This window comes from Scatophagus argus, chromosome 17 (genome assembly GCF_020382885.2).
Source record: "Scatophagus argus isolate fScaArg1 chromosome 17, fScaArg1.pri, whole genome shotgun sequence".
NCBI classification, from domain to species: domain Eukaryota; kingdom Metazoa; phylum Chordata; class Actinopteri; family Scatophagidae; genus Scatophagus; species Scatophagus argus.
Window position 1 is genome coordinate 19,655,504 of NC_058509.1, and position 285,022 is coordinate 19,940,525.

General features: G+C 39.6%; 6 protein-coding genes and 1 non-coding gene across 11 annotated transcripts; 4 read left to right on the plus strand and 3 right to left on the minus strand.

Moving 5' to 3' along the window:
- Window positions 1-18,978: 18,978 nt before the first annotated feature.
- On the minus strand, window positions 18,979-19,050 carry trnap-ugg. The gene has a single exon. It is a non-coding gene; the product is annotated as a tRNA-Pro (tRNA).
- A 49,068-nt stretch (window positions 19,051-68,118) lies between these two features.
- LOC124074780 (retinoic acid receptor beta-like) lies at window positions 68,119-141,171 on the plus strand. Its single transcript, XM_046418043.1, has 8 exons — window positions 68,119-69,129; window positions 83,159-83,307; window positions 102,509-102,650; window positions 117,218-117,378; window positions 127,903-128,079; window positions 132,998-133,202; window positions 137,480-137,638; window positions 139,051-141,171. Exons 1-8 carry the CDS (start codon window positions 68,973-68,975, stop codon window positions 139,293-139,295), a joined length of 1,395 nt encoding a protein of 464 aa, XP_046273999.1. The 5' UTR covers window positions 68,119-68,972; the 3' UTR covers window positions 139,296-141,171.
- A 5,847-nt stretch (window positions 141,172-147,018) lies between these two features.
- On the minus strand, window positions 147,019-172,456 carry top2b (DNA topoisomerase II beta). 4 transcript variants are annotated; one of them, XM_046417056.1, is made up of 36 exons: window positions 171,863-172,456; window positions 170,220-170,384; window positions 167,389-167,479; window positions 166,240-166,303; window positions 164,885-165,030; window positions 164,694-164,791; window positions 163,804-164,016; window positions 163,122-163,295; window positions 162,938-163,039; window positions 162,705-162,842; window positions 162,460-162,598; window positions 161,468-161,625; window positions 160,002-160,127; window positions 159,814-159,924; window positions 159,482-159,587; window positions 159,254-159,363; window positions 158,609-158,701; window positions 158,404-158,518; window positions 157,586-157,707; window positions 157,069-157,217; window positions 156,733-156,964; window positions 155,702-155,836; window positions 155,320-155,520; window positions 155,028-155,223; window positions 154,848-154,939; window positions 154,422-154,577; window positions 154,233-154,316; window positions 153,307-153,501; window positions 153,103-153,229; window positions 152,618-152,776; window positions 150,849-151,065; window positions 150,657-150,739; window positions 150,229-150,324; window positions 148,527-148,658; window positions 148,358-148,443; window positions 147,019-147,496 (listed from the first exon to the last, which is right to left on the minus strand). In XM_046417056.1, exons 1-36 carry the CDS (start codon window positions 171,902-171,904, stop codon window positions 147,332-147,334), a joined length of 4,818 nt encoding a protein of 1,605 aa, XP_046273012.1. In that variant the 5' UTR covers window positions 171,905-172,456; the 3' UTR covers window positions 147,019-147,331. The 4 variants fall into 4 exon arrangements, with proteins under 4 accessions (XP_046273012.1, XP_046273013.1, XP_046273011.1 ...); XM_046417057.1 differs by having other exon boundaries at window positions 148,527-148,655; window positions 154,422-154,580; XM_046417055.1 differs by having other exon boundaries at window positions 154,422-154,580.
- Window positions 172,457-172,597: 141 nt separating this feature from the next.
- Window positions 172,598-184,269, minus strand: ngly1 (N-glycanase 1). The gene is made up of 12 exons (XM_046417059.1): window positions 184,062-184,269; window positions 183,301-183,415; window positions 182,980-183,195; window positions 179,655-179,817; window positions 179,361-179,580; window positions 179,069-179,190; window positions 177,049-177,194; window positions 175,454-175,564; window positions 175,180-175,365; window positions 174,329-174,514; window positions 173,443-173,620; window positions 172,598-173,355 (listed from the first exon to the last, which is right to left on the minus strand). The coding sequence occupies exons 1-12, from the start codon at window positions 184,160-184,162 to the stop codon at window positions 173,180-173,182; spliced, it is 1,920 nt and encodes a 639-aa protein (XP_046273015.1). The 5' UTR covers window positions 184,163-184,269; the 3' UTR covers window positions 172,598-173,179.
- Window positions 184,270-184,446: 177 nt separating this feature from the next.
- On the plus strand, window positions 184,447-186,794 carry oxsm (3-oxoacyl-ACP synthase, mitochondrial). The gene is made up of 2 exons (XM_046418436.1): window positions 184,447-185,651; window positions 185,956-186,794. The coding sequence occupies exons 1-2, from the start codon at window positions 184,672-184,674 to the stop codon at window positions 186,356-186,358; spliced, it is 1,383 nt and encodes a 460-aa protein (XP_046274392.1). The 5' UTR covers window positions 184,447-184,671; the 3' UTR covers window positions 186,359-186,794.
- Window positions 186,795-211,112: 24,318 nt separating this feature from the next.
- Window positions 211,113-222,829, plus strand: lrrc3b (leucine rich repeat containing 3B). The gene is made up of 2 exons (XM_046418365.1): window positions 211,113-211,422; window positions 220,196-222,829. Exon 2 carries the CDS (start codon window positions 220,339-220,341, stop codon window positions 221,119-221,121), a length of 783 nt encoding a protein of 260 aa, XP_046274321.1. The 5' UTR covers window positions 211,113-211,422; window positions 220,196-220,338; the 3' UTR covers window positions 221,122-222,829.
- A 22,202-nt stretch (window positions 222,830-245,031) lies between these two features.
- Window positions 245,032-278,781, plus strand: LOC124074471 (septin-7). 2 transcript variants are annotated; one of them, XM_046417441.1, is made up of 15 exons: window positions 245,032-245,188; window positions 246,598-246,599; window positions 252,064-252,166; window positions 258,271-258,377; window positions 267,724-267,824; window positions 267,918-268,052; window positions 270,563-270,680; window positions 271,128-271,220; window positions 271,385-271,481; window positions 273,938-273,989; window positions 274,296-274,421; window positions 274,966-274,986; window positions 276,192-276,327; window positions 276,426-276,571; window positions 277,603-278,781. In XM_046417441.1, exons 1-15 carry the CDS (start codon window positions 245,134-245,136, stop codon window positions 277,637-277,639), a joined length of 1,329 nt encoding a protein of 442 aa, XP_046273397.1. In that variant the 5' UTR covers window positions 245,032-245,133; the 3' UTR covers window positions 277,640-278,781. The 2 variants fall into 2 exon arrangements, with proteins under 2 accessions (XP_046273397.1, XP_046273398.1); XM_046417442.1 differs by lacking the exon at window positions 274,966-274,986.
- Window positions 278,782-285,022: the final 6,241 nt, after the last annotated feature.

The following is a 285,022-nucleotide window of genomic DNA, read 5'->3' on the forward strand; positions in this document are numbered from 1 at the left end:
TAACAGCTGATTTCTCTGGTGCCAGAACACAGTCACGTTGCAGAGGTGTGCCGAAACTTAGCTGAGTTTTACAGAAACCCGTATATGAACAGCAGTTTCTTGAAAGAGCACTTAATCTAAAAATTTCTATTCACTCCTAGGTTGGTGGAATGTTGGGTGGTGTTCCTTTGTCCAGGAAAACAATTCCAGAGCTTCACAACAAAACATCATAACATCAATGGTTGTCCACTGGACAAGCAGTGATTAATTAATTCTCTAGAAGCCCCCATGATTGATTTGAAAATATGTTATTTACACTCTCACAGTGTTGCAGCGTGCACCAGTGTGAAGTAGGTTTGGTTTTTTTTGTTTGGTTTGTTGTTGTTGGATAAATATGTAATTAATTTATATGTGCACCTTGATTTTATTTTATTTAAACACAACTTAAAAAGAAATTGATGCTTTGTTACAGTCCCATCATTTGATCAATGTTGCATTGGCTACCCATCAGAAGCCAAACAGTGTATTATCATTAAAAGGTGACCTTTAACAGATATTTTTGTTGGCATTTTCTTCTCCAATTTAGTTGCAGTAGTGACAAAAACAAATAATCTGACCCATTTCACATTGATTTGATTGCATTTTTACTTGTTGTATTAGTATTTGGTGAGATGTTTTCATATTATTGCAAATTACAGCTGCAGATTTTGCTTCTGCCAGACGTCACTGCATATTAGACCCCCCCCCACCACCTCCATCATCTCTCCCATGTTGCCACACCTACTCAAAGTGCATCACGTCTGTTGAATGATTGCACCCTTCTGTCCATGCTCGCCTACAACACTCCGTTAATGTGTTGACTCCATGACACCTTAAATCTGACACTAATGACTAACACTTTCATCAGCAACCCGGTTAATGACTCCAGTCATCAGAGCCGTGGATTAAGCCACACTGCCATATCCCGAATGAGTTGTACATTTTGTGTATAAATATGCGCTGTGAGGAATATTAGCTGCTCTCAGGCCTGTCGTTCTGATTTCATAAAAAGGTAATGAATTGTTAATGGCATGATTACTCTGAAAATAGAATAACTGTGGAAAATAGTCAGGCATTATGGTTCCCATTGCTTTCCCTCCCTTCATGAAATGAAAGGTTATTCATTATATGTCAGTACTTCCACAGTCCATTTGTCTAGCTGTGATCGAATGAAGAATCTCATTACCAAATATGAGGGCCAATTATTCTGTCTTTGTGAGCCTCTCAGGTCAGTTATCATTGTTAACAAGTGTTTTTGCTCCCCCTTTGTCACAGATGGGTTTTACTTTGAACGTCTCAGCACAATGTTTCGCCCACAGGGTGAAATAGAATATTGACTTTTATTCACTGCTTTTTTAATCAAGGCCTTACAGTTGAAAGGTTGCTTGTTTGATGCTATGTACTAAGCTGTGCTTTGCCTCTCAGCATGGCTCTCTAACTACCAGGCATATGTTTGTATAACTGCTCTGCTAGAGGTTGAATGTAGCCGTCCTGTCACAAGAATAAAAATCTGTTGACAAACACTTGCTAGTAGATAATGCTTTTATTGCTCTTTTTTTATCTTATTTCCAGAAAATCCCCAAAAGACCAGAACCAAGGTTGAGCCAAGCGCACTGGTTCCTACTGAAGACAGAAACTTTTAAAAATGACTGACAAATTTATCATATTCGTATGCTTCATTTTTGTAAGGCTCAATAAAATAGAACAGTGGTTTCTAAGCTTTTTCACATTAAGGACCCCTTAACTGATTTAAATTAGACCACCTCTAAGAGTTTATCCCAGTCTCCCCCATCTAACACAAATTTATCCTTTTGATGATTTCTTATAAAATGTGTATGAAACCCATGGACAAAATAGCCACACATTATGTCACTGTTAATCGTGAATAGAATGAAAATAAAAAATGTCCATTTTTGCTGGGGACCCCCTGGAGCCCCCTCAGGACCCTTGGGGGTCCTCAGACACCACTTTGAAACACTGCTCTTGGTGTATGTTAAATTCACTCAGTACAAAAGAGCTGCTCTGAGAGTCACAAAAAAATTGAAAACTTGTGTGCGTGTACAAGAATGTTATACATTACATTTTGTCAGTACTTTGTGAACTGTTGTGATACTGTGTTGGAAATACACTGCAGTGCCAGTGCTCACTGTGATGAAGCAGCAGAGAGTTGTAGCCCACTGCCTTGCTTGCCTCTGTTTCACCTGCTTTTGTATTACAGTTCACTCTGAGAGACAAAGGCTTCCCTTCACCTGCTCCTTGTTGTTTATTTACTACAGCAGTTGAAATTACAACTCAGACCATTTGTGATTTTAACAATGCTTAATAGATTAGCATTCAGCAAAACAGTTCTCTGTTTCTGGAAAGGCATGCTATAGAGCAAAGTTAAGTTCCAAGTCTCGGATTCTAATAATATGTTATCATAAGCTGCTATTGTTTTGGAACAGATGTTTGTGGATAGCAGCGATGACTATGGTGAAGAGGAATAAGCTTTATTATGCTATAGACAGACAGACTGACCGGTTGTCTATACATTTTAGTTCATTGTTGGTTTTGGTCTTTTTGTAAGATTCACTGACAGTAAGAAAAATATAAAATATTTCCAGCCTTAGTCTTCAAAAGACGCATATTATGCTATAGATTTGGCATGAAAAGTTTAAAGATATCTCGGTGGCTACTCATGCCAAAATATCAGTGTGACTCTTTAAACCCTTCACTGGTTGAACCCAATTGAGAACCCTCTAGCCTCTCTCCACCGGTAAGCCGTCTCAATGAAGCGTAATGGAAGCGAAGCTGAGAGGCTGAGAGCAGAATACTCACCTGAGCCTCCATTTGTCAGCGGCGTCTTAATATTTCAGAGGCTTCCTCAAACAGCCATCTCCAGCAGTTTCTGCGGGTTTCTCACTCCAGGCAGATCCAGCAGGGGCTTACTTGGCTTTAATTAGAGGAGGGCCCTTATCACAGGAGCAGCCACCGCAGCAGCACTTGGTGCCAGGATCCTGCTCTGAATGTTTTATCAGACTCTGGGCTGCACTAGTGGCACTAGACTAGAGGTGTCAAACAGAATGTGGAACAGTCCTGAGGCCTTTTGTATATCAACACTGGGCGATGTTTGTACCAGGGATTTTATTTGAGAGGTGGTGGTGGTCTCGGTGGTGGGAGAGGGCGTGGTTGGAGGTCTGGTTTGGGCTGGCTCCAATTGCACAGCTGCATTATGTACATCTGGGCACAAATGTCTGTGCATGTCTCAGTAAAGACGTCTGTACAAACCCTGCTGCATTTTCAATTTGGAGCCCGGCACTTCTCAAATCTTTCAAAATAGAAATGGAAACTTATTTGGCTGGCTGCTTTAATGGAAGGAGGAGTGCTGCTCCTTAAATATGAGCAAAAATTGGTTTATAAAATAGAATGTTTTTTTTTTTTTTGCATGTCTCAGGAGTTTGTGACTGGATTGAAACAACAGCTATTACATATTTATCCATTTTAATTTATAATGGTGCAAGCTATGAGTCTATCACTGGCTGGTATTTTATGGGAAAGATTACAGGCAAAGGAGGGTTGAATCAATTATTTAGGCTAAAATGAAAAGTACAAAGGAGCCATATCGCTGCCTGGAGCGAGCTTGGGAAATTAGGTCAGTTTCATAATATTCTAGTGGGATGTAAGCTCTGCAGCTGCTGCACTGAAGGAGAGCCTGGAAACAGAGATGCCTTCCATGGTTAGGGCTGATGAAAATCCACTGCTCGGCTGTGAAAATCATTTAGATTGATAAGATATGTGCCCAGCCACAGACATGCTAGGGTATTCTAGCTGTCTTGTTTGGTTCATTATTAGTTTTCTGCAGGCATACATGGTTTCTTATGCAGAAATACAGTAAAAAATAACTGATGATCGGTATAGCAGGTCATCCCAGCTGAATGTAATTTGATTTATTGTGATCAGACTACTGATTGTAGTGCAGTGGTTCCCAAAACATTTCAAATCAAGGACCCCTAAACTGACACAAATTAGACCACAGACTCCATTGAATTAAGATTTTGTCCTACGCCCCCCCCATCCAATAAGAATTTTGCATTCAGTTGTTTTTTTTCAGAACTATCATGCATTCTCTCATTGTGTTACTTATGAATGGAGTCAAAATAAATGATTGTCCTTTTTGCTGGGAATCCCTTCAAGGGCCTTCAAGGACCCCTGGGGATGAACCCCTCTGTGAGAACCGCTGTTACAGTGAATTATGGAAACACAAAACACATGGAAACACAAAAATTGAAAGGAGAATCGTGTCACTTTGATTCAAAATTCAAACACTGGGATTCAAAGTTCAGTAGGAATGAAATGTAAAAAGTAATTTATTCAATTACTGTGCTTAAGTACAATTTTTATATAATTGTATTGCGATTACAATATATGCAAATTCATACTCCTAGTCCGTGACAGTGCAGAGGGAGATATCTTTTCCTGTACTACATTTATTTAAAAGCTGCAGTTTGTAGTTGTACTAAGATTTTAAATACAAAGATCACATTAATGTCAGTGGAAACATAATATACATTATATAGCACTCAGTTGTGGGCTGCAAGCAATTTGTTTTTCTAGGTTTTTTCTAGCATGAATAGGCCTGTACCTTTTCAGGAATATATATATATACATATATACATACACACACATATATCGTCTAAATTATTATTATTATTATTCTTAATTTATAATGTAAGTCAGGACTACAGACTGTTTGAAAGTTGCTACAGTCAGTCACACACTGAGGGAGGCCTGTTTGGCAGCAGGGGGCTTGGAGTTGGATGTCTGGCTCTGAAATAGACAATGGACAGTCCAGACAGACACTGTTCTGACAGAAAATCTTTGGGACCATAAGTTACCACTTATAGAAGCTGTGATGCATAACAAGAACTTTTACTTTTGATACTTTCATTCCAGTTACACTTTCATTTTAGAAGAATTTTCAGCGCAGGACTTGACGGGCCTGCTGCAGGCAACACTACCTCACTGATCTGAGAAGTAATACAAGCAAGCACTTTGGATTCAACATCCACTGCCTCACAAGTAATGCTAGTCAGTAATGCTAGGAGGAAACGGGGCACCACAAATGGAGGGAATGTCAATTTTACAGTGTCATTAAGGATCAGATCAGTTAGTTTAATCTGTTCAAACGTTATTTTTTGAAAAAGAAACTGCTAAATGTGTTACTTGAATAATTTATCAGACTCGGTATCAGACAGTTTTTTCAATAATTATTTGAGATGCTGCCTCATTGAAGGCATCCAAAAACGTACTGAGGGTGATCAAGGCAAGTTGAAGGTAATTCAGCATCACAAAGCTGTACTAAAAAAAGTTTTAATCTCTGCTAGTTTCCCACCATGGATTGTTCCTGTGCACTGCAGCTGGACTTTCAGAAGGACATGATGTGCTAGGGCCTGTCTGGACTGGTTTTAATAAGTGCTCCCGGACTGGATCAAGGCCCTGCAGGGCTCTATCAAAGAGAAGAGGGATTGGAGACTGATTATCCCGCCATCAAGAGTTGGATCTGAACTTGACTTCAGTGTAGTACTCTGCTGCAGTACTTGCAAACTGCTGCTCATTTTATCAGAAAATTCTCAGTGTCTAACCATTTTATTTTTATTGCAACCATGCAAGCAGATTTTTTTTTTTTTTTTGCTGAATTCTGTTGTCAGGTATGGTCACTGAAAATAAAGAAATGACAAACTGAGACTAAATAACGAATTTCTTTACTTAAAAAGCAATGATTTAGCTTTCTGTAACAGCAATTTATATTTTACATTATGCAAAAGCAATAAATGACAAAAACATTCAATCAAATCATGTTATCATGTTATAAATGTTCACTAGAATGGCCAGTTCTATAAACAGTGTACATGAGTTTGATGTACTGTACTATGAACATTTTAATGTACTATTTTAGAATTGTTTTGCCAATTTATTTCTAGCACTCTCCTCTACACTCTACTTTACATACATACATTATTATTGCTTATTTTTTGCTTTATTTATTTATTTATTTATTTTTTAAATTATGACATTTTTTGATTGCAATACCATCTAGGCAGCAACTGGTACACCGTAATTTTAATACTGCATGAAAGTTACCTTACAGACATTTAGCTTCAAGTCTGCAGTTACTTTTGTTAAAGGGGAATTTCAGTATTTTCAAACCTCAACCTATTTTGGCTTGTAAATAATTCAAAGCACTTTTTTTCCATTCAAGGCTGAAGTTGTTGCTACACATCACAGAAAGGATCCCGCCGGAGATAGAATTTTTTGTTAAAGTCAAATCCTCTCATTCAGAGCGAAGTCTCGCTGTGAAATCTCGCGAGAGGTGAGTTGTTGCAGTTGTTTTCGCATCTAGACTGATGAAACCAGCGAAATATTGAGTGATGACTTAGAAATAAATTCTTGCTGGCAGCTCCTCTCAGTAAACTCCAAAACTCCTCTCTCGAACTCTGACTCACATTTCCGCTGTCTTCTTTATACAACTTCTACAATCTATGAGTACTCCAAGTGTACTGATGTGTATCTGCTGGCACCCTCACTGTACCCAGCTGGAACACTAAGATGAGCAACCGGAGCTGCAGACTCACAGTTTCTTCTGTGACTCTTGGCTTTTGTCAGTTTGATTACATTTATTTTGTACTGCTGAAGTACACTATCAACTCATTTATTAATAAGTAACTATTAATTTATTATGTAATTTTGTGGCATTGTCTTGTGGATTGGTTCAGTGATCTTCGCAATAACTTAAATAAAATTGAATAAGTTTATAATTTTTGATTGATGAATTCATCCCTGTATTTTGGGGGGATTCAAATTAATTTAACTAATTGTATCATAGGTACTTATTATTACTTATTACTTATTATACTTCTGAGAAATGTATCTTTTTACCGTGTGTTTTTGTATGACAAGACAAAACACATGTATGTACCTCCATGTACAAAGAATAAAGTCCAGCATGATATTTTCTCACTATGTGCCACATCATGTTAAGATAAGACTGCATCCTTTAAACCTGATTAGGAGAAAGTGTATATAATATAGATGAATGAATGGATTCATAAGGGTAAGTGTTGTCTCAGCATACTAACAGTATTAGAGTTTTAGTGCAGTCTGGACCTGCCACAGCTGACCTGGAAACAGTGACTTAGTGTTCAAGGCCACAAGATCCCATGACTTAGCAGATGGCAGTTGTGGCTGAGGAAGTTCACATCTTTGTTTTTTGTTTGCCTTTCCATTCGGTCCCCACAAATCAGTCATGTGCTCCGAGAAGTGCTTTAAAAACATCAACGCTACGTACACAGTCGTCTCCCTCCACCCTGCAGGACAATGCCTGGCATTGTTTGGATGTTATTCCAGAAAGACCTTGGTAGACAAAGACACATCCATTTACAGGAGGGGAAATCATTAACAGATAACTCTTGTTATTGCTTTTTAATGAAGGATTACACAATAGAACACCATCAGTGTTTGTCCTTATTTAAAATAGCTCGCCTAAATTACACCGGGCAGCTACTGCATGTCTGCTGCTGATTATGCAGAGTACTCTGTGTATGGACACATTAACAACATCCCAACTGCCAGGCTGGTATACATGTATTGTACAGTAGCTCTAACATTTTATTTTTTCCAGCAGTCATGTTCAGCATTTTTCTTCTTGCACCAATTTATGTGTGTATTGATTTCTGTTGGAGCCTTGACACAGCTCATAATGAGTATCAGTGCCCGGTCTGATTCACATTATGTTAAATGGTGCTGCTATACTATACTATTGATGATGTCTCAACAAACTCACTGGCCTTTCGTGAGTTTCCTTTCTTGGCATTTTATGGTCCACTAAAAGCAGTCAGCACTTTTGAAATGTAATGTGTTTGTTGCTGCACTGCTACCCGCTGCAAAGAGATGCCATCACATTTGTTTTCGAAGCTTTTGAAGCAGTGAAGCTGCCTTCAGGGCTGTAACCAAGATGCTAAATACAGAGCTTACGCTTCCCCCCATGGATTTCTAATATGTAAAATGTGAATTCAATTAACTATTCAATTAAATAGGTTTAACAAGTTTAACTTATTAAATTTAGTTTTGAATCTACAACATGTGGTTTCTGTCCTGTAAGTAGCATGGAATCATGGAAGTTGTTGTCTTCGTCTATTTGATGTCACTCACAATGAAATGTTCATAGAAGAGGTAATGTTTTAAAGTTTTATCCACACAACATAAAGTCATGTTCACCAACTTCCTTCCTCACTCTCTGATTCTCTCATGGAGGTTAGAGTGGCAAGTGACCAAATGAAATGCAATATTCAATATGTTAATGTTATTGTTAATGTTATATACTTGAGCTAATTTTATTTTTTAGGGGGTGACTGGCAGTCACAATTAACCAAATATCTGTATTTTCACTGTGTACATTTGTTTAACACAACACATAAATCAGCAGGGGGACGATGCTGAACTTATTAAAAACACATCCAATAGTTAGATGTAATTCAGTAAATGTACTCAGGCGCTGTACTTAAGTACAGTTTCAGGTACTTCACTTTAGTATATCCATATGCTACTTTATATTTTATACTACTCTAATACAATTATTGATTACCTAATACTACAAATGAAAATACAAACTAGCCTACATTTATTTGATAAGTTACTATTTGCACTTAATAATTAAAATATATTAATAATACAAAATATAATCAACAAATGACTGATAACAATAAATAATGAAATATCTAAGTAGGTTGATTCTAGGGAAGAAATTCATTATCTTCCCAGCAGTGTTTTAAAAATTACCTCCACATTAAGTAAAATGTAGGATTTGATTGTGGGACTCGTACTTCTTATAAAGAAGTATTTCTACACTGCGGCATTGCTGCTTTTGTATAGTTAGAAGATCTGAACACTTCCTCCACCACTAAAGACGTGTGCTTGTATGTGAACTGATCAAATAGGAAATTACGTGTGAAGCTGATGTTTTCACAATGTAGTGTGTTAGATTTCGCATGTGGAATATGTGAAAAAATGTCAAACGCTGTTCATCTATTACATGCATGTAAAATGGTGGTCCAGGTGTAAATCAGATCCTGAATTACCCAACTTATAAACATTTTTCATTGTAGAATGTAACTCTATCCACATTGGTAAAGTCACAAATCCACCCCCCCAAAAAAATACCTTGGACCCAACTTGGACTTCAGCCATGGGTGCAGTAAAACCACCAATTAGATCTTTTTATTAAGGGATACATTTGCTATCATTGAACACAGCACAATAAATAATTTACTGTTAGAACAGGATTTTCTGAGGCATTGTGTTTGAGTTGTCATCCCGTTTTGACATCCATCCTCCACCAAATTTGCCACCTTCCCCCTTCACACCTGACACAGATGTCTCTTCACATGTCAGGTTGATGTCTTATGCGTCTCCTGCGAAGAACAGAACCGCATCAGATCTACAGTGTGGATGGGGAAAGAAAAGGAGACAGAGCTTTCTTTATTTAACATTCTTTCTCTCATGTCCCTTCATTGCTTCCAACTCCCTGCTGCTTTCTGTGAAAATGGGCAAAATCAATTGTTTCCAGTCAAGTTGGTTAAACGGGGTGTATCGTGCTAGAACAGAGTTTTGGCAGATGACACAAATTTAGCCTTGGCGCCCCTGCATCATTTCCTCTCCCCTCTGTCCTGACACTGCAGCTGAATGACAATAGGATTGGAGGCGTCTCTGTGCTCATTTTTGCCATGCCTGAATAACGACAGAGAGGAAGATGGAACGTCTCTCTGGACGTCTTGATGCGTTTTCATCCCGGTGTCCCCCAAATACAATCAGCAAGGGCGTAGAGCGCTGAGGTTCTGCTCCCCCCAATGGGTTGCATGGAGATAATGTCGATCAAAACAGTCTTCCCTTCATTTTCTCGACATGTCAATCTCACAACAGTTGGAAAGACTAGTGTGGATTTTAGCTTCTAGAGTAATATTTGTGAAACGCCTTAAAGAGATTGGAGAGGGCTTATAATGTTTCTGTGATGTCTCATCGCATGAGGTCAGGAGCTGAAAAACACTTTGACGAAAAACATTTAGTTTTGAAACTTGTGATCCTCTTATCTTCATTATTGAATGTTATGTTGTTATTGGTTGACTGTGATGTTATCCATGATCCGACTGATGGCTATAATCAATATTTTTTATAGTAACAATGTATCAAACGACATTGTGAAAGCAATGTGACAATGTGGAAAAGAGTCACTTGTAGAGATGGACTTATGAAGAATTATCACCTGAATCTGCAGCTCGCCTTTTAAGAGACTTACAATGAGTCTCATTTAAGTTCTGTTTCAGAAGTTTAGCTTCCTTGCCGTATTGATGTTGATACAACTACATGTGACGGAACACACATTGTATATACATATAATACACAAATCCACAGATTGGCTCCTTGCAACACAAACTGAAATCACCTGACTAAAAGGTGGCTATATCTAAGCATAGATGCTTCTATAGTCCAAGTAGGATGTCCTTATAAAACAACTCTTAAGGAACAAGAATTTTCAATATCCAGTCCATGAATATGGCTGCAGTAGATCAAGTACATAACTCAAAGTGATACCTTGATGTATAGAAAAAGACTATAATGTTTATCACATTGAGCAGATCAGCCAACTACAGGACAGCATCAAAATCAATCAGCATCACCATAATGATATAATAAAAGTCCATGGTGTCCAATATCATGATAATGATTTATTATAGACCATATAGTCTCTTATCTCTCTCATCATCTCAAGGTTAGCCAGTGTATATATCCAAAATAGTTCTATCCTCAGGAGCAAAGAGTCACTGTCACCCCCTCTACAAGGACATTTTAATGGCCTCAGTGCTGATGTATCTGAGAGTGGATGTGTTGTGCTGGGCCTCAGTAAAGTGGGTAACTACTGGACTACACGTCATGATTATGAATAGCACTCCTTTGTTCAGTGATCCTGGTTTTAAGGGCTCTTGTTATTTTCTTGATATTTGGAGACGATGAGGGCATTTCAGCATTTTCCTGAGTAAGGATGATTAAACGTGTGTGTTTTGTGTGTGAAGTGGCATTGTTGGCAGTACCTGACTGAGAAAATGTGCAGAGGTGTTGGAAAGCAGGTCTGCTCTCACTGGGATGTTGTGAAAACTGGATGGTCTCTTATCCACAACATGGGACATCTAATGAAACATCCATTCAGTGACCGGTCTGTTTCTAAACTGTAACAATGTTTTCTTATTTCTCTCTCTCTCTATTTTCTCTCTCTTCCAACTGGTGAGTCAGTCACATCTGCTGGACTTATTACAAAACTTTTGGTAAATAATGACTTGTTCTCATAACTTCTAAAAAAAAAATAAATAAATAAAAAAAAAAAAAAATGGGCAGCCGTGAGGTAGAGGTTGGAGAAGCGGCTTGTGATCGGAGGGTCACCGGTTCGATTCCCCCACCGGACGGGCAGGAAAAATTTGGGTGTGGTGGAGTGATTAATGCGAAAAATGCCTCCCCCCCCTCCATTAGCCGGGTGATGTGCCCTTGAGCAAGGCACTCAACCCCCCAATATGCTCCCTGGGTGCTTGATGCTGCCCACTGCTGCTGTGTGTGTTTCACTGCATGTAATTTGCCAGGTGTTGCATATGTGTGTTCAACTAAGGATGGGTCAAATGCAGAAGACAAATTCAGTGTGTGTATGTAAAAATATATATACTGTCAATAAAATTTGATTCTTCTAAAAGTTGATTCTTCTAACAAAATATGCAATTTTACAACCCACAACTCTGATTTAATGTGGTATTTATTATTTTTCCTGCAAAACCTTGACAGAAACACATTAGGGAATATTTATGTAGGCCCTACATGTGTGGAGTAGATCTTTATTCTTTTAAAGATAAAAAAAAGTAAAAGTAAAGTAAGGTAAATTTTCTTTTCTTTGACATAAGTATACGTGTTTAAATCAAAAAAATCAATATGAATATAAAAACAAACTGGTAGCAGCTGGCATGTCCTGGATCTATGCATATCGTATCCAGATTAGCTGTTGTCTTTATTTTTATTTTTATCCCTTCTAATTATACTTAAATCTAAAACTTAATATTCAGAGTGTAGATCAGTGTGTTAAAATGCTGCATCTGTCATGTTAAGCTCAGTTTTGTTTCATTAACTCATTCAGAAAGTTAAAATATTTCCAACATCCCCCTGCAGATTCTTAGTCTTTTAGCACACTTTCACATTCTGGCAGACATGAGGCGAGCTGAGATCAGCTGATAAAATATCTAAATTTGGACTTCCACTGCCAGCACTCTCCCTCTCACTGCTGCCCTAATAAATCAGTCATCCACTGATATGCATCTCCACTCAGACCAGTCCAATCAGCCCACAGGAGCGAGGAGAGGAAAAGGAGAGAGTGTCGGAGTCAGTCAGGTGGATACAGTGGAGCCTGTAGGGCTTGCAGGAATCTGTATGCCGCGTGTCAGTATGAAATTTTAATGATGGCGGGTGGTTGGGCATGAGTGCTGAAACGTCTGTATTAGGAGCTGCGGCGCTTGGCAGGCTGGGAGTCCTTGGAGAGACAGATGAGGAGCTCATCCAGGGGAGGAGAGCTTTGATCAGCTCCTCTTATTTCCATATCGCAATAAGCCAACTGCTCTTCCCACTAAATGAAAGACGACGTGGATTCTGAGTCACTGGGCTCAAGCGGCAGAGCTGTTTCTGGAGAATGATGATCCATTATGCTGTTTAGTTCATCCTGTGCCAGTGCAGCAACATTTGCATGCTTCACCTGCTCGATGTTCATCCATCGGATGCTGCACAGCCAACTTGTGAAGTTGGGCCTTGAGGAAGTAATTTTATGAAAGCTGATGAGCAGCTGATATCTGTGCTCTCTACAGTGATTTTCAAATTCTGGAAAAGAGAGGCAACTAAATGTATACTTGTTCCCTGTGGCAATGCACCACTGACATTAAAGGGCCAGTTAAAATTGTAAATAAATAAATACAAATATCCTGAATTCCTGCAGAACATTAAGTAGCTAACATACATTCTTATGATTAAAAAATTAATGTAGATTAAATCATTTTTTTGAGAAGGAATAGGAAGGGAGGGACCGCAGAGCTCCCAAACTGAGCTTCAGATCAATGTTTCTGATCAAAGATTAAGAAACTATTTGCAGAAAAAGTATTTTATGAACTCAGATGAATAAACCTCAGTCAGCTATATGAGGAACAGCTAACTTAACCCTGACTTCTCATCTTCACGGATGCTACAGGGTTCACACACCCCCCAGCTCTAAATCTAAAGGACTAAATCTGCTGATTCCTGAAGACTACCAGTGACTAAATTTAGAAAGCCACTAAGAGTGTACATAGTGTAAACAAGACAGCTTCATCCATCCATCCATCCATTTTCTATACCGCTTATCCGTCAGGGTCGCGGGGGAGCTGGAGCCTATCCCAGCTGACTACGGGCGAGAGGCGAGGTACACCCTGGACTGGTCGCCAGTCAATCTCAGGGCTACAAGACAGCTTCAGAGTTAAGGAAAAGCATATTCCTCCCCTTTTGGTGGAACCCAGCTGCCTTCCCACACCTCCAGCCCCTGCGCTACACTAGCATGACCCATATCAAACTGTCCACTCAACAATGAGGCGAAATCGATATGAATACGCCCAACCAGCTCCCCGACTCCAAACAAGCAGATCCCCAAGATGTTAAAGAATTGGCTCATTTAGTTCTTTCACTACTCTCACTGAAAAAAGTATTATAACACTATTAAGTAATGTGCTAGAGACTGACAGTGTCATTCAAATCCCAACATAGTATATCATAGCTAACTCTTTTAGTTAAAAATCTAACTTATCTTACAAATTGCTGTTTGTCTAAAGTTAATATATCTTAAGCAAGGGTCCCCACACTGTTGGATTTATCATGAGAAACTCCTAAGAAATAAAGCTCAGATACCATTTAACACCATCTCCTGATTTGTTTCCTGAACAGTCGAGTGTTTATACGTTATGCAGGGTGCACTCCTGTTGTACTGTGCGCTTGTCTGCTCTTTTAGTGCAGCAAACTCTGTATGTTTGATGAATGGAGCTCTTTTCTCTCCGCTGTGTTATATGTTAATCTCCTTCCCACTGCCTGCTTGTTGTTTTGTTGTCTTTTTCGCTTTGGCGCTGAGCTGATGCACTATTCCTCAGGGCTCCTGCATGCATTGTGTGCTTCTGGCATCGGAGGATGGGGAGAAATAAAAAAAAACAAAAAAACACACACATAAAAGACGGAGAGCAGTGGGGAGACAGAGAGGGAGCCGTGACAGCTGTACGACCCCAAGCTTTTTGCAGGAGCCACAGTTAAGTGGAGATGTTTCCAAAGGCCCCATTTCTCCATCTTTGATCATGGTTATTACTCCTGCATGCTCGATGTTAATCTGCATCACTTAATGTTCCTTTTGTTTTCTAATAGAATCGGATGGGATGGAGTCGTCTTCAATTCTAATTTGTCCACGCTCTGACACCTTCAAAGGATTTCTTTTCCTTCCCAGTCTTGCCGCATCACAGCATCTCTCACCACCCACACCACCACCCCACAACCACACGCCCCACTTGGCCCAGTTTCCTCTGCATATCTAATCCATTACACTGTGGCGTTTGTTTGTTTGGCCTATAATGATGGCCAAGATGATCACCAAATGAAGTGTGTTGTCGAGTCAGTGTGAGTCACTCACTGACAGAATGAAGGGATTCATGGGGGCTTTGCTGGCTGTTTTCAAATCATAAATGAAGCATGAAAATGAGTCAACAAACTGAAAAAAAGATATGGGATTATCATAAAATAACAAAAATATTCTAATGAGTTCTCTTGACACTGGATATCCTGCAGATATTTACTTTAAATGTGTGACATCCGTGTAAATGTGAGCAGGGTGTATTCATGTACTCATGCAGATTATTTGGAGGCTTTTCATTTCACTTGACTAATGCTGTTGCCACATGCTGAGCAGCACGTACTATACATGATTGCTACTACTAAAGCCATTAATGTGTGATGTTGAGATCAGTAATCTTAAGGCCTCTGACGTAAATTCAACCTTTTGCAACAATTTTCGTTACATGATCTGTTTTATGGTTGGTGTTAAGCTTTAATTTGAGCTTTTCTTCTCTTGTTCCTCTGAGATCTCCTTCCACACGAGTCTTTTTGCTCCAGTCCTCAAATATCTGTCCACTACTGTGGTTTTGAAGTTGACCTTGACTTCATTTAGATGTATAAATAACCTTTAAAGGTAACAGTCTGATAGCCCGTAGTCTCAGCTGGAGGAGGATCTGAAGGCCTCTTAGCAGTTAATTTGAAGAGTAAACAAAGCAAACTTGTAAAATGTCAATAAAGTAAGTATTCTTACACATATTTCCCTTACTTAACAGAAAAGACCATACACTGGATTCAGTTTTTTCCCTTTAAAAGTCTCTTTTAAGTTTGCTTTGTCCCGAATAAAGCAAGCTTAACTGCCTTAACCCATCATAAAATACACTTCATTCAAGACATAAATGACAAACAAAACAAAACTCACCAAAAACCATCTAGGTTTGTCTTTCCCTAATCACCTCTGGTTTTGTCTAACTGAATCCTGTTTCCTGTTCTTGTCTTCTCATCCCTGGAGACACAGTCCTCAACTAAGTAACTGTAAATCACCTCTGTACTGTAGGAGGCTGTGTCCGGTTGTTGACTGGGGCCCTGTTGCCTGTGATGAGTCCCTTGTGATCTGAGGTCACTGTCCAAGCTCAATCCAGTCATTTGGCCCCTGTATATTTGATGCTACCTTCAAATTCTGGTTACTCAAACTGTAGCCTATCATCTGTACTTTACACGTAAATGAAAAATGAACAAATCCTGTAGTTACACTTTTAAACAACACACAAACTGCACTGTTCAACAGGATTGGTCCATTTTTCTATAAACAAAAACATATGACATCAGAATAAAGATGCTACAGTAACAGGACAAATGTATGGTTAGAAAAATGAGTACTGCCATCAATCTTTAATACTGCAAGCTGTCAACTCTCTGCTCAAAGACTGACTTGGTCCTACATCTTGGTCCAAACAAAGCTGACGTTCACAAAGGCTGATGAAATGCTGTGTGATAGAAGGAAGTTTTCTCTGAGAACATATGATACTAAATTATAGAAGAAAAAATACCTCCCCACAGACATAGTATAGTTCAAAGTAATCTTGAAACGTTTCTGTTAGTTCGCAGCCTGAATAATTGTGACCCAACATGCACTGTTGAAGCTGAGACCGTCACTTGTTCTTATCGTTTGATACTGACTTGGATGAAAAAAAAAAAAGCTACTTATCTCCATCCTCTTCCACCCATCACAGGACCAACTCTTCCTGCTGGTGGCGTGTTTTTGCTTTGGCAAATAAATTGCTGTAACTGAAAATGAAGCTGGAAAAAATAACTGCTACAGATCTACAAACAAGTGGGATACTAAATGTGACTGTTGGTTACACTATGTAAGTAGCAGTCACCTGATGTACACACAACAAGTAGAGATGGGTAACTTTATTAATCCATGTTTGGTTACCCATGCACGATCACAAAAGGTACACACGACTGCACACCAACATATTGCTCCAACCTGTTCATTAAGTTTGCGGACGACACGACTGTGGTGGGTCTCATCAACAACGATGATGAGACAATACTGGAGTGAGGTGAGCCGCATGGCCGTATGCTGCGAGGACAAAAATCTCTGCCTGAATGTGCAGAAGACGAAGAAGATGGTTGTGGACTTCAGGAGAGTGCACACCCAGCATGCTCCTCTGACCATCAATGGAAAAAAGTTCCTGGGTGTACACATCTCTGAAGACCTGTCTTGGAGCAACAGCACCCCATCACAGGCCAAAAAAACCCAACAGCACCTGTACTTCCTCCGCAAACTGAAAAGAGCAAGAGCTCCTGTCCCCTTCATGCACACCATCTACAGAGGCACCATCGAGAGCATCCTGACCAGCTGCATCACCGTGTCCTGCCGCAAGACTCGCAGCGCGTGGTGAGAGCAGCTGAGAGGATCATTGGTATCTCTCTCCCTTCCCTTCTGGACATCTACAACACCCGACTCACCCACAAAGCCATCAGGATTGCAGGTGACCCCACCCACCCACCGCACAGCCTCTTCGGCCTCCTGCTGTTGGGGAGGAGACTGTGGAGTCTCCAGGTCAACCCCGTGGGTACAGGAAACCCTCTCATAATTGATCTGTGGGGCATCACCCAGTAAAATCAAAGTGACTCACTGTGATGTTTGTGGATGTCAGTTTCATTTTGCCCCCTTTTCTCTGCTGTAAAAAGACCCTGCTGAGGGGTTTTTCTACTGGCAGTTTGCCCATGGCGACTCAAAACATGCTGCACTGATTTGCATTTCGATTAACAGGTCAGCTGGTCTGAGTTATGTTGCGTTGCGCCAGAGTAGGGCCGAAGTGCACGCAGCACACCTCCAAGCAAGTTGCAGTGATATTTTGTATTTTGCTGACTGTGGCCAACCCTCGACGACCACATCCTCCCCCAACAAACAACTTGTGTTGCAAAACTCAACTCATGTACAGGAGACTGAGAGAAATGTATGAGATGTATGTAGAGGTTCCTGTGTGTTCAGCTCTCAGTATTTTTGTAGTTTTTTGAAAGAATCTCTGTTGTTTTCAGTTTCCTGTTTGCACCTCCACATAACAGTTTTTTTTTTGTTGTTGTTTGTTTTTTATTGTTTCATGTTCACTTTGTAGGGTGGCACGTTGGTGTGCTGATTAGCATTGTTGCCTCACAGCAAGAGGGTTCCATTTTCGAATCTCGGTCTGGGCCCTTGTGTGAGTTTGCGTGTTCTCCCTGTGCCTGCGTGGGTTTTCTCTGGGTGTTCCAGCTTCCTCCCACAATACCAAAAACATGCACATTAGGTTAATTGGCTACTCTACATTGCCCCTAGGTGTGAGTGTGTGGTTGTCTGTCTTTGTGTGTCAAGACAAGGTTGACAGTTGACACTGCCGACCAGGGTGTATCCCACCTCTCGCCCGTTGCTGGCTGGGATAGACTCCAGTCCTCCTGCAACACTTAGGGACAAGCAGTATACAAAATGGATGGATGGATGTTTGCGGATTAAGTTGCTGTCAGGATAAGATCCCACAGCGGGAAAATTCACATGTTGTGGGAACTCACAAGAACAGAAAAGAGTGCAAAATGCAAAAAGTGTGCAAAACAGTTTCAAAAAATATAAAGAGCTAATAAAATAACAGCTGTGAAATATACAGCTATATACAAGTCCTCATAAGGGAGGAAAAGAGGACTAGACCATTGAATTATGTAGTCTAACAGCAGTGGGAATGAAGGACCTGCTGTAGCTCCTTCCTACACTGAGGGTGTAGCAGTCTGCTGCTGAAGGAGCTGCTCAGAGCCTCCACTGTCTGATGCAGAGGGTGAGAGGTGTTGTCCATGATGGATGTCAGCTTGGCTAACATCCTCCTCTCACCCACCTCCTCCATGGAGTCCAGTGGGCAGCCCAGGACAGAGCTGGCCCTCCTGACCAGTTTATTTAGTCTCTTCCTGTCCCGGTCCTCAACAGACCACAGCGTAGTGAATATCAGAGGCTACCACAGAGCCATAAAAAACCGTTAGAAGGGGCCTGCACACTCCAAAGGACCTCAGTGTCCTCAGGAGGTGGAGGCGACTTTGGCCTTTCTTGTACAGTGCATCGGTGTTACGTGACCAGTCCAGTTTATGGTTGAGGTGAATACCCAGATACTTAAAACTGTCCACCATCTCAATGTCCGAGCCCTGGATGTTCACCGGTGTATGTGGTAACATCCTTCTCTGGAAGTCAATCACCATCTCCCTTGTTTTATTGGTGTTTACGAACAGGTGGTTGTGCTCACACCAGTCTACAAAGTAAAGACTGGGCTCGTCCGGGATTTGAACCCGGGACCTCTCGCACCCAAAGCGAGAATCCTACCCCTAGACCAACGAGCCAGCAAGTACAACAGAAATTAAATATGTTTAACACTGAACTATCTGCGTTTTGTTTGCAGCTTCATCAATAATACCTAAGAAAGGAAGCTAAGGATTTTAGGGAGTTGAAGCACCCTGTCAGTTAAAGTCACACCTTTACGTGGATAGCCCTGTTGCAACGGAAAATCCCCACCCTGCCTGACTAATGTCAAACCAGCATATGTGCATGGAAAAGAGTTGTAAGATGCCCACATGGCAACTGTTGTCTAACACTTAACCTCGTAGCACAGTCTGTTCTGCCACTGGTGCACCATCTCCTCTGTGGCTGTGCATGACCTGTCTGCATCAGTTACTCAGATGAGCCTCATTCACATCCGTGCAGCTGTAACCATTGCTCTCCGACACTGTAGTGATCACTGTGAACAGATACAGCAATACACAGGAAAGCCACTGGAGAAGAACAAAACACCAAAAATATATATTTACCAATGTGTCTTTATGTCCACATCAGTTTCTTTAGAAGACAAAAGACATAACATGGTTTATCAGTGTACCAAACTCCAATAAAGGAATTGGTGCTAAAATTGTAAGCTAAAATTTTTCCAGACATACAAAACCACTCCTCTCCTCTACTTCCACTTCCAGTTGCTCAGCGATGGACCATTTTAGATGGTAAGGCAAAAGAGCCTTACTCCTGAGCAAAGCACTGTTATTATTCCATGAAACATTTTATTACTATTTGTTTGTGTTGGATCTCTTCTCCACTCCGTCTCCTGAGTGCTGTTGTCATGTCGAGGCTTTTGTTAAATCTGGAAAAAAATTTCCCTCACCTTAAACATGTAGTTTTAATTAGTTTTGTAGTCCTTTCATATGGGAACAGGACAGCCATATGACAACCATTATGCTTTTTACAACATTTATTATTAGAAGTTAGGTTAACACAATTTATGTAGACTAGTATTAATGTTAGACTAGTATTACCAAGAATTAATGTTAAAACTTTGTCTGCTCTCTGTGATCTTCATTCTAAAAGCAGGTATTTTATGCTTGCGTTGTATTTTTTCATAGCAAATGCACTAATTACACCAAGACTTTTCTGAGTTGCTTTGATTTACAGGGTCAGTCAGTACACGTCATTAACTGTAACAACCTGTGATAAACATATTTACTGGCCAGGTCCCATAGTTTATCATGTTAATACTCCATGAGGATGGCCTGATGTCACAGGGACTGAGCAGGCTACAAAGGGGGGAGAATCAAAAAAGTGTATATGTATGCAGTGTTTTAAAAGGTGGAGTTGACTTTTGTTAATGTACGTCTTTATTTATAAAATTTATTTAGAAAAAAATTGGGGTTCCCAGCCTTTAATCCTGAGTGAGGCTATTTAAAACTCAGTTGCATATAGCTTATCTTAAAACACTGCGCTTGTTTCACTGTCACTCTGTGACCATGGATTTGAGTGACTTTGAAGGCAACATATTTTGCTTGGCTTCTTCTCTTATTTTCCTGCTGCCTGATGTCTGAGCGATGCTCCATAATGAGCACCATTATGTCACAAAAAATGATGTGACTGACTTGAGGAATCCAAACTAGCTCCCTCACTGTCAGAAATACATTCATGTCAAGAGGCAGTTTATGTTTTTACAGCCATATTTCACACAGTGCAGAGAGATGAACAAAGAAATCCACTTAATAAATAGCAACATTACAGGGAGCTTTTGCAGAGTTGTGTCCAAAGACACTCTATAGCTGCTGTAAACAGCCATTAAACTATTCATCACACTGAATTTGCCAAACATTATATATATCATTATGTTTGACAAATGTGTCTCCATTCCAAGTCAACATTATGTTATACATGTCTATACCTGAAGAAAGTGTACAAACCTGTGCATTTTTCCTAAAATTTAATCTAAATATGCAGTTTCCATTCCATTAAGCATTTCTTATTAAAGTTATTATCTTTTTGCATTAATAAATATATGAATAGGAACCTTGCTTGTGTCAACCAGCCACTGGGACTGTCTGAGTGTCTGAATCAGGAGCAAACAAAAGAACACACAGACAGAAATCATCCAAAAGAATAATACATAAGGAAAGTGAAAGCAAACTTGGAATAGACAAGGATGTTTGTGTATTTATGTGTGGATCCTGCAGGGGATTAAGGGAAGAAAAACACTGTAGCTTAGGTTTATATTTATGATTTCTATGGTCTTTATAGGACCACAAATATTAGCAGTTCAAAATGGATGTTTCTCAGCTCAAATGGTGATAATTTAGTAATAATAATAATAATAAAGATCCAACTAGTGAAAACCATAGATCAGTCTGTCTCTTAAATGCACACAATAAAACCTTTGCTAAATTCCACTTATGACTACTTATGTAGTCATACAAACAACAAGCCAAACCCAATAAAATCCTGCATAGTTTCAGATAATATATGCAGAGCTTAGTATACATACATACAGTGCCTATAAAAAGTATTCATCCCCTTGAATGTTTTCCCCGTTTATTGCTTTTAGAAATGAAATCAGAGTCAATATAATTTGGTTTCGTTGAAAAAAAAAGTTACATAAAACTCTTTAATGTCCAAACCAATTTCTCCAAAATAATGTCAGTTAATTATAAATATACCATGTAAAATAGGTGACTGCATAAATATTCACCCTGTTAGTAGAAGCACCGTTGGACACAGTCACAGCACTGAGTCTGTGTGGATTGGTCTCAGTCACACTGGCACATCTGGACACTGCAATTTTACTTCATTCTGCTTTGCACAACTGCTCAAGCTCTGTCAGGTTGCACAGGGGTCGGGTGTGAACAGCCCTTTTCAAGTCCAGCCACAAATTCTCTGCTGGATTGAGGTCTGGGCTTTGACTCGGGCACTCCAGAACATTCACCCTGTTGTCTTTAAAACATTTCTGTGTAGCTTTGGCTGTATGCTTCCGGTCATTGTCTTGCTGGAAAATAAATCCTCTCCCAAGTTGTAGTTCTCTTGCAGACTGAATCAAATTGTCCTCCAGGATTTCCCTCTATTTTCCTGAATTCTTTTTACCCTTTATCTTTACAATCCTTCCAGGACCTGCTACTGAGAAGCATCACCACAGCAGGATGCTGACACCACCATGCATGCTTGTGGTGATGTGTCTAGTCTGATGGCTAAAAAGCTCAGTTTTGGTCTCATCAGACCAAAGAACCCTCTTCCAATTGATCTTGGAGTCTCCCACATGCCTTTGACTGAACTCTAGTTGAGATTTAATATGAACTGATGGCTTTAATATGAACAATGGCTTTCTCCAATAAAGCTTTGACTGGTGAAGAGCCTGGGCAACAGTTGTTGCATACAGTCTCACTCATCTCAGCTGATGAAGCTTTTAGCTCCTCCTTAGTAGCCATAGGTGTGTTGGTGGCCTCCCTCACTCGTCTCCTTCTTGCACGGTCACTCAGTTTGTGACTTTTGGCAGATCTCCACATGTGCCATATTCTTCCATTTCTTAATAATAAATTGAACTGGAATCCAGGGGATGTTCGGTTGGAAATTTTTTGTATCCATCCCCTCACTTACCTTTTAATAACCTTGTCTTGGAATTGCTTGGATGATTCTTTTGTTTGCATGGTTTTATTGTATCCAAGAATACCAGTTAACTAGTGACTGGACCTTTGAGACAGGTGTCTTTATAATTAAATTTTCAGTTCAATTCAATTTATTTATATAGCGCCAAATCACAACAAAGGTTTTCTCATGACACTTTCCAATTAGATCAGGTCTAGACCAAACTCTTTAATTTGATTTTTAGTACAGAGAGACCCAACAAAACCCTTCATGAGCAAGCACTTGGTGACAGTGGTGAGGAAAAACTCCCTTTTAGAAGGCAGAAACCTCGGAGCAGACTCCGGCTCAAGATGGGCAGCTTTCTGCCTTGACCAGTTGGGTTGTTAGTGAGAGAGAGAGAGAGAGAGAGAGAGAGAGAGAGAGAAAGCAAGGCCGAGGGTGGTGGTGGTACATAGACAGAGATGCATAGCAACAGCAATAACAACACAGTATTAGAATGACAATAACAGTATTAACAATAATAATGATGATAACAGTAGTAGTACTAATATTATAATAATAATGAAATATAGAAATAGAAGAAATAGAACAAGAAGAAATATAACAGGTGGTGATAACAGTCATCAGTGTCAAGCAGGACCGCAGCAGGAGGTCCAGACATGTTCTATGGGAACCTGAGAGACAAGAAAGCACAAAGACTCCAGGGAAGAAGTCAAGTTAGAGACATGCATTGATGGGACATGAATATGAAGGAGAGTTAGAGGAGGAGAGAGAGAGAGAGAGAGAGAGAGAGAGAGAGAGAGAGAGAGAAAGAGAGAGAGAGAGTGCATCATGGGAGGTCCCCCGGCTGTCTAAGCCTATAGCAGCATAACTATAAGCTTTATCAAAAAGGAAAGTTTTAAGTCTCCTCTTAAATGTACAGAGGGTGTCTGCCTCCTGGACCAAAGCTGGAAGATGATTCCATAGGAAGGAAGTTTGATAACTAAAGGCTCTGGTTCCCGTTCTACTGTTGGTGACTCTAGATAGATAGATAGATAGATAGATATACTTTATTGATCCCAGGCTGGGAAATTGCAGAGATTAGGAACCACAAGTAAACCTGGGTTACCACTAATATACTACATATATACTAATATACTACAATCACTTGCGAGACATTCACTGCACTCAGGTGATCTCCATTTTGCTAACTGTAAAGGAGGCAAATATTTAGTCACTTATTTTGCATTACATACTTTTAATAAACTGACATTACTTTGGAGAAATCTGTTTTCATTTTGACATAAAAGAGTTTTGTTTTTTTTTTGTTTTTTTGGTTAAAAAAAGCCAAATTGTATTGACCATGATTCCATTTTTAAAAGCAATAAAATGGGCAATGGGTTTCAGAGTCAGCTTCATGACTTGTCATCAGAGCTATAGTCAGTTTCAGGGTCCTTAGATGTTTCCCTGTGTTTCCCTGGGAAAATGTACAGAACATCTCCTACAGAGGTGGCACAGCCTTGTCAGTCTACGTACTATTGAGACTGTCAGAGTGTGTGTCTGTGTGTGGGAATAAAGACACTTAGAAAAAGAAAGCCTTTCACTCACTTTACAATTGAATAACTTCCTGAGCTGATGAGTTTACATCTTGCAAGTGTGTGAACACTTTATGAAATCTTAACTGCATGAAACCCCACTATGCAGTCCTTGGTATATGAAATAATCTTGCATTGTGCATCTGCCCCAGACATCAAAGGATATCTTTGCATGTGGATGAGATACTGAAGGACATGCCAAAAAGGCTGTATTTGACACTGTGGGGATGAGAATGGGCTTATACAATTATTTGAGCTCACTTTGGATATGGCTGCTCATAAGAATTGTTGTTCACTTGTGATACATTTGACAGGTGCGAACAAACAATGTGGTCTTGCTGATACCGGTACCACATCAGAAAATGCTTATATTTGCCTTTTTTTGGACTATATTTATATTTTACGATACAAAGAATTGACCAACAGGTTTATCACCGCATCAGCTGTGTCTATAATCTGTTTATAATTAGAGGTGCGCTGCAATTTTGCAATATTGCAATTTTCTTGGCTGATTCCAATTTCTGAAAGTGTGACCTTCCAATACCAATTTTTGATGATTCAGATTTTCTAAGAACTATAATTGACAGCATACAAACAAAAATCAAGTTTTCTTCAATGCAAAATTTTACTTTCATAATAAAGCAACTGGAAAGAGCTATTGTTTTGCTTTACTTAACAAAAGCAGGTGCGACAGATTTATAAAACAAATCAAACTTAGGAGCCATGATACTCTGGTAACACTCTATTCTCAACTATGGGGGATGGCTGATCAAACAGGGTCAAATGAATTTCATAATTTTGTAATTGGTTTGGTCTTTTCACTGCTCTTAGCAAGATAAGAGAGGCTGCTGCCTTGTGTCTGGTGCTGAGGTCTAGCTAGCTTTAGCTTTAGCCGCTTGACAGACCAGTTAACAGACCAGCTTGGAAATGGAGATGTGGGAGACTGACTGGCTGGTTTCTGCTCCGGGCCGAGAACACAATAAAACTGTCTGATTCCGGTCCCTGGCCGGTTGATCGGTGCATCTACATTTGTAATGCATCACTATGCTCCTCGGAACAGTTTCTCAGACTTGAGAATATTTAGCAGGAGCTCATGAACAAGCAGAGCTAATTGGATGGATAGAGCTTAATCAGAACAACAGCACTATTGAGGACAAGGCTATTCCATCCAAAGCAGACAACAGGATGCTGAGGGGGAGCAGGAAACAAAAGACAGAGCCTGGTGACTGTTGCCAGCACAGCTCGTACAAACAAGGTGATGAGCTGAGCTGCTTGACTGCCTCAGGGTGTGAACATGGCCCTCTAACTTGAGCATACGCACTCAGTGATGACAGAAAACAGGCACCCAAAGCCTGATATGGATGTGAAGTAAGTTTTTTGCTGTTAGTTCTGCATAAAGCTGAGATAAAGAGCTGAGTTTGTAGATCAGTGAGTGTGAGGCAGGAGGAGAAAAGGCCTCTTTCCTCTGGAGCCTCGGTGAGAAATGAAACAATATTGTGCCTGGCTTGGCTCCAGGCTCAGCAAGGGGACAGACAGCTCAGGGTGGCTGTGAGTTTATGAAAACAGCAGAGGATGTAGCTGTGATGGCTGGTCTTTAAGTGTTTCTCTCCCCATCTGAAAGGGGGCTTATGTCCCTCAGAACTGGTGTTAACATGCTACGGCTCCCCTCTTTATTGGCATCTTATCAGGCACTGTGCTTTCCTGAGCCTGTTTTTACACTAAACCCCACTAATTACACCATTATGTAATGACCCCGTCCTTTGGCCCTGATAAAATGAGAAATATAATGCTCAGCATATTAGATGTCAGGGTCCTGATGGAAGCACTGTTTGTCTGTCAGCTGCTTGTCGCTGGAGAAAGAGAGCATATTTTTCTAGTTATATTGACACTGATGATAAAATCACATATTACATCAAGCATGTTTTCTTTTGAGCTAAAGCTGGAAAATATATGTCATGATTAGCACTTAGTGTATCTTCTGGAATACGGCTTCCATTCTGTGTCAAAGCCAAGCAGTGATAAGGCTGACAGGCCGCATGGAAGGGGATTGCTAAAAGCTGTCATCCACATTTGAAGCAGTTAAGAAGTTTAAGACTGGAGTGAGCTCTTCTTTCTTCAGATTTAAACTTTGTACATACTGTAATATGGACTGTAGTGTATTTTATGCTTAGCCACGTAGACCAAAGTAGTTAATATTGTAATATAAACTATAAAAAGTTTTTCATGCTATTAAGTAATTGTAATCCTTACAAGTACTTTATAAGTACCACATTAAGTATTTCAATTTATGGGTAAAACTGTAATTTCACTACTAATGCTAAATTAACTATAATGACAGAGATTTCCAATGATGATGAGACATCATCTCGTTTGCTCAGAATTCAGAGGGTGTGTTAAAGCCAAATGCAAAACAATCATGAAAGATGATACAAATTCACCCTGGGTTTGCCCAGTTTTGTTGGTCAGTTCATCTGGTTGCCTTTTCATTGTCCTTTAAGTGCATTTTTTCTTGTTTTTTTATGTGTTGACAAACTCTCTCTCCAGTTAAAGATATTCAAATTCAAATATAGATATTTACCATTATCATGAATTCTTTTGGCCACTGTAATCATGTAGCAAAAATCTGTTCAAATCTGTTAAATCATTTAGTGAAGTTTGAGGCTGTGCTTGAGGCTGGAACAATCTGACACCAGTCTTTTTGAAAAATGTCCTAGAAGTTCTTTTGCCTCAAATCTGCTTGTGCTCCTCCATAATACTGTTTACATCAATCACAGAAACCATGTTCAGTGTACAGTGTTTGCTTGCTGTAGCCCCTGTATGCAGCACACATACAGCACCTGCTGGAGTAGACAGGTCCACACATCACACCAGTGACAGAGGACCAAATGGCTGCTTGTAACGGAATATCCTTCAGAAGTTATCATCACAGCCATACGTCTGTACTCGTGTGTCCTGAAGAGACAGTGGCTATGGTTGGTTAGTCACACTTAGCATGATTATGAGGAGCTTTCAGACATTTTCCCAGAGTGCCTCTGTGAGGAGATAATAACACCCAGAGGAACAGTGTCAGTTTGGGCACCTCTCTGAGCCTGTCAGACAGGTATCTGTATTTGTGGATGTGAGCTTGCTGCAAAACATCTGGCTCTTCAGCATTTAACTCAAAGAGGCTGGCAAGCATGGGATGCATATACCATCATTTATTAGAATCAGACCATTTATATCATATATAATTTTTATTGTCTGTAAAATATTAAAAGTGTGCAGAAAATGGAACAAATGCCAAAGAGATTGCTGCAGATTGAGAGAAAGTCTGCATTACAAAGTTAAGTTTGAAATATGACATTTTCCAGACAGAAAAGAAAAGATATATTTGGTTGTATTATGGACTACTATATATGCACTATTATTTTCATAATCTGGAATAATGGTAATTCAATACTGAATCACTGGAGTATTCATTTAAAGGTATTTCATAAAATACTAATTTGTTCTTTTCTCTTTCTGTGTCTGTTGTTGACTGTTGTACCAACTTGGTTTGTCTTTAGTTTTGTTAAAAGAAAATAGAAAGTTACATTAGAGTACTGTATAATGAGTATGTTCAACATATTTTCTGCAGTGTGGGCATGTGTGTTTGTGTGAACTGTTTCATGTATGCATGTATGTCTTTGTGCTTGTGCCTGTGTGTGACCATGAGTGCATGTGAATTAATGAAGAGAGTTGTACTGTAGCTTCTTAGCTTCTTCGTAGCACCTGATACTCAGAATGGGTCCCCAGACTCCCAGCTGGAGCAGCTCCACGCTCAGCATGAAACAGCCAGCTCCCCCGCATGTCTACCACATTGACGAAGGTCCCTTTATGCAGCATGATGAATAATGCACATGGAGGACGAAAGCAAAAGCCCTCATAGCTCCTGTATGTATAATGATGGTAATGTGTTTGTGCAGTTTGTCTGATTAGGTGAGAGCCTAATCAGAAAAACTCATATATCTTGGACCTTAAGGGTGCAGAGGCTGCTCACTTTGATTGTCCTGCACCTGAAAATGATGCAGAAATGATTTTGCAATCGATTCCGAAGTGACTGATGTACAATCAATTGTTGTCATGCCGTCGTCGAACCCCTCCAGCCTCTGATGGATGACCCTGTCGATACCTGTAGTGCCATTCAGGTCTATTGACCTTTCTCTTGAGGCATGTTAGAGCCACTTGGCCTGGTCATTATGGCTGTGATCCAGAAGCCAGGGGTCGGCATCAGTGAGAACCTCCATCTATCACACGTAACCACAGGGACAGCTGCTAAACTGAGCGCGAAGAGGGATACAAGAGGAATGTATAGATGCAGATGTGCAGCAGAAAATGTCTGACATACTTCATGATTTAAAAAATTGTGCCTGACTTAAAAAAGGACACAGAACTACCTTACCAGATCCTCAGGAGGACATCTTGCATTAAAAAAGAAAAGAAAAGAAAAGACACTACGGTATCTGGACGAGAGCCTGCATAGAGCCTGAGGAAACAAGACCCAGCTGAGCATTTGATGCCAGGTTTGGTCTATTTCCTCATCCCACATTGAACCAGCTAGGAAAACCTCTGACTAAATACAAGTTGGTTCTTAACTGGTACAGTCGGACCAGCCACGGTCCATTTCACTTCAGCATTATAGGACATTCTTCTAACAGGAGTTACATTAAAGAGTAAAATAAATAAATAAATAAATCACTACACCTACAATCACATCCATGCACTTCTACTTAATGTCTTCCATACAGTTACATTGCTAAAGCATGGGTTGATCGGTCCCTGCACAGGCAGGATAAGATGAGATAACATAATCCTTTATTAGTCCTGAAGTGGAGAAATTCACGTTGTCACAGCAGCACAAGGATAGCAGATAAAGGTGCCAATAGGTCATATAAAAATGGCCAAAGTAAATAAGGGAATATTTAAACTGAATGTTATTCTTTGTTAAAAATAAACTATATAAAAACAGACATGATATTGACAGTATTTCACAATTACTAGGGGCTGGGGGGATTGTTGCACAGTGATTTATTGAAGTTCAGTTTGTGATGGAGTGCACAGGGGTCTTCCAAGAGCTCTGCTGGTTGTACAGTCTTCCGGCAGCAGGAAGGAAGGACCTGTGGTAACACTCCTTCACACACTTGGGGTGAAGAAGCCAACTACTGATGGAGCTGTCCAGTGCTGTCAGAGTCTCATGCAGGGGGTGAGAGTTGTTCTCCAGCAAAGAAGTAGCTTGGATATCATCCTTGTGGCTCCCACTCCCTGCACCGGATTGAGGGGACTCCCCAGGACGCAGCTGGCCTTCCTAATGATTTTATCCAGTCTCTTTCATTTGCAGTAGAGATGCTACTGCCCCAGCAGACCACTTCATAGAAAAGAACTGATGCCACCACAGAGTTGAAAAAACTTCTGGGGAGTGCCCTCCACACTCCAAAGTCTACTCAGTAGATACAGTCCTGTTTGTCCAGTTTGCTGTTGAGATGAACAACCAGGTACTTATAAGAGTCCACTATCTCAATATCCATTCCCTGGATGTTCAAAGGTGTTGGGGGTTTGTTTCCCCAACGTTGATCTGCATCAGTTTTCTGTAGTCTGTGTTGTTCTCCTCAGTTATGAGGCCAACAATCGCAGAGTCATCAGAGAACTTCGGCAGGTGACTGTTGGTTGAGTTTTATCTGAAGTCTGAAGGGTATGGGTGAAAAGGAACGGAGTCAGAACTGTTCCCTGTGGTGCCCCTGTGCTGCAGAGGGTTGGGTCATTTCTTCAGAGGGTTGGATCTGCTTGAAGACTTTTACCTTATGATTAAGCTTTTTGTTCAGGTGGAATCAGTATTGGGTGGTGAATAGCACCATTGACTCACAGCAAGAGGGTTCTGGGTTCGAGCTAGAGTCTGGGCCCTTCTGTGCAGAGTTTACGTGTTCTTCCTGTGCCTGCATGAGTTTTCTCTGGGCAATCCAGTTTCCTCCCACAGTCTGGTTACTCTACATTGCCCCTAGGTGTGAGTGTGAGTGATTGTCTGTCTTTGTGTGTTGGCCCTTCAGCTGACTGCCGACCAGTCCAGGGTGTATTCCACCTCTCACCTGGTGTTAGCTTGGATAGACTCCAGCCCTCCTGCGACCCTGCACAAAGAAAAGCAGGTATAGAAGATGGATGGATGGACGGATGGATGGAATCAGCATTAAGTTCATGGGACTTGCACATAGTATGTGAATACAAAACATGCATTGGTGTAAATATCCTTATTGAAAATGAAAATTTGACCCATGTTTGATCTCTGATTGATGAAATAAATTTTCAACAAAAATTTAAAAACAGAGCTTTCATAAGTAAGGCAATTTTTTAAAAGAAAACTGAAAATATCAATGACAATAATACTCATAATACCACATGGAGTACATATGCAAATGTAAAGGATAAAAAAATACAATTTTCTGCCAAAATTATGATATTCCTAACAAATTATGTGTACACGGTCTATATTCCACACGAGGGAACAGTATTTGGAGATCAGCAATGCTATGTGCAATCAGTATTGAAATCAGTGACCATAGATTTAGATTTAATTCCTGCATTTTTGTATGTTATCGCATTAAATTGCCTTGGTTAAATCCATATAGTTTAATTACTTTGCATAGAAAACATGTAACTTCATCACACTGATCAGATCTTTGTGCTCCATAGACCATACAGTATGTAACGGTAACACTCAAGGCTGAGGCAGGAGGCAAAAAAGTACTGAGAACTCAAACCTTACTGCAGCAACACGCATGAGTGGCTCCATCAAATTATAATTTCTATATGCACTAACTTGTTGTTTTTAATGTCTTCTATTTTTATTCAGCTCATGCTCAGTATCTGCACTGCTATCAGGTTTCTATCCGTTGCGGCAGCACGAACTACATTTCTAAATTAAGCCTCATGAATTATTCTTGTACTGCATTGCTTCTTGTTGCTCACTACAATGAAGGAAGTTTTCTTAAAGGAGATTGTTTAGAAGTCATGAGACCAAAGATGCATCAGCAGAAGACACAGTAACTACTGTGTGAACAGCATCAGACTGTAGAAAGTTAACTTGCACACAGTATTCCCAAAAGAACCCGTCTTCCTCCTCTGTATGAAGTCCTCCTTCAGCACACTTTCCACCTCCATTCTCTTCAACATGTAAAACCATTAGAATGAATTATTTCTTGATGTGGGTATCTTAACCATTACTGAAACATGTTAGCAGGACTTTGATAATTTCACTGACTGCCTGTTAATTGGTTAATTTAGTAAATAACTGAATCTATCGGTGCAATTATACTCTTAAAAAACTGATTAGCATGAACAGGAAGCCAGTGTCTAAGTGGATCTTTTCTACAAAAAGGCCCTCACTACTTTCTGTAGTAATTATGTGTTCGCAGACTTGATGGGCTATTTACCTATTGAGGGCTGAAGAGCATTGCCATGACTGCACTACAAGTACGTAAGATACGCAATATAAACTGACTGTGAGTGGTTTTATTTTATAGAATCTATTGACTGATGCTTTTAACCAGAACATCTTAGAAAGCTTTTCATGGAACTGTCTATTTACTTTTTCCTTCCATTTGATTACCTGAGTTTATTTTATCTGCCCAGTCTAGGGATGCATGATACATATTTGACTGCTCCAGATTTTTTAAAAAAAGAAAGAATTTTACTGGCTATTAATCTATAATTTAATTCTAACCGATCAGGTCAGGTTGCAAGCACAGCATGTAGGTACCACTCAGTACGTGACAGTATGCACCTTTAATGTTGGTTTGGCCGCCATCAATACACAGAGAAGAAGAAGGAATACGCAGCATACATTTCTCAAAGCTACAGATTATAAACTTTTTAAAATGCAAAAATGTATTTCATCAGTATTGGCTAAAAGAAGCATGCAGGTAATATTTAAAAACAAACATGCATAATGTAATTATTGTTAAAAATTTAGGTAAGTTTTGCTTTACAAGATGAAGGAACAAGCTTACAAAATTGTTTGCACACAGCTCTTTATATTACCAAATTATTACATTTCTGGAATTTTATTGCTGGGTCTGGGGGAATGCTCAGATTTGATTGGCTTCAAGGTGTCCCCTATCCTGGTGTGGACACCTGGTAATAGGAAACTAGTTATATATAACTATAAATAGTTCCAGTGAAACGTTCGCTCTTTGCCAACTGTACACGCAATTACTGACTTTGGATGTTGTTGGCATAACATAACTTTGCAGCCCATAGCTGAAGCAAAGGTGAGCTGACTAGAAATATCTTGAATTGCTAAGTTGTTTTTGGGTGAATTTGACACCCAGCAAAATAACACAATATCATCCACAAAAACATTTATCCTGACTTTTCTTCTGCTGCAAAGCAGTGTGATGTTGTTCAGCAACTCCCTGACTTCTGACAGACCTTTAAAACTCATCCAATAGAAAATAAATGGTGTTCCTAAGTTTAGTTTAGGTGGCTTTGAAGTTTGAGTTTAAAGACTATTCTGTATCCTTATTTTTCTGTACTGTATAAAGTGGCAATGTGGTAATATAAGGTGAAACTCGTTCACGAAAGGAAAGAAGATAGAAGATTGTCTTTTTTTGCTTTCATTTCTATCACACTGAACTGTGCAGCTTTTATTGAAAGCAGAAGTTTCAAGACTGAGGTTTCCAGCAATTGAGAGAAGAACTTGCTGAATGTGTGTGCTTCCTCTGTCCCTCTTGATTAAACTATAGTTACAGTAATGTGTTTATGACAGGAGCCAAATAAGCAGCAGCTCTCCTCCTACTGGAAGCTGCAGCATCTACAATCTCCCATTGCTTCAACCAGTTACTGAGACCCCAGACAGTCCACAAAACCTAATCCGGGATGGCTCCTTACACACAGGGAACAGTGAAAATGAAATTCAACCAACTGTAATATGACTGTAAGGGTACATGTGGCAACAAACAGAAAACTCCTTTAGTGCTAGCAATACACCGATCAGCCATGACATTGTGAAGACTCGTCTAATATTGACTAGGTCCCACTTTTGCCACCAAAACAGCCCTGACTCGTCAACACATGGATTCCACTAGACCTCTGAAGGTATGCCAGTATCTGGCACCATGCTGTCACTAGGAGATCCTTTAAGTAATCTAAGTTCCTACACATCCCACAGATGCTTGACTGGATTAAGATCTGGAGATTTTGGAGGCCAAGTCGAGACCTCAAACTCACAACCAATGTGGTAACCAAGCCAAGTAGTTTTGGTGTGTAAACCCAACCAAACCGTGACTGCAAACAGGAAGAAAAAATATAACTAAATAATAATAATAAAAATAATAATAATAATAATCATCATCATTGTCATCATTATAACAATCATAATAACAACAGTAACAATATTAATAAATCATCTAAATTATACATGAATGCCAGTCTGCCAGTCAAACAGCAAATATCTACACTTGTGTTAACAGCTAGGATCACAACCAAGCATTGAGGTAGCTAATACTAGCCAATAACAGCACAGTGGGATGAACAAACTTGCAGGAAAAAACAAAAATAAAAACATCCAACATATTTTGTGAAGCCAATGGGTGGGATAAGGGATCTGGGTGTAAATACCTGAATAACTCCTATTTAACACTACGTTTGTGGTTTTAATAAGCAATGTCATATTGTGACTTTTTATCTTTTTTTATCTTATCTTTTTTTTTTTGGTTTGTTTGCACATAGCAGTAAGATCTGAATCTTCAGAGTGGGCAAGCATCCCATTCCATTACAGCCCATACAGAACATATTTTGATACCATGTCCCTGTGCTTCTTTCTACTCTCACCTCTCCTCCGTCTCTATCTTCCTTAATAGCATGCAGCACCCCAGCAACACGCAATCTTGTGGTCATTAATTAAAAATGTTGTTACAGATCACTTTAATGGCCCTCTGACTGCAGATTAGAGCATTATGAGCACCATTATACTGTCACACTTTATAACCTTGTTAAACAAAATTCAGCAATGAGGACATGTCAGACCCACCCCGCTCATCTTCATCCCGGGTCAGACACTGCAGCTGATTTATGAGGATGCATTCTCTGGAAAACCTTGGAATCTTGGAAATGATCAATTCCCTACCCTTTCGACAAGGAGTATTTCATTGCAGTATTTTTGGTACTTAGTATTCACAACTAACCAGACAATCCAAAGGCGCTTAAAGGAAACTGATCATTTAAACTAAAAGCCACTATTTAGTTTGATTTTTTTCCTTTCTTAAATTATTTTACAAGGAATGACCTGCTTTCAGCTGGCCTCAAGGAAGTTCTGGCTTCTTGTTAGATAAAACTGTTCGATAATAACCTGCATAACTGAATACAAACAAACTTGAGCTGTAGTTACAGAACTTACAGACAAAATGCCACTAAGCTGCTACTAGAAATTTAAAATAAAATCCTCCATGTGGTTTATCAATGAAACTTTCTTCCAATATGAAAAGAATGTACTCTTTGAGTTAGTGCTTCTTTATAAACTACTTGACTACAAGATACAAGATAGGTTTATTTGTCACACACACAATCATACACGGTACAATGTGCAGTGAAATTCTTTGTGTCCCTGCTACCAAAAAATAGGTGAATAAAAAATGTAAATTTAAAGAAAAATAATAAAATTAAAATTAAATTTAAAAAAAGTGAAAATGTGCAGTATTTACATGAGTGGTATTTACATCTAGTGCATGTAGTGCAGGTGGGAGTGGGATTGTCCAGATTAACGCTCACTGTTGAGCAGACGGATGGCCTGGGGGAAGAAGCTTCTCCTCATCCTCTCAGTGTTGGTTCTCAGGCAGCGGAACCGACAGCCTGGTGGCAACAGGGAGAAGAGTGAGTGTCCGGGGTGATGGGGCTGTCTGAGGATCTTCTCGGTTCTCGACCTGCATCGTTTGATGTAAATGTCCTGCAGGTCGGGTAGATTTGTTCTGATCGTCCGTTCAGCTGAGTGGACTACCCTCCTAAGGGCCGAGAGGTCCTGCTTTATACAGCTGCCCATCCATGTGGTGATGCTCCCACTCAAGATGCTCTCAGTGGTGCAGGTGTAAAAGTTCCTGAGCACCGTGAGGGGGAGCCTGAAGTCTCTGAGGCGTCTGAGGTGGAAGAGACGCTACCTGGCCTTCTTAACAGTCCTGTGAATGTGCAGTGACCAGGACAGGTCCCGTGTGATGGTCACACTGAGGTATTTAAAACTGTCCAGGCTCTTCACCTCAGACCCGCCGATGCAGAGTGGACGGATGTCCTTCTGCTGCTTCTTCCTGTAGTCCACAATCAGCTCCTTAGTTTTGCTGACGTTCAGCAGGAGGTTATTCTCCTGGCACCAGCTCTCCAGGTGGGTGACCTCCTTCCTGTAGGCCTCCTCCTTGTTGTGGGAGATTAACCCCACGATGGCTGTGTCGTCAGCAAACTTTATGATGGTATTACTGTCTGATGTGGACACACAGTCATGTGTATACAGGGAGTACAGCAGGGGACTCAGCATGCAGCCTTGGGGGGATCCAGTGTTGAGGGTGAGGGGGGATGAGCTATGGGTGCCCACGCGTACCACCTGTTGTCTGCCAGTAAGCACTACAGGCTCTAGTTTGGTTGAAATAGGAAAGTCAAGCCTTTTGTTTGCTGTTGATCTGGTTTCCTTTTCACCACTCATCTGAAATTTCATGGGACTATTTTTACTACTATTTTTGAATTTTACAACTAAAGTGGTGGACCAACTGATCTAGCAAATAACACTGTCATCCATAGAGCCCTGTCACCATCAAGAAATATGAAATACATTAAAATTGTATGGAGCAACAAGTTGTAACAAAGTAGGCACTTTTTTAATTAACTTTTTATAATAATCTATCTGTCCAAGGACATATAAGTTCAAGGACAATGACTGAACTGCCACATTTCAAATAAGCCAATGAGAAGCTGAGATGCAAATGGACATATGCTAAAAGTCCCCTTAGTAAACTTTGAGACAGATAATGTACAGACAAATAGAAATGGACAGTTCTTCTCTTCCTTGTGCTTGTTATACCAAACTATTTCTCCTGATAGTGACTGGGAATGTATTCCTTTTTAAGACTACAGAGCATACAGTTTCATTCATGTACTGTTGGAACTTACTAACTCATTGTTAATACATGTCTGTGTTACAGGGATAGCGAAACGAGCCTCTGAGTCGAGCTGGGTGACATTAAACTGCACCACCATGCATCTCTGGAGTGCTGAGGTGGTACCACACCTGCTCCAGATGCACTAACTGCAACCAGGGTTCACCTGATGGCCTCCCAGCTTTGCAAAGCCTTCGGTTGCTCAATGCTCAGTGCACCCTTGGCCCATAGCTGTGATGAAGACCGCCAGCCGTGCCCAGTCCCGGAGCAGTCCCCCACTTGTCCAAATGAGGCACTACACACCCGGGGTGTATCCTTTTCTGTTCCCGTCAATCATCAGCTCCCTGCCACAGCTACCGCCACCGTCACCGCAAAGGCTGCAGATGCAGCAGCCATCCAGCAGTGGCAGCACACCGTCACCTGTGGGTGAGTACTGCTGATACATCTCAACTGATACTGGCTGTACATGCGTGTTCCAAAGACACATTCATGGAACCTGTCAAAACAACATTATGATAATCAAAACTGACAATGAATTCAGTTGAAGATGGAATTAAACTAACTAATTAAACTAACTCAGGTTTTCAGTATCAAAGAAGGAAGTGTTACTTGTTACATGTTACACCACATCCCTAGGGACACTCTCAAACACTTGCTGTTGCTGGGTCAGCGGTCCGGTTTGCCCTGCCTGCTGCTTCCTACCTCCACTGGGGGATTCACAAAGGGATCTGAGCTCTACTGCAAACATCACATTTCCGTTCTGTCTAATATCAGCAGTCTCTATTGGTGTCTTTTAATCATGAAGACATTGGTTCCCTTAGCCTTAATCATGACCACTATCATTTCTTCATTCACTTTCATTCAGAATTTTTGGAGTGATTTTCTGTGGCCTAGAGGTTTGAAAAGCGGATTGTGACGGGAGGGTCGCCTCCAGCAAGTCCTCGGACGCCTGACATGGCAGCCCACTGCTCCTGTGTGTTTCACTGCTTGTTGCACATGTGTGTTCAATCAGTGATAGGCTAAATGCTTCAGTGTATATAAAAAATATACAGACAAAAATAAAGTTTGAAGTTCAATGTTATGTTGTGGGCAGCACAGTGGTGCAGTGGTCAGTACTGTCACCACACGGCAAGAGGGTTCTGGGTTCAGGTGCAGGTCTGGGCCTTTCCTTTGCATGCGTTTGCATGTTCTCCCTATACCTGTGTGGGTTTTCTCCAGGTACTCCAGCTTCAAATACACACACATTAAGTTAACTGGCTACTCTACATTGCCCCTGGGTATGAGTGTGTGAGTATGAGTGATTGTTTGTCTTTGTGTGTCTGCCCTGTGATTGACTGGCTACCAGTTGGAAGGACCAGGTAAAACTAAGCAGGTAGTGAGGGTGATCTGGCAATGCTTGGCAGGGGCCCCTGTTCCTTGAGTTTGTAATTCCCAATTCCAGAAAAAAATGTTACACTTCAGGGAGGATAAGATAAGATAAGATAAGATAAGATAAGATAAGATAAGATAAGATAAGATAAGATAAGATAAGATAATCCTTTATTAGTCCCATAACTGGGAAATTACAGTTCAGGCTAGGGACATAGAGTCTGGTTGGGCCATGTTCAAAGCCCCCACTGTAGTGGTTGCTGCTCAGAACTTTGGTCAGAAGATCATTGGTAGAAGCAACTTAAAAACCAGCTGGTGAAAAAGGAAGCCTTTCAGGTTTGGCTGACTCAGGGGTCTCCTTAAGTAGCAGACGGAAGGGGTCTCAGGAGGTTATGGAGAAAAACTTTCAGCTGGCCTCAAGGAAGTTCTGGTAAATTGTTAGATAACTCAGCAAGGGAAAGAAGAACTTGGTCCAGGCAGTGCTCAGCCAGGCATCTCTCCTTTTTGCAGATGACGTGGTTCTGTCTGTCAGTATGTGAACGGTACTGGAGCAGTTTGTAGTTAAATGTTAAGCAGGTGGGATGAAAGTCAGCACCTCAAAGTCTGAGACCATTGTTCTCTACCAGAAATTAGTGGATTGTATCAGCAGAGAGCGTTGGGGCAGCTGAGAAGGATGCCTATTGGGTGCCTCACTTTGGAGGTCTTCTTTACTCATACTATCTCATACTAGCCCTCTGCTGCATCAGTTTTTAAGGTTTTTTTCCCCCTTTTTTAAAAAGCTCTGTCTCCCACCAGTTCTTCAGTTTTTTTAAAAGAAAATCCTAATAGTATGATAGATTTCTTTACTCAATATTGAAAATTAACGTCTGTGCAACACAAACGCTTCTTCCACAGCACTAGTCTCCATTCTGAAACACCCTCAAGGTGTTTGGATAGATAGAACATGCATGACGATAACAATCTCTGCCAACAGTGAAGAATCTGGATAGATGGTTCCTGGACTATATTCACACTCTGGTGTCTCCTACTAGTGTTGCAGCACTTTGACACACTGATTTGTGTTGCTTGAGCTTGAACTCTGGTGTTTCAGCTTTCAACCAAACGTATTTACTCCCTTTCACTTCATTTCTCCCTCTCACCTCCCCCTTACCACCTAAAAAAATCTGTTTTGACAAGAAAACCAGCAGACAGGTTCACCCAGGGGATATTCTCCTCCCAGTGAGAAGCTCAGGTGTACAGCTTTTTGTGCTGCTGAACTCTGAAGTGTAAATAGATTACAACACAGAGACTGAAGCAATTTCAATATTGTTTTTTGTCAAGCAAAGTTTTTATTTCTGTTAAGAAATTGCTTCTTCTTCATTTGGGAAACAAGCTACAAGCCACATTTAAAATGATGAATTTCCAAATCAAATCTCCATGTCATTTCTCATCCATCACATCAAGAGCTTTTGGCTGACAAGTCCTAAAATTGTTTGAAACTCAAGATCAATGAGTACCCGATTTTGTGCCTCAGTCTAGACAACAGCCTGTATTAAGTTTTAAAATGTGTAATGTAAAACTTCCTGCACAGATATATTTCACATTAAAGGTCCTTGTTGTACTTGTCATCAATGAACTGTATAAAAAGGACAAAAATCTGCAAAATAATAAAAAAAATCTCAAAATTGTTATATCAAAATATTTAATTCTACACTTAAAAAAAGCCTTATTTTTCTTGTTATGTTTAGCACCATGATAGCACAAGCCATTCTGATACTAGCCATGTCTACAATGGCAGATAGATGACCTATGTGTGAGTGGACAGGGTAGAGAAGAGTCCAAACATCTGAACACATCACACACAGAGAACACACATTTTTTACTGTATTGTTTTATTCTGTTTAAATGACTGAATGAATGAACCGCCTGTATTTTAAAGGGTCAATTTGTAAAATATGGCCACATTTCAAATGTGGCTCCAAAATTCAGGGGCAGCTTGTCACCTAATAGCTGCCAACTACAACTCACTCTACTCTTTGCTGTAGTTATCTATAGCTCCCTTTAGCTCAGTCAGCCATGGAGCTATAGTGACCCAAAAGCTGACTGCATTGTGCCTGGAGCATGAGCTCAGATCACAGGGGAGTGTACAACAAACTGGGACCGGACACAGCCTCTGTCACTGGCAAACCATATTGTGTTTGATGACAGGGGATGCAGTATAGAGATGATTCACAGCAGTTGCGATGAAGACTATGACTATGGGGACAAGAAAACATGGCAGAACAGAACAGAACAGGAGAGAGATGAAGCAACAGAGAGGCGAGTTGGGCATAAGCAACAAGTGGAAACTCCATAGAATGTTTATATCAGGAAATGGACAGATGGTTGGACCATACACACATACCTTTGATTTAACATCAGTACTGTCGATGTACAGTATCTGGTTACACTAATAGTTCCAACTGAGTAAGACCATGTCACTTCAGTCAAAGGGACACATGATTGCACCTTCATATTGTAATTATACCTGTAGTAAAACCATATCAAAATTGTACAATGGTATTTGAAAATACCATTGTACAACATTAGTTACTGCAGTTGAAAGGAAGATGAAGAGAATGTCAGTGTATTAATATGATCTCACCTTTCTGACTGGGGCAGGGCAGAGTGCAGACATGAAATATGTGCTAGCATCCATACACAAAATAAAAATAATAACAGAGAACTAGATGAAAAGAGTACAGATGCTGTCCTCTCCTTGATCACCCTTTGCAGTGTGAAATAGGAAACTGCATTATTCACAACATTAGAGACAAAAGAATAAATGCAAAGCTGTCTGATCCAGATATGTCTGAACGCATATGAACCTTTGGCATGATATAAAACACAAATGAAACAAACAATGAGGTAATGAGCACTGCTGGTGAGTATGATTTGTGGATTCACACAAATGATCCAGGCTGCCACAGTGTCCCTAGGGACACTCTCAAACACTTGCTGTTGCTGGGTCAGCGGTCCGGTTCGCCCTGCCTGCTGCTTCCTACCTCCACTGGGGGATTCACAAAGGGATCTGAGCTCTACTGCAAACATCACATACCTCCTGGGAACACCAGTGGCCCAGTCAACATCACTGGGGAGAGTATGTGTGTGTATGTATAAGAGAGATGAACAGACATAAAGACAAAGGAAATATTGTAATCAAGTGCACACATTAATACATTAATTCTGAATTTCACATTCACGCTGCAACTATTTCCATAATACACAGCAAGATTTCAACGCATATGATTACTTAAAGCTGCCGTCGGTTTGGTTTGTTTGTTTTTTGGGAGGGATTGAAATTACATCTAACACTGTCGCCTCAAAGCAATCCCAAAAACATGCATATTAGGTTAATTGGCTACTCTAAATTGCCCCTAGGTGTGAGTGTGAGAGTGTGTGGTTGTTTGTCTTTGTGTGTTGGCCCTGCGATTGACTGGCGATCAGTCCAGGGTGTACCCTGCCTCTCGCCCGTAGTCAGCTGGGATAGGTTACCCACGCGACCCTGACGGATAAGCGGTATAGAAGTTGGATGGATGGGTGAAATGACATCTCTGAACAATATTATTTAGAACACTCTCTTTCCAAAAACTGGAAAAATAATAAGAATTTACGTCATAAATTCTGAGATTCTGTGGGTTTTTTAAAGACATAACCCCTAAATGTCTTTTTATGAACTCAATTTCCTGCAAATCATGTGCACGTACATGCTGTGCTTGACAAAAAATTATTTTCTACGTTCAGACAGCCATTTGTTTTCTCTAATTCTTCTGAATTAATGGACAACAGACTTTTCACCTCAATCTGTTCTTTGGTACTGTGATGAATAAACAACTCAAGCTAGTTGCAAGAGTCTGCACATTTACTTCAGTGAGGAAAATGAATGGAAACTAATGGCTGTCTGGAACAGTCTAACTCTAAGCCTGTATGGCATACATTTAAAAATTATCAGCAAAAATGCAAAGTAGACATGGTTTATTTTCTGTTAGGCACATAATTGCACACTTGTGTGTACCAATAAGCAGCTTTAAACTAAGAAAAATATTTTCCATACCACAATATGTTATCCATGTGTCCACTTTCACTCTTCACTGAAGGTTTATGACACTTTTGAATGATATGAAAAAAAGTAGAAATAGAAAATAGATATATATAGCTAAAAATAAATAAAATATTACTATATTAAATTATTTATTTGCAAAAATATAAATATAAATCTTCCCTTCTGTCTGAAGAATATGATTTCTAAGCGGGGGCATGTCAGTAACACCACAATGCCTCATTTGATATCTTGTGACACATTTTACTTTTATCAAAATAACTGCAGATCTTGTGATTTTGGTAATTGCACTTGGCCATATTGTGATTTTGACAATATTTCAGTATTTTTTCACATTTCATTTCACTTCAAGAATCGTGATTCTTGTGTGTGTCTTTGCTGTTCTGACAGAATTAATCATTCAAATGGGAATAAGTGAGCAAACGTTTAGACACTCGAAGGCTTTTGTGTTATTCAACTCAACTGCATAGACAACAAATGACAGTATTTTTTAGAAGATTAAGAATGCAGCATTACAACAGTAGGGTACAAGAACAGCACTGGAATAGCAGTTACGTAATGGAAAATATAAGAAATAGAAAAATAAACATAAAATAGCACCTACCTATCTGAAACTCAACTACAAAGTTCTGCATAAATAATAATGTCATGTTATGTACAGTGAGTGACTAACAGTAAGTGACTAAAAGTATTGCACATGGTGACTGCAGATGGACGACAGAGCTAACAATGTTCACTGTAGAGCCTCACAGCAGCAGGAAGGAAAGACCTGCGGAATCTCTCCTTCACACAGCGAGGGTGAATCAGTCTGTCACTGAAGCTGTTCTCCAGAGCGGACAGGGTGTCCTGCAGGGGGTGAGACTCATGGTCCAGCATAGATGTTCGTTTAGCCAGGACCCTTTTGTCCCCCACCTCCTGCACTGAGTCTAGAGGACAGCCCAGGACCGAGCTGGACTTCTTGATGATCATGTCCAGCTTCTTCCTTTCCCTCTCTGTGATGCTGCTGCTCCAGCAGACCACACTGTACATGATGGCAGAGTCATAGACCGAGTCATAGAAGGTCTTCCGGAGTGGCCACCTCACTCCAAAAGACTGCAGTCTCCTCAGGGGATAGAGCCTGCATTGGTCCTTCCTGCACAGTGCATCCATGTTGTGAGTCCGGTCCAGTTTATGATTAAGGTGAACACCCAGGTACTTATAAGAGTCCACTTGCTCGATGTCCATTCCCTGAATGTTCACAGGGGCAGAGGCGGTAGGCTGGCATCTGTGGAAGTCCAGCACCATCTCCTTGGTCTTCCCCACGTTGATGAGGAGGTGGTTCTGCTGACACCAGTCCACAAAGTCCTGCGTCGGTCCCCTGTACTCTGGGTCATCGTCATCGCTGATGAGGCTGATAAGCACAGAGTCATTTGAGAACTTCTGCAGGGCACAGCTATCCGTGGTGTGTGTGAGGTCTGCAGTGTAGAGGGTGAAGAGGAAGGCAGCCAGGACTGTGTCCTGGGGAGCCCCCACGCTGCAGGTACAGAGGCCAGACACACAGTCCCGTGCTCTCACAAACTGGAGCCAGTTTGTAAGGTAGTCCAGGATCCACTCCACCAGGTCAGAGTCCACCCCTGCCATCTCCAGCTTCCCCTCAGGAGCACCAGCTGTATGGCGTTGAATGCACTGGAGAAGTAAAAGTATAAGATTCTCACAGAGCTGCCGGGCTTTTCCAAATGAGAGAAACTGCGGTGAACCAGATAGGTGATCTTGTCCTCCACTCCAATACCAGCGCGGCAGGCAAATCGCAGCGGGTCCATCGCTGAGCCCACCATGGAGCAGAGATGGACCAGGACCAGTATCTCCAGTGTCTTCATCAGATGGGATGTGAGAGGCACAGGCCTTAAGCTGTTGAGTTCTTTAGCGTGCGGTGTCTTGGGCACTGGTGCCACACAGGAGGTCTTCCAGAGCTGTGGTACCACCCTCAGTTTAGAGCTCAGGTTGAAGACATGCTCCATTATTCCACACAGTTCATCTACGCAGGACTTAAGGAGCCTGGAACTGATGCCGTCTGGTCCAGATAATTGAAAAATAAAAATGAAAGTGATTGTGAAATTAAAGTTCAAACCATGCCTATTTACACCTATCTCCAGACACCTGGCCAGTTATTTCATAGTGCATGCTTGCTGGTGAGCTGTAAGTTACAAAAATGTATCAAAAAAGGCTGACACCATCTAGTTTGTAAGAATTTTTCCATTAAGGGAAAGTAAAACAAGTTTTAACAAAAATTTTGGTCAGCAAAACAACGTCAAACTCTTACCCAGTATAGGCATCATTACCAGATTCTAAAACAATACAAAAATGCATCACACAAGCCTGTCAGCAAGCTGGTTAATAGATCCTGTCATTCACACACTTTCACCCTTTCCCCATCTGTCGTATTCCCTCCCCATACTCTCCTCCCGTCTGGCCTTGGGGGTGGGGGGCAGGGGAGGGAATACCTGTATTTCCAAACTGTCAGTGTCCTACCTGCTCACGACCCCGACAGATTATCAAAGCCTTCATCTGACAGGGAAATGTCGACACACACTCCTTGTCTTATACAGAGATGCTTACGGAAACATTCCTGCCTCATCACCCAGGAAATGTCTCTTTGTCTCTCCTCTCTGAAATCCACATGGCACCGTCACGCCCTGAGCAGGGAGAGTGTCCTGTCAGCTATGATAAACAGGCTCGTATCTGAAGGTAGTGCATGAATGTTTTCAGGTAAATAGGCAGTAGTGGTACATCATAGAAAGATGTTACCAGTTATCTTAATGTAAGAGGAAAAAAAATGATTTTAAAAGGTCAGTTAATTTAAATTACAAAGGGTAAAAAAACCTACCTTGAGTGGTATCTGGCCATGCAAAGTATTTTGGTTTACAGTGATTTAAACAGTGTTCCTGAAGTTGCTCTGGATAATCCACAGACCTCATTGTGGACAGTTTTCATTTGTACCCCTGAAAATTAATTTTAAAAATATTAGCTTTTCAATGCTGTGAGCACCAATAAATTACATTTACTTCTACCTTGGTAAATATTACTAAAGACATGGTGTTTAGTGGCAAGGTAAAAAAAAACCCCAAAAAACATGTGCTTTGTGCTCTAGGTGAAACAGCCCTTTAGTTGAATTACTTCTTTTAAAAATAAATTTGGAGACCAATTGAACATGACCACTGACTGAAGATCATAAAGGATCTATTTGTTGCCACAACATCTTTCTCAATGTTGTGAATTATCAAATAATAGGTGGTATTCAAATAAATCTGACAAGTTCTACTTGAGAAAAGCTTGTTCGTCAATACGCTTGGGGTGAATTCAAGTCAACTTAATTTATATACTGCCTATTACAGCAAATGATATGTCATGAATTTAATTTAATGTATTGTAATATAATGGTGCACATGTTCAGTATAATGCATATTTCCACAGTAATAATTACATTTGCAGCTCGAACAAAGTACTATTGTTATTTGTGAATTAATTTCAGTTTATACTGGGCAGTGTTTTCATTCACTTTCAATCAATGAACGTCCACGGTTCAAGCAGATGTTTCACATTAAAAGTGGACTGGAAATGGGGGCTTTGAGCAGCTGGAAGTCTTTAATGTTAAATATCTGTGCAGGAAGTGTTGAGTTTCATTGTCAGTAGCTTATACAACAAAGTGTACAAAGCAACTTTTTTTTTTTTTTTTTTTTTTTAGGGTCCCAGTAACTTTTTAGTTGGCTTTTAATGTGAAACATCTTCAGGCTGTAGACTGTATAATAAATAATGCAGAGAGCCACAGTGATTTCACCTATTGGTTTGTGGACTACAGTTTTGAAGCCTCAAGCTTGGTCAGGGCCATCGCCATCTTGTTTTTTGAGCTAGAAGTGAACATATTTTGACTAGATGTGGGGAGGATATGCATTGCTAAGCCTCTGTCCCAATTGGATCTGACTGAGGTAGCAGATTGTCAATCACAAGATAGCCATCCCCTAAAGTGTACCCTGCTTTATGGTCTATTTTACTCTAAATGAGACCATAATGTTATTTTGAAGAAGACTTGGAACTCAGACCATCATCTGATTAGGAAACTGTTTACCGAAGTAATCAAATCAAGTGAGAAGTTGGGTGTTTTTCTCATAAGCTTATATACAATCTGACTTCTTTTTGAAACCAGTAGAGTTGCCCCCTACTGGTCATGAGAAAGCATGCAGGTATATATATATATATTCTCTACTGTTGAGAGAATGTAAGATAAATCGGCTGTGAATTCCATTATGCCTTCATTGCTTCTTGAACATATAATCTTTTTCTTACTGTGAACATTGTTTTCTGTAAGATGATCAATGACTGGAGGTCACCTTTTAATCTGCCATCACATTTTACATAGTATGTTAAAAATTGCAGTGTGTCACCTTTAAAGTAGCAGACACACTTTAAAGTTTGATGCATGAGCTGAGGGAATGGTGTCAGACAGAATTAATAATGCAATTAGAGAATGAGGAAGCTTCCTCTAATAAAATCCATCTGTGCAGGCGCCAGGCCTGAGAGATGCTACATGATGTAAATGCTTGGACATTCTACACATTTCTTGCTTTAATGCTGTCTTTGTGCCACTCTAATAACAGACTGATACAACAGACTCAGTTGTCAGTTTGCTCTCAAACTAGGCAAATGCACACTCACACACCTACACATTCATCTTTATTTATTTATTTATTTTCTTACCCCAGATTTATCCCCTCCCCTTTCCCTACCCCTTCCTTTGTCTACCTCGTTCGTTTCAAGTCACTGTCTGCCTGACTGTCTGTCAGTGTTTCCCTGTTATTTTAGAATCTATTGCAGGGTATTTAGGTCACATGTGGTTTCTAGCCCTGGCAAACTATGAATAATGCAGACTTCTCTCATTACACCATGTGCTAACCCTCTGGATTGAAAATCAATGTGCACTCAAGTGGCTGGCAAATGAATGGAGCTAACTCGCCAGCCGCTCCACCAAGAGAAGTGAGGAGAGTGAGGGCTAGATCTCACAGTGTACCCTGAAGGTTTAACAGCATTTCTATTTTAACAGGTTCCAAGTCTTTACCAAATACAATATGTGTTTCATCTGCTGTCTGCAAGAGGCAGCATGTCTTTATTCACTGAGGGCTGAATGTGATGAGGCTTTTGGAACAAAAAAAGTAAGGAAAAGATTATTGGTCATTGACAGTGCGTAGAGGAATGTCTGAAAATGAGACCATTGTTGGAGCCGTATGACTGATTGAATAAGGGGCTGGAGGTTTTTTTACCCCCACTGTTTCCAACCTTTCAGTGCACTCCCTCCTACAGTTCAACCATAGTTCACATTGCCAGGAGCCTCCTCACCACCCGCCCCCACCTTCCCCATGTAGCACTTGGAGAATCCTATACATACATGCTGCTGCACATTCCGCACACGGGCTGAAACAGTGTTTGCGAGGCGAACTACAGTTTGTCTGAGGTTTGGAAAGGTGCCCGAGTTGCCACAAGCAACACTGGTTACGCACTGTGATCATATTGACTATGGGGTTTTTTTTATAGTGAGGGTTTTTTTTTTTATGAGAGAGACCCCCAGACATCTGGTACACATCTGGAGCTGTTTAATGAGAGGCCCGGTCTGCCTGACTTGTTACGTGGAGCCCGCCATCAATCCACTTCATTCTCAAGTTGTCAAGAGGCTCGTCTCCTCTCTGGCAAAAGTGAGCTGATGCAGATGCATGAATGATAACAGTCTGTAAGAACCTGCAAGGGGAACACTTAAAAAAATGAGCAAAATTAATTGAGTATGGCTTGAAATTGGAAATGCATCTTATGGTATTTACTTCCCAAAGCAATAAGCAACCTGCGAGCTGAGCAGTGTTGATTACAGAGCTTACTGTAGTTTATTGATATGATTTCTTTGTCTTGCACCTGTGGGCAGGCTGAGGGCTTTTCTGCACCATGTTTGTGTCTCAGAACCACAAGAATCTGCTTGATAACAGGAACGAGACAATCACTGGTAAATCCAAGCTCATTTTAGATTTTGACAATAAACTGATGTCTATTACAACAAACGAACTGGTGCAATTCTAAAGGCCATACTTTGTCAAAAGTAAATATCCAAATGCACATCTTAACGTATGGCCTCCCCTGCCTATGGTCACAGTGCATTCTCCATGGTAGCCTCCCATAATTCAAGAAAATGGCTCCTTTTGTATGTTCATTAATAGGCACAACATGTGTCCATAGAAAACCCCAACTATTCTTTGAATGGACTTTGATTGAAAGCCGGCCTTTTTAACAGCGGCATTCTTATTCTTGCCCTGTAGCAGCTTGTCTAGCTGTCCAGGCTCTTATTTATTACCCCTTGAAGATGAGACAATGAAAAAGCAGTTCTCAGAGCTCTGTTTGCATTGAGAGGCCCGCAGCACAAAGCAGCCAGAGAGCATCTCATTGTTTGACAGGGCCAGCAGAAATGCGGCTCGCTTCAAAGATTGCTTCTTTTTTGGTGGAGGTGGGTGGTAAGGCAGTGGAGGATGGGCTCCAAAACTAACCGTGTGGGGTAGATTTCATCACAGGAAGGGATGAGGGGGCAGGGAGAGAGGGGTGGAGCTTGAGATCCAGGAGTCAAACACAGGCCAACGTGAACTTTCTAGTGCTAAATTTGGCTCCCATCTATAGGAAGCTTTGCTGCACTCAGGTTAGTGCCCTGAAGAGGATGCGATCACTTTGAAATATGGTCAAGGCTTGAGATTTAGATAAATGATCACAGGATGTATATTGTGCAGTTGCAACTGAGGTTTTTATAACATTCTTAAATGGCAATGCAAAGAGAGGTCTGGTAGTTGCAGCAAAATAGGGTGCAGAGTCCAGTTTTCACAGTGTGTTTCTCTTCATTTGATCTGTACTCAAAATTGAAAAAAGAGGGTGAGAAATGGGTGGTATTCTTAAGCTGCCTGCAAAGAAGCTATTTAATGTGTCTGTGAGTTGTGTGTATGAACCTGCAATTATAAGGCAGAGAGCCCAAGTCTGCACTCAGAGATAAGTTGGACGGATGTTCACTCCCATTCACAGTGAGCCAATGTGCTTTACTCTACTAAATGAGCTAAAGATACTCCGCAATGTGCACCCTTACCCTGAAGTACACACAGAGATGGAAAAACATGGTAGTATCAACAGAAAGGCACGGACAAACTCAAGAGTTTATTTAAGCACACACTCATATACTTATTTTTAATTTGTAATTTATTACGATTCATTCATGGTTTTGCATATCACTCCAAAAAATAATTGGTTAAGGTAAGGGAAATACTGAAGTAAAGCTAAAATGCTGACAAGGTTCAAGGTTAGGTTAAGTTCAAGGTTTATTTGTCATTCTACAGTACAGGGTCGCACCTCAAAATTCAAGTCATAATCTCTTCATGCTACCCAAGGAAAATTATTTTTATGGCAGGGCGTAGTGGATAAATTTAGGAGTCGCAGAGCCTAAGGAAAGAAGCTGGTCTGTATTCTAGGGGTACAGGAGCAGATACTTCTGTATCACTTGCCAGATGGCAGCAGGGTAAACATGCTATTGTTGTGGTGACTGCTGTGGTGATATTGTCTTTGAGTATCCTTTGGATTCTGCATAGACACTGCACCTCATTGATTGCTGATTCTTGGTAGATGGGTACCAGTGATAGTACAGTGCAGAATAACAGCAGTTTATGAAATGGTGACAAAATAAAGGATTTGGGTACATGGGCACACATGCAATTGGGCAATTATACAGTTGTCCTTCTTTGTGACTGTATGGGTTAAGTATGGAAAATCTGTGTTCATGTACAGAAGTCCTAAAGATTAAACATCATCAGCATTTCGCAAGTGGATTTTTATTAACATAAAAGCAAAATCAGGATCTTCTATAAACTTAATCAAAAGGATTTTGTTGCATAGGCCTAACCACAATGTGATTTGAACCCTGGATTCTTGTGTGACTGTCCTGGATTTGTACATCTACCATCTAGCCCGACTGCTCCCTTGCACTCCAGTATGGCTTATAAATATATTTTTTCATTCAGAGAAGTGAGCAGGATGCAGACGAAAAAGGTAGCTGTGATGAGGGACATGAAGAAATTGTGCATCAGTCCATGGTCATAAATCTTACAGATTATATTTCATGAATATTTATAAGAATGATTGGTAGATGATTGTCATGATATTATTGGTTGAAACTGGCTGGTTCAAGCTTACCTAAGAACACATCATGTGTTGTTTTACTGCAAGAACACATAATTGACAATTGATTTTGACATAAAAATATAAAGAAATGTATTTTTTGTAATTTATTTGGCATATACTGTTAAAAAGGACTGTGGATATGATCTAAGATTGTTTAAAAGACATCTTTCTTTTCAACTTAACTTTAATTTTGATCTATGTGCATTCTTCTTAAAAAAAAAACAAGTAAACATAGAGATTGTGTAGCCAGGTCACATTTCTAAGTGTGAGAAGTGCCACTTCCCACACACACACACACACACACACACACACACACACACACATAGAGCCCTGCTGTCTCTGTAATCTGTCATGCTGCAGGCTGAGCGATTGTGTTTGCAGTTTGCCTGCCTCTGTTGAGCCCTTTGCATTGCCACAGTGCTATATTTAGTCTCTGGACACAACTTAGCTACTAGCTCATCAATTACATTAGGGTGACCATACTCAGTAAGCATGCATCAACTGGACAGATGCTTGTTGGTATAGCAGCAGGCTGAAGAGACAGCATTACCCGACTGGAGGGCCATCACATAGAAGCTGCTTTCTTCAGTCTCTCCATTTGCTATTTGGCTTCAGGTTTCTGGCCTCCAGCAGCATGCACAGCCCCTGAACAGATCCCTCTAAGCGAGTGAGTTTGTCTTGGGGGATGGCCAGCAGACTGTGGAGCCTTTCTTTTTTTGGTTTAGAACGCGAACAAAAGGTTGTTTATGTGTGGAAGCTGTTCTCTCATAGAGCGAGAGTTGGGTTAGCTGTGTCTGTTTGTGCCGATGTAGGCAGGCAGGCTTTGAAAGGCGCTAAGCCACATACTCCTGGGTTCTGCAGAACAGTGGTAGCAGCACTGTAGAGCTCCAGTGACTGATTAGCAACCACTGGATGTATAGAGCTGAGGCAAAAAACAGTAGGGAGAGACAAAAGGCAAACAGAGAACAAATAGTTCAGTGACAGACTGATGATTTCATTTGCAACAACACTGTAGACAACTGGTTCAACATCATTTAAGACTGATGATAAATGATTTCAATGAGTTATGGCAGACAAATAAACAAAATACCAATTAAATTATTTAATTTATTGAGATTGATTCTGCATGGCTTAGAACTCATGCAAATTTTATATGTCAGGACAATCTCAAAGAAGAAAAGCCTTTTTTAGGCCAGTTAATTTATTTTGTATCTGGGAGATTCCTGAGTCCCCGTTTTCCTCCCTCCTACTCTCCCTCTGAAGGTCACTAGATGTCTTAAGCAAAAAGCTTGACCTGGTACCCTGAACTGGCTCATGAATGGGAAACCTCAGACAGAAAATCTATAAGGCTGTCTATTTACTCTACAGTAGTTTTAGCATGAGCTGGAACCACCGTCAGTTTCCAAAAATAGTGGTATAATTTGCCCTACACAAATTGGACCCAAGGCATATGTTAAAAGTGGGTGCTCAATGGACCATCAAACTGAATGGAAACCCTCTCTTCCCAAATCTTTGTGATACTGGACTTGAGAGAGGGTGTCTGTCAATTCCAGCAACTCTAAACAGACAATCAAACATGCGCACAACGTCCCACAGTGTTTGGCAGGGTTTAGGCAGTTGTAAAAGCAGGCAAAGTTTGAACTTTTCTCTCAATCATTTTCATTCTTCACAAAACTAACTTCCATCAGTTTTTGTGTGCAACCCCAGTGAATTCTGTTCAAGGTCGTGCAAATGTGTGCAATGTCATCGATCAATTACATCTCAGCTCTTTCTATGAGAGCAATTTTCTTTCTGCACATTGAGTGTGACTTCATATATATATAAACACTTTTGTCCTCATGTGCAGGAATGACATGAATGACATGTGGGCTATAATCATGCTTTTCATACTTGTAGACAAATCTGCACCTCTAAATTAAAATGATCAAATTTGCCAAGGGACAAATTTGCCAGTATTACTAAAGGACAAAATTTCAAGTAGTGGTCGCATAAAGCGCTTCTGAAACGTTTTGACTTATGGCCGTTTAAAATAAGGGAATGTCTGTTGGTGACGATTCAACATAGGTTATGTTTTCAATGCGAAATAACATGTGTTTGAAGGATTTCCAAAATGTTATAGTGACACAACATAAAGACAAATTGAACAGTGAGCCCCCCCTCAAAAAAATGACAGGGGAAAATGGAGAGTTGTAGGAAAGCAGGAAATCTGGAAGATAGGCAGTCAGAGAGGTGGGACTGAGGGGATGTTAGTCATCCTTTGGGTAGGGCTCTAGTTTGGGTCACTGTTGGCCCTCAGGAAGGCCCTTCTGCATTCCTGTCCTCTGGGTGACCCCTCCTCTATGGCTGCAAGACTTATTGCAGTAATCAACCCCTGTCAGCACCTTGGTTATGCTGCATGGATTCAATCCAATAAATGTGAATGGGACGTGTAATAGCACCTGATGAAAAGTAAGTTTGTTTGCACTGAAAGGAGTCTCTTTGAGTTTTTCCTTTTTGTCCACTTTTTTTTTATCGTTCTGTGTTTTACTTTCTCCCCAGAGTCCCATGTTTGTGTTTGGAATGGGAAACTACTGCACACGCAAGGGAGACAGTGGAAGAAAACTCAAACTCGTTTTTATTGCAAAACCTTTTCAGGAGGTTATAAATCCTTAGGGTTTGAAATTTAAAGAATAATGTATAGTAATACATTTCAGATAGATGTAAAATTGTGCAAAGAATAGTGTTAAAGGTGGGAAAAAAAGTCATGTATCTTATTTTTTGCGCCTGGAATGCTGATAAAAATACTGCCGCAAGTGGGTAGTCATGACTATGTTGGAAAGACATTGTACAAAGTATTTTTCTCCAGGGCCATAAAACAAGCAGTTCCATGACAACAACAACAACAACAATTACAAAATATCAATGATAATCCGGTGCAAAGAGGTGAAATTTAAGGACATGTTCATACTTGCCAGAGGATTAAACCAATTCCATGTCACATACTCAATAAACTTTCCTCTTGCTTCTCCCTCATGACAAAATGTTACCTTTGTACAAAAGAATTTTAAATCTTACAGACAAATTACCATATAATTTTGATTTTAGTGATAACACGATCTTTGGTGCCAACTTACAGCCGAATTTTCTATCACATCTCAGTCTTCAACTGATATCACAACACGCCAAGAAACTCCAATTCTGAATTTTCAGTTTGAATAGTTTTTTATTCAGTTTCTTCTTTTCCTTCTCATGTTGACTGAAAAATTCAGGACCTAAGCATGTTTTCTGTCATTTTGAAACCTTGTAAACCTGTGCATACTCATATTGTGAAAATGTTGCTGTGTATACAATCATTCAACATTCCTTGGCTTTTTCATGTAATCGTGTTACTGATAATCTTCATACAGTCATACTGTGGATCTGATTAAATGGATACCCTTTGGGTAGCAATTACATCTTTTCCCTATGAGCTGTGAAGTAAGCTTTACTGGATCTGTAGAAGAATGTTGGTGACACTTTGTATGAAAACCACATTTATAGTGCATTATAGGAGTATTGAGGAGGAGTGTATTATAATGCATTAATAATGTTTTATACACTCATAAACATATGCTTACTGATGCACCTCACCAATAGTGAATAATAATAATAATAGTGAATATCTCCATAACACACAATAGATGTGGTCTTCAAAAAAAGTGTTACAAAGTGTTTCTTTTACTGTATTGAGTGTGACACAATCTATTTGCTAATGATTCTATTGCTGATTTTAACAAGCCAACCAAGTGAGTTAAGTTCTACTTTACTACTGTGTGAGAAACCTAATCATCTCTATTTAACTGCTTGGGCAATAGCAAGAGGGTCTAACACGTGAGGGTTAACAAAGCTTGTTATTGTGCTACTGTACTGTGATGTTGGGAGTGCTTTTCGTCAGACCCATGGGGAGAAAACAGCAGAAAAAGAGCATGGCTGAAAAGTATTGATTTTCTGGCACCGCCCTGCTTAGATTAAGAAATGCCAATACGAGGATTCCACCCCGACTCTCTGGTTCATGTTGAGTTCACTTGTCATTTTCTATAATTCTGACAAAATCAAGATGCTTAGCCGTGATGTAGTTAGCCATGCTGGGCCGCCCTAGGGCTTTCTGATTGAATTAGATGTCTGTGTTCTGCCATTTGGTACCAGCCTGAAGTATTCCCAACACTTAATGGGGGCAGAAGTTATTTACTGTTTTCAAAGAGGGAAATTGAAAAAATGAACAATACTGCTGTTCATAAATTCTGCAATTATCAGTCTTTGGGCTTTCTTGCAGCTAATGTAACTGTTTACCTTTTCCTAACAAGACATGCAGTGACTGCCTATACACATAATACATCAGAAGATTTCATACGGGATTTAGATTCTTGGGCAATTGAATGCCTGTTTGGTTATAGCTGCAGTACAGCATACAATGCCTAACAGTTCAGACTGGATTTCTCAAAACTTCCTTTTCAATTATAGATGTTTTTAAGGGACCATTTGTTCCGTTTATGTGGGAAACAATCATAACTAATAATAAACTAATAAATTACATTTATATTACCTCTGTTATTTAGTCTGCACAGACATTTCAGTAAAAGTAAGCATAAAAGCATAAAAATATATTTTAGGAACCACTCGTGCTTATGTGAAAATCACATAAATTTAAATACAGCTGTTAGCCTAAAGACTAGAAGCAGAGTTAACAGCTACCTTGGCTCAGTCCACATTTAAAAATACTACATAAAACTAGTTAAAAATACTAAAAATGCAACTAGTAATATAGCTAAACTGGGTGTTTGTAAAAGAAAACACAATGTGTTTGTAAAAAAAAAACCCACAATATATGCAGCACCTGGCGCTACAATTATTTCTTGATGGCAAACAACACACAGTGTGTCACTAGCAAGTTTTAGACATGTTTTTTTCCGTTTCAAATAGAACGAAACTAATTACTTTTCCGTTTATTTCCAGTCTTTATGCTAGGCCAGTCTAACCGCTCCCTGACTCTAGGTTTGCCCATAACCCACAGACATAGGTTGACAGTGATCTTTTTATCTCATGCTAGGAAAGAATGTTAGACTATTTCTATTTAATGTTTCGTGCAACTGACTGCAGAAAACTGAATTCAGCTTGATTTACTGGACACTTTCTCATATAAATAGGGAATTATTTTTCTGCACAGTTTGTCATTTTATTTTCTTGTCTTTACATTACACCATGTTTCTGTTTAAGTGTGTGTGTGAGTCCCATTGTGTATGCACTCATGTTTGAGATGGCCATCAATAGAAAGAGAGTGGAGGGAGAGATTAGGCAACTTTGTGTGCTAATCCCTGTGAAATCACGGGCCCCAGGGGTGAGGTGGGGGGATTGACGAGTGCCTCTCTGATCAGACGGGCTGTGGCTCACTGTGTGAAGCCGCCTGAATGCTCAGTAATCCCTCCCAGAGCCACAGAGAAGCCCGTCTGACTGATGGGCAGCTCACCTCACTGCAAACACCAGGCTTCAGCCTCTAAAACAGTTCATCACGGTCTGGACAGGGAAGACTACAGGCGGGTTAAGGAGGTGAGGACTGAGGTGATGATTTAGTAGGGAGAACTGAGGAGAAAGTTGATTTTGCTGTCAAATAACCAATGCGATTACAGCGGTGTTACTTTACTTTTGTCCAGCACGACTGCTTCCTTCCTAAATAGATTTAAACTGAAACCTGTCTCATTTTCATGAAAATAAAGATTAGTTACACTGATTGCATCATCATCTATACCTCCATCTGTCGATTTATTTTCATCAACTGAAAACTGTAAAAATTTCATGACACTTTACAATCTTTGCTATCACAATTGACAGTAATATAGCCAATGTAACATATTACATTTCCACTTTTTTTAAATAACTTTTAAAGCACTAGGGCCAACCACACAAAGAACCGTAGTACACCATAATACGAGACATTGTAGTAGCCGAATAGTAATGTCAGTTTGTAAAGTTTGTTAGTTATTTTGTGGTTGGAAGCATTATGATTTCGGGTTAGCTGCCTGTCCCATTCTTCTGAACTTGATAACTCAAAAACGGCCTTGAGGGAATTACTTAAATTTTGGCTCAAATATTCACTTAGTCTCAAAAATGAACTGATTAGATTTTGATGGTCAAAGGTCACTGTGACCTCACAAGACAGGTCAAAAGTCAACTTTAATGTGACACCGTAATGTTTTCTGTTCATTACACAATAACTTGGGTGTCCAACTTGAAACTGTGCTGATTGTATCGATCCTCTGTGCTGCTGGGTACCAAGATGTGTGAGAAGCATCCATGATTAATATATGTAATAATTAATGTTCTGCACAGCACTCTACTCATTTGTAGACAAAAGGTGATGGACATAGTAGCATCTGGTATCTCTAATGAGGGCCCATCATGATAACTTCTGACATTTCTAATCAAACCAAAATTAGATGGAACCCTATTGTGAAACTTTTAAAAGATTTTCCACACAATGCATTTTGTGTTTTGGTTTTTTTTTGTTTTTTTTGCTTCTTATCTGGTTCTTGGTCATGGTAGCAGTAAACTTATCAAAGTAGCCCAGACATCCTTCTTCTCAGCACCATCTTCAGCACCTTTGTACCCCTCCTCCACTGTGTTCTGAGTCTGTCCCAGTATGTCTTCCACAGGGAGTCAACATCCATGTGATTAGGATGTGTGAACTTCAGCTGGCTCCTTCCTATAGCAGGAACAGGGGTTCCATTCTAAGCTCATTCCAGATGTTTGATCTCCTCACACCGTTCCTTATCCATCATGATTTTGTTTGCTGAGTTACATGAGCCTGAGTACTTATTCGCACCACAAACATCGTGAAATTCATTTCCTCATGAAATAGGTTGTGGTAGAAGCTTGCAACATAGTGACTTTTAGCTCTCTGTTGCTAGCCAGACAGTACATTAATGCATTTAATTTGAGGGAGACCTGAGTCAAATAACACTGGGCTGGACCAATAACCAAGTGTGCTGAGAAGTCTGTCTTTCATGTGATGTTGAGGTCAGATTTGGGAACATCAGACATGCCCCCCATTAACATCCCAATGCTGGTCATGATGTTAATGAGTGTAACAAGTAAAAACTTATGGGTGCTTAGCAGTACAGATGGAGACAAATTACTTATATCAAAAAACAGATTACTACATTGACAAATGTCCAACCAACAAAGTGTGTGAAGCTGACAATAACATTATCTTTGGTACAATATGAAGAAAAAATGCACCCATACACTCATGCACATGCATGTGGTGACACGCAGATATACACGTACACTCACAGATTTGATTGGAAATGAAAATGATCCATTAGCCAGTGTTTTGCAGGAGACAGAAAAGTAAACAATGGAGGCAGTCTCATTAAGACACTTAGACAGAACTGTAATTACTGCTTCTCCATTGACGCAAATTTCCAGCAGGGGACCCATTGCTGAGGGTACTTAGGCTGTTAGGAGTAAATGAGCTCACTTTATTGCCTTCTAGTTTGTAATGGGTCTCTCTTCCATACCTCTGGCCAGCGGTACACGTCTTTAACCAATCACAGTCAGCCCGCACAGTCAATGTTTATTAGCTATTGTCTTGTACAGAGCAGACAATAATGTGCACTTGACTTGAAATGCCCTGTCATGAGCATGGGAGGCTTGTGCTTAGAACTTTGACTTTGCACAGTGCAATCTCCAGCTGTGCACCTCTGTGCAGAGAGGTGGAGGTGAGTTATTACATCAGTTGATCAATGTCTTACTTTTTTTTTCAATAAAGAATGTTCCAAATCAAAGTTACAAAGTGATTTTCAATAAACAAAATAGGATAAACAAACAAGACATTTTAATTTCAACCAGTCACCATTCTAAGTAACAGAGGCTACATAGAGTAGGGTCAAGCAGTAGGTCAACTAATTATCCAAGGACACTTGTTAATCTAAATTATATTTTGGTGTCAAGGCTCTGTTTTCTGTCAACTCCTGTGAAGCTTAAAGCCAGAAAAAGTGAAGGTGGGGCGAGATCAATACCACCCTGCCACAGAGGAAACACAGTTAGGGAAACTTGACGATGGACATGAAAACAACATATTGACTGAAACATCCAATGGCAATGTGCAGTTTTAGCTGCTCCATCAGCTGCCTAAGAACACACCAACACTGGAGATATCTAAAGTAATAGGTCTATGTGAAGTGCAGTCTGCAGACAGAAAAGTGGATCAAAAAATGTGAGAAGAAACAAGTGCATGCAAGAGAGGTTGAAGGTTTTTATTATTGTGCATGAGAAGGATCAAGTATGATGCATCTAATGTGAATGCACCTGTCATGTTATACCAGGCAGAACAGACCTGTAAACAAATACAATAAAAGAAAGGAGCTGCCATTTTTCTGCATAGAAACTGATGTAATATTTAGAATCCTCAGCTGATTGCTTATTATCTTTAAGGGTTTATGATCTACATTTTGTCTCTTGTTACTTAATATCTTAAGTTAAGCTATAATGATGTCAGTTCTGATGAGTGTGTATCAGTATTAGGCTCACGCGGAACCTCAGTGGAAAATAATAATAAGTCTCATGAGAAACTATAGAGGCTCACATTTGTCAAGCATGGATTTGACTTATTCTCCTTGGTGGTTTCCTTGATTTGACTTCTTATTTTCCTCTATATAATCTAACGGTTATGAAATGTATGCTTTCAACATGAAGACCAGAGGAGCCGAGGATCCAGCCGCCAACTTTCTGACAAGTGGACGATCCGCTCTACCTCCTGAGTAACAGCCACTCTAAAAGCATTAACTCCCTATTGAACCACTAATTGTTGTTTATTTATTTCTGCTTGCATACAGGTCAAGCAATCCAAATGTTGCAACCAGCACGCTAATTGGCAAACCATAGCTTGGGTGTATATTTTTTACTTTAGACAGAGACAGGCCAGCTATCATCCTGCTTCTATTTGCAGAGCTAACATATAACAGTTAATCCTCTGTACTTAACACACATGAGACTCATACCAATATTATAAGTTTCATTTAACAGAAGTTTACAAGGGAGTTCGTCTAGGTGATCTGTGTGGTATAGTTTGGAATACTTTAAGCTTCCAGATGGAGCAAACACTCTCTTTTTCTATAGAAAAGCTTAGTTTAATAATGCATAAATGTCCTACTTCTCCCTGTATGAATACTACCAAGCTCAGACCGTCCCACACGTCCTGCATTGAGTCTCATGAATTGCTCCTTTTTGTGAGTGCCTCTGGTCTCCTGCTCATTAAGATCATTTGCATTTGAATTTTGAAATTCACAGAAGTGGCAGCAGTTTGACCTGCTGGAAACAGCTGAGGAGAGGAAAGCATCTTAATATAATTCAGGAAAGCAGCTCAAAAGGCAGCAGTGACAGCAACATAAATCATGAAATTCAAATGGTCATATGATTAACAAGCAAACACATTCTTGGAGGTTAAATGGTCTTGTTGGCCCATAGCTCCTCAACATCTTTATAAAGTTACGGTTGTGTAGCTGCATTTGTTTCTTACCTTCTATTATTCTTCTAACACACATTTCACCAACATCTAATTGTTGTCATGCTACAATATGTGATACAGCCACTACTTAATTTTTTATGTCGTTCAGATGAAAGAAGGGGTGGATGAGAGAATGAACTATAATTTGTAGCCACTGTATTAAATTTAGTACAGCACGTTATAATCCATTTAGACGGACACACAAAGTTTTCTAAGGATTAATCATGAGACAAGTAAAACTAGACTGAATTTCTTGTTGCTGATTATAGCACTGCACATTTCTGCAAACCACAGATATGCTAGTTCAGTGTGTTTTCTGCTTATCACATTAATATTCGGATGATATATATCCATTGGGACATTTTATAGCCTAACCCTAATTTACTAAACCTGACCAAGTGTTTTTGTGTGTCTACACCAAAACACACAGCATTGTCACAACATAAAATTGAAAAAGTGTCAACATCAAATAAGTATTAAAATAGTCTTTGGTTTGCAGATACATACAGTGTCAACATTTATTCTGGCAGCTCGGTTGGGATATTGCTTATGTTCAAGTGGAAATTTTGACCTGGATGAAAGATCAAGGGCTCACCAGAGCATTAAGATTCATCCTCTGGGGACCATTGGTATCCATAATTCCATGACAATCTGATCATTGTATGTTAATATATCTCACTTAAGACTAAACTATTGGACAAGGACAACCATAAAACTGGATGAAACTCAGCTGTTGAGTGATTTTACACCCTCTCAGTGACAGAACTTTTTGATTTATGAGGTATTTTGGGGAGGGATTGGTGAAATACTTTGCCAAAGTGAAGTCTCTGCCAGTTGTGTGACAATCTGATAGAGATGACAAAAATCCAGGAGGTCTCTGTCCTCACCCCTTAAGTCCCTGCGGAACCGCAACATGTGTTTTACTTTCGAGATCAATAGAAAATGTATATTAGAAAATGTCGAACTATTCCTTTGAAGGAAAGGAGCGCTGCAGAGTCCAAAAGGAAGAAGCTCTCATATTAGCTGTATTTCAACTGTATTAATGTGCTATCTGGTTAGCAGCTGAGAATGCAAGCAGTCACAATGTCATCAAAACTCCGGGACCACATTCTTCTTGAGGATGGAAGCATAAGTTTCACTGCGACGCTTTCTTGTTTGACTGGACATGCAGACAGAGAAAAATATACACCACTCAGATGTGCCCAGTATGATCTCATGGGATGCTGCAATATTATATTATTTAACACTATCTGCATTTTATGAGTTTTTGATGTGCAGAAAAGAAATCTGTTGGGTGGATTTGGTCATGTGACCTTTGTTGTCTTGCAGTTTGGTTGGATTTAGGCATAAATACCACTTGGTTAGGTTTAGGATTGGTTCAAATAAGGATGCATGGTACAAACAGACAAACCAAAGTCAGCAGAAGTCAACGTAAGTTGAAAGGCCTTAATTTGTTTGACTCATCCATCACCCCAGCGTCCTCCGGGTTCAGACTTTTTTCGCTTTTATTTGTAACATTAGCTCATTTTTTTCCTCTTTGACACTCACACTTAAAATGATACAAGAAAATTTTTAAGCAAACATTGTAATAACACCCAAAATGACTTAAGATGGCCCATTATTCATACGCCCTTTGACGAGATTGAGTTACTTTATCAAGACACACACCCTGAGGCACCAATGCCAAGACTAACAAAGACTGCCATTACAGCATCTCTTCAGAATCACACAACATTTTTGCTCTGAATTATATTACCCTCTTTTGTTGTATTAATCACCTTAGAAATAATTCAAGATCACAAGATTTGATGTGTGTATCAAAATAATATTCTGATTATATCCATCATGAACTGAGTGTGTGTAGGTAACAATTCTTTTTATGGCTCCATACGCTATGAAAAGCATTTCATGTAAGTGCTGCCAAAGAGGTTTATAAGGTTACCTTTCATGCCAAAGGAGCTTGAATATGCTTTGCTAAATCACAGTTTGCCCCATTTTATAACAGTATAGCAGTTTAGGAGGGGGGAAATAGCTGTCCATAAGAGATCAACTGAAAGCATTGAGTCTGTGTTTTTATTACTGTTGAAATGTATTATTGTCTCTGAGTCCTTTGCTGAGTGAGAAGGAAGGGGACACAGAGAGCTTCCGTCAGGGTCAGGGGGTCAAAGGGAGCTTGTGGATTGCAGGACTGGAACTGACTTCCTGTGCTGTTATCAGACGGTGACTGAACTAAACACAGAAACACAATCAGTGGAGAGAGTTCACAGTACAGTCTCCTGACACTTATTGAAGTGGATTTTAATTTCAGTTACACTCTAAAGTAGTACTTTATTACTCCCAGTTAGTGGGAGTTGAAGGTGAATCCTCTCATTCAGACACCCCAGCTGACCTCCCTATTCTCACTTCTCTCAGTTTCTCAATGTCAAACTGCTTCCTGTTTTTGTGTATCCTTCACATTATTTTACTGTGATGGGAAAATTGACTTTCACTTTCACTTTTTGTGCAGGCAACAAATATTAAGAAAAACCTGATACAGTATATTTTGTGAGAAAAAAAAGTAGTAAAGGTATGATGAATATTCTTTCAGTCCTTTGCGCTTATTTAGTTTGTCATTCCTGTGTTTTCTGTGCCTTATTCTGGCTCACAGGTCTGTACAGTCTACCTGCAGAGGAGGAAAAGCTCTTTGAGTGAGGGAGCCAGGCCAGAATAAAGCAGCACTTTAGAAAAATATTTTTCTTACTTGAGTATTTTTCTTGACAGTATTGGGCAGTAATATAGCACACATACTTGACACATATTGATATTTTTTACAGGATCAATTCTGGCTGATGCAAAAAGAGTGATACACTGATAGACGGGTCAGCTTTAACTCCAATATAAATCAAAGCTTTAAATCTAACCTGATAGGAATTAGTTGTCCCCCTGCTCATGCCCATATGTGTGCCACACAAATACGATATAAACATCTTTAAACCTTGCATGTCTATGCACTTCATTTTTAATAAGATGAGCAATTTCTGAAATAGGAAGGTATTTAAATCTGTAAGTGGGCCTTTCTGTTTGAATATGAAGAATTTATGCTAATGATGTGGCTCAAAATTAATCCTAATCTTCAGTTTCACTTTGTGTATCATGTTGCTACACAAAGGCATAATTCCGATGAATGCTTTGGCATGATACACAACCCGAGTGGAAAATATATTTGCTTCTGCCATGCAGCTTCAATTAAATTACCAACAGGCTAAGTGCAAGTGTAACTAAATATAGCTATTTGAACGGGGTTTGACCCACCAATGAATTGTGAGTGCTGAATTCAGATCTGCTCATAAATATGGTAGAATATAAGGGTTTCGTTTGGAGAAGAAATGGGAATTAAAAGGGTACATGGAGCTATCCACTTAATGATTGTGTTGAAGCTTAGCGCAGAGAGAAAATAGCAGCCGCTGCATGTGTGTCGTTGTCAAAGCTGTCAGGCTTTACCCGGCCTTATTAAATGATCAGCTACGCTGTGTATTGTCACAGCCTGGTGAGTTTTGGCAGGGGTGCTCATGAGCTGCAGAGCGCTGATGCCAAAAAGCGGCTTATCTTGATGGATGGGTTCATTATCACCTTCTAATTACAGGTGGATTTTCAGGTGTATTCATTACCTGCACAGACCAGGGTTGTGTGTGTGTGTGTATTTGGGTGAGTCCGGGGGTTACTGTTACACCGGCTGAACTGCGGGGGGTCAGCTGGTGTGTGTCGGGGGGTCCAGGGGTTCCTGTTTCAGCTCTGCTGTAGGCTTTCTGCAATATTCATGAGCTGTTTGGGGATCAGTGTGCTATGCAGCACTCAGACTCTGCCTCTCCCTCTCAAACTGCCTTCTTTACTCCATCAAACACTATCATAAGTGTTAGTGTACATTTGGATTTCAGCAATCCGACAGCTGTGAGTACTCCATATGCACCATATATTTGGTGTATATGAGACTGTAATGCTCTCAGTGTGTATCAGTTGTTCTCCATATACAGTATGAATATTTGGCAGGTTTCTGATGTGAATTTTGAAGGAAATGGTGATATTTCTGGACTGAAGCTGTGAATATCGGGACCCGTTTAAAAGAGATAAACCCCAGTTCCAAAAACATAAATTCAATGGAAAACAGCACAAAGACAATTTATTTATATCATTATATATTTATTTTTCAAGCAGAATAAAGTTTTTATTTATTTATTTTTGTCCTTGCAACAACTGAAGATGAAAATATAAACCACATAGATGAAATTAAGATTCAAAATGACTGCATATTTTACGTTTAAAAAGGGAGCACATCATCATTTAATGACTTTATTTCAACATAAGGAAATTTAAACATAGTCAGTGAAAAACACACTATTCCAAAACCCATTTTGAACTATTTTTCCACCCAGCTTTACAATAGTAATGTACTGTAAATGTTTCAGTGTAGGGGAGCTTGTGGACAACCTGGCAGTTGATTAAAGGCTCTTACACACAATCAGTGGTAAAAATGCTCTGTGCAAGCGGTACCATTACTTTTGCTGTTTTCTAGAACAGTGGCCACCCTCAGCATGGTGCACTACTTGAAACTGCCACTGAGCACTGCGCTCAAAGTTCAGATTATTTCATCTTCGACCTCGAAACAAGAGCTGTGTGTGACATAGCCCAAACTGACACATTCAGGCTAGAGAGTGAGAGATTGATGAGAAAACAAAGCTCAGGGAATTTCAAAATCGGTAACAGGACTTTGATTGTATTATATCACAGGCCTAGCTATACAAACAGCTGGTAACCAGAGAACGTCATTTTAGCAAGATGTAAATTCTGATGTGATATTGCAGAAGAATATAGGAAATGAAATGATGATGTCTGCTCTCTGCACCCTACCTCACAATGTGCTAAGAGCAAATTTCTTATCATATAAAGGCAACTTTAATGTCCACAGACTCACGGTGATATGAAGGACAATGCAGCATATAGATTTTATTCTAATCGATTGGCTTATTGTTGGCTTAGTGGTGTCTTGTTTTCTCTTTCTTGTTTTCTTTCAGGAGTGGCATTACACACCTGGATGGTGTCTAACAAATGTCAGGTTAAGGAGGAGCCATTAATTGATCAACACATCAGACTGTGCTTCAGTCCCAATTATTTAAATATACTTTAAACCACTCAAACACCCACCAATGAAGGGGGTTTCTTGCTTTTCATTTCCATTTCCAATAAGAATTCTTTTGGCTGTAGAATACTGGACAACACATCTGCTTTAAATTGACCACTGTATGTAAGCCTATCCCTTAGAATAATTAGCCATAGTGTAAAGAGCCTCATATCAAGTCACAAGGGAAAACATTGTTACAACAAGTGACAAAAGTTCACAGAAAAATTGTTGGCTAGCTTTAAAGTTCTCAAACTCGCCACACAAGCAGTGTGTGTGTGTGTGTGTGTGTGTGTGTGTGTGTGTGTGTGTGTGTGCCATAGTCAAATCTTGACTATGTGATCTGAAGTCTTTTTCTTGTGATAAATTATCTTGAGAAATTGTCTTTTTGTTTTAAGATAACAAGGTGAATTAACCCATTATCATGGAAAGAAACAAGCTTTGTTGTCTTGAGAGAATTAAATAATTAATTTGTGCTCTTGAGATAATACCATTAAAATATACAAAAATATAATTGCAAGCATGGTTGTTCTTATATATCCTATTGTTTGCACAATGCAATGGCATGACATAGCTGAAACACTGCTGTGCCCAAGCACAGTCTTTGCTGTAATCTGTTTGCATCAGTCTCTCACATTCAGTAGCCATGAATGCAGGAATTAAACTTTAATACTGCACTCATTTTGTGGAGAATGGAGGGTCTGAAACTGGTGCAGTTTCAGTAAGTTAATCTGTGTGACATTTAACTAAAACAACAACGCTGAAATATGCTTAAAAATCTCACATACTGGTGGCATAACAAAAGCAACGCATATAGCACAGCAAAATATATAACTTCCACCAAGTGAACATAACAAGCTCTGATCGAAGAAAAGCCACTGAATGAACTAAGCTGATTCTGCTTTAGGCAATTCACTTGTATGTGCAGGGTGTCCCAAACACACTTTTAACCAGTATATTTTGGACCTGAAATACGCTGCACTGAGGAGTTTGAAAAATTTTTAAAAATGATTTTATAGTGTTTTGACATTGTTCAGTTGTGTCCCATGTTGACAAATGGAAATGGTTACTTCTGTAACAAATTTCTCTGTGAAGCAGTACAGAAAAAAACCCACTTTCTCTGCTTTAGACCACAGGGGGATGGTAGTGGATCATTGAGGATTAGTCCAGCCTTGGCTGTGGCCTTGACAGGGACAGGGAACTTTTATCTGCACCTGTAATTTCAACCAGTTATTTTAAATACATGTATCCTTGTGTGTGGCCCTTGGGACACTAATGTCACAGTATAAAAGTCACAGTAATAAAAGGGTCAGAGGTGGCTTAACAGGTCTGACAGCAGCTATTACACACCTCTGTCACAGTGAATGCTGATGGGAAACACCAACCAGCTAATATTTGATATTTCACTTAAAAACTTAAATTCCTTGGAATGTACACGGTATGAGCTCAGGATAAAAAGTTGTGTTCAGCAAAAATGGAAGCATACATCTTACTTGTATCATTGTTTGATGAAGTCTATCAGATGTTCATGGACTGGATAAATAGGCTATGTTATACTGTCATTTCATTACTTATCATGACCTTGCCTTCAGTGAACACAAGCATTTTTACATTTGCAAATTGTTCATTACATTTACAAAAGGTCAATGTAATCAATACAAAATGTATGGCTGCATGGTATTCCGTACATCAGGTGGTGGACACAGGATATAAGCATGAAGTGCATAGTTTTGAGGATGGTGAATGGGACAGGAGAAAATCTTACTTGGTCAGCTATGTTTGAAGTGATCTACTGAAATGATAGCTGCATCACAGTATACCAGCGTGTTGACTTCAGCCCTGAAAACACTGTGCCTGTAAATAATGAGATGAATTAGAGGTTAATGTGTGAAATCCAATATACATGGCAAAAATGATAAAACTCAAAAGAAAACTCAAGGCAAGGCAACAACCTTTAAGTGTTACTTCTGCTTATTAACTCAAACCTGTGCCTACATTGTCTCATGTCATGTGTGGAAATGGTTCTGGATCATTTTAATCCAAATAAAATACAATATGTACGAGTGTGCTAATAAGTTATTTCAAGTAACAAGGCTGAGCTCAAGATTTGAAACAGTTGTGAATGTGAGAACTGCGATTTAACTTAATCTGACTTTAAAATTACAAACCTGTTAATGAGTTCATAATTTAATAATGATTATGATTTTACAGTGTAGAGTAGCATATATTAACACAGAGTGAAGTGTTTCTGAATGAACCGCAGTTCAAGCTCAGAAGATAGGAGGAAGATAGAGAGCCACTTGTTAACTCACCTGAACCAAACATTTTTTTATTATTATTATTTTCTTTAAAAGCAGCTCATTAAAATCTATAAATACTAACATCTTGTAATACTCATGTATACTGTCTGCACCTGGTCCTCATTCCTGTAACTTGGACTCTCCCAAGTACTATTTTCCATTTGTCTTTACTTCTGTTTATGGGCTGATATATCAGATGAATTTTAGAACTTCAGGAGAGTGTTATCACTATCAGCTTTGATCACTCTACCCGGCACAAACAATATCATATTCATGTGTCATATTTTATCAGAGTGAAGGTAACAATACTGTACTTTGGTGAGAAATACTCTGTAAGAAGTAAAAGTCCTCTGAAGTAAAGACACATAAGTACAATCTGCACAAAGTATAAAAAATATAAGTGCTCTCCTAAAGAGTACATTAGTTTTCCCCCTGAAATATTTTCAAGAAGAAGTAGTGAAGTGGTAAAAGTATTTCAAAACAGTGTTAAGTTCATTATTTAGTTTAGTTTAAATGGATATAAACCAGAATTTGTACGTGCGACTGAAACAATCTGACGCTACCTCACAGCTTTCTGCTCTTTTTCTTCTTCTTCTTCTTCCGTGTGTCTGTTTTGCTGAGCAGCACCTCAGAGCCCCCACTGATTACCAAGGTAGCTGTAACTCAGCCGATTAGCTCTCATATTTTCATAGTCATCGAGAAATTGCAGCAGTACAACAATCACATGCACTTTACATGGGCAATACCTCCGACTTTTCATCCATACCACGTTTACTGTGGTGTCATATACTGATCCAAATCTGAGCAGACAACTAAAACCAAACGTGTCAAAAATGCAATTCAGCTGACACCAAATCTTGTAATAGAACATTTTTTATCAGTACTTACTCATTTCAGTGAAAAGCAAAAGACACGCAGGAAACACTCGAAATGTCAAAACAAAGCTTCCATTCAAACATTCAGAAATAATCTTATTCTTTGAAAATCATACTTCTCTGACCTCATGATTGACCACACTGTCCACGTAATCATCCGTGACTGCTGCAGTTTGTCAGCAGACTTTTCTTTATTTCTTTACTGTAAACAAAGTAAGCTTTATTTACTCATTTGGCTTTTTTTTAAAATACATAAATCAGTACTGTTGGTGCTGTCTGGTTATTTATTTCTGTAGGAATGGGGCATTTTCTTGTCACTGTGCGTAAAAACAACGCCATCAGGACACAGACAGTAGTAAACAGAACTCTAGCAGGACTTTTTAAGCCTAAAACTGAGATGAGAAACTAGTGTCAAATTTAGGGGACCGTCGTGTATTTTGTTCTTTCCTGGAGAAAAAAGATCTTTATTATTTTTCCCCCTGCGTTTCTTCTCTCCGCCTTGTTCCGCGCTGCGGAGCTGCAGTGATGTCAGCCAGCCTGGGTCATTTGAAGGTCAGCAGCCTCGGAAGGGTTCATACAAAGTTCACTCGCATATATTAGGCAATTCAATCTTTCACTCTCTGTGGCAAAACTAGTTGGAAATGAGCTGCATGGGAGGACGGATAACCCATTCGTCATCGGAGAGGAGAACATGTGCTTTTAAGCGTCGTCCCTGTTATTTTTGATACTAGAAACGAAAGATCCTCCAGTTCAGGCGGGCTTTGCCGCTGCTTTCTCTGGTGTCGGTAACCGGGACGGGGCGACTCAGAAAAAAAACACGTAGGAATATTACTGTTATTATGGAGCAGTCCTGTTCAGGCTTTCGTGGCGACGCGCTGACTGGACACGGTGCGAGAAAATGGCAAATGATCATTTAAAACAAGTCTTGGAGCATTTTGGTCCGAAATAATTCATGATTCCGGTGCGGGACGAAGGAGAAGAAGAGGAGCGAAATCATCCGTGCCAAGAAGAAGAAGAAGCAGGCGACGAAGAGGAGGAGAAGGAAGAGGAGGAGGAGGAGGAGGAGGGGGGAAGAAGTGGAGTTTGATGGAGTTGTGTGCGCTTATGCCGGTGATTTTTATCCATAACGCATAAGACGAGTCGAACGACGCGCCGTCATCATGTTTGACTGCATGGACGTGCTGGCCGTGAGTCCCGGACAGATGCTGGATTTCTACACGTCCAGCCCGTCCTCCTGCATGCTGCAGGAGAAGGCTCTGAAAGCCTGCATCAGCGGACTGGCGCACAGAGAGTGGCAGCACCGCCGGAGCGCACACTGTAGGTCCAACTTCTCATCATCTGTTGTTGTTGCTGGTGTTGTGGTTATTGCCTCAGTCAGACCTGTGAGGATGAGCTCCGAGTAACAAGCTGCCACAAAGGGCCTCCAGGTCTGATAATTAGCAGATGATCAGATCATTTTTGCTTATTTTGGATCAGACAAATTAGAGAAAATAGTCCTTTAAAGTAGGGAACCTCAGTGCGCGTGAAAGCATCACAGGCGCTTCATATAAAGTATGAGGCAGAATAATTTTTAATAAACACACAGGGGGAATCATGTTGGAGTAGCTGGATGACCTGACAAATGATATATTTTTTTCTGGTGCTTGTCTGATAAAAAAAAAATACAAAAAAAAAACAAGTTTGTTTTTTGGTGTTAGAAAAAAAAAATTCTCCCAAACGTCATATTTCACTCCTGCCGTACGCCCTCACAGATTGTCAGCAGTGGAAGCAGCCCCCGACCTGCTGATGTATGGCTTGTCTCAGATCAGTTCAGTTCAGTTCAGAGAGCAGCAGGCTGGAGGAATGCAGAGAGTAAACACAGGCGGCGTTTCCACACCTCCTCCCCGGCCGCTCATGACAGGAGGGGCGGCCTGACGAGCTGCGACCTGCGCTCCCTGACACTGATTTAGATAAACGACCCTGCGGACTTCGCAACAAGATTAGCGGGCTGCTCTCGCAACATGTCAGCCTCTCCGCGTTTTGAACTGGCCAAGGCTGATAGATGGACTGCTGCTAGTTTTTGTCCAGGTAGACTAAGTGTATGCATTCCGAGGATTACAAACGTTTGGAGTGATTTCTCCTTTGGTGAAAAGTAAAAAGAGGTAGAAATCAATCAAAAATCAAAACGAGCATTCAGGTGATACTCTCTGGCTTTGAATGAGGACAAAACGATCATGATTGTTATAATTAGAGCAGAGAAATAGCAGATTGTTGAATAGGGATGTGGCAGTGAGGTTATTCCTGTAAGAAACATGCATTCAGCTGGCTGACTAAAAGCGTTACCTCAGTATCATTAGAAACCCTTAAATTTATTGCAAAAAGTGAAACATCAGCTTCACGTGTGGATCACTTTGATCTGACCACGTACTCGCGAGGCACTTGTCAGTGTTTGTTTTTCACTGTCGCCCTGCTGCTGCTCTGTGATTTATCCTCATCTGATAATGACCAGCCTCCAGCTGTCATTCCTCAGGAAGTGTTTGCTCAAGGGCACTCGGTCAAAAGAGGCTTCTGTCATTGGAGGGAAAGTGCAAAACTGACAGCTGTCACCTTTAACCTGAGCTCCGCTTGGCTGCACTTCATGGTTTGATGAAGGGTCTAACAGCAGAATCTGAGAGATTTTCCTGACAAATTTGTCTTCTGTTCATTTTCTCCATTAATAGTTTTGTTTTTAAAATGTCAGAAAATAGTGAAAAGCACAAATCACAAGCTCAGATTTTTGACCAAGCGACAATCCAGAACCAGAACACAAAAAACAAACAAAACAGCCTTTGCTGTGTGAGACAAAGAAAGCTGGACAATGATCACTGAGGATGCAGGAACCTTATGCCATTTGTGCTTGAAACAACCAGCTAATTAGCCGACACTCCATTATTCTTAATAATAGCACTGAAACAGTGAGCTGTAAGTCATTTCTAACATGGTGATCCTGGTGTTAAACTTGGTGAAAATGCTTGTGCCTGAAAATGAAATAAAGAGACGGGAAAAGTTTGTATTTAGGTCACATGTACTGCCAGATTTCAGTGCATGCATGGAAAATCGGACGCTTTTTTCGAATTTCTTTTAAAAAGAAAGAAAGGAAACTATAACTTTTATTTTTCAGATTTTCTAAGTCAAACATTCTCATGCGCAGTTAGAAGCTCTTTGATGGGAGCGCAGACGTGAGGTCATGAGTCCTCCAATGCACCTGCTATAAACGATATTATTTCTCTTTTAAATTCCACATATGGATGTTTAAATGCTGCCCTCTCCACCTTAGTTACTGGTGTCATGGAACTGTAGATAATTTTATGCATTTCATGACATTTTGCAAGAGTCCCTCCTGTCACACACAAAATCACCCTTTAAAATTGCCTCTAAATAAACAGTTAGTGATGAAAACATAATGACCAAAGTGTCACCAGACTGAGCAGAATGGTACAACACGAAGGCTTCATTTTAACATGTTAAATATCAACTTCAGTTGTTTTCCACCCCTTAAATAGACTTATTTATTAAACTGGACAATAGGTGTAAACAGTTACAGAGCAGTTGTTAAAAGATGGCCTTTAATATTGCTGGGAGTAGAACACTGAGGTCAGACCAGGTCCCTCCATACACCCCTCACCCTCCTCAGAAAGTTTTAACCACACACCAAAATTCTTCTTCTTTTATCTCATTTCTTTGTTGGTCAGAATGCGTCCTCTCTGCCAGAGTCGATGGTTTTCATGATCAGTTAATCTGCTGATTATTTCCTAGATCAGTAAAGTGTTAGAAAATGTGAAAAAGTCTGTTGTTGTATCTCAGTCCAAGGTAATGTCTTTAAATGCATGTTATTTTGATATAAAATAGAGAAAAGCAGGAAATCTTATATTTGAGAGGCAGGCAAAGAACAGTTTCTGCCGTTTTTCCATGAAAATGACTTTAATGATTAGTCAACTAATTGTGCCTCTGCTCTCCACACTGCCAGCAGTGAAGCGACGGTGAACAACCACCAACTTACTTACTGATTCCGAAACACTAAAAGCAGCTCATAAAATACATGCCTGTAATATACAACACCATTTGTGCACGTTAATGAGAGCACAGGCAGCTCCCCACGCAATGTTATTAAAAACCAAAAACAGATCCCGATTAAAAGCGGCCTCCTTTTCGGTAGCTACGCTCTTCACTTTTTGTCATTGTTACTACTGAAGATGCTGTGGAGCCAGTTTGATTAGATATTCTTAAATAATTATTTGGCATATAAGTAAGTAAAATGAAAGTCTGTATTGGTGCACATTGTTATAGTCATCGTCCATAAACCATGAAATAATAGCAAGTGGCAGACTGGGGAGATTTGAGCTTTAACAGACGTGTTCACACCGGCCTGTAAAGACAGGTGCAGCACAGCACTAAGAGGGACAAAAGAGGACTACTGTTGATTTTGTTTCGATAACTTCATCCTAAAGCTGCACGTTGGCCTTTTGCGCTGTCAGACAGGAGCCCCTGCCCTTTTTCTGTTTGAATAAGATGCTGTTTAAATAAGACTTTGATTTGAGAAAGCCTCTCGCAAGGTCATTGAAATTTTAGTTTATTAATTTATTTGTTCGGGATAATGCAAACCTCCTGGGTGTTAATTAGCCACATTGACAACGAGCCGACCATTAATGCACTTCCTCTTCCAGTTTAGATGTTAATTAAGAATGATCAAGGACCTTCTTTACAGATAAAACGGGCTTTGTGGCTGAGGAACATGCTCATGATACCCAGGCTGTGTACAGAAACAAATGAATTTCACATTGAAAGCATCAAGTAATTTTATTACATCAAAACAAATTCAAAAGCCATCAGACAAATAAGTGGAATTGTGATTGTCCATAAACACCGCTGCTATTGTGACTTAAAAAGACGGAGTGTGATGTTTCAGCATGATATGTGTTGTACAGCTGATGTGTGTTATGGGATAATTGGGGCCTTTTTGTCTTCAAGGCTGAAGAGCCTCTGATATGGACATGAAAGGCCATTAGCACAGCTTGCACACCAAGCTAATTTAGTGGGCGTGTGAAATGAATGGCGGATGGGGGGGAAATAAAAAGCAACAGTAAAATGTAAGGAGAGCTCTGTGATGGTAGGCTTGTTTAATCGACATGATTAGGACAGTGTTAGGGTCCCACCAGTGTTACACTGGTTATACTGCTACTGTGTATCTGCACTGATACTGGCTTTTTAATAAATGTCAAACACAGCATCTGCTCGAGGCTCCTGGTCGGCTGCAACTGCAGAAAAAAAAACGCCTGCTCGTGTTTCATTTTAAAAAAAATATTCATTTTATGTTTCTTTCTTTATGTTTCTCATTTTATGCTGCTTAACCCTAACATGATGCCTTATTTCAGAATCTTTTTCACACAAGTTTCCGTAAAACACTGTTCTGCAACAAGGCAATTTAAGGCAAATGTTACACATAAGACAGAAAAGGCATTAGGATGTTAAACAAAAGAAACAAAGGCGATATAAAAAGGTACATATAAATAGTGAAAATGAGCCATAATGGAATGTGACAGAAGAATTAAAAAGTGTAGCATACTGCAGTGTAAGGTATGAATGAATAGCACCAAATGAAATGTATTAGCTAACACTTAGCAGCATACAGACATTTAACGGATAAAGAATGGCAATAAAAGGCTGTTGAAATAATATAAAATCTTCATGGGAGACATTTTAATTGTTGATAAGAACCTTGATGAATAAACACTTGAAAATGTCTTTATATCTACTTACAACTACATTACAGTGTCGTACAGCAGGCTTCACTTGTGGAGTTATAGTTGTTGACAAAAATCATCACTGAACACTTAAAAATGCCCTTATATCTGCCCAAGGCTGAAGGAAACCTTGAGCCTTGATTTAAAAGACAGAAGATCGGACTTCCAGTTTTCCACGAGTTTGCTTCAGCTATGTGATGTGAGACAGTAAGCAGACTTGACCCAGATCAGCTGAGAGGTCTGCACGTGAAACGCAGCAATACGTAGGAAGCCAGGGCAAAGATCTGAGAAATGGACCGATGTGTTCCACTTCCGCGGTCTCAGTGAGAACTCCGCAGCTTTCTGAGAGACCTGTTGAGTTGTTGATGTCTGTCACGGTGAAAGCAAGTATTGCTGAGATGTCCTCTTTAGGTCACAGTAAGCAGATTGTCTAATTGTCTTAATGTGGATGTTGATATGTAAGTCTTCAGATTCCATAACAAAACATTTCTGTGCTGGGTTGTGGTCTTAAGCGTTTCGGATTAAACAGGAACGCAGACTCGTAATCATTTTTACTTGGCACCTAAAACAAACAAACAACAAAACACCAAGTCAGTGAGCTGTATCATATGAAATCAGCTTCATCTCATATTTAATTGCTTCTTCCTCAAAACAAGTTAAACTTTATTTAAGTCTTTACACCAAGTCGTGGCAAATCTTTAAAAATGTAAAAACCGCCTCAAACATCTGTACAAACATTTACCCACATGAGCCAATAGCAGAATTAAAGGAAGCTTAAATTAAATTTTTCTAAAATTAAATTAAATCACAACATAATCATGAACGTAAGGCAACCACAGAAAATAATCTAACATTTTGGGCTTAACATTGGCCTGCTGAGGATCAGTTTAAGTTGTTTTTAAAACTTAAATTAACTTGACTTTGTGCACATTAACTTAAATATAGAATACTATTTTCACACACACACACGCACACACACACACACATACAAACCAAATATTTTATTTTTTGGACATAAAATGTATTTGTCCCAAGATTGCGAATACCAGCAGGAATATTGTCAAAGTAAAATGATCCCAGTCTAAAAAATATTAGCTACATTTCTTGTTTATGTTCATGTGTCCCTCAGCTGAAACTGCTCATTGCTAAGTTAGATTTTCTTCCAGCCCAGAGCTCCCAGCTTCAGACTGTTTTCTAACAAAGCCGACACCAGAATCCAGTTACATCTACAAGTGCTGGCAGGGGGAGAATAGAATCATACCGCCGCTGTGCTTCTAATGCCACGTATTCCTGTGGATTACAAAGAAAGCTCTCGCATTTCAACCGCTTTCTTTTTTTTCCCCCTCGTGTTCCTTCCCTGAGCGTTCTCCCTCTGCCTCGTCTTCTGCTGTTATGGCTGTCTTAGTTTCTCTGTCGCTTTTTCTGAAAGCTTTGAAGGGGCTTGCACCTGTTGTGTTCGACGCTGCTGCCGCTGCTGCATCCCGTCAATGTGTAGTCTGACCTCAGCACTGCTGTCAACCTGAGGTCACTGCCTGGTCACAGAGGGGTTCATAAGGAAGGGTTGGTGGGGGTGGGGGTGGTAACACTAGTTAACTAATAAGACCTTTTCGGTGCATTTTACATATGCTGTAAAATCTAGAAATCTAGTCAGAGTTGTGAGGTAGATTTCGAAGCCCTGATGAAAAGCAGATCCTCACCTCTCTTCTTCCAGTAAATCACTGCTCCCCATTGTTATTTTCTTTTCTTTGAGTTTCCAAAAGTGTCTTTCTAAATACCCCTCTTCACATTGGTAAAATGCATTGGACAGCAGCACAAAGCTGCTTCTAATTTGGCGTACTTTGGGTGAACTTTGACCATTTCCTCTGACTGCTGTATGTGAGCTATGCACTCTGCGCTCCTGCAGAGAAAACCTGGAGGAAAAACACTTCCAGACTGGATGGAGCGTCAGCTGAGTGGAGGAGGAGGAGGAGGAGAGGGGCTGGACCCACCGACTGGGAGTAATATTCCTCTAATCCTCCGAGGCTATGCCCACTGCTCCACACCCAACTCACCACAGTTTTCTCCTTAACACAAACCAAACACGCAAATACCCCGAGGAGCTTCAGGAAATGCCTCTCTTCTTTCCTTGTCTCTGTTTCTGAGGATCTGCTGTAATTTGTAAAGGTTTAATTCAATCACTGCGAGTTATGGTTCTTGCGTTCAATCGATTTATTATTTAAATTAAAGCTAAGCGTTAGATTTTAAGTGCACCTTTTCCTTCCACTGTCTGCAGGAGAAAAGCAGCTTTGTCCTAATTTTGAAAGTGGCATCTTTGTGTTCAACTGCCTGTGTGCAGCGACAGGCTTTGCTTCAGGTTCTTTGCCATCTGTTGGTCATGTGGACCATGTGGGGAGAGTTTTACATGTCGGTGCTTTTCAGAATGGAGGACGTAGAGGGCACAGAACAGATAGATGATGCTGCAGCTCTGCAAATTATCTCTACATTACCTACAAGTAACTTCACATCCTGCCTCACGCTGCTCATTTTGGGCAGCTGTGGCTGTATATAATTTTTTTTGAGGGTTGCTGCTAACAGATAAATGACTTGTAATGAGCGTCTTCTGTGTCATTATACATGTGTCTGAGCATGCAATGGCACATTTTATGCACTGTTTTCACACACATAAGATATATTTATGTGTGGAAATTATTATATATATTAACTTATCATCACACAATGAATATTTAATTTGAGCAGGAGAAATACGATTGCTAGTATTTACGATAGTGCACAATAAAAACTTCTTACACTTTTTTAGTGAATGAGGATGCTTGGAAATTTTGGCCAATTTACAAAAAGGATGGTTACAAGTTTAGTGTCAGGTGTGATGGTTTATTTTGACATTTCTAGTGCGGTCACACCCAATTTTTTCATCTAAATATCATCAATCATCTGTTTTATTTCTATTATATCATATAAAATGTAGTTGTGAAACATGTATAATTTGTCATAGGTCCTACCTCAAAAAGTCACGCATCCCCTTTCCCTATAATTTTGGTTTCTTCCAAGTGTTATGGGAAATCGGTTTACAGCAGACATATGTCACTCTGTTGCACATGGATGCCGCACCAATAAGGCGTGTTGCTGAAGAGGTTAGTCGAGTCGATTAGTCCTTTTCTCAAACGTGTAAACATAAAATGAAATTCCCCAAATAAACTCTTCATTGCGTTTGAGAAACATAGACATAAAGAAAGCAGAAAGAAAGAAATAAAGTTAGTAGCCATCCCTCGGTATTAAATCTCGCTAGATAGTCGCAACCTGTGATAGATGGCCAAAACAATGGAGAGAGACAAGAGCCAGGAGGTGAAGTTAGAGAGATTTGGGGATTCCTTTTGGAGTCTTTGCAGAAAGATGTTAAGGTAGTTGTGAAAAGGGGGGGAGGGGGTTGAAAACAGATTACTCCTGTTCAGTGGGAGCAATGGAGCAGACACAGCTATGTGATGTCAGCACGTCTCATCTGTACTCACGCTGTTTCCTATCTAGTGAGTTTGAAAACACAGCTATTACTGTTGGCAGGTTCCTCTCATCTGCGGCTTTATTATCTATGTTCTCTAAATCAAACTGCATTGTGTCTTTTCATGTGAATTTATACCCTTTGAAATTTTTGGGTTCAGCAGACAACATTTAGTTTTTATTTTTTTTGAATCCTCTATCCCTCTGTGTAAAAATGCCTCCAGTAGTCTTGGGTTACAGAGTTCAGAGATGGCAGAGAAGAAAGCGAATTACACCCGAATTGTGGTGCAGAGAACAGACATTAATGACAGCCAGAGACAGACAAATTGGCAAACTTGAGCAACTTCTTGCCATCCATCCATCCATCCATTTTCTATACCGCTTATCCGTCAGGGTCGCGGGGGAGCTGGAGCCTATCCCAGCTGACTACGGGCGAGAGGCGGGGTTCACCCTGGACTGGTCGCCAGTCAGTCGCAGGGCCAACACACAGACAAGAGACAGACAACCACACACTCTCACACTCGCACCTAGGGACAATGTAGAGTAGTCAATTAACCTAATGTGCATGTTTTTGGTATTGTGAGAGGAAGCCGGAGTACCCGGAGAAAACCCACGCAGGTGAACATGCAAACTCCACATAGAAGCGTCCAGACCGGGATTCGAACCTGGAACCCTCTTGCTATGAGGCGACACTGCTAACCACTGCACCACTGTGCCGCCACAATAGCCACAATAAGCGACTACCCATACCAGACCAAGTAAGTCTTCAGCAGCAACACCCCTAAAGAGTTAAACTGAACTGAACTGACTGAACTTTTCATTTGTAAGAGGAAGTATTATTTCTCCTCTTGAAAGGAGCATTGCCTCACTAAGTGAATGTTGACATTGTGGTGAATGTCATTAGTAATGGCACATGATTGACCTGATCTGATAAAGTCACACCAGTTGACTGAAGACATGATGAGATTATCAGGTTGTGTCTTCATCTTATCAGTCGAAACAAATTTCAGAGCAAAGTCTTTCAATTTAGTTTCATCAGCTGTGGATATTTCGGAGCTCATCCCTCATACTGATACTTACTAAAAGTCAGAATCGGCCCTGTATATCATCAAGCTCGTCAGGAGGCTCAGTCCCAGTGGATTGGCCAATCATAGGAGCTGTTTTCTCCAGTCTTTCCCCTCATTCTGCCTGCAGCCTCCAGCAGGGAGTGTGTGCTTTCCTGTTTGACCCCAGTGGCGAGTTCAGCCAGAGGCTAAGGGTTCAGCAGCCACAGATTTTTCTCTGCCTGCTCTTAAGCCAGACTCTTGGTGTGCACTTGTCTGTCATCAGCCTCTATTTCTCAAATGGAGCTTTCTGTGTATGTTAACATGCAGGGAAGTCGACTCAAAGTTTAATCACCCAGAAAATGGAAAAAGGCTCCCCTGCACCTGATAGGGCCGATGCACCACCATACAGGTGTCCATTGACCACCCCCTCCTGCACACACAGACACACACACACACACTGAGGAGTGTAATGAATCCACATTTATGTGTCCCATCTGTCTGCAGGTGGTCACGCTTCCTCCCAGACATAGCCATGAGTTTCAAATAGGCAGCGGTGCTGAATTGTTAGCGCTACCTCTTCAATGTGGGACTACCCAGCCATCACAAATGCTCCGTGGGGCATATCAAAAGTATTTTTCCTCGAGATGTATGTTTAAGTGTTGCGCCACCTAGGAAAGGATAACAATATTGGATTGTTTGTGTGCATCACTAGTCATACATCCTCTTCTCTGGTGAACACCTTGTTTCACTTTTTAAATGTTTGATACGGGACGTGCTGTGCTATAAAGAGATGGACCGCTTCTTTTATTTGAGCAAACAAATGCAGAATGAATTATGAGATCAGAGATTTGGGAACTGAAGGTCCAGCACCAGGATTTAGGGGCAGAAATGAAAATTAATAATGCTGTATAATTATATTGATAATGTTATGGTTATGGCTTTGGTTTCAACAACAGTTCAGAAAAGACAAACCAAACACTTGGAGACTTTATTATTGAAAGCGTTCAGATTAAATAAAAGCTAACAAAATAATCTGGATATTCATTCAAATAGTTTATTAAACAAAAATTGAAGAATTTTTCTCTTTGACAGTTTTTTAAATTTTGGACTGCTGGTGTGTTGACATGCAAGGACAGGTTTAATGTATGTCTCACAATAAATAGTGTATGTAACATACTCAAAAGTTCCATAGAAGCGTTGTATAATATGAAATTTGGCCATAGATAGAGTTGGTTAAAGTCAGAGTACTGCAATATTTTACTCTGAAAGCAGGAGATTGTTTTCGATGCATAGAAAGATGAAACTCTTAAAACACTGAATATCTGGTAAGATTTGTAGTCTAGCTTACAAATTCTTTTATCAGGTACTGAGGAGGCAGACTGAAACCTGGTTGCTCAAACTGGGTCTGAGATGCATCCCAGCCTGATGTGAAGAAAATGCATCTGTCCCGTCAAGACATATGAAATCCTTAAGTCAACCCAAACAGAAGCTAGACCTGTGTTGTGCGGAAATAGCCGCACCACAATACTAACATTGTATCCTTGTGATGATGAGAGCTCTGAAGTGATACTGAAATTTCTTTATGCTCTCCTGCTACAGCCCATCTGCAGCAGAGCCGAGCCTGATTTACATGTAGCCCAGGAAAACCAACACACACTGTAATCAGAGTTGAGATCTGTCCAACTGAGACACACAGTGTGAGGCCAACTGTCACATGAATGAAATTGCATCTGGATTTTATGTGGATGAGACACTTGAAATGAAAAGTGTGAATAGGGAACTTGGTTGTATGAACAAACACGTTTCTATTCAATTGAAAGGGTTTGAAAAAAGTGTTTTGGAATCAGTACTGAAACTCCAGCCCAGCTGGAGTACACTTGTACCCACTTGTACACTATATTAGTTATATGCCTGCATAGATGCACAAAATGCAGTAGCATCTACAGTATGTTCCCCATTTCTTCCCCATTAGATGGCTCAGACCACTGGCTTTCCTCCAGTGTGGTGTCTCACCATACATCTGCTTTATGTGCAAGCTGCTTCTGACTGCTCTCTGCCAGCAAAAGAGGGAAACCATTTGGAGCAATGAGATGACCTGACTTCAACAAAAACAAATATCTGCCAGTCTGTCCTCATCAATGAAACCAGGTTGCACTGCAGTTGTTTGAAGAAGGGAGAAAAAACTTCCCTTAAAGAAGTTGTTTACTCTCAGATGAATGCCACTTGAAATTCAGACCAGAAAACTTTTCTAAATCCCTATGCAGCACCATTATGTCAGCTTTATGCAAGTCTAAAGATTCTGCAGAACTTTTAAGTAGTCGATGCTGTCACTGTTTCATAAAGAGTCACAGAGACTTTTCCTTGCTGTCCAAACTGCTCCTCAAACCAGATAAGAGTGAGAATCGATAGATTTATAAATCATCTCATTCTAATTAACCTTGAGGGTCATCTCACTTCCTCATCCCTTATTACAGAGGTAACTTTTATCCTAACGTACAGGCCTGTATGTACTGCAGACGAGTTAAGTCTTCCCTCAAGCCACTGAAGATGCCGAATGCAAAGCTGCAAATTCAACATGCGCAAAAAGTCACACGGGGTGAATGTAATGGAAGATTAGATTAAACCGCCAGGGAATTCCATGCGAGGATGAGGGTCCAGTAATTATAAGAGCTTGTCCCTTACCATCAGTAATTGAGTTTACTCTGATGAAGTACGGAAGAAAGTAATCTAATCAGCAGCAATGCTGGAGAGACTGTTCTCCATTTTCTATACAGAAAGGTTATGTTCATGTGGAGAGTGATTTGGTCTCTACGCAGGTTCAAAGTCTGGTACATTTTCACTGCAGTATGCTAAGTGTGTTATGATTGCTTACCTCTGTCTCAAAAGAGGCTACTGTTTGGGCCTTTGTGTCTGCAAATCAAGAGCACACCACTTAGAAACACAAATGTTTAATGGCTCCTGTCTGCTTTCTGGTTGGACACTGGTTTTAACCAACCAAAGTTTGGAATTTTTTTTCTTTCATGTGTCTCGTTCAGAGAGCCTTGGCTTGGTTTCTGCCACAGTAACAGTGTATTTTTCCTGTCCTATGCGGTGAAACAGTTCAGTAGAGTTTGAAGCCAAATCTCACCTGATATACAATCTCACGTGGATCTTAGAGATATATCATTTAACTGGGGTAGCTGTGGCTCAGGAGGTGGAGTGGACCTCCCCGTAATCGGTGGTTGGATCCCAGGCTCCACTTGTGGAAGTGTCTTTGGATGAAAAACTGAACCCTAAATTGCTCCGGATGGCTCTTCCATCTGTGTGTGAATGGCTGAGCGTAGAAATATCATGGGGTGCTTTGGATAGAAAGTGCTGTATTGCTTCTGATAGGCACGTTGGCACTTTGCATGGCCATTCCTGCCATCAGTGTGTGAATATTTGTGTGAATGGGTGAATGTGGCATACTCAAAGTGCATTTAGTCGTTGGCAGACTAGAATTGAACTACATAAAAGCAAGTTTATTTACCATTTACCACTTAACTGGCTGACTTAAAAGTACCCAGCAGTTTACAAATGTAGAGCTATGGTGCAGTTTTTGTATAAATGGGTTCCTATTTTGTTTGCAGAAGAATCAGCTTTATTGGCAGTATATATATATATATATTTACATACAGACGCTGAATTTTTCCTCTGCATTTAACCAGGAGCTGCCACTGTCAGGTGCCTGGGTTACGTGCTTTGCTCAAGGGCACAAGGGCACATCAGCCAGCTAACGGGGTGGTGGTGGCATTTTCTTATTAATCACTTCACCCTGCCCATCCGGTGGGGGAATCGAAACGACGACCCTCCAATCATAAGCCGCTTCTCCAACCCTAAGCCACTGCTGCCCTTGTGCCAGTGCCAAAGGGACACACATACACACAGTCCGCCCACAGGTTTCACGCTATTCCATCGACAAGTGGTGGCCGTAACATTAAGAGACAAAGCAACAAAGGCAGTGAAGAAGTGATAATGAATGTAAACGATGCCAGTTGTTGAAATAATCTGCTTTGTGAATGTTTTATGAGGAAGGAAATGATTTCAGAAGGTTTTGGTGAGAAACACTAAGTGTAAACTGAAACAGTTGTGCATTTACAAGATTTACTTCCACTCAAGTTAAAGTTAATAGAACAATAATTTAAATCAATGAATCATCATTCTAACATGCACTCACTGGCAATGACAACGTGCTAATGCTAAACATGTTATATTTACCATGTACTTTCATGTTAGTGGCTTTTGCAGATTAACACATTTTGTTTAAATGTCATTAGCTTTGCAGGTATTTGGTCATAAATCAAAGTTATTACAACTGATCCCAGAAGAAAGTTCAATTACCAATTGTCATGGAAATCCATTGTGTGTTTGCTGACAGTAGGACTACTAGCAAGTCTTACTAAACTAATAACTAAATAACTAAATCACAAATACCTTATAACTAAAATGTTATTGGGTTGTCTGCCCATCCTTCCATATGTCCATATGTACCTAAAACTGTCTGTCCCATTATTATGAACACAATATCTCATGAACTTATTAGATTTTGGCGGTCGAAGGTTAAAGGTCGCTTACATCTATCCCATTCTTGTGAATGCAAAATCACAGGAATGTTTTGAATGAATTTCTTCAAATTTACCATCCACTTGGACTAAAACATGAACTGATTGGATTTTGATAGTCAGATTCCAGCACGGATCAGATTGTGCTGGAAACAGGAAAAGAGGACATATCTACGGTAGAAATGATCATCTTCTGATTAATCACAATCCAGTTAACCCCAGTCAAACCTAAAAACTGACTTTGATCTAGAAAATAGGTGGAGTTCCCCTTTTGGAATTTAGCCTGAGTTAACTGATGACTGTTAACCATCCTGTGTCTGGGTCCATAAAACTCAGAGATAACAACTCTAATGAAGCAGTTTGTGTATGTGTATGTCTTTTTCTAGTTCTAAATGTCTAAATGAATCATTCAGTCATTTGAACACAAGCCTCTTCATCTTCTTTCTCCTTTTGTCTGCGTTCCCCACAGCCATTGAGACACAGAGCACCAGTTCTGAGGAGCTTGTCCCCAGCCCGCCATCCCCGCCACCCCCTCCCAGAGTCTACAAGCCCTGCTTCGTCTGCCAGGACAAGTCCTCTGGATACCACTATGGTGTCAGTGCTTGTGAGGGCTGCAAGGTAGGAGTACCGCGCCCCCTCAGACTAGGGCATTTTCACTCAGAGTAATTATGAAATGCTGAAGAGGTTTTGACACCACTGGCTCCGATTAGCCTAGAGTGTAGTTACTTAGTGAAATCAAGCTTTATTTCCTTCAAGGTTTCTTTGAACTTTTAAAAGCAATCAAGATTCGACTCGCTCTGAAGTTTCTCTTTTTGTCTTGGAAATTTCTGACCACTGAAGCTTTTTTGTTAATAAATTTAACTTTCTTTTTAATGTATAAATGGAACAATGGAATAGGCTCCGTCCAACGTTCTTATTGTATAAAACAGACTGCAAGCATAACCGCAAAGTTTATCACCCTGAAAGATCCAGGAGTTTTTACTTGTAAAATATCCCTTTGAAAAGGCCAAAAAAAAGTATCAATGTTTCTTATGTTTTCTTATGTTTATGTAAAAATAGCAGTGATAAACACTGGATGATTAATCATTATCAGGTTCTAATACAGAGTAATGATGTCAAATCTCTGAGTTAATTTCAAAAACAGCTTTACAGTTATGTGACTGTGAGTCTTAAATGAATCAGATGACAAAGAAAAAGATTCCAATTTATAATGAATGAAAGTTGAGACTCTGTGTAAAATCTAAATAAAAACAGAAGAATCTACACAAATATTCAAATGGTTTGCGCACCACAAATCAAATTCGTTTTGTCTCAGTTGCATTAGCTACAGAAAATCTGTACAAATATGCTAAAACCAAAACTAAAAACCACTAGGGATAAGGAAGACGATATGTCGTTTGTAATTTGGGTGAACTGTTCCTTTAAGACACAACAGTGCCTCCTCTCAGTGTCATTCTCAGATGTTCTACTTTTAGAAATTCCTCCCAACATCTGCCCTGCCAGCACTTGTCTGTCTTCTCTCTCTCACAGCAGCTGTTGCTAGGCAACCGCTCACACACCCCACATGCACACAGATATACCATATAAACCATATTCAATAAAGTGAATAGGCAGTTAGGTACACTGTACCTTTAAAAGCATAACTAAATGAGAATGTAAAATTAGAAAGTAATGTTACATTACTTAGTGGGACCAGTAAAGGATTACAGTAATACCCTCTTGAGTACTGCATATGTATTTCTTGCAAACAGCCTGTATAATTCCTGCATTTTCTCCCATGCAGCCAGACTGCGGTGTGATGCCTGCTCCTCCCTGCCTCTGTAATTGAAGCAGTGGTATGCCAGGAATCCTTTGGAGTTTTTGGCACAGAGGGAGGTGGTGATCGGCTCACTCACTCTGCTCTGGGTCAAACTAAGTTCCCCGAGGATTCCCATGCCGTTTGTATGCCAATATAAGCCTCATCGTATAAAATGATGGAATTTGTCTGCACTGTTCAGAAATTGAATAGTGTATTGTGCGCTGAACTGTTTTGTTTAGGCTGACAGATAAATGAAGAGTCATCATGACATCACCTGATCATATGGTTATGGCACTGAGCACCTTGAGTGCAAATTGTGCTTCCCTGATGACAGATGCAGACGGTGAATCAAGCGAAATCACTGTCGGAGTGCTTCATCCCATCCATCCCCTCACTCTGCAGAGCACTGATATAAAAATAGTTCAATTCATGGCAGAATGGCCCTGATTTTTGTAGCATCCTGACTCAAGAGGATTAAGCAGCGGATTATAGCTTCTTTTTTTTTTTTCCTGTGTTGTATTTCTCTCTCCGTGGCGAAGGCATTGTTGTCTCTGTTGCGAGGGGCAAGCCCCTTCTATTGGATAGATGCAACCAAGCATGCTGTACAGCTGTAGGCTTTTAGCCAGCCAGAAGAGCCTTTTACTGCCCAGTGAATGTGCCAATTAAAACCACAAATGGACTCGACGACAGTGTATGTGTGTGCACGCCTTGTAGTTATGTCAATACAAGTGTGAAGCACTTCTTATAGACACATAAACACACGCACATTCAAATACATTTTCACTGAGTGTCCAGACAGACAGATTTTCCTCAGCCCTTGCAGAAACACTGATTCATTAATAAGAATTTTGGATTAATGCTTTCCCAGAATTGTAGTTGTAATCCAGCTGTGTTTTTTTATATATATATATCATTCACTTGTAGGGCATAGATTTCACACTCTGAATTCACTCAAATTAAATGGCAGACAGTACATATGGTGTATTATACAGTGAAAAGGGGGTACTTTTTACTTTTGTTCAACTTTGCTACTCACTTTCCTGATCACAAATGATGCACAGCATCTCAACTCAATAATGGACAATTATGAAACAGAAAATATCCTATTGCCTTTTCAAATTTCAAATTAAAAAGAACTTTTTTGAAAAAAAAAACAAAAAACATTAAAAACATTAATGTCTAATAGTTATATGCCTCTTTCTTCTTTTCTTTTTTTACCTTTTCTTGTATGTAAAGATGTAATGTCAGAAAGATAATTGATGAATAAAGTACATCCATAAAAGTAATCATAAAAAAAGCAGAAATGTATGCATTACTATAGAAAGGCAAGTTCAAGATATTGTGCCCAAAATCTAGCAACTTGTTTTTATTTTTTTTTTCTTTAAATTAGATGTTAACTTGTGTGAGTAGCAGGGGAGTTTGCTCTGCTCTGCTCTCATTTTCCCCCTATCCTTACTTCTCCTCTCCTCTGATCAAATCTATTACTACAATTGGTAGTAATATTAATGTCAGTTTGAGATTAGATTAGCTATGATTCCAATTACATTTAATAATGATTATGAGGATTTTTAAATTATTTTTTCTACATTATATAGACATTTTGAGCACATTTAATGATGGGATGTATCCTTCCCCCCTGTATACACAATATAGACAAAACCCCTGTGTGTCTGAATACGGCTGTTTTTTGTTGGACTGGCCCCTTCCAGTGAAGTCCCTGATCTCACTATTGCTCTACTGCATGTATGGGCAAAAATTCACACAGAAATACTCCAATGTTTTGTGGGAAGCCTTCCCAGAAGAGTGGAAGCTGTTATAGCTGCAGAGCCGTCTATGTGTTTAGAATACAATGTCATTAAAGTCCCTGTTGGTGTAATGGTCAGGTGCCCCAGTACTTTTGTCTACATAGTGTATGTGTACTGCCTCAAGAGTCACATATGTGGAGGATGAGGGAGGAATAAAGACTATATCTAAGATATTAATAAATATAATCTAAAGCCTAATTCGTCAGTGAAGGGATAATCTTGACTGTGCCCAGCTATATTGACTATATTGCACTTGGAAGGGAACCTAAGAAAAGAGGAAGGAAAGATAAGTCATTTGGTTTATGAAGAAGAATTAAAGAAAAAAAAAAGATACCTGATTCAGATTCTACACATGCAATACTTTTTCAACTTCATGAGTAAAGAAGAATAACATCAGGGCTGCTGCTGACACTGTTATCCTTGTTTCCATGAACATTTCCTTAAATCACAGAGTATTTTATCAGTTATTTACAATTATTAATGAAATAAAACTATTTCCTCAACAGTCTGGTTCTTCCATTTACTATCCCTTTAGATCAGCTGACCTATCATTAAACAAACAGTCTGTATAATTCCTGGCTGAAGAGACCTTGGCATTCAGTAGACTATCCAGGAGGTAAAGTGCAGCTGTAAATAATAAAAAGAACAGGGCTGAATTCCATTTAGCAGCCTCAGTTTCAAGGTACTGGTTTGGCTGTTGTGTAAATGTCTGGTATTTTTAGATGTTAAATAAAAGTTAATTAATTGTTAAAATGGTTGATAATTATTGGTTTTGTTTTTTATTTATTAATCACGAAACAACAGTATATAATAGAGTAGATAGTGGTGGCACTTTCAGCAATGTTTCTGGCATGACTGAGATAGCGTTTTGCCAACCTCTGCAGATCTGCTGTGCGGACAGTGCTGATTTGAATTGTTAAAACAGGGTGCAGGCATATGGGCCTCCAGAAGCACATGCATATGCAACAGATGATGGTTTCATTTGACCAAAGTCAAAAAACCTTCCAAAGTCAAGGCAGCCTTTCACATCCGGTCACCCCTACACTTCCTTCGCATCGTTTCTGTGACTTTCTCTAATTGACTTTCAGAATGAATGAATGAAAAGTTGAATGTAAGTAGCACTGTGGTATCTATACAGTTATATTTGGCCTAGTGGTTTGAATGTCAAACTTTGTGTATATATCCCAAAAAGTTCTTGTTCTGATAAAGTTGAAAGTTGTTCAAGTTCCGTTGAAAGGTTTAAACTTTCAACATTGACTGTCTCTTAAACGTGTACGTTTCTACAGACTTTTCTAGCCTTGTTAGGTTAATTGTTTTGGCTTTACAACCCCCCAGCTTTATAAATTTAGTTGACTCTCGTAGATCTCATGAACCTTGTCAGCTGGTGGAGACCAAAAACAGAGCTACAAGACAGTAGATGTTGAAATTATGTTTTGGATGAACGTTTTAGTGTGTGACCATGTGAAAGATGGAAGAATTTTCATGCTTTTGTTACCGTAGAATGAACTATTTATATCTACAGTGGAAGCAGGTCTCCTTTCTCGCCATGGTGCACGTCCATGTTTCTAAAGTAGTAGGTCGCTTAATTGTAATCTTTTATGTACAAAGACAAATGCAGTTCAGTGGAATCACAGTTAAAAACACTATGAAGGATGAAAATTTTGATTAGTTTGTCATTCTTAATATGTCAGAAGAAAAACAAAACACAAACGTCATATGCAATATTATAACATTTAAAAAAAAAACGACGCATTCTGTGCATGGAGTTCCATTGTTGCCAACTTGCTGAAAGTATAAAGACAGATATCTTAAAACCTCAACAAAAAACAAAACAAAAGCACAGTGCTATCTGTAGGACTAGATATCACTGAAATAAAGGTGAAGGGATAAAATAGATGCAGAACATTTTAGAAAATTACAGCTTAGCATTATTTGCATAAGCCCTGAAATGTCCATAAAAGAAAGAGGGCTTGAATCTGTACGCGTTGTCAGCACTGACAGGCCTTTAGGGAAGAGGACAAAACTGTGAGCCATGAACACCCCTTCCCCCTCTCTCTTTTAGTTGTTGGGTCCTGAGGCGTTGACACGGCAGGATTAGTTTGATGGAACTGGTTTGACAAGCGGGAGACCATAACCTCTTTGAATAAAACACAATTCAGAATGCTCACACTGGTAAAGGAACAATCCTCCATCTGAACCCACAGCCCTTTCTGCTTTCTGTTTTTCCACCTCAAACACACTGCAGGCAGGGATGTATGGATGAATGAACTGACCTAGATTCACCTGCAAATCTGATTCCTAAAAAATCATCTTGTTGAGACAATGGTTCATTATTCCCAGGAAAGGCGTGAATAACTGGCATATACCAAATAATGCTTGTTCCACCATCCACATTGAAAACAGCATTGTAAAGTGTCACAATCACAGTTGCTTTAAATTGGATAGAGTGTCTGTGGATTTGTGAGTGTTAAATAGATAATGTGGCAAAGAGAATGAAGAATGGAAGAAGATGGAATTTCACTTTATATTTTAGTCCACAGACATTGATATATCAACATTTTTATTTATGTGCATTAAAGGAATAGCTCAGGATTATGGGAAATACACATCTTTTCATTCACTGGGAGTGAGACAACAAGGCTGACATCAGTCACTGTATGTTAAGTATGGAGCTGGAGTCAGGACATGGTTAGCCTAACTTAACATGAAAGCTGGAAACGGGGAATAGATAGCCTGTTTCTTAGTTAAAGATACACCCACCTACATGTCTCTTGTTTTTTTTAACCTGTGCACAAAAAGAAAGCTTAAAAGCAGTAGTCTTTTTGCTAAGACAGGCTAATCGCCTGATGACTCAAGCTCCTCACACGGAGAGATGAGAGTGGTATTGATCTTCTCATCAAACCTTTTGGAAAAAGCAAATGAGTTCATGTCTCAAATGCTGAACCAGTCCTTCAACATCTATCTTTCCAAGAGCCCAACTACATTCTAGCACTATGGCAACTTCATGGAGGTCCGTTATGTCCATGAATTTTCAGCAAATGCTTATACAGTTGTATTGGGTGGAAATGGCTCTGATTTCGAGAGAGGAATTCTTATGGGAGGACAAATCCCACTTAACAAACACTTAACAAACAAACAAATCTCAGAAGTCTCAGATTACATTTCATCAGCTATGTTTTTAGTTTGAATGAAGGCTTAATTTACCCAGAATTTATAGAAACTGAGTGCTACTAAAAATTGTCAAGACAGAGACAGTTATGTGCAACGGATAAACTTAAACACCTAACTTAAGACTGACTTTTCATCTGCTCTGTGAAACCAGCAACAGACCAGGTTGTAGGCCGTTTTATTATCAACTCAGGTCTATGACTAATACAGAGATAACTGCGGACAGGGTATGTGTTTGCAAAAGTGAACCCATCTTTTAAAACATAAAAAATAATGTTTTAATAGATTTTTAAAATTCGTTCACTCAATATGGAAAGAATAATCATGTAGTGTTAAAATTTTGATGATGCAGTTTTGTTGTCGGTATTTTGCATCCTGGTTTTTCTGATATCCTGCAGACTAACAGATAAGCACAAAAACAGGACTAAAAATAAAACCTCTTAGGAGTAACAATGCATTATGCAGGAATTTATAAATCTGGTAACACAATATTTCTGCCTCTGTGGATACCAGTTGTGATAATGTCATCTGTTAACTTTGCATTTTCAAATGCAAAAAAAACTACAATTTCAAAAATTCCAAATGATGCTGTGATTTCACATGGAAATAAGTCATAAAAGACAACATTATTTTCAAACTAAAGGCTAACCTTAATGTGAGAGAGAAACATTCACATTAACTGACACATTTCGCATATGATCTCACACACACTCTTTGATTTTGAGATTTACACTCGCATTTTTGCTACGACTTCTATATATTTAGTACAGATAGTACTGTATATAGGTTTAATTAGCAGTGAAATTCTGTATTTAGTATTTTGTTGTAATTTAAATAACATCCAGTTTATTTCCCACTACACCTCTGCCTACAAACATAGCAGTGCTTGGCCTTCTCACATCTCATAAGCCTTCTCCTACCATGTGCTTTTCAAATCTTTATTTACTCCCTGCTGTCTGCTGCTGTTGCACGAGTGTGGTGATGAAGAGCCCAGTTGAGCTGACAGTTTACTGAAGAGATCGAGAGCGAAAAGAGGACATGGATCTGCCGAGCCTTTTCTCTGCCTGCGTTCTGCCTGTCACCATAATCTATACAGCTCCCCCTGGAGATAACGCACTCTCCATAATGTGATTTGTCAACGTTGTACAACATAAAAGAAGCGCAAGTGCTAATAGAGAGAGAAAAATCAAACAGAGAGGGTCAGCGCCACAGAGGTGTGACTGTTATGCCATGACATCTTTCTCCTCTCCCTGCAGTGCAATCTGCTGCTCAATTGGTGATACTGCCTTTTGTCTTTTTCAGTCATCAGTAGATGTCCCCTTAATAGGAGAGACTTTATTTTTGTGTGTGTTGTGTCTATATCCCGTGTGTTCCCATGTTTAGCCATGTTCCCACCAAGCAGTTCAGTTTGTTAAACATTTTTTAGATTTCCATTGGCAAAAGCCATGACTGGTACCAATAAAACCACTCCATCCCATCCCATTTTCCTTACTCTAGAGATATCTGATCTGTGCTCTGATATAGCATTTCCTAAATTTTCCAGCAGCCTTTAGTCTTACTACGTGCAGCCTTTTCTCCACCAAATCTTGCTTATTTATGTGTGTGTGTGTGTGTGAGATAAACTGCCACATACCAAGAAGACGAAACATCCAGTGCCATCCACTGTGAGTGCATCGGGAATGTGTGGTTGAGTGAGTGTTCCAACAGCCGGGAAAGTGAAGTACTGTCTGTGGTGGAACAGATTGCCAGTCGTCAGAATGACTGTTGGCACTGTATGTTTCTGTAAACCAGGGATATGTTAAAACTTTACATGAGAAACTTTAGTCTCTAGAGTTTGTTGGGAGAAACAGAGTACTGAGAACAGGAATATTCTTTCCTCACTGAGCCACCAAAAGCTGGTCCATTTTGTTGAAAGATCAGTTCAACATTTTGAGATAACACTAATTAGCATTCTCTCCCAAATTTCTTTCCAAAATCTGAATTTTAGATCAGTATCCTTAATTCTCAGATTGCTTTCAATATTAAATTAGTCTCTTCTTAGCCCTTTTCAAGTTGTTGTTAAAACTGTGAAAAGGGCACTAAATGATCAACACAACGATTCTTCAGGTGCATATTACATAATAGGTTAATTGTCAAATAATTGTATTTTTAATCCAATGATTAAAGCAAGCAAAAACTGACACAATTGAGAGAGCTGAGCCAAATCACAGAAACAAATATAACAAATATAACTTCCTATCAACCCAGGATTGCCTGTGTTATATCTTATATTTGTGGGCTAATCAAAACCAAGATATAAACAAAACCTGTGTTGTCTCACTTTCCTAACCTTAAAAAACAAAACACAGAGGAAGCAACCACACTTATACTTAGTGAACTAGCCAACAGCCAGCTCCTGTGTATAATGTTGCTCAGGTATGTGGGTTATAAAGAAAATAAAAACCCTGCATAGTCCCATTTTTTTGTCTCAATTTTTGAACAACATATGTTTTAAAGGATAATGGCATCAGTATTAAAAATGTCAAGTTCTCTCCATAGGAATTAGGATGTCTTGTACAATGTGAGAAGTTAGTGTTCAAACATGACCTCATTCAAGGCTTTCCTCTTTCAGTTTTCATTATGGAATCTTCTCCAAACACACTGGTTGCAATTACTGTATTAATCTTTTTATGTTTGTGCGTATGTGTCAAGATTAATGTTGGCCCTCAGGTTGGAACTGGTCAAGGAGCTTAAACTCTTATAGGATAAAATGACACCAGATGCTGACTCCTGGGTCCACGCTGATGGTAATCAGACTGATGTTATAGTCTGATTTATACAGTTTCTAAATTACTTCAGAAATAGCTTTGGTGTTTCTGTGTTGTGATTTCTTCTTGTCTGTCAGCAGAAATATGTGTCAATGCTGATAAATCTATGACAAGCTAGTTCCCACTCATGAAAAAGGAGCATGGGAAAATTAGTAGGGTTAGGGTCAAAGTTTTTATTCTGGCTGAGCAAGGTTCTTGTGGTCCCTATATTCTATACAAGAAAAACTAATTCTTCATTGTGGAGACGAGTTCAGGTGTCTCACTCAAACTGAAGCTGCTCTGTACTCTGATGGTACAGCAGCAGATACTTCTGTATCACTTGTCACACAGCAGCAGAGTGAACAGGATGTGGCTGGGGTGGGCTTCCTTTATATGGTACTCTACAGTTCTTTTTGTTCAAAATTTAGGAGTGCCAAGATGTGATGCAGTCTTGTAACAGCACAAATCATCAACTTTACCATTCTGAACTTTTTATTTACTTAACTCTTGGGAGACAATTCACTGATTGTGGAAATTCCTTTGAAATTGATAAGACATGAGTTTGGTCACAATATTCAGTTAAAAATTCTTCTGTGACTGAGAAGTAAAGCTGCACGAATAAAAATTTCAGTGAGTTATTATTATTGATTTTTCAGTTTCACCCCACTTTTTAATTCAATTCAATTCAATTCAATTTATTTATCTCTAGATGCTTTACAGAGACCCAGAGCCTGAACCCCCGAGCAAGCAGACAGTGGCAAGGAAAAACTGCCTTTTAACAGAAAGAAACCTTGAGCAGGACCGGGCTTGCAAGGGAGAACCAATAACAACATAAGTTCAAGTATTGAAAAAGTTCTGATTTACATTAACTGAAACTGGATGGATGAAAAGGTTCATGTGAGATGTATGTTGTCACTGTGCTCACACAAAAAAATTAAACAAAGCAAAAGAACAGAGCAGATCTGGGTGCGGGGACCGACAAAGATGGCTACTGGTGTGTTTAGTAAATGGGAATACCGACCAGGAGCTCCCAGTAATTGTAATGATGTCATCTCCACTCATGGCGAGGACCTGTGAGACACACGCATCACATCAGTTTGCCCACGTTAGCTAGTGACAGGGAGGCATTGTTAAATTTTGAAAGACAGACTAGAAGCACAGTCTGGGGAAAATTGCATGTCTGATATTTCACCACTAATTTTAGCTCGTCAACATCTTGCCTTAATCACGGATAAAAGGCAGACAAATATTGTTACTCACAGTTGTCATTAACAAAATTACACCACTTTCAAGCCCGCACCTGAGTAAAAATTCTGTGTAAAATTGCTTGACTGCACCTGCAAGCTACTTCTCTGAATTTGGTAATTTCATTTATATTAGGTGATTTGAGGAGTTGTATTTATTAGTTTAAAATTTTTCACAATTCTTTTTAATAAGTGATGGCGCACACGCCCTAAGCCACATCTATAAAAACGGTTAACTTCAGCTCAGTGGTTGTGAAAAAAAAAAAAAAAACAACACCTGGGAAATGTCCAGCTCACTCACTATAATACACATGTAAATCTAACTTGTACTTAGCCAACTCATGAACATAACCCCTTGAAAAAGTTAGGCTTGGCAAACACACCATTGTGACACTGTTACTGTGGGTCCAGACAGGTGAGCATAAAGTCTGGCTCCGTGTGCTGTGTTGTAATGTGTAAGTGAACAGAATGGAGTTCTCGAGAGCTTAAAGATGGCTTCTGATCACTCCAGGGGCCTCCGCCAGGTCCAGGGCCGAAAGACGAGCACTGAATGGTGAGCGGCAACCTGAAGAATAGGGCCACAGTGGGGCGTCTGTGGAGGACTGGGTGATCTGAAACCTCCTCATTCTCTGCTCTGTTGTCTTTTTATGCCTCTCGCTCAGTCTCCGGTTCTCTGTCTCTGCAGCTATTCAGAGCAGGTTGGGTTTGTCACACTGCTCCTCTGTTCGGGCCTCTCACAGGCCGTCTCTCCTTTTTCCTCCTCCTCTTTTTCTCTTCTTCTTTCTTTGCTCTCTCTCTGCTTTCCCCGTATTCGCCTTTCATTCTCCACTGTATCTCCTGGTCAATCTGTATACTTCAGGTGCTCGGATGGACAGATAAGCACTGATTGGGTTTCGGGGGAGTGGTGTGTAGGGGAGGAAGAACAGAAGAGAAGAGTGGGGGTCTGAGAGAGATGTCTCTTGTTTTCCGTGTTGTAGCTGTTAACTGTTGCTGTATTTGTGCCTTATCTGTCAAGGTTTCACATTTGCCACAGTAACAATACAGGTCTTTGTGCAGTCTGGGTTTCTTGCTGTCCTGTCGTTCAGTTTCTGCCATCAATACGGCAAAATGTTTTTTTTTCCAAAGCAGCAGACTGAACCTGCAGTCCCTCCATTAAAGCAAAACCAACTCTCTGGAAACAAAAAATAAGACGGTGTTATTGTAGTGCTATGAATGAAAAATTGATTCAGAAGCATGTTTAATCAGTTAGTCTGGGGCAGTGGCTTTATTTTCAGTCACGTCATTTATTTGTCATTTCTACACACACAGAGTGTTGACAGTTTTAGTTTATTCTATTGTTAATATAAATATTTGCATATTTGATTAGTTTGTATTGATTTGTATTTGATAGTTGGCAGTCTGCAGCAACATGTTTCGGGCCTTGAGTGACCCGACTGAGTGTAGTGTAGTGTATATTTTAATCTCTCATTTTAAAGCCATTATATGTATAATTTTTATGTGATTATAACATCTCTCAAAATATTCTAAGGGCAAAATTTTTTGTTTTTGTATGTGAAAATATAGCAAACCCAGGGAAAGTTATTGTGGCTTGTTTGTTGCTTTAAGCCCATTCATCTAGGTGGTGTGCATCCTGTATTGTTATTGATACTTCCACAGGTGGCGAGTGTCCTATAATATGACCTTGCCATACCAAAATCTAAGCCCTAAATTCTTCATATACTTCTTTTACCTTTTCAATAAAATACAATAAATACAGTGATATGTCAGTGTGTTACTTGCCTTATAATATCAATGATGAATAATAAAAATATTGAATAATGTTGTATCCACAGAGAGAATAACACACTGGTTCCTAACCTGCGGGTTGCTACATAAGAGCTCCTTAATTTAATTTGAGGCACTGTGAGATTATTAACAGGATAGAAAAACTGAAAAATACATTTCTGCTGCATAAAACTGTGTTCAGTTTTTAGATGTTTAGATGTATGCAAGCAGTGACAAGGGGTCACAAGTTGCTTTGTTTTTACCATACTTACACATGGTAAAAATCTTCCTTTTGTTTTTTAGTGATGTTTTTTAGACTTTTGTAGTGTAGCTCTGACAGGAAAATCACAAATACTGGAGTATGGGCTTATGAAGTTTTCATAGGACAGCAGTCAGTGACCTGGTCTTGTCTGCTTTACTCGTCATAGCCTAACTTGTCTTTTTGCCCATACTTGTTCTGCCAGTCCAATTCCTGAACTATGTCCCGTCTTTCCAGTGAACTGCTGAAAGTAATAGCCTGGACTGGATAAACTGGATAAATATCACTCCACCCTCTCACTAACTCTTCACTCTATCTCTCCTCCTCATTTTTCTGGACACCGCCCCCCCCAGGGGTCTCCAGTGTCCTGTCTACTTTCCACAGCAGTGATAAGATGTCGACACGATTAAGAGCGAAAGCTAATCCGCCTCTCTGCCTCTCTTCCCTTGGCGGTACCGAATGTTCAGGCAACACAAAACGCCACGGCAGAGTCCAAAGAGCTGGACAGCCAGTTGATGGCAGGAACATACAGAGAGAGAGAGAGAGAGACCTAGAGAGAGAGAGAGAGAGAGTAAAGAGGAAGAGGCCAGGTGGACAAGGGGTTGGATTGTAACTAAATAATTAATGGGCGGCACTTTCGTTTTTTAATCTGTAAATGAGAAGGCCTAAGACGGTAGGACCGTCGCCTGACACCCTATCCCTGGCCCATTAAGATAACAAGATGTTGGATAATGATCTCGGTTAAGGTGCAGTTTATCAGTCCAGGGGGAAGTGGCCTCATCTCCCAGGTGGCTGGGCCCGTGTCCCTTGATGCCCTGACATTACAGCTCACCCTGGCCTTATCTACAGTATAGCAAGGAGAGAGTGCTGGTACCAAGAGCATTGTAGTAGTATAAACAAACACAATTAACTTTCAAGAAAGTAGTGTTTATATTCTAGATATTTAGTGAAATACTATGATATACAGTAATGGAAAGTATAGCACATAAGTATGATATTGTATGTTTTATTTATATTGTCAGTTTTGGTCATAAAGACCTCAGAGCTCTGAGAAGCGTCATCTGATGTCATTTTAATAAAGTAAAGATGCTTTTTAAATGACCTCTGATAAGTTAGTACATCTTATGGACCTTGTAGTGACACATTTTAAAAACATTTATAATTTAGTGCTCATGTTAATTTACTAGCGCTGGGTGAATCTTCTATTGCGCAATAAAAAATTATTTTGGGATATACTAAATACACAGATCAGCCAAAACATTTAAACCAATTACACCTATCAGAAAAAAAAAATAATTTTGAATGTTGTGGCTGTTTTGGGGCCTGTGGGCTGTGAGGTGGGTCTTCCATAGATCAAGCTTTTTCTGGAGTGTCCTGAGGATTAGGATCTGGAGAGTGGGGTGGGTCATTTTCCAGGACCCTTGTACATCCATCCATCCATCCATTTTCTATACCGCTTATCCGTCAGGGTCGCGGGGGAGCTGGAGCCTATACCCATGTACATCAAAGTAAAAAATTCTTTACAAATTCTCTGGCAATCATGTCACGGTGTATGTCGTCATATTGCACATATAATCGACCATATCTCTACTTTAGTCAGTGCTTCATTCACTGAAACCATTTTTCAGCTCCCTAAGGTCATGAAACCCTTTGAAAGCCTTTGCTTAAATGTAAAGAAAGCTAAAACAAAGCTCTTGTTCTAGCGATATGAAATGTTGAAGCGCAATATTTTAAACAAAACAGACTTTGACATGGGAATTCACTGTTCATTATCTACTTCCAACTGACAGTCAGTGTTGTGGTCTTTTAAATGTGGCCGCAGTTGTTTCCTAACCTCAGCTGTGTTTATCGCTACAGTGATGATGAAGGTCCCTTTAACTTAACAAAGAAGTGATTTTAATTACATTTTCCTAACCTTAACTAAGTGTTTGTATAAACCAAACTCAGATCTTTCCAAAACCCTAAGGAATTGTTTCTCAGTTTTAACCTAATTAATCCTTAGAGTGAATTGTAACATTTATATTTTTAAGGCTCAGACAAATGACAGTTGAAGTTTCCTGTGTGTGTCACTCTAGTGGACAGTGAACAAGGAAAAGTTCCGTAGCATACAGTTGCTTATAAGATGTACTGTTCTCTTTATGTGTTCTACTTCCAAAGCGTTAACGTAAATAAACAGCCAGGCAAACTCCTTTTCAAGAGCCAGGAAGCATGCTTGCTCCTTTAATGACTTGATTAAACACTCACGGCAGAACATAAGATATATGTACTCTCACTTTCCAGTTTATTGGGTACATCAAGTTAAAAATAATGCAATCTAATACAAAGTCCAGCCATGAATCTTATCCTCGTGAATTGTATAGTGTTCAGTTTTTGTTGAAATTGTTTTAGGCAGGTGTTAATTCAAGCGTATTTATCACTGGAGGATGAAGTTCATGGAATGTTGAACTTTATTGCATTTCACAGAGAGGTGTTTCATTAGCTTATCTTCACTGGTATGAATGAGGTGGAGAAAATATTAGAATAAAATAAACAAATAAGCATGTTTTACATGGAATGAAATTGTCTTATGGCTTTGAGTGGAACAACTTCAGCTTCGCTGACTGTCCTGTTTTTGCCATCTTCCACAAATGAACTGAATGTATGGTGGATACAGTGCTGTTTAATTATGACGTGTCTCTAAATTTGATTTCACATAAGCATGAATATATCTATCTATTTTTAATATATGATTGTTTTCCATTCCTATTTACTTTCATAATTAAGGCAGGACAGGTTGAAACATCTTAAATTCAATTCCTGTTGAGAGGAAATTCAGTCTGGGCACAAAAGTCATTCAGCAGTGTTGATACACAAATACTAAAATACTTCAAAGAACTGATAATAATTGAACTGATGTTATTTTGCCCCCCCACGCCCTGCATCCTTGTGATTTATTTTTTTCACCATGTCCTCACAGCTGAACCTATCATTTATTTAGCCCAGCAGCACCCTCCCCTCCCCCGACCGCACTCTACCTGGGTAAACACCTTTGTACAACACTCAGCTCAAGGGTGTCCTTTGGTTGCACATTTATAAGCTTCAAATGAATAAACCTGGAGGACATGTGCTGGCAAATATCAGAGCAGTCACCAGTACTGGGTCAACATTCCCATTGTCGCATGGCAGCAGAGTGGAATAAAATGAGAGGAGGGAGGCAGAAGAGACAGAAAAGGAGAAAAGAGAAAAGATGAGCAAAAGAAGCGAGAGGTACAGAAAAAACAAATCAAGGCAAAAGAGCAGATGTGATGATTGTGTGAGACTCGGTGATGATTGTGTGAGCATCACTGTCAGACACTAGTGTTGCCCCTGAGGCCTGTCGAGACGAAGTGCTCCGAGTCGCGGCATCTGTTCCCTACTGTTGTTTAAAATAATCACTGGAGATACACAACGTTACACAAGCAGCCTCTTCTGCACACGCTTTGTACACACAATTAGACCCTGCATACAGTACACATGCTTTACATGCTTTTTAGACAGCGATGACTCGTCTTGTGACAAGGCAGTCTTAGGACAAACAGAGCAGTGTGGCTGGCAATGTGACAGAGAGCAGAGTTCTCTTTTAATGATGCGCACAAGGCCAAGTTGGAAGGATCTAAGTAGCTACGCTGCCACACCAGTGAATTTTCATTGGAGCTGTAGTGTTTTTAGGATTCATTGCTAAAACCGGTTTAAACTGCAGTGTCATTCTAATAGCAACTGATACAGTGAATGAGAGATCCAGATTTGTCTTAAAATATACAAAGTAGAGTCCAGAAATAATACACACTTCCTCAGGGAGGTGAGTGAGAGAAATCCTGAATGGGAGACTGCACTGAACCTACGGGATCAGAGGCTAGCTGGGACATGGCCTCATGACTTTGGATCTCTACTGTACTGTGTATGCATACACATGTACTGTATTAACATTTATTTGTTGTACATTTTATTGAGGACAACCTTGAAAAATGCTTTTCCCTCTTAAAAAAAGAGCTTTGAATAATGGAAAATATAATGTAGATGAAGAAAGTTAAATGAAGAGCCTTGCAGCTCAGGCCATGGTCACTCAATAAACCTTCCCCAGCTCGGTTGTTGTAAGGACAACTTACCACTGTATGTTAAAGAGATATTTGTAAAATATATTTACCGCAGACTGCCAGTCATGGTGCTTTTGTGAAGTAGTTTATATTCTAGCAGAGCAGAGTGCAAGCTATTATGATAGACTTCTTTATTCCAGACCCCTTGGCTACAAACCTTGTTTGAACTGTCAACAAAATTCCCTAGCTCAGTTGCTAAGCAGAAAATAAGTGAACACAGTTTAATACACATATATATTTGTACAATTTACTTTTATCTCTCAACTGCATGCAGACCACTTTGCTTTTCTGAGGCAGTCTGTACTCTGACAGAGCAGGGTACAACATAGATTAGTTTAGTAGCCCAACAAAACATTTCTGGAACTTCACAGAAAAAAAAAAATAAAACAAACAACTGAAGAAACCAGGGACTTGTTTAACAAATAAACAAACAAACAAACAAAGACCTCCATACAGCTCATCCAGTGTAATCCAAATCTCGGGAAGCCTCAAGATCCCGAACTGATTTGAAATGATTATTTACATCTTTTTTTAAGGCCAAAAATATTCACTGTAGTTGCCAAACTAAAAGCAGTGTTCAAACTTGTGCACCCACATCTGAATTTTCATTTCTGAGTGAACTATTCCTTTAATATAATCCATCCATAATGTGTGGGTCAGCTTTAACTGAGGAGCATTGCTGCTCAATCCTTGAACTGCCACCAAACCTTCCACAAATAGCTGAAGCTCCCAAAATGCAAATCCGTCTTGGAAAACAGTGTGCAGTTAGTACACAACACACGGCAGCTCCAGCTCCCAGTACAACACCCAGCACACTGTACAGCACTTATCACACACACAGATTTCCAAGGCTAAGTGACCTGTATGCTCTCAGCTTTGAATGACATAAGTACCTGAGTAGCCTTGGGCTCTGCACCCAACCTGAACACACTTATATGGCAGCTGATGGCGACACAGACCGCTTCCATGGTCATCCATCAGACCCCACAGGTAATGTCTACATACACACTCAGCTTACATCAGCCAGGATAAAGGCCTCTATTACGAAAATGAATAATACCAACTGAGGGGAGGTGACCTCGGACCAGTCACATGTCATCAAGTCTGAGACACGATTGGCTGCTTTTGGTTAGTGCCTGCACTACTGAGGGGGCGGTCCAGAAGTTGACAGATGCTCGAGGCCGAGGCAAGATGGGCTACAGAGTCAGCCGTTTCAGTCCTGTGATCTAATCTGTTACCCATCATGCATCCTGCTTCGCTAATGAAAAGGCAAGGTCCCATCCGTCAGAGGCAGCTACGGTAAATGGAATTTTAACACCCCCAACCCCCCCTTCCTGGACGAAGCTCCTCAGGCAAAAAACGCCTGCAAACACGTGCAAAAGAGCCTGGATGATGAACAGTCATTGCAAAAGAAACCAGAGCAATGGGAAATTATTATCAAGGGGAAAAATCTGTGAATAAGTTCATGTCCTATAGATGCTTTTCTCTCTCTGTGAGTTTGTTCAACAGCAAATGTAGCTGTTGTAGTTAGGCTCAGCCTCTGGTTCTGAGTACCAAGACTTTCAAGGTGAATTCACATTGTCTTCATTGTTCAAAAATTCAGCCCAGCGTCACGCTAATTTAAACATGTGACAATAAGCTACTAAAATGTGTCTAGTAGTATAAGATACACACACAAAAAAAATGTTTAGAAATGATGCATACACCATACTCAAAAGTTCACTGATAACAACATATTTACAAATATTGCAAACAGTTATTTATTTGTATTGAATATTTGTATTTCTCAGCATGCCTGTTTGCAAGAGCTGCTTCAAGCAAGATGGTAGGGCTTGTTTATCTGTAGAACTGCTCAAGTGGCCATAGCTTTATCACTGGGGCATGCTTGAAGTTCAGGTTGAGTCAATAATAACAACAATAAAAAATTTTTGATAGAAAAAAGCAAGATAGAAGATTTTGATGTAAAAAGATTTTTTTCCATATATATAACAAAACAGGGACACGGGATAATATTTCATTTTTTAATTGAAGTTGCAAATGAAATGGTAATTTAGTCTCACTATCAAGCTACTGTATTACCAAACACATTTCATCAATAAGACCTGTGTTAACTCGTGTCCTGCGGGGGCCTCATTTGATCTGTGAGCTGACCTTGTGCACAACCTTGAGTATACCGTGGGTATGCTTGTAGTAAACATCATAAACGAAACTGAACATTTGTGAAATTCAAAGGCCTTCAATTCTCTGTTATAGGTCTTGTCATATTTTGCAAACTAGGAGTTAAAACTTGAGCTTCCAAGCTTGGTGTGAATCCCTGCCTCAACCTGTAATGATCCCTCCTCTCAACACAGAGCTCTCCAACTCTCACAAGTGCGGTGAAGCGACATGTTTGTTGCACTTTTATCTATTTGTTACTTATCTGCTGCACCACTGAATTACAATGAAAACATTCTTTTGAAAGAAAAATGGCTTTGGTCTTCCACTGAAGCTCAATGTCACCTTATCAAGTTCAGTTGTGGTGCTCCCTGCCCACAGGTATTCTTCCATACTGCACCAGCAGTCTGGCTGTTTGATACCATGAGGTTCTTCACTCTCTGTTCCCAACAATAGTCTGTTTCTCAGCTTAAACCCAGCATTTGAAGCTCCACAGAGTCCCAGCAGGGACAGGCCGACACTCCTTTGCCTTAATGGCAATGAAAAGATAAAACCTCTAGCTCATTGTTGTACCGACTGACGTGACATTATTATATCAAGCGGCAGGAGAATTTCAATGAAGCAGCTGTGTGTTTTAGAAAATAGATGACTACGGAAGATTAGAAGCAAGATAAGGTTAACGTCTTCTTTTCATGAAACACCCCACTCTGTGTGTGTCTGTCTCCTCAGGGTTTTTTCCGTCGAAGCATCCAGAAGAACATGGTGTACACATGTCACCGGGACAAAAACTGCATTATCAACAAGGTGACGAGGAACCGCTGTCAGTACTGCCGCCTTCAGAAGTGCTTTGGAGTGGGAATGTCCAAAGAATGTGAGTTTCACAAGCTATGTACAAAATGTGCTGACATGGAATTCTATTGAATGTTGTCATGGAGGGGTTGACTAAGCACTGATCTCTGATGTTTCAGAGGCTTTCACACCAGGAAAATTATATCATTGAATTTGGTATACCAATACAAAATATCACGTGCGGGTAGAAGTGGGTATGTGAGTACCAATGATACGGAAGTTAACAATCAATACCTTAATTTGGAAATTTTTTACTTTTACTTTTGCAAAATCGGCTACACTTGGTTATTCTATCAGTCAGGTTAGTCTGTCACAATGATTACTTATACTGCTTGGTCTGTTGTAGCACACAAAAGTCTTCTTTACTACAGTTGATAGTTGAGGTGTGTGTATAGGTGACTATAGATGGGAAGAAATTGACACTCATTTCTGTTGCTCAACTTGTCTTCTCTCCAGTGGCAGAAAATCCATTAATAATCTACACACTTGGCTCAAAAGTGTTGTGGAATCAAAACTGATATTGGAAGGTGAGATGTTATTTGACAACTCACCAAAACACACACATTTTTGACACACCACCACCACCACCTATTAAAAAATAAAAACAAAACTCTACACTGATCCAAAAAATCCAGATTAGAGCAATTTATCAAAACCATCTTATCATGCTGTCAGAGTAAGGAGGTGCATTGTCAGTGCTAATGAAAGGCTGCTGGCAAACTTGAAGAGATATTCAGTGGTGTAGTATGTACTACTGAGTACACTGCAGTGATGCAGCTCGCCTGTAAAATTTAGGAACACAGGTGGGCGAAAAAATCAACTTGTTGTCTGATCTGTTTTATTTAGCCACAGGAGCTTCTCTCTGTACGTTAGACGAGGAAAAACATTTCTGCCAAAGCTGTCACATCATTCCAGTGATTAACAAGTAGTGTTAATGTGCCAAGAAACACAACAACATGTCAGCAAAGGCTGGTAGTAAGCTTGGTAGTAAGCATGGATGAAAACAATACATGTTTCAGATATTTAAGAAAAAGCATAAATATCTCACAAGGAAGGAAATGTATTCAACACATTTGCATTTCAGCTAGTATTGCTGAATATAAACAAAAGTTTGTTTACATTAAAATCTGCAGGGCACTTTTGACTTTAGAAATAAATACAAGACAGATTAATAAACATGGAGTACTCTGCATATTATCTGATAGAATACAGAAGGAAGCAAAAAGTATGAAAAGTTCCCGTTTAATATCAATGAACAGCATTGTATCTGTCAGATAAGATTATATTTGCTCAACAGTTGCACTCGATTATCATTTAAATGGATTTATTGTTAACAAATTATGTGGAAATGATCAGTCATCTGAGTTAGAGCCGTTGCAATGGAATGGAATGGTTGTTACACTAGTGTAAGAGATCTTGTTCTCTACAGGGACTGGTATTTCAGCCAGTGAGAAGAAATATCATGATTCACAAAGTTTTGTTGAACATTCACCCAGTGAGATCTCAGAAATCATGTAAAGATCAAAAAAGGATGCACGGTCTGATTCCACAATGAAATATGTTGTTTTTGCATATGACGCAAGAATTTTCAGACAGTCTGTATTTAGGAAAGCAAGTGACTTGCTGCCGTCAATGCCCTCATGTTCCTGATGCTCCATTGTCATCCATAGGAACAGTTTGCATTTCACAGGTTATTGGCATCCTTTGATTGCATCAGCATTTATGGCTCAGGTCCACTTCATGCTCCATTAGCCCCAGGGGGGGACCATTCCTTTCTCTTATGCTGTTTCACACCTCAGCAGAGGAGTCATGGAAAAGATGATGTCTTAATATCCTCAGGCAAACCCCCCCCACAGAGCCACTGATGAGAGAGGGGAAAATTCCCTTTTTTCTATATTCATTGATGGAGGAGATGGGATGGAGTCCTCAGCCTCGATTCCAGAAAGTCCATGCCGTCTAGGAATGGGTATACTCAGTTTGGAAGTCAGTATTCATCCAACTTGAAAACTAATCATATCTGTTTTATATGATAAACAGCTCAAGATTCATATTGATTGCAAATTTCACAGATATCCACTCACCACTTTTTGAAATACCTTGTAACTGTTGGTCAAACAGAAATTCGTATATATAGAAATAGCGCCATAGTGCAAAATCCTCAGGAATCATCTACAAGTTGTCATGGCAGTCTGGTCAGTGGTAGTACCAAAAAGCTGGACATTTCTTTATATTTCAGTTTTCACTTTTATGTTGTGACAGGTCTGGCTCGGTCTAGGCACAAAACACTTAGGTGAAGGGTTAAGGGTTAAGAAAAGATCATGTTTTGTTTCAAATTACTTGTTCTTGTTGCCCCAAACACAGCCACAAAGATGGCACCAAAGCAGATGGCACACCTTGCCAGGTATCCCAGCATGCTTGTGCGGGGTGAATTGGACTGTTTTAGGAAAGTAATTGTTTGGTATTCAAACATCTTTGACCACAGGGGTGCAGCTATTAGTCAAATAATGCTAGATTTTATAGCATTATATCAGTTCATTTATGAGCCAAGCAGACATTTGAACACACAGAAATTCATTCAGTTCAACACATATATATATGGCCACCACAGGCTACAGGCTAGTGAAAACTTTTGTGGTGGTTATATCACAGTAAGAGAAGAGTGTTGAGAACTCAGGCCTCTGACTGAGCCAGAAGATGGAACTGAACATCTGTTTTTGTACACTGAACTTGTGTTGTCATGTGCCTCTGCAGATAACTGTTCCTTAGAGTGGAACACAAAGGGAGCTTTGTTTTTGTTTTGTGTGTGTGTGTGTGTGTGTGTGCGTGCGTGTGTTTGTGTGTGTGCAGCACTGACAGGTATGTGATTACACAAGCTGTGTCTTTGTATTTTTTCAGTGGTAAGCAATCATGAGTCTCATAATATCACGAGTTCTGATGTGATCTGTTATTAATTGAGTGAATCTGCAAAGGAAGACTGTAAGACATGTATTGTGTGTCTGTTGGATGAGTAATTAGATGAGTGTGTGTCTTTGAAAAAGTGACTGTTGCAGAGAGTAGTTTAATTTCATGGGCAGTAACTTACCAAAGCATACTCAGGCTTTTGTTTAAAAGAATAGTTCAACATTATGTAATTGTATTTGCCTCCATGGTTTCAGCAATGTAAATAACAGAATAGGCTGTGGTTGTGCATAACATGTAAACCGGAGACCCATCTGTGTGAGTGCAACAAGCTGTTTATTCCAAATTATATTATCAATAAAATATGACGTTTTACATTGGTTAGTAATAGTTAAATAACCTACATCGCCGTGCTGAGCTACACACAGTAAGCTAGCTGAGCTAGTTGTAAGACAGAATGTCAATAGCATTTAATTCAAACCATCACTGTGCCAAAGATCCTCACAGAGCAACTACCATGACTGCAGATTCTTAAAGCCTTTAAAACATTGATATAACCTAAATATAGCTATGTTGTAACCTAAGTATGAATGCTGATAATAACTCAATAAAAGACTGGACAAGATAATAAAAACCGGGACTATATGTTTACAAATTATTTAAAAGAAAAACAGGGTTCTTACACATACACCTACACAACAAAAGTGACAGACTGCCAGAAAAGACTGGATCTCAAGAAGTTTTGTTCCTCCTGACATCAGATTTGTTCAGTTCAGTTTTTGTTTCAGTGAAATTATAGGCCTGTGCCTGACTTTGTTGTGACTGTTGACTTATAAGGAGGATGATACAATAGATACAGTAAATGGACAAAAGTATTGGAACACCTGATCATCACACCAACAGGAAATTTAATGCAGTCTGAATAAAAATTGCAGCTTGAAGCATTACGATTTCCCTTCACTGGAAGTAAGCAGCCCCTTAAAACGCCGCATATGAATGTGTTTGTCTATATAGTGCAGTTACAAAAGTTAAAAAAATACACTATTGTAGCTTTGGCTATACAACAACTTATATCAGGTAAACTGGCAAATGTTGCTCTGGGTCAGTAGCTGGTCTTCTGCCTGCTCACATGCAGAGCTAGCATCCCCATAAAGACCACAAAATGTGTCACTGACATCATAATATACTGGAGTGGAGTTCAGCTCCTGTATGAGAAGGTGGGACTCTCTCTTCTCTTTCTCTATGTTGTAAAATGTGATGTACCTAACATCTCCCCTTATTTTGTCAACCAAGGAGGAGTAGGAAAAGATCATCATCACTGGATGATGTTGAAGCTGTTTGAAACTTTTGCTTAACAAGCATTATAACTGTTGCATAACTATATTGCCTCTGGTATAAATGGTTTTTGTGTAAAACATTTGCAGATGTATTTAACAGTTTCTTGTCAATTATTCATCATGTCCCTGGTGTTTAAAGATCTTCTTTAGTTTTGATGGATCTAATGTATGTTTCTATAGGGGAAGCACAAAGATCAAACGTAGTATTATTTTTTGTTTGTTTTGAAAAACCATGATGTGAAAATCTTATCTTCTCAATTCTAAGTTTCATATGTGTCACTCTCGTGACTTCCTGCTTGAAGGTCACATTTTCACAGCGTGGGTTTCCCATCTGACACCTCCCTCTCCCCTCCACCCCCCAGTCCCATCAGGACCATTAGCTTAAACTCAACACTCTGGCGACAGCAAAGAATTATCATCGTGGCTCGACACCCACCTGGTAAGCGTTAGGGAGATGCCCTGTTAAGTGCTGTGGCAAGCAGCCGGGGCTGCACCACGCGGGCTCCAGATAGATAGTGTTTATTTGCCACTGCATCTGTTGGCTCAAAGAGACAGTGTGCAGAGCTTGGCAGCACACAGATGGCTGGCCAGCAGCTTCTCAAAGCGGTTGCCTTCCATGCCCACTGCCGCTGAGCCACCCAACACTCAGATGAAGCGCAAAAAATATCACCATGCTGTGCTAGAGGCAGCTGTGAAAAAAGCAATAAAGAGGAGGACAAAAGACAGAAGGTGGGTCATTGGTCATTGACTAAAGGAGAGGGAGAAGAGTGTCCCACGAATGGGAATGTGACAGTAGGCATCATTGTAAAGAGTGTGTGTCTGAGCTCCACTCAATGACCCTTCATCCTTTGGTGTAGCACTCTGGAGAGCACTTCAGAAACTCTCGACACTCACTCGTTCAAAGCGCTGCTGGAAAGCTTAACAACACGTCTGAGTGGAGGTATTCGTCTGATTCAATTCAGTTCAACTCAGTTTATTTATATAGCGCCAATTCACAACAAAAGTCATCTCATGACACTTTCCAAACTCTTTAATTAAACTGTAATACAGGGAACCCAACATTCCCCCTTGAGAAAGCACTTGGTGACAGTGGCGAGGAAAAACTGTCTTTTAGAAGGCAGAAACCTTGGAGCAGACCCCGGCTCAAGATGGGCGGCCATCTGCCTTGACCAGTTGGATTGAGAGAGAGAGAGAGAGAGAGAGAGAGAGAAAGATAGACAGACAAAGAGAGAGAGGGAGTGAGGGGTGGGGCGTGAGAGAAGGAGCACACAAGCAGAGATGCATAGTAGCAGTAATAATACCAGAAGTATTGGAACTGTAGATAATGATAATGACAATGAAGTGTACAGAAGGTATTATGGTGATTATGATAGCAATATTAGTAATAATAATAATAATAATAATGGTAGCAGCTGCAGCAGACTAGTAACAGAATTAAAATAGATTATGACTAAACAGTAGTAATCGCAGTAAGTTTCAAGCACAATCCACCTGCAACCACGATCCATGGGAACCTGCGAGACGAGAAAGCACAAGGACTCCAGGGAAGAAGTTTGGTTAGTGATATGCATTAATGGGACATAAATGTGTGCAGAAGGAGAGGGAGAGGAAGAGAGAGCTCAGTGCATCATGGGAGCCCCAGTCCCCGCAGCCTAAGTCTATAGCAGCATAACTAGGGGCCGGCCTAGGCCAGCCCTAACTATAAGATTTATCAAACAGGAAAGTTTTTAGTCTCCTCTTAAATGTACAGAGGGTGTCTGCCTCCCAGACTGAAACCGAAACCAATGGTTCCATAGTAGAGGAGCTTGATAACTAAAGGCTCTGGCCTGATGCAAACACTTTTCAGTTTTTAGTTTGGGGTTGAATTCTTATGGTTCATATGTCTTTATGTCAGAAATCCAAGTTTTTAAAGCCCATCATTTCAGGGGAGCTAGTCTAGAGCTATGTTGAGATGGACTGATTTTTGGAAAACCTTCATATTAACCTTCATCATCAGCATCTGTTAGTTACAATTTATACCACATAATTAGAAACTATCATTTTAAAACAGCATTCACTTGCTATGGGAAAATCTAACATCAGGATTTGAAATTCATATTCTGACTGAGTCAAAACAAAAGGGCCTATTGAAATAATTAAATGTACATAGATCTATCAGCTTACCATAGAATAACTCCAAATAAATGTTGCTCCATTTTTGCTGGATGACACACCACAGAAATCAGACTTTTTTCTTGTTGTTGATCAGAGTATTTGATTTCAGGAGTCCTATCAGAATATTAAGAGAGCAAATAATAGTGATATTAAAAAGAGCGATTTTGGTGCCAAGATTTGGTCCCTAATCTCCACCCACTGCCACCCAGTGCTGATGTTGATTAAGACCTTGACCAACATAACAGATTAATTCAGTATCAAACACCAAATATTTTCTAACTCCAACTTATCAAATATGAGAATTTTCTGCTTTTTTCTGTTATTGTTGTCTGTTTGTAACTTTAGCCAGACAAAAAAAGCTTACTGGGGAAACTTTTTACTGTTTAAATATTGACAGTATATATATATCACACACATATTTCACACTCATGGATCTTATACTCAAACTAGACTTCTTGGATCATTTTTCAACATCACAATGGTACCAAAAACAACATTTCCTACCAGTGAAATAATTTCCAATGGACAACAGAGTTTGAGGAGTCAAACACACACTTTAAAAAAACATTAAATAAAAAGAAATAAAAGTGCTCAGTGATCAGAGACACTACATTACGACAAGAGTCTCTGTGCTGCATGGGTTTCCTCTGCCCTTTTTGTGGGTATTAAAAACCCATATATTTTCATGGCCTTTTGTCCCATGCATCATTAGGATGTATCTGCTCATGCTAGCAGTAATTTGCTTGGAGTGCAGTGGTAATTGATTGCCCTAGGTGGGTGGGGGGGTGCACTTACCATGTTGCTGTCTTCCTAAATCACATCTAGTGTCTAGCAGCCTCTGGGTGGACCACAACCCCCTCGCCAGACACAGTTTGTCACCTCACTATGACAAACTACATACATACACACACACACACACACACACTTGAACAGATTGAGAACCATCCCCCTTTCTATACCATTATCCTGCACGACGCCCCCCCCCCCCCTTCCATGGAACAAATTTTTGAATATTTTACCTGTGCTGTGTGTGAGACAGGTTTATGGAACTGTGTTGTTGAAATGCCTGACACAGGGATATCAGGTATGAGACTACAGATGGTGTTCTTCTTTAAACAGTATGTTCAGGATAAAAGATGCTGTAATGGAGTGGCCAGTACAGTCTTCAGATCTGAAGCCCACTTAGCTGTTGTGGGAGCCGCTTGACTATATGGTACGGAGGAAGACTCCATCAAGCCAGTCCACCTTGTGGGAGATGCTCCAGGAAGCATGGGGTGAAACCTCATCAGATTACCTTGAAAAATTGACAGCTAGAATGCCTAAGGTCTGCCAGGCTCTAATTGCTGCAAGAGATGTTTTTTTTGTTTTTTTGTTTCAACATTCATCATTTTCATTAAAATCATTATTTCTAACTCTGATAATGTCAGAATGTTCTGTTCATTTGCTATATTTCCTATTTAATTTCATGTGTGTTTCCATTGAAAACAAGAAAATTTCCAAGTGACCCCAAACTTTTGAGCATTAGTGTATATTTACTTTATTAAGTAGCACATTACCAACTAACCTAATCATCTGGGGTTTATAACATAATATCTCGTTCACGCTGGATATTAGAGACCTCCATTGATTTCTCTGTGTTGGAAACAGGTATTGTTGTTGTGATATGTAGTTGTGTGGTTGAGTTGTGTGTTGTGGCTGAGACTGTCAACCAATCAGTGGCTGTTTCCCTAACTCACTGACCAATAAGAGGCTGTGTTTCTGATTGAGAGCCTTCCTTAGGGCAGCCACCACTATCATCTTAGCCACCACTGGATTTTTAATGAACTGCATTTTGTATGTCATACATTTTGTGTGTGTGTTTGAATGTGTGTGTGTGCGTGTGTAATCGGTAATGCATTACTCTGAACAATGATATAGTAAAGAAAAGTAACTTGCTTAATTTAATTTAAAATGAAAGTAACTAGTAAAATGCAAAGTAACCTTCCCGACACAAGATATCAACATGTGATTATTCGCATATTTCACATGTAAAATGTCAATATTAACATGTAATAAAAACAATTGTCAATACAATGTAAGATAAATTTGTGTAAAATGTAAATTTTCCATACAGGGATGCAAGATATATGTGAAACAGCATTTCATGTGAGAGGTTGTACAGTTAACATGGCTTTATTGACATTTCAAATGTCAATATTGTATTTCACAGAATGCAAATTATATTTGCTTCATGTGCAGTTTTTCTAAGGACAGTATTTTGCTTCATTTTCATCTAATTTGACAACTTCCAGCCATAATTTAAACATATTATGAGTACTTTCTTCGAATTTCTTCTTTCACTTTCTCCTTTTCATATCTGATTTTATAATAGGCCAATAATGAGACCACCAGTCTGATCCACACTTTCTGCTTTATCTGCTGCTGCTGTGTACAGTGATAGCAGCTTTTCTCTGTGGAGCAGCGGAGCCCAAGACTCTCTGTCCTTTGTCAAACCCCTCCCACTGCCCCCACAATGACTTTATAAACCATGATGACAGAAAAGGTTAGGATCAACTTTACAATCACTGGTTTCAATTTACATTTTTGAAGATTATCATTGCCAGCTATGAAGCAGCAAATAACATTAATTTCTGAAGGTGACACCAGAAACTGGTCCAGTTTGGCTCCAGGATCTCTTTTCTTTGTTCTATTTGTTTACTTAAATGTAGTCAATGTCAGTGTTTATCTGACCCCCATTTTAGTCGGTCCAATGAAGAAATTAACATTGTCATTGTCAAAGTTGGCGTTCTTAACTGTCTGATTACAACTGATGTGGTGTATGTACATGTGGTGGACATACAGGTCACAGATGTAGGTCAGAATGTAGGCAGTAATTAATGTCAGTACATTACTGCTGCCTCTCAGCAGTGACAGTAATCAGCATGACACCATGGCTGACCAAAACACCCAGTCTAATTCTCTGAAACTCAAAATTGTTGTGACTCTTCATTCATTTTTATTTTGATGAGATGGTCACATGATGTGGGATGCATGCTGTCTGAGCATGAGAAGTGGGATGTATGACCTATATGTCAGATACACTAAGTATGGCATATGGGCTCTGATTGTGACTGATTTAGTCAGAAGAGATTTGTTTAAGGATATAAATTGTTTTTGATGAAGCAGATGAAATACAAGAGGTAGGCTCCATCTGGGGTTAATGCCTGATTATGTGGATAAACACAATAATCTGTTAATATAACCCTTGTGACCATCAACGCTGAGTCAAGTCTTCATGGTTGTGGTGGTGGGAAAGGTAGTTGTCAAATGACAGCTTTAGCAACAGCAGCTGTGCTGTTGAAGTTAAAGTTATGCGAATGTTTTTGTAAATTCTTATCTTACCTGAGATGAGAAGAGAACATTTATATAAGTGTTATTGTCTCTGTATCCAGAGATATCCAGGATGTGTTTAACCTAGCTTAGCACAAAGACTGAAAAACATTTAGCCTAGCTCTGTCAGCAAACTAAAAATATAGGTGTAAGTGTTTTTTCAATTAAATATCTGACTCAGCATATTTCATTGTCAGTGATCAAGAAGCAACCAGTTGTAGTCAATACACTCTCTGTAGATTTGTTGATTTATTCTTAAAGTGGAGAGAGACAACTCCCAAATCATTGTTAGTTTTTGCTCATACCAAATACCAGCAACACAAACTGGCATCCTCTTGACAGCCTCCTTCATTCAGCAGTCAAATAAGACAGAATGAGAAAATTGCAGTATTTTACAGTTTGTTTTTTTCCAGCCCTGTGACTGTAGAGGTTGAGAAGCGAGAGTGAAGATAAATCCACTTTTTAATCCCAAAAGTTTAAAATACAAACTCAGTGCTCTTCTCAACTCCAGGAGTTTATTTCTCCAGCAGCTCCGGGTTCTGCCCACGGCTCTGTCCCCCGGAGCTCGCCAACTCACAGCACCTGTTTGCCACTTAACAGGGCCATCTTTAATTCGAACACCAGCATTCCCTGCTCTCCTGTCTGTTAGTACAATTAACCATACAGCAAGGCATAAGATTTACTTATGCATAACCTTAAGCCTAATTACTATTTAAATGAATTAGTTATGGTTGTAAAGTTGTCATAAACAGGCAAGTCGGTTGTTGATGTTTTTGACACTTCCCCAGAGGTTGCCACTTGAAGAAAAAGAAAAAAGACAAGAAAAAGAAAACCACCAAACTTGTCTGTTGCTATTAAAATCACACACCAGTACATGAGCATCTGAGAAAATCCTGTCACCAGGGACCAATAGCCAAATGATTGTGTTGAAGTAACAGTCTCTTATGAGCTTATGAAGGGTAAATACCAGCACTGACTGTTATGAATCCAGCTGTTATCACAAGTATGTTCACAATAACCACAAACAACAAGTTAAAGATTTATTAACACAGCAACAATCATCCAGGGATAAGTATCACTTTGCATTAAACACTATTATAATCTAAGTTTATCTACACACATTAACTACTAACTACAATGGGTAACACAGGTACAGCAGTGACGATATACAGTCCCTGACAAAAGTGTTGTCGCTTATCTAAGATATAGGACCAACAAATAATAACTTGACTTGTAGTTGATCAATTGAAATCAGAAATGGCTTATACGAAAGGCAAAGCCCTCTAGATTATTCTTATTAAACCAAAAGATTTTTGATTTCATCTTCCAAGTCTCCTCCTTGATCTTACTGCAGACATGCTCAATAATGCTCATGTCTGGTGACTGGGCTGGCCAATACTGGAGCACCTTGATCTTCTTTGCTTTCAGGAACTTTGATGTGGAGGCTGAAGTATGAGAAGGAGTGCCATCCTGCTGCAGAATTTGTCCTCTCTTGTGGTTTGGACTGTAATGGGCAGCAAGTATGTCTTGATACTTTAGGCTGTTGATGTTGCATTCCAGTTTGCAGAGCTCTCAGACACCCCCATACAGACATGTCACCTAGGACCTGCTTGCCTGGGGAGACCCTACCACAGACATTAAGCCCCCGACAACATAGCCCCTAGGATCATTCCGGTTGCTCAAACCCCCCACTACGTTGAGGTTGTGGTTCGAGGAGGGGCTCTTCCACATCAAGAGGAGCCAGTTGAGGTGGCTCGGGCTTCTGCTTCTGTATGCCCCACTGGGAGGAGGCCCCGAGAAAGACCCAGGACATGCTGGAGGGACTATGTCACTCAGCTGACCTGGGAACACCTTGGGGTCCACCCGGAAGAGCTGAAGAAAGTGTCTGGGGAGAAGGAAGTCTGGGTATCCCTGTTCAAGCTTTATCCACACCGGATAAAGTGGTAGAAGATGTCCCTAACGGTCAGTCACTCTGGTTCAGGCTTCTGAGGGGGACATATAGACCTTTCTGTTGTTCTCCTGAGCACATGGTAAGAAATCCCAACAAATGTATGCCGACTACACTTTTTGATCTCCTCTTGAACTAACTTCCTGACTCCATTGACTTTCCTCTTTGGTCGAGCCATTATGTTTTTGCATTTGAACTGTAAAGGTAAAATGTCTGCAAAGCAACTATCTCTCCAACGTACACTAAATAAAATGTAATATTAACACAAATGCAATAAATCTAGCTCAATTTAGGTTACTAATGTAGCATTGTACCAGTCCAGGTTGTACCCCGCCTTTTGCCCGTAGTCAACTGGGACAGGCTCCAGCCCCCCGCTACCCTGAGGGATAAGCGGTATAGAAAATGGATGGATGGATGGATGGATGGATGTAGCATTGTAGTTAAATGAAATGTTTTACTTTTCTTTCCCAGTTGCCAGCATATTGTGAATGCAGCATTCAAACCATACTCCCCAACACTGGAAACAAGGTTCATGAGGGCTGAGTCTGGAAAGCCAAAACAGAGACCTAGAGGAGGCTAAAAAGTTCTACAGAGATTGGAGGAACTGCAGAGTTGTGTAATAATACTCTGTGGGTTTGTGTCTACAGAGAAGATGTTTTATCACACATAGTCTGTAAATTATACGTATTGCAAGGCAAATAGAATGAAGGCTTTCTGGCAGATTTTGTAAGATTTTAGGAGCTGTACATAATCATGTACCACTACTGTCTGTCTGTAGGAATAAACCCCAACCCACACTCAGCAGGTCTCCTCTCATCCCATACAACCATGTTAGCTGGCTTTAGTGCATGAATATAAAGGGTTTTATTTCAAAGTAGGGCAGAGAATATGACTGTTGTCATCCAGGGAAGGTCTCTTGGATGTCTCGGCACTGACAATAGACTCAGCTCCTTCTCTCTAGCTCTACTTGTTATTTTAAAGGGAGATGTGCAACTGATCAAAGACTTGTGATGTTGAGATGATCATGCTGTGTGTGTGAGTAATAAACCTGGTTGGTTTGTTTGAATCTCCTGCTGTGACAGACTTCAAAGATCTGCACCTAATGAAGCAAAGGACTGTAGACTCCGGTCTCTCAGGGTTTACTTATATACAACAAGCATACCAACCTGGACTTTGCTTTGGCTTCTGTCTGTTTGGTACAGTGGGACTCTCTCCTAAGGGTCTCTGCACAGGGTAATTTTTTGAAGTACTTCCACATGTTGTGTAGAAATGTGAGGCACAGAGTATTCTTACATGTCCAGCTGCCATAGGCCATATGAGAGAAGGTCTGTGTTGCAAAATAACTGTTCATAAGCTCAGATAGATTGCTTTTAATTACTACCATAAACCCATATAATATTAAAGGTACTATATCAAGTTTTTGTTGTAAATTAACAGTTATGGTTATATTCATTGTATCTCACCAAAATGCGTTGTGCCTATCCTTGATGCTTAACTTCAATGCATATACCTCCTCATAAAATATTTACAAAGTCAAATGTTCAAAGAATTTAAACGTAACATTGTATACATTGGTATTTGCTTGCTAGCCTTCTATACTGCCATAATGAAGATCCCAGCTGTGATTAAATTCTGAGTGCTATAAACAGTGAAAGGGTAAACTGTCGTCAGAGATTACGGACCAAGTAGTAATTGTCTTTAAGAGTCCATTTGTAAATTTGTGCCTTTGTCACCTAATTCCTAAAATGTTTTGGATATGTTATGCCCACTGTCTGTCTGTGAAATATCATGAATCCATCAACAAGACCATGTACCACACCATCTCTTGTAATTCCCATGAGGATGCATATGCTTTCAAAATCTACTATGCCTCCCTTTAAGCATTTGAAATTAAAAATCATTATATTTTGCTTTACAGATGTGTAATTTGAACATTGATCAAAGCTAAGGCGATAAAAGACAGGGTACATTATACAAGAATTTACTTTTGGTGACTAAAAACCTTGTTTTTGTATTGTATGGTTCTTTATTTCATATTTCTTTTATTTTTTATTGGAAATTTGAATATAGCGTTATCTCCGTTTCAGTTCCCTATCTTTCCCTATCACATGTGACTTTTTTTTAAGCTCATTTTAACTTCTTTACTGGGTATTTTAATTTAGTTGTAAAATCTTCATCTTCAAAGTAATATAAAAAATGAAATGTTGATATTGAATAAATATTACACATATGATAATATTGTGTAAATAATCCAACACAGATGTTAAGCCATGTGGATCTTTTGTTTATCAGTTCATCTGGCTGCCTTTTCATTGTTCATTAAGTGTTATTGTTCTCTGTGTGCACTTTTGTGCAGCCATGCTTGCAAACTCTCTCTCCACCTCAATACCTTATATTTTGAGTGCAATTTAGTTGCATAAAAAAGAGACACAATCAAGTTAAAGATGAATTTGATAGATAGCATTTTCTAAAGATGTGATGATAATATCATTATCATGATTTCTTTTGGTGGTGATAATTGTGTAGTGAAAATCTGATACTGTGACAGTCCTAGTGTAAGCTTGAAGCACTTGAGTTTTCACTGCTGTTTTCTCCCTTTTTGAGACTTGACACTAATTTGACAGAGCCTGACTGAGCTGACAGAGCAGATTGCAGCTTGAAACTTTCTGTCCTTATGCAACATCGGAGTTTATAACTCAACAACTTGCTGCTACTCTGAAAAGTAACCAGAAAAATGCTTAGTTGCAGCAAAGTTCTTTTGTTTTTCAAGTAGTCTTTTATGATATTGTTTCAATCCACCAACATCCATATATGCTTCAGTGATCAAGTCATCCAATTGCGAGTGTTTGTTGACGCTAATCCTAATCCTCGCTTCTCCTTCAGCTGTTCGAAATGACCGTAATAAGAAGAAGAAGGAGAGCCCAAAGCCGGAGCTGGCAGAGAGCTACGAGCTGACAGCAGAGCTGGAGACCATCATTGAAAAGATTCGAAAGGCCCATCAAGAAACATTCCCCTCCCTCTGCCAACTTGGCAAATACACCACGGTGAGTTCACCATCCTATGGTGCCTGAAAAAAAAACTTTCTGCTAGTATACATCCATACAATAAAAATGTTTGGTTTCATTCTTTTTGAATCATGGACAGAGCTACAGTGTGTCTGTGACATCATGACCCTGTTTTGCCAGGGACACCCTATGCTCTTTTGATCCAGTCTTGTAAACTAGCCCATAGTGCAGAGCTCATAATGATAATCAATCTTTTGTACTGTACTCTAAATCCCCGTCTAATGCAGCTCAGATGTACATAACACAGTCCAGGCAAATCCTCACAAACAGATCTTCTCTCAGTGGCTATTGATTGGACATTAACTATGATGGAAAGACAATGAAAGGCATGCAGCTGATATATTAGGACTGCCAGCTGCCTCTGTTGAGATTTATGTGTGATAGGAGCAGGGTTTGTTCACCTCAGTTTCTATATGTGCTACTAGCAGCAGCTACGGGAGAAAGCAACGACATGAGAGATGTCAGGACTGGAAGATGTTGCACCTGCCAAAACCAAATCGAGGCTTGAGTTTTTGACATGTCTGAAAAGTGAAATAAATGCAGCTAATGCAACTTGCGTCATTATCTGCTTCCGTAAATCAAAACGGGTGCAGAAATGACAGATTTGTGTGCTGATGTGCGACAGCACTAAGCTGGGTGTCAAGAATGGTTGTCAGGGTTTGTGAGGGCTTTGTTCTCCTTGTCATATCCCCAAAGACGTCAAGGTTGAGAGTTCTGTGCCATCCCTGAGCCTCCCTCAAACCCTCAAAGGCTGGGCCTTACACTAAATTGATAATCCACGAATGCCAGATAGCGCGGGAATGCTAATCCGGGACCTTGAGGAACAATGTCGTCAGTTGGACATGTCAGGCCCTTGCTTGTCCAGTCTCAAAGCTGCCAACCCTTTAAAGGGCAACATATTCCCTTCACCTGAGTGACAAGAGGCCTCTCCTAACCCCTGAGGGATGGTTCTCCACTTATCATGACTTGGTGTAAAAGTTGGAGGTCGTGCAAATGTTGAAAAACCTTTGGGCGAATATGTGACTCTGCAAACCCTTCTTTGGCTGAGTTTTGTGATGCTTTGACAGGCAAGTGGTTGGAGCTGCAGGACGGCTGATAGCAAGCAAACAGCGACACTTTGATTGACACATAGGCATGGCAACATTGTGCAGGGAGCTGACGGCTTCTAATGTGTTTGTTTTTAAGCTGACTTACATATATATTACAGTCAGCAGGAGTGAGCTTTGATTGACACTGGCGCTTCACAAACAATCTTCTAGTGGGAATGCTTGAGAGCAGGAGGGGGGAGGTGTATTTTTAATGACTTGGTGATGCTAGTTTTGGAAATCTCACGACACCTGCCAATCACATCAAATGCTGTTTATAGGAAGGTAAACAAATCCGTTGAGCAACCATAATATGCAGTAATGTCTCTCTTGTTGCAGTGATGAAAATCATTCTGTCACTGACAACAAACTTTGGAGCGGAGATGGGAGAAAGATACTAAAATAGAGAAAATTAGCAATTCAGTTGAACTATCAGCTTTCCACTGTGTGCAGCTGCTGCTGCTGCTGTTTCAGTGTATAGTAAGCTTCCATCTCTACCACTCTTTATTTGCTCCCTTTCAGACTGAACACAAAGCTCCTAATCGCTGAAACCCCTCTGTACTCCACCCTCATCCCATTCCCTCTCTCATGAGGCACTTCCTGACTTTATAAAATAAACAGTCTGCATTGAGGCAAAATCCACAGCTGAAAATAGTAGAACATAATAGCGAAAATCTTGCTCCCTGGTTATGATATAAGCCAATGTTTGCTGTTTGTTGGAGTGGCAGTCGGGCCTCAGATAAAGGCTTAATCTGGATCAGTGGTAATTATGCTTGCTCACAGACTGTGAGAAGTTCCTCATTATTACGAGCGATTGGATCCTGATGCGCCTTTTGAGTCCTCCTCGTCGGAAACAGAGGCGGAGCTCCCGTGCCCCTAGATTAGGTTAAAGCTCCAATTATGTGGTGAAATATTCAAATCCTAGTCTGCAGTGATTTAGGAGTTCATTGCTGGGTTAGGGGAGATAGCTGTGCAAGTGAGAGGGCTTAGCTCAACAATGAATAACGCTTCATTGACAGTGATGGTGATGAAAAATGAGCCGGGCAGTTTCAAAGACAAAATAAAACATTAGCGTTCGGCGGGGCCCAGCAGCTGCAGGCAGCGACCGCTGCTGCCGCTGCTGAACGCTACACGGCCGAGCCTGGCGATATTAGCCACATTACAGTTTGTCTGCCACCGCCATTTGTCACAGGTGCTGACTGCTTTTACTGCCTTTCCTCTTTCTGCATCTGTACACACGGGCCTGTTGATGTACTGCAGAGCTCATTTCTACACTACCAGCTTCTTTTCTAATGTCGCAACTTGTCTAATCTGTTTGGATAAATGTTCTTAAATTAAATTAGAATTCCCCGGCAACTTCCTTGTTTCGCTCTATTGAATTATGGGACTTGTGTAATTGAGTGAGATTGCAGGGGGTAGGGTTAAAAAAAATCAAACTGCGAATTATCTCACCCTCCTTCTTCCTCAGCTCCCCCTTTTTCTTCCCTTTCCCCTCTCCACCCAGAGGGAAGATCATGATAGGTTGCTTTAATATCAGCCTTCTTCACCCCCAACATATGTGTGTTGTGCAAACACACTCTTTTTTCTCTTTTACTCACACACACACACACACACACGTCTGCGCCTCCTCCCTCCCCAGCAAATCGGACGTCAATCAGTGGAATGTGCGTCCATAGTGCTGTTGTGTCGACTGCAGCTCGTTGTCTGTGATTTAAGTGTGGCCCTAATGTGCCTCTCACTTAACCCCAGATCATATTTAATGATCTCTCTCTCTCTCTCTCTCTGCTCTTTTCTGTCTCCCTTTATCTCTGTCTCCCCCTCGGGTGGCCACACAATAGATTGTTTCCTCGTGACAGTGTCCAGCAGTTGTGGTGCTAACTGCCTCACAGTAACAACCGCAGGGGAATTGATGTGTTGTGGAGCTGAGGGCTCTCCAGCTGTCTCCATAGTCACTTCAGTGGACTGGCTGGGTTTGGAGGGTGCTGCTGAATTCAAACCCTCTCACACAGAAAGAGTTGCTGGGGCTGGGCTAAGACTGATGCTGAAGTTTGCCAGCATACTGGAGTACATACTGGATTTTCAGTAAAGGATGTCATATTAGGAGGTTAGCTGTCCTTCTGTCCTTCCCATACGGTAATTACCCTGTCTGTAAGAAGAATTCAAATGTAGTAGAATAGCTTCCAGACTTGGTGGCTCATTCTCATCCATATCTGATGTCATTTTTTGCCACTCTAAACCAGCTGGTTCCTTTTTGACATGATTTCCTGAATTTTGATCCAGTCCTGCTTTTTAAATTCTGATAGAATCGTTCTTTGTTTAATATTCACATTGATGAGTTCCAAGGTTTGCGGACATTCAGGACTTAGACTGAATGCCATAGAAGTGCATTAAAAAAATAGGCTGTTACATGATTAAGACTTGTTTACATTTAAAATTATGTCCGAATATCTTAAAATGGACTTGTCATGATTTCTTAAATATCACTATGTTTTGTTTTTTTTTAATTTTCAGAAACTTGTGTCTGGACAAACCTAGAACTATGGCCACAAACTAGACCTAGTCTTTAGTCTGGTTCTGTATTTGATCATCAGTGCATTGTTTTCAACTATGAATTACGGGCTGCTAGTACACTCGTGCCTTGAATAAACTTAGCGCCTCTAAATTCCCAACAGTGTTCAGTTCCCTAGAAAGTTTGTTTCTGATTTCTCCCAGGCTAATGATTTGGTTAATTCATTTAGTTTTCTATATTCCTCAAGATCTCATTGCTCCTTTGAAGATTAGTGCTAGCAAAACAGCCCTGGTTAAATGAAAGTATTCTAGGCAGTTAAAATGCAATGAAGAAAAGCAGAATGTAGATTGAGTTAATCGAGCCTCAACTTTGCAGCTATGACAGAATTATTATTTCTTTATAATAAGCCAGTGAAAGATGTAAGAACATGATATTTTCTGACCTTTTTCTGGCCACCAGCACAACCCCAAATTTCTATTTAACATTGTTCATCAGTTAGTAAACCCATTCCCTTCTTGTACCTCTGCTGATTCTGATTCTTAGTGTAAAAAGATTTTTCACACACATATCACTTCCAGTTCCACCCTTTTAGAAGTTGATCACCCACACCAGGATTCTTTCCCTGTCACTCTGCATGAACTCCTAGATATCATATCTCATATGAGAGTATACAGCCCTCCTGGCATAATTCCAGCTAAGTTTTTATTTGAAGTAGTTGATTTTATTTTGCCTCATTTGCTTTCTTATTTAAACAACTCATTGTCCATTGGTTGTGTCCCCGATTACTTTAAAACTGCTTGTGTCCAACCATAAACCTGGGCTTGAGCCTGCTAATAATAACAAAAATGTGTATGAAAAATTTTTGCCAGTAACACAGCACCGGGACAGCCATTTTCACTAATGACCTTTTGATGAATGTGAATGCTGGTATGTGTTCAATTCTCGTGTTGCTGGACTTATGTTCTGTCATATCTGGTAGCGTTAAACTGATTCAAATTTAACAAATTTTAACAAATTTATTGGTTTTTTCCATATGAAGTATGGTGTACCCCAAGGATCAATTCTTGGATCATCTCTGTTCTAACCATATATGCTTCCCCCTGGTGATGTCATCCATAGACATGGTATTGCTTTTCATTATTACACAGATGATACATAGGTGTATCTCCCTGTTTCCTTAAGTCCACTGGCCTCAGTAAGCCAAGTTCCCTACAGGACCGACAACTGCATGTCATTAAATGTCCCTCTACTAAATCCTACCAAAACAGAAATCTAGGTCCAGAAATCCAGGAAATGCTGTCACAACATATTAGGTCTATCAATCTATCAATCTCAGTGTCCTTTTTGATAGCAATGTAGGTTTTAAACCACATATTGCAGTAGTGAAACTTTAATTTACTTTTTTTATTTTAAAAAAGTCAAGTTATGGCTTTATCATTCATATCAATGGCTGATCATTCATATCTGATTAGGCAAGCTTTAAATGGTTCAAATAATGAATTTGAATTCAAATTTTACAGTTTATGTCAACATAGCATGAGACCATACTGGTTTTGAGTGCAGACTGCTGCTTGTGTGCGAGAAGGTGAAGAAGCAATGGAATAGAAATACGTTTTAAAAACAAATGAATAAATTGACTTAATTATATGAACTTCGGAAACCAGCGGTGTGGTGGAAAATCCATCAGTAAAAAAAATAGTGGCCAGTGACACCAACAGGGTCATTGTCATTTACGTCAGCCTCTGGATGATGTTCTACACTGACAAGAGTAAAACACAGACTACCAATAACATGTATGGCATGAACAGAAAGATTACACAACACCCCTATGACCAGCTTCAGCTGAAATATTATGGTCTGTCTTTTTCTTTTGCTGTATTCTTCTGATAGCTGTATGGAAGACATGTATATGTTCTCTTGGTTTGACTGGTGAAGGTTGAAATCTTGAAAATCAGAATTTAATATTGAGTTGTTAGATGCTGTAGACTGATTTTCTTATTCCTACCTGGCTTTTATATTCCCTTTTCCTGAGTTTAGTTTAGTTACTTAATGCCTCATTCTCTATCACTGCTGGTTATGCAAGGCAACAGGGACAGAACCCAAACACAAAGAGAGACAGCAGGATGATTACAGTGATTTATTGATGGAATAGCTTGGCAGGTGAAGGTAGGCAGACAGATATACATGGAATAGACGGGCAGGCACAGGCCCAGGTAATAGACCCTTGAACACAAACACAGAATGATCCATAAGGAAATTGGGGATTATGGGCAGATTGCCAGGGAAGGACTGGTAACTGGAAGAAGTGGAAAAAAGGTACGTCAATAAATGGGGCCATCCAGTTGATGAAGAAAGGAAGGTCCAAGAGGTTTGGTGGACAGGAAGAGAATGACAGTGGTTTGAGGAAGTGGAGAGTCCATTGCTGGCTCAGTCAGTTAGATTTTTAATAACATAAAATTGCACAAATGGAAAGCAGGGCTTATTGTCATTCTCCAAAAAAAGACAAATAAGTTAAGTATGAAATGTTACAATTTTAAACATATCATGTCAGTAATACTGGCTAAAATTTGCTTTATGTTATTGACTTCATTGCAATTGTTTATGGTGAGTTAACAGCCTGAATGTCCAAGGAGTTTGTTTGGAGACCCAAAGCACTTGTTGCCAATTTCTCTTTGCGGTTTGTATTTATGAACTGAAAATAAAAGCCTGTGCAGCAGTCAATTACAGCTGCACAAAGGCTTTTGTTCCATCTCTCCTGAGGCCTGTGAGTCATACTGTGTACATTCCCAACATATTGCAATGTTTCTGCAGACCCAAGCTGTGGCACAAACCTTTTTGATGCTGTCAAGAGCACTTTTTATAGTTATTTATTGTTGGTTTGTATGCTCAAGCTCCAGCCCTGCTACATAATGGAAAAAATCAGAGATACAAAGCAGTGGATCCTTAAAGGAAAATAGACGTTTCAAATGCACGGTAGTGTTTCTAATTAAAACAATTAAAACATTGTACTTGTGCCTGGCATATAATGGTCATTGCCGATATACGCCCATAGATGTGTGTGTGTGTGTGCGTGTTTGTGTGTATGCACATAAATCAGCATGATAACTGATAACTAACAAGAAATTGCAGTAACATAACACCAAAGATGTATTTCAGGTAATATAGAAACAATGTCTTCATTAGACAGTTTGCCTACCAAGGAGCACTGACAGTAAATGCCCTATCATTATTTTTTTAGAACATTGCTGCTTAGTTTTTCAAAAAAAAAAAAAAATCTATTTTTTTTTCATTTTTCTTTTTGTTTTTGTTTGTTTTTTGCACCACAGGTAAGAGGGAATTTTGGATTTTGAGGTGAGCTGTCCCTTTATCCCTTTAAATGCCTAAATCAACATATGACTCAGAAAGTTATGTACTACTCATAAAACTCCTGTTTGGAACATTCCACAGGTAAACAGGTTGATTGGTAAAAGGTGATAGCATCATGGTTGGAAAGGGACATCCTTGAAAAGTCCAGTTGTTTACAAACAGGGATGTGGCGAGGTTTACCACTTTGTGATGCACATGATTAGATAAAGGATATTAATATATGAGCTCAGGAAAACTTTGTAAAACAGTTTGTTTCCAATTCATTGGATTCTGTTTTTAAATTTCACACAGTGTCCCAGTGGTGTTAAAATTAGGGTTGTAATATTATATAGCTGGAGCAGTGGGTGAAAAAATGTTAAACCTCTAATTTAGCTATGCTAGCATTGTATCAATTCATCACCCTTTCCGTCCACCTCTTTGGTCCAGACTTAAATAATTCATTGTCTAGATTAGCAAAACTTTACATAGACAGGCATAGATGGTGCCCAGTCAGTGTATTCAAATGACTTTGGTGATCCCCAGACATTTCCATCTATCCATCCATCCAATTTCTATGATGCTTGTCCGTCAGGGTCGCGGGGGAGCTGGAGCCTATCCCAGCTGACTACGGGCGAGAGGCGGGGTACACCCTGGACTGGTCGCCAGTCAATCACAGGGCCAACACACAAAGACAGACAACCACACACTCTCACACTCACACCTAGGGGCAATTTAGAGTAGCCAATTAACCTAATGTGCATGTTTTTGGTATTGTGGGAGGAAGCCGGAGTACCGAAGAAGCAATGGAATAGAAATACGTTTTAAAAATAAATGAATAAATTGACTTAATTATATGAACTTCGGAAACCAGCGGTGTGGTGGAAAATCCATCAGTAAATAAAATAGTAGCCAGTGACACCAACAGGGTCATTGTCATTTACGTCAGCCTCTGGATGATGTTCTACACTGACAAGAGTAAAACACAGACTACCAATAACATGTATGGCATGAACAGAAAGATTACACAACACCCCTATGACCAGCTTCAGCTGAAATATTATGGTCTGTCTTTTTCTTTTGCTGTATTCTTCTGATAGCTGCATGGAAGACATGTATACGCAGGCACAGGGAGAACATGCAAACTCCACATAGAAGAGCCCAGACCGGGATTTGAACCTGGAACCCTCTTGCTATGAGGCGACGGTCCCAGACATTTCCCTCATCACCATTTAGTTTAAATTGTCTAATACTTGGTTTATGATCAAATACCTACCAAACTCATGACATTCCAATCAGTCTAAGCTATATTTGTGCTAATTAGTGTTTATTTGGTTGCAAATGTTAGCATGCTAACTGCTAAAATAATATGGTAAACATGGAAAATATTATCTGCTAAACATCAACATCATGGCATCGTCATTGTGAGCCCATTGGCATGCTGACTTTACCATTTAGCTCAAAGCACCACTGTGTCTTATAGTACTTTCTCATATTCCTGCTTTATCGAGCTGTATTATTGAAATAAACTGGAATACAGAGACAGATACTATTATGCTATTTTCTTGTGTCATTTGATCATGTTGAGTGCCTGGTAAAAGTCAGAAATGGTCTAAAGCTAAAAAAGTTTAGATGTTAAAGTTTTAAAGGTCAGAGCAAAAACAAGTTGGTTTTGTCTTGGCTTTTCTGTTGTCCAATCCGTAAACACAGTAGATTGTATAAAAAACCTGTCCCTCCTCTGTTGGTGTGTCACCTTCTCCTCTGTGAGTATATGTGCTATGTCCTTGCTACATGTGGTGGCTTACTCATGTAGAACAGATGGGCTATTCCATGTAAACCATTAGAAAACAAACAAATGATCGTCAGATGCTCCATCCCCACCATCCGCCAGCACATCACGGCTTTCCCCTCACTATATTCAAATAGTTTCCCAACTGCTGCATATTCTCCCCTCTGGCTCTCTGAGTCTGTCTATCAGAATATCTTTTGCTCTGATGGCCTTTACTTTCTTTCTAAATTTTTTTTTTCGTGTCTCTTCTCCTGGCTGTTTCCTGTTGTTTCAAACTAAGAGCAATTCTGTTCAGTACTCACTCAAAAGATGTTATGTTGAAAATAAGATCAAGCCGATATGTCAGTATAAGTAAAGATTTGGAAGAATTTTAACAGTTATTACTAAGGAGTTCGGATGTCCCATCATGGTCTGAGTCCTGATTCCAAGCTTTCCAGCCTGGACCAGACTGAAACTCTGGTGGAAACATTCGAGGACTTGCAGATTTTGAGACAGCACAGAATGGAAAATCTTCATTAGTCCACCTTGTCACTGTTGGTTCATAGAAAATTGTCATCATTTTCCCCAATATTGTACAGACTGGATTCTAAATATTTTCAAATTAACTGGAAAAATAATACATCATTTAGTTACGGCCCCAGTACACATTAAGCAGTAGAAAACAGTAGTAAATATTTCCAACCATTGTATTGAAGTATCTAAATGGAATTCAGCCATAATTCCTTTTACTATTTACATTTGCAGTTTCTCACGTCAAAATGTGTTCTGTGAAAAGGCTCATCGCATATCAGCACCCAAGTTCTCAAGCTTACACAACAAACCGACCCAAACACAATACAAAAGTCAATAAGTTGAAGGAATCTGTTTGCTTCAGGTCCAGTAAAAATCCATCATGTAATAATAACGTTTGAAGTATACTCGGGTTTGTTTGTGCTGCTGAATAAAGTGGTTTAGAATGTTGGATTGGTTACAACTTGCCTGATCATCTGCCTGCGAGTATTTCTTGACTTGCAGGACTTTTGCAATGTCATTATGTCACTAGATCTCAGCACTTAGCTTTTGAAAGTTGCAGAATGAGTTCTCCAAAACAATAATCAGACAAAACATAGCAGTCGTGATTTTTAATCAAAGCTCTGAAGTAACAAACTGACTCACCGTAGTTTACACATCAGCTCCCATGAGAAGATTTCCCAGGATTCATGCAGGGCCTTCTTTTCCCCTCTGAGTCCCACAATGCCCCTCTGCTCTCATATCCTTAACCATCCTTACTTTCATCTGTCATTTCCTCTTTCTTTCCTCTCTCTGGTGTCTATCACTTCCACTTTTTCCTCTCTCTGCACATGGCGATATGTAGCTATGTCTTCATCGCTCCCTGGCTTCCACAGATCCCTGCTCCCCTCCAGTGTTTGTGTAGGTTCTGGGCCTTATAGCTGTTTTAATGGCACCTCTGGCTTCAAACTGTTCTGTGCTACCTGTCACAGCTCTGTTTTTGCATCCCATGATTGCCAAAGCATCGCACTGACACTGTTTCGCTCATTATCGCAGGGCCCGGCTGCCCGGCTCAGCTCAGCGCATTCACAACAGCAATCCTTCCAGTTGTTTTGAGAGTTCAGGTTTTATGGAGCCTATTTACTGTATGTAAGTGTGACATATATAGAGCAGAGTGAAGAGGGTGCACTGAGGAGATCATTAGCTCTAGTCTGTGCAATGACGAAAGTAGCTGCCTCTTTGCCTGATGCCTTACTCAGTGTTTGTTTGTGTGTGTGTGTGTGTTGCAGAACTCGAGTGCAGACCACCGTGTGAGGCTGGACCTGGGCCTGTGGGACAAGTTCAGCGAGCTGGCCACTAAGTGCATTATCAAGATCGTGGAATTTGCCAAACGAGTGCCTGGCTTCACGGGGCTAACCATCGCGGACCAGATCACGCTCCTGAAAGCCGCCTGCCTGGATATTCTGGTGGGTGGTCATGCTTTTATTATTTTGGGGCAACAAACTTGTCTGGGGAATGAGCCTCATCCATCTGTTGTTGGAAATGGAAGTATGACATGGTGCAGTCTGCATCAGATACCCTTTGGTCAGTCAAAATGTTGCTGCCAACTTAACATGTGCTCTAAACAGTTGTATTGTTTTGTAGTAGCACATTTACATTGACATAAAGACGACATTAAATGTTCTTAAAGTAGAAGTGAACTGAAACTCAGCCTAGGCCATATTGACATTACTGAAAACCATCTTGCCAAAGTCTGATAGACCATTAGTCCGGGTCATCTCCAATCGTGGCTTATATCAACCCTGGACTAGTGAAAAAACTGGCAATACAACAGGCTTCATTTGTAATGTTCACAAAGTTGATTTGTGACAGTGTTGTGACTCCGTACTACCAGGTGGAAATGTCCTATTTCTGACTTAATTAGTTGGTACTGTCTTTGACAGGTGTGCCCACTCTGTCTGCAACTCATATATATGCATTTCCAAAAATCCACAAATCAATACATTAGCCAAAAAGAAAAATAAAGAAACAAAAAAGTTTTGGTCTTGAGAAAGTTTTAACAGTTGCATGGTGCACAGTGTTCCAGTCCCAGCCTTTTTCTTGCCTTTTTGTGGACATTAGTCATCACACTGTGAGCTAGTTTCCCTTTAACAGAGAAACTCCAAGATAAACAGTTTAGATGTCTCGTCAGTCGAGTCTAAGCTCTCTAAAATATTTAGTAATGAGCTAAAAACCTTCCCCGAACTGTTCACAGCAATGACATAACACAGTTATATAAACATCCCTCTTGAGCAGATGGGGAGTTGTCTATTTCAGTGCATTCTAATATTTATTTTCTGATTTCCCTGTTGTTCCTCAGTGTGCAAGAATCTATTAATTCATTTAGACTGCGAGATAAGTCAATAGCCTCAGATCTCCAGGGGATTGGTGGGGGTTAACCTCAAGCCCAGCTCCCATTAGACCAGTCCTCAAACCTTATTCGATGACCTATTCATCTGGCCACTGGGAGTCAGGAAGATCAGATTAATTGATCATGCCAGTCAGTTTGATTCTTCATGCAGAGTAGATGTCTGTAGCAGAGATTTGATTACACACGCTGAATCATTTTTCAGCCTTTTCTATATTTTTAGAACAATTTTGTTGTTGTTGTTTTTGTTGGGCAGTTGCTGGCTCTGCATTTGTTAAGGACACCATGTGTTCCTTATGGAGTACAGGTGCGGCAGTGTCTGCTGCGGCAGCTGAATGTTTGTTATTTAGGAGCTGTTAGGTGGAGAGATGTACTAATGTAGCAGCAGTAATGAGAAGGAAAAAGGCAAATGGCTGCCTCACTTCCTCTCCTGTCTCGCCCATTCATGCAGTGATTTGATTTAGCATTCATTGCTCAGAAGGAGAGGAAGGAAGAAGCGATGACAGGATTGTTATGTGATCTGGACTACAATTCAGAGTTTAACTCTCAGTAGTACTAGTAATATTAGTAAGCTATTAGAAGTACAAGAATGAATAGTCTAAATTTTATCATATTATCAAGGATCTCAGTAGAGTGCCCCAAGCTTTAAATGTGGTCAAATCTGGGAAAAAAACTATTTCTTGTTTCTTTTTGACATGATAATTGCATTAAATAAGGAAAACAAAGACAGGCATTTTCTTGTCCAGATAATTAGATAGAAAGGTAGATACTCTAGATAGTCTCATGTTTGTGTACTAAATATGGAGCTGAAGCCGCTTCCAGTCATTATGCTAAAGTAAGCTAGCTGTTTTTTGGCTTTAGCTTTATATAGGCTACAGATTTGAAAGTGGTATCAATCATCTCACCAAACTATTTCCTTAATTAAAAATAATGTCATTGAATTTCAGTATCTACTACGTGATACAGAGCATATTTTTTAAAATGTAAAATATAACAAAATGAGTAAACACACTAAATCTTGATTGAGATGAGGTTTTCAGTGCAGATACATTAGTTGCTGCTCAGAGTGTATTTCAATAACATTAAGGTCATGGTACCACTTTTTATTTAAACCTTAATCAATTACCTGATTTTCTCATTAATGGTAATGTAAAGGCATCAGTAAAGTAAATCATTTTCTAATGTCTTATAGATCAGTGTTAAGGTCATCCATAAGAGCAACTTTAGCAACATCACTCTTATAACTGAGTTATAACACATCAGTAAATTATTTATCAAATTAAGCATTTATTTACAGTTAATAAAAACATTTAAAAGAGCACTACATTTGTAACTGGTATATAAATAAAAGCCTTCTAAGACTGTCTCATTCTTGTTCTAATTTGGAGACCCAGTGAAGTGGAAACTTGAAACCAAATGAGGCTAACTAGTTCTAACACAGAGTACACTGTCAGATGCCAAGAATTGTGCAGAGAACTAGACAGCATTCTGTGGTAGACAGCCAGTCTCGTCTTAACTTTGTGTAAAGTTTCACGGTTTTAAATTTTAAGAGTTTTACCTTTACTTCTTTTCTCTTGTTCTCTTCAACCCTTCATTCATACAAAAAATATCAACTTTTGTGTAACGTCAGCACACACACTCTGAATCTCCCAGTTTGAGACCGATGCTCATCCAGTGGTCTATCAGATGTTTAGGTCATTATTATTATGTGACTTATGGACTCATTTGATTAAAGTCAGAGTAGTTCGCATGAATGCGGCGCTTCATTGATGCATGATGACATCACTTCCATGTGTCCTTTGAACACCACACATACACACACACAATGTGAGGCCTGTTTGATTCTGTTTTCTTTTCCTGACTTTCAGCTGCATTCCCACAGACCTGTGGTTATGTAACTCACAAAAATAGAAGCATGACTCATTTCTACTGTGATTATGTTGTAGGTTTCACTTCATTTTTATACTTTAATGAACAAAATGGACATTATGTGTTCCTGGAAGTTTGCAAACACATTAAGGAAACCAAAGACCTTAACTTTACTTGAAAAGTTAGTAGAAGTTATGTACATTGTGTAGTTAATGAGCTAAACCATGTTAATACAATGTATATGCAATATACTGTATATAATTCTATAATACTTGTTGTTTTAATTGCACTTTTTGCACTATTTTACATTTTATTAACTTTCTACGATTCTAATTTTTCTGGTTCTGGTTTGAGGCCCTCCACAGGCCGTTTTTGCTTTATTTTGTCTTTATCTTCACTAAATGAACATTGTTTTGTTTTGTTTTTTTTAGAAAAAGAGAGGCATAGAGATATAATATATATAATATATTTGTAATTAATAACTTATAGTTAATGCATTATTTCAATATAATTATTCAATATAACACCTTCAATAAAATATAATAATGTATACAGCTGATATTAACCATATTATTAGCAGTGTTATAACAAAAAATATGCAAGACCATCACCAAAAATCTATTTTTTACAGCCTTGCAACCCACATGTTTTCAGCCTTAGTACTGACACGTGTATAACGTATTAGAACATGATTTTTTAACATTCCTAAAGCCATTAGTTGCAACTTTATAATGGATGTTTTTTAGAAAACAGTAAATACTTTATGTGACTTATGTGGCCTTAGAGGACATGCAGACAAGGGAGAGAGAAAGTGGTGCAGGATACAGCCTGATCTGTGTTTTGGTGAGGAAATGCAAAATTAATTATTAATGCATGAAGATGCATATTTATGTGAGGTGTAAATGCAAAGTAGCTAAATCACATCCAGACACAACCTGGATAAATGAATACTGATGCAGATTAGTTTGCTACTGTACATGCAGTATTTGTTATTTGGTGTGCGCACATTTTAAACAGGTTCAGGTGCCGTGACAAGTACCACGTCAGAGGATGGATTGTGGAGTTTGTATTGTCATACTTGTCTGATGTGACAAAGCAGTGAACTCCCAGGGACACAGAGGTGAAAAGTTGAAGGCTGACTGTGATGACTTTTCTGGCTCTCACTCAGCCATCAACATCCGCTCACCAACAGATTTCTGTGGTGAAGGGCGTAGATATTGTGCACAATAGCTGGGTGAGGGAGTGTTAGAGGAAAGATCAAACACTGTGTGTGTGTGTGTGTGTGTGTGTGTGTGTGTGTGTGTGTGTGTGTATAAATGCAGGCCTGGCCAGCCGGTTCGAGTCACCGCCAGTAGCCATGTTTTATTCTGTTTCATGTTGCAGACACGCCTGCCACTCACTGTCAGAGCCAGCCCACTCAAATAGCTTCAAAGGCTACTGTAGGCTTCACATCCACCATCAGTTGCTTCATTAGGTGTACTCACACACACAAACACGCACATGCAGTGCAGAGGGGAGACCCAAAGGTTATTCTCTTTGAGTGCGTGGAAGGTCATTGTTGCTTTTGTCCTTGTTGTATCTGTTGCTCTTTATGGGAAACTTGTTAGGAGCTAACAAAAACCAGGTGGGAACAAAAACAATAAGCTAAACAAACAACAAAAACAATAAGCTAAAAGGAGAAAAAAAAGTTCCACAAAGCTGAAGGGAACAGCAGGGCTGGTGATAATTCTCTTCACATTTGCTTCTGTAAGTGACAACTTTTACATTACATATTACTGTTTGATCCATTGTTAATACAAAAGCATTGATTAGTGCAGGTGGTGAAATCAAACTAACTTTCACCCTGAAAATCAGTGGCTTTTAGTTGAGACATTTAGTGTCCAAATGATCTCATGCTTTTTTGAACCCTATGGTAGACAAAAATAACAGCCTGAGGTAAACACTCAATGCATGTCCGTTTTTTGGAATAAAAGCTGCTTGATCTAAAGACATTCAAAGTCAATAATGTGCGGCTTCACTATAGATCAACAGTAACTGTACACTAAATTTCCTGTCCACTAATTCCCTGCTGTCTAATCATCTGCCCGTCTTTCTTCTTTCCCTGTCAGATTCTGCGCATCTGTACGAGGTACACCCCTGACCAGGACACCATGACCTTTTCAGACGGGCTCACCCTCAATCGGACGCAGATGCACAACGCTGGCTTCGGCCCACTCACCGACTTGGTGTTCACTTTTGCCAACCAGCTGCTGCCCATTGAGATGGACGACACGGAGACAGGCCTCCTCAGCGCCATCTGTCTCATCTCTGGAGGTGGGCAAGCCATGCCAGGGCATTGGGCATTTAGTGAGGGGAGGGCAGGGGACGGGAAGGGACAGCAGGAAAGAAGGATGAGATGAACATAGAACTCACAGTGAAGGGAAAGGACTCAAGTATCAGTGTGAAGCACTGCTTCCTTAGCAGTACTTGACCCCCATCATTACATCTTGTATGTGTGCACAAGACAGTCTAATTCAAAGAATTATTTTCTCTTAACCCTGAACAAAGAATTACTAAATTCACTACACCCATGCGCCTTTGCTGCTATGGTCTTACTCAGTGATAGAATGTAACTAAATATATTTATTATTGTGTTTTATTATGATTAAGTTTAGAAGCATATCAAGTATATTAAGAGTTATTAAGAGAATCTTCTTTTGCTTGTACTTTGTAAGTAATATTTTAGGACAGTAATTTATTTTTATTCAAGTATGACTTTCTGTTCTTTTTACAACACTACAACACTTTTTACAACACTGTCTGTCTCCAAAATCCCATAACATTCCTGCATGCTGTTAGATGGATACATCAAATTAAAGGCTTGATTGCATCATATATTTATCTGTTTTAAAGATATAAACAGAGCTGATAACGTACATCAATTGGAATGAATAAACTGATTCACTCCACATTCAAACCATGCTTGACTGCACTCCATTCAACATAGTCAGCCCGTATTGATTCCTCCAGTTAAATATTGAGTGGAGCTGCAGCCCAGTTTGGGATGAAAGTCAGCCAGCCTCCACAGGAGTCTGAAACCAGGTCAACCACAGGTTGCTATCAGTGAGGCAGCACTATCCTGACTGCCAAACATAGGGAGAGGAGAGGAGAGGAGAGGAGAGGAGAGGAGAGGAGAGGAGAGGAGAGGAGAGAGGGTATAGGTATGTCATAGCAGCATCACTTCAGCATCACAGCTGAGAGGACTGTGTGAACTGCCCTCCCAGAGGAAATGAACCTGCTCTGGTTGTTTTCCACCAAGATACCCAAGGTATGACTAACTCTCTGATGTCAGGCTACACACACATTAACTCACAACTCTCTGTTGTCTTCCCTCACACACACACACACACACAAAGTTTTGCTGCACCTCTGTCAAATGCACCACAGCTTCAGTTCTCATTATCACTATCCTCTCTCCCTCCACTTGTCATTTTCACTGGTGCTCAGGCTCCATCGTTTGATTCAACAATATATGTGAATATTTTCAGCCCCCAGAGCCTTATCAAATATTACAGTCTACTTGCATAATCCATGGACATCCGTAATCACATACATTGACAGCAGGTCTAGCTGCTGATTTCATTGCACACACTGCCACCCTATGGCCTGAGAGTATAATGTCTGTGTTCAGTTCTTCAATGTTACATGACGTTTTCAAAACAATCCAGTGTATTGGTATTATCATATAGCTATAGGTCCAGTCTGCCCACCAGGAGCTGCCTCCATCAGCTCTCCCCTGACTGAACATTCCCCATCTATCCCTTATCTCATGTTGTTAACTGCTTTCCTGCCTGTACAACATCCATTGCACGTCTGCCCGTCCTGGGTGAGGGATCCCTCCTCTGTTGCTCACCCTGAGGTTTCTTCCATTTTTTCCTGTTAAAGGTTTTTCTGGGAGTTTTTCCTTAGTCAATGTGAGGGTCTAAGGGCAGAGGATGTTGCTGTGATTGTTTATGAAACTTTTTAAAGATCATCACTTTGAAAACTGAGAGAACACATTTTTATACAGCCTATTCAGTTTAAAGTAGGGTAGCAACTATTTTCATTACTGATTTATCTGCTGAGAATATTTTTTAACTGATAATTTAGTCTGTATGCCAGAAAATAGCTAAATATTTCCACCGCAAATTTCCAGATCCCAACAAGATGTCTTCAATTGTCTCATTTTGTCCAACACATCTGCACATTTGAGAAGGTGGAAACAGAGAATGTAATCTAATCTAATATGTAACTTAAAACTTTAAGAGATAAACCTTACTGAAATAACACTGGGTCAGTCATTCAAAATTTTGTTTAAAGCAACATAAATATATTTCTTAAAATTTTAGACCTTTTTGTACAAAATTCTTCTGTGGTTCCCTGTCCTTGTCTAAAACCTTGGTAGATACCCACTTTATTTGACTCAGACTGCTGATGGTTTTCATATGTAAATATATTTGTACGTAATGTGAATAGTGTTTAAGACGGATTTGATGAATTGTGAACCTATCCTTTAAATTCACGTCCAGTTCATACTGCCTAAGTATCCAAAGAGCACATATGTCAAGCAGAATTTGAGGGAAACACTGTACATTTAAAATGTACAGGAGGCATCTAGAATATTTCACTCTGAGGTAATGGTGTAGCTGTAAAACTGTAAAGGCTTTCAGTATGTCTCTGTGTTGATAATGACACTGTGGGATACCATGATTCTTCTTAAAGGAAACTAAAGTCAGTTACAGTTTTTGTTTTAGATTCATGGCTATGTCCATCAATTCTATTAGCTGTGATAACGATGTTCTAAACCAAGAGGCAGCCGCAGCCTAGAGGTTGGAGCTTGTGACCAGAAGGTCGCTGGTTGGAATGATTAATCAAGGCTCTTTCCCTCCATTAGTAACGGCTGAGGTGCCCTTGAGCAAGGCACCTAACCCCCCCAACTCCTCCCCGGGCGCATGACATTTCAGCCCACTGCTCCTGTGTGTTTCACTGCATGTTGCATGTGTGTGTTCAATCAGATCTCAGAACACATGACTTCACTAAATTTAGGTCCAATGGAGCAACAACCACCAGCAGGTGTCAACAAGTTGACAGTTTTTTCCAGATTAGCTACCACTGTATGTGTTAGAAAAATCAAAAATATACCTTTCAGATCTCAGCACTTAATTCAGTGAGTACACTATTGCCTAGCAGCAGAAGTATAAGCATGCCAGGACTTCAAAAATAAGACCCAAGCTGTAATTCACTAAAAAAAATATTGTGGCAATAAATATTTAGAATAGTTTTTTCCAAGATAATATTGGGGGGATTGAAAGAGGGATGAGGGGATGGTGTGGTGGAGGGGGTAGTGGAATGAAGGGATGGGGGAAGACAGGTGAAGGATGAAGGCATGAGGATACACGGATGAGGAGATGAAAGGTGATGGATGTAAGGATTAGGGATGAAGGTTAAAGGATGAAGGGATGAGAGAAGATTGAGAATGTGAAGGGATGGATGAAGGAGTACGATAATGGACCACTGTCAGTTGGTGGTGGGAAGACAGGAGGGAAACAGGGGAGTTCGTACTCTAAGTGGGGGAGCCGTCTTTTCATGTTTTCTGATTTGGAAGGGAAAGGGAGCCTATAAAGTGTGCTTATGTTGCTTAAATACTTTTTGAGCAGAGGGATGTGGGAGGGATGTGTTCATCCATGAACTTTCCCAAACTTCATTAAGGCATTGTTTAATTTTCATTAATATGGAAGGGAAAATTTGTTCAACCCAGTTTATGGTACCAAGGTGTCCACTTCATTGTAGGATTGCCACTATATGACTGTGAGGACTACTTGAGGATGTTATTAGCACATGTAATATTGCCTCTAGGATTGGAATAACGCAAAAGTTTAAAATGCTACACCCAACACCAACAGTTGTATAATTTTCTGGAGTCAAATGAGAAACTAAAATGTGATGAAAATAAAATTAAGTTTGGTGTTCTTCACATTGCTGGTGGCTGAATACGATGTATATTAAAGTCAAATAAAAGCAATTAACATGATTGATGTTCAAGAACTGAAAGGAAGCTGCCTGCTAAAAGGTCCAAAACATTTTTTGATGGGGGATTTGAGCCAGTGTCTATATTCCGAGAGCCGCTGGTGCATTTGACCACTGAGTCATCCCAGTAATCACTGTGTACAGAAAAATGGTCTCTGAATAGATGCATAGCTTTGAATACCACATCTACTGATTGGTTTTGATGCGTTCAGTTATTGCCTCCCTGCTGTTTGAGTCTTGAAAACCGCAGTTATCAGAGCTTAACACTCCCTACTCAAAGAAAGGATTCAAATTAGTTTTCTGCTCAAGCTATCTAATTGTAACCATCTCTGCAATATCTCCTCTGCAGAAAATGAGTTGACATAATGAGATAAACTCTTCCTTCTTAATCACACCAGTCTTCATGCTGTGATACATGTATTAGCCTCTAGCTTGTCTGAATCAGATAACGTCAAGACACGGATTCGCCACTGTTGAGCCTCAAGTCTGACTTAATTTTTGTGTCTGTGCATGTGCGTGTGTGTGTGCGCGCGTGTGCATGTCAGACCGTCAAGACCTGGAGGAACCCTCCAAGGTGGACCAGCTCCAGGAGCCACTCCTGGAAGCTCTGAAGATCTACGTGAGGAAGCGTCGGCCCAGCAAACCGCACATGTTCCCCAAAACCCTGATGAAAATCACAGACCTGCGCAGCATCAGTGCTAAAGGTGGGAAGGATATCAGTTCACAGTTTACATTTGATGATTGTAATCAAAAATTACAGTAGTATAATAAATACAGATACACTGGGCTTTAATGGGCTTTTTAGCTTGATTTGGTTATACTGTATACAAACTCAGTTCACAACATTGTTTTCAGCTACCTTTGTAAAGAAAGCTCTGAATAACCATATACGCAACCTAATCAACCTCAAAATGAAGAGGGTCTTGGTGGTGAAAAACACAAGATTGCATGAAAACTAAAGGTCTTATTATGCTTCAAACTAAATAGTTTGTACATGTCATGGCCATGATATCTTAATGAAGCCATTTTGGTGTTTGGAGTTGGTTGTAGAGTTCCTCTGATGCTGCATAAATTTATCATAATCATATCTAGATTGTATTTAGTTCAGAACAGGACTCCCAAAAAGCAGCAAAGTGAGCACATACCCTTGTTTTTAACTTCTGTAAAGTGACTGCCTGTAAAACCTCGCTGAACTTTGTGTTGGTAACTTTTAATGCCCTTTCTGGACTGGCTCATGGTGCTGAGCCTCTAACCCCATATGAGCCTGAGTGTACTTTGAGATCCTCAAAGGCCCTCCTGCCTTCACATACCTGGGCCCCGTGACTTTGGAATGACTTGCCTGAAGAAGATATTGTAGATATCCCCATACTTTCCCTATCTACTTTATATCTTTTTTTTTTAATCTCATCTTTTAAACTTGACTTTTAGTAAAGTTGCATCAAGTTTATCTGGTTGTATTATGAGCTTATGTTCTTACTTATGTTTGTAGTATTTGTTCTGGTTTTATTTGTCTAATCCTTTGATTTTTTTTTAAATGAAAATAAATATACGTTCTGGTTTTACTTTTTAATATTAAAGCAGTTTAACATTGCTTTGGAGTGCACTATTTAAATCACACTGTTAATAAAGTAAAGTGTAAAGTTAATGCTGAGCTTCCTGCAGCTGAAAAGCTTTTTATTATCATTTCACCTATGATTTCTGACCAGAGAAATCATGTTGACTTCAGTGTTTAAAGCCATAAAATAAAACTGCTAACCAAAACCAGAAAATTTAACTCAATGTCCACTTACTAGATTTTTTTTTCTTCATGATCACTTACATGGTTTTTAGTCATGGAAGATGTTTTCTCAGTGGTAATGGAGACGGCTTTGCTATCATCATGTGAAATAAGTATGGAGCATACTTGTCTAATTGTATTTGTACATGGTTCTGCATTGGAAAGATCGTAACGTATTGTCAGTTGTAGCATTGATGTGTCAACCATCATGAGGAAGACCATGAAATGTGGTTAAAAGCTCTGAGAAAACCTGGTATACTTTTTTTTCATTTCCATTATCAAGAATGAACGTTCACCCTTCAATTTCCATCATTTTATTCCCTCATTATGGTCTTGTAGGAGCAGAGCGGGTCATCTCTCTGAAGATGGAGATCCCAGGCTCCATGCCACCACTCATCCAGGAGATGTTGGAGAACTCGGAGGGCCAAGACGGCCAGAGCAGTAGCAGCAGCACTAGCACTTCGGCTGAGGTGGGGGAAAGTCCTAGCAGTAAGGGTAGCCCCCAGGAGGCCACTGCTGTTGAGTCGCCAGAGTCCTCGGACACCGATGGGGCTACGGCTACACCACCCAGCGACAAGCCCTAGGAGGCACCTGCAGGTGCCTCAAAACTCTCTGACATTCCTTTGCACAAAAAGGAACAGCCAGGAAGGCACCTACCCCCTATAACCCCTCTACTCCTACTCCTTTGCTTGGTATTGCGTTATCTTTATACCCTCGTCCTATTTTTCTCCACCATTCCCCTAAAATTCCCTCTTTAAAAAGAAAACGTCAACACGGAGGCCTCAAAGGATTAGTGCTTTGTGTATAATTCTGTATTGAGCTCTTATTTGGCGTGGTGTCTCTGGGACAGGGACTGTGACAGGAAGGGCATGGCCCTTGCCAACCACCAGAGATGATACTCCTCAGGTCTCCTGTGTAAATTCTTATCTGCATGACGGGAGTTTGATAAGTGGTTTTACTCCTTTCTCACTCCTTCTCTCTCTCTTTCTCTGTCCTCATGTCTTCATCTCTTGTAATGTTGGCATACGTACATTGTACATACCATTGTATGGTTACATCTCTGTTTCTATGATGAATTTTGTGGTGCTTTTTTCATTGTCTTAAATATTATCTTTGAGGCGATACATCAAGGCTTAAAGGGGGACTAATTGTAAGTCCTTCACAAAGTTATCTAGAATGTTATTGCATATAGACATTATGGAAGTCTAATATTTTATATTTGTTCCTATATTTAAAACAGTTTTTGTCTTTTATAACACTTCTTGGTTCATGTCTCTACATGAATGGTTATACATCCACACCGCGAGAATGCAAAGCTTCTCTCCATACTGTTTCCTCAAAGGAGGGAAGCACAGCAGCAGAAGCCTTTGATACACACTCATCAGACTGACCATGTCTGGTTAACGCTCAGTCTCGACATGAACCGCTGAGACCTGAAGTACAAGATTAGATTTAGAATAAGCCAGTCTATGAAATCAACTCATTTGTTGGCTGTATCTCCTCAGTAAATCGGTTTACCTCACTGTCAAAACAAATTGGGAAAATTAGGTTGCTGATAGATGCCAGAGGTTTTTCTGCAGCAGGCTGTGATCACAGAGGACACTTCTTGTATCCGTTTCCATGTTATCCTATACTTCTTTCTGACCAAGATTCAACTTAAACTGTGTTGCACTTTATTATCATCATCTGGTCAGTTAAGAGGTTTAACAAGTTGAACAAGCTAATGCTGTGCCACAGTTTGTTTCCCCTTAAAAGCTCTGTTTCCCCTGCATCACACTTATTTTTACTGATCTCAAACAAGTGTCCACTGATACTGTGAGGAAGATGTCTGGCTTCCTCATTAGCTCACTTGCTGTTTCTGAATCTAATTTCTGAAAACGTGATTAGCTTGTTTTGGTGGAAAAAGTACAAGTACATAAAAGGTCTCATTACCAAGGAATCAAATGTATTAGAGAATACAAATGTTGAAACAACAACACTGAAATGGAGATAAAAAGAAATCCTTGAAATTGATTTCATGTATTCACATTCTCTCTTTCCAGATTAGCATGTTGCCCTCCTGTTAGCAAACACAGCCAGCACACTGGTATGGCTCGCTTTTTTTTTTTTACAATTTAGGTCACCATTGTAACTGTTAAGGTCTGTGAACTCAACACTATAGCTTAATGAAGCCTTATAGAGACAGAAACAAGCTGTCAGATGGATAGACAGGTTGCCAACTGTTTTGCCAGACTATCTTAACCCCTGGAGGCAAAACTGAATAGCTAGCACACCAGAAACTGCACAGGAGGGTTAGGGTCAGCATGGTAGGTCGATGTAAAACCAGACAGTCGTCTAGTGTTAACAGTGAACAGTTCGGATCATAATTTTGCCTTTCATCTTTGTTTTTTCTTCCAAATAGCCTATGTTTGGCTAGCCTGGCCTGCAGGCTGTCTAACGTCTTTTAGTGATGTTGCTGTATTGCCAGAGCTCAGCAATTAAGTTGGTGCGTCGTGTTACTTCTGATAGAAATGCTAAAATAACATGAATCAAGTGTTAGTAAACCAGAATCGTCATGTAGCATGTTGAGTTTAACTGCAGTTTATTACAGCTGTGATTTTATTTTTTCAACTTTATCTATCAGCACTAAGGGTTATAATAATGTACTCACCAAAATATTTGCTTAGATCTTGAAAAGGTTAGACAAATTTATTTTGAAGAGAAAACAAAAACAGTGAATCTGTTTGACTTGGACCTAACATGTTTAACATAACCACTCTGCCCTGTAACACATGTTGTTCTCAAATGTATTAATCTCAAGTATTAACTACTCTGGAAAAACTGTCGAGTTATTACTTTGGTGACAATGATAGATGAAACTCATGTTCAAAATGAACAGTTGCTCACAGTTTAGGACACATGTACCACTCTCTTTACCAGTGCTAAGTTTTGTTTTCAAGCTTTCATTCTGATCACAGCCTGTGGCAGCTTGCACCTCAAAAATTGCCTAAATGTCGGCCTAATGAGTGTGCATCCCCCACTAACATCATGTACTACCAACTGGGCTCTACAAATGCACATGGGCTCTGTTATGGCCTTATGAACAGAGCTCCTCAACCCACTTTTCTCTCCCTTTTCAGAAGTGTCTTGTTTGAAACGGTGAACTACGGGGGCAATGCAATCCCTAAAATACACTATTGACCGGACCTTGTGGGTCGGGGACGATTGTACACTTATGTAGAAAGCACATGGTGGGGCAGGATTTACAAGTCCTGTCCAAACGTTCGCCTTGCTGTTCAGACTTTACTGTGTATGCTACATTTAATGATGCAAAAGGAGATTCCATATGACCTCTCAAACCCCTGAGAAGTACAGTCAAGTAAAGCTTCTCTTTGGACTGTAGATCCAAGTGAGCTCTTAATCTCATTGGTGGGAAAGTAGGCAGTGTGTCTTACATCAGATGAGGTGGAAATTAAAAGATGATTCTAGAAAGCTGCTTTTCTCCATACTCAAGGTCACACCTGATACTGTACAATAAGAAATGAACTGCACTGTATCCTCTTAGAGTACCCAGATCTCTCACTTCCCTGTTGTCCCAGCTGAATGAATAATAACTCTGATATCAAGCTGTACACTTTACAGCACAGAGGACAAACAAACTGAAGCACTTAAACTTACTCAACCTTTGAAACACAGCTGTAGTGCTGAAACTAAAAAATAGGCTGATAGAAGGCTGACAACAGAAGTTAAAGAAGAAACCCAAAGTTCGGTTTCAAAGAAATAAAGCACAAAAGTTACAGGAGAGGACACGGTGCAGGAAGCTCTGCAGGTCTGGAGCACTAAAGATGTCTCATTCTTAGTTGAAACATGAAATGAACCAGTTTTTCACACTGGTGATAAGCAGATATTTGTGCTAGCCCATACTGAATTTGGTCATTTTCAAGCTGAATATCAATATTTAAAGTGAATTTGCATTGACTTCGTTTTTTTAGGGTTTAAAACCAAACTGAATTCAAATTCAGATGGTGGGCTGTAGCCCAAGCAAGCTTAGATCAATCCCATGAATTAAATTGATGATATGAAATGACATGAGAGTGTGTACTCTTCTAAATTTGAACTGGAATGCTACAATCCTGAATTTTTTAAAATTTAAGTGGATCAGAAATTCTTTTAGCCCAGTGTAAACTTGGTTGAACAAAACAATCTCAAAGTCCACTTATTGACTTGTTTTGGAGTCAGTGACAATTCAAAAATGTCCAGTGTCACAATTTACTGCTTATTAAAGTACTTGACTATTGGTAGTGCATCTATGGGTAAGTTTAGAGACAGTAATGTGTGAACTTTATGTGTTGATTGTGAGCACTTTCAGGACTTCTCATCCATGTTGCCTCAAACAATGAGTTTGACAGTTCATTCTCAACCTTGGCAACAGCAGATGAACTTTATTAAATTTGATTGCATTCAGATCTTTAAATAAAATGTGAATTGAAAACCTGATTCAAAACCAAAATAAATACATTCGCCATCTGGTTTTGGGTACAAGTATCTTCCCCTACAAAACACCCTACAATGTTTGTAAAGATATAAATTTTATATAACACTGTTGCAGAGATGAGATGAGTCACTCAGCTTTGTGCATTTTATTCGAAATAAGAAAGCAAGACAACCCTTTAGGGAAGTGAAGGGTTCTGGGTCTCAGCAGTACATAATAAAAACCCATCCACATTCCATCCCGGCTCAGAAATACATATCATAAGGGAAACCAGAGCTGTTTTTATTTCTAATGTGTTTGAATGTGAATAATGTCATGGAATTCTGTCAGAATGATATGCAGTGTTAAGGAATACTTACTCCTATCTCAATGTAACATAGGAAATGCATTCCCTTGGCTCTCTCTCCGTCTTGCTCTCCTGGTGAGAGAGGAAGGGAGGCATCTTGGTGTTTTTCTTTTATTGAAGCTGGAAAACTTTCACAGCCGAAGAATGTCCACATCCACCCCTGAAGCACCAGGCCAGCCCGCAGGCGCCTGACCGCAGCAGGGACTGTTATCTGTTCCTTTAGGACACAACTTCACAATGCTGAATTACTCTTGTTCGTTTCTGTTGAATGTTGTACCGACGTAACTGTAATACTCTACTATCTAGCTCACTGCAGAGGTGTTATATAAATGGTGTGTGCTTTGCATTCCAATTGGCAGCTCTGTGGAAAAGACGCTCTGTTATTTGTCCTTGGGAACATCAACTCACATTCAAGTGTGGGGGGAAAAAAAAGGAGGAGGAACTGGAACTTGTTGGGCTGATCTGTACAACCAGGCTGTACTCCACACATACATATATTATTTGGGACAATGAGAAAGACAAGCCCACGAATGAAAGAAATGGACGAACAAGGCACCTCAGCACCTAATATAGTTGATATGTTCTGTTCCTGTTCCATGTCAAACAACAGAGCTGCCCCCCACCACCCCCTCCTCAGCTATGGAGCCAATCTGCTGTCGTCAATCAATCAACCCCAATCAATCGACAGCCATTTGGTTAACAGGTCAATTTATGAACTAGGATTGGACCGATATGGGATTTTGAAATTTGATTTAGCTGTAGACAGTGGTTTGAGTCAACAATCAGATACTCTTATCTGATTGCCCCTCAACCTGCCTTGACCATTACTCAGAATCCATTTCAGTATCATCTCAACAACTACCCCCTACAGAGTGTTATTACCCTGATTTAGCACTTAGTTTTGTTTATATAGCTCACAACTTCATCAACCTTGTTTCCAGCTGCAGCAGACAGCTATTAATAGCATCAAAGCTCTGCTAAACCTACCCAAAATCTAATGGCATTCAAACAAAGGTAACAACAAGCTAACTAGCACCAGAGCTAAAAGAGGTGAATTTTGCGCTTACAATACGTTTTTCAGGCCAGAGAGAAAACTCCAAATGAATGCTAATGTTGTCCTGCGTTTGCTGGATGTGTAGCACAGACAAATGTCGGCTAACATGTTAGCTATAACTTCACAAGGTGATAATATGTCAGTTTAGTGTTCATACTTTGTTCTGCTGCCCCCAGGTACCACTGTTCACATTTGGATAATTATCAAGAAAGTCAAAGTTGCATTTTTAAGAGTTTTAGGGGAAATCTCTTTCTAAATTTAAATATCAAAATTACAACTACTTGTTCTCTTCCTGGAATACTCTTGGTAGTGTATTCACACTTAAACACACAAAAAAAGAAAAACTAACATTGATGCCAATTTAGCAGGCTGGGATGAAAGATTTATGATATTCTGTTATTCTGTGTTTACAAATTATCCCAACATGGCTACCTATATTAGCCTTGTAATCCTACCCTATATATTATGAGGAAATGCTGTTTTGAAAAATTATATATTTCTTAATTTATATTTTTATTATGTTTGCAATTGCGACATATTAATTATTTTCGCCGGTGTCTGTGACTCAGAATTCCAACTAGGAGGGTGGCATGAACAAAGACATGAACACAGCATTTGTTTACTAGTTAACTAGCTACGAATTGAAAGACAAAAACATAGCATAACAGTTATGAAAACGCAGCCCCACATATCGGTCTAACCCCAGATATAACACCTTACCCAGGATCCAGAAATCATGACTGTGAACCTCAATATCAATCACGAACAGTAGCTCTGTTGTTATCCGTCCTGAAGGTGTTGTTGGTAGACATCACAACTGTCCACAGTCGCCTTTTTTCCACCACCAGTCATATGCAGTGTTGTATAGTCGTGTTAATATGAGACATGATGGTCACGTCTAAGTGGGCATGAGGGTAGAAGGGGCAAAGCCTGTTGTGGATTTATCCCATCAGCCTGTGCTGCCAGCCCTTATGCTGAAGTCCACCTCAGGAGCTGCTCTGAGGTTTGAGCTTCAGTCTGTTTCAGCTCTCCATTTTGAATATTGTCTTTGTTTGTACATTAACATATGCTTTTTATGTTCATATACTGTTTAACTTTACCATGAACTGTCCTGGCAAAGTAATAAAATATATTTATTTTAAAATACTCACATGTGCATCTATGACATACAACAACATATAGTGTTCATCGTAGTAATTAGCACCTTTTAGTACCTTTTATTACCTATTAGTTTCCTGACTCCAGAGTGCATTCAGATAAGGCTCTTTTAAGTTGAAATCTGATAAAAATCATGACCCGCTCCAGTAGTTTCTGCTGCAGGCTAAATTGTTTAAAACACAGTGTTAAAATGCACTGCAGAATACAAATCTGCAACTTCAAGTAGGTTACTGTCATATGAACAATGATACACTAAAACTGTCACTGTCAAAGAAAATATTAATTCTCATGCTCTCCAATGCTCAAATAATATGTACACAAAGAAAATCACAGGAATAAATCCTAATCTATGACCCCCACATCTGTAGTACGTTATGGGTGTAATGTAATATAATGCATTCATGCTGCACTCACACAACACACAACACATTCTGATCTATATCAACAGTGACAAAACATTACAGATGCGACTTATAATGAACTGTATGTTCAGTAAAAATTAAACAGAATTCACCTAAAATGGGAATATGAATGAGTTTTGTTTTTATGTTTTCAATAATTCACATATTTACCCTGATAAATAATTAGTTTCTGCTGTTGATGTACAGGTGAGGATTGCAGATAGATGTACTCCTGTGAAGTGTACTGATTCAAGTGAAAAGCTGTTTACTGCCTGACATTAGAGCATAGTATTTTCTTTGAGTCTAAACTTTAGCTCATAGGTGAAAGAGTCACTGCCTCAAAATATCCTGCTTTTTTTGGTCTTTTATCACTAACACTATCTGGTGGGACACTGATTCTACTGTAAACATTTCTATATTTCAAATATAATACTTTGCACTGAATAGTCAAGTATTTGTGCTGCACTTCACTGTGACTGCACTGTTTTGTCCATAAACAGATCCTGTAGACTCTGCTTGTTCCTCTCAGCTGACTGGTGGGAAGGTGGTTCTTTCACACATTTTAAACTGTACGCCTTAACAAAACCTTGCACACATTTAGCCTGCAGCATTAGTTACCACTCTGACTAAGGGCGAACTTGCACTACTGTATATTTTATCCAAAGGTTGGTCGAATCCACAAATACCTACACTGTCTTGTGAGATGGACCACAATAATGGCCAGTAATCAAGATATGTTGCAATTGTGGACTATACAATACTTAAGTTGCGTATTTAACCTTTAACTACACACTTTCACTGTGTAACAGGATTTGTTCAACCATTAGTGTGAAAATGATCATGCTCAGTCATAAAACAATCAGGCCTGCAGAAAATGGACATTTCATTGTTTACTTTCAACTTCATGTTCAAAAAGGTACATAGTATTTTAACAATTAAAATGTGCTAAAGCACAGCGTTCTAAACTTCTAAAAGCGGCTTCGGACAAATACAGAACATTTGAATGAGCATAAAAAAAGAAACCTGTATATGTATAATAAAAAGTGTAAAACACCTACACGTTAAAAATCATCGAACATCACCATTAATGAAAATAAAATGAAACAGGAAATGTACAAAAGTCTGTGGGAACACGGGAGGAGGAAACTTCCATACAAGTGGATTGTGTTTTAAGGTGACCAAAGGTTGTTTTAATCGAACATGTCATCGTCGTCGTCGTCATCCTCGTTGTCTGACTCGTGAAAGTACTTCACCTCCTTCTTGGCCCTGCCCGGTCTGTCGCGGCACAGAGCTTTCATCGCACTCAGACTGCTGCTGTCATCGTCCTCGTCATCGGATGGAGGTTTTTGAGGTTTCTGAATGGGAAGACAGTAAAAAACTTTATTGTAGTTACCATTTATGTTATTTTTGCAAATCAAAGTTGTGTAAGATTCTTCAGCCTGTGTGTTCAACCTTCATTTTTTGCAGTGCTTGAGGAAGTATCCACATTTCAGTAGAAGTAGCAACACTGCAATATAACTATACTTACAATCATGTCCGGCATTGAAAATGACACTCATGTAAATGTACAGATTTATTATCAGCAAAATGCACTTTAAGTATTTCCAAAAGTACACATGTAGAAACCTGATCACAAACATGTGTTATGAATTATTTTATGGTAAAAATTTTATATTATACATGTCATTATTATTATTATTATTATTATTATTATTATTACTGGTGCAGCCATGTGTGAACAGCATTTAAATGTTTTAGCTGGCCAAGGTGGAGCTAATTTTAACTACTTTATAGTGCTAGGTTTAATCTAGCTCATATTTTATAAGCTTATTAAAGCCACCTTAATAAAGCCCATACTGAACAAATCACATTAAAATTGCAACTTGTGTACAACCTCCTTACTTGCTATCAATAAGTAGTGATTAGAAAGGTAATGAGAGAAAGTTCATGGCCTTGTAGTCGTAGAATATGGTTGTACAGAAAAAGACATTAATAAGGGCTTATAGGGCTAACCCTATTTCAAAGACATATAATATTTGTTGTCAAGTAAATGTAATGTAAATCAAATACAACATCAAACTTCAGAGAGCAGAACATTCATGAGGCACAGAGAGTCCCCTATAACCTCTGTCCCATCACTGACGTTCACAGTGGCAGCTTACGGATTTTACACGTCAAAAACAAACACCATCTAATAAACGCAGGTAGATACTCACTCTGCCGGCAGGTTTTGCCGTTTTCTTCACTGGACTGTAATCCTCTTCAGAGCCAGAGCCCTTCCTCTTCCTCCCCCTGCCTTTACCTGCACCACAACATTCACCATCATCAGCAAATTTTATTTCATTTTTATGTTTTTTTAAGAACACACAAGACTCTGTACTGTACCTTTCAGAGCTGGTGCTGGCTTCTTCGACCCAGTGTCAGAGTCGGAATCCCAGATGGATTTATCTGGTTTCTTTGCTTTTGGTGCTGGTGGCTTCTTGGGTTTGGGAGCTGCATCAGACGGCTTCTTAGCTGCTGCAGATCAGACAGAAAAATGTAACCTCCACAATCACGTTTTCCATTAGAATAATATCATGCTTTGATGAGTTACTTTATAATATGCATATTAGACTTAATAAGCTCGGCTTTAACTGTGACTGAACTCATGAATAGGTCAGTAATCCGCTCTCCCTTGAGTAACGGTGATGCTGCATTAGAGCGCCCTCTTGTGAACATAGTGTGTCACTCAGGGTTCGTGAGCTGTCCATTTCAAAACACAATAATTCTCCAGGCTCAATAATCCAGACTTCCGGGTCTAGCTTTTCAGACCATTTTGACATCTGAATAGAAATAGCTAGAGGTTTATTGTGTAGGTAAGTGGTATGTTTTATGAGTCAGTGGTGTCCAGTGCCATCACATATGCTGTTGCCTGCTGGGGCAGCTGCCTGAGGGTGAGGGACACTAACAGACTCAACAGAATCATTTAGAAGGCCAGCCATGTTGTGGGAGAGGAACTGGACTCTCTGACAGTGGTGTCTGAGAGGAGGATGTTGTCCAAAATAAGAACTATACTGGACTTTCCCTCTCACCCTCTCCACAATGTGCTGATCAGCTACAGGAGCTCGTTCAGCAACAGACTCATACTGCCACGATGCACCACAGAGCGACACAGGAAATCATTCCTGCCTGTCGCCATCAGACTACTGAACTCTGTACTGTGACGGACACACGGACATACATTTCTCTAGAAATGTATAAATGTATGTATATATCTTTCATTCCGTAATTTTCTATATCGCTTATCCGTCAGGGTCGCAGGAGGGCTGGAGCCTATCCCAGCTGACTACGGGCGAGAGGCGGGGTACACCCTGGACTGGTCGCCAGTCAAACATAGAGCCAACACACAAAGACAGACAACCACACACTCTCACACTCACACCTAGGGGCAATTTAGAGTAGCCAATTAACCTAATGTGCATGTTTTTGGTACTGTGGGAGGAAGCCGGAGTACCTGGAGAAAACCCACGCAGGCACAGGGAGAACATGCAAACTCCACATAGAAGGGCCCAGACCGGGATTCGCACCTGGAACCCTCTTGCTATGAGGCGACAGTGCTAACTACTGCACCACCGTGCCGCCCAATGTTTTCATTTTCTTTGTCGGGAAAAATTGCAATGTCTGTAAGAAAGAAGAATTTCCCCTTAAACAAAGTCTGCATCTTAGCCAACCAGGCTTTGTAATTGAGACTGTCAAACCAGCCCTCTACAAAATTGCATTTAGCCACTGTGATTCAGTTCACACTCCTTTACTGGATGACGTTCCACTGTCAAACATCTCTGCACAGAGAGGAACTAAACTAGCTAGAGCTATACTACAATATTTTTTAACTGTTCCCAAAAATTTAAATTTAAATAAATAAAAACCGAAAGTTGAAAGAAAGTTTTCTTCACAGCGTTTGGGCAATTCTCAATTTTATATTTCAGAAAACAGACGAGGGGAAATAGTCTGAAATCTTTTTTTTGTTTTTTTTTTCAGATCCAGACCTGAAAATTGCTAAAATCATATTATTTACTTTTCCATACTGTGCTGGAGCCCTGGTCAGTACCTTTCTTTGCTGGAGACAGTTTGTCGAATCCAGAGCTGCTGGAGTAAGTGGAGAACAACGGGCCGTTGTCATCGTCACTGTCAGACTTGGATCCATCTACAAAACACATACCAATGTTTACTTACTGCTCTTACTGTCCTGCTTGTACACATTTCTGGTTTGGTCTATATTTTACAGCAGATTTAATGGCAGTATGCCCCAGAGAAAAGACTTAGCATTCAACTGTATTTGTCCAAAATCCCTGATTACTGTGTTCATAAACAGCAACTGACAAATCCTGCAAAAGTATTTTTCAAAGCAAGTAGACCACTACTTTAACTCAAGTAAGAGTTTCACTTGTATTGGAGTAATATTTCACCAGGTGTATTGGTTTTGTTTACTTTGTCCACCACTGCTTATCACCACAGTCAACACTGTGCTTTACTCACCGCTGTCATTGCTTTTTTCAGAGAAGGCTGATTTGGATGAGAAGATGCTGGTTGTCTCTTTCTTTTTAGCTACAGGCGCAGACCTTCAGAGAAGCACAGAAGAACATATTCAACATTTGTTGCATTTGGTTGCAATCAAACATCTGCCACTGTGCAACCAAGAATAACACGTTCAAAGAGATGTAATCTTACGCTGGCTTTTGTTTGGGGGGAGAGTAGGAGTCTTCATTGTCGTCGTCCTCGTCATCATCATTATGGTCGTTGTAGCGCTCCTTGCTTTCAGAAGTGAAGTCGTCTTTAAACAATCTCACTGGAGAAGAGGCCACGTCATCATCGCCATTCTCCTCTTCGTCAGCCTCCTCCTCCTCTTCCTCCTCTGAGAAGTCAAATGTGTATTTTGGCTTGGAAGCTGAAAGACAGGAGTGGAGTCTGTGTGAAATCACATTACTAACGCTGTGGATTCTGGTGCCATGTAGAATAATTACTTGTGTTGCAGCTGGGTTGCATCAGAACAAGCCCTCAGACACTTGAAGCAGATGCAGGCTAATCAGACTGAGGAAATGTACACCAACTTCTCATGTTAGCTTAGGCCCCAGGCTGCTTGAAGTGGATTGAAATGAAATGCTACCAGTCACTCTGTAACCAGCTACCTGATGCTGATGATCAAATCAAAGAATCTGTATATATTAAGAGTGTCAAAGGATGAAAAATACTGTACGGATGCTATAAGAGTTAAAAAAAGCTACAAAGACTGGAACATTAAAGTCTGCTAAATTACTGCTAGCATTTATTGAAAAAACTTAAAAATTATGTTCTTGTTTATAAGTAGGCCTGTATATTGGCAAGAATCTGCTGATGATACATATCACAATACGGAACTCATAATTCAATATACTGTGATGTATTGTGATCTGCAGCCAGCTGATTCATAGGAAAAGAACACATCATCCTATGTATAAAATCTGAGTGAGGTTTCCTTTTTTTAATGTAATCACAAAAGTGGGATATTTATCACAGTCACTGTAACAGCTGACCTCACAGCACTACTTTTTGTGAAACTGTGAAATGGAATTAACAACTCCCTATGTATATATATATATATATATATATAAAACTTGAATTAATGCCTTGGGTTCGTTTGCCTCCATACATAAAGGTGCAGTTTGATTGATATAATATGCATATAGTGACTGATACAGAGCCTCTTCACAGGATGCAACTACAATCACCTGAGTCTCAGTATCATCAAAACCAGTGAGCTTGCAGTGGACTACAAAGCTTCAAATATGGACGTTGGTGCAAAAAACATGGATGCTTCACACATACCTTCAACCTTGGCAGTTTTGAAGGGACCACAGTTTCAAGGTGGACACCCAAGATTAGAGTCACTAAGTTCAGTTTCTGACTAAATGTGAATTAGGCCCTGCTGTTCTGTTCCTGAGTTAAGGCGCTGACTAATGGACAGAAAACATTATGTTGTAGCAGCGAAGCTGACCTTTGACCTTTTGGATGTCAAATGTCATCATTTCATCATGTGATCCTATAACACCTATCCTGGTGTTATAGATATAAAAAGTGTCACTGCAATTATTTCTCCTGTCTAGGTTTTGAGTCTATATTTACATTTGCTAAAATTAACAGTCCACGATGGCAGCAGGACAGTGTTTGTGGAACTGAGTCAGAATAAATAACAGTGTGTGTGTGTGTGTGTGTGTATGTGTGCATGTTCATGGCAATGAAGGAACGTGTAACCGAGTGCAACAGTGTGGCTCACTCACAACACTGGAGCTCTGTGGCACACAGGAAGAAGATATGTCAGACTTTCACACGCACGCAGTACTTTACGTTCATTGTTGGTTCTGGTCTTCTCATGAGAGTTGTTTAAGTGAAAAATATAGGATATCGCCTGATTAACCCTTTAATACTCAAACTATGTAGAATGGTATTTAGCCCAACTTTACCTGATGCCCTCTGTGACTTGTTCTCTCTGGGGATGATGGGCTCTGTGTTCTCCAGGTCGCTGTCTGACTTGGACTCATCATCTGACCAGGGGTTTCTCTTCTTCACTTTCTTGGAAGGGGTACATTTGGGTCCTGGAGGTTTTTTCACTCTGGGAGGTCCTGCAATACAATAAACACGATTACCAACCTCGGTGCTGACAAGTCCGACACAGCGTAACTAGCAGAAAGAATGTTCCATCATTTCTGGACAGTTGCAGCTGACAAATATCTGTGTTTATAAGCCATTCATCGATTGATAAAGCAAGTCCTGTTCCATAATTTCTTACAAAAATCCACCTCATCCGTCATGAAGCTCCCTCTTAAAGGATAAAATTAAATTTGGCCTTTATAATTCAGTACTTTTACTACTGGACAGAAAGCTAAATCAATGAAACTTTGAAAAGACAATGAACATGTTTGATTGAAGTTTTCAGTTTAGTACTGACCAGGCTCTTTCTTCTCTTTCTTAACCCGTGGAGCCTTTGGTTTGGCCACAGAGTTTTCTCCTGTCCCTCCCTCAGCGCCCAAACCATCGTCATCAAACTCCAACTTCACCGCCGGATCTGTGTCACCCTGAGAGAAAAACACAACCTGTAACAATCCTGGACTCCTGACCCTTCATGTATCACTAATACATGTGCAGCTGATACCTTCTTCTTTTTGGTCAGTTTCTTGGCTGCATCAGATTTGATTGGCTGAGTTGGAGGCTCCACCCTGCGACCATACGGAGAGGGCATGGTCTCTTCCAGGTTCATCTTCTTTGCTTTAGGTTTGCCCACCTTCCCCTTCACCATTTTGATGGCCTTGCCTGAACTCTGTTCCTCTCGCTCCTGGGCCTCCAATTTCTGATGGACAATCACATTATTCCTCAGGTTACACAACATCAATTGTCTACATGCAATCAATTCCCAAACAGAAGCCTGTACTAAAACGGCCAACATGAACAAATAAGGTCACTAATAAAGGCCATTAAGTAAACAATGAGGAAAAGTGAGAACCTGCATTCTAATGCTCACATGAATATTTAACATAGATAATACACTTATCTGATTTGTGATGGAAAGCTAGATGAGAAAACCTATATCATTCTCAGTCTGTCTATTAAATATGGAGCTACAAGCAAACAATTAAATCAGATTAGCACAAAAAAACAAGGAGAAACAGGTAGTCTGTATATCTGTGATCAATTTTTATCAGTTTTCATACAGTTTGAATACACAATATAGCAATCAGTGAGGTGTCAGTAGGGGAATTTTGTTTTCTTTTAAGTGAAGGTAGTTGTTTCCTCCTGCGTGTAGAGTGAAGTAGGTCTTTTTCAGAAATTGAGCATGCATATATCCCAAAATGCTGAGATATACCTTTAAAAACTGATCAAAGAAAAAAAGGGAAGGTAGTAGTGACTGTGAATGAAGTGAATGAAAACAGCACTTCTGTTTGAGAAGAAGAGTTGTGACCTTGTAATGACTTGTTGTGAAGGAAAAAAGAAAGTGGAACTGTACATCAACCCCTGAGGTCAACTATCACCTTTCTCAGTGTTGCACTGCATGTTGGCACCACAATAAAACAGAATGCTTACATCCAGCTCCTCGATGAACACTGCCAGGTCTTCCTTCCACAGGTCCTCTGGAGATTTCTTTTGGATATCATTCAGCTCTCCTCTCTGGACATCAGTACAAAATGACATTGTAAAAGCCCTGAAATTTGCGACAGGTGCCTATTGATGAGATGATGAAAATAAAAGAAGTACAATAATTCATCAGAATACCTTGTGGTCCCTCTGTTTGAGCAGCTCCTCCACTTTCTCTTTAGTCAGGCACCACAGAGGCATGTTGAGGATGTAGTTGAAGTTTGGCCCAGACGAGGAGCCGGAGTCCACGGAGCTATCGCTCTCGTTTCCATCTCGAACATCTTCTTCCTGAGCCTGCTGGACTCAAACAACAAGAAAGACCTAATTTAAGAGAAACTACCTCATGCTTGCCGTCTGCTTTCACTTCCATGATTAATGTAGTGACATGCTGTAATGTACGGTGCTGCGAGTGGTACAACAGCTGCTCCACTTCATACTGTTAATGGATGCAGCAAAGAAGGCTACAAAACCTTAAACTGATGCCATTTGTTCTTGTCACATACTTATTTGTACTAGTAATGATGTTTGATTTTGTCATGTTGTTGTATGTCCATTGTACAGTACCTTTTCCTGGGCCTTGGACCAGGCAGCCACTGGATCAGACTCATAGCCTTTCTGAACCAGCATGCGGATCAGTTCACGCTTAGATTTATTCTCTGTTCACAAAACAAAATACAGGTTAGAAAAGAGACCATGTTCAACCATTCACTGTTATGCCAGAATCAGATTTTCTTTGTTTCTTACCAATTGAGATTTTTCCTTCAATCTTCTCCAGTACAAAGCGAGCCTGGTTGGACAGCTTGGCGGCCTCAGCTCCCAGACTGCCCATTAACCAGTCCTTCCTCAGTTTGTAGTAGTGCAGCCGAAGCTCAAAGAACTCCCTCAGGATGTCTTGGACTGACTCGTACCTTTTCAGACAACCCATGTGGTCAAACAGCACCTGATGGTCACGTGGTTTAAAAATTAGTTAATGACAGAACAGAAATCAGTTTCCATTGTGCATATTTGACTTTAGGCTGAAGTGAAATCAGTTTACCATGGAGTTGCAGGTAAGGCTGGACTGCAGTTTGAAGACTTTGTGAAGACCAACTGCCTCAGCCTGGGCCAGTTTCTCCTCAGACATGCGAACCACAAACTTGACTGTAGTGTCTGTGTGGTATTCCTTATAGTCATTGATGAGAGCTGGTGTTTTGTCGCTGCCCTGGAGCATTGGCTCCAGCACAGACTCCTTATAGGCCTTCACAAAGGAGGGGAAACGCACAGTAACACATCTGACAATGCATACCAGTCATCGTACTTTTATTGTATCCTTTTACTATCATTAAATATTCCAGTTCTTCATAAGGGGAGCATATAACTTCTGTGTTGGATGAAAAATCCGATATAGGATATCCTACAGAGAAGAAGCTGAATTTTACCTGTGTCCATGTCCGAACGGGAAGTTCTGTGATTTCAATGGTGTTTCTGTCTATGACTGACACCTCTCCACTGACCAGGTACTGGTTCTGACCAAGCTCATGAATCACACCTTTGAAGTTTTTGTAACTGGGAAGCTGTTTGGGGAGAACAATTACACAATGAGAAAAAATGAGAGGATGGTCTCAATTTTTGATGCAAAGACAAAAACTGCTGCCTGCATCCACATTCCAGTCAGGGAACTTGGCATTGAGACATTTATTCTTCTATGTCTTCTGAAGTAAACTACTGTAAGACTACCACTATTGGTCTTTGACACCAAAATACTTCTTAACTATAGTGCTATATTTCAGTTTAGTTTGTTCAGGGGTGACTAAAGAACTATTTTCTTTTATTTTCCTTTTTTTTTATCACTCATGGAAGAGAAGCTTGCTCATGACAGGATGGGATGCAGACATTAGTGTTTCTTCTTGGCTGAGCTGTAATGTTTCTCCATGAGTAGAAGCATGCTTCCTTCCTTCTGTGCAGTGGTAGAGTCGGCAGATGTAGTTTAGTAGAAAGAAAATCTATCACTACTATCACTTAATGTCATCTTGACTGGGGTAATAGATTTTTTTTTGATTGAGAGGTGGCTATCCTAATCTGTCAGTAGTTTAAGGCTCTCAGTTTTTTCTTATTGGATATTTTTCATTGATTCCTCTTGCCTAAATTGGGGTGGGTAATGTTGTTCACAGGATATGTAATTTGCCATATTAATATAGTTTTACACTGTCTGATACTGTCTGAGCTGTGTTTCATTTTCTGGAAATTCAATTCAGTGCCTATCTGATGAAACGGGTGAAACCACAAAAAAATGAACATTTTTTAAAGAATCAAATGATAAAGATCAAAGCTTCCACAGTGTAACATGTAAATCAGTCAGTGTGACAAAGTTAACAGTCAATAGTCAATCACAAATAATGGACCCATCAGTCATGTTGCTTAATGAGTGAACTACAGAAGTCAAACAGATGAATGTCCTCAGACTGTTTACCAATGGCAGGGGGTCCTGGTGGTTGAGCATGCGGTTGATGTTGTTGACAATCTCTCTGGGGTCGTAGTTGGGGATCTTACACGCCCAACCTGTCCCGATGCCCTCGGCACCATTCACCAGCACCATTGGGATGATGGGAATGTACCACTCGGGCTCCACCTTCTGGTTGTCGTCGTACAGGAACTTGAGCAGGTTTGCATCCACCGCAGGGAACAACAGCTTGGCAAGAGGACTGAGGGAAATGAGACCATCATCAAACTTGAGTAATCAAACTGACCTTTACTACTGCAGGCATAACTAAAAAAATTCAAGCTATTATGTTCGCCATTACTTTACCTGAGCATGGTGAAGATGTAACGAGGGCTGGCAGCATCTTTGCCCCCATTGATGCGAGTGCCAAACTGACCCAGGGGCTGCAGGATGTTCAGGTTGTTGCTCCCCACAAAGTTCTGGGCCAAATTCACTATGGTCATCATGAGAGCTTGCTACCGGGACAAATGGGAAATAGGTCGTCAGTAGTAGAGAGTGGAATAGAGAATAGCTGCAATAACTCAACACAGCAGGAAAAGTATAAAACCTTAAGATTTGGTCATTTGTCCAGATTACCTGATTCCAGTTTAAGCTGTCACCTGACTATTGGAAGCACACTCCCATGTTAATATGATTATACCAAGCCCAAACTCAAACTGTCTCTTATACAGCTAGCTAACGCTGTTGTCAGTAGGAGAAAAGCTATAGATCCATTATTTCACAGTGGATGGAACATTTGGACAGTAACTGCTTATCGTCCTCCATTATAATCATCACTCTGTAAACTGTTCCACACATCTGGAAGACATCGAGTTGACTTTACCTCTCCATGGTGGTAGGCAGACATCTCTGCCACTGACCCGGCCAGCTGTGCTACCTTCACTTCCCTCTTGTCATTCCTCTTCATGCACGTGAACAGCACCTTCCTCTGGCCTGGCTTTAAACCTAGAAACAAAACACACATCCCAATCAACAATCCGTCTTTTATTTTGTAAGATTTTTTTAACCATTATTTTCCCTTTTTTGGACAAGAGAGGCAGAGAAGAACCAGGGTGAGAGTATGACATGCTGGCAGGAATCGTACCAGCAACGTAGCATGCATGGTTTTTGCTGGCTTGGAATATTCCTTTGGGGTTGACTATGCACAACGGTAGAATAAATGAAATGCCAATTAAGAAAACTATTTTAAAAAGTTTTATTACAATATTGGAAGGGAGGAGTATGAACTCCTCACAGTATTCACAGAATTAGGTTTGGATATTTTGTGGAGTTGCCCTCTTTACACAAGCAGCATACAAGAGTGTTGTGACAGCTGCATTCTCACCAAATGGTAAAACTAATGTTCAGTTTAGGCGAGTGGTGCAAGAGGCAGGAAAAGACACAACAAGAAATAAAACAGCCTTATGAGAAACCATAGGAAGTCCTCTCTCAGTGCGCCAAAGTGTGTAAAATGTAGCGGCTGTGGATGGATTAGCTGGGAGTTGACTGCTGTGAGTCAAACATGTATATAAGAGGATCTGAGCTGCAATTTTCTTTGGTTCAAAAATTATGCTATGCAGAAAAAACTTTACTATGGATTAAGGAAAAGGCACACAGAAAAGCACACCACACACGTCATTGAGATGAAGTGAGAATACAAACCATCAACCAAGGATGGAATGGACCTCTCATTGTCAGAGTTGGAGAAGAGAATCAGCTCTTTGTTGATGAAGTCATTGTAGGAGAGGTGCTTGGACTGGCTTCCATACAGATATTGCTGAAAAAAATGAAAAGGAAAATAAATACACATACTCCAATTAGAGGTCTAACCTTCCCTCATCACTGTATCAGACACAAAGTCACAAACCTCCGGCAGGCCATGCATCCTCCTCTGGCGTCTGTCCTCCATGAAGTTAGTCAGCCACTCCTTCCTGTCGTCTGTCTTCTTCTTACTGAAAGCCTGAAGCAAAACAATAACAACAATGCAGCTCAGCCTCCATTTACTACAAACTCATGGACCATAATGTGTTTAAAGCATCCAAGTATCATCTGGTTGCTCATATTCATGCGCTTGTTTTTTGATAAGACACTTTTTTTTAGTTTAAATCATAATTTTTAATTACTTTTCCAGCAGCATACAGATACATAACAGCTGAAAACCTTCTCCGCTAAATGAAAAGCAAGTTTTTATTGAGAAGATAGGATACTGAAAAATGTGTTGGTTTTCTACCAAACTCCAGCTACAATATAGACATGGTTATCAAAGACTATTTCCCAGGCCTACACATACTTCTGAGCAGCATTCATCCCATATTGTTTTGACATACAAACAGAAGAGGTGTCTTGCTCTTTAGCCATACAGAGCAGTATCGTTGAACAAGCAACATAAAATCATCTGTTCAGGAGTCCAACAGAACATCCCTGCCACACATCTCATCCATCAGAGAGAAGCAGTGTCGCCACTGCTTCTGCTCCCCTACAGAACAGTGTAGAGCTGCAGCATTAAACTTACCAGAGTGATGGCAGCATCATCCTCCGCACCGCTGTACCTGAATGAGATGCGATGCCTCTCCATTTCAGCAAAGTATTCCTTTGCCTCTTTGCTTGTACTTGTACCCAAACCTGGAACAAGAATAAAACACTTTTAATTCAAACAAATTTTCATACAACAGAAGGAATTAATAAAAACAATAATTAGCTAAGTTTGCACTTCATAAATTTAAAGACAAAAGAAGCAAACCTTTGTAGTACTTTATATGCCAGGATTTATAGTTCTCTGTGTGTTTCTTCCACTCATCAAACTCTGGAATACTGTAAAAGGCCAGCTCCTGCTTGTTCTTGGTTGCCTGCAGACAAAAAATTGATATGAATGAGGTCCAGCTTTACTCTGTTTGTCTCAAGTTCTCATCCTGTTCACCAAGTATTTCATGCAAATTAACCTGTGAGGCAAAAAATGTGCATAAGAGAAGTTCTGGTGTACTTGGGTCATCATATTTTGCAGCTTAGTGTTGCTTGTTATCAGGTACACAGAGATAGTAATGTACACTGCGTGCGAATACGTCTCCTTCTTACTTTGACAATGGGAGTGATAAACTCCTCCAGGAATGTGTGTTTCAGTAGGGATGGCCAGTTGTGGTGGAAGAAGTTGATAAGAAGACCTTTGATATGCGAGCCATCTTGATCCTGGGACAAGACGAGAAATGTTAGAACTACTGGTTGAAGGGCTATCTCTTGTACTAAAGTTGTCTGAGGCAGGTCACCTGATCCGTCATGATCATGATCTTGCCATAACGCAGGCTCCTCAGTGACTCTGGGTCATCATAGCTCTTTTTGTATTGGAGGCCCACAATTTTGATGATGTTGTTTATCTCAGCATTTTCCATGATCTGTCGACAAAAAAGGGTACTGTCAGATGCAAGACAGAATACAATAAAGCTCCAATTTAATTTTATTGTCATTTTGAATCACTTGTTTATGTGAAAGGGAAGAAGATTATTCCCACTGACAATAAAAGCCAACCTAAGCAGATTTTGGCTGCTTCCAGCTCATTATTTTGGCAAAATTGAAAACAACGTTGGCTCATATAAACTGTGGCAAGGAGGCTCCAGCAAAGGAGATGACACAGATTAACTGTACACCACCTCCTCAGCAGGAAATGGCAGAAGGTTGACATAAATGTGCAGATGCTAAGAAAAGTAAGAAAAAAAAAGGCAGACATTTTTCAGGGGCAAAATCAGCGTTAATGGGACAGAAAACATTTGACAGAAGGTAGAAGGACTTGTAAGTGGTATGCCTGTTTGGCTACAACTAAATGATAACAGATCAAAAGACACTGGATGGGATCTAACAGTACACTGATAACAAGGACTTGTAAAATAGCAGAGCCAGGCTTCCCCTTCAGAACACCTTCAGCTCATCTTCAATTACTTCCTACCCTCTGTTGTCTTTCCTGCCAAGTCCTGTTCTTCAACAACACACACGTTTGAAAGTCTAGAAGATTTAAATTCTGCTTAGTACTCTCAAACGTCTAATAAATATTTAACAATGTTTTGATCTAGTGAATGGGCGAGTCATGGGAAGGTGCAGAACTTCCTCCTAGCTTTCATGAAACCACCTTTAAATGTATTCAGTGGTGCATATTGGGGCATTAGGACTCTAGAAAATGGGAACGATTCATTTTAATCCCTGCCCCAAAGAACATACTAAGACTTCCATTAATAATTATTTTCATATGGATATTATTTTCATAATAAATCTATTAGTCGTTTAGTCTATAAAAAGTTTAAAACAAAAAAAAATGAAAAGAAATTCTAATCAGAGCTTAAAGTGACATCTTCTGCTTCTTTTCCACCAGCAGTCCATTTCATGAATGGCAAAGAAAAGTAGCAAACTCTCACATTTAAGAAGCTGGGACCAGCAAACGTTTGACATTTTTGAGATACATATACATATATATATGGAATCTGACTCATAGAGTCAGACTCAATATGGCAGCCCTTCATTATATTATTACTTTGTGAAAATGACTTGGTAAATGATGTGTGAGCGTCAGCACAAGCTGTTTGCTATTTGTGGAACTCTATGAACTGTCACACTACACATTCATTCTAATATGACTTACTTCTGCAAGTGTAATCAAATTGCTTTTATTTGGATACAATATACAGGTAACTTCATCATTACTGCCTCCCCTACCACATTTTTGTTAGAACTGTGTGTCTCATACCTGCTTGTGTGTTGCCTCTCGCACATTCAAGATCTTTCCTCTTAGTGGGAAAACTCCATAGCGATCACGACCGATGACTCCCAGTCCAGAGACAGCCAGAGACTTGGCTGAGTCTCCCTCAGTGAGGATCAGTGTGCATTCGGAGGAGTGTTTGCCACCTAGGATATGGATATGGGAAATTGATAATATGATCACACACACTAATTTAGTCTTAAGTAACGGACCTTTTTCCACAGCAGACATTTTGATTTGTAATAGTGGGAAAGTTAATTACATTAGAACAAGATCTCCCAAGCTGGTCCTCAGAATTGCCTAAAATAAATCTAAATATGACGCTTTGCTTTAAGACAGCCTACAGTGTGAGCATTTCACATCATGTGAGAATTAGGGAGCATTAACGTGAAAAATTATTTGAGCACAAAACTGCACGTCTGAATTCTGACCAAGGTTGGCAAAATACAGTGGCCAGACTCTTACACTTTGTTGCTCTTTTGCAAAGAGCACAAAACAATGAGGTAGCAGCTCACAGTAACTCACTGGCAGAACCAAATGAATCTTGGGCTAGTCCCTGTGCTCTGCCGAAGACCATTTGTGACACCTAGTGGCAAAATTCGGTACACTTGTCCAATTGGCTTAATATCAAACTGGCATGAGCGCTTTTATACCAGCCCAACCTTAATAATGAATCTTCATAAAGAAACATGGAAGCTTAGAATTAAAGGCACTGTTTAAGTAAATAAAGGTCTTTCCACTATTATCCATAATCAGTCCCCAATGGTGTCAATTAAGCCTATATCACATAAATAATTAAAATAATAACCATAATGTGCAATTAATGCACTCCTGAAGCCTTGCAATGCTTTTGAGTGACATTAATAATGTGCTCTGTAATGTTTTGTCAGCAGTTGAAGAGGTAGGTCTACGGTCAGTGGTGGGCAGTCAGAGTAACACATTCTTTTACACATTAATAAATAATAATTCTGTTAACACACCAGCATCGTTGGCATCATCTAGCTTGGGGATGCCTTTGATCTTGCTGTGCTTCACTGATGAGCACTTCTTATTCAGCTGCGTCTGAGCTTTGAACTTCACCCAGTTGAGTATACTCTCAACAATCCCACAGTTGGTCGCCTGCAGGTGACAGAGACAGAATCCTTTCATGACTGATGCTCAGCCATTTTACACGGGAAACCAAAAACAGAGTGAGGAGTTGAAAGAAAATGAAAAGTGTCCTTACAGCCCTGACAAACTTGTCTGACAAAAGGCACTTGGACCCAAAGCTCTTGGTCTGGAGCGTCATATTCTCCTTGGTCTGGGAGTCAAACGAGGGGTTCTCAATCAGTGCGTTCACAAACACCCAGATGTGGTTCTTCACCTGTAGCAAAAATGACAGGAAGGTTAATCATTTTTCAACACACAATGAAACAATCACAGCTCCATGAGTTAGAAATGCTGCAGTTGTAACTCCACCTGGAAGGGTTTCACTGACACGCCCGCCTTGTTCTTCTTCTTCACCACTTCAATAAGTTTGGCCACTATCTGGTCCACCACATAGTCAATGTGTCTGCCACCCTGAGACATACATAGCCTCAGTGTTAGAAGAGGAATGAGCAAGCATGGAGGCAAAAGGTTTTTCTTGTTCATATTTAGATACCTTGGTGGTGGCAATGCTGTTCACAAAGCTGATTTGCTGGAATCCCTTCTCACTCATAGTGAGGCAAACCTCCCACCGGTCATTTACAGTCTCATTCACCACCTTCAGCGCCACACCTGTCTCATCCAGTTTGTCCTTCACATAGAGATCCACATAGCTGCGGAAGCTGTTAACCTTTAGTGACAGGCAGGACAGAAACAATTTAGGTTCAACAAGTAACATTCACAACTCAAATCAGGCCTGTCATAAGTCATGGACCACAGCTGCAGTATAAATTACTAAATATTTTATGGTTCATATTATTTAGGAAAATCATGCTCACCAAACTGCTCAGTAGCATATAATGCCCTGTATGTTGTGTGATCATAACTCTTAACTTTATCACTTGTGTGATCATAACTCTTAATTTGTGTCTGTGAGGCTGAAACATGCAGGTAAAGTATGTTTTGGTCAGATTTTCTACAGATATTCCATTAATATTGTTATCATGAATTCTTTTTTCCATGATAACAATATAGTAAAAATCTGTTATCATGACATCCCTAACATGGACTTCCTATATCTATGTCCTAGGTGGCTCAACATACATTAACTTCTGAAAACATTAGATTTATGCTGAACTTTAAAAAGGTGGTAGAGCAAAAAAAGAAAGAAATGCGTTATGGGATGGAGAAAGACTTACAGGTAACTTCTTCCCATTCAGCGTGACTTTAACCCCCTTGCAGGAGCCGGCTACATCATATGCTCTGCGGGTAAGAAGTGCTACAATATCCTTGTCAAGTTTCTCCATCTTGAACTTGGGCAGGTCTGGCTGGAACGTCACGCAGGTGAAATCGTCCCCGTCAAAGAACTTGATCTTGGGCTCAGAGGTTTTGCTCATGTTGTTCTGCCACGTCTGGGGACAATAAAACACATAATAACATACACCTGCCACTGTCTGTAATGTTTTCATATCCATTTGTAAATTATTTTAGCATTTAAAATGTTACAAACTATTGTATGCACACAGGTATATGCATGGTCCTCTTACTCTCAGACCACCCTTACTGTGTCATGTGCATTTAGCCCACCTCCTTAACACCCAGTGACTTAAAAACTGTGTCCATGCAACCCCGGAGGGTGATAATATACACAGCCTTACCTCACATATGACCACACATCAAAACCCTATAAAACAGCAATTACTTTACTGTGGCACTGATGAGGATTTTGTATTGAAATTTGATACAATCACATCAAATCACTCACTGCTGTCTGTGAACAAACCATCATCTTAAATATCTTACCAGTTTCTGCATTCACTGTCTCTACAGTACAAATCAGGAAATACTATACAATATTCTATTTGAAAAAACAAAGCTTTCAAAAGGAGGGAGATGATGAAAACAGAAAGCATATTGATTTCTACAGACAATTTAACTTCTAGTATGGTGGAAGATACCACCTATGACCAAAAAAAGAAAGCATCTGCTATGTACAAGCGCTTTTATTTAAATCAACCCTGCCCATTAACACTGGAGTGTGTGTCCAAAACAAAAATCAAAGCACCTTCCACAGAAGAGACATGCTCACCTGTTTGAAACTGTGTCTGTATTCTTTGCATGCAGTCTCCACTGTAAACTTGGTACTGAAGATGTTGCAGAGTTTGGCACCATATCCATTCCTTCCACCTGGGGCCAAACAAGCAGTTAGCATTGCAGGCATTCACCTTCCCCCAACTCACTTCAACAACCACAGATAAAGATGTTAAGATGGCTCCACACCTGTGACCTTTTTCTCATCGTCATCGTAGTTGCTGGAGGTGAGCAGGTGACCGAAAATGAGAGCTGGGACATACATCTTCTCGTCTTTGTGCTCCACTACAGGTATTCCTTTCCCATTGTTCCAGACAGAGACGGTGTTGGACTCACTGACAGATGAGGAATAAAGAGCAGGATAAGTTCCAGAAGCTTTACAAATAGAACTTGGACACATGCAATCTGAAATGTATGTGTGTATGATTATGTATTGGTGTATTGGTCACCACAGACATTTTAAGTTATAAAACCTTGCTGTCTCATATCTAGCCAGATTCCTTCAAAGCTTTTGATTTAAACAACAGTGGATGAAAATTTTAAATAGCATTTTTACTTAATCAAGATTTATGTATGGTTTCTTTGTGTTAAAGCAAAATGAATGTTGACACATGTGAGCATGCTTTATTTTGGTAAAAAAGAAAAAAGAAAAAGTATTTTTGTAGAGAAATATTTACCATTTCTACAATGTGACAAAGTATTTAGTAGTTTATTATCAGTACAGACACTCAGGGACTGCACTGGTACCAGTATCAAAAAGCCAGCAATTTGTTAATTTGATAATAAACTGGCTCACTGTTGAAGCATGTGCCTAGTTTGAACAGGAACAAAGACAGACTCATGGACACCGGAGCAATGATCTGTTAGTGATCGTGTTCAAGCAAATACACCTCTGATATGATATGATCCAGTGAGATTTGTGGTGGCTCAAAGTAATGATGCAAGTGCTTTATAAGCTCATCCACAAACAGGCTGAGGGAGCTGTAGAGAGGAACATTTACACGTCTATAAAACCACATTAGCTGCAGAGACCTGAGCGTGGCAGGACTAATGGTATCATTCATACGGCAGCAGACATTAGAGAGCAGCAGATCGGCTGAAGGACACACTGCTGTTCAAACAGTCAGATGTGGTTGCAGTTGGCATTCTGAGGGTGAACAAGAGCTCAGTGCATTTCAGCACAGGCTCATTACACTGTAGTTTTGGCTGGATTCATGTATCAAACCCTCTCCCTGTATTCACTAAGCCCTTGTTGTGTCCACAGCATGAGGAAAACAGCCTTCTGAATACTGGTAGGGACAGGCTTGCACCGTAACAGAACTTACAGCATTTTCTTTACAAGAGGAGTTTCTTTTTTAAGGTTGTAATGACCTCAAAATAGTTACAAATAAATTTACATGATTCTACATTGAGATGGATCACGGGACAAAAAAAAGAAATGTTCGACTTCAAGTTAAAATCCAGCATGTGGAGGCGGTGTTTTATCAGGGTACAAATTCTTCTTAGTGCACTCTTTTAGGCAATTAGGAAACAATGTAACTCACGGATCAATGGTGATCTTTATGGCAGTCATGTTCTTGTCCCTTTGTTTGTTGTCTGCTGCATTGACTGCCAAGGAAAAACATCAAAATGTTACACACACACACACACACACACACAAGTATCCAGCACGGTGCCTACATAATAAATGAACTTGGGCAGCAATTAATGTGGAGGATTTACCGCGATTCTGTTGTTGTTTCTTGTTGTTTTTTAATCTTAAATTGTAAAAGCTGAATATGTTGGGGTTTTGGGCTGCTGGTCAGATAAAACATGTAATGGGTATTTTCAGTATCACAGCAGTACATTTATAGGGATTTCTGATCCATAAATGGTAATACTACAAACAACAACAATATTATCATATCTGAATAAAAATAATTACAATATGAACATGGATAAGAACCTTGTACCCCCTCAACGTTCTGTTTAGTGACAAAAAAGACGAAACAAATTAAAACCGTAAATTCTATTTTTGCTGAGTGCCTTAAATATCTGCTCCTGGCCTGTGCCTTCCTCTTGTGTAGTTTCATGATCACAGCAGTAATAACCAGACAACGAAACAGTGTCATTAATCAAGCACCCCTATAAACACTAAGGCTAAGTGGACCAAGCGTGCAGAGATGAAAGCTATCATCAACAACACTCCCATGTGGCGAGCACAGTGTTGAGCAGCATCGTTTAAAAACTGATTACACCAGTGCACTTTACCAGTGGAGGCATCAAGCACAGCAGTACTCAGCCATTAAAACTGCAACAGACAGATCGTACAACTGCTTTATTTTAGCTGAACAAAGCTGACTGAACACCAGAGAACTTAGATAAGAGCGCAGCTTTGACTGAGCCGCCACAAACACTGAAATGATTTCTCAGTCGACTTTTCATTTTGTCTGTCTGTCTCCATTCAGGCTGCCAACAGCGCACACAAAGACAGGCTCGGAGGGGAAACTAATCTCTGACGAGTCCTAGATCAATGCCTCTGAGCAGTGCCAACAGCAGACTGTGATTCAGTGAATGACACCGACATATTTATAGTGATAATAAGCCTGCAATATCCCAGTTATAGAAGGACATTCTCAAAAGACAAATGAACCTTTATATGAACTGTGCAGATTAAAGTGACGAATGAAGACGAACAGTAAGCATACACTCACCAAGAATTTCATCAAAGATTTTGTACAGTCCAGGAACATAGGTGATTTCCCTCTGGTTCATTCCAACATCTTCATCAAACACCCACATTTGCTGAAAAAACATACAAGTCATTTGAAGTTCAGTGGACATCACATTGGTAGTAGTGACAGTAAAATATTCTGCTGTCAAAATAACAAAGCTTTGAGTACACAAAAAAACAGATAGATTATCAGGGGTTGGTTCAATAGCAGTAATAGATATACAAGATACCAACAGATGTTGGAGGACATAACTGGGGGAAATGAGGATACAAAAGACGACTATTTTATCATGCACACATACTCGCACACGCAGAAAAGAAATTTTAGAACACAGGTTCTGTGTGGGTAGAGCACAAATTGTTGTGTAGCAGCTGTCATATGCAAGTCGGCTTATCACAGTTATTCAAGCTCGTGTTGCTGCTCCAATGTATGAAAGCATGAGATGTGATCGTATTCATAAAAACAAAAAAAAAAAATGTTTAATTTTTCCTTTCTGCAGTATATATTGTGATATCAAAAAATACTGTAATTTTCACCAGACAACACCAGATAAGTTCTATTAGTAAAGCATTGAAGTTTCTACAACTTTTTGTGGCGGGAAACTTAAATGAAGGTCTGATAATTAGAAAATACAAATAAAAAAAGCTCTGTCGAAACATGAAAAACAATAAAGCAAATAGCACATATTAATGAAATATACATCACCACATACCATCATTGCTAGAACAAACTTATCACAACTCATTTCAAGCAGCAAAACAACTGCGGCACGTGTTTGAGGTAATTTGCCTAACTTGACTGCTGTGCATGCATTTAAAGTTAATGCTGAAACAGTTTCCTGGCGAGTTACAGCTAAAATGACACAATAACAGAGTACTTCCCCCACAGCATTCAGATGGCCTCTCAATGCAGACCCAGATGGTGCCAAAACAATGATTACCATTACAGGAGTTTATTTCCATGGATATGTGACTATTCTCAGTCAAAGGCACACAGGATTTAAGCATGTGGTAGTTGAGCCATTCCACAGTGTGCCTTCATGTGTTCAGTCAGTCTGATGTGCTGCTCTGTATAAACAAGGAAGTCTTACAACAGCGCACTGCTGACATTTGTGTTGTTTGTATATGTTATTTGTCCTAATTAACAATATGACACTATTTGGGTGAATTAAATGTAATCTGTAATAGGCATTACAGATGATGAGCCATTACTGCATGTTGCACAATTTCACCTACTTCAAAGGTGAGGGGAGAAAAATCTTAAAAGATCAAAGCTCCAGCGACACCTGTAGAGTATAGAACAAGTTTATTGTTAGACCAACACGTTTCAGCTCCTGGCCTTCACTGAGGTCACCATGCAACAAACAAACAACAAATCAGTGTGTTTCATGATGACCCTGATGAAGGCCGCAAGCTGAAACCTTCCGGTCTAACAATGAAGTTGTGCTATATACTACAGGTGTTGCTGGAGTTTTGACCGCGTTATTGAAGGTTTACATTTTCCACAATAAATGACAAACAACTGTGATCCTAAAACCGAGGTGCGGGCGCACACAAAGCCGATGAGCCGTGACAGTGACAGCTGAAAGCAGTGTGCGCGTCACAGCAGTTACAACACCGTCTGAAGCAGTGGTGGGCTGGTCACCAACAGCCACACCGGCAAAATGAACCACAGAAGAGAACCAGTTGCCAACAATTCTGATAATCGATTAATCATTTCAGTCTTTCTCTAGCAAAAATGTCAAACATTTGTTGGTTCCAGCCTCTTAAGTGTAAGGATTTGTTGCTTGTCATTGTCAGTAAATGAAGACTCTTTGGGCTTTGGACTGTCAGTTGGTCAAAAAAGCAATCTCAGTTTTTTTCCACAATATTTCACATTTATAGAGAAATAAAAATCAATTAACCATGAAGTAATCTGCAATGAAAATAACAGTTAGTTTCAGCCCCATTTCGATGTTATTCAGTGGGATCAGTGCACATGCGTCGACCTGTGTGCAGCTCCTGTTTTCTATTGTTTTTTTTATTACATTATGCTACTCTTTTTATTTCTATTGAAGAATTTCCTCTCGGGGATAAATAAAGGAATTCTGATTCTACTGTATACTAATAACTGTACTGTATAATAATGATAATAACTGGGATCGTGTTAAACATATTATAGACATATAAATATATTTTGGGACAGTGGTGAAAAAAGTTCAGTTCAAACCAGGGATGTGGCTTCGGGAGAGCAAAAATCTCGATCTCACATCAGCTGTCAGCTTGTTGCTCTCTCTGACTTCAAGATATCTAGTTGTGCTCGGCTGCCTCAGACAGACTGTAAGACACGAGCCTCCATCAGTAACAAACACTTCATTACATGTCAAACGGGATTAAAGATGTTTCATTTGGTGTTTGTGCAGAACAGTTTTTCCCTCTTGCTGTCAGTCCGTTCTATCAGAAAACTGACAACAACAGTTTGCCTCTGCAGCTCCACATGTGGCCTTGTAAAACACCTTTGCTCTCCTTAGTGTGGCTTCCAACTAGTGAGTTGGTCATTTATAAAACTTGATATATAATTTCTGAAAATATTTCCTGCAGACATGAACAAAACAGAGAGAAAACAGAGAGTTTCCCAAAGGTACTGGGAACAACTGAAGCATCAACCAGCTTTATGTGACTACTTTTTCTCACATGTGGACTCTTCAGAAAATGTTACAGTGTTGTAGCATAATACCAACATGTAAAATGAGCAGTGTTTATGAATAACAGTATCTGTCTGACAGTGTTTCCCTAAAGTCAGCAATGAAAGGCAGTCTACCCTGGGCTCACCTGGGTGATGGGCTCAACAGAGCCGATGTATGTGTCTGGACGGAGGAGAATGTGCTCTAGTTGGGTCTTCTTTTGGTACACTCTCTCCACAGACAACTTGGAGCCTGCCTTGTCTTTCTTGGCTGCTTCCATCTTGCCAACATCACCTCTGCCATTAGCAGCCTCCTGTTAGGCACAATTGTTTTTGCTGTTAATACAGACATAACTGATAAAACTCCAGGGACCTGCAAGTACATGGCTCTGCTGTGAGGTGCTGTTGACAGCAGATTATCAGTTCTCACCATCATGGGGAAAACGCCCTTGTCCTCTCTGTGGCTTTGTCATATTGGTGAGGGATTGTCCACAAAAGGAAACTAGGGGCCATAATACTGTAACGAAGGTATGAGTACTGTACTGAAGGTATGAGTACATCATGTTGTGTTTATAATAACGTGAGCTTTACACCTTCCAGTTCTCCTCTTCAAACTACACTACTATTTGACTAAGTTAAATAACTGGCTAACTGTTGGTGAGGATAAGATGTGAGGTATTTGTGATATTCAAAGACAACGATTTAGAACAATCAACAAAATGTATTTAGTTGTAGAACTTTTAAAATTTCATATGCGACACAAAAAAATATTTTATCATTTACATTACTATTTGTTAAGAATATTATTTATATTTATAGGTAAGAGTTACCTGTGTGGTTACCATCACATTGTTTTAAAAGGGATAAACAATGGCTTGCAAAACCAGACTTCTGTGTCCTTGTTTTAGCGTCCGTGTTAATAATGCTGTTGATATGTGACTACTCTGAACAGTACTGTGGGATCAAATCCTGATACATCCGTGGCATCAAAACACCAGAAACTTCAAACCGACAGGATCTGCCTTTGAGTGAACATGTGTTTGTGTGTGAGTGAGTGGTCGGGGTCATCATACTGGTTAGTACTCTTATATGAACCATCGACCTCATTGGAAATTCCAGTTCATTGGCACTGATACACTTGTCCCATGGCATACTTCAACAGTTGCTTGTGTCAAACAAGTTCGGCTCAACATGAGACGTTAGTTGGAAATTCGCTTCCAAGTGATTTACGAACGGGGGCAGCATGTGAGTTCACTCCCTCTGTCCCTCAACGATCATCACTGGCAACCAAGTAAAACCACTCGTTAATGTGAAATGAGATAGCAGATGGACTCAGGTAAGACTTAATCCACTCATTGCATCTACACCGTAATAAACAACACACATTATGATTGCTACAAGTTATTGTTGTACTCTATTGTTGTATATTTCATATTAAATTGTGGATTAACAAGGCAACGTTCACTTGTAAAATTGATTCTTTGGTTTGTTGTAAGTGTGTCATTATCTTTGTAATAAGCGATCTTGCACCGGGGCTAAAGCATTTGCAATATTCTTCCTTAAGACACCCATGTTTGCAACTCGGTCAGAATTTAAATGGAGCCCGCAGCCCGCTGGTCTTTAACAAGCGGATCGAAGAACCGACACTAAGGACTTGCTAAGAGATTTAAACGCTAGCCAGAGCTTTTGGCGGCTCGAATCACTGTGCTAAGATGGACATAACACATCCAGGTATTAAAACAGTTTAGATAACGAAACACAAAATTATTAGTTGTATTACAAACTAACTTACCATCCAAGCAAGCCCCCCGCTTCCTGCTGCGCTGTTGGACATCTCCCTTTGTGATCCTGATTTCTGTCTTCAAATGTCTTGAAACGCCTTAGATTGTGGTGAAATTAAAAGTCCGTCCGCATACCAAATGTTTCACTTACTGAAAGGCATCCAAACCTGTTTATCTCCCATGTTGTTTCTCAGTTTGCTTTATCGATAATCCTTTGAATGCAGCAAAACAAGCAGAGGAGGGGAGTGTATCGCGGCTATTGTTAAAATCGACAAGCGGTGGCACAGTAGGCCTAAACTTCCAACAAAGATGCTAACCGGGCTACTTGCTCCCAAATAAATACTGTACAAAACGCATGCAAGAAACTGGTTTACAATTTCAGGTGAAAACTCAACATAATAAAATAGAAGTTTAACAGAAATGCTCTGAAAACGATATACTTAAATACTTTTCATTTAGAATTAAAACGATTATTAGCTAGCAGTAGCACCCGCTGTCCGGTTCCTCCATCTGCAAGATAGACGGCGAATCGTCTCGCAGATAAACCCACCAATCAGGTGGCTGCTTTTCAAAGGCACCGGCACTTCGACCAATACAAAATGTCAACATTGAGTGGCCCATGTTCTTTTTCCAACGCAAGATGGCGGCAAAATCTACTCAAGCTTCACCACTGAAATACCACACGGTATAGTACACGTCTGTTTATAGTGTATACCTTACCATAGCTTTATACTAAACTCGGCTACAAGACTGCAAAAATATCTTTAATATACCACCATATATTTTCTAACATTCAGCCCTTTCCATCACACATTTACTATACACATTGATATAACCTACCATGGTAAGATGTAAAAATATCATAGGCAAAAAAAAAAGACACATTGACCAATAATTACAGTTGATTACTGGCAGGAGAACTAGAGCAACCTGAGCTGACAAGGAGATCAACCCTGGTTTGCTTTGTAGAATTTCTCTATGCATTACAGATCACAGACACTTCACAGTGGGGACAAATGTTACAAAAGTTATGGCTTTGCGGTCAAACTCTTTACAGATATCGTAAACTGCAAATCTCAAAAGGTAATTTGGCCCTTATTTAAATCAGGGCCAAAATCTATACTCTTATATACATACAACACTCATGTGTTCACATATCTATCATTAGGCTATGCATATGATGAATCATTTTGAAGGGGAGACACAAATTTAAATATTGCACTGATTTGTCAAACAAAACTATAATTCAGACAATTAGCTCTGAACTTGTCAAAGCAGCCAACAATGGCAAAGGATTTGGGGTCCAATTTTGTTGAGTAAAACAACCATTAGGCATCCTCTAAGTGGATGAGGATTTCAAATGAAGACTCCTCTGTTTCCTTCAAGCTTTGCCTGAAGAGCTGCGCATGCTGCCATGACGTCTCCCCTTCTCCACCAGTAAGCTGTGCCAGAACAACAAACTCTGACAGGCCAGACAGACTCTGGGACAAATGCAACTTCCCATCTGAGGGTTCAAACACAGGAGAAGAAATTATTAGGAGCTACTGTGTTACACAATTGGGGTATATGATCACAGTATTTATTACCATACCTCCAGCGAATTCTGTAGTAATCTGGCCTGACTGCAAGTGCCAGCAGACTTTCCCAGAGTGGAAGGTCTGGCTACTGGCCATGACAGAGACAGACTTTATCTTCAGTCCCACAGGAGCAAAGTCAAACTTCCAGCTGATTCTTCCCATGGTGGAGCCTTCTGTTCGAGCTATGTACACCTGAAAAAAGAAATACAATCTGGTCACCACACCACACTTACTGCTACATGTTGCTCCAGGATTTAGAAAGGTGTTCAGTGGTTTTTCTCATTTCCTACATTTCCTAACAATTTTGCATTACTACTGACCAAAATGAAATTTACATTTCAGGTTTCCAAAAAAAAGCTACTGGACAAGTACGGTAACCTGAAACTTGGTAAAGGGATTCATGGTGCCCAGAGGATAAATCCTAAAGGATTTAGCAATCACTAACATTTCCATTAGTACCACCAGCAGGAGGTAGTTTTAACTAATCCTGTGAAATAACTCCATCTACCAAATGGATTGGTGATCCATTTCTGCAGTGTTCATGTTCCCCACATGAAAAATTCTAATAACTCCAGTAAACCTCAGGCTTTTTATGGGGCACCATCTTCTGGTCAACAATTCTCTTTGTTCATATTACCATCAGCTTCAATTGTACCTCGTGTAAACCCGCAAATGTTAGTATGCTAACAAGTTAAACTAAGATGGTGAACATAGCAAACATTACAGAGCCATCCACTGGCCTGAAAAAGAAAATAAAAGATGACACCTTTGTTATTGTGTGTCTTTGTATCATGGTTATGGTTAACATGTTGACATTAGCATTTAGCTCAAAGCACCTCTGTGTCTAACTACATACAGACATACAACTTATAACATCAATTCAAACAATGTGAAACATACCATCTGCCAGTCATTCTCCACCTTTCTGAAGACTGACTCCTTGCTCCACACACACTGATCCCAGCTCTGAATCACTTCACAGCTGTTGGACACTCGGCAGTACTGATCCTTGGTGGCACTATAGCGTATATGCAGTAACCTGTCCCTCTTCTCTTTCTCAGTAGGAGTAAACACATAACCTGCAGCCTGAGGAAAAAAAGTAACACAAACATACACTTTTCCACTCAAATACTGATAGGAACCCTGGTTTTGATGCAGCTATGAAACTATCAAGCCCCAATGCATCAAGCTATTCAACTATTGATATAATACAATGATCTGCCAATGAGTGTATTTAATGCAGATATGATTACTTATTTACTGCAATAATATTGTAAATATGAATAACCTTCATGAAGGTGGGATTTACTGTCGAAATGCTGTATTAGTTTTAGCTAGGTAGACTTGAAACTTAGTGTATACTGTCATTAGCATCCTTTGTTGTAATACTTGAATGTGCCCTAGAGGCCTAAAGTGAATAAAAGGAGCCAATACATGTATTTTTTAACCCAAAAAATTACAAAAACTTTTGTAAATGGGACATATTTTGGAGACAAACTTCAAGTGTTGGATAATTCTGTAATGCACAGGTAGTGACATCATCATATTCCAGCATCAACAGCTACTTACTAAACTTATCGTTATTACAACTAAAACAAGTATTTTGAATACTGGAAGTTACTTCGTTTATTTGTAATGACCATGAATCATGTTGATGTGTTTATTAAAACAGATATAATAAAATGTACCAGTACAGACATAGTGCTTCATGGAGTGAGCTCAATTCTAATACCATACATAATACACAGTACCTGTGCAGTGGTCCCTGTATCAGCCCCTCGGGTTTCCCCCCGTGCTATTCTCCAGGCCAGAGAGCCAGAGTTACGTCCACCCAGTTCTCCTGGTTTTGGTTTCTTGGGGGAAATAAACTCCACCAGTTCGACAAGCAACCTCTCTGTCAGCTCCTTCTTCCTGTCTGGACTCAAGGACTGCTGCCTCTTCAGAATCAGAGCAGAATGAAGGCACTTCATCAGAGTCACCACACAAACTAGTCTAATATCTGAGCTTAAAAGGGCTTGGACTCACTGAGGCATTGAGCCCATTGATGGTGTGCAGCAGCCAGGCTTCCTGGACCCTGGTCCTTCTCGTCAAAACCTCTGGATGTTTGCAGGAATATCTCCAGGTCACATCAACCACCTGCACCTCACACACACACACCAAACAAACAAATTGTTGACCCTGGAAGAGACTGAATGTCTAAACAATAGTATACAGTACAGAACTCTTTGCTTATTGGCTGATAAAATAAATGGACAAACAGGAAATTATACCTATGACATAAAATAACAAAATACAAGTCAACGTGCATCAGCACATCCAGAGTATTCAATTTCCACACCCAAAGCAATCCATGAAAGAAATAAAAGAAATAGAGGATAGCTTTTCCTAATCCTCCTAAACAAACCCCTGCATAGTATAACACACTGACAAATTCAGTCACAACAGAACGTCATCTGTCCTCTTATTTGCCTCAATATCATAATAATAATAATGTTTTTTTTTCTTCTGGAACAAATGAAAAGCATTACTAATTGAAAACCTCAGAAAACTGTGAAGCCACCCTGTGGGGTTTTTCACCACCACAACCTTTTGGAGCAATGTTTTCACGTGTGGGTCCCAGTTTGTTTGGTCTCACAAGGACAGATATGCATGTAGTTGACTCTACATACATTTTATCAAACTCAGCTCTCATGGAACAGGCAGCTGAGATGAACCTGGCGAACGCGGCCTCTTTCTACCCGTCCTGTCAGTGCAAGGACCTACTGAGGTTACTCATCTCATGTCACTTTTGTTACATCTTCTGATTTGATGTCCTTTGTCATAAAATACAGGGTGACGACAAACAAGACAAATTAGCATCTGTTTTTGTGCAACATGACTGGTTGATGTCTTTATTCATGTTGCAAAAGCTCATTTGACTTCACTCTCAACAAAAAAAAGTTGCTTTTTTGCCACGTAATATTCATATGCATTTTTTTTTTTTATCCTATTCTATTCTTATGTCTGCAAATGTTCGATTTATGTGGCATGAAGGCACCACAGTGTTGTAAATGGACAAATAAATTGCCTGGACACGTTTTCAAATGTGCCATAGAGTCCTCCACACGCCATATGTAAATTAATTAGTAGCTGAAAATAGTCCACAATAAATGAAGTATTTCTTCCCGCTTGAGAAATGTTTGCTAAAAATGCCAATGACTGGCTGTTCAAGGAAATTATTGTTTGTTTTCTTTTTTTTTTTTTATTACATCAATCTATGGACATTGGGAGCCATTTAAAGAATTTTGCTTTATGCTGATTTATGCTGAGTGTAACAGAAATGGTAGAAATTAGTTTTGCCTTCTTCATGGCATTTGTTGACATTAAGTAAAGTACAGAATCAGAATCGGTTTTATTGGCCAAGTGTGTGTTTCACGTATTTGGAAACTGTTCTCTGGTTATCTGCTTAAGATCAGCCTAAGGAAACCATCATTGTCTTGAAGGATAAAGAACAAAACTTTGACAGTCATTTTGACTAACCCCAGAAATAAGATGGCAAAAAATTTACAGAAAAAAAGAAATTGGACTAATAACAGCACAGACAACAGCTGACATTAGTAGTATGTAATCATTTGCCTGACCTGGTCCTTTGAGAAAGCCAGAATGTAGGCCAGCTTCTTCCCCCAGCCAACCTCATACAACAGAGGTTTGTCACAGATGTTCTCACAAGAGTCACAGTGCAGCCAACGACGCTGAGAAACTGAGTAAATCTCCGTCCATACATGGTCTGAAACAACAGACACAACAATAGTTATGACACCAAGTCTCAAAGTACAGTTTGTGACAGTGGGAACGAGATTCATTCCTCATCATCAACCTCACGAATAAAGCCTTCAATACAATTGGGATTCAAGATCTAGATTTGTATAATTTCAGGTATTTTTTTTTTTTCAAAATTTTTATGGTATATTGTCAGAGCCAACGATAAAAAATGAAAATATTTTATAGCAAAGGTACTGTCTCAGCCTTTTTTCCAGTTAAACTGATCCATAGTCCATTTCCTTTCATATTCAATGGGTAGATATGAGAGAAGAGAAACTATGTAACTATATACAGCCTGTGAGGGAGAGGGGAAGAAAAGAAAAAAAAGAACAATAATAATAAAATGCTGGTATGAGTACAGCTTTACACAGTTGCAGTTATGCCACACTGAGATATTTGGACACCATGGAAAATTAAAGAAACACACACAACATAGTGTGCCTTCATAAGGGGAATTATTTTTCAAGCAAAACTCTTTCCATACATGAGATTTTATGCTTTTCCACTGACACAGGCCGATATCTTGCCATTCTTTCTCTCATTATTGTCAGGTCTCTTTCCTTCTACCGTGTGTCCTTTGTACATTTCTTCGATAAGCTTTCATATTGTGAACACTCTATTTTAAACTGGTTCTGAGCATGCAAGTTTATTATCTCTTCATGAACAGGTCAAGAGTGACTAAACAGAAGTCTTTGAGGCAAAGTGAGGAAGGTTTCACTGCAGGCCAACAGCCCTCAGTTCCCCCATCACACTCTGAAACAGAGCTCTCTACTGAGATAGCTCTTATATACATATAATATTATAACATATATGAAAATGAGTCAGAAGGTCAGAGTGCATTCTTGATCTTGGAAAATAACAGAATCTGAAAACTCCGATCCACTTAATAGCTTCTGCTTTCAACCACATCTCGAGGTCTCACTGAGCAGATAAGGTTTGCTCGGTTGTTAGTTGTGAATTCGGCTGCAAATAACAACCATTTTTGTTATTGATTTATCATCTGAGTGATTGTTTTGTCAATCAAACATCACAACCATATGTGCCGATTTCATGGAGAAGGCTGATCAAAAACTGAATGAATAAACAAAACTGCATCTCTGGCTATGAATGTGTAATTAATGCACGATGATCACCAATTTGTGGTTGTCATAAATGCATTTTTTGCTTACGTATTGGCATTATTTGTTTGTACAATTCTATACACTAAAAACATAGTATTCTGTTGTGGCCAATGTGTATGTATATATTGATCCCTCAGGATTCCATACTGGTATGGTGAAACCTGTAGTAATTTGTAGCAGAGCAGTGTCATGTTTCGTTGTGGTTTGTTTCTACATTTGGCAGATAGCAGCAGCATCATAGTATTACCAAAGCAAGCTCAATAAAAGTGACTTTGTGACAATCAACACATTGGTAGTATTCACTCGTTTTTGACGCCCATGGGCAAAAACACAAATTGGCACCTATGACCATAATATAGTGCCAAATGCCCAATATCTTTTGCCAAGTCCATGGTGACATCTTCAAATGCCTTGTTTTGTCTGACCAACAATCCAAAATCAAAAATATAGATGCAAAACCTGGAGAATTTTGGCATTTCTCTTTAAAAAAAATGTACATCTAAATGTTGCAGTTCAAGGTGTCAGTTCAAGGTGCAAATCAACTAAATAAGACATGAGCAAACATGAGCGGAGATTAGTTAAAATAATTGGTCAAAATAAGCACAGACTAGTATTCAGTACTCCTAGTAAATAACACTTCCTCCTAATGTGGCTAACACTTGTTTTTCTCTGCAGAACAGAGTGATGCGAGAGACACATCCGTCTGTCATGTTCATACCTGTGCTATCCCAGATATACCTGGCCTCAAGGCCCAGGGCTCTGCAGCAGAGAGTGAAACAGTTAGCCCACTCCCCACAGCGCCCCCTCCTGGTTTCAAGAAGCTTCTCAGGATTGTTATACCTAGTATACACAATACAAAGAAAACAAGCATGTAAACTAATGAAAGCAGTCCATTCTTCTGTGTGTTCATGCAAACATGTTAAGTCTGGATGAATGAAAAAGATTTATGTCTTACATTTTAAATGTGTCAACAATTAATAGAACAAAATGAAAATCAGACACACACAGACCTTGGGAATCTGGTGGAGAGCTGGCAGCTCTGACAGTAGTGGTTCTCCACTCGCTGGGCCCCCCAGCGGAGGTCATCAGGGGTGGGACTGAGGGAGCTTTTGTTCTGTGTTGGACCCCCACAGCGACTGCATGGCAGACAGTCCACCCAAGAGAAAAAGTCCTGTTTGAACCACCTAAGCAACTCCAACACCAGGAAGTCTTCTATTCCAAGTTTACATTCTACAAACAACAAAGTAAGTCAGCCCATCATTCGAATTGGGGTTGGAATGAATGCATGAGTGAGAGGACTTCACCTGTATCAGCCTCTCTCGCCTCCTTCAGCTTGTGCGCAGCGGCAGAGGATAGCTGCTGGTGAGGGATGCAGCTCCTGGCTTTCTGTTGTAGCTCAGGTTTTTCATACAGCATCACATGTTGGAAGTTTGACTGGAGAGTCACAAAAAAGCTCATACTGCTCTCCTGACAGAAATACAAGAAAATATCCAGATGACAAACATACTAAGAATAATGAAGAGTAGAGATTATTTAGGTCAGATCAGTTAATCAGAAATTAAGGAGGTATACGTAGATTCTAGCATTAATATTTTCTTTGTTCAATCCTTCTTAACTTAGAAAAAGTACAACATACCACTTCCTAATATCTCAAAATAATAAAACAGTAATAACAGTGAAGTGAGGCAAAGCAATAAGAAAGATGTAAAACCCTAATAGAAAACAATAAATATGATTTCGGAACAATTAATCACTATACCCACCAATGAGGATATTTGAAATGGAAGACGCAATTTCCAAATTTGTGACAATCATTAAAAAATAGGGGAGTAGGAAAATACACACTTAAGTATTGCAACATTTTCCTTTGTGATACAATACTGTTTCTCAAAAGTGATTTAATAATTTATATGCAAAGAGCTGTGGCTGTCATTCATTTTGTATTGCATTTAAACATTTGACAGATAGACAGCAGCATTGTAATCCATCTTCATCTTCCTGATTCTTCCACTCCTATGTAACAACGTCAACGGAGACAGGAAGACGTAAGCACATATCGCTAGTGTGAACACAAAGAACACAGGCCTATGAAACAGAGCCCACACATAGCTCAAATTTCACGGATTGCCTTCTTTCACCTTCACAACATTGCAAAAATAAGACACATTCTGTCCCAAAAAGACGCAGAAAAACTAGTCCATGCATTTATTACATCCAGACCGGATTACTGCAACTCCCTGTTATCAGGCTGATGTATTAGAGATCATATTTCTCCTGTATTGGCTTCTCTACACTGGCTGTCTGTAAAATTCAGAAGTTTAAAATACTCCTCCTCAGATACAAAACCCTCAAGTGCCATCTCAAAGAGCTCACGGTACCGTACTATCCAACTAGAATTCTACACTCCCAAGATGCAGAGTTACTTGTGGTTCCCAATGTCATCAAAAGTAGAACATAAATGAGAGCCTTTAGTTATCAAGCTCCCTTCCTATGGAATTATTTTCCAACTTCAGTCCGGGAGGCAGCCACCCTCTAGGTTCAAGAGTAGACTTACTTTCCTTTTTGATAAAGGTTATAGTTAGGGCTGCCCCCTAGTTATGCTGCTATAGGCTTAGACTACCAGGGATCTCCCATGATGCATTGAGCTTCTCTCTCATCCTCCAATTCTCCTTCCACACATATTCATGTCCCATCAATGCATGTCTCTAACTTGACTTCTTCCCTGGAGTCTTTGTGCTTTCTTGTCTCTCAGGTTCCCATAGAACATGTCTGGACCTCCTGCTGCGGTCCTGCTTGGCAAAGACGACTGTACCTTCCACACATCATATTCCTGCATCATGTGAATGACTGCTGTAATTCTATGACAGCAGCCATTATAGGGTTAATTGAAAAATTCACAGTACAAAAAAAATGCAAAAATGACAGGACCCTACCATGGTTAAGCAATGAAATAAAACAACTAATGAAGAGGCGAGACATGGCTCTCAAGAAATCACTAAATTCAAAATTGAATACTGACCTTTTAAGCTACAAAAGTCTGAGAAATAAAGTGGTACAAGAACTGCGAAGAGCAAAAGTTTCCTATTATACTCAACTCATAGGTAATGCGAGGGGCAACAACAAATCCCTTTGGAAACACCTAAAAAACCTGACTAATAAATCTACTAAACATAAAGGAATTAGGGAACTTGTAATAAATGGCAAAAATATTACTAACAGTGCCAATATAGCAGATGAAATTTAACTCATATTTTATACAATCAGTAAATGAATTAACTAAAGATTTTGCACCTGTTGAACATGTTAATTATCCAGATCAGATGTCATCTGTAGATAACTTTTACATAAAACAAGTTGATGAGAAAAATGTTGCGCAAATCATTACAAAATTGGCAAATTCAAAATCGAATGACATTCACAATATTAACAGTAATCTTCTTAAAACATACAGTCATGTCCTGGTTAAACCACTGACACATCTTATCAATCTGTCCATAAGAACTTCTAAATTTCCTTTAGACTGGAAAAAAGCTGTTCTTCCAATATTCAAAGCAGGTAGCCAGGATTTGATATGCAATTACTGACCCATATCAATTCTGCCTATACTATCAAAAGTGATCGAGAAAGCTGTAGCTGCACAACTGATGGACCATCTGGAAGCCAACCAGCTCCTCCACCCACAACAGTTTGGTTTTAGATCCGGTTATTCTACCGAAATAGCGAACTGCTGTTTTGTTGAGAATGTGAAAAAGTCCCTGGATAGGGGTCAGGTGGTAGGATCTGTTTTTTTTAGATCTTAAAAAGGCTTTCGAAACAGTCACTCACAGCCTGCTTTTATCGAAAATGTCATCTTTTAGGATCTCCTCCGAGGCAGTGGACTGGTTTGCATCTTATCTTGGCGATAGACAACAGTGTGTAACTATGTTTGATTGCACTTGTCCCTGTTAAATAAAAATAAATAAATAAATTTCCTCACCACTGTCACCAAGTGCTTGCTCATGGGGGTTTTGTCGGGTCTCTCTGTACTAAAAAATAAATTCAAGAGTTTGGTCTAAACCTGATCTAATTGGATAGTGTCATGAAACATTTTTTGTTGTGATTTGGCACTATATAAACATAAAACAGGAAAACATATGACCTTACCACTTCGTGACATCTCCTCGCACCCTAATAATTTCCCAACAGTCTCTAATGAATAAGAATGACGGCTATTCAGTGATTGTTTTTTCAAACTGAAAGTATATATAACTCTAGCCACCTTATTGCATTTTAATAGAGCAACTTAAACTAAATATTACAAAATACTTAACTGTCTGTTTTTTTTCTTGTTTTTAAATCAAATCATTTCTTATTAACTGTAGCCAAATTATAAATGTTGCAAACACACAAATCAGTGCTTTGACCTGTTCTAAAGTCATGTGGACAACATTCTCCTTATCTGACAAGATTGTATTCATTGGGGTTTCTAATTATAAAGATGTGATGTCCATCATAAGAGTTGTAGATTTGTGATTTCACATAAAAATGATCAAAAACTGAACAGGTCCTTTTAGTGCGCTGTGACCCTGCTACATGTATGTATAACTAAATACTTCAAATATGATCAATCCATTTTAACTGCACATTTACCAAGGATGATGGCTGCGGTGTAGGTGGTGTAACTGGCTGGCTGGAGGCAGCAGCAGTGCTGTCTGGTCCTGAGGCTGAGGCCGCAGTGACATGAGTGGTGGGTTGGACAGGCTGTCCTCCATTCAGCCTTTGATCCCTCTCTGCAGCTATGGATTCCCTGATTAGTTTCAGCTGTTCCACTGATGCAGACTTGGGGAACACCAGATGAGTCTCAGCCTGAAAGAGGTGCAAAAGGTAAAAATATTTACTCACAGGTTGGCAGAGGACAGATGAAATGGTAGTGGATTTAATTTATTATAGCTGGAGTTACTTTTTGATTACCTCCTCAAATCCCATCTCAAAGAGACATTCCACAGCACCTTTGATGGGCAACAGCTTGGTAGAGAAAGTAGGATTGCCAATGCGGATCGATCTGTACTTTTCCTCATTGGGATACCTGTTGGGAGGTGACATCATATGAGGAAGTTGAGCTGTTCTCAGGGCTTTTCAGAAAATATATTTTGTTCCCCTGTGGCACAAGTGGCAAATTACTACCAATATGTACAAACCAATGAGTTCTGTGTTCATATAAATAAGACAAATAACTAGTTATTGTCATTAAATTAACTAGTGTTGTTTATTACACACGTGGTAATAAGATCTGACTTTACATGTGTTTTACCATTGTACACATAGTGAGCATTTTATTACACAAATATCTCAAATGCGACACGTGACTGTAACTTATTTTAACAACTCAAAGATTCTTCTTGGTGAGTCCTGAATATGCCAGATTATCCACACCACACTGGCCATTGACAATGTTGGTATGTCAAATTACTTCAGGCATGGCCGTCGGGACACGAAAATAAACTGCCAAATGCAAATGCTAGCTTTTCTTAGTTTTTCTGATACTGTGGATTCATGAGCAACAACGGCACATATCGCAACTCCAGCCTGACGTTTGCACTGCTAATGAAACGATGTTGTCTACCGTTGTTGTTTCTGCTTGTAATGTTCATAAATATCCCAATAAAATGCCAGGTTAGCTAAATAACATCTTAACACATCACTGGTACATTGCGTTAAGTTCCCATCCTCACCTTAAAATGTTGTCCGCATATGTAAGTAACAACTTGGCGGCGTCTAGAAAGGCTTCATTTGAATTCTCACACAACGCAGTGACTGCTTGTGACAGAGCCATACTGGTATTTCTTTCCCCGAATGTAAGTCCTTTCACTTTATAACAGGATTGCTAATGCTGATGATGTGATTTTAGCTAACAGCCGCTTTGGGTCCTGGTTGTAGCTGTCTTATCAATGCCTGAATACGGTTATGCAGCTTTAAAAAAATGTTGTATAGCTATCTATATTTTACCATACTCTTGTTTCATGAACCACTGCTGTCTATGTTCTTGGTCTATTGATTTAATAGAAATTTTAATGTAATGTATATTAGTGTCTGGCGTTCCAAAATGCGACCTATAAATAGCTTCAGGCAGATTCAAGGATGAACTCGTTTTCTTGTTTCACGAATGTTTTCGCAAATGACAGCTAAGTTTGAAGAAGTGCCTGGCCAAGTACTTTCAAAGTTCAGGTCAGCTGCGTCTGGGAGACATTTCTCCTTTTATTTTGTACATTTATTCTTCAAATATTAAGAGAGGATTCACAAAGCTACAAGCTAGCCTGAATCAAACTTGCCAGATATTACAGCATGGCTACCTTATCTCGATCCTGTTGGACTAAGCTCCAGCTGAGACCACAGAACGTAAGAAAGAGCATCTGTGCTTATCCAAACCAAGAATCCAGACACCACAGCTCAGAAAATTACAAAAGGAGGGTTGTTATTACTGGCATAGGGTTAGTGTGTCCCTTGGGCACAGGCACTGCACTACCATGGGACTGCCTGATTAAAGGCCACAGTGGGATTGTTGCCCTTGATTCAGAAGAGTACAAGAATGTTCCCTGTAAAGTGGCAGCACTGGTACCCAGAGGAAATGAACCGGGTCAGTTTAAGGAGGAAAGCTTTGCTTCCCGTGGGGAGATCAACAGCATGTCACTAGCCACTGTAATGGCTCTTGGAGCTGCTCAGCTGGCTCTGGAGGACTCAGGATGGTACCCCAAAACCCCAGAGGAACAGCTTAATACTGGGGTATCTGTTGGCATGGGCATGGTGTCACTTGATGAAATCGCTCGCACCTCTGCTGCCTTCCACGAGAGGGGCTACAAGAAAGTTAGTCCCTTCTTTGTGCCTCGCATACTTGTCAACATGGCTGCTGGACACATAAGTATCAAACACAAACTGAAGGGTCCCAACCATGCAGTGTCCACAGCATGCACCACAGGTGCACACGCCATAGGTGATGCTGCCAGGTTCATTGCCCATGGGGATGCAGTTGCTATGGTTACTGGGGGAACAGAATCCTGTGTGGAGCCTTTGTCAATAGCTGGCTTTGCCAGGGCACGTGCTCTCGCCACCCAATGGAATGACAACCCCACACAAGCATCGAGACCTTTTCACCCAGAGAGAGAGGGCTTTGTGATGGGCGAGGGAGCAGCAGTGCTCCTTCTGGAGGAGCTGGACCACGCAGTTAAAAGAGGAGCCAGGATCTACGCAGAGGTCCTGGGCTATGGCCTCTCAGGGGACGCCAGCCATATCACTGCACCCACTGCAGACGGAGATGGTGCATTCAGGTGATAATGACAAAAATGGAATTAATTATTTCACAAAACTACTGCCACTGCCATTTATGTAGTGGTTCCCAACCTGAGGATAAGGGTTGATCATTCATAGGGCTCTCTGCCACACACAGTCATGTTTATTTATTCAGCTATTCACATGCTTCATTTGCTTTTTTTCTTATTCAGGTTTTTATTCTTTGTAACATTTTGATGTTATACAAATATAGAGACAGCAAAAAGCCAAAACAGGGAATGTGAGATCAAAGTTGTAATAACTTGGAATTATCCTTTAACTGTCTAACCACTGTCTTTACAGGTGCATGTCTGCAGCCCTCAGAGATGCTAGCGTCTCACCGGCGGACGTGACATACGTGAATGCTCACGCCACTTCCACACCTTTGGGTGATGCAGCTGAAAATGCTGCCATAAAGAGGCTCTTCCGGGAGAACCTTGAGAACCTGGCTGTTTCCTCTACCAAGGGAGCCACAGGACATCTGCTTGGGGCCGCAGGGGCCCTGGAAGCAGCTTTCACAGCTTTGGCCTGCTACCACAGGGTTCTGCCCCCGACCCTCAACCTGGACCGCACCGAAGCAGAGTTCAACCTGAACTATGTACCTTGCGCGGCACAGCCATGGCATACTCATGGACGACGGGTTGCCCTCACAAACTCATTTGGATTTGGTGGCACCAACGCATCCCTGTGTCTTGCCAGCTTATGATTAGTCTGTTTTTTTCCTCTGCTAAGATAGAATTTCACTAATTATTTTTCAGTAGAATTGAACAGCATGACTACTTTGTATGAGAAGTTCTTATGAACCAATTTTAAGGATAAGAAAAACCTAGGCTATGAACTGCAAAGATTACATGCCAAAAGGGCAGTATCCGATGCCCTGGGAAGGAGACTGGGCTCTTAATCAATTGGCCACGAGAAGAAGTGTATAATGCGTTTTTATGTAAAACCTTTATCTGAAAAATAACTAGTAACTGTAGTTGTCAAGTAAATGTTGTGAAGTAAAAAATATAAAGTAGCATACAAAAATACCTCAAAATGCTACTTAGCTACTGTAATTTACTAAATATACTCAGTTGCTTTCCACCACTGTTTCCACCTAAGTTTCAATCCCTATACCTATATTAAATTGCTTTGGCTGAAAATGAGTATTTCACTGGGGATCTAGAATAATAACTGAGCCCATTTTTGTGAAACATGCTCTATATCTCCAACAGGTGGTGCTGGCTCACTGCAAATCGTGCATGTTGCTTTATAAAGTACATCTCCAGTACAGTTTACATTTCAGGCATTCATTAGACACCAATTTTACCAATAGCTGTCAAGCTACAGCATTTTGATTCGACTTTTGACACCACTTATGCTGTATGCAAACAAAGTATGAGGGTTTGAGAGGACCAACATACTACAGAGGTTACATTTGAAAATCATCAAGTATACATTAAAAGTTGTAACATCAACCATTAATAGGATATATGGGTGAAGACACCCGTGATGTATTAGAAGTAAAGAGATTAATTAAGAGAGTCATCGGTCACTGGGGCGTTTGTCGAAATGGAAGGAAACAAAACTGTGTTTCACTCATTCAGAATGTCATCCTGAGTAGATAATTACTGAATTCTCATTTTAAATTGAACTGTTCCTCTAAAAGATTCATTTATGCAGAAGAGGAAATTTGTGAATTTAGTTTTAATTTAAATTTGAAAAGTAGTTACTTTGAGGAGACAACTTTCAAATTTACTGAAAAAATACTATCAACTATCTATGCATAAACTTGTATTACTATTGCAGACTGAAAAACCAAAGATAGTAGGCAATCCATGTGCATTTCTGAGTAATGTTCTGCCTCTCCTTAATTGACTTAGCACATGCTAAGGATCCATTCCTGTCGTTTACCATTGTACAGCTGTTACTATCTATTCATCCATGTGGTCTATGTCTGGCATGTGTGTCTGGTTAACTTCTCTACCTGCACTGAAGAGCAGCCCACTCAGTCTTTTCAGTAGTGAGCACCTGTTTCCCACACAGTGGTTGAGACAGTCTGAAACAGAGTTAAACCTGGCTCAACCTTTGCTGCAAATAGGAGCCATCTGGTAATGCCTTGCTTTCACCAATCAATTATTATTCTTTATATTACATTTTACCAGACCAAAGTTCAATATCAGATGACATAATGAATGATTTCAAACTACTATTTGACTCAGGGCCGCTGCAAGACCCATCTTAAAGCCTAATTTAATATTTTGCTTCAGTGAAGATGACCATACTATTACTCTTACTGGCTTTGCTTAGTTGGTGACCCAACATTGTTTGTATGTCCTAAGCGTATTTCATAGCAGTTAGCATTTATTAGATTGGATCTGATGGTGCTGCTTGTGTAAGTGTCAGGGTGCTTTCAAAAACATTAGAATTCATCCTCTGAGAACAATGAATATCTACAGCCCGTGTCATAGAACGAGACAGATAGTTTAGCATCCTGTCATAGGAAAATTAGTTGATCAAGGGAAATATTTGACTTGAAAGCAGTATTATAGTAACTGTCGAAGGGCCACCAAAGCAAGAAGATTCATCGCCTGGGACTATGAACATCGATACCAAATATCATAGTAATCTGGCCAATAGTGAAAATATCAAATCAAAGTAATGGGCATATGAACCGTTGTTGTTTCACAATAATTTTTCAATATGCTCACAATGCCTCACATTTGATCCAACCCCCGTTGTATGTTACATGTGTATGGCAGGCTTGGACCTCTTGCACTGCAATTTACTTGATGAATAATTGTACTGTCTCGACTGAATTTAATAGCATGATGTAAAGCCTGACCAAAATGATGAATTGCTGTACTGGGGAATGTCTTTCTAGGCCCATTTTTAGAGATTATGTTTTATTAACTCTTCAGGATGTCACATTCAGCTAATGAATAAATCAATTATTCATCCTTTTTAAATTTGAAATAATCTGACACAGATAAATGAGTTGCAACAAGCATTTTTTGTGGGTTAGAAAGGAAAGCCCGGCATCTTCATGAGGGATATTTTGGCCTCAGGATCTATGCATCACTCTCTGTCAAGCTTTGGTTTCTTACCTTAATGTATGTGTGCTGATATTCTCCAACAATTTCTTACTCTCAGTTCTGCATCATGCATCTGCAGCAAGACCTAACATGCGTTGTTTCATTGTATATCAAGTTTCAAATTCAACAAACATCATTATATGGATGGGATTCCCTCCCACTGGTGATAAATGGACAAATATGCCAAAAAATATTTGACAGACAGGATGCACAGATTAAAGGGTTAGAACTGGGTAGCAACACTGCATAGCATCATGACTCCTGCCCTGTGTTCTCTGAGAACTGTGAACTTATTGCACCACTCTGTATCAATAGTGCCTATACTGAGCAGGAACTATTGACTACTGTTCCTGTAATGATGACGAGTTTGGTTCATGATATTCATTCCTTTTCATTCATTCCTTTTTTTTTTCACATCTCTGCCTTATAATTAGGAGATGTCCAAGCTGAATTCTGATCACCATGGCAACAGTCAGCATGCATTCCCTTTGATATCACCCTGTCCCACATGGAGCACAGCTTATCAGGTTCCAAAGTTAGACTTCCTCTCTCTCTCTCTCTTTGTGGCACACAATGGATGGGCATTTATTGTCACTAGTAGTTTTTTGCTGTCCTAATTTATAGCACTTTCAAATATCTACACCATCTTGCCAAAAGTATTCGCTCACCTGCCTTGACAGGCATATGAACTTAAGTGACATCCCATTCTTAGTCCATTTGGTTTAATATGACATCGACCCACCCATTGCAGCTATAACAGCTTCAGCTCCTCTGGGAAGGCTTTCCACAAGGTTTAGGAGTGTGTTTATGGGAATTATTACCGGTAACCATTCTTCCGGAAGCACATTGGGGGATAAGATACTGATGTTGGACAAGAAGGTCTGGCTTGCAGTCTTCACTCTAATTTATCCCAAAGGTGTTCTATCGGGTTGAGGTCAGGACTCTGTGCAGGCCAGTCAAGTTCTTCCACACCAAACTCGCTCAGCCATGTCTTTATGGACCTTGCTTTGTGCACTGGGGCACAGTCATGTTGGAACAGGAAGGGGGATTTCCCAAACTGTTTCCACAAAATTGGGAGCATGGAATTGTCCAAAACCTCTTGGTATGCTGAAGCATTCAGAGTTCCTTTCACTGGAACTAAGGGACCAAGCCCAGCTCCTGAAAACCAACCTCACACCATAATCCCCCCTCTACCAAACTTCACACTTGGCACAATGCAGTCAGACAAGTACCGTTCTCCTGGCAACTGCCAAACCCAGACTCATCCGTCAGATTCCCAGATGGAGAAGCGTGATTCGTCACTCCAGAGAACACGTCTCCACTGCTCTAGAGTCCAGTGGTGGCGTGCTTTACACCACTGCATCCGACGCTTTGCATTGCACTTGGTATGGAAACCCATTCCATGAAGCTCTCTATGCACTGTTGTAGAGCTAAGCTGAAGGCCACATGAAGTTTGGAGGTCTGAAGCGATTGACTCTGCAGAAAGTTGGCGACCTCTTCTCACTATGCGTCTCAGCATCCGCTGACCGCACTCTGTCTTTTTACGTGGCTTACCACTTCATGGCTGAGTTGCTGTTGTTCCAAATTGCTTCCACTTTGTTATAGTACCACTGACAGTTGACTGTGGAATAGTTAGTAGCAGTAGTAGAAATTTGTTGCACTTGTTGCAAAGGTGGCATCCTATCACAGTACCATGCTGGAATTCACTGAGCTCCTGAGAGCAGCCCATTCTTTCACAAATATTTGTCTGTGTGCCTAGGTGCTTGATTTTATACACCTGTGGCCATGGAAGTGATTGGAACACCTGAATTCAATTATTTGGATGGGTGAGTGAATACGTTTGGCAATATAGTGTATGTTACAAAGTTCTTCATAAAGGCAGTAACAGAAAACAGATCAGCCTGTGGTGAACTTTACATGAGCTCTATGAGCAATGAGATCAATTATCAATGTGTGAGGAATCAGAGAACCCATAGTCCCTATTTTTGGACAATTCTTAAATTCATAAATTCTTAACCAAGACCATTTTTCTTTAATATCAACCATAGCTGTGTTTTTCTGCCCACCAAGCACACCAGTGGAAATGGTCTTAAGTTCAGAACATTTTTAGGAATGAGATCCCTGGTTTTAAAATAAAAACAATCTGGTATATAAAAACAAATACAATAGGAAAAGATAGGAAAACATTTAGAAAATGAAGGGACTAAAAAAGAGTTCAAAGGAAATTAAAAGGAAACAAACAGTTCTGTAGTATGCAAAAGCCGGTTACTGACTGAGCCCAACCTGACACACTTATAAAATGATAAAATGACTCATTAAGTGGTTAGGCATCACTTTGTTGCAGAATTATAATGGACATTCATGTATTTATATTGCTCCAGGTCCTGATGAAAGGATTAAATATGATCCTGGAAGGCCTGTTTGAGTAATAGGTAAGTGAGTCTAACTTATCAAGCTAACTAATTAACATCATTCTAAGAGACTATGAAGATTTTACAATTGGAAAGCAACCCAGAAAGTTATCACTCTGACAACCATTATGCTCCAGTAGAAATATATTGTTAATGTTAATCAGTAATAAGATAAGATTTTTCCACATCTCTATAATCACTGGTCTCAGGCCAGTAAGACTGTTTGAGTCTATTTAAACACGCTCTAAAAGTTTTTGACAGGAAATCATAAAATCAGCATCACAGCCACATTTTGTCCAAACACAGTCTCTGAAGTTCTGAGAATCTCATTCTGCTTTCAGAAGTTCGACTAGTATTTAAGATTATTATATTATTAATACAAATTCTCCGCCTTTGAAGAGCTTTTTTCAGCTCATCTCTGAACAAATCAATAGTACCTCTCGCTCTAATTTCACAACATCACAACTTTTTCATTTACAGCCCTTAACCATTGGAATACACTTCCAGTTGAGCTACAAATGTGTGCAGATTTCCATTCCTTTACCCATGGTGCAAAGAAAATGGATATCACAAAACCAGTTAACATTAACTTGAGAGAGAGTCAGATTTTATTGTATCATAATGAATAAGTGTGTGTGTGTGTTGGTATTTATATGTTGAAGTGCACACAACAGGTACATAATGGGCATACATATTGCACATGAGTGAGCTCTTTATGTGATGAATTAATGAATGCAGTCTACCGGACACCATACTCCTTATAGAGCTTGACAGCAGTATGAAGGAAGGACCTGCATTAAGATCTTTGTGTTTTGGAATGTCGAACAAAAACAACTTGAGGAGTAAATAGAACAGCATATAGTTTGAAACTTTTATCACCACTGACTAAACTGTGATGAGTTGGGAGTTTGAATGGGTTGGACAGAGCCATTAGAAAATAATAACGACCCACCTTAGTTGATATTGTACTTTAGCAGTGTAAGTTCCCTAACAAATCAGTTAGTACTTAAATTATCAAAAGTAATTAACAAACTGTGTGCCTGGGAATTTTCTCGGCCCCTATGGTGCATTTGAGAGGCAGGACTTTTGTGTTTACATACTTTAAAGCTGGTATTTCATGTGTTCATGTCCTGTACATTGGAGACAACGATATCGCAGTGCCCTGTGACTTATATACAAAATAGGCCACATTCTCCAGGGAGCAGATATTATAATGCGTTGCTCACCAAAGCATGTGTGTGAAGCTAGAGAAGCTATGCGAGGAATGGTCAGTTATAGTCAAGCGCTATAACAGTAAACACTGGGTCAGTGCGGACAGGAGAGGTCAAGGACGGTGCAGACATGCCACACATCCTACAGTTGTTGCATCAGATTTTTCTTGTTGGTAAATACAAATGAAGGACTTTTTGTTTTCCATCCTTGGAATCAGTAGCGCTCATGATGTCTGCTGTTCAGCTCTTGTTTTGAAAGAAATGTCAGTAGGAGGTGATGTGTGATCACTGAATGACACCTGGGCAATAATACTGTAATTGTTACTAGGCCTGTATTCATCACCTTTCTAACCTAACCTAACCCATCAGTCTTTTTGTGTGGGTGAATCATGTTTTTCAGGAACACTTACTTAAATACTACATGAATAGACAAATAAATTCAAGTTTCATGAATAAAGATTTACACTAGAATTAAAATGTAAGTTATTTTGCAAATTGAAATGATGCAGCAACTGGCTTTCCTCCAGCTCTCTTGGAGCATAAAAGTACTCAGAGGAAAACAAAAGTCTGGTTTCACATAAATGGGATTCTTACAGTTAAACTCAAAACGCATTCACACTGTGAATACTTAAAGTGCTGCTATTTTAATATTTAAACTGTATCTATTCTCTCAATATTTTAAAAAGCTTTCAATATATCAATGACCTGTCAGAACAACTTTACTAAGAGACATATGCTAGCTGCAAGTTTAAGTTTCACAAGCTTTCCTAGCATAAAGTCAAATGGATAGACCAGATAAAGTCAGAAAATGTCAAGAAATTAAATGTTCTTAAAGCTTCTGAATCCAAGTTTCTTTCTGTTACCAACTTAGACACCCCTTGTTGACTCATTGCAAAACACATTTTCAAACTCCACTGAAACAAAATAAAACTTAGCAAAATGGTTTTGGTTTGTTTCTCCACTATCACCTGTTGTCTGGTTGAAATAAATCCTCAATTCACAGATTAAGGTGTGAAAATATTCTGCCTCTACAAACTGTTTTTACCCACTGATGATGCCAGACAATCTCTCACTCAGTATGCCGCGTCCTCTCGTCCATAGAGGCTGAATCTGGTCCCAGTCTGGTGTCCAGCCTTGTTCTAGCCGAGTAGCCCAGCTGATCTGAGCCCCATTGTTCATGGCGACTCCCTCTGATCCAAGCTTGCGGTCCAGGTACAGAGCCTCTAGTTCCATGGCTAACTGAGCTAATGGTAGCTATAGCTACAGTCAGAGATAACTACAGCAATATTCGGCCATATTTTACAAAAGTAGATAATTTACAATAACAGTGAAAATGTGAACACAATGAGATAATGTGAAAGGTATTTGTTATAGTAATGAACCTGACTCTGCAGCTCCCCTCAGCTTTACAGAGCTTTATTGATCTTATGCTTTCAGCAGTAAGGACGTTCTCTGACTCTGCTTTTTGTCTTTTATTTCCTGTCAACACGGGAAGAATGTGGCAAATGGTGTAGATTAACATCTGCTTGTGATGTTGATGCCTCTGATGTTTTAAAATATCATTGTCACAGGAGAGTCTTCCCACCTGCTTCAAGACAAAATGCCTGCATTGTGTCTTCTAAATGAATACCACCTTGATGTACTCCACCCCATTTTGATGAAGTGCTTTGAGAAAATGTTTCTCTTACACATTAAAGACAACACCCCAGCCAACCTTGACCCTCCACAGTTCGCACAAAGAAATCCACAGAGGATGTTGTTTATTAAATGTTACACAGAAAAACAATTTTCCTGATTTACACAATGCACATTCTTACAACAAATGGTTTCTCAATAAATAGCTATCAACATTAAGTTCAGTGGTTTTAGGGTTAGTGACTGTTACAGGATGTGGGTTTCAGACACTGGGCCCTAAAAGATTTTTTTCCACAGAAGACTGCATTACTGTTACTGTCTTTGTTAGCCTACCTCCTAAATCCTATAAACCTTGAACTCTCACTGTGTGAGTGCTGGAAGGTGTGGAGACTGTAATGCTGTAGAACTGGGACCTTACTTCACCTGGAGACATTTATGTGGACAGTAAGGTCAATATTTCAGACTGTGTATACTTTAATGAGCTGAGCTTCTTGTTGTTGTTGTAAACGTATATGGAAGCCATTATCGTATCTTCATAAGACCAAAAAGTACATGTATGTTTAGGATTACTTTTTACTTTGCCATTGTAATTTTAACCCTCAGGAATCGACAGACACGCCGGCGCGTCCTTATCACAAGACCACTTTAAGACGACGTAGCTGCAAGACGCAGCCTCGCTGAATCTCAGTTTTTTTGTGTCGAAAGTGGGCACTTCAAATTATATACCAGTTTTTAAATTTTGTTAATATGTCAAGTAAAACCCGAGATATGATAAAAAAATATACGCACTGTTTTTTTCATGACCATTGCCATCACGTTTGGTGCGCGTTTGGGGCGCGCATTTTATGCAAGAAGACGCAGTAAACACCAGCGCATTGAGCGCACTTCATTCAGCGCACTTCAGCGCATTTTCCCCAGTCGGATTTTAGAGTTTTGTGTGATTTTAGGTCCAGTGTGTCAATACAGTATGTCAAAATGAAAAAAATAACATAACTTGTGAGGTTGTGCTGATCAAAAATGTTTCCAAAATGGCAAGATAAAAAAAATTCTAAGTTGAAATATAAAATTAGAATCAAAAATAGTCAACAACTGACAATTATACATGACTTCAGAGGGTTAATCTCACAGTGCTATGCAGTGAGGGTTTTTCCCTTCATCAAAACACATAATGGTCTCAGAAAGTCTGCATCTGTGAGTCCTCAAGCTTTTAGTGGGACAGCCCTGGAGCTGTGCACACTTGTAAAGCACAGATATAGTGGCTTCCTTAACCCTTTCATCTTGAATGCAATAAGTACAAATGAGAAATAAGCAGTCACTGCCACCATATTAACTAAAGAAAAACAAATGGAACAGCGCCATGGATGGTGTCTTGACAATTCTAGCAACTGATTTGAGCTGAAAATGTCAGATCAAGGAGCACTCACTGTCAATCAACACAGTAGATTCTGTCTTACTTATACAGTATATCCATGCTTTACTACACCATTCAAACACTCACCAGTGTGAGTAGTTCTTTCCTTATGTCAATGTGAATTTCTCAGTTGTACATGTGTTCTAAGTTGACCACTGTTGTTTCATTCTGTCCACACTTCATACTATACAGAATGGAGGATTAAAGCAGTCATAAATAGTAATTAGCCATAATGTAAACAGCCTCATATCAAATCTCTAGGACAAACATTCTTCTCTTGAAGATGATTTGCAAATTATTGGATGTGATGAATAGTGAGCCTGAAGGGCAGCATAGTCAGGTCCCATCTTCCATTACTCTCCCTTTTCAACCAATGAAGGGCTTTATGGTCCCTCTCCAGGGTGAATTTCCTGCAGAGGAGATAGTATTTGAGAGAGCAAAGGGCCCAGTTAATGTGCTATATTTCTCAGCATGAGATAATGGACCTCTGTGGGAAGGTCTTATGGTTGATGTAAGCCACAGAACACTAGCTGCCTTTTGGAGCCATCAGGACTAAGCAAAGTGACTGTTGTATGTTGTGAAAGGCTGCCACTGCCTCTTCTGTTTACTGGGGCTGGCAGGGACATCCAGTTACATCTGTATCAGTGAGCAGAGCCGCTCTGGCAGAGAAGTGAGGTGTAAAGCAGAAGTATAATAGAGCAATCGAAAACTCTGTCTCAGTATTAATAATAACTCAAGTAATGAATGGAAAATGTTCAGACCAAGAAAGAAACCTTCAGGTTAGCTCAAAGTGTAGAATTAGCTATTAGCTAAGGTAGTGGATAGTTTTACACAGAACCTGGTGAGGAAGTATCACAGTATAAGTCAGCCACACTGTGTAGCTAAACAGTCAAGGACAGTCTGATATGAAGAGTGACAACAGTATAAATGAAGAGTGTGAACAGACTTGTTGATCAGTGTGTTGTTTAGATTTTCAGAGTGAGACTAGATGACAGCCCAGTCTGGGCCTTCTATCTGGTCTTCTATGTGGAGTCTGCATGTTCTCCCTGTGCCTGTGTGGGTTTTCTCCGGGTACTCCGGCTTCCTCCCACAATACCAAAAACATGCACATTAGGTTAATTGGCTACTCTAAATTGCCCCTAGGTGTGAGTGTGAGAGTGTGTGGTTGTCTGTCTTTGTGTGTTGGCCCTGCGATTGACTGGCGACCAGTCCAGGGTGAACCCCGCCTCTCGCCCGTAGTCAGCTGGGATAGGCTCCAGCTCCCCCGCGACCCTGACAGATAAGCGGTATAGAAAATGGATGGATGGATGGATGGATGGGCTTGGTGACAGCTGACAGAACTTTAGACTGATGTTTTTGGATGGAAATAAATCACATTATTATGCTCACAATTTTCAGTGTCTCAAGTCTCTTTATGTTGTGTGGCTGATAAATAATATAAATAATAATAATAATAAATAATATTATCAAAAAAGGAATTGCAGACTCACTAAATGCTACAGAACAATGCTCCAGCGCGTCCTTTCTTATCATTTAGCATTTAGAATACACTGAACCATTTTACAAAATTAAAAAAGACAGTGCCGTCCTGCATTTTCTCGCGGCACCAAGAGCGAATGAACCTGGTTGAAACTTAAGAATGGTACAGCAGAAGATTTGTATTTGTAAGAGATTCTACACTCAGTAAAACCGCACTGTTTGAAACATGAATGCCATAAACAACATTTTAACTCAGGAGTCACATAATATATCCTCATTCATGCTTTCCTATCAAACTTTATGCTTCCTGTAAAGTCTCTTAATGTCATGCCTGATGTTTTTGGTTATGCTTTGTTTTCTGATTTTTGGTAGTCCACGCCATGTTCCATGTTTGTCTCTCATGTGTTTTTCATGTTTTAAGTTCAGGTTTCAGTCACGTCCTGGTTTTCTGTCCTTTTGTTTTTGAATCCATGTGTCACGTTTCTTGTTTTTCCATGTTTTATGGTTGAGTCCATGTGCCATGTTTCATGTTTGTCTCTCATGTGGTTTCCTCTTTTATGTTCAAGGTTTCTGTCACGTCTTGGTTCTGTCTTTTGGTTTTTGAGTCCTTGTGTCATGTTCCATGTGTGTCTTGTGTTTCCATGTATTATGTTCAAGGTTTTTGTCATGTCCTGTTTTATTTTGAAAAGCGTCATTTCCCCCATGTGTCCTGTTTTCATGTAGCTTTGCTTTTGGCTTTCCTGATTGCTTTCTCCCTCCTAATGTGTGTCACCTGTGTCTCGTTGTCATGTCTATTTAGTCCTTGTCTTCCCAATCACCTGTGTCAGAGCATTTGCGTTACTTTTTCCATGTATTGCCAGGAAACCTTTGCCTTGCCTTGCCTTGCCATGCCTTGCCGTGCCATGCCATGCCATGCCATGTTTTTTGTTGCCAGGAGATTTTGCCACAGTTTTTTCATTAGATCCCATGCCACAGTAAGTGTGCTTTTTGAGTTTGCTTTATAGAATAAAGACTTATTGTTTTTGGAGCTCCACCTCGCCTGCCTGCCCGTCCGTTTTTTCACTCTGCATCGGGGTTCAACTTTTTATGCGTTAGCGACACCGACTCTCCCTGGTACTTAACCTCAGCACCTGTTGTATCATTACTGTTGCAATTACAATCCTACAGTATTGGTGATTATTAATCATTAAAAATATTAAATTTACTTTCATCAGTCAATTGAAAAGTGTTTAGTACTGTACTGCATTCTTCTGTAGGCCTTGGTCATCTTCCAAAAGGATGTATTTTGCTGCGCACAATTATAGTCAAGGACTGCAGCAGTCTATTTGCATAACAGTCTCTCTGGTTCAAAGGAAAAAAAAAAGCAATCAGAGAAGCATTGATCTCCGCATTTATTAGAAATTACATGTGTAATACACAGTACAGTACACTATTTAAAATTCCATAGTGTTTCAAGTGTAGTGTTTGTCTGTCTGAGTATAATTATCAAGACACGAAAGCACATTCATACATTTTTCATATGGTTATTCGATTCGATTTTAAATCTATGCTGTTTCTGTACATTTGCACAATTCTAACCTGTTTGAGTTGGTTGATATTAAAGATAATACATGATTTTTACATGTATATTTTAAGATTAATCAATTGAATGATGAGACACATCCACCAAAGACCTTATTTAAAATTTTCTTGTCTTTGTGCAGTGTTGCTTGAAAAAATAATAATTTACCAACTACTTCAAAGTCACTGTGGCTCATTTGTATCACTCTGACCCCATTCCTGACTGTTCCCAGTACAGCGTACTCGCTCTTTCACTCACCATCAAAATAGCCTCTTCTATTACAGGAAACACACAAACCCAGGAGCTCTGCAAAATGTTCATGGTAATTCTATGCAATGTAAAATTGTTGGTAATGACACATACATTTTCCTTATGAACACCACACCTCTGTAAACAGTACCTAACCTAAATAAGCATTTGTCCTTCAGATTGTGAGAGCCTGTATCGACCTATAGCTTTTTTATGGCTCATTTTCTCTGGGATATCACCAAGAAACATCCTTTTCATCTTCTCTGGTAACCACTTGACTAACAGATTGCTGTAAGTAGAACAATGGATGAGAGGCCTTGACTACTGGTCCTCATTTGTACATATGGAAGAAAATGAGGCACGTGATAATTCAGAATTTCTAAATGCCAGCTGTCTGACTGCAGTTCCTGTCTCGTTCATTGTATTCCTGTAAAACCTTGACGTCTCTGTCTTTTCATTAAGTTTGAATAATCACAAAACCGACTTGAGGTATATCGTCCTACTTTGAAATGTACTCATAAGAATAACAATAGCCTTCTGACAGTTCATTGATAGGAATAGAACCGTGTTTTGAAACTACTGGAGCAGCAACATTTTAATCTGAATGTTTAGACTGCCTTCATGAGTTATTAAAAATTCAATAGATGCATTTTACACAGCACAGATGGAAGTACTTTTTTTAAATCATTGTGTTACAAGCAGGTATCAGCACAAAATTAATGTATTCACTTCAAGGCTTTTCACTTTTTCATTATTGTTTCACAATGACAATGACAATGACAAAAAAAACAATCATTGACACTGATCCTCTTGGGATCTTCAATATAGCCAGTTTGATGGCACTCCAGCCTATAGCGGTCAAGATTTTGTGCTCAGAATAACTAATACTTTTGCATTATCTATCGGCCATTGACACACTGTGTCCTGAATACATGTCTTAATAACATCTGACATGTTATGGCAGAGTGAAAACAAGTGAACAAATCTACAGAGGGCCAAGAATATATCTGGACACTAACTTTGACCTTGTTTGTTCATATCATGATGAACTGGAATTCATCTGAAATGAATCAGAAAACATAAGAACAAATGTTGCAAATTCAATACAAAAGGGTCCATCTTTGGTGTTCAGTGTTGGCAAATCAATAGCAAACTGTGTTGACAGTGCTGAGCTTTGAATTCCAAATGGAGGATGCCATTATAGCTGAGTTTTGTTGCACTGTCTACTATTATTTAATCTCTTCTGTTCATGTAAAAACCCCTTAATAAAATGATTTATAGTTCAGGAATTTTGTGAGGAAAAAGGGGGTTGACTTTCACGGAAAAGTCATATAACAAAAAAACTCCTAAGAGATCATAGTAGTTTTCAAATGGTGTTTGTTATTCTTTGATGTGGTAGCAGTGTATACATGGTATTCCAGACATTGTACTGCCCAGCAATGTTTTCAGGGGCCTCCTGGGGGAATCCCTAGGCTTTCCAGGTCAGATGACATATGTAGCCCTTGAAACAGGGCATCCTAACCAGATGCCTGAACAATCGCAGCTGCCTCCTTTCAATGCAAAGGATCAGTGGCCCCACTCTGATCTGAGCCATCATAACAAGCATTGTTACTTGTTGTCAACAGGCCTAATGTGTAACCAGATAATCCCAGACAGGGTCAGCAATTCTCAAGGGCTGAACGCACCCTGGGTCTGTTTTGATAGAGACAAGAGATAGGGGTGGCTGTGACTCGGGAGGCAGAGTGGTCGTCCACCAGTCGCTGGATCAGTTTGATATCTCAGTCCCTATCATCACTGCTGTCTACATGTCAGTGTTCTTGTGCAAGACACTGAACCTAAAACTGCTCCTGATGACTGTTCCATGTGTGTGCATATTCATGTGAATGGTGGCACCTCACGTGGTATCTTTTGCCAACATTGTATGAATGTTTGTGTGAATGGGTGAATGCTGTAATGCACTTTGAGTGGTCAGCAAGACTAGAAGAAAGCTATATACGTAGAGTTCGTTTACCATCAAGAGATTTGTGGACCCATGATGTAGAACATGCATGACTCAGAGGCAGAACGTAAGAGAAATAATAAACTTCATTATACAAAGAGTTCAGATTAGTTTGGCTTACAGAATTGAAGACTTACAGAACTATGGCAGAGGATAGATGATCCAGTGTCCAGGATAATTGGTACGGCAGATGAGTGACTAAAGGCGAGATGGTGATGCTGTGCAGCACCGGAGCACCTCAGGGCACAGTGCTCTCTCCGGTCCTGTTCACACTCTATACATCTGATTTCCAGTACCAGTCGGAGCTCTGCCACATGCAGAACTACTCAGATGATACTGTGATAATGGGATGCTGGGGTCTGCTCCGAGGTTTCTACCTTCTAAAAAGCAGCTTTTCCTCGCCACTGTTGCCAAGTGCTTGCTCAAGGGGGAATGTTGGGTTCTATGTATTCAGTGTTTTCGTCAAGTTAAAATCCTGTGTTACTTGCCATTTGACAGTATAGCGACATCTCTATGAGGTTTTCAGACAAAACCTTAGAGCGTCAGAATGGAGAAGGGAAAAAGAAGACCACAGCTGCAACTGTCAGTGCTGGCAATGTGGAGGTCATTATGCCAAATATCAGGGGAAACAGGCTGCCCTGCTCACCATAAGAATCTGTCAGTCCTGACCCAGTTGAGAGGATCCAAACACCTGCTGTAGTGACTATATTCAACCCTGTATAGTAAAGGATTCTGGAAGTAGCTATGACTTACTGTCCAGTTAAATACTGATTTTGTTCAACACAAGTTTAACTAATGGGTTAAATAGTCCCCTGCTTTTAGTTTGTATTGACCTTAATGACCTTAATGACCTTAATTGATTTGACAGGGGTGTACATGTTGTATGCAGATTTAGCAACTAGCTAAATTTCTTCTATTCTCAAGATGTGATCCAATCATATATTTGCAACCTTAAATCAGATTAAACCGTGAATTACTGCTTAAATCTATGTTGAGTTACATTTAAAGGAAGATGTCTACATTTTTTATTATTTCCTGGAAATATTTTACTCAGATGATACTTGTTTCGTTCAAGCATTCGCTCAAATATAAAAGCTGCAGTAAAAAAAATTAAGAAGATATCGTGCAGCTTCATTGCAATGAGGTTACCAGGTTTGGCATCATTGTGCCAAAACCTGTGTTTACTGACCATATCTAGCAATGTACACACATCCAGGGATGCTGCACAGAAGTGCTTAATTAATGGAGAAATTGTTGCTTCGCATGAGATAAACTAGTTAGGCCAGAACCTGGATGATTTAAAGCAAGAAATACGTGTAAAAAGTTGTTATAGCCTGTATTTTTTTTATTGGTGCTGGAAAAACCTGACCAGAGGACTTTTTAATCATTTGTTTTTATTAACACAGCTACACAGGTGCACAGCTACACACGACACAGTAGCCTCAGCAGGGAAGCCCAGGCTGTCCTCTCTCCGGCCACTTCCACCAGCTTCAAAGGGATACCAAGGCGTTCCCAGGTCAAATGAGAGATATAATCCCCCCATTGTGTCCTGGGTCCTGGGTCTCCTCCCGCATGGACATGTCCAAAACAACTGCCCAGGGCAACATCCAGGAAGCCTCCTACCAGGGAGCCCGAACCACCTGAACTGGCTCCCGATGCGAAGGAGCAGCGGTTCTACTCTGAGCCCCTCCCAGATGTCCGAGCTCCTCACCCTATCTCTAAGGCTGAGCCGGACCACCCTGCAGGGGAAATGTCATCATTTTAAATCATATCATACAAAAAACAATACGTACAAAAAAGATGTAAGGTTATGTTATTCTTAATGTTGTTAGCAATTTCTTTTTTTCCATGTATTGGCAGAGCTCAGTTTTGAGGCTCTTCTGTTTGCTTTTCACATGCTGCAACACATTCATACTGGTGAGAGTTAGCAGGGTCAGGGTCTATTGGATTTCAACCAGAATTGAAAAGATGTTGAAGAGGACCCTTCAAAGCAACTACAAGCTGTTAAAGTGGTAATTACCAAAAACAACTCAAACCCAGTTGGACCACGTAGCCTTCTCATGACCTGCCGTCAAACAGTATCTTTATTTTTGTTTTCATTCATGAAGCTTTGGTTTAAATGATTAAAACATGTGAATTATTATGTCTTTACAGCAATTTCTTGTCTCACTCGTCTCTATTTTATGGTAAAGAGATGTGTTTGATGTTTGATTTGGTGTGTACTTTGTCTTTTCTCTTCTGCATAGTTTAAATTGTCATCCATAATCTGTATTAAGTCTTCAAACATAGGAGTTAAGGCTGCTTTCTAAATACAGCCTAAACAGTTCTCCCCAGCAGTCTATTTTAGTTTTTGTTGCAGACTGAAATGTGATCCAGAGATTAAACAGTGTTTCAGTGCTGTGGAGTGGTAATGAACTGTAAATGACAGAGTAGGTGTTCCTTACTCTCTCTTTCACACTGAACTTAGCCTGAGGATGAATGTGAGAGTCTTTCTAGAGAGGGATGATATGAGAGGATCAGAGGGTGAAATGGTTGGATAATCATGTCTTTTTCATATTTAATTTCTGTATGAATGCAGACCATCTTTAGCCTCTTTAATAGCAGGGCAAGTTCTTCTGTAATGCATATCTATGTTTTTCTTCACTCACTGTGGGTCTATGCATTCAACACCTCTCTGGAGTCATGCCATGTGCCAGTCTGCTTCAAATCCTCCACCATAGTTCCAGTCCCCAAGAAGCTGAGGATCACTGGACTTAATGATTACACTGACATCTGTAGTCATGAAGTCAAGTCAATGTGCCTGACCCCCTCTGCCGGTGGTTCACTGACTTCCTGACAGACAGGAAACAGCATGTGAGGTTGGGGAAGAATGTCTCGGACACCCGGACCGTCAACACCGGTACCCCCCAAGGCTGTGTACTTTCCCCTCTGCTCTTCTCCCTCTATACCAACTGCTGCACCTCCGGCCACCAGTCTGTCAAGCTGATTAAGTTTGCAGACGACACCACCCTCATCAGACTCATCTCAGACGGGGATGAGTCTGCCTACAGGAGGGATTTGGACCATCTGGTGTCCTGGTGCAGCAACAACAACCAGGAGCTGAACGCCCAGAAGACAGTGGAGATGATGATAGACTTTCGGAAAGTGCCAGCTCCATCGCTCCCCCTCACCCTGACATACAGTACTGTTTATTTCACTTACTTGCACTACTTCCACTGTGTACTACCTCACTCTTGTACTACCTCCATATTTATTTTACTTATTTTATTTTGTTTTGCCTTATTCTATTTTATTTCATTGTATTATTATATGTTACTCGTTCTTACGTTTTATGTATGTACCAATCACTAAGACAAATTCCTATTAATGTGGCAATAAAGACAATTCTGATTCTGATTTTGATTTTGATTCTGATGCATGGTACTACATGCCACAACTTAATAACTCTAAAATAAATGTAAATATAAATATTTAAAGTCCATTGAAAATGAATGCAATGTAAAGTCCGTAAAAATCCACGACATCTCCTCCTCCCCCATCACCCTCAGCACCGGGTCCCCCCAGGGCTGTGTGTTGAGCCCCCTCCTGTTCACCCTGCTCACACACAACTGCTCAGCGCAACCTCTAAGCTGCCTGATCGTGAAGTTTGTGGATGATACAGCTGTGGTTGGACGCATCGTCCGCAGCGATGAGTCCGACTACAGGCAGGAGGTGGAACGTCTGGAGGGTTGGTGCAGAGAGAACAACCTCTGCATCAACGTGAAAAAGACCAAGGAGATGATCGTGGACTTCAGAAGGGGCAGACATCTCCCCCTTCCTCCCCTGTACATCGAAGGGACAGCGGTGGAAATGGGCTCCAGTTTCAGGTACCTGGGCGTCCACATAACGAACGACCTCACCTGGAGCAACAACACTTCCTGCCTCATCAGGAAGGCACACCAACACCTCTACTTTCTTGGGAGGCTGAGGCGTGCCGGACTGGGGAACTCAGTCCTGACATATTTTTACAGATGTGTGGTGGAGAGAGTCCTGTGCTCCTGCATCACTGTGTGGCACGGCAGCTGCTCTGCAGCAGAGAAGAAGGCTCTGCAGAGGGTGGTGAAAGCTGCACAGAAGACCACAGACATTTACACCTCCAGGTGCAGGAAAAGGGCCTCCTGCATCATGAAGGACCCCACCCACCCCTCACACAAACTGTTTGCCCCTCTCCCCTCAGGCAGGAAGCTGCGGAGCATTAAAAGCAGGACCACCAGACTGAGGAACAGCTTCTTCCCAAAAGCTGTGAGACTGCAGCCCCTGCTGCTGCTACCCCCCCCCCCCTCCAAACACACACACACACACAACAACCTCCCTCTCCCTCCCCTGACTACCACCCATGTAACATTGCACAATGCAGCCATTTTGCACAGAACTTTGTACTAGTCGTTTCATTTGCACTATTCTTTCATTTGCACAATACCGCAATACTGCTGTAAATATTGTTGCCATCCCTGTTCACTGTTTATATCTTTTTTATTCTGGTTGTTTTTATATTTATATAGTGTTGTTTTTATATTTATAGCATTAGGTATTTTGTAGGTTATTGGGCTTATACCGGGACCAGGGAAACTAATTTCGTTCCACCTCATGTTTCTAGATGTGTGAAATGACAATAAAGCTCCTTGAATCCTCGAATCCTTGAATGAATTTAGATCCTTTTTCTTTTCTTTGCAGTGAGCACAAACTGCCTTATATCAGAGCCAGTTAAAGAAATTTCTCCATCTGTGCTCTGCTGTCAAACACTTCACCATCTCTACATGTATCGACCACTGAGACTCCACTAACTCACTCCATCGAAGTCGCTGACCTTTCCATAAGAGCACCACAGGTCGATAAAACGTTATTTGATGGTCATGTAGATGTTGAAAGAAACAGTGAGGGGTTGAAATTCTATACCATAATGATTCATGAATGATTTAGGAGTAGTTGATATTTCTTCTGGGAGGATAAAAAAAAATCTTTACACAGTGTTCATCTCTCAGGCTTTTGTGAGCGCAAATATTTGTAAGATTACATGGCTGAAATTGCAAGTTAAAATATATTAATCATCACATAACATTTGAACAGGAAGCATTCTTTATGCGTCACACCAGGTGAATGGAATAATGAGCTGTGTATTGAGCAGATGAAAGCCTCCTAAGCTATGCTCCTCTTTCCTCTGGTTCCATATACAACATATAATTATCTTCAGGCTACAGGAAGACTGACCACTTAGTGAAGACAGGAACAAATCATGACCTTGTTTCTGGTAAGTGGCATGGAATTAATCTTTCTTTTATCTCTGAACACTCTGAAAGATTCTTGGGAATACATTAAAAATGGGTGTTGGCCCTCATGCTCTGAGATAATGAATCATCTCATGCTAATGAGCCTTTTGGAGTTGTACTTCTTAGAATAAATGAGCAGCTCAGCTGAGCAGAATTGTTTCTACATGACAACAGAGTTGCCAAGGAGTGAAAGACAATACCAAGCTCAAACATACCTAGTCTCCTTTTTCTTCTAGAGTAATCACTATAATATATTTCAACCATAAACATAACAATAAGAACAAGAACACTGATCCAACATTCAGCTTAAATTATTCCTTTGACAAAAACTGTATAATATTAAGAAAATTACAAGGACATCCAACAAATTGAGTAGTAAGGGTGGGGCCCTTATTGTTCCCCAGGTTTGCAGTGTGTCAGCTGGTTTGTGGTGGAACCATATTGGTTTAGAATTAGTCTCATGGTCTGGTCACACTTAAAATAACAAATGCCATTTATGTAGATTCACAGATGAGAGCAACATACAGTAAATGTGCTCAATTTTTTTTTAAGTTGGAGAAATTTGATATCTGTGGAGATTCTCAGTCATCCAGGTCATATTCACTCAAAGAGTTAAAGCAAGGCATCTGGACTTGTGAAGATCTGCAAATTTGAGGTGCTGGCCAATGTCTTTAGCAAAAGCTACCATGGAGGTCTCTGAGGTCTGGACTCCTGTAACTTTTACCATGGGCTACTCTTATTCCATGTGTCTTCTATGAATTGCGGTGATATTTGTATATAATATTTAATTTCCGGAACGGATGTGACATTTTAGAGCAAGTATAAATAATATTAATATATAATGATATATAATTGATACACACCTGTCTGGGATGTGATCAGTGGCAGCTTACTGCTGGAAGACATAGCTTTATTTTTCCCATGTAGAACTGTTGTGCAGCAGTTGTAGTTCAAAATAGTTAAATAAAGTGCAAATAGTGCTAATATAAAACATTTTGCATACCCACCGTTTTACATAAAATATAAAATGTTGCATATGTGCATTCAAGCAGTCACTGTCTATGCACTACAGTAGAACAGTGGCATATCACTCCTCAACTTGATATAAACAATGACACAGACCTAACTTTAATAACTTCATGAGTCACAAGCTCCAGCAAAAACAAACATGTTTGAGTCATGATCAGCGCCTCCTCTGGAAGCACTTGTCTTTTTTTGAAATTTGAAGCACTTCTGTAATGTGTGTGAGATGGTACTTATGATAAAGATATTTACGATGTTTTCTTAATTTGCTTGTGTTTTGTCTCTTTGCATATTTTTTTTGTTAAGTTGCAGTACATTGAACTCTCTTGGTCACTGTACACATGGCTCAAAGATATTCTGATGAATTTCACTGTGTCATTTTTTTTGTTGTGATGAGGCCTTTAAGGACCATTCACACCAAGAATGATAACTGTAACAATAAATGCAGTTTTGTTTTAAAAAATGTCCTCAGTCAAGTGGATGATGGAGTCCACATTACAACTGTAACAACTGTGGCAAAAGTTATCACTGGGATCAATTTCAGAGCAGTTAGATGAACAGTAGAAACACTGACAGCCAATCAAAAGCCATCGCTGTAAAGCTTTTAATATTGGTTTGTGACTGCAGCTGACCTCTTCTATGTGAGCTAATTGATTGCTTTTAGGAAAGGCTTTTTAGCTGGCCTACCCTTATCTCTCAGTGTGCAGTAAGGACTCAGTGCTGCTGTTTTACTTTCATTTTTCACTGTCAGTGTGGATGCTCACATCATTATTATCATTATAGTAATCATTATAGTTATTGTTCTTAGTGTGGACAGTCTTTTAGTGTTTTTGATTTAAAATGTGTATTAGTTCTGGCTACATTTTTTTTATTTCTATTATCTGTGCAATGATTCTCTGATTCTGTGCTTTTTAATTTGTGTGTGTGTGTGTGTGTGTGTGTGTGTGTGTGTGTGTGTGTGTGTGTGTGTTCTGAGGCTACTGCAGCAGCATAGACTTTGATGCATAGACTTACAGTGGTTACAGCTGTTCTTACCGTGGATGTATTAAAGAGAACTGCCTACAGTGTTGGAGGTGGAGCCACATTCACTCCTATTACAGTTACTCAGTGATGCATGAAGCCAACAAAAGGCACTTCCTGGGGGTTTGGTTCTCATCTGTTTTGAGGATAGTGGAAAAAGCACTGTTTACTTGCTTATACTAGACTTAAATACACACACACACAAACACTGTGTCCATGTCACTCTGCACTGCAATAATAACAGACTCCTTTGTCAATGTACCTGTCTTTCCCAAACTGAGCCTCTCACTCACCAACATTTCAACTTAAGTTGGTATTATTGCAGTGTGGTCACCACTGCAGAGCAGTCATTCAGAAGCTGTATTTACTCACTTAAATACTGCTCACTGTGTGGGTGTGGGGTGTATCTGCAGATGAGCAGCTAAAAATGCCAAATGATACTTATATTCCTTCCTGGAGCAAAACTTAACATTAACCTTGCCCTTATTCCTAAGTATGTGTGAGACAAAGCCTGTTAAAAGTAAGTGGCCTAACTTTAATGTTACTGTTAATGTGACAATGTTATTTTTTCTTTCAAAGGACCAGTCGCATTAAGCATTAGCTAACAGTGCTAGCAGACACATAACATGACTTAATGGTGCAAAAGGTCAACCATCTAATTCAGCTTCTGAATAAAAGGATATAATGCAGAGCTACACTACATAGAAATAATTATTGGGACACCTAACCATTACACCAACAGGGATTTTGATGACATTGCATTCTAAATACATATACAGTTTTGCAGGTCTAACTGCTTCCACTCTTCTGAAGAAGGCTTTTCACAATTTTGGAGTGTTTCTGTGGAATATTTTGCCCATTCATGCAGCAGAGCATTTGTGAAGTTGATGGTGGACAAAAAGGCCCGGCTCATAGTCTCTGTTAAAGCTCATCCCGAAGGTGTTCAGCAGGGTTGAGGTCAGGGCTCTGTGTGATCCAGTCAAGTTCTTCCACACCAAACTCATCCAACCATGTCTTTATGGAGCTTTGCTTTGTGCACTGGGAAATAGTCATGCTGGAAAAGAAAGGGACCTTATCCAAACTGGAAGCACAGAAGCATTGTTCAAAATGTCTTGGTATGCTGAAGCATTGAGATTTCCCTTCACTGGGAGTCAGGGGCCGAGTCCAACCCCTGACAGCCCCATGAAGAGGTGTGTTCGGATACTTTTGTCTATGTAGTTTATGTTATATGGTTTTGCAGATCTGTGCAGGTAAGGTAGTTCAATAAGACATTGAAACAGTAATTATCATGTGATTTTCATTTACAAAAATTGTACAACAGTACTATGTATATACTATGTATATGTTGCTGTACAAGGTTTGACTGCAGGGTGAAGAATGATTGGCTGCCAGGCGGACAGCCATGGCCTGGATTGATAGGAATGTGTGGTGCTGTGACCTGGTTCCCTTTGGGTTGGTGTGACTCTCGAAAACACTGGGACAACTTGATGAGAAAATACCACCCATAACTTTAACATTCCACAGCACGGTGTCACATTCAGCTAAAGCCTTATGTGTCTTATAACTTTGATATCATAGATGTTATAACCCCGATCGACCGTGTTATATTTTAGATATTATAGAGGTCATTAACGCATGCATATGCTAGACCTATTACCCATCTGCCAAATGATGACTTTCCATTCATTCAATCTGCTCTGTTAATGAACACAACAGCTGCATAAAGTCATTGCGGTTATCCATAGTACCAGGAAACCAGGTGATTCTGTTTTCAAAATAAAAGAGCGTTTTCTGATTTGCAGAGAAGAGTAATTTTACCCACATTTATCAAATAAACAATGAACATAGTAGATATCTTAAAAGTTAAAATGAAATTATCTCCTATTAAGAGTAAGATTTAATTCAAATAAGTTGTAACAGAAGTCCTACATAGGCAAAAGAACACAAAGCTGAAGTGTAAGTTTTATATAAGTGGTTGAAACAGTCAGGTTCTGTCCTAAATATTGAGAATTCAAATGTATGAAAACTAACTAATGTATCCAAGAGCATAGCTTTACATATGAACATTTTTTTCAGCAGGACATAACTGAACCTACCAATATTTGAGCAAAGTCAATCATATTATTTTTGCAGTTAAGTAAAGGTCAGTAAAGTCAGATAAATAATTCCAGTGTGCCCTTTCACAAGGGTAGAAGGAGGCTTGATGGCTCATGTCACATGCACATTTGGCGGTTGAAATGTCAAGCGCCAGAAGAGGTAGAAGCTGACCATTAAGATCAAAACTGTCAGTCTGCAACTGAATAAATGGTAATTCCAAATAAATTCAAAGTAGGAGCATGAAGGGAAATAGGAAATAAAATTTGAATAAACCTAGACTAATAAAATAAGATGAAGTAAAATTTTGCTCGACCAAATTAGAACAAACTGACACACAGGAAACCTGGGTTGAAGCAGTCCTGCTTTCTCTGTCCCATAAACTGAAGTTACAGTATAGCTCTGAATGAAACTGTCCTCCCAAAAAATGACAAATGTCTTAATGTTAAAGCGACAAAGTAAACCAGGTGAAGTTATAGAGTGACAAAGTGCACATATAGACAGACTGGGGTGGGTGGACAGGCTCAGTAATCATCAGGCTTTAACACTGTAAAGTGTTGTTCACTGTTTCCAAAGGATAGTCAACACTAATTTATTTTAAGACAACTATTGTCCTATGGCCTTCACAAGGTAGTGATTTAACCCAATGATGTTTTCTCTCAATCTAACCAAATAGTTATTGTGCCTAAAAATGAAACAGATTTTTATTCAGAAGTTATTTGTAACGGCTGTGAAAAAGATGGGAAACTATTGGGAAAACTGGAGGTCAGTAAGGGCTCAGCATCTTATTTTTACTTAGGGACCTTCAAACATCTCACTCCAGCCCTACGTATGGGGATGACTGTTCAACTCTGATACACTGTCCACTTCTCAAACTGGTTTCTACACCTTTTCCGTTTAGCAAATGTTTTGAGACACATGAGTTTACAGCACGGCTGAGAAAACACAAAAACACAATTTTGACGAACATGACAAAATCCATTTTATTACCCAGAGAACAAAACCTAAATCCGTTTGTGCTTGCGAACATCAATTTGCATAAGGTTTTCTTCTAATGTTTGAGATCGGAAGTGCCGTTGTCTTTATTGGACGGTGACTTCACACAAAGAGCCCCTCCCTTTCTTCCCATTCACTCCTGTGCCGTGCTTTATACTGGAAGGTAAAGATGTGAGTTCACACTGCGACTTGTGCATCAGTGAGCGGATACTACAGCAGGCAGGCTGTGTTCACAACCTGTATGAACTGCTTCGTATGATATGAACGTTTCGTGTTCTCCAGCTAATGAGCGCGTGTGCAGGTGAGGAGACTTGTGTCGCCTGTTGCTCCTGTGCCTGTCTCTGCTGTGTTCTGCTTGTGTTATGTGTCCTCTGTTGTGGTCGCTGCTGTTGTAATGTTGCCTGGAGGATTTTATTTTTTTATCTTTTGATATATTTGATGTAAAATGTAGTTATTGGGTGATTATTAACGTGTACTCATGCTTGACATTTTGCCTTTTGACACAACTGGACATTACACATTAAGCTTTAATTTGGTGTGAGCAGTTCAGGTAGGCTGATGCGTGATGTTTTCACTGGGAACGTCCTGCCAGACGCCATTTGAAAAAAATTCTATTCTATGTTTCGTTGGCTCTTACCAAAATGGTACAACATATAAAACATAATCAAACATGAATTGTACGGTTTTGAAGGCACGCATTCATTCGGCTTATTAAAAACCCACGATCAGCTTTTTGTTTTTTGCAAAATTCCAACTTTATTTCTGCCTCGCCTGCAGGTTCTTACGGTCTTTCTCCAATGGAACACACTGCTGAGGGCGGCAGCGACTTGTGCTAACCATTTATAAAAGTTAAAATGTCATTGAAATAAATACGGTGGGCTGTGCTTTCGTGTTTGCCGAGAAACAAAATTCCTCCTATAGGTTTGGAATCGGAGTCTTATTCTACGAAATTTTCTACAATTGCTTGTCAATTAAGGTGGGTATGCTAAATTACTGTATAATTAAATGGTGTTCTGCGTGACGTTCTTTCCATTTTCGGGGCGTATCGGGGACATTGTTAAGACAGCGTTCGGTTTACTGGACTGGAAGCGCTGATAACATTACGTCTGTTTGGGAAGCTAATTGTTGTGTTATATGCTATTGTTTGCTCGGGTCATAGAAGCGACAGTGTGTGTTTGCAGAGCCCTATCTGTCATATGATAGCACAGCTTTAGAAGGATCACATATATGCGGCAATTAAATAGTTGGGTTAAGGCAGGCGGGGTTTCCACATGTGAGACAGCAGCTGGATTCTCCGGAGATTCTCATCGCTGCTGTCCTCGCAGACCTCAGGTGCATCCTGGTCAGAATCTTTTGTTTTGCTTTATATTGGTTATTCCATATAATCAGTCAAACACGGCAACCAGACTCTTGACAGGCAAGGTAAATCACGGCCTATATGAAGTGCTGTTCTTTTTTTGCGCAGAGAACACCAAATTTGTCCATTTAATGTTTTATTAGACGTGATGTCACTGGGTGTTCCGAAAAATACCGAAATAGGCTGAATTATTCGTTTTCCTTATAGACCTTGTCGTACTCTGGAAGGAACAGTGAAAAAACATGGGAACCGATTTTAAAAGCTTCAGTTAAAATAAATAACTAGTGGAATGCTCGTCTTACACTGAAAAGAAGAGGTTAAGTCTTGCTATATTTTACCGAGTAGGGGTATTTTCACGATTAACCAGTTAATCGTTTATTTTATAAATTCTCAAAGACGTATTTTGTCAGGTTTTCATCACAGTTTCCCAGAACCTAAAGTGACGTCTTCAGGCTGCAGTCCAAAGCCCAAAGACTCTTCATTTACTATCATAAATAACAAAGAAAAGCAACAAATCCTTTTAAGAAGCTGAAACCAGCAAATGTTTGCCATTTTTGTTTGAAAATGACAAATGATTAATCAGTTAACAAAAATAGCAACTCTGTGACTGAGCATGTTGCCAATACGTAAGGTTCTTCACTTCTGTGATACAGTTTGGGCCGTAGCATGTTCACAGTAGAATTGCTGAAGAAGAATCAGCTTTATTGACAGTGTATATATTTTTACACACACACACTGAATTCGTCTTCTGCATTTGACCCATCCTTAGTTGAACACACATGCAACACGTGGCAAATTACATGCAGTGAAACACACACAGGAGCAGACAAGCTGCCAGGGAGCATATTGGGGGGTTATGTGTCTTGCTCAAGGGCACATCAGCCGGCTAATGGAGGGGGGGGGGGGGGGGCAATTTTTAATCGCTCCACCACACCCAAATTTTTCCTGCCCGTCCGGTGGGGCAGGAAAAATTTGGGTGTGGTGGAGCGAATCGAACAGGTGACCCTCGGATCGCAAGCCGCTTCTCCAACCTCTAGGCCACGGCTGGACTGGTTATTAGCAGGAGAGGACAGTCATGTCTAGGACTCCAACTCAGTTATTTTCACCACTGATTAGTTTCTTATTTATTCACGTGTTTAATTGAAAAACTGTCTTGCTCCGCTGTGCTCACCAGCTATTTGCCGTTTGCTTGCTGAGCAGGTAGTTTGCAGGGGATTCATAGGAGATTTTTCACTTGGTGTGTAGCAGTTGTGAAAATTTTGACCTAAATAACTGCTTCAGCATGAGGCTTATCAGTCTTTTTCTGCTTCAGCCCAGTGCATATTGACAGCGGTTGGCAGTTTGATATTTTAGCCTCCTAGCTGATTACATATCATGTAATTGTCACAGGCAAGGTGATCTGACCTTTCATGATCTAACCTGTAATAGCAGTGAAGCAGGGGTTTGGAGTGTGTAACATGCCCACCAGTCTTGCCTTTATAATTTATTCTGCTGAAAGAAAAAAAAAACAAAACAGTACCAATCAGAGGGACAGTAGTCTAAGTGCTTCTCACTAGCAGGCTTATGATTCTGTGATTGTGAGCTCCTCCCTTCTGAGGAAAAGCAGAAACATTCTGATTGCAGTCAGTTATTATCCTGTGGCTGAATGTGCAAACGAATAGTGTGTTTGAAGCAGACCTGTATATTAGTTCCATTTTAAGCATGTTGACATTTTGTCAATATGTTTTGCTAATCATGATGAATGGTTTGAGTCATATAACTGATTAAATCAACTCAAAGTTAACAATCTTACATATGACCCTAGTCACAGTTTGCAGTTCTAAAATACTGTATTTTAATGTTACAGTCATGTTATATGTATGGCTAACATAAACAGAGAAACATTAATATTAATGTTTATGTCCTGAAGTCTTGATCTGGATATTTGTTTTAGAAGTGTATGTTTAATACTATTTTAATTTTTTAAGCCCAGCTGTTTGCAGAATGCATTGGGATGAGGTAATGTGTCTATTTGTGGATATGTAGGATTAACAACTGTAATATGACAGTGAAACAAAGCAGGTTACATGTAAGCCTATGTTGAACAGATTCGGTTTCTAGGAAATAGTAACAAAGATTAAGTTAACATTCCCTACTAATGTTATGATTTTTGTGGGAATCCAACCAAATGGCATGCATTATGATCAGTTTTACTGAAATAGCCAGGCATCAGTATGAATTGAGCAGGTAGTTTCATAATCAGTTAAAAACCTGTAGCACGTATGAAGAATGATTGCGGGTTTGGTCAGCCCCCACCCAAAAAGAATTCCAAGTCTGAAAACTGATTGCATTTCCAGTCATCCTTTTTCCTCTCCTCTCCTTATCCTTGGCTCATCTCTCCATCATGAAATTATCATTTTCATAACACTTTAAAAAACTATCAACATGGACAGTGCTATAGCCTACATAACACCCATATTACATTCTCATTTTCCACTTTTGTGAAAGTAATGAAATGGATGAAATGGAGTGATAGTAGAGCATTTGACATTGACTGTACCCAGCAGCGGCCGAGCAGCAGTCTCATAATAATACTTGGACCTAAAACCAGATTTAAGCCACAACCAAAATGTTCATATTTCTTTTAAGTTGCAAGTCATCAAACCAGTCTTAATGCATGTAATCTCTCTATTATGACCATACATTTGCTGCTGAAAGGCTCTGACATCCCTTAGTAGATTTTTAAATTACTCTCAGCAGCATTTCTCTCTCAGTGAATGGGACACTGAATTCTTTATCCCGTGCCAACCTTGAATCATTAGGCACCTTAATTGGCCGGTACATAGTCAATGAATAATAGTGGGAGGTTTCATAACCTAGGCCAAGAATCTTTGAAATACTGAAAAAAACTGAACTCTTGAGGAAATGTTGCTTGAGAATCTCTGATGTCTTGCTTGAGCACACTGCTTTATATTCTCTGTAGGAAAACCACTTTTGTTCTACCTTTCCAAAACTTAAAATTTCAGAGAATTATACAAATCCCTATGTAGAATGAATCCACTGATAACCCTCCTGTATACAATTTGGGGCCCAACCAAATGCCAAACGGACGATTTCAGATGCTGAAATACATTAGTTTTAAATACAGCTGAAGTGTTTAGCTTGTGCAGCCTGTAGATGAGATGAGAAAGGATGGGAGGCTAGTTCAGAAGGTTACAGGGCCTTATACCTCACGTGAAGGAGACAGCAGATCAGGTTTTAGCAGTGGCTTAAGAAGGTAATCCGCAGTAATATACTGCTGAAATATGCTCTTATATAACATATAAGACCGCATTAACGTTTCTGACATTCATTTATATTATTTCGCAATATCAAACGGTGATAATGTATCAGGCTAATAACAGGAAAATTAATAGTATTGGCTTTCTGCCTAAAATGAAAATATAGCCATTAAATGGAGAAGATAATAGCCAACGAGATTTAGGAGTGGCCCAGGCTACCTTGGGCCCCCCTTCTGGACTTGCCTCTGCCCAGCTGTTCATCTGCAAAATTCAGTAATTAAATTGGGTTCTCTTTTGTAAACCTGGGGTCAAAATATTGACCACCCACTCCCATCTTCCACAGCGCATTTTGGACACATTTTGGAATTTGACAAAACAGTGTGGCTCATTGATGTGTTTTAATAGTTTTTCAACAACAATGGAACTGTATGGCACAGAAGAATAACATACATCAGCCTTTGATACACACAATACCCAATCCTTGTTAATAGAGAAATATAGAATATCATATCTTTTAAACAAAGCTATTTTTAAAAAATATGTAACTAAAATAACAAAGGGCCTTGAGCTGTTTAGGACTTTATTCTAGAACAGAGCTGTTGTTAATATAATCTATAAGACATCACACGGTAGAATATTCGTTTCTTCTGAAAGGCCTGTCAGGCTAATGGCTGCAAATTCTCTTTGACAGCTCAGTTTTTTGGCATCCACGCTGGTGACAGCCACGGTGAGGGAATTTCATTACATGTGGCACACAGGTCCTCTTAGACTCAAGGATGAACTGATCAGAGTTTGGCAGTCAAAGGTCGCTGCAATCTCGCAAAACTGCTTTTGGCCATCATTTGAGAATTTATGCACTAATTGTAACAAATTCAAATTCTGTCCTTCAACACCATAACACAGGAACAGAAGGACAGATTGTGGCCATATTTCACATTTGCTCAGATACTGAATTGGTGACACTAATCTTATGTGCTGCCAGACTCAAGATGTGTATGAAGCATCCATGCTTTACAATTTGTAGTTCACTATTAAGAGTACAGCTTTGCGTTCTATCAGAATCAGCTCTATTGACCAAGGATGTGAACACATACAAGACTGTTCTCAGGAGGGCCCCCCACACGTTTGGCAGGCAGGCAAGAATGTAGTTAGGTGAGGGGTGATCTTGAGACAATCTTGAGATGGTAAAGGAGATTGAACTAAACTAGACTAATCAGTGTGCTGTAAAGTTCACTTCACGCTTGGATGCATGATTGCAGTACCCCTACATAACCAGCAAATTATGTACATCAGGTTTGCTAGGTTAGATAGTATAGTATTCTACATCAGAGTAAGGGTTTATAAATAACTACTTATTATTAGTTTTTCACAACCTCTATGATTTGCTCAACAAGTAGATTGTGAACACCTTCAAGATGGATCTTGTTCTAAACTCTTCACATGGCCCACCACTGACCAGAAGGTATGAGTATTCACTGAAATCATTCATGTCATATACTCATTATGTCCATTCACCCATCCATCCATTTTCTGTACCGTTTATCCGTCAGGGTCACGGGGGGTGGAGCCTATCCCAGCTGACTACAGGCGAGAGGCGGGGTTCACCCTGGACTGATCGCCAGTCAATCGCAGGGCTGACACACAAAGACAGACAACCACACACTCTCACACTCACACCTAGGGACAATGTAGAGTAGCCAATTAATTATTGTGTTTTTTTCACATTTTTTATGTACCAGTTTTAATGTCCATGGGACCTCTTTTGCTTTATTTCCCAAGTTCATCCATCCATCCATACATCTTCTATACCGCTTATCCACCAGGATCACGGGGGGACAGGAGTCTATTCCAGCTGACAAGCGAAACAAGAGGAACAAGAGAAACTTTTAATGACCATCCATATTTATTTTTCAGTCTCTTTATTAAGATACAAACAGAAAATACAGGAAATATGTACACAAAATTAATAAAAAACACAACTTTTAGAATATAATGGCTTCTACAGGCAAAAGTCAGTATTTAGTGTGATATTCCTATTCACTGAGTCTTTTGGAGAGACTGTGGTGAGTTTTTCTAAAGTAATCCTCTGGTATATTATAACAGGCTTCTTTCAGCACTTTCCAGAGTTCTTCTTCAGATAGGCTGTATTTTATTTCTTTTTCTGTGCAGGTGATCCCATACTGCCTCTATAATATTCAGGTTTGGACTCTGTGCAGTCTAGGACTGTCAGTGTTTTATCAGCTGTTTTTCACTCCAAGTATGATTTCACTGCATTGGCAGTGTGCTTGGGATTGTTATCATGCTAAAATATAAAACCATTCCCAATAAGGCGCTTTCCAGAAGGAATGGCATGATGAATCAAAAGCTGTCTGTACTTTTCAGCATTCATGATCCCATCAGTTCAGACAGTATCGCTAACACCACTGACAGAAATGCAGCCCCAAACCAGGACAGACCCTCCACCATGTTTCACTGAAGGCAGGAAGCAGTCATTCTTCTCTCTCTAACTGTTCCCACATATTGTTGATAATTGGACCCAAAAATTTCAAACTTGAATTCAAGTCAGCTTGGCATTCCAATGAAGCTGCCAGATGCTGAGCCAGGTTTTCTGCACAGCAATAGGACACAGTAAAGTTGCTTAATTTGCTGAAGAGTTTAAGGTGTACAGCCTGTCGTCTACAGCTCTCATCTCACAGGTCATGTGACTGCCTTTTGTTCCATTACTATATGCATATGAGGAAATAACCAAAATGTTGTTTTGTATTTTTAATGAATAGTTGCCATCAGTGCTGACTTCTGCAACAAATACACTGTTTCACAATAGAAAACACCCTGTGTTTCACCAGTTGAACAATAAGGTTAAGGTTTACCAGTAGCTAACTAGCAACTTGTTAACATGAACTTACTATTCTTTGAAATTGTGCAGAATGCTGCATTGGTTCCTACTTTTGAGGATATTTCTGCCATGTTGTCCACTCTCTGTGGATCCACAAACAGCTTTTGTTATTCACGTTATGAACAAATCAGTAGTAGGGAGGTGATTTATGATGTTGTTTTAATGAACAGTAATAATGAGGCCACATGTTAGTTAGACAGTGTTGGCTTAATAGGTCCACCACAAAGCCTTTTTGCATTCAACAACAGGTTTTGCCTCTCATGACAGAGCAGCAGCTGGATGAACAGCTTGATGTGGAAGCTGCCACTGGTCCTGTGCTGCAGAAAACAGATGATCCCATGTATCTTGTAAGACATTATTGTTGAACACCTCCTGATGGTGTAAGCTTACCATTTTTCAGCTCGACCTCTGTTCATCCCAGGAAATTAATATAAATACAAAGTATAAATCAAAACTCATTTATAATTAATATAGTCTTCTGTTTGCAAACTGTACAGTTAATTTGATTTGTTCTTCCATGTCTTGAGACAACGCAAGATTAAGACAAACTGTTCTTACATTGTTCTCTGTAGCAACAGAGTAAAAAAGATATATTCAGTGGTAATTTAACCCTTGTCAAATTTAGCTACTGGATAACTAGCTAACTGGAGGTTTTATATAGTCTTGGGGTTCTGAGACCATATGGATTCCCCTCTCAAGAAAACTGATGTTATCTGACTAAGAACTTGTGCATTTCACAATTTTCGACAATGATTATGATATTCCTAAAATTAAATACGGGTTTTGTGATTCGCAGTTTCTTTTGTCTCATTTCAGTCTGGCTGGTCTGGTTGAAAGGTGCTGTGTGCAGTATGCTTCCCAATAAATCTGCTGCTTTAGTCATTCCCTTTAAATGAAATCAAACTGAAGGAGGCTTGAAGTAGAAGGAGCTACAGGTCGTTGCATCTGCATGCATGCATCCTGCCCAGTTCTTGCCTCAAAAATGACAGATCAAACTGTGACAGAAAACCAGTATTTTGAGCAAACTAAATTATTTTACATGTAAGGAATCATAATGCAAGGAAGACCTGAACTTTTGATCCTTTGCGTACATTTTCCAACTTTTTTTAAAATTTTCTAATTTTGTTCTCCACCCTTACTAGCAGACTGCATCATGTCAATATTAATATATTAACTTTCATTCATAATATATCAATAATTTAAACTTATAAACTTGTGATTTTAGAACCAGGAGCTTGCAAAAGTACCTTTTGAAAAAATAGTGTGTCTGATTCAGAAGGCTACAGGAATGAATCCAGCGTGTCAGATACATATACATAAATATTGAATTGAACTTTGTATCAGCAAATGCCTAATTCTAAAGGTCTCGATCAGGATCAGGGCCAAAATCCTGATCATGATATCCCCAAACAAATTGCCAGCAATCACATAAAGTTAAATATCAAAATTTGGAGCCCATGATGGTGATAATGACAAACAGAACAACACATAAAATGTCACAATAGATAAAATGCTGAAACCTTGTTTGTTCACACTGTCTTTCTATATGATCTTGTTTCAGGTATCAAGGCAGCATGATAATTGTTCACACTTTATTGTCACAAGTGGACAGACAGTGAAGACCAGTCACCACTATGCGATGTGTGTAAGGGGCCCGTGGCGGTGCTGTGGCCCCCGGCGGGATGCTGCTGACTGCCGGTCAGTATGACTCTACTGGACTTGTGGCTGTCGCGCTCCATCCCCATGTGCCTGCTCCTTCAGAGCCTTGTCCTCATGGCCCTATGCTTCCCCTCGGCCAGCATGTGTCCAAAAGGCTGCATCTGCCAACGCGACCCTCATCTCCATGGCTTCAATGTTACCTGCAGTCAGTCCCGCCTCAAAGAGATCCCCCCCAGCCTCCCAGTCGACACCGTTCTGCTGAGGCTAGACCACAACCAGATCGGCGCTGTGCCAGATCAAACCTTCCAAGGACTTCGGCTTTTGAGGGAACTCAACCTTTCATATAATGCAGTGGAGACTTTAGGGGAAGGTGCGTTCAGTGGAATAGAGGCGACATTACAGGTGCTGGACCTCTCCCACAACCACATCACTAGCGTACACAAGGATGCCTTTGCTCGGCTCAAGGCCCGTGTCATTGTGGATGATAACCCCTGGCATTGTGACTGTGCCCTCCAGCAGGCCATCGGTGGAATGGCCCACAACCACGACGCCGCTGCCCGGGTTCTCTGCAGGAGCTCAGAGCTTCTTGATCAGGAGGGACGACCTTTCTTGGCAGTGGACACAGACCTCTGTAATCTGGCCAAAAGGACAACAGACTATGCTATGCTGGTGACCATGTTTGGTTGGTTTGCTATGGTCATTTCATATGTGGTGTATTATGTCCGTCAGAACCAGGAAGATGCCCGTCGCCATCTGGAGTACCTCAAGTCTCTCCCCAGCAAGCCTAAGAAACCTGACGAGTCTGACGACATAAGCACTGTTGTCTGACAGCAATGTTGGAGTGACTGTCTCCCACACGAACCTAATGAACACCAAAATGTAATAGGACCCAAATTTATAATGTTTACTATCTCAAAATTTTAGGTGATGCGTGCATCAAATGTGTTGAGAAATCTTTGTATTTTGGAAATTTTGTCATTGGTCCTTACCAGGGTTTGTTCATGACTGATCTGAGATGAGATGAAAAGGGAGGCCACAAAGTCTAATAGTTTAACACCAACATAATCTTTTCTACAGAAATTGCATATGGAGTTTTGAAATTTTCAATCTCAGGTTTGAATATTGACATGGTAATGATTTTTGTAGATTAAATCTGAAATCTGGTATACCTGATAAAAAACAAAAAATATTTGTAAAATATGACACCCTAAACTTAATTTCCCAGAGCCTTCATTTTGCTCTCAAAGCTCACAATAAAATTTACATTGAGTTTTGCAAACACTTGCTGAAACAGTCACATCTTTCATACCACTTAAAAGTAGATTAAATATCTACATTGACAGTTTAGCATTGAAATTTCAGCATCTCTGAATCCATGACCTGCCTCTTTAATGTTTAATATTTCAGATCATTAAAGCCTTGGATGTGAGGTATGCCGATATGAGGTATAAAGTAGTCTTATCATCCTGCTTGCCTTGAACTGTGTTGGCCTATCTTTTGTATACAGAAAGATAGAGGCGGGTAGGCAAGAATTCATTAAAACATTTCATAAACCGTATCACACAGCAGCTATGGAGAATACTGGAATCTATAGAAGTCTGAATGACAAAAGGCTAAGAAAGACAAAATTAAGAGATAGTAAATCAAAACCAGAGCTAGCTTAAGCTGGCTTGTCAAAGTCGCCTCATACATAACCATTATGATCCAGGTTGAATTGGCTTAGAGCCAGTGATTTCCTTAACAAGGTTCTGGCATAAAAGGCACCAAAAACTGAGGAGGAAATTGAACAAAACAGTTATTAAAACTGTAGGCTATAACTCACATATTAACTTTTCTACTCAAGTGATGACAAAATGGTAGATTTTACTGTATATGTGATGATTAAGCAGTGATTATTTAAATAGTCAGTATGGCTTAGTATCTCAGATTAATGACTTACTATCTCAATATTTTGACTTGCCATGAGTATATGTGTTTTTGCCATTCTTTACATTTCATAAAGAGGGTTTATTTTCAGATAACCATAATTCTCTGATGCAATGTCCTACAGCTGAAATGCTGATGATTTCAGTTCTTGCTAGGTTACTCCTTGTATCTTTGTTTCCTTGAGTAGGGAAGTAACAGTCATCACAAGATTGATAATACAAGTGCCAATATAAGTTTCCAGAATTTACTGTCCCAAAATTTAAGCAAAGTTATATTTTAATTGTAGCAAGTGGCCATGGAGTAAGCAGGATAATGCACTCCAGCTTATGCAGCTATTAACAAATAATGCACTCTGTGGAGGCAAACGTTGGCGCAAATAGCCTACAGCATGCACTACTTTTCAATGACCGCATTGTGTTATTTGTTACAGTATGTACAAAATGTAATAATCATAACGCTAAACTTGAAATGGCCTGGTAAATTAATGGCTACAGTGTTGGCCCTGCTGTCAGCTAAGGAAGTCTGCTCAGTTTCTCATAATAAAGAGATTATGTTATCATTATTGAGATCTTTTTCATGTTATAAAAGATATTGTTATAATGACATCTTTTCCAAACAAACCACTTGTGGGTAATAAAGAGAACTTTTCTTGATGAAGTGATACGTTGTCATAGCAAAAAAACCTTTTCTTAGTTATTATTTGGTATGTAGTAGTAGCAACAGTAATATGTCATTATAATATGAAAATATCTAGTTACAACACAATTTTCTTCAGATATAATTAGAAACTGAGCAAACCATATCTTTCATAGTGGCAACAGCAATTACTTTCCATACGAAACAGCACTGGTTGGCCTGGCATGCAAAACATTAGTAAACAATCAAGAAAAACTGAACATCTTATTTGATTGAAAAGTATTTGATTTTGCTACATACAATTCATATTTATTCATAATATAACAACTTCTCTGCCTGGCAGCTTTTTAACTAATCTTTTAAATGTAATTTAAAATTAATGTCACATTTATCAAATGTAGAATATCTAAAACAATCTAATCATTTGAAATGTACTCATAGACTTCATCCTACAAAAAGTGTCCATAGAGGGTTGCATGATTTAAATCTATGCCTGTGTTTTAACCTTTATTTGGAGTGCTTAAATTTCACAAAATATGCTATAATATGATACAGAAATCTTGAATCTTGAAAACTGTTATGTCCATGTATCACAGTTATTGGTACATGTCATATGACTGAAGTTTACGGTGCCATATATGGTATTCGAATATGGTATTTCAGTTTATTTTCACTGGGCCTACAGCATTTCAGATTCCCTCTTATCTTTTTACGGTCACACTGAAAACTTGATGGTCTTGCAGTCCAAATCCCCCGAGTCACAACTGCATAGACATGAGTTTGTTCCTTTAAACAGTAAGTTGACATCCCCTGAGAAGCTTGTTTCTGCTAATCTCCAGTGATTCTCCGTCACTGTCTCATAGTGAGTGAAAAGTGTAGCACACCATGACATCGCTGTTAGGTATGGCTACAGGTGCAAAAAAGCAGACCCAAGCTGAGCTGAAGCAGCCTTGACAGTTTTAACCACATAGAGCTGTGGTGCTAAGTAAAATAACACTTAAACAGTCTTTTGCCCAGAGTTGAGGAAAAATACAAGACCATACCAGTGTCCCAGCTCACCCAGAGTCCCCTCTTGAGTGTGCTGTGGAAGAGCAAATATGTTATTGCAGGTCAGCAAGATATGCCCCATTCCAAAGATTCCTCCAAGTGTTTTTTTGTTAGCTGCTTTTTCCAGAGGTTTTGACCTAATCTCTCGTTGTAACAAGCAAATTGTCACTATGTGACATGTGATGGTACTTACCAGGATTGGATGATGAGATTCCCTCCATAAAGCCAGAGTAGGTACCAATAATTAACAGAGACAGTCATAGTATCACAGTGGGACATGAGCTGCCCGAACATCCAGCCAAAGTCTTCTAGTCAAAGGAGTCAGCATTTATCACAAACCATTCAGCAATTTTAGATATTTGCTAGTACACCCTAAAGGAAGGACCTCCCCTCTTTCACTGCATTGGTGAAACAGCAAGGACAAATGTCCGAATTGGTAAGATCCAACTTCTAGTCGCAAATCTGACTGGGGAGTGGTTCATAATCGACCAGGAATTGTTAAATGGTCATACAGATCAGAGGACATTCACATCCAATACCAACCCTGTAGCCTAGAAATTATGCCCACATTGCATCCACACCTCATGATTTATGTCCAGCGTAAACGAAGTCAGTGTAATGGAAGTGTTTGTACCACTTCTGAGTTTGATGCAGGAAAACTGAGTTTCTGTGTTTTCAGCCCTGCAATTAACATTCACCTTTCTAATAACCATAACCACAATATTTTCCTAAACTTAGCTAGGTGTTTAAGTTACTTTCAAGGTGAAGTACACATTTTTTCCAAAGTTTCCCAAAGCTTAATAATATCTTAGCTGCCATGCTTCGATATTGTAGAAAACAACAAACATTGGCACGCGGCATCAGAACTGTCTCTGAATATGTTTCATGTAAACTCCCTCTGCAGATGAGGAATGTGAAATGTAGCTGAATACTCTGGACAAAGTTAATAAGCAGATCTTAATTTGAGATTATTTAGTCAAAGACCCTAAGAACTGAGAGTGTCTTATTCAGTGTTATGAATCCAAGGTTTGTGGTGATAGTTTAACATCTGTAGACAGGCTGTTGCTTTGTTGTGCTGTACATTTCTTCCTTCGGTTTGTGAAGTCTGTGTTTGTTCCTGTTGTCTTTAGTCAGCTCCTGTCAGTGAGACTCGGTCTTTGTATATCTGTACTGATCAGAAGTAAGCACAAGACTAAATGTCAGTGGACTCCTCTTGTTGGTGTTTTGTGATTACCGGTACTCCAGTCCTTCAGAGTCAATGCTGTTGCTGGTAATTGTCACCATTTGCCTTCTCTCCATTTCACTCTTATCAGGTCTTTCAAGGGAGGGCAGATGTCTTAAACATGGGGATGGCAGGCTATGCGATCATCTCAGTCATGACAAATTAATACAAACATCCCCATTCAAGCCAAGCAGCCAATGCATGCATCATTTCCCTTTAATAACACTGTGTACAGTAATGTCCCCGGCAGCAGGTGATGAGAAAATTGATGCTGTCATTTTCTCAAATTGCTTCCATGCCATCACAGCCGCTTAGGCTCACTCAAATATAGGGACAAGAGAAATCCAATGAAACCCACATGAAAGACAATGTTGATATGTAAAGGTACAGGAAATAAGATCTTCACCAAATAGCTCATTTTATTAATATTACCTACTTTAAATCATAATAAGAAATCCTGCACATGATTGGTGACATGCTGGATACTAGATATTGCTGATAACTTGTGAAATTTGCTTTCAGTTCATGTTATAATTGTTTGTCACGAAATTTGTACAATATGGTTGTTAAAATGACGTCTTTGGGGATATGCAATGACAGTATGTAGGTAGAAAAACACTAGGATCACGTGTAAATAGGAACGTTGATGTTGTGTGAAATACTTGAAATCCCTTTAATTAGTTGTTTCTGAATGTGCTACACCCCTTAGCCTTGTCTTGTAGAGGCAACCTCATATTCCTTGTGACTGGATAGGGTATAAAATGCATGTCCAATGTAATGAAGCACAGTGTAGCCAAGGACTCGAGAGTATTTCTAAGTGCCTGAATACTTCTCTCACCATTTTATTTTTTTTATTTACCTCTTTTTTCTCCACCTCTGGTCTTTGTTCTAAACTTATATGCCTCTTAGTTTAGATTCTCACTGTCCAGTGGATTAGCTGATTTATTTTGCAAGAAAAAAAAAAGTTCAACCATGCTGGTCAACCATGCTGATGTGAAGAGCTGTTAAGCTGAATTATACTGTAATTTCACAGTTTTCTATGAACAGACAGGTGTGATGGACTAAGTTGCACAGTTGATAGTGACAATGTTAAAACTGACTGTCATGGTTGTGTTGTAATGGCATGACATACAGAAAATGAAATAAAGGAGGTATACATCGGTTCATAGTACATTTTCTTTCTCTGTTGATTTATAAATACATGGGTTTTGGCAATAAATAAATGAGTAATGCCGTAAAGCTTTTTTAAGGAATGAGTGGTGTAATCATTGACCATATATAAAGGTAGATAAAAGCTGCCCAAAAGTGAAGGTAAAACATCTCGATGAGGAGTAGAGGTAGTTCTTATCACGCTGATGTATGTTTGCATTTTCATTTTCTTTCTTTTTTTTTTTTTTTTTGAAAAGTTTGAAATTAATTCATAGAAGAGCTTAACCTGGGGCAACTGGACTTTAGTTCGAATGTGAAGACATTTCACCTCTCATCCAAAAGGCTTCTTCAGTTCAGTTATGGATGTATGACCTGTATGTTTCTCTCTCTCTCTCTCTCTCTCTTTCATCCTCTCTGTCCTGTCTACTTCTTCTCCCCCCCCTTCACCCAGCCGACTATCAGCAGGATGGTTCTCCCTTGTGAGCCGGGTCCTGCTCAAGGTTTCTTCCTGTTAAAAGGGAGTTTTTCCTTGCCACTGTCTGCTTGCTCGGAGGTTCAGGCTCTGGGTCTCTGTAAAGCATCTAGAGACAATTTTGATTGTAAAAGGTGTTATATAAATGAATTGAATTGAATAGGAGTTCCAGGTATTAAACTGAGATGACAGACCCTCCCAGCCAGCATGTGACTGTATGATAGTTGAATGGGTTACTGTTGCACACAGCCATCATATGACTCATTAGAGTTTCATGTGTCCAGGTGTGAATGACTCGCCCATCCCCCATACCTGTAGCGTGGCTTGTCAAATGAATTGTCAACCCACAGAAAGCCGAGGGCATAAAGGAGTACACACACATCAAGACAATGCTTAGGACTTGCGGGTACCCCAACTGGACCTTCATCAAATCGCTACCATCAATGAGGGCACAGATAAGACGGGCAAAATCATCACTGTCCACTGGCTGGAGTGTCTGAAAGACTACAGAGGATTTTCTCCAGACTTGACATTCCAGTATACTTCAAACTCATCTACACCTTCGGACAGAAACTGGTTCATCCTAAGGACAAAACTCCTAAAGCCAAACTAAGCAATGTCGTATATGTGATCCAGTGTAATGATGACTACTATGACATGTGCATTGGGGAGACCAAACAAAACAGCAAACGCATGGCCCATCACAGGAGGGCCAACCCCACTGGCCAGGATTCTGCAGAGAAGAATGGACATTCATTTCAGGACAATAATGTTGACATCCTGGACAGGGAAAACAGATGGCTTGAGAGAGGGGTGAACAAAGCCATGTATGTCCACCTGGAACAACCTTCCCTCAACAAAGAAGGTGGCCTTTGCCGCCACCTATCAACCACCTGCAGTGCAGCCTCTCAAACTGTTAATTAAGTTGATGTACCAAAATATTTCTCCCTTTTGAATAGTGTTTCCCTGTGCTTCTCATACCACTGCCCTTAGTGGCTGGCATTAGTTCATTGATGATAAAACGTAGTTAGAGCCAAGGTGAGGTTCAGGTTGCACAAAATACAAATCAGTGGATACAACAAAGGCAACTCTCATATACCATGAATGCAGCTATACTCACAGTGACAAAACATTCAAACCATGACAAAATAAAAACAGCTCACAGTTATTTCATGGTGACTGAGTGATTAAGAAAACATATTTCATGTGATCTGGGGAACCTTGTTTATCTTCTTACTTCCTGTCTGCCTCAACAATCAACTGTCCAACAATGACAAAATTATCAATGGAAAGCTCTTTTTCATGAAATTTCATTGACAGTTGCACTTAAAGTCACAATTTGACAGCCGTTGGCACACATATTGTACCAGTTTATGTAAAAACAGGTGCAAGAAGTACTCAGTAGCAGTCCAAAAAAATCATGCTTACATAGTTAGAAGTATTTACATCAAAATATAAAACTTAGAGTAAAGAACTCAAAATTCAGAATGGTACATTATAATGATGTATTATTGAATTATAATATAAGCCATATGTGTTCTCTGTACTCTTCGTCCCCACCTGTCTTCAGCTCTGTCCAGGTCTTCTACATCCTGATTGCTTAATGAGTTGACCTGGCCTGGAAGGGAAGTGCTTTAAGAGCTCCTGTGCCAGGACGAGGAGGGAGAGGCTCGTTCTTTTCCATCCGTCCATTTTCTGTTCTGCTTTATCCGTGCAGGGTTCTTATCTTTTTATCTTTTTGTTAATAAATTCCATGGATTTGGCCATTTTAAAGGTGTCTTGTCTGTGGTTGATTTCAGTCAGTGTTTTAGCGATGTTGCTTTAGGGTGGGCCGTAACAGTATTAATGCATTAATGTGTGCATAACTGTAATGCTGAAGCTGGTAAAAGTGATTTAACTGCTATATATCTCTAATATGGGCGGCATGGTGGTGCAGTGGTTAGCACTGTCGCCTCATTCCAGGTTCGAATCCCGGTCTGGGCCCTTCTATGTGGAGTTTGCATGTTCTCCCTGTGCCTGCGTGGGTTTTCTCCGGGTACTCCGGCTTCCTCCCACAATACCAAAAACATGCACATTAGGTTAATTGGCTACTCTAAATTGCCCCTAGGTGTGAGTGTGAGAGTGCATGGTTGTTTGTCTTTGTGTGTCTGCCCTGTGATTGACTGGCGACCAGTCCAGGGTGAACCCCGCCTCTTGACCATAGTCAGCTGGGATAGGCTCCAGCTCCCCTGCGACCCTGACGGGTAAGCGGTATAGAAAATGGATGGATATCTCTAATATTACATCGTAATTTATTTTTTCATTATATTTTATAACTAGCAACCAAAGTTACCAAATAAGTGTAAAAATTCTAATATTTGCTTCTAAACTGCAGTGGAAGAGAAATATAATGTAGCAAAAACGGGAAATACTCAAGAGAAGTACGAGTACATCAATCCTGCAAGTGAGACACAGCTTGTGTTTGTACAAAAACATTGATTGATGCACACTCACTGTTTGACTGACTGATCAGAAAGGAGCTTTTCACCTCCTCCACACGAGTGCCTCACTACCATTTCCTGCTTCATGGCTGTGAATACCTGCAAACACTTAAGCTCATTAGCAGAACAACCTCCAGAGCTGAGTGTGCCACATTATCAGCCAGTGCATTTGGTGTTGGTAAACTGACAGTTATGATTTGAAGGTATGTTTATAGATTATATTTATAGCAAATTGTTATTATATCTTGTGGATATTTTGTATTTTAGATTTTTTTGAATGATGTATATGCTCTAAAAAGGTTTACAAAGCCTAAATCAACAAAAACGTTTATGAACTTTCTTTAAGAATCTTGTGTTTTCCCAATATGCTCAAAGTCTTGATCATATTGCATTCAGTCCTGTATATCAAACTATAAGCCTTTTTTACATGGCACAAGTAACGTTAAACATACATGGGTGTGAGCTACATTGGGCCTTTTCTCACATCAGGTATTGAACTTGCAGGTAAAGCACAGGTGTTACTAATCATTTTAAGTTGTTCCCCTCTGTTCAGGTGTGCCATTAAGCCTGTCAATAAGCCACAATATACAACAGTAGGAGCATAACGTTTCCCATTCATTTCAATGTGGAACAGCACAGTACACTTTGGCCTCATGCAGAGTTCAATCAAACTGAACCATGACAGTATGAAATACAGAGCTGCTGCTTATTTTATAGTTTGAATCAAGTCACTACAGGTGTCAAATTTAAGTTATGTCTCTCTGCAGTGGGTACTAAATATGTGTTTTGATGTTTTGCCATATTCCAAGGTCAACAATTCTGTCTTGTAATCAGGTATTTATTTTTTATTTATCACAAACAGCTACCAATATTTCAGCTCTCATAAACAGAATAGGGAGGGATCTTTATAATTATTATTTTTTATTTATGTATGATGTGATATTTCCATTGTCCAAATGATCCTCCAAATGAATGAGAAGATTAAAATGTGTCCATATAAAGCTTTTTATTTAATCCAAGGTCAGCGTCACACATTGCCTCATTCTATCAATGAGTAAATTTAAATGAAACATTTCCGGTTTGGACAATTAGTATTATCATTTAATTAGTAGAACACATGCTCTGCATTTGAGTCACTGTGTGCATCACGCAGTTTATAAAACAAACTGCCTTTTAATTGAAATGTTCATCAAAAAGGGGAAAAAAGTATATTTCCATTCATAGTTTCTATGTTCGTAACCTGAAATTGAGCTGAAAACAGTATTTCCCTGATGCCTGCCACAAAGACACTGCTTCAGTATGACATAAATGGAAATGAATGTGCTCTAAAATTCCCTCCGTCTGAGAATTATGTAAAAGCTGGAACCGTTTTAACAAATGATGATTTGCTATTCAAGTGAGGGAAATGGTGACCTTTGCAGACATTAAACTGTGTTCTTATCATGATTTGCTGTCTATGAGTCACCGGTTTTTCCGTTTTCCCCTGAATGCTTCATCCCTCACCGACTTCCAAGCCAATGAGCCCATTTTCACCTCAGTCAGCCTCACTGCTCTCACCTGTTCTCCACACAGGTTACAAAGGCAACCCCTGCCCATCTCTCTTTGCCAGATTGTTCCTCTGCTCTGCATGACTCTCCAGCTCTGTTTTCTAGTTTGTCTTGCCTGTTGATGACCCTGTCTGCTTCCGTTTTTGCCTCCTGCCTTCCCCTTTGGTTAAGCAGACTCTGAGTTTTCCCTTGTGAGTTTCTTCTTGTGACTTAATTTTTTTGTGAAGAGGTTCTTTTATTTTTGCTATTGGACTTTTTTGTGGATGTTTTTGAGAAAAAGGATTTTTTGTTGTGGCTTTATGTTTTTTAATTTATTTTTTCTTGCTGAAGAAGATTTTTGTTATTGAACTTTTTTATGGACTCCTGTGACCTGCCCCACCCCCTGGTGGATGTTTAATTGCCTCTGCAAAGCTTCCCTTATCTTATTAATAAAGTTTTTGCTCTTTATTGACTTTGTCCTGTATGTTGCATTTGGGTCCATATAACTCCCCTGTTTCAGTTCTTGGATATATCAGTAAGTACATTAATTTTCTCAAGTGTTCAGTTTTCTATTAAGGTAAAAAAAGGTACTCATTGTTCCCAATATTAAGTCCTTACATTGCTTATAATTTCCTCTGAAGTTAAGCACATAAACTTTTCTCCTTAGCCAACAAGATAAGGACTTGCATTCACCTCTCAAGAGAAATTTCATTTCTGTTTTTAATTTTCTTTTGCCTCATCACAGGAAACAGAATATGCTCTTCCAACTTTTCTTAATTGCACTTCAAAACATTATTTTTCACAAAGCCTCAGCAGTAACTTGATATTTTACCTAAGTACAAAAACAGTCACTTGTCAATTTCTTTTGGTCCACTGGGATCTACTTATCTTTATGCAAGCCATAAGTTGGACTTTGAAAGCCTTGTCTGACATTAAGAAAAGAAAATTAAAGACTAAATTTTCAGACAGAATGAGAAACACAAGTAGAGCATGGCTATGTACAGACAAAATTTTGCTTATCATCCTTCAAAAGAGAAAATACGTTCTCACATCTTTGTTTTTCCTATCACTGCTACTGCTACTTGATTGAGGCAGCTGCCTCTGTATGTTATTGAATTTCACTGCAACATAGCAGAGATTAATATTGAGTCCAAGGAGCTTTCTAGCTCACAGCAGCCATGTAAGCCAACACTTGATTGCTTAAATCTTTCACTAAGATGCATAGCCGAGCCCAATTAATATTGATTGACTCCTACAACTCATACATGTGTGGAAGAGTGCAATGACCACACATAGAAATATAGCAGAGGGCTGACACATATTGTTATTGTAAGTCCATACTATGTAATACAATTAGACATATACCAAGACAATTATAGTACTGTGGAGTACTGTCTTATAGTAAAAATCAAAATATACTGTATATATATACACACACACAAATAAGATAATCCTAGGATAAGATAATCCTTTATTAGTCTCATAACTGGGAAATTACAGATCAACTATACTCAAATATAGTCAAAATGTCCCCCCAATATATTGATTAGAAAGCACTGCCATGCTATAACAGACATCCACGCACTACAATCTGAAATAATTATTACAGAATGTAATTATAATCATAGATAATCTCAACAAACTGAAATATTACTACTAGTTCTAGTATGGCATAGTAAGCTACTACAGTATTGAAATGGTGTTGCCATACCAGAGCAGAGTCCATTACAGCTCATACGTTTGTCTATATAGTCATGTTTGTACTTCATTAACCCTAATCTCTGCCATTACGTTACATTTTTTAAATGTTTTAGAATTGCAGCAAATGAATTTTTAAATGTATGAATTTTTGAATATTTTTCAGTGGGGGTCAGGGAGAGGGGGGACTTGGTTCCACCAATGTTGATTACAGCCTTGACATGTACTACTATATCTATATACTTTTTTTTCTGTAATCATTTGATGTTGGAATCTTTATTGTATATATTAATCTTAAATCAGACATCAGTCACTCACTATCCATCACCTCAGGCATGATCGATGTGTGACACGTGATGGATCCTGTTTTCATCCATGCTATGTTGCTATCTGCTATGTTGTATGGCTCTGTGGATGGTACTGTTGGCCTGTCAAGTTAGTTTTATAAATGAAACCCTGTACCGTTAGGGTTGTACTTCAGAGTGTGGTACAGGTACTTAAATAAAGGATCTCATTACTTCTTCTACCACTTCATATGAGGCACAAGATTCGCTTTAAATTGCTATGATTCACAGACAGTGATGTGATGTGACGTGATACTGAGGTCTTTCTCTGTCAGGTGGTGATGCAGCATTGCAAGTCCAGTGGGTGACAAGAACTTGCCTTAAGTGATTTCACAGAGGGAGCACAACTGTCCACTGACAGAATCAAACAGTCCTGAAGGCTCTGTAAGCTCTTATACCTAATGCCAGTTTATTTGTTATTTTTTGTTATGATTGAAATTCATTTTGAGTGTTTCCTTTGATTCTGTTTTAAGTTACAACTGGAGAAGGGAATTAGAAATTAGATGATGAGCCAGGGTTATATGGAATGACAACGTGTTGCTTTTTATGGTCTGTAAGATGAGACAGTCAATGTAAGTCGGTGTATTTTCCTATTGTGGTGAGCCACAACGGAATTTATAAGTACAGTGAAAATCTAGAAGACACACCAAAGCATGAAATTCAACATATGTGCATAACATGTTGCATTGCAGTATAAAATAAAATGATAATAAAAACACTTTAAATCTGTAATTATTATCACCCATTTTGGTGAAGCATTAAATAATCCATAGATTAGACCATAAAATTAACAAGCCAACATGCAGTTTTGATGCTGAAGATCTATAAGGCTTCTTCTCAAAGTGCTAGTTAGCCCTTAATGGCACAATATGGTGTATCTAAAGGCCGTAACGTGAGAGCAGTCTGCAGAGTGGCCAGTGTGGTTTGTAGCCTTCTTTATAATGCAGAGAAACCCACTTCTTCATGAATCAGACAACTCTTTCAAAGGACAAAGTTACTCTGGCCTCTAAAATCACTGCACTTCAGCTAGCCAGGCCTTAGAAAAACTATATTACCTCTGTCCAAGGTCAGCTCTTTTGTTCGGAACGATTTTATAGTGTTCATCCGTCCATCCATCCACTTTCTATATGGCTTTTCTGTCAGGGTCACGGGGGAGCTGGAGCCTATCCCAGCTGGCTACAGGTGGACCCCGGACTGGTCGCCAGTCAATCGCAGGGCCAACACACAAAGACAGACAACCACACACTCTCACACTCACACCAGTTAACCTAACGTGCATGTTTTTGGTGTTGTGGGAGGAAGTCGGAGTACCTGGAGAAAACCCACGCAGGCACAGGGAGAACATGCAAACTCCACATAGAAGGGCCCAGACCGGGATTCCAACCACTGTGCCACCTATAGTGCTCATCGATTTGATATTAAGTCTACAAACCATAATTGCATAGGCGATGACTTATGTGAAATGTGTAACCACACCATGCACAGGTTTTTGCTCCATTTGCAGTAATTTTGTGTCTCCTTTGATTGTAGTATTTTACCTCTGTGAAGGAGAGGAGGTGCCTTTCACATACGGGTGCCCGCTGGCCTGTTATCTTAGAATTTTTCATGACACTGAAAGCAAGCTGTTGTTAGTGCTCAAACAATGACAGAGAAGATCAGTAAAAAAAAAACAAAAAACTGCTTGCTTTCCCAGCAATACCCTCAGACAAAATCCTGAGTTGTTATCTTCGTTGTCCATCATTGCCAGTGAGAATCTGATGTGACTCAGACAGAAAAGTTCACTTTTATTGTTGTTATGTTAGTCAGGATCCCCAGCTTTCTTCCTCACTTTCTACTGGAGTGATGAAATGAGTAAAATTATGGATCTGAGTTTGAACATTAATTGAAGCGCTTGGGATCATGTAAGAAAACAATTAAACAAAATATATAACAAAGGTCTACAGGACCAACAGGAAAATTGAACATTTTAACTTTAACCAAAATTCTTTAATTGCCTCAGAGTAACATCCATCCATCCATTTTCTATACCGCTTATCCGTCAGGGTCGCGGGGGAGCTGGAGCCTATCCCAGCTGACTACGGGCGAGAGGCGGGGTTCACCCTGGACTGGTCGCCAGTCAATCGCAGGGTCTCAGAGTAACAATTGAGTTTAATTCAATTTTATTTATATAGCACCTTTTACGATCAAAATTGTCTCTTTAGGTGCTTTACAGAGACTCAGAGCCTGAACCCCCGAGCAAGCAGACAGTGGCAAGGAAAAACTCCCTTTGAACAGGAAGAAACCTTGAGCAGGACCCGGCTTACAAGGGAGAACCATCCTGCTGATAGTCAGCTGGGTGACACATAATTTCACTAGGATACTAGGATGGAAAAGTTGTCTCCTCTTTAACAAAGATACAGCAATGATTATATCAGTCATGGAAACTGTTATTGCATGCAACAGCTTGACTTGTTCACCTCTTAGTTATATTTAGGGCTCCCCCAGCTCTGCTGTGTTTACTAGCCAGAGGTTCACTTTTCTGTCTGCTGTTTGGTGCTGGGCAGGTAGTTGGTTTGTAGTGCATTTTTTGCTGGAAATGGTTGCCTGAAACAAAGCTGATGAGAGCTGTGTGGAGCTGCTAAGTAGCAAATTATTTCATATTACACAGTTAATTAATCCTTTGTTGTAAAAATCTTTAATTGATGCAGCTTTAATTTAACATCAAATTTGGCACATAACTTCAGCCTGGGTTGTTCAGTGTCAGTCCAATTTTGTTAAGCTTCCATTAAAGTGAATAAATACTGTATGATTAGAATATAAAATAGGTTCTTGTATGATTTCATCAAGAAGAATGGCTTTTTGGTCATACCTGTCATGGATATTAGCAACCCCCCCATTTAAAATGTGGTACTCATACCATGCTGTACTCTTACAGCTGTTGTCAGTATTATATAAAACTGAGCTGATGCTTGCTCTGTGGAAACATCTGTGTCAACCCTGAGAAGGTGAGGCCATAACAACTCCCACAGTGCTTCTGCATTTACCACTGCTGCTACTGTAGTTGTTTTTAACACCACAAACATGCTTTCTCCTGCATATGAGGTCACAGCTCCTGTTCTTGCATGCTGTACAGTATGTGGGTTGACCTGGAGGAGCTTGTGCGCTTGCACGCCTGTGGAGACAATCTGTTTTTAGTCACTTTCACACCTGATGACTGTCGACGCTCACTTGTTTCTCTCACTCCCTTAACATTTATTTCCTCAACTCCGCTGAGGATCCAGGTAAACTGGGAGGCGTGAAACCTCATTAAGTAAAAAAAAAAAAAAAAAAAAAGCTGAAAAACACTACTGACTTTCTGTTGTATTAACTCACTGCACCTTGAAAAGGAAAACATGACATTTTGTGTAGATACATGATGGCATGCAGAAGAAGGAGTTAGTTTTTCCCCTGTTTCTGTTACTTTACTATATTAATGATGGAATGTTCAGGGGATGTGCAGCTACAATCATCAAAGTAATCTTACACCACATAGGCAATATTGTATTGGCATTCCGGCACTGAAATCTGCTCAAACTTATCTGATTTACATATCTGAAAAACACAGCTAATGAATTCACATAAGTGATGAAGGAAAACACTGAAAATGCACAAGAATGTTTCAAAACCTAATATGTGTTTCGCTTTCTGTAAGTCTCCAGCTGATTCATAGACAGAGAAATCAAAGCTGACTTCCACTGAAAGCCTCTTTGTTCAGCCTGTGCTTTGAGGGAAAAAAAGGATGCCTCATGCTATTATCTCGAAAGTTTATTTGCTGCAGACAAATCACAAAACCTCTACCTTGCAGCCTCCTCTTGTGTAGGACTGAGTAGGTGGTTTCAAAGAAATTTTCAGCGGAGCTCACTCAGCTCTACTTGTTTGCTATAGCTTTGAGAGTGGGGGGGGGGCATAAGAAAAATGGCAGTCTCTGTCAAATCTAAAATGTATAAAAATAAGCAGGGGTTTGTGAGGACCAGATTTTGGCAGTTTCCTGACAGTAACCATCTGGACAGTACTCCTGTTTCCCTCTCTGACTTGCTGAGTAGAAGTTTCACAGTGTTATTCATTAGCTGCACTGCATACATTAGACTACCTGTCGATGTAAACAGAAGAACACAGAGAATTACCTGGGATTTTGTTTTTATGCTTGGAAGTCTTGCTAGCATAGCACTGTCATGGTTACCGAGGGGAGCAGAGCTTCACGGTGAGTTTGTTTCAGTCTGTATCAATGTGCTTTGATATATATGCATGTAACTTCAATTCATATCAATGACAAATATGAAATCTTCTCAGATTTACCATCATCAATGTAACACACATAAACAGCAAACAAACAAGCAGGGGCATCAGTGTACCATCTATTCACAAATAAAACTATGACAGGCTTTTGGACATGGCACAAATATACAGCCTGTCCAAAATTCTCAGATTTGCAGTCAGTGGTTAGTATCCAGAACCACCACTACCATAGCAGTATATATTGGTATATACAGTCCTATATTAACAGATACTGTATATATAATTAATATTTACAGTATAAAGACACACTTTTAGAGATTATATCACACTCATTAATCAGGTGGCTTTTTAAAGTTTTGTATTGATCGTATTGATCTGCATGTGTTTCTCTCTTAAGTTGTGTATTTGTGTATGTACCACGGCAGACTAGCTGAGACAATAGACGTCAAGGAAGTGGTCTACAGCAGTGAATACTCTCACTATTAAAATGGTGACCACTGAGCTCCTCCTTCATCTTGGAAAAGAGGTAATAATCTGAGGTGCCGAATCAGGTGAATAGGGTGGGTTTTAAATGAGTTCACGCAGGATTCCTATGGTGGACTTCTCATGCCAAATCTTTTAGATTTTCTCCATAGTTGTCACATGAGATTATAGGCCCCTGTAATAGTGTAACCTCTCCAGATTAGTCCGCCAAAAGCATTTCCTTTGCATCCCAGAAAATCGGATGGGAGTTCATTTTTGATAACAGCATGGATACATTCATACATGGCCCCCATTTCCCAGTGTTGCCACCATGCCAGTCACTAAAAGGGACGAACTTTACATGGATTGCATCTTGGTGTCTGCAGCCGAAGTGGTTGATAAGTTATTTCACCAAATACCAGCATGCCAGAAAACAATTTTAAATGCAATCCTTTCTAACACAGTTTTAATTGTGACTCACTTTTGTTCATGTTTCTAATTTTACAGTGATTGCGTAACTGATGATGCGTGACATCTTTAGAACATGTACTGTATGCGTATACCTTGTGTGTGTGTATGCACAAGCAAAGGCTGAATTCTCTCACTTGAACGTTGCTCACATTGCTGTAGGGACCAACACCATGTGGCAACAGATGGGGTAACTCTGAGTTCTGGTTATCACATATGAACAAAGAAAGGAAAAGACTACACACACATACACACACACCACACGCAGGCCTTCCGTCTGTTCTCCTCTCTGTTCATATGTGATTTTTCAGCTCTTTGTGCAGGCTGATAAATGGAGAAGCCACTCAGTAGTGTTTGCTTACTTGTCTTCACAGTAATATTGAGAGAAAGAAGTTTAATTCCAACCTCAGCAGTGGAAATTTTCACTTTTCAGCAATTGGACTTCCCACACTGAAGCACATCAGTCTGAAGATTAAAATTGAAGAGAAAGAAGTTAAACCTAACTAAAAGAATGGATGTGTTCATTTATCTTTTGACAAAGTCTGGAACAGGGTGGAATTCAAGGAAGACCATTGGTGTTTTTTGTGTTCAAGTGTGTTTAGTATCTGTGGAAGTCTTGTTGAATACACTAGACGATGGGAAAGGATTGTGGCTGTAATAGCAGCACAGCTCATGGGTTTGTGCTGTGGTGGATGGTAGATAAAACACAAATACATTTTCCGATGAAAATAAATGATGACAGTGAGGCTTTTTCATGTCAAACTCGCAAGAACATCAAAGACAGTAACATCAGCCACATGTGAGCAGTGCCTACATATGTATTCACACATGCAGGATTTTTTTTTAAGTTGGAATATATGGAATATATCCTGTAACAGAACAGTAATTATAATGATATATATGGGTGGACTGTATTAAAAATATAATGTATAAAATTGCTATATTATCAAGTAATTATTAGTAAATGTAATCATTATCATACCTGAGCTTAACAAATTGTCATAAATTGGTTCAAATTTATCAAAAAGTGGAAGAATAGGCTATATCATTGTTGACTGTGATAGCTTTTTTACAAATGGTTATCGTCTAAATGAACTTTAGCAACCTAATACACATTACATCTGTCATCTGGTGAATAAATAAAATTTTTAATTTGTTAAAATGTATTTTAAAAATTAAATAAAGTTTATTTATTTATTTAATTAAAATAAAATATTTTACAAATAAAAAAATATTTGTAAAATATTTAAAAATACAATCTTAATTCCAATAAAGTTGGTACACTGTGTAAAAGGTAAATAAAAACAGACTACAGTCATTTACAAAATCAACTCTGTTTAAAAAAACCCTAAAACCGGTGTTTACCAACATCGATTTAACAGGGTTTGTTTTGTTGTGTTGTGTTTTGGTTTTATTGTTCCTGAGCCCATGTATTAATAGCCTTTGTACAACCATATGTTTCACATAGTGGTGAACCTTGGCCCATCCTTGCTTGAGCTTTTCATATACGATGATACCATGATACAGTCACCAGTACCAGTGAACCTGTTTACCTGTGGAATGTTCCAAACAGGTGTTTTCGAGCAGTACACAACTTTGTTTTTGTTGGCTCCTGTTCCAACTTGTTTGAAACTTGTTGCTAGCATCAATTTCTTAATTGCTCAGTAGCCATATATTTACAAAAATTAATGAAATTGTTGAGGTACAACATTAAATATATCGTCTTTGTACTGTTTTCAGTTCAGTATATCTCAAACTGTATTAGCACATTCAGTTTTCTCGATATTTTACACAGTATCCTGGAATCAGGTTTGTACATTATGAGATGCCAGTAAAATAAGATGACATTCATGATGCTTTACAAAAATGTTCATAACAAGGGATCATACATACTAATGCATTATAATTACCAAAACTGAAACAATAATCCATTCATTACAATTTGGTCTTGTCAACATAATGTGAATGTTCCGAGTCATAATTTCCTTTAGTAATAAAAAATAAAAAACTAATAAAATACAAATGTTAAACATCTGATAGTCATAGAACATTAGTCTCATTACAAATTCAAATACATACAGAGTGCACAAGGAGCAATCAGTTGAATCACTCTCTCCATGTCTATTTCTATAAAACTGAAGATGTCACAAAAATACACAAGAAATATGAAAGTTATTTCACTCTGAGTAAAATGAGGCACCTATCTAACGATAATTCTAATTAAAAAGAATACATTGTTATGTTTTAGTAGAAAGAATTTGACATTATTGTTAGATAGACCTCATCGGGCATCAACTCATTTTCTTCTCCTCTCCATGACAGTCAACATGCAACACTTGCTATACGTAATAAAGTTGATCAGTAATTTTATTTGTAAATCTCTAACCTTGCTGTCTATCGGTTCACCTTGAGATGACTGAAGCCCATCTCTGCTGTTATAAAGAGATCCTGAAAATCCAAAGTAAGTCATTATAATTAGAAACTTTAACTAAAATAATAATGAGCTTTTATGTCAAAATAATGACTTACTATTTCAAAATAATGGGAAATATTCTGAAAGTAATAAAAAGCATTTATTCTGAGATCATTTCTCTTTATTTTGAGATAATAAGTCATTCATTTATTTAGATAATAAATAACTTTGAGATAAGGACGTCATTATTTTGAGAAAGTTCCTCATTATTTACAGATACTAAATCATTGTTTTGAGATTCTAAGTCATTGTTTAGCTTTTCTCAGTATGATGACTTACAGGATATGTTTTTTTTATCACATTAGCTAAAATGGGTCTCCATAGATATGCTACTTGTTACAGCTTAGTCCTTTTTTCTCATCAGAACGACTAGTGTCACTGTAGTGTGGTCCTTTGCCACTGTTATCTCCCCTTTTGTATCTCGGGCATGGTGCAGAAAACTTTGTGCCTTGCCTGATACACATGGAATCATCAACCACTTTCTCATGTGCCACCCCAGAAATTAAAAAATGTGATGAACACAAAAGTTCACCAGATCCCTACCTGATCCATCCCCTTGGCTCCGGCCAGTGCAGCTACAAAAGCCTTTGCTGGTTTCCCACATGGGGGCAATAGACAGCAGTCCAAAAGCACTGGTACTGGGATAACTGGCACCCAAAATGTAGCAGAGAATATCTTCATGTTATTAGTTACAATTTCCCTACTTAAAGCTCAGTGATGCTAGGTTAAGCTAAATTGTTAATATGGAGCACAAAAAGTAACGATGTAGCAAAAATATATACATTTCTTGTAGCCTACATGTTTACATCATTTAACAGCAATGTTGATTGGTGGGAAAACTCTTCTTTCACATGATTCGAATTCTGAACCAGAAATCACAAAAATACAAGCTCACAGCGCTCCACCCATGTCATTTCTTTTTAGATGTGTTCTAAATATGTTAGGATGATTTCTTCTTGATCTCTACTTTCCATTATTTGATGCCCTTGATTTTTGTGTTGCCTGAGAAATCAAATAAAGTTCCACAGTAAAGGCCCTTGACTCACAACCTTTTCTTTGGTGTAATAAAAAAAAAGCCCACAGTATGTGTGGCCCCTATTAAAAAAAATGAATTGAATATGATATCCCTTTGCCTGTCTCTTGAGGTTGTGTATATTAAAATGTTCAGTAAAGTGAGAGGACTGTTGGGCTGCTTCATGCCTCCAGCTTTTCTTGGTCCGCTCTGGGAGGAAGAGCCCACTTTCTTCTCCTTCCTAATGAGCCGCTGGTGGAGATAACAGACAGCTCCTCCACCAGCACCAATCATTATTCTCTCATACACACTGACTACACTTTGTGCTCATGAAGCACATGCAGGAGCGCATGCACACGCCCGCTCCCTGAGCCTGTGCTACAAAGGGACAGTAAACAGATACAGTGCACAAAATGAGCACTGAACAAACTCGCACTGAATTGGAAAAGGGACAATTGTTTGCTGCTGAACAGAGACAAACAGTGTTAATGAAAAACACATGGAAGCTGCTATTTGTGTCAACATTTTTGCCATTGCAAAATAATAGACCTGAAAAATAAACAGAGCATTTGCATAAGTTGAGTCATTTGACAATTTGTTAGTACAGCAGGCAGGTAAATGACACCCTTCCATCCCAGCCAATGAGATACAGACAAGTGAGAAAGGAAATCACCTCCCTGATGATGGAATTAAAATTGTGCATACAGTAGATGTAGAATAATATTTACATCTCATCAATTTGAAATTAAATTCCCAAAAAGAATATTTGGATCACAGACAGCTTATCATATGTTGTCATTTCATCTCCATACTGGTATTAAATCTCATGGTTCGTGGAGTCTTTTGCATGCACTACACATTTCCATTCAGTGTAATTCTTAGACTTTCAGTGTTCAAGCTTGGGGCTCGAGGGGGGGGGGTTCTGATGTGATTACATCATTATTCACCAAGTAAACCGGGCTCATGCTTGTGGTGTTATATTACCCATACTGACACCTTGTGAGTGCATTATGCCATAACTTGAGGAACAATCAGCACATGCAAGTGCATACCAGCACACATATCCGTGTGTTCATACACAGTGCTAGTAGTGGGAAATTAACAAAGTACATTTACTCAAGTACTGGATTGCAGTAAAATTTGAAGGTACTTGTACTTGGGAACCTTCATTATATTGTACTTTTTATTTTGACTTCACTACATTTATGTGACAGCTGTAGTTACTAGTTACTTTGAGTATCAAAATTTTACCAACAAAACAACTGATGACCTTATGAAACACATTACATACATTGTTATGGATTCATTTCTCAAAATCACTGCACCTCAATTAGCTATTGTAAAACATTAAATGTTGCTTACACATTGAAGCATCAATACTAATCCAAAAGTATATGAAAATGTAAGATGAATTCAGTACCTTTAAAAATCAAAACACACACACATACATACATACATACATACACTATATACACAAAAGTATTGGGACACCTGAACATGACACCAACAGGAGCCTTAATGACATTGCAGTCTAAATACACAGACAGCTTTGCAGCTATAACAGCTTCCACTCTTCTAGGAAGGTTTTCCACAATATTTTGCCCATTCATGCAGTAGAGCATTTGTGAAGTCAGGCGAAGTGAAGTTCATCCCAACGGTGTTGGATGGGGTTGAGGTCAGGGCTCAGTGTGGGCCGGTCACGTTCTTCCACAACAAACTCATCCAACCATGTCTTTATGGAGCTTTGCTTTGTGCACTGGGACACCGTCATGCTGGAATAGAAAAGAGTCTTCCCCAAACTGTTGACACAAAGTTGGAAGCATAGCATTGTCCAAAATGTCTTGGTATGCTGAAGCATTAAGATTTCTCTTCACTAGAAGTATTCCCCATCCCAATACTTTTGTCTATATAGTGTACATACATGTGCTTCTTAAGACCTTAACATGAGCACACTATATTAGCCATCAAATATTTGCACATCTTTCACACACTATCATTTTTTTTGCATTGTTGTTCTTCTTGTATGTGTGTGTGAGCTCTATAACAAAATGAAGGCAAATACTTGCTTTCACTATTGGACCTACTGTAAAACCACAATGGGTTAAAGAACATTAATCACGTCAGAAATTACTTTTCATCATCAGTTTGATAATGTCATTTACAGTCTCTGATCAGCTATTCTTCAACAGTTCCAGCATATGCAACACAACAGCTTAATCAGTAGTACATTGTAGTAACACTGAGCAGCACACAGACACAGGTGGTCCATGTAGATCCTAGTGTGCATCAGCTGCCAGCTTCATATAATGTGATGCGACTTGCTCATTCTCCTCTTTGCCACACTCCATTTCATTTGATTTCCCAGCAGGAGGCTGTCGTGTACATATAGGCAGCTCAGGGAGGCTGCTCAGGCTCTGTGGATTGATTTTGCTGCCGCCTTGCGTAGGATGGATCACGTCTTCTATGCTCTTTGTTAGTTATTTTTCTTTATCCCAAAAGCACCCAGAATCCTGTGCAGTATCTTTCTGTCCACACTTCTTTCTTTCTTTTTTTTCCCGTCAGTCTTATTTATTAAGTTGCAAATTAAACATTAATTTTTAGCCACACAGCATGTCAGTCCAACACTTGTGTGAAATAACCAGAGTGAAACAATTGAATTATTAGATTGATGTACTAGCAGTTAAATTTATTATGAGGTCTCTCTCTCTCTCTCTCTTTCTCTCTCACAGACAGACACACACATACACACACATGTATGGTAACTGTCTATTTGCAGTGTTGCAAAATCTACAAATCTAAGTGATTTGTAGATTTTGTAACAGTGTGGTTATCTATATTTTATACTGTAGGGTTGTCAAACATGTAACAGTACTGATAGTTTTCCAATACCTCATGTTACAATATTCACCTCTGATTGTATTAAAAGTACCAAATATTAAGGGGAAAAGAAAAAATAAACAAATTTCCAGAGAGATTTTCTATTGAAATGAAGGCATTTTGTCCCTTGGGGATGTCTAATAAAACATTATAACACTAAACATGAAAAGATAAATAAGGCAAATATTAAAACTAAAATATCGCAGTCAAAATGAAAAAGTTACATAAAAGAAATATGGCATTTTGTCTTGTAATAAACGGTCAAAGCCCCATGTGTAAAAAGGCAAATGCTGTTTTGAGTTTGAATAAAACTGAAACTCCTGTGACACCTTGGAAAATGAATTGTAAATTGTAACTAATTCAAAGACCCTCTAGATGGCACTATTGGCTATTTCATTTCCCAAGAGACGATAAGAGTGTGTTTATATGCTATTCGCGGTGTGCGACGATATGCATATATGTCCCGTTTTAATTTCTTCGTTTGTTAGATTCAGATAAGTGTAGTCGTTCTCCCATGCATAATCTTACTGATTAAATGTATTTACAGTTCTTCTAATGAATATTGTCAGTATTAGTTTAAGTGGCTGTACTTATCAGGACGCAACTTGTAAGTTGTATTGGTTCTACACAAATCTCGCGATGTATGGTAGCCGGTATTCTCCAAAGAGAACGTACGCTTTTTTGCTATGACGTTCTTGCGTCAATGACATACCATTGCGCCCAATAATATGCGTATCGTACTAGGTTCAACTGCTAGTAGTCTGCGGAGTTGAGTGCTGAGTTTGAGAGAGGGAATGTCAAGCAGAGAAACATTGGTTAGTGAAGCAGACGGGAACGGCGGCATAATGGGTGAGTTTTCTCGTATTTTTAAATGTTCCCTGTTCTCTTCTGAGTGTAGAGTTGAGCCAAGCCTGGTGTTAACTAGTTCAACTGTCGACTGTTGTTTTTTGAACTGTTTGTCCATAAGCGAAACGAAGTAAGATGGGAAACCGCTCGGGAATCATTTTGGTTATTTCGTGCTTAAGTTAGCCTAGCACCGGATAACTAGACTCTCAGAAGGCAATGTCACACCAAACTTCACTTAGAAATTTGACTATTTAATGTGTCTGTGTTTTATCGTTCTGCGTCAGCTAAGTTGCATACCTCGGAAATTGTGGTGGTCTTCCGGTAATGTTGGTATGTTAAGCAACTATTTTCAACCCAAATTTATCCTCCTTAACTCTGGTCTCTACCGCCCACCATGCTGCGTTAAGGTGAAACATAGGGTTATAGTCAACATTGCTGGATTTATACCTCATTCTGTATGGAAAAAGTATGTCTAAAAGTTGAAAATCCCTGTATCTGTTGCTCGATCTTTTCGACGTATGCTAAATAAAAAAGTGCATCTTAATGAGTACAAGAATGTCTCCCATTGTGCTAAGACAACGTTTTGCACGTAACTTAATGCTGAACGCTTAAGTTCTAGCACTATCTTCAGTTTTATGAATGGATTTATTTGCAAAAACCTATCCATATAACATGTAACACTCGAGTTTTCACGTTCTCATTTTAACAATACTGCAGTAGTAACATACGTTAGCCTGGCATTTCCTGTGTTTTTGTCATGAGTGAGTAGCTACGTAGTCAAGTCTGCTCATTACAACACTGGTGTAGACATCTGTTGCAGTCGATACCCACCAAAACGGTTACGGTAACGGTTAGACCGTTAACTTTGTTTAAAAAGTTAATTGTTAATTGTTTACAATTAAATAACAAAGTGTGAATAAAAAGAGTGAATAAGGTAGAAAAGATAGTGTTATCTTCCCATGTTTCATGTGGATCGATAACCTCACTGATTGCATCCATGTTCTCATTCAGTTTGTGGGTGGTTGACAGACTTACAATGTGACTGTTTTGGTGTTATATGACTGATGTTACATTCCTGGTCATCAGAGTTAAGCCCAGCACAGGGTGGCCCACATTATTCAAATTTAATTGGATATAATATCTATGACAAAGCACAGTAGCAGCTCTACGGCTGCTGCAGTTTATGTTGCTGCTCAGAAGAGAAGAGGAAGTATAATCTACATGCAGTAATTAAACATCTTATCGTGGTAATAAAATTGTTTGTATCTTGCAGTCAGAGCCAAATGGCTTGTTGCATGTGTTGTTTGCATAGTGGCAATGACATAGCACAGACCAGATCAGGCAGACAGCCAGACAGAGAGTGTCATATGGTGTGGCGGTCAAATACCAGGGGGCAGTCTGTGATGACCAAGCTGTGTGTCAGAGAGTGTGTTAGTGTAATTGAGTTTGGCCTCGTCATTTCTAATGTCATAAATAGGAGAACCATTTTTATTGTTTCACTATTAAATGAGTATTGCACATGGACAGATGTAGGTTTGCGCTCACACCACAGGTCTAAATTAAACTGTCTTTATTTTTACAGTGATATTTAAAAAATAAAATAAATAAATAAAAGACTCATGCACATAGTGGCAAAGACAAAGCGTCATATCTGTTTTGGACATGTTTGTTGTGTGTGTGTGGTCTAGCTTTAACTCCTTGTTGAAAATGGAGAATAAGGTGTTGACAATGCAGTGCTGTCAGTTTCAGTGTATTGTGTGTATTGAAAGGGCTGTAGATTATATTTAGGCTCAGGTGCATGTCTTCACATCTGATTTTCTAATATAGACTCACTCGGCTGAGATGGGATTTGGAAGAATCACGTAATGAGACAAAACATTAGATTTACTGAAAGATGCATTGTGCTGTGAAAAATACATAGAAACTGTATCATGTAACAGTTTCATTCACTCATCATGTGACTGAAATAGTAACAAAATGGATGTTATTCAGAATGTATATTGCATCCAGAGTGCTTGATGATACTGAGTTACCATGAGGTAGTGACAATTATCAGCACGTGTGATAGACAGGTGTACGACATTAACATGTATGGTGTAGGGTTGAAATTAAAGCCCTCTATTACTGAATGGGGATGTTTTAGCCAACATATTTCAAGATGTGAAACTACCTATTGTTCAATATTTTCCAAATTGTCACTTGTGTTCGACTTTCACATACCCATTTTCACTAAAGTATTTGCATGGTCAATTTTTTCATTTCAATTTTTGTTCTGCTACATTCAAAAAATCAAAATATTAGCATTTTGACATCAGGGTCTTTGTCCAAGGCTTCACTCACTGTGCTTGCCATACAGTGCTGATAATTAGCCACCGCTAGTCCAACAAGTTTTGCTACAAGGGCTGCAGCTAACGATTTTTTTTCCCCAGCATTGATTAATCTTTTGATTATTTTCTGTTCTAACTGAATCATTGTTTAGTTTCTAACGTGTCAAAAAATAGAGAAAAATGCTCAGTACAGTTTACCACAGCCCAAAGTGACGTCTTCAAATGGCTTTCCAACTGTCATGAATGACAATAATGACAAAGAATGGCAAAAATATCATTGCACTTAAGAAGCTGGAAGCATCAAATGTTTGACATTTTGCTTGTGAAATGACTGAAACGATTAATTGATTATCAGAATAGTTGCCAACTAATTATTAATAATTATTACTAATAACCAATTAGCTAATCAATTAATCAGCAAATCATTGCAGCTCTCTTAGCTACCCAAAAAGCAGCATTCATCACACCAGCAAGACCCCCTCCAAAAATATTTTCATGTGATGAAACTGGATGGCTTTCAGTACGATGTTACTGTGAAATCTCCGACAGTTGTGCATGTGATTGAGACTGACTGTGTGACTGAATGAACTTTATGAACTCGGACCAAATAAGCTTGATGATGTCATCATGCCCTGTACAGGACACACTATTTCAATTCAGTATGAAAAAACTTTAAGCAACCATTTGAACGGTGATCTTCAGGGCTCGATCTAACTCACTGAGTGAGATGAGAGACAGCTAAGAGAGTCAGGCAAAAGTGATTTTTACATGACGTGCTCTAGAAAGAGAAAAGTAGACAGTGAAAATGAAGCTTGCAGTGTAATACTGTAATAATTTATTTTCACTATAATTTCATCCACAAGTCACACCATAACAGAATTTTGGTCATGGGTTTTCTACACATTCTGTAATAAAACATCTAAAAGCTCCATCTCTGAAACTCTGAGTATTCCCATGCAAGGGGAAAAAAAATCAAATTGGGAATGCAGTGTGAATGTGGCCAAGTCATATCAACAGAGACATTTGGAAGAATAACAGTGTGGGATGATGCATGAAATGTCTGAGCTCCCCTAAGGTCGTGGGAAGGAAGGGGTTTTTCAGAAAGCATTGGTATCTTCCTTGCTGTTGAATTCATACTCAACGCTCAGAGTGCTTCTGGGCTTGTTGGTCCTCCTTTTAACCCCAGTTTCCTGGAGCCTCACCACATTGTTTCCTGTAGTTGAACAAACAGCAAAGTGCACTGTGCATTTTTCTGTTACTGTTGCATTGTATCAATGCACTGATTTCATATGTCGTTGACACTGGTTTGGCGCTTTGGCTGAAGACACAGGTGTTGGTTCTCTTGAAGAGAATGGAACTTGTTCCACACTGCTTAATAAATGCTGCTTTTAAACAAGCCCTTCTTTCCTTTGGTCAACACCTACCACCAACGACAAACTTTTTTCCACATCAGCTGTGTGTAGTGCAGTTGTAATTACCGCAAACAAGTTGCCCAGTTTTATAAGGTAACAGTGCAGAACAAAGCAGACTCAGTAGTAAGACAGCTTTTCTGACTGTAACTGAAAGTTGATGCTCAAACCGACTTAAATTCAGCAAATTATTTCTGAAATCATTTGTGAGTTTATGTGAGGTCATAGTTTGGCTGTGAAATTGCTACTTAGCTCAGGTGTGTACAATGCCACAGTGTATCAGAACATAGCAGCACAGTTGTTGCTGATTCTTTTTGTGTGACGTATGTGAAACTACACAGTGTTGCACAGAGACATCATTTTCACTCTGAAGTATGCCAGAGCTTTTGACTTAAATGTCCTGTCATTAATTCACCCTCAGCATTAGAGATGAGGTTATATTTGTGCATTGTTTCAGGCTGAATGTTTGACTGCTCTGCTGTTCATCACCTGTCTCCAACACAGGAAGCCGTTAGGAGAGGGCTCATGGATGTGAGCCAGTTGTCTGGTATTCTGTCAAAAATGTGTGTGTGTAGCTGTAGTGAGATCAGTGTGACGAGTGGGGGATGCATCGTCTTAAGCGCTCAGATTAATGGGTGACCGCTCCTATATACACACATGTGAAATAACTGGTCGATGATACAGTGCAGTTGCTCTACTGTATGTCTTTCTTTGTTTGACCCATAGCACTGTGGAAATGTAATGTGTTAACAGTCTGTTTCAGTGATGATTTCTGAACCTTTTTTCAAATCAGTTTCGTGTCATACACTGTTTATTAGGGTTTCCTCCAGAAACTTCTTGGCATTCAAATGCAGCCTCACAGAATTCAGTTCTCCCAGTTGTGCAGTATACTGCCATGTCTAGGGCTTTTATTGTGAAACAGAGAAAAACTGCAGTAGCCACATGGATGCAAAAATAGTTTGCCATCTTAGTTTATAATGGAGATCCAGGTGTCATTATTTTATTATCTTTGTAAATATAGGCTCAGCATATAACCTCTCCTTTAATATTTATTCAGGGTTATTCAAAGTAAATTATTTGTCCTCGTACAACACTGAGTTGCACAACAGAAGTTTGAGGTCTCCTTCATACTACACACAATGCAGCACAATGTAGTTTTTGGTCCCTTCTGTGACCTAACCAGCCCGCACACCATATTTGGAAGTTCTTCACATTTGTGCAGCGGCTGCAGCAGGATATACTTGTGCATGTTGGCTGACACAGACAAATGCTGATACCACTATATTAGCATATATGCTCATACACCCAGTTTATTAGGCACACATAGCGTAAAGAGAGGCAGTCTAATGCAACAGTCCTGCAATAAATCCTCCTTTCATTAAGATTATAATGCTCAGTGTTTTGTAAATTGTCCAGGATTACACAACAAAAGGTTGTTTTTTTTGTTTGTTTTTTGTTTTGTTTTTATCAGGTACAGCAAAGTTGGAAAAACATATTTTAGCCAAAGTATAGTTTGTCTTCCTTCCTGGCCCAGAAAGCCTTTTCTCTGTGAAGCATGGCTTCCTTTCCTTGCTTTCATGTTTAGATTTCTAAACGTCTCTTCAGATATTAGTGAAGATGACTGTTGACAACAGCTGGTGGAAACACTGGTTTTACACACATCAACTAGATAAGTTATTTCCTAGTGAAAAAAAGAATGACTCAACATATATACACATCTGTAGTTGCTGCTGTAACATTTAAGAAGACCCATGTATTGTTCAGTGTTTCATGTCTATTAAATAGCAAGTAAAAACATTAAAAAAAAAAAAAGACAGAGCTGTTCTTCGGATTCATGGCACATCTGTGTTTTATCTCTGATGTACATTAAAAGCATAATCCAGCCATGTCTAGGTGCCATTGTCCCTACACTATCTCAGTGAACTAGATTGATATGTCCTGTCTTTATGTGCATTGGTCAAATTATTCCTTAGTCTGTAAACAGGTAGGAAATCTGCCAGCAGATGAGCAGAGCTAAAATAGTCTTGCTATGTCATTCATGGTGTCCTTTTACTAATTTCTTTTCCTGGTTCTCTTTCCATGGACCTGCCTTCCTTGACGGCTTCCCTCCCACATCAACTTTTTTATCATCTTGAAAATCTGTCTGCTCCCCAACCCAGCTGTAAGTACTCTGTTTTTATTCTCCTTAGCCTGCAGGGCCTCGTGCAGATACAGATTATCATAAAAATGGCTCATATAAAATTCACTGTTCACCAAATGCTCATAAATGTTACTTTCTTTCATAATTTTCTTTTTTTTTCTTAATCAAGACCTACCTTTAGTCTAAATAAGTTAGTTGATTGTGTAGTTTACCTCCTTAAAGTAATACTAATTTACTAAGGTAACATAAAAACACTTAATAGCACATTTTCCATTCAGCACCATTCACATATCCAACTGCTAGGTTGTAATTAGTGCTTTAACATCTTTTCGTTTGAATATGAAAGTTCACTCTTGACTTTGAAAACAATGGTTTGTCCTTAAAAAGACTATGAGATATGATTGAATGCTCTGGAAAAAGAAGGAAAGTTGTTCTTTTTTTTTTTTTTGGAGGGTTTTTTTCCCCCAGATGTAATATTTTTATATTGCAACATGTCATGATTAAATATTTTTAGGGCTGGGCTGGGTTAACACATTGGTTGGCAATTGTTTTATCGTGCATTAATGCAGTTTTTTATTATAATTATTTTTAAAGCCTAACTAACCGTTGCTCACTTGCTCACTAAAAAATCTGCCTTGATGCACAATAGAATGATTGTAGGCGTTGATTAATTGATGCGTTAACGTGATAATAACGCGTTAACTTGCCCAGCCCTAAATATTTTGTTACACCCATGCCAGATAATAAGCTGCCATTTGTCTTGTACATCCACTCATATTAGACTGGTTCTGTCTTCACATAACTGTGTCCAATTTAAAAAAAAACAACAGCTGTTTATACAGGCACAGTGTATTAATTGTGTTATTATGGCACTGAAGTAGTGTTACATGGTCTTCAAAGTGCCTCTACACTATCAAATGTTCCAATCTGTCCCAATCTCTGCTCATTTTTCAGTATAGTCTTGTGTCAGTGGGAGAAACTATGTTTATTTTTGGTCCACAGCAACAGAAGAACCTAGAGGGATATGTGGGCTTTGCAAATCTTCCCAACCAAGTTTACAGAAAATCCGTGAAAAGAGGTTTCGAGTTCACACTCATGGTTGTGGGTGAGTAATTCTCTTTTAGCAGCTTTTTACATCCTTGCTTCTCCTCACTGTGTGACACAATCAGGCATTCATCTGAGGATAACACACACTGAGAGGGCTACGGTTTCTCAATCTGTTTGCTTATTCAAGTGTGAAGGTCTGAAAAGATGTTGATACATCTACATAAAGTAAATCTGAGTCTGTTCAAACTTGCAGCTCCTACTGTACATGTGCTGTGCAGGATTGAGTTTCACGGAAACGTCATGGCTCAAAGCACTAGCAGCTGGCTGCCCAAACGCATTAGAGATGGTTTTAGTCGAGGAGGATAGGTTTCACATAAAACAAGACTCCGGGAACCCATACTTAAAACAAATGTTTGCCATTCAACAGTACAGGCAGCCCACTTCTGCTGCATGTGTGTTTGTCATTGTGCAGCTTGTGTCTCTTGGATTGTGTGGTGGGAGGAGGTTTCCTGTCATTCCATTCATGCAGCCAGAGTCAAAGCCCCAGCAGCTGATTCGAAGGGAGGCGCACCCATAGGACCCTTCCTTTCTCTGCTGTTCGTTGTCCGACGGTACCTGAACGGGAAACTGCTCTCAATGCCTGCCTGATGTCACATCCTGTCCCCTGGTCTCAAGGCTTTCAGTGCCTACCTGCCCCCTGAGCCTGTCTCCATGGAAATCACATTACCCTCCTGGCTACGTTCTTGTAGTCACGCCCTGGAGTTTCCCCCTGCTGTGCGCTGTCAGGAAAGAGGCTGTTATTTGGCAATTTTATGTGTAGCATGTAATTAGAATAGCAGGGTAATTGTCAAAGTCAAGTGCTTGCCACGCTGAAGTAGATGAAGTGTCAGATAGGTGTGCTTTTCTTTCATTTTTAAGGGGTTGATAGTAGTGTTGTTAAAGGTGGTTTTACCCAGTGGAGGCCCATGGCATTTATTAGATATGATGGAATTTGAAGTCATATTTCAGAAAGAGACAGCTGTGAAATAAGGGACTTACTGTTACAAACAAGCTACTTATTTTCACTGTATTTTAGTGCTTATTTATTAGACTATTTTAAATTTTAAATGAATACAGTTGTTTGTTTCAATATGTTCATATACCATATGCACAACTAGTACACACCCTGTGCCCAAGTCATTGAGCTTATTAGCAAGTTTGGTCTGCATTGTAAACATTGCGACAAAACACACGTGCAAACTGCTAACAACCAGACTTGCAAAGACTCACTGACTGAAGCAATCCCAAAGCCAAGAGTATCGCTGATTATGGGTTAAACGGCTGATTCACCTCAAGTTTGCATGCTTAGGCAGGCTCAGCTGATCAGACACCTTTTTGTCTCTTTTTAAAATAGGTTCGTAAAATTTACTTCGGAAAATCAAAATAATTAAATTTCCTTTCAGTGTTGAAATGCAGCGAATAGTTTAATAACTCAGATCACCCCTGTGAAAGTGGTTGGCAAATCAATAGATGAATGGTATTGAATTTGATTAGATCAGTAAGAATCAAATGTCAGAGCCGTAGTGGGTGCTCTGTTTCTTCAGCCCAGTATATTTTTAATTGTATATGAGTTTAAGTGTACATTAGTGTCAGTATGGATGTAGTGGGGGGATGTTAGCAAACTAGTGAAAGTGGGTCAGAGCCATTTGTTAGTCAAAGTCAATATTTGGCAGCGATTTGCACATTGGCAGGAGCTGACCTTGGTGTTGGCCACTGCAGCCAGAGCTCATTGTGTTTGCTCCTTGTTGACAGAGACTTGAATGAGCTCTGTTGTACCCGTTTAGGAAAGAATGCAATCACATAATCAGGAGGGCGCTTTTAGGGGAATGAGCCAAAATCTGCCACAGAAAACAGAAGGAAACTGATGGCTTTGCCAAAAGATATATGTGTATAACATTTCTGTTGTACTCTAGACTTGTTAAACTTTTACTGTCTGCTGCCCTTTTTGAAGGGAAAGTCCCATTCATAAACACATAGTAGGGGAGGGAAAATGACTGTTTTCAAATGATAACACTGAACATAAAGAATTTCCCGTATGACAAACTAACAGACCTGCACATTATTAGCCCAGTGTTTTGGAAGCCCCATCAAATGAATTAACCCATGGTGGGCTTCTTCTCACAAGCCAAACTTTTCCTGCTTCCCCTCCACCAGCCTCTTGTATGCAGTGGGAAGTGCCTTTGAATAAACCCCCACGGTTTACACAGCTGCTGGAAATTTCCTTTAAAGGAACTGTGTTGGCTGCTGAGTGAGTCGAACAGCAAGTTGACGGGCTTCGGTTGGCAGGCCAGTTCAGTGAGAGTGGTCTTCCTCTAGTCCTACAATTGGGATGCCAGGCTGTAATGACAATAAGTGGCTTGTTTAGCTGGTATGGAGGATTTTAATGAAACTGTCATAGTAGTAAGCCCTCATCACCCAGGAACCTTCAGTTCAGTCCTCATGTTGAAAATCAGAGCATCAGACTTTGCTGGTGTGTCACTGTAAACAGAACAACACAGGGTTCCAGCATGGCAGGCCACAGAGATTTTCAGAGGTCTTGCCTCAGAATGGCCTAACTGGAAAATCCAACTGTAATGGAAACAGAAGGAAGGCTGATGGAAAAGGAGGGCAGAGCAGCATGGTGCACACCCTGTTTCTTCACCTTCATTTCCTGCCTCTGGTGCTGAATGGTAGTGAAGGTCAACTGAACTCCTCCCGAGCCAGAGCAGACTCTGGCATGCTCTGCTCTACTGCTGTCCAGCAGTGTGATCGCCACTTTTCTGAGTGCTGTTAGCATTGATGCAGAGGGGCTCCACAGCTTGTTAAAGGCAAAACAGGAGAGTTCACACATAGGTTGTTAAAGAAATTTAGTCTGGGGTGGCTGCTCTGTGGGTGTACTTCCTTTGCCCGCCTCCTTCCCCCCCAAAAATATTTGAGGCATTGGTCCAAACTGGAAAAAAAAAACTGAAATGCAAACAAGTGGTTAGCTGGATTTGAACCGAGAACATGGCAGTGTTCTTCAGGATGAAAGTATCAACACACTTGAGTATTGTAGTATGTTTTGTGATACAGTATTGATTCTCGAAATTATGTGATTGATTTTAAACAGTAGTTTTAACAGACTGTGAACAGAACTCAGTGTTGTGATTTTATAAAAACAGTAAACCTTTATTATTATCAGATTTTAAGCATATGGTTGTGTGTCCCATGTACTGAGTTGTCCTAAAACTGGTGCAGTGGTTGTGGGGTAGGGTTTCAGGTTTGAATCCCTTCTGTGCGGAGTTTGCATGTTCTCCCTGTGCTTGTGTGGGTTTTTTCTGGGTTTCTCCGGGTACTCCAGCTTCCTCCCACCATTCCCAAAAACATGCACATTGGGTTAATCGGCTACTCTACATTGTCCCTAGATGTGAGTGTGTGGTTGTCTGTCTTTGTGTGTCAGCACTGCGATTGACCACCGACCAGTCCAGGGTGAACCTTGCCTCTTGCCCGTTGTCAGCTGGGCAAGTACTCTGTTTTAGCTGTAAAAATGAAAATAATCTGCCATCCCATAATCCCATAATCACATCACGTCCTGGCCAAGACCAGTTAATGTGTTACTTAATTCTGCATAACTCAAATTTAGACAGTTTTATCCCTGTTTCAGAAGGTCAATTGCCAAGACTACCAAAATTGAAAAGAAGTTTTAGAAAAGTTGCTGAAATGGGGAGATTACAGTAGACATGTATGGCTCCTCTTAGCTCAGTTTGACGCAGTCACAACTGACTGCCATTTGGTATGTTGTGACATTTTGCAGTTCACTCACTTAGATTGCTAAATTATAAACCGGTTTTGGGTAAAGGGTCACGTTCTTGTATAATGGTTCGGTTTTGTGGCAGATCTATGACCCACTTTCAAGCAAACAAGAAGCCACATTTCTGAAGAGCTATGATCAGCATCTTCAACCCACCATCATCACTCTTGGTCTGATGAGTTTTGGTCCCTTGTAACCAGAGCTCCCCATCCTCTCTTTCCTCACACTGCATCTCCTTGGTCCTGCTGTTCTTGTCAGCGCTTTGCCCCCCTAATTCAAACTGATATTTTTATTGTATATTTCACCCACAGTTTGCACAAAACCACAACTTCTCCCATTACCCATCACTTAAGAGCTCTCCAATCCCTTTCAGCATTGAAGAAATGTTTACAGCAGTCTTGCATGTTTCATCATAGACCAGCGACGATCACTGAGATTCTGAGATAAATGTGGCTCTACCCGCTTAGGAAAATATTTATGACTCTGAATGTTGAATGAAGGATCCTTTTGTGCAATGTTTTCTTCATCTCCTTGTCCTCCTCTGTGTTCATGAAGCTTTGAGAGTTGTTTCAGCAGTGGCACGTGTTGGCTTTGGCCACTTGTAAAGGTCAGGAGCAGCTCTTTGGCTACAGTGGCAGCCTGGTGTATGACTGCCTCTTCTCTCACACTGAAGCTTTTGTTCAGCAGCTCCTTGCTGCCCTCCACTCACCCCCGATCTTAACCGGCACGCTGCTGATGGTATTGGATTACCACAGTCAATCCCTCCAGGTTCTTGCAGAAATGTTTGTGACTATTGCAGCTTCAAAAGCTGCCAATAAATTGCACTTAATCTTTTGCACTTCACAACTTCTCTAAGTCAAAGGCCTGGATTATAGCATATATAGATAACTGCGCCACAGACACACAGTGTCTGCCTGGACGATGTGTTCCACACATGCGCATAACATATTCTGTAACTTGTTGTAGCAAGAGCAAAACTATAGATGGGTTGTCCTCCACTAACACCAGAAGAAATTATTACATTTTTCTCAAATATATTCAACTTAATGGAAAACAGTCATGCTACAACATGCATCAAAGGCCACATAGGGGTCAGAGGACTGTTTAGACCATCTCGTAACTAAATTGATCCAGAGAAGAGATATATCAAGATCTGTGTGACACTGATTGATTAATTGATCATATTTTGTATTCATCCTGTGGTCACTGTGCACGAAAGCACTTCACAGTTTTAGGAAAAAAGACAAAATGTTCTATTTTTGCAAGTGGGTATTAATTTAACTACAAGATTTAATTCTGGTATGTCTTTTTTTTTTAAGTTTCTTCATATAAGAAAAATATCCTGTTCAATGTTTTCTTAACTAAAGTAGCCATACATGAACCTTGACTAAAAAAACAGTTTACGAATGGAAAACTTTAGGATCAGGAATTAGGAACTGATAAGGTTCATTGGTTGTCATTATACAATGGGATTGCACAGTGAAATGCAGCTCCCTTTGTGTTGTACACACCAATAAGAATAAGCCAACTACTTTGTGAATGTGATCATCAAACATTTGGTTCCAACAACAAATTCTTTTCAGTTTTTAATACTTTTATGGGTGCAGTTACACAACACTAAACACAAAATAACACGAGATAAAGTATTGTGTTGGTTGCCTTCTTCTTTGTTTATTTTTCATTGACATCTGTGAAAAGGAGCTGGTCAATAAAATGGTAGTTGACATGAACATGGATGAAAATAAGTTTGAAAAACAGGAAGTGATATTAAAAGTGAGCTGTATTTCTGATCAAAGTCTACATTAAAGTGAAAGAAAGGACTTGCACTGGAATTAGTACAACAAAAAAAAAGGTTTATTTGAGTGAGTGTGATTGCTCCTTGTGCTACAGATTTCTTTCTGTACAGTGGAATGGAATCTGTGCTCTTGATTTCTGTTTTCACTCCTTTGTTACAGTCAAAATTCATGATGACTGTGGTGGTTGGAAATCTCCCCCCCCTTCTGCCTTCCCATGATTCTCTGATTAGATTCCTGAAATGCAGACAGGAAAAGAATTTGAGGACAGAACTTCCACCCTGTCTGTCTCCTCCTTCGCCTTGTGTTAACACTCGTCCTGTTTTAAAAAGGAGGTTGAAGGGAGCCATTTCCTGTACTGAAAAAAAAGTTGAATCTGAAACATGTAAAGAATGTCAAACCATGAAAGATTATGTTAGAAGTGGAGTTGATAAACATCTGGAAATTGTGTCATGTTGCACTTCAGTCTGGCTTGAAAAGGAAGATTAGAAAACATGAATAGCATGAAATGCATCTCTCTCTCTCTCTCCCGCTCATTCTGGCTCTGTCTTTGTCTTTCAGGAGAATCTGGTCTGGGGAAGTCGACGCTGATCAACTCACTCTTTCTAACAGATCTGTACTCCCCTGATTACCCAGGTCCTTCGCATAGAATTAAAAAAACTGTACAGGTAATTTTTTTTTTTCTTCAAGAGGAATAATCCACACGTTTCTTCTCTTCAAGTGTCAACACTGTAGTGATTTTTGTCGATGAATCGCGATTTTGGAAACATAAGTAGGGCCCTGTTGGAGGGTCACGACCAATAATCAGGCTCTTAAGGGGTTAACAAATCACAAATATATGCTGGAGCTTAACCATTCAGGCTTTAAACGCAAACAGTAAAATCTTAAAATATCTGGACCAGCTTTCCAAAAAATAAATATTCTGGTCTCAAAAAGCAGCGTGCATTTATCAGGATTAATCCAAGACTTGAAATCAGTTGTAAAATTCAACTCGGGATTGCAGCACTTTGTCGCCTGAGCACCAAGATAACACAGAGGTTGTGTGTCTTCTTTCACACATAGTTAGATAAGGCAACCAGACTTGGGGAGAGTTTGTTAATGCTGCCAGTGCTGCACAGTGGGTAATTATTCTTACATCTGATTTGACTGCCTGAAAATTTATTTTCACTGGGCCAGAATATAATACAGGATGTATAAGTAGTGCCAGGCTTTATCAGAACATACAGTTGGGTGTCATCTGTTTAGCAATTAAGCAATTAATTACCCCTGGGATATCATGTAAGTGATAAACAAAAAGGTACCCCAAACAGATCCTTTGGGATCCCCCCAAAAGAAAGAAGCACATCTCTAAGTATTACAGAAAAGGACCTGTTTGACAGATAGATGAACCAATCGATCAACACATCGCTGATGCCATCACAGCTTTTTAGAGGGTTGGTTAAGACACTGGCATCTATTTTGAATGTTGAGCTGAGGTCAAGGACATCTAGAACTGAGAAAACACCAGTGGCAGCTACAGTAGATCATTGGTGACAGTTCTGTGTGCGAAGCAGAATACAACATTGGAATTTTGATTGTTATTCATAAAGGACATTAGTTGTGTGGAGAAAACCATATAAAGTAGCAGCTTAGAAGCAGATCTAAATTAAATTGAAACAGTGATGGCTTCTTCTAAAAAGAGGTCAATAACAGCATGTTTAAAATAGAGGGTTTAGTGCCAGTAGGCAGAGAGCAATTAATAATAGCTAAAATATCTGGACAAATTGTCTGAAATGCAACTTTTAAAGTGGGTCGGTAAATTAAAAAACACAAAAAGGGCACTTTATCCTTGAAAATAAAGCGATGATTATCAAAGGCAGAGAAGCAACCAAGCAACACTGAAGGACAGCTAAAATAATTTCTGTGTGTAACTGCAAGGCCGCCCTCAGCCTGTCATTGTCATTTCATTACTTCTCTTGCTATAACCGAATTTTGAACTCATAAAGGGCCAAATATTTGTCTGTCAATTGAAACATGATAGGTTACCTTCACCCTGACACTGGTCAGTGTAAGTGTCAGAGTCTGAGGCTGCTATAACATGGGTGTGCCCTAACTTTTGTTCTTCAGTGTCTCTCTGCATTAGAGCCATCAGCTAAATAGTTGCTGTGTGAGATCTTGTTTCGTGAGGCTGCTCCTCCAGGTTGTTGCCACCCTTGTGTTTGTGTTAGACAGTGAAACCGGTTCATCTGCTTTAGCAATGAGATAGTTTGTTTGCCAAAGGCAAATATGCATCAAAATTTCCAATAAAGTAGTGTAATGAGATTGTTATTAGGGTGTACAGTTGTAACACTTCCCTACAAGAAGTTGTTGTTTTCAGGACTGAGATATTCCTGTGATTTTGTTTGTTGTCTGAGTGCTTGAAACTACAAATCCAAAACTTTTGATGATTTGATCTGAATGGAATCCCTCAAGCTAATCCTATAACAGGGAAAAATAAATTTCTCTAATGAAGTAAACAAGGAATATTTTGACATAAATTAAAATCCCAATCACATTTTAAACTTTGGAGACCCAAAGTGGACAACATCAGGAAAATAAATAAATTCATCTTGACTCCGTTTAGCAGACATTTCATTCAGACTAAAGAAACAGACATTCACATGACTGACTGTTGGTCCTCTTTGTCGTAATGAAAAAAAGGTATTAAAATGGTCATCAAAGGACTGACAATGTTGGTCTGTGGAAAAGGCTTTCTTAAAGCAAACAGTTCGGGAAAATACCCTGAAATAACTTTGTTATTGTGTAAAGAATTATTCTTTATATGATTATCCATTTCATAATGTTCTGTTTATATTTTCCGGTTTTAACCATTTTGTGTCTCCATGTTGAGCGAGGATGCATCTTGCACTACAAACTGGTGCAAGTGGAAGATGAAAGTCAGTATTACTGTTTTGTAATACAAACTGTAAGTACTAAAACAGTACTAAGCAGTACTAAAACAACTCAAGGTTTTCTCTGTCTAAATCACTGGTTACTATGCTGGACCAGAACCACCGGACTTATTTTGGTTCTGTGAGATCTGGAGAAAGGAGGCCCGTTGATGCGGCACATCTGTGTTAGGGTACGCTGCTTTACGAGCCCCCTTGGAAACTCTGTTATATGAGCTGAAGTATGGTTAAATTACCCAAGAAAGGACATGAAATTTGTGGAGTGCAGCTAGCAGCAGGTAGATGTGATGCGATGTGAAGAAGGTTACATTTCAATTGATACTATGTCTTTCTAGATGTGTGGAGACTCCTTCCACTACTGTGTAAATGAATGAGGTGTGCTACAGATCGATCACATCCTGTACATCAGAAAACGGTAAAAGCAGTAATTAAAAGGTGAAAGGGTAAGGGTAAGTTTAGCTTTTGACTCTGTTAACTCCTACTGATTGACCTAAAACAGTATGCTGTACGGTTGCTGTAAAGTTGGTATCTAGTGCAGGCATACAGTTGCAGTGAGAGGGTTAAAGTGTATTTGTCTGATGTAAACACAATATTTATATATTGTGTCCACAATATTCACATAAACACAATATATTTACTTCTGTCTGGTCCACAGCTCTCAAATGTAAACACTGGGATAATATTAACACAAAAGTGATGTCTTTGCTCCTCTTGAAAAAACAGAATCTGTCATAGCTGTTTGTACATGGGTGGATTTAAAATTGTACGTCTGAAAAGTTTTACTGTAGAAATGCATGCACAAAGTGTACACATTCCATCCAAGGCAGTCAACCATGGGTTTAGTATTACCATATCAGACATTGTTGATTGTCTTCCTTAAGCCCCAGACACATCAAACCGATATCAAAGCGCTAGCAATGGTAAAAGCAGACACATGAGTCATCACCTCATGCATCTGGAACTTAAAGTTGCACAGGAACACCCCTCAAAGACTACAGCCAACAAGCAACCAGCACATATGTTTGCCTGCATAACAGGAGATAACTAGAGATGGAACCAATCAGATCTGATACCGGTATGGGGTTCTGATCCTGATGCAATGAAGAGTAAAAAGACAGAGACTGGATGTGAACCCACACACAGTTCATCAGCATTAACTGACACACTGATATTTATATCCCTGAAACACTGACACTGTCTATTCATAAGTATATAGACATTTGCTGTCGGCTTGCATATTAAAATTTAATGAATTTCAAACTGCACAAAACTTTTCTTTTTCATAAAAGCTGCTCTAAAATATTCACAGTACCACTGACATGTCAGGGACTGTACCATAAGATTAGATTTAAGCAGTGTCCTGACTGGCGCTTTATTTCCTGTGTCTCTCTGATGGGAGGTCTCTTGCACCTCATTAAAGTGTGTACTGCATAAAACCTCAAATAAACAGACAACTTCCTGTGATGATGTACTGATAGCACAAGGCACGCGTCTTAGTATACAATATACTGACTCTCCTCCATTCCATGATGAAGAAGTTCCCTCCTAATACATGCAGTGTGACTGTCCAGTGGTTCATTACTAATTCACACAGGTTGTAGCTGAAAACACTGCTTCTAATTGCAGTTGCTGTCATGAAAAAAAATCCTCAAACACCTTTGTCTGTGAAGCTCCACTTCTTGTTAAATTTGCTTTCACTGTGCTCTTGATTTTTCCCTTTAGGTTGATCTACTCTAATGTAGTTGCATTCAAGTCAGTGTAAAACAAAACACGGTCAGTCAGCTTATGTGTTATAGTGGTGACTGTTTGAAGAGAAGAAGGCGTATTTTGGCAGCCTGCCAATGGCCACTGACCTCATTTATTGTAGATGTATGTATATATTTACTTTCATTTTGTGAGTGATGGGTGCTAATTGTGCCCTCTGGATATGGTGCTTTAAAGAGGAGTTTTGTGCATTGTCTCTTGTTTGGTGCGACCCAAACAGACTTCATTTTCAATGAGCAACTCCATGCTAAAAAAAGCAATGTTTGACTGGCTCCTTTTAGTTAGTTACGGCTTCAAGTCTGTCCACACCTAGCATAAAAAACAGTGCACTGTAATATTAGGTCATAATCCCCAACCCCCCCACCTCCCCTTTTGCTTTATTCAAACAAAAATATCAAACATTTGCTTGTTCCAACTTTTTAAATGTAAGAATTTGCTGCTTTTCTTTGTCACTTATGATAGTAAATGAAGAGTCTTTTGGCTGTGTATTGTTGGTTAGAACAAAGAGTTGGGTTCTGGAAAATTAAAATGTATCACAGTTTCTGAATATTCTGTAGAATAAACAATTAATCATGAAAATAATTGGCAGATTAAGCAGTAATGAAAATAATCATTAGTTTCAGCCCTGCACACCTGTTTAGCTTAGATTGAATAATTGTCATGTTAATTCAAACAGTAACAAACATCAAAGCTGCAGGTGTGCCTGTGCCAAGAGTGAAGTTGTTACCAGGAGTGATAGTAAAAGTGTGAGGCATCCTGAGTGTTTGATGCTCTTTGGCAGTTTCTTCACTGCTGCATAGTTTGACTCAAGCTTCCTTTTGAAGAGTGAAAGGCGATACTGTTGGTGTAAAGGTGCTCCACCAGGCTTCCCTCTCTCTCTCCTGTCCACTTCCTGTAGTAGTGTTCAAATTGGGCTAGTGTACAGTAGTTCAGCTCCATGTTAAGGATCTTCCCTTCACCTGTTCCTTGTGATCTACTACTTTGCTCTAAATCTCCTCTAATCCCTGGCAACACGCTGAGGGGCTCCGTCTGCCCTCCCCTCGCTGCTGCTTCCAATATGTTTACCTGCCTGTTACACCCTGTCAGCTCTTATTTAAAGTTTAAACGAGATTTAGACAGTGTGTGTGTGTGTGCCTTCTTATGTTAGATCAGAATTCAGAATCAGAATTCTTTTATTTATCCCCGAGGGGAAATTCTTGTTTGTACAGACATTGCACTTGAAGTTTTCCCGACCAAGAAAGAAAGTGAAAGATATAAAAATAGGATAAACAACAAGATAAGTATAAATCTAAAAAAATACAGGTATTTACAACATACTGTATATACATTGTATATATAAAGTAAGTGTGTCCATTACAGTACAGAGTTCAGTAGTCGACAGGCAGGAATGATTTCCTGTGTCGCTCTGTGGTGCATCGTGGCAGTAGGAGTCTGTTGCTGAACGAGCTCCTGTAGCTGATCAGCACATTGTGGAGAGGGTGAGAGGGAAAGTCCAGTATAGTTCTTATTTTGGACAACATCCTCCTCTTAGACACCACTGTCAGAGAGTCCAGTTCCTCTCCCACAACATGGCTGGCCTTCTTAATGACTCTGTTGAGTCTGTTAGTGTCCCTCACCCTCAGGCAGCTGCCCCAGCAGGCAACAGCATATGTGATGGCACTGGACACCATCGACTCATAGAACATCCTCAGCATCGTCCTGCAGATGTTGAAGGATCTCAGCCGCCTCAGAAAGTAGAGGCGGCTCTGGCCCTTTCTGTGCCAGACAGAATGTTTAAGGAAGGTTTTAGAGTCCCAAAGGAAGAAATGGAGAGCTATAGCATATGCTTAAAATGAAATGTGCTGTATGTGAGTTTATGTACTGCATGTTGTTTATCATCTCAAGGGCCAAGACAATTATGGAGAACAGAGTTCTTCTTTTTCTTTTTCCAGGAACCACAAACTAATTACATTTCAAATAATTGTGGCCACTTTTTTTCTTGTCTTGCCAAAGAATGTGATTAAACCCTGAGGAATGCTGTGTGTAACAGACCCAATATATTATTCAAGAAAAATTAAAAAAAAAAAAAACAGTGAAGAAGATGACAACCAGTGAGAACTAGCAGAGGTGACAGGCCAAGGCAGATGTCTCTGTCGTTCCTGGATAATAAGTCTGGTGGAGCCTACAGAGCATACAAGGACAGGGACTTGGTGATTATCCAGCAAACTGCCTTATGAACTGAGCTCAGTCTTGTCCTGACTTTGCACAGACATGCCTCACTTTTTACGTTAGACACTTGCTCCTGCTTCGGAGATTAAAATAACAAGATAGTCTGATGACGTCAGAATCACATGAAGGGAAGGGTTATCTCTGTTATTCTCAGCAAACGCTGTTTGAAAGATTGTGTCACATGACTGAGGTCAGTAGTTTTGGCAGTATGGCAGTATTTTGCCATAAAATTGCAGTCTGAACAAGTTTGTGTTGCTTCAAGGAGGGACTCTCTAAAACAACAATGTGAAAAACATGATGTAATATTTCTGGCCACAGCACAATAGGGTGGAGGATGTAACAGTAAATACCACGAGAGTTTTTAAGTCTGTCTCCAGTCAGAGTGGTATCTCTGATTGTTCAGGTATTTAATTCAGTGGATGAACAAAAAAATGTGTGATGTTCCAGTCTGTTCTCAACTAATCCAGAAATGGTTCAACAAAACAGTCTTGACTGAGCTTTCTAGAGCTTTCACATCTAATTCCACAAATTCCTTGTATTTTCCTTAGTTTTCTTATTTTTATTTTCCTTATTATTTAAATTGTCCCTGGGGCTTTAGTTGCCCAAGTTGTCACAATTTTTATTTCTTAAATTTGGGCTGCAGATGGAGTGCATGAGTTTACAAAGCAAATATTCATAGAATGGAAGTGTAATGCAAAACAACTCCATCATGTGTAGCTTGTTTTGCTACTAATTATTCACAGTATATTAAATATAAATAAGTTTACGGTCCTGAGGTCCAGTCATACACTCTTAGTTGCTGTACTTTTACAAGACTGTCTTTGTGTGACATGTTGTGGCTTAGTGTTATTGTTCATTTTCCCATGAGCTCACAGTCCATTGGCAACCTGTCTCATTAGTAGACATGTCTGTGGCTTGACTCATCCTGTTATGCAGTATAGAAAGAGAGACACTGCAGTATTCTTCACTGTTGTCTACTCAGCAGTCCTACACGTAATACTTAAGACCATCTCATTCACCTGCTTGGTTGTTATGTGCACCATGTCCTTATCTATATCAGCCTGTCCGTTTCTAGAATCGGAAGCATTGTCAGACCCAGTATGATCCAGCTGTCTTGCATTAGCTTTTATTTTCACTCTAGTTTATGTATAAAATAATCTATGTTTAATTCTTGAATGTTTAGAATGTCTTTAAAAGTTCTTTTGTCAGTTAAGCTGACACTCATTGTATTATAGTTACTTGTTAATATTAGTCTGGTCAGCTGAGCCTCACGGTAGCAGCTCTGTAGGTCGAAGGTCAGTTTAAAACCAGCCAGGCTGTAATTAATACACTCAGTACATAGTGGATGTGGGTAAGTTGTGGGTAAGTTGTGGGTGTTGGTCACGGGGTAAGGTGCTGCTGTAAAAGCTTTGCTGGGCGATCTTTTACTGTAACAGTCTGTGTGTTTCTAAGAGAATAGTGGAAGAAATGCCAAAGAACCAGAATCCTTCAGCCAACCAGTTGTCTAACTGGTTAGCTCCTAGTAGAGAGAGAGAGGTGGAGGAAGAAGAGGTCACGCTCAGTGCTATCAGAGCTTTCTCATAACACACATTTTGGCTTGTCATGGTCAAAAATGGCCATACAGGCATGCATTCTAAGAGTGGATATTGTATAGTTAAACTCTACTATAGATAAAATCTGCTGTTGCTGTATATGTATTTTTTGACTTGAAGCAGCAGGGTGTGACACATATTGTGGCCCATCAGATCTTATCATCACACCACCCAGTTGCCTAGCAAATCAACGAGAGATGCTTTACTAGTGCAACAACAAAGACTTGATACTCTAACCCACCTGAAGCACCTGACTAAATTGCTGTTGCAAATTGAAATCTGGTGCAGAAATGTGTTTTTTTTTTTCTCTGCATCATGCAGATGCTAAATATGTTTGTCTGATACTGTACAAAAGCGTAGGCATCAGGCGTCAGTAGAGACCCTAGGTGACAGTCTCTGCACCATGCTCATTTTGTACAACTTGCTCTTTGACTCACTTGACCTTGTCTGACAAAGTTTGTTGTGCTGTGAGAGCCATGGGCATTCTGTGCTGCTACATGTAAGGTATTTGCTTAACGTGTGGATAAACTAGCTGCTTTCTTTAACTATTCCAAATTTTTACTTCTCAGAAGCTCCTTGTAAGAAAATGTTCAAACTTTCAAGTCTGAAAGCAAAGTTTATACATCACAGATGGTTTTTAGGGAGTGTTGTAATGTCAGCATTAGTTTGCTAACAGCTGGCTGGCCTTGCTTAACCTCAGTGAGGGGTTTCTCATCACTCGCTGACAGCCCGTGGAAGCTCTGTGATATGAGAGAATGGCAGTTAAAGTCTGGTTCAGATATGCTGATTAAATCAAAGTTCATCTGCTGATCACCATCACGAGTTGTGCACATGCTGGTCAAGACACAGCCCTTCTGGCCTTTCTGAAGTGTTCAGAGGAAGCTTTGCTGACCTTGTTCTTCATCTGTCCAGTGTTCCGCACAGATCTAAAGCTGGTGCTTTTTCTTCGTCTGTGTATTTGTATAATAACATTAAGTAAAAGTAGTCTTGCTGAGGTCAATGACCATGCTTCTTTAGGAGCATTATTTAATATTTCATGTCTTTTCAATTTGGTATATGGCGTCCCTTCAAAATATGTGTCTTGAGTAGTTTTTCCTTCAAACTAAATACTGTCTTCCTGGGAAAGACTCCTCACGACAGCTCCAGTGCCCCACAGTTCATGAGACAATCAAGTCATACATGCACACAGACAGTAAATCTCACTTTTATAGCAGAAAACAGGACCAAAGTTGTTTCAGGTAATGTTAATGTGCGAGCATGTGTATCTTCAGTGTCCAAGGCGGTGTGGAAAGTTTGAATCACCCACATAGTTATGAGCTGCATAGACATATGTTTAACTTTTTTTGGGGGGGGACATAAATCAGTGACTCTGGATGTCAACAGAACCTCAAATGAGCACATGAGTAAATAATCGGTAACTGACCATCTTGCTTGCACTTGTCTAAAAAAACTGAATCATACAGTAATTATTATAATTAATTTCAAATTTCTTGACTGATATGTGTCAACATTGTTCATTGCAGGTGGAACAGTCTAAGGTTCTGATAAAGGAAGGAGGAGTGCAGCTTCTGCTCACCATCGTTGATACCCCCGGCTTTGGTGATGCAGTTGACAACAGTAACTGGTGAGTTCAGCCATCTGTTAATATAAGATACCATAATGCATTAGAATTGTATCACTGTGCCTGACACTGATGTGAATAATGTGTGGTCCTCAGCTGGCAACCGGTCATTGATTACATCGACAGTAAGTTTGAGGATTACCTCAACGCAGAGTCCCGGGTCAACAGACGGCAAATGCCAGACAACAGAGTGCAGTGCTGCCTGTATTTCATCGCTCCTTCTGGGCATGGGTAGGTACCGCAGGAATCTTCGGAAAGTCACAGAATTTTTAATGCTGTATTTCAAATAGGGAATTTTACAGACCCTCAATAACAACATATGTTCAGGCTTGCTTTACACACATTAATGGTAAACAAATGGTTCATAGTCATTGAGTAAAATCATGAAAAGGTGTTTAGATTTCAGAACGTTCCTGCCATGACACCTGGGAGCCAAACTACTCCTGTGGTCAGGAATCAATTGGCAGCCCACCCGCCTCAGAATGCAGCGAGGAAGAACCAGTCAGGACTGAGACTTTCACATAACCTTGTGTGCACCACTAATAGTCAGTAGTCAATGGATATTAAGAGACAGTAGGACAAAGGAAACAAACAAAAAATGTTAAGGGATGCATATGGTGAATATATTAAAGTCACTTTATTTATTCAGTGCATTTTTTTGTAAAAAAAAAAAAACAAAAGTCTGAAATGCTGCGAAGGTTCACATATCAAAAAAGCAAGAGTAAAGACTTGACTATGGATATTGTTCACAGTTGAAATAAACTATAATTATTCACTGGATTCATTTACTTTGCAAAGCTGAAATCAGAGTTAAAAATGACACCAAGATGTCTGCCAGTGTGTTTCACATATTCCGCCAACTTACTGCATTGTGTGCGAGAGGTTTTCCCTCTCCTCATTGTGGGTTCATGCGGGAACACTTGGGAAGAAATAAGCAACAGAGCTACAGATTTCAGCTGTTGTGTTTCAGTGCTGCTCCCCTGCTGCTTCATTCCCTGGCCAGCAGTTAAGTAGTACCAAACCCTGCTGACTCTGCCTGTGGCCTCCTACCAGGCTACCAAGCAGGAATAACATTGGTGTAATCTGTCCTGAGCCTGTTGACCTGGAGACTCCATTCCTCCCATCTGTGTCTTGGCTCTGGTCCCTGCCAAACACATACACACACACATACACACAGTTGGCCTGGCTGTTTTCACACACATTAGGGCACACTGTGCTGCTTGTTGGCCCACAGTGACCCAGTGTGGGTTACTGACCACAGCCTTGTTGGCTCTCTTGGCAGTTTAAAAGCACCATATGGACCCATTCATTTTCTACACCTGCCCTGGAGTTCCGTGTCTAAGTGTGTTGTGTGTGTATGTCTGTGTGTGTATTTGTAAGTGAGTCAGGTTTGCACTGGACAACATTAGACCACCACTGGCCTTTTAACAAGTATGAAATTGACCGCACGGACTACTGGCTCTTAAAAATTTCAATAACTGTATTCTGTGTTTTTTTCCATAAGGGTGAAGTGATGGCTCTTCATGTCCTGTTCAATCTGCAAATAATTATTACATTTAGATGCTGATGGAGATGTTCATTACTGCTCATTACTGCTGCTGTCCATGGCATGCATTAATTTTGACATGTTTTACTGGTTTGAGAAATGGGATCATTAGTTGTGAAGTTTGGCCATTCATAGTCATTATGCTCCAATTTACAATGGAGGTCTTTGTTTCTAATCCAGCAGTTTGTTGCTGCAGGTGAAAAGCTGATCCAGATATATTACTGCAATAGCAACAAAGAGGAGTTGTAGTATGATTGCGTGGAAGTGTTTTTGGTTTGGTGAAAGCATCAGTATTTAACTTTGCTTGTCACCAATGTGTATAACTCACCTGATGATTTACTCATGTGTGCAGTTCTGGTTCTCCAACACCAGGATGTGTTTACTGTGCACGAAAAAGGCTTTATGCAACACGTTGCTTTGGAAAATCAAACAGAAATGATTGAGAAAAGATGCAGTTTAATTCGAGTTGTTTTCAGCATTCTCTTTCTTTAAAAAAAGAAAAAATCTTCACTGTGGCTCCATACATAATGCAGGAAAATAAGCACAACAGTGCTGTCAAAGTGGACCATGGCAATAATTATCAACCATTCAGAACGCAGAGAAGTTTCATGTGATTTAGTTAACAACAAAAGTGGAGCACACCTATGCATACATATTTGAACGGAGCCAGACTAGAGTTTTTCCCTCACTTACAGTCATTAGGCTAAGCTAAGCTAACCACATCCTGGCTCCAGCTCTGTCCACACAAACATGAATGTTCTTGTCAACTCACTCCAGGAAAGAAAGCAAATAAGTGTATTTTTAAAATGTTGGACTATTCCTTCATATAATAGCAAGAATATCAACTACTAGCTGCTTAAATCTGAAACCCGTTGATATCTGCCCTCAACATCCTTTAATGATTAGTTTGGAGATTTACTACATATATTTTGTCCAAATACAGCTTTATGTACTGTATGCCCTACCGGCAACACAAACACAAATAGACATACAACAGTGAAGCATTATAGTGACATTTGAAAGAGGATTTACCAAACAGACAGATTTACAATGCTTTCTGGTCCATGGAGATGTTCAGTTTGAGGTCAGCCGAGCCATGAAACATGACTTTGGACCCTGCAGCTCCACGTCCACTGGAGCTATACACTGACACGCTGACCTTTTAAATCGCCTCTTCTCTGTCCTTTTTCTCCAGACTGAAGCCCCTCGATATTGAGTTCATGAAACGGTTACATGAAAAAGTAAACATCATCCCCCTCATCGCCAAAGCTGACACAATGACTCCTGAGGAGTGTCAACAGTTCAAGAAACAGGTGTGTGTGTGTGTGTGTGTGTGTGTGTCACTTCTAACTGAATGTTTCTGTTGTTATTGTTTCAGTGGAGTCCTAATGTCGCTAGATAATTCAATAACGGATGTCCTTTTAGTCCATATGCACACATACATTGGCACAGTTTGTTTCTTATTCACAATCCTGAGGCTGTATTTCCACTTGTAATCTGTAGCTTTTATTTTATCAAAATGGAAATCCTGAACAGAAACTTTATTCACAGCTAACGGTAATTTACATCACAAGGTAGAGTTGGTGTGTGCTGAATAAATAGGTAGATTCCTCCTCCTGTATATATTGACTGACCTCCAGTGTGATTATTGATGTTTCTGGACCTGTCTGTCCCACATGCAGCTTCCTCCCTTACATCACCTCTCATGCTGTTTTTTTTTCCATTTCACCCTGCCTCTCTCTGTTTCCTGCTGTGCGCAGATCATGAAAGAAATCCAGGAGCACAAAATCAAAATCTACGAATTCCCAGAGACAGATGATGAAGAGGAGATGAAGATGGTCAGGAAAATCAAGGTCTGTTCTTGTAATGCATCCCTCCATGAAACTGTCTCTGTGGTTTCTAGTGTCTTTTGATTTATGTCATTCATGCTGTTAGGGCACAGTCACAGCCTGCAGTGTATTTTTAGCCATTGTGTGCGTGCCGTGTAACAGTTGTGTCCCCTCCCTCCTGTCTGCAGGATCGTTTACCCCTGGCTGTAGTCGGTAGCAACACCATTATCGAGGTCAACGGAAAGCGAGTGCGCGGGAGGCAGTACCCCTGGGGTGTGGCTGAAGGTGAGAGGTCAAAGCTCAACTGATCCCTGCCTATTAATTGATCAACTAAGTGGAGTTTCTCTCACACACCAATATTTCCACAGTTATTGGATTATTGAGCAGGCATCATGTGTAGCTGTTTTGCACAGCAGTAACACAATCCATGTGCTCTTGTTTTGCTCTGACCCTAATATTCAGTGCACGCATATACACACACACTTGCACATTATTGGCACCACAGTACGCACTCTGATAGTTGACCAGACAGAGAATACATCACCATTTATTTGATGTTGTTTGTATTGTATTGAACACAGACCAACAATATAAATGTATGATGATATGAAATTTAAAGATATATATCTATATACATATATAGATATATATATATAGAGAGAGAGAGAGATATGGATAGATAGATATAAATTTAATTTATAAATTTTAATTATGAAGAAATACAAAGTTAGTAAATTATATACATAATGACTATGAATTATATACAGTATATATATATTTTTTTTTTTTTTAAAATGCAAATTTAACAGGAGACCAGTGGGGGTCCCAGCTAATTATTGTTCCTGTGTTGGCAGACCACTCGATCTTTAACGGTGCTGAGCTGGTCCTTCATTGGCATGCCACTCAGAACTGAATAGAAAATGAGAATTTCATGGATATACTGAACATGTTTGGTAGGCCTTGAGTAAACAACACTGCAGCACTGAATGTAAACAGAACTGTTTTATCACAAGAAGATTATAAGATTACTTCAGTGGGTACCTTGAATGCATATGTACTTAATCTGTTTAACTCCTAAATAGCTGATAAAATGTCTGATAATAAACACAGTACCACTTCATGTAATCTTCAGTCATGTTGTGTTTGAACTGGATTAAAGTCAGTTGGCTTTAGCAACCAGACTTTTATTGTGAAACATTTGCAGGAACGTGTAAAGAAAAAAAGGTTCCCATACACACAAGAAATGTAGCAAGAGCCATCTTTTGTCAAGCTGCAGCAGGCTTGTTTTATTCATCATTTTGATGTTAAACTTTAAGAAGAGAAGCAAAGTTATGTCACAGTTGTTCTGATATATATTTGTGCTGCTACACTCATATTTAATAGCTAATTGAGAGCAGCTGTTGAGTCAAGGCAACACCTACTGATTAAATCCAGAATACCGATCTGGTCCAGCACTTCATATAAAACAGGTTTATACTGACGATATGAGAACAAAACAGTGACACACTCAAGCCACCAGTGGAAACTATACATTTTTCTCTTGAGCACAGGATATGAGAGTCCTGTTTGACCTGACACAGGAAGCTGCTGTCACATTGTGGTTAGGCATAAGAAATTATTATGTTGTCAACATATCAAAGTGATGAGGACAGCTACATTGTATACATGACTGAGCTGAGATATTTACTGTAACTAATTAACTTGGGGGGAGTGAAATCAGCATTCCATATCTTATAGTTCCTGTAGCTGTTGCCTCAGAGAAAAACAACAGCAACTTCAGAGCTGAGTACAGTACAGCCCAGTGGATGACTTGTAGGAGTGCTACTATGAAACTGGTTTGCCACCAGTGTATGGTATCCGTGGGGAGTGAGTTTTGGAATACCACAAATGTTTTTGGCTCCATGTCACCATAAATATGGAGAGAGGGCGGGAGAGAAAAAGGGCAAGGTCCCTGAAAAGCTATGCAAGTCACTCTACCACAGCAGTCAAGAGAAACCATAGAGGACTGTGGGAGAACAGCAGCACATGATGCCACCTGCTGGTGGCTTCTGGTACTATACCCATTCACTGTAGATTTGAACGTGTCTGATGACAATTTAGCTGTAGAGCCCCACCGTCCAAAAAAAGGGAGTTAGTCTAATAAATGAAATCCTTCAGCATTAGGAAAATGGGAAAAACTGGGAGGTGTAAGTAATGTTGGCTGGGCAAAATAGGTAATACATTAATAGATTAATGTATGCACAGACCAAATAAGAAAATGAAAAATGGGTTAGTAAAAGACAAAAAAAAAAGAGTAGAACTGATTTAAATGACAGATGATTCATGTGACTTTCAGGAAACGAGAAGCTTGACCACATTATCTGATTAATGCATGTTGTTGTTATATTTTCTTCTATTTTCTTCTTTTTACCGTAAAAAAAAAAACACACTTAGCACTTATTTGTATACATTGGCATTAGAGATAGTTTAAGGGTTAATATTTTAATATTCCATTCTGTATTTATTTAAGTTTATGCTGTATTGCTGTGTTTTTGTTTTTTTTTTCCCTCTTACTATGAAAGATTCTTGTTGCACTGTCTTCTGTTGTTTTGACAAAATTTAATGGCATAATTAAGGGCTTTATTTTTGTTTTCAGTTAATACATTGCTATATTGTCTGTTTTTCTTTGCTGTATTCCTAATCTTAGCATAGATCCATTGTGCTTATCCTATCTAAAGTGCTCCGTTTGTCTCCTGTTACAGTGGAAAACGGGGAGCACTGTGATTTCACAATCCTCCGGAACATGCTCATCAGGTGAGCAAAAACACATCACCTAGTGTGCAGTAATATTTCCCACTGTCTTCAGTAAACTTTGCAATAAAGCCTGTATGGGATTAATAAGTCTATATCTGAGATCATCACAAGAACGTGTGTGTGCTTTCCCTCAGCTCTACATTGAGATAACTTCAGTTGTCAAAACTTAACATAGATACAATTAAAGTCCAGTTTCCAGCACACTGACCAGAGGAGTTCTGCTCAAGGATGGAGGTCACTGAAAGTGTAATAAAGTATAATACTTTTGCTCAAACATATTTAAACTTCGCTGTTGTTGTTTTCCAGGACCCACATGCAGGACCTGAAGGATGTGACGAACAACGTGCACTATGAAAACTATCGTAGCAGGAAACTTGCTGCGGTCACCTACAATGGTGTGGACAACAATAAGAACAAGGGACAGCTAACAAAGTAAGTTCATCTGTTAAGCATACACCAGAGATCAACTGGTGTAATCCGATTTTTTCCTGCCAAACTGTATCAGCTACTATATCAAAAATCCAGATATCGGCCAACCTCTAGTATGCACAGAGCAGTGGCGTTCCTGTTGCTGAAATGAATTTTAATGGTTTGAACTAATGAGATAATGAGGCTGATTTGACTGCTGGTTCTGTTAGGACCACCCAGAGCAGCTTATTCACTGTGTAACCACAGAGGAAACTACAGTTCAGAGGTCAAAGTCTGTGGCCACTGAACCACAGATTAAAGTTTCCAAGCTGTCACCTTGGCAGTCCAAACCTTTAAACCCCTTTCTGGTCCAAACAATCCAGCACTCCACCCCCCCAACTAACTGGCCACCACTACCAGTCAATGTCTAATCTGACAGTACTAACTGCGGCACCATCTGACTCCTAATCCACCGACTGCAGCTGTCAGTAATCACCAGCACACTCTCACAAGCTAATGCATGGTTAATGGCAGCATGTTAAGTGTCTGTGCATTTATTTGTTTTTAGACCTGAGACGGCTGAAGGCATGTAAGTGTTAACCTCACTTGTTCAAAACCTCTCCAAACAATGCATTTTCACTCCGTTTTCCCTGCTTCATTGGATTCTGTTTTGTTTTTCTTTCACCTGCACCCCTTTGAAACTTGTTTCAATAAAAACAGTGACAATGTTTGGCCACATATTACATACCATCATACTAGAGACGGTAAATACCAAAAGATAGAACTTTTAAGCTTGTTCATGACTTGCATTATAGCCAATCACTGTCATTCTCTAAAGCTTTATTGGTAATCGTCTGGCTTGGCTACTTGCTTTACAGTTTCATTGCACATTTCTGTTGAAGAACTGTGCTGCTTTTATGCCACTGATTGCTAAAACTATACAACGACTGGCTTATTGATCTTCTTGCGCTGATGCCACTTTCGTTTCGTATTGCGTAAACTGCGTATTATAAGCAGCAAAGGGGACAAAACAGTTCTCATTAGCCTAGCTGTCGCTCTCACTTGGCAAACAGATGTCAAGAAATTGTTTGCAAAATGGCAGCAAAGACAATATTTCTTTCACTCATACTGTAGCTGTATAAAATCCACTAATAACAGTCATTTCAGCTAATTAAGATTGAATTTGTTTGTTAACTAGCTGCAACAAAAATGTAATTTGATTATTACGAAGGTGGGTTTATAACCAAGTGACATTCTTTGTGTTATACTTCCAATGTAGCTAAAAGGTCATTGTAAATGGTCTAATTTGGGGGCGTTTGTATTTATGCTGCCATTAGTCCTCATCTCTGTACAACGAAAGAAATTTATCTGGCCCTGTTAACGTTACTTATTAATATCTCAGAGAAGTTTTAGACTCACAAACATATCAGATATCGGATACTGTTGCCCAAGAGCTAAAGACCTCCAATATGGCCGCAGGAACATGGCTTTTCCAGTTGGACGGCTTGTCTAGTTTGATGTCAGTACATCATGATAGAAGGGCGTGGTTAGGGTTTCTTCTCTCATTACACCTGTTCTCCTGACAAGCCCCTATCAGCTCCTTGCTACAACCCTCGCTGGAAGCTGTCCATTACAGAGGGCTTCCAGGGAAGGCCTGTACTCCTTCCCTCACCCTGCCTCTTTTCCCTTCATCACTTTGCAGTCACAAAGATCTTTATGACTTGGGGGAATATGTGACCATCCACATACCTACCGCTGTGTGTTGTCTGTATGAACACTGGCTTGTGTGTCCAGGAGTCCTCTCGCCCAGATGGAAGAAGAACGGCGGGAACATGTATCCAAGATGAAAAAGATGGAACAAGAAATGGAACAAGTGTTTGAGATGAAGGTCAAAGAGAAGCTCCAGAAGCTCAGAGACTCTGAGGCTGAGGTGAACTAATGGGTTTTTGTTGCTGTTGTTGTATTTCATTCTTTGTTTAACTTTGTAAATACTTATATTATATATTATATACTCTACTGTTTCTGCAGCTCCAAAGGCGTCATGAGCAAATGAAAAAGAATCTGGAGGCCCAGCACAAAGAACTGGAAGAAAAACGTCGCCAACACGAGGAGGAGAAGGCCAGCTGGGAGACCCAGCAGAGGATTCTGGAACAGCAGAAACTAGACGCCTCCAGGTAAACACACATGATGATCAATAATGGTTTACAGAGTTCATAAGAAATCTCTACAGGCTTCATTCAACAGTGTCACTTAAGCTTAACTTGTACCTTGAGTCTGAGCACTGCTTACTAAAATAACCTTGGAAGACAACTTGACTACAAATTGTGAATCAGAAAACATACAAGTGTGAACAGTAAAAACTGAAAATGTTGATTTAATCTTACCCATTTATTACAGTAGGGAGTAATAAGACAGTTATTTAGAGCATTAGTCTCACAGAAATAATTAAAACTGCCTTGTTCTCTTATTGGGAACACATTTCATTGCACAGGAGATGCTGCAACACTGGCTGGAGCGCTTTACCGTACCATCTTAATACCTTTTATGTAGCGTATATTGACTTTGTAATGGGTAAAAAAAAGAATGACAAAAACAAAAATAACAAGAACTGAGTAAATGAAAAGAGAACAGATGATAAAAACAATGCATGAAAGCAATCATTGAGGCAGCGACCAGTTATTGAGCGATGAGGTGTGCAGCAAGTGTTTGTGGGTGACACAGCAGATGATTTCATGAGACTGCTGCACTGACAACAAAGGCTGCAGAGTGCCAGAGCAACAAGGAGGAGGGTTACGAATTCACCAACCAGGACTGTGTAGATAAATAAACAACTGTCACCGGGAAGGTCAAAACGTCATCATCTAGAATATAACGGAGAGTGTTTGAATTATCCCTAGTAATGAACCTAAGGGCAAAATTATAAATGATTTCTAATGACCTGAGACTGGAGGTGCCAGCATATTGATAGAGTATAACCTCTTTAAGTGGGTAAATCTGAAGGCAATTTCACAGATCTGAATAAGTGCCAAAGTCACCACAGTAGCACAAGGTTAACACATGAACAGAAATGATCTGCACGTCTTGTTCTGCCCTCTTAAAATCTTCACTTGTTTTGCAAATTGAAAGAGTCGGATTGAAACTGTTAAGGAGCTTCTTCTCAGGTTACAGTCTGTAAAACGTATCTTCTGCCCTCTTGTGTTTACAGGACCTTGGAAAAGAACAAAAAGAAGAAGATATTTTAATAACTCTGGAGTACCTTCCTGATATTACAGTGTATAATTCTTTTTTGTTTGTTTTTTTTTTTTGTTTTTTTGCCAATCTGCCAGCCTTGATTGTCAGAACTTCTGCCAATAAACCACATCCGCTGTTCGACCATATTACTGTGTAATAATTATGTGAAAGCCAGGGGGCAGTATTGTCTTAACTCTGAATTTAACCAATTGCTTTCTGCTCATCATTATGTTCTTTCTCCAAAAACTGTTATTACTTCTGTATTGGTTCACCACACAGTCCTGTTTTGGGTCATAAAAACAAGTATATTTCGGTAAAAAAAAACAAACAAAAAACCATATATTCCTTTCATAACAAACTGAAGGGCAAAGTTCAGAGTTCGGTCAAAATCTTTCCTCTTTTCTTCTACTATGAGAATGTTTGATGCCGCACTGTTGTGTGCTGCATCCTTTTGATGCCAAAAAACCAAACAAACAGGTCAGCCTTTCTCTTCCTGCACATTGGCAGACAGCGTCGGGCTGAAGCTCACCTCAGGCACTGTTTTTTTGTTTTGTTTTGTTTTGGTTTTTTTTAATGCATCGTTCATTTCACTTATTTAGGTGTCACATTTAATTTCCTCCCAAGATGTTATGTTCTTCCATTCTTTAATGTAAATTGTATAACCATAACCTGCAGTGTTTAATGTCAAATGTGTAACATTTTCTTACTTTTTGTTCATTTCTTCTTTTGTTTTTTGTACTGACCCTGGCATAAAAATTGTGTTAATTAGTTTTCCAGCCCTGCTCTTGGAAACCAAACATGGATTCCTGACTTCACTCACACTGAGTGTAATGGTGTAAAGAAATTGCTCTTGAAGTGCTTTTAGTTGAATTTATTTGAACTTCTTGTGCAGATTCTATATAAAAATGTTTTTCAACAGAATCAAAATTTTTCCAGGAGCAGGATGGGGAAGGTTTGTGTTGGATTTTGGTGTATGAGAAAGCTGGAGCTGAGATGCTTCAGTCAACCAGACAGCGGTCAACATAATAACTGTACCAAAATGGCTTTCTGTATGTCACATTTAGCACTGCTGGTGTATTGCATCTGTATTTTGTAATGTCTTGTTTTTATTTGTACAAAGTCACATAATAAAATTGTGATGGGGAAAAAAGCACAGATGACGAATGTTGAATATACACTATATGACCAAGTATGGGGATACTCAAACATGACACCTATATGTTTCAATTCAATTTCAATTCAAAATTGTCTCTAGATGTTTTACAGAGACCCAGAGCCTGAACCCCCGAGCAAGCAGACAGTGGCAAGGAAAAACTCCCTTTTAACAGGAAGAAACCTTGAGCAGGACCCGGCTTGCAAGGGAGAACTATCCTGCTGATAGTCGGCTGGGTGAAGGAGGAGAAGAGGTAGACAGGACAGAGAGGATGAAAGAGAGAGAGAGAGAGAAACATACATGCAGTAAACTTACATTACAAAGGACAAACATGACAGGTTGTTATAATTGGAATTATGAAGACTATGTATTGTATGTATTTGTTTTTTAGCTGATATGTTGTTTAAGTTAGTTGCTGGGTAGCATGTTATGCTAAACCCATAGGTGTAGAAGAGCTTAAGTTGGGGCAAGAAGCCTTTTGGATGAGAGGTGAAATGTTCAGTTGTTGCTGGAGTGCTACTATAGTGGCCTCCAATCCTCTGGTTTCAGGTTTTCAGGTTTTCCATCAGATGTTGGGTCCCGGCTGCGAGGGCATGAGTGAAGTCCAACTCCCTGGCGTGGCTCACAGTCTGTGTTTCATTTGTGTCTGATTGGGCTGGTGTCAGAGCTCAGTGCAGGTCAGTCAAAGTCTTCCACACAGCACACTATTGTCTAAAACATTACTGCTTGCTGTAGCATCAAGGTTTCACTCTATTGGAACCAAGGGTCCAAACAACTAAATGCAAGTAGTATATGAAGTCACAGTGACCTCACAACATGTGTTTAGCCATAACCCAAGAATTCAAACAATAGTTAGGATAGCATTTCACACAAATTTCAAATAGGATAAAATAAAGTGAGGATGTTAATATGCAAAAGGTCAAAGGTCAACTTCACTGTGACATCATAGTTTTTTTTTCTGACCATTATTCAGCACCATAACTCAGGAACAGAAGGGCAAATTGTGACTATATTTCACATTTGGTCAGATACTGAGGTCATGAAAGCCTATATCAGTCATCTGTACTTTTCAGTAAATTTTTTTATTGGAAATGATTCACTGGAAACATATGTCATAGCTCCAACTGAAGAGTTTTGAATTTTGAATTGGAATCTTAGTGATGTGTACACCCAGCAGGTGGCAGCACAAGACTGCACCTTTTTTTTTTCCTTTTGCTGATATGTACGGGGACTTCCCATGGATCTGGTCAGTGTTATCAGCATCTCTCTGAACTTTCACCATGACCCAACCATTTTTGGTCTTGATGTACTTTAAACCCTAACTGTGCTTGGTAAAGGATTCACAGCCAGTATGTGTTGTCATAGTCTTTCACCTACTGAACAGAGCTCAATCTTCTGCATTCTGTCATTCTGCCTAAACAAGTTAGATAGGAGGCTTCATCTTGAACACAATTACCTCTGTCTGATTCACTGAGGTGATAGCTGCAAACTTGCAACTGATGACACTGAAGCTTATTTTGTTTCTATATTTATGGTGTTTATTCTTTGAAAATTAAGATGAAGAGGTGGAATTCTAAATCTAAATGAGCTCTTTAGGGTCCGCAGCATTAATTCTAGAGGTTCTATGCATTGTTGATGGTATTCCAAAGGTCCTTGAGGGCTTACTATATTCAGACTGAGATTTTTTAGGAGGGCATTAAGGTTCTCATTGTTGCTTAAGGAATTGTAGGAGGAGTTTCAGGCCTCGTAAAGAGAGTTCTAGGTGTCGCAGGAGTCCTTTAGGTGAATCGTCAGGTCTTGTAAGGATCATAAGCTTAATGCAGGATTCTTGGCTCCCTTTGAGTTCTTGTGCCAGTTTTAGGAGCTTGTGGGACTCTAGAGCTTTATAAGTTCTTAAGGGGTGACACCTTGCGTAAGTATTGGGTCAATGAAAAAGTTCCCTTTAGTTAGTTCCAAGAGTTTTAAGTGATCCTCTGGGCTCCTTTGGAGGAGTCAGGTCTCCTGGGATTGATGACAGGATTTCTGGTGCAGGAATTAGAGTTCTTAATAGGAATCAGTGTGAATCTTGAGGCCTTGTTCTAAGCAGTCTTCAGGGGAGCATAGGGGTTCCCTTAGGGGCCTTGTGTATCTTTGAAAAGGGTTCTGGAGTTCTTGACCGGGACCAGGACAATGGGGAAATCCTGAAAGACCCTCTTAAGTTCTTGTAGGAGTCCCAAGCCCAGGCTTCTTAACGAGCCTGTTGCATTGTTTAGATTAGATTAGATTAGATTAGATTAGATTTAATTTATTGTCATTACACATGTACAAGTACAATGCAATGAAACGCAGTTTGGCATCTAACCAGAAGTGCAACAAGCATTAAGTGCCAGATATACAATAATTTACAGTATGTACAGGGTATGTACAGGTGTCTATGCTACAGATATAATGTAAACATGATACACAGATAGTTGTCATAATTCTAAATACTATGAACATACTATACAGATGGATATGTGCTTAAATGTGCATCCAGTGTAGGCGGAAACTATAACACAATTTACAAATGATATTTACAGATGTTAAATTAACTATAAATCACTAGTGCAATGGACAATATGGTGTGTACAGCGATAGGCAGTAGGCTAACTATATTAACAGTGAGGTAGAGGAACTAGTGCAACACTCAGTACGTAGTACTCAGTTAGGATAGAATGGTGTAGTGGAGTGTGGTGTAGGGTGAGGGTGTTAGTGGGGGGCTGAGTTCAGTAATCTAGTCTAATCTAAACCAAAAACAAATGCATATCCTCTGTCACTTTACCAAATAAAGTGATGGATATTGCTTATGTCTGTCACTATGGTGTCCTTGTGGGAATGAAAAATTTTTAACTGCATTTAGACTTTTGTAGGATAGTGGGGCACCATTAGGGAGTGTTCCAGGAATTGCATTGCTAGAAAACAGATTAGGTTCAGTTTTATTTCCTGTCCACTGTTGACTATTCAAACAAAACCTGGACCCTCTGGACTTCCAGCTGCTGTGTACAAAACACACACACACACACAAACTGCTGTACTGCAGCATCACGCCACAGCCTTCCAAGTATGACAACTGGTCTGCTTCAGCCTCTCCACTCGCTGATTGGCTGGCTGTATTCATGGGTTACCCAGGTGAAGACACCCTCAGCCAGTTACTGAGGTTTACTCTGAAACCCCATGTGTCAGCCCACATAACAAGACCGGAACTGGTCACAAATCTGGTCACCCTGAAAAGAAAGGAACCGACCCTGACTGCATTATAATGACCACCCTCACCCCTTTGCTTTGTTTTTATAAACTCATAGCAAGAGGGTTAGAGGTACGAATCCCCATCTGGGCCCTTCTTTGTGGAGTTTACATGTGCCTGCGTGGGTTTTGGTTGTCTGTCTTTGTCTGGCAGCCCCGCAAATGACTGGCAACCAGTCCAGGGTGTAGTCTGCTGGGACAGGCTCCAGCTTCCTGTGATCCTGACAGATAAGCAGTATAGCAAATGGACGGATGGAATATTTTCATATATTTTAATTTATTTATATAATCTTCCTTTATGTGGACACGTGCATCTAGGATAAAGCACCAGTTGGTCAAAGTGCAGGAGTAAACTTACAAATGAACATATCCTTTAAAACATCTAATTCATTGTAGATTAAAAACGCTCAAATTATTTTAGCAGCTCTGTCTCTACTTCTGCTGTAAGCTAAATGCTAATGTCTGCATGGCAATATGCATGTCATGCTCACCATGTGCATGCTAACATTTGTGAATAAGAACTAAACACAAAGTTCAGTTCAGGGTAAGGGAGATGTGATTTGTTTTGCAGGTATTTGATCAGAAATGGGCAAACTGGGACTTTGACCTTTTAAATGAGGGGACCGCCAAAGTTATTACAGCTCATCCTGTGGGGAGCATCTGACTACAACAAAATGTCAGCCTCATGGTGGTGCTAGAGGAAGGAACACCATCATGATTCATCTTCTGGAAACCACAAATTTTTATCCAAAATTTCACTGCAGTCCATCCATTATTTGAGATATTTCAGTCTTTGCCAGTGTGGTGAGCTGACAGACAAACACTGCAATCCCTACAGCCATGCTGCTTGTAGGGCTAAAAGCAATCAACCACATTAGCAGATCCCATTGTATGGGGTAGCACGAATATGCACAACAATTTTCACTGGTTGGTTTGGCACTAGAAAGCTCAAGCTACATAGGTTTATTTTACTCTTCTTATAGCATATAACAAGCACAAATGTGCTTCGTGAATCTTATAGCAAACTGCTCGATGTCTTGCATACAAGTGTAGCACTAGGGAGAAAGTAGGGGTTCGCTAAAATCATAGGGACTATGAATAACCACAGCAAGTTTGCCCATGATCAAAATGCTAGATGGACGTACTTGCTGGAGGAAAAATTTCTGGTCTTACAAAAGCCATGATAAAAAGGAAGTATCATCTTCATTAGTTTTTATTTTCTCAAATCACACACATCAATTTATGCTACAGAGAAACTGTCAGAAGTTGCTCATAAATCTATTTATTAAGCTCAGTTCCACCACCTTGAAGCCTTTGAACACTCAAAACAACAACACACACAAGATAAAACAAGAACACACCAATAGTGGCATTTATTTAATGAAGAATACAACTGACCAGTCACTGCACAACATCGATCCACTTTTGGACTCCATAGACCAACATGAGTCGTGACTTTCTAAGACAGAGAGAACACGAAGCCACCATCATGTTTTTTAGATTCATATCAGCATGAATTCTAAATTCTCATAACTGATTTGGAAGTGGATCAAACTCCAGAGTCAGTCAGTCATTGCAATTTTAAGGAATGTTGATGCCTTCAGTCCTGGTCCATTTCATTGAATCATGCCTGTGCTTGAGATCTTTTGCTTTATCCATGTTGCATAAGACCTGAGTTCAGAGAGAGGTGGCAATGTCCTGTATTTATGTCATGGGGCACCCTGGCTGTAAATAGAGCTGTAATGTGAACAGTGGCTTATCCTTTCATGCAGCTTACAGTTGACTGTACCATACTCTCTGTCACGGCCAGAGATTTGTGTCAGTAGTTACCAACTGAACTTTACACACACTGGACTAAGCACACAGGACAGAATTAGCATTTGTAAGGCATCATTTTTTTATACATAACTGTGAAGAAACAGTGCAAATCATGAAATCTATGAACTCAACTCAAAACCACAGAAGAACCGCAGAAAGCACGTCAAGAATCCTTCTAGCAAGTCATACTTCTTTAAAGCTTTCTTGAAGTCATGGAACCCTCATGAAGACCTGTGAGATCCCCACCTGGACATCAGGAATCTCACTTGAACCATGAAGAACTCTTTGGGTTCCTTCAAACATCCCCCATTCAGAAGCCCCTGAGACCACACAAGAATTCATAGAACTCCTTTAAAGTCAGCTCCCAAAAGCCCTCTCACATTATTGCAGCCCTTTGAGAGCCCATAGAACCACTCAAGACCCTAGGTAACTTCATCTACAGAAGTCCACTAAGAATGTAACCATGCTACTGTGATTGAACAGGAACCCCTAGAGCACCTTTGAGAACTTGAACTTTGAGAATCCTGGGAAATTTCAATCTTTCAATCTTTTTATGGCCCTAAAATACTCTCAAGGATCGCTAAAACCCACTAAAGAACTGCTGGAACCCCCTCAGGAACTCTGGTGGTCTCTGAATCCCTCTTTGAACATTGCTGGTAAGACATGTTTTAACTGCTTTTACATTTGCATGACATACTGCACTCTAAGCCCTGAAATGAACAATGGTGCATATACTTATTAGTTCCAGTGTGGGTGTATATGTAACTGTCCTTTTGTGACTGTATTTCTGATTTCCATTGGAAAGAATACATTTAGAACCATTGGATTTGTGACCAGAAAAGAAAGAATGGCCGTCTCTGTAAATTAAGAGCTTTCTGACACCTGTACAGAAGAAAGGAAGGACAAGATCAATTGTTTATCTCAGGCTTTGTTGATAAAGACTAAAACAAAAGCATGTGTCTTATCTGATATTATAATTTTATGATAATTTAATCAGGCCTGATCACAGCAGAAGGAGCCAGAGTGATAACGGTTTCACAGAATGGCTTCACCACTTGTTGCATATACTATTTCTACATTGCACAGTTTTATACAGTTCACATTTTAATTTTAAAACATCTTTAGTTTTATAAAAACATCTTTGAACCGGAGAAACTCATAG

Excerpts from the sequence above, each read along its gene's own strand:
- top2b (XM_046417055.1), bottom strand. The coding sequence starts at position 171,904 with ATGTCCAACAGCGCAGCAGGAAGCGGGGGGCTTGCTTGGATG. Across the intron at positions 159,588-159,813 it reads TTATCACTCCCATTGTCAAA|GCAACCAAGAACAAGCAGGA; the intron begins GTAAGAAGGAGA and ends TTTTGTCTGCAG. Across the intron at positions 148,659-150,228 it reads ACTGTCTCCAGCAAAGAAAG|CAGCTAAGAAGCCGTCTGAT; the intron begins GTACTGACCAGG and ends TCTGATCTGCAG.
- LOC124074780 (XM_046418043.1), top strand. The coding sequence starts at position 68,973 with ATGTTTGACTGCATGGACGTGCTGGCCGTGAGTCCCGGACAGATGCTG. Across the intron at positions 83,308-102,508 it reads GTGCTTGTGAGGGCTGCAAG|GGTTTTTTCCGTCGAAGCAT; the intron begins GTAGGAGTACCG and ends CTGTCTCCTCAG. Across the intron at positions 117,379-127,902 it reads AACTTGGCAAATACACCACG|AACTCGAGTGCAGACCACCG; the intron begins GTGAGTTCACCA and ends TGTGTGTTGCAG.
- ngly1 (XM_046417059.1), bottom strand. The coding sequence starts at position 184,162 with ATGGCTCTGTCACAAGCAGTCACTGCGTTGTGTGAGAATTCAAATGAA. Across the intron at positions 179,581-179,654 it reads GGCGAGAGAGGCTGATACAG|AATGTAAACTTGGAATAGAA; the intron begins GTGAAGTCCTCT and ends TGTTGTTTGTAG. Across the intron at positions 174,515-175,179 it reads ATACAGGGACCACTGCACAG|GCTGCAGGTTATGTGTTTAC; the intron begins GTACTGTGTATT and ends TTTTTTCCTCAG.
- LOC124074471 (XM_046417441.1), top strand. The coding sequence starts at position 245,134 with ATGTCAAGCAGAGAAACATTGGTTAGTGAAGCAGACGGGAACGGCGGC. Across the intron at positions 267,825-267,917 it reads GCAGTTGACAACAGTAACTG|CTGGCAACCGGTCATTGATT; the intron begins GTGAGTTCAGCC and ends TGTGGTCCTCAG. Across the intron at positions 270,681-271,127 it reads GTCAACAGTTCAAGAAACAG|ATCATGAAAGAAATCCAGGA; the intron begins GTGTGTGTGTGT and ends TGCTGTGCGCAG.
- oxsm (XM_046418436.1), top strand. The coding sequence starts at position 184,672 with ATGGCTACCTTATCTCGATCCTGTTGGACTAAGCTCCAGCTGAGACCA. Across the intron at positions 185,652-185,955 it reads GACGGAGATGGTGCATTCAG|GTGCATGTCTGCAGCCCTCA; the intron begins GTGATAATGACA and ends CTGTCTTTACAG.
- lrrc3b (XM_046418365.1), top strand. The coding sequence starts at position 220,339 with ATGACTCTACTGGACTTGTGGCTGTCGCGCTCCATCCCCATGTGCCTG.